Consider the following 265,935-nt stretch of genomic DNA (forward strand, 5'->3'; position numbering starts at 1 on the left):
CACTTTATGTGATGAAAAAAAACGTCATTTTCTGTGAAGTAAAAAACAACGTTTTTGAAACTTCAATTTTCAAAGACGAAGTTGCCTACACACCATCGTTTTTCTCACAATGTTCTAGCAAAGCGAGGTTACGTCCCACCACGTTTTTCCATTAAAGCTCGCTTCATAAGTAGCTTCTGGGCATGCGCGGATGAAAAAACGTCGTTTTAAATGACGTTTTTGCTACACACGGTCAATTTCTGTGAAGTAAAATTTGACGTTTTGAAAAACGACACATAAAATTGAAGCATGCTTCAATTTTTTTTGGTCGTTTTTTAGAAGACATAAAACGACGTTTCCCCCACACACGGTCAATTAAAGTGACGTTTTTAAAAACGTCATTTTTTTTCATCACATAAAGTGATGGTGTGTACGCGGCATAAGTTGAGGTTTTCCCAATTTAAAGAAAGATTTACTGAACCCTTGACCGGTTGAATCCAAGTAGATTCTCCCATCAAAATTGCTTTTTTATTATTGTTTGGGGGCTTTTTTGTGTTTTATTTTGTGGTTGATTTGCAAACTATTTTTTTCTATGCTGCAAGGCTTGCCTTTAAATAAAAGAGCTTTTCAATGGGTGATACTTTTGGGGTTTCAATTATTTTAGGGGTATATTGGTTTATATTTTATGTTGATATTGCCTTAATTGTAGGTTAAACTTCAAGGCTTCCCTTTAAAACAAAGTTGACTTTTGTTGCAGCAATGGTACATTAGGATTTTAATTTATCCTTTCATCAACATCCTTTAAATGAGTAATTGTCACAGTGAATGGTTAAGGAAGAGAAGAAGACCAGAGGGGTCCCTGGAGTGTACTGTATCCCCAAAATATAATCTATGCTTTTCTCCTGGATCTAATGCCTATTATGGAAATTGTATGTCCTATGTGAAGCAAAGAAGAATGAGCCAGCCAGGTTCAACCCTGGATTTTATCCTGCCAGGGTTGAACCTGGCTGGTTCATACATATTTCATTCACATGATAAAACCTTCATGGTTAAGTTCACCTTTTCTAGAAAATAGTCTATACAGTCATGGAGTCCCAGTAGCTAATAAAAACTGTGCAACTTTATAAAATGTTCATTATTTTACTGTCATACCTGTCAGTCTGTGGGCCCAGTAGAAGGCCTTGCTGAAAAACTCTCAGTTAGCAAACGCCATGTGCTGTATTGTGGCTAGGACAGCGAGACCACTGTTTTTGTTCCTGTAATGCTTCAATTGAAACAGTTTTCAAGTCCTAGCGACATGGCAGGATGTAGGGATTGCTGATTGGAAGTTTTTTGGCCAGGCTTCCATGGGGGGCCCAAAAAGAATTCAGGTATTACAATCAACTTATTGAACATTTTATAAAGCTGCACTTTTTTTAATAATAACTAGGACCTTTTAACTCTTTTCTATTAAATGAGAACCTAATATTTCAGTCAGTAGTAGAGCAGGAGCAAGGAAATTAAAAGAAAGGAATGAAAAGAGGAGAGGAGGTCTGAAATGAAAGAGAAAGAACAACATCCCCACCAAGTCACCTTAGAAACATTTAAGAGGATACAAGGAAGGTGTCAAAACTCTGTGAGCCACAGTAGAATATCGAAGGTTGCCAAATTTTCAGTGATTTATGATTGTCATTCTTTTTTTTACTCACTATTATGCCCGTGATTCTGTTTTTATCTTCAGACAAGTGGAAAGTAGATGTCCTTCATGACCTCATTATAGTTTGTTGAATTTTATTCGTAGTTTTAGTGTGTTAGATTGCATTTTCATGTGTTTTAACATGGTAAAACTCATTTGCATTCAAATGCATATTAAAACATTAGCAACATTTTTTTTATACTGTACAAGTGCAACTATGACCTACAAACGTGAATGATAATTTATGTGTAAAGTGTCACTCTGGTATAGGCTGGCTGCTACTAACTTATTACATGTAGCATATCTGCTTAGAAGGCAGGTAACCATGTAGTACAGTACATTGTTTTGTTGTATTTTCACTTTGAAGAGTGGTAGATTTACAGAAATTGCAAGAATGTAGCCATGCCTAAACCCAAGCAGCAAGTCCTATAGGCAACTACTGAGGTAGGATTAATATATATTTTATGGGAATACTCCACAACTGGAGCCAAACTGGGGCTGTGAGGCAATCATAGTAACCGACTGCTGTGGACTGAAAAGCCAGCAAATGGAAAGTGGTTGTAAACCCTCTAAACCAACTTTTACCTACAGGTAAGCCTAGCTTACCTGTAGGTGTTTGCAATATCTCCTAAACCTACACGGTTTAGGACATATTTGCCAACGCAGGTGCACTGAGCGTGCCGGATTTCTAAATGGGATCATGCCACCCCGCCATCGCCGCTCTGGCCAGTCACAGCGGTGTCTGCACCTTAAGTACCCCATCCCAGCATGCACAGCGGGGAACCACTCCCACTGGGCTGCTGCCGAGAAAGGGTCACTTAACACACCATGGTTCGCTTATGTTCCAACATGGGCCTGGGGTGGTTATGCCACCTACAGGCAACAGGGGAAAATCCTATCAAGCATAACCATAGCCTGGGGGCGTGTCCGGATGGCAGAGGGAACAGACGTGTGAGACTTCAGCTCTGTCTTCTGAGTGGCATCCTACAAGCATCCTAAGTCCGATTTGCACCGGACTAAATTCTAAATACTCCCCACAGTAGTGGGAACATTCCAGGCTGGCATCCATGGTGAAATACGGGCCACCCGCGCCAGCATCCGCGGCGGAACAGCAGGCCCGATTTAGATGGCAAGATGGCTCCAGGACACAGGCAGAGCAGCATGGCATGAAGCTGCAGCCAGCCATCTCCACTCCTCACAAGAAATCACAGGCTCTGGTGAGTGAATCTGCCCCTGTTCCCCACGGTGCACAGCCAGACCCCCTTGAGTCTCAGGACTTCCCGATAGGCAGTGAGGATGGCTCAGGCCCTGATTACCCTCCTGCTGAGCCCACCCTGGCCACCATCATGCATGCTATACAGGACTGCAAGGCCTCTCTCACTGCACAGTTTGCATCAGTCCGCATGGACTTTTCTCTCCTGAAGCAAGATGTGCAAAATTTAAGGGACAGAGCTGGGGGGGCTTAAGAACGTATCAGCTCCCTTGAGGATGTTATCCACCCCTTAGCTGTTACAGCGAGGGGAAATGGCAGCCCTCCACGCCAAAATCAACGATTTGGAAAACTGTTCGAGGAGGAACAACCTCCGCTTCGTTGGTTTCCCTGAAAGGGCGGAGGGCTCCCACTCAGAAAAATTCTTATATAATTGGCTGAGAGACATTTTTGGGACTGACGCGCCATCCTTTTCACATGTCATTGAGCATGCCCACCGCACCCCTCTGCTTCCCCCACCTTCTGGAGCACCCCCACGATCCATTATAGCAAGGATCCTCAACTTCCATGACAAAGTTGCTATTCTGCGCCTGGCCCGGGAGAAGGGTCCACTTAAATACAATGGCATCACCATCTCAGTGTACCCCGATTTTTCAGCAGATGTCCAGCGACAACGTACCTCCTTTGCGGGCAGTGAAGGCCCGCCTGCGTACGGAGGGCCTCTCCTACGCCATGCTTTTTCCCGCCAAGCTGAGCATCATTTATGAGGGTAAAGCACACTTCTACAGCAACCCCAAGGAGGCTATGGCCTGGCTCAATGATCGATACAGAGTTCTTCCTAGGCACAGGGCTGCCTAATATCTGTGGTCCTAGGCCCCTGCATTCTCCTCTATGTTTGTCTTGAACTGATTATGTCCATCCTTTTATTTTGGAGAACTAATTTGCCTTGACTGCACTGTCTGATTCAGATTTTCATGAAGGTATGGTACGCCTCCCTGCAATAGGCCTGAGAACTATTACCCTGCCATCTTTAATCCTAATAGACTGAACTTCCTCCTTATTAATGTCATGAATATGCATCAAGTCTGTCCGCTTACCTGATCTCCATGTGTTGTTTAGAGGCAGATCCTGTTCTGGTTTCCCTTTTTATCACTTCCTCTTCCTGTATGGCTCCACCCTAGTCCATCCCAGGAAGCCTATATTAACCTTTGCTCTACAGGTCTGCAGTGCTGTTCAACAGTATTCCAATGCTCAGTTCCTGTCTGCAGTGTATTGCTAGTTCCTGGTTGCAGAGTGCTACGATCATCTTCCGTGTACCGTTTTGGCTTGTCCCCGACTTCCCTGTCTGCCTGTGCCCCTGACTATTTGCATGTTCCACGGTTATCCTTGTCTGCCTGTTGCCCTGACCTCGGCCTGTCCATCACCACTGTTTGTTCTGCTGGCTGCTTCCCCCTTCTCCCTGCGGAGTGTGACTTGAGGAATCCCGGGAACGCGACCTGGACCCAGTTGCGGCCAAGACCATCCCTACCACCAAGGGCTCTGGTGAATACAAAACTGGGTCTTAGACTCCGCGCCCTGGGTGACCTTAGGTTCACGCTTCGTCTCTGCTAGCAGCAGTCGGCCATAGGATTCACCACCCTGTGGTGCATCCCTGACCCCTACGGGGTGCACTTGTCATCTGGCTACGGGTGACCTGACACCCCCACTTTCTACAACCCCTCTCTCACTACCCCCCCCCACTGGAGCATCCCTTGCCAACTGAGGAACCCATGCAGCTGGGTCGGACCAGGCTATCCCCTGAGGAACGTGCCAGGCGCAGAACTCTAGGCCTGTGTCTATACTGTGGGGGCAAAAGTCATTCTGGGAAATCGCATCGTCCATGAGACTTACCCTTTTGCCCCTCACCACACCATTGGTGGTCTCGGCGATTGATGGCACTGTTCTCCCGGGGGGTCCTATTCGCTTCCAGACGGTCCCTGTTAAGATGTCAGTAGGCACACTTCACCAGGAGTGGATATCCTTCCTTGTTCTACCTAAGACCTCAGCTCCTATCGTTTTGGGTCTTCCTTGGTTAAGACTCCATTCTCCTCACATTGACTGGACTGCCGGACAGATCCTGGCTTGGGGTCCCTCCTGTTCCACGTCTTGCCTACCCAAGGTTGCCCCAAAAGAGAAACTTCCTGTTGCCACCATTCCAGAATCTTTTGCTCGTCCCACCACATGTAGTGATGTCCGGAATGTGTCCTGCAATAGTCAGGCTGATGCACTTTCTAGCCAATGTAGCACTCTGGATGAGGAGCCCGTCTGTGAACCTGAGCCGATCATTCACTCCAGTTTACCGTTGACTGTCCCTAAAACGCACAGCCAGGCTAACTTGTCTGCGAGTTCTGCAGTCACTACGCCTTGTGATGCGATTCGGGTAATCGCTACACCTGAATATGCTATTCAATCGGCCTCTGCATCAGCTATGCCAGGTCAGCCCATGCCCAGTGAGCCTCCTACCTTTTCTTGTTCAGGCCCTCCTGCAACCTGTCTAAGGGGCTCAATCCATCCTTTGGATAGATTGCCATCGTCGGCCAAATGGGGTTTTCTACCTTGTTTTCAGGGCTCTCTGCATTCTGCTGGTTTCCCTGCTATCCAGCTTGACTCCTGTGCCCTGTCACCTTCTAACCAACCTGACTTCAGGGTTCCTCTGATCTCTGCCCAGTCTGATGGTCTTGTGCTTAATCCCCAGTTCATCTTTAAGGGTCTGCTTGATCCTCCTCGGATTCCTGTTGACCCTCTCATGCCCTTACTTATTCCTAAAAGGCCTTTGGTCCTCAATAAATCCTATCCCCCTGTCCCTACTTCGGTTTTGGTCAATGAGGATACTCAAGTTCTGGATTCTCGTCTCTGCGGAGGCATTCTTCAGTACCTTGTGCTTTGGAGAGGATTTGGTCCTGAGGAGGCGTCTTGGATTTCTGCATCTGAGATCTTTGCGCCCCATTTGTCGAGGAGGTTTCTTCTGGGATTCCCCTTTAGCCCTGGCTCCAGGCTGGGGAGGGGGAGGGGCCTTAAGAGGGAGGGTACTGTCATGAATATGCATCAAGTCTGTCCGCTTACCTGATCTCCATGTGTTGTTTAGAGGCAGATCCTGTTCTGGTTTCCCTTTTTATCACTTCCTCTTCCTGTATGGCTCCACCCTAGTCCATCCCAGGAAGCCTATATTAACCTTTGCTCTACAGGTCTGCAGTGCTGTTCAACAGTGTTCCAATGCTCAGTTCCTGTCTGCAGTGTATTGCTAGTTCCTGGTTGCAGAGTGCTACGATCATCTTCCGTGTACCGTTTTGGCTTGTCCCCGACTTCCCTGTCTGCCTGTGCCCCTGACTATTTGCATGTTCCACGGTTATCCTTGTCTGCCTGTTGCCCTGACCTCGGCCTGTCCATCACCACTGTTTGTTCTGCTGGCTGCTTCCCCCTTCTCCTTGCGGAGTGTGACTTGAGGAATCTCGGGGATGCGACCTGGACCCAGTAGCGGCCAAGACCATCCTTACCATCAAAGGCTCTGGTGAATACAATACTGGGTCTTAGACTCCGCGCCCTGGGTGATCTTAGGTTCACGCTTCGTCTCTGCTAGCAGTAGTCGGCCATAGGATTCACCACCCTGTGGTGCATCCCTGACCCCTACGGGGTGCACTTGTCATCTGGCTACGGGTGACCTGACAATTAACAGGCCTATACCCCTACAACTTCTGCCGGTTGTTTACTCTGCAATCTACTGCATCCGCTTTTGGACTGTGATGCTTTTCACCCCTACAATGCTGCTCGGAAGTCATTCTGGACTCCACTACACCCCCCATACCAGTTAGTGGCGAGGTCACGTTACAGCTTTCCCTCAGTTTAAGGAAGGGGGTTTTCGTTTTTCAGTTCAGGGATCCAAGCTTTGCTATGTTGGGGATGGCCGAGCGGGGAGGGGGGCAAGGGATTTTATCTAGACTTTCTGGGACTTTGTTGGTGTTTTTTTCTCTTTTTTTCCTATGTTTCTTTTTGCACTTTTTGACTCCTATATTTGTTCTCAGGTTGCTGCCTATGGTGGACTTTTAATATTGTTTATTATTTAATTGCTGGCTCATGATGTCCTGATGGTGGATCAACGCACTTTTTTTTACTCATGTGCAAATATCTGCTTCAGGTGGCGTGGCCTGTCTGGTCATTTATATTCTTGTATGCATGTTACTTTGTGCTTATTTACTACTGTATGTTTTACAATGGCAAAGCCCCTAAGGATAGTCTCTTGGAATACTAGAGGTCTGAATGCACCCCAGAAGTGATCCCTGGTCTTTTCAGTATTAAAAAAATGTTGCCCTCACATCATCTGCCTCCAAGAGACTCACCTTACAGGCTCTAAAAACAAGGGCCCTAAAACGCCCATGGTTGTCTAACTCCTATCATGCCACTCATACTAATTACTCCAGGGGGGTTTCCATCCTTCTAGCCAAATCACTCCCGGCTGAGACGGTACAAGTTAAAACCGACCCTGATGGGCGATTTATTGTTCTTACTTTGCAAATTTCTACTGTGACCTTTATCCTGGTGAACTCTGGTGATTCTTTCCACACCATGTCCAGACTAGATATGGCGTTTGCTCCGGCTGAGACCCTCCCTGTTGTCTCTGCCGTTTCATATCTGCCTAGAGGGGTTTCTGATCATGCCCCTCTCTCAGTGGACCTCTTCATGTCCATCACAGGGGTCTTGCACAAAAATAACTGGATGCTTACAGAAGAACTTGAGACTGTTATGGTACGTGCTGAGTCTGCTGATGCCTCTAACCCTGCCTCCGACACGAGGGAGGCACGGTTAAAGAGCCGTAGGGATTATGTACTCCGTCTGTTAGATCTCACGCAAAAACGCATGTTGTATGCAACACAAAAATCGTTTGAACATGGTAATAAAGCCGGACGTCTCTTGGCATATCTTACTAGACCTGACCATTCACCTATTTCCATCCCATGTATCCTTACTGCTCAAGGCCCATCAGTGACAACCCAGGGGATATCCTAGACTCCTTTTTATGCTTTTACAAAGACCTGTATACCTCTAGGGTTTACTACTATGACTCCCAATTGAATGACTACTTGGCTGACATATCTCACCCCTCCTTGTCAACGGAGGGGCGTGAAGTGCTGGATGCACCTATCTCGGTTGAGGAAATTGCTGCAGCCATTTCACAAATGCCTGCACATACGACTCCGGGCTTAGATGGTTTCCCGACTGAATGGTACTCACAAATTAAAGACCTTTTGTGCCCCTTTCTTTTGCGAACCTATAACAAAGCTCTAGATGTCTGGATCCTCCCCCCAATGATGCGAGAGGCTTTGATTGTACTTCTATTATAACCCCCGTAAGGACCCACTTAAATGCAAATCTTGCCGTCCAATTTCTCTTATTAATGTGAACGTTAAGATTATGGCCAAAATATTGGCAAACCGTTTGAACACTGTAGTCACATCCTTGGTCAATAGTGACCAAGGGGGCTTTATCCCCGGCAGGTTCACCAGAATGAATATCCGCAGGCTGTTTCAAAACCTGCAATATCCACACGACTGTCCTCCCACTCGTGCTATTGTGTCTTTGGACACTTGCAAGGCATTCGACAGTGTGGAATGGCCATATCTGTTTTGGGTGTTACAGATGTATGGCTTTGACCCGCGTGCTGTAGCATAGATAAAACTCCTTTACACCTCCCCTGTAGCTCGGGTCAATTCCTCTATCACTGGCCCCTTTCCGATTACTAGAGGTACACGACAGGGGTGCCCGTTGTCACCCCTCATGTTTGCCCTGACCATAGAGCCGCTTGCGGTTTGCATTCGCTCCTCCCCCTCGATTAAAGGACTCCCAATTGCTAATATAGAGGAGCGCATTTCACTTTATGCAGATGACACATTGGTGTATCTGGCTGATACTAATGAATCACTTCAGGCCCTGTTGGTGGAGATTAATACCTTTGGAGACTATTCTGGCTTCTGGGTGAATTGGGATAAGTCTAGTCTTTTCCTCCTAGATGTGGCTGAGTCTCCCCTGATTCACCCGGATTCCAAGCTTCAAGTGGTATCCTCCTTTAGGTACCTTGGGGTTCTGGTGCAGACCCCTTTATCTTTATATGTCGCCAATAACTTAGATCCTCTATTGGTCCGCCTTCAGGAGCAGACCAAGCAGTGGATGGATCTGCCTCTGGATCTTATGGGGAGGGCCAACGTCCTCAAAATGATCTACCTACCTAGATTACTCTATATCCTTGCCAATTCCCCTTGAGAAATACCTAAATCTATTTTTAAACTCATAAATTCAATATGTACTACTTTCCTGTGGAAGGGTGGCTCCCCCAAGGTAGCACTTGAAACACTACGGTTGCGCACTTGGCAGGCCTGGCATTTCCCAACTTCTTTCTATATTATTTGGCATCCCAGTTGGTGCACATCCACGATCGGCTGTGCCCCGTTCCGGCCAATGCCTGTACCTCCACGGAGGGAGCCATCGCATGTTCTCTGGAAACCCTACATAATATTATCTACAGAGGCCGGGTCCCCGATCGCCCCGGAACCTCCCTACTTGCCACTTCCCTTTCCTTTTTTCGTTATATTGTCACAAAAGTATCCAGGCACACCTGGCTGAAATATCCCAACAACCCACTGTGGTTTAACCCTATTCTGCAGGAACTATAATCCCTTCCTGATCCCAATCGCGGGTACTCCAGGGGGGTTAAATATTTATGCCACCTGTACAACACTCAGGGCTTTAAATCTTTTTCTCAGCTACGTTTAGACTTTGATCTACCAAGATCGTACCTATTTTATTACTACCAGCTCAGGCACGCTATTCATGCCCAGTTTGGCTCCCTGGATGATCCCACTGACCTGCCCCCATTGGAAAAACAGCTCAGACAGCCAGATCCCACTAAACTTGTCTCCACCTATTATGCATCCCTAATGACAGACTTTAACCACAGATTTCACAAAGCTCAGGTAAAATGGACCTCTCTGGACATATCCCTGATAGACGAGGACTGGTCAGAATTTAGTGATACATATAAAACCTCTGTTATTGCTTCCCGGGACCGCCTCATACTGGGTCAAAATTTTCCATCAAACCCACCTCACTCTGACTGGGTTACACAGGATGGGTCTCCTGCCCTCAGCTGCCTGTTTCCGTGGCTGTGCCCGGGAGGCCGATTTCTTACACTGCTTCTGGACATGCCCGGTAGTCTGGGACTTCTGGGAAGAAGTAGGTGCTTTCATCTCATCGGCGCTAGGCCTCCAAAACATAATCCACCCCAAGAACTGCCTATTAGGCATTTTTTGGCGAATTACATCTATTTATCACAAGCCAAGAGACTGCTCCGTATACTCTTCTTCTATGTTAAAAAAAGCTATTTTACTGTCCTGGAAGGGCGCACAGACCTCTCTGAAATCCCTCTGGTTAAACGTATTAATGACGCTATTCCCTTGTATAAACTTACTTTTGAACTCCGGGAAAGGGAACAAAACCTTCCACAAAATTTGGGGTAGATGGTTTGCTAGTCCGCTAACCCTCTCCCAGCACTGATTGTACTACTTAGACATGTGCACAGCAAAAATGTTCGTTTATTTCTGTTTCGTTTCTGTTCGTTTATCGTGATTCGTAACGAGTCGTAATTTCGTAAGACGTTAGTTATCGTATTCGTACTCTTTAGTATTTTCGCAACACTTTTTTTTCCGTTTCCGTTTTTTTCTGTTAGTTTATTTTTCGTTGAATCGAGATTAGTATTTTCGTTATATTTTGTATTCTGCCGCGTTCGTAATTTTAAAATGATTTTATTTGTTCCTTCGTTTTTACGTTGGTTTAATTTTCGTTGTTTTGCTATTCATATTTACATTATATTTTCCATCATGCCGCGTTCGTATTTTCGTAAGAAATATATCTTCGTTGCTTTATGATCATTCGTATTTTCGTGTCTAATTTCCTTTGATTGTAAAAACGTACTTTTGTAGATTTTATTGCATTCGTAATTCTGTTAGAATCCATTTTACGTTTATTCGACACACTACTCGACGTAATTTTGTAATTCGTACTTTACTGTGATTGACTTGACTGTCTTAGTTAGCACACACACCCTGTCTAGAATGAAGTCTGACGTAGAAGAAAACTAAAATATGTCAGATATTACAAATACAAATCTAGAAATTAGATGCACTGCAGTCTAAGGCCCCATACACACGGGAGGATTTATCCGCGGATAAATCCTCTTGAGGATTTCAGCAGATTTTAATGCGATGGAGTGTACTCACCATCGCATTGAAATCCGCGCCGAAATCCTCTGGCGATGACGTGTCGCGCCGTCGCCGCGATTATGACGCGGCGACGTGCGCGACGCTGTCATATAAGGAATTCCACGCATGCGTCTAATCATTACGACGCATGCGGGGGATCCCTTCGGACGGATGGATCCGGTGAGTCTATACAGACCAGCGGATCCATCCGTTGGGATGGATTCCAGCAGATGGATTTGTTTGGCATGTCAGCAAATATTTGATCTGTTGGAATCCATCCCAGGGGAGAAATATCCGCGGAAACAGATCCGCTGGAGTGTACACACCATAGGATCTATCCGCTGAAACCCATTTGCTGGGATTTTTCAGCGGATGGATTCTATCGTGTGTACGGGGCCTTAACACAGAAAAAGACACAAGGAGCCAGGAGGTAATGAGAAAGAAGCTTATTGGGGGAAGTAACAAACCTCTTCAGAGGAAAGGGACAGTGCTCAGTGGCTATTGGTCAATGTCCAGAAATATTTCAGTACTAACGAAAGCTAATATACATTATTTTGTATTTTCGTTGTTTTCATTTCCGTTTTCCGAAGATTCGTAATTTATTTTTCGTTAGTTTTGATTTTCGTTTTTTATTCTTTGTTTGGCATTTCGGTTGTTTCCTTTTCTGTCTTCGAATATTAGTAAGTTTGCTTTTTCGTTCATTTTGTTTTTCGTAATTTTAAATTTTTTTTGGGTTCGGTATTTTCGTTGTTTCTATGTTTTCGTTTCTTCTTTCGTATCTTCGTTGTTTTCCATATTCGTTATTTTGAAAGTATCGTTATTCGTTATTAATTGCGCTAAACCGTTTGTTCATTCGTATGTTAACAAATCAACTAAAATAACGAAAATTGACGGAAAACGTATTCGTAACAAAAAAAATTGCACATGTCTAGTACTACTCTTGCTTGACCATTGATGGGCTGTGCCTCACGGATCTCTAATGTCTGGACCTCCGCTTTTGCTATATCCAGGTATTATACCTGATCCTTTTACCACTGTGCCTACTTTATATTTTGCACTAATGTCAGTTTATTTTTCTATGTTTGAGTGTATTGCCTAACGTTTATGACCAGGTTGTCTGGTGTTTTTTTTTTGTAATGTTTCTTTCTGTTTGTTGGTTTGTCTTAAACCTAATAAAAATATATAAAAAAAAAAATCATAACCATAGCCAGAAGAGAGGCTAATTTCAATGGAATTCAACAAAGTCTGAGCCCACTACTGGCTCAGACGCCCTCTAAATCCAGAATAGCACCCAGTCATTGGGAGCAGGGCGCTAAATGCTCAAAATGATGTGCTGCTCTCAGGGTTCAATGGAACCTAAGGGAAGCATGCTATGGGGGATTTACTAAAACCAGAGCACACAGAGTCTGGTGTAGCTGTGAATCATTAAAGTGGAACTTCGCCCAGAGGTTGAGGGTGGTGTAGTGTGTACCTATTTTTCAGTGTTCCTTTAACCATTCCCGCCCAAGGACGTCATATGACGTCCTGGACTTTCAGTGGGGATATCTGAAAGATGCCTGCTCTTCAGCCGGTGATCCTGTGCACCATAAGAACAATCATAGCAGCAGTTCCGCCGCTTGATCGTTCTTATAGGCGGTGGGAGGGGACGTCCCCCCCTCCCGCCGCCATCTGGTGCTTCTCCGGGCTCTCCCTTGCCATCGGAGACCCGGAGAAACGATCTGCCGGTGCCGGATGGGAGGCATAGAGATGACTGGTGACCAGATGGTCACCAGTCATCTAGAGATGACTGGTGACCAGATGGTCACCAGTCATCTCTATGATCGTCGGAGGCCCGGGCACGATGTTATGACATCACGCCCGGGTACCGGAATGTAAACACAGCCGCAATTGCGGCTGAAAGCATTTGATCTGTGATTTTTTTTTTTACGATCTAATGCTTTCCAGCCTGGAGGAGAGATGTGGGGTCTTATTGACCCCGCATCTCTCCATAAAGAGTACCTGTCACAAATTATTCCTATTACAAGGGATGTTTACATTCCTTGTAATAGGAATAAAAGTGATAAAAAAAATAAAATAAAAATAAAAATAAAATAAATGAAGTAAAATAAAAAATAAAATAATACAAAAATGTTTTTTTTAAACGCCCCTATCCCCAGTAGCTCGCGCTCAGAAGCAAACACACAAGTAAGTCCCGCCCACATATGTAAACGCCGTTCAAACCACACATGTGAGGTATCGCCACGTGCGTTAGAGCGCCAGCAACAGTTCTAGCACTAGACCTCCTCTGTAACTCTAAATTGGTAACTTGTAAAAAAAGATTAAGCGATGCCTATGGAGATTTTTAAGTACTGAAGTTTGGCGCCATTCCATGAGTGTGCGCAATTTTAAAGCGTGACATGTTAGATATCTATTTACTCGGTGTAACTTCATCTTTCACATTATACAAAAAAATTGGGCTAACTTTACTGTTTTGTTATTTTTTAATTCATGATATGTTTCCCCAAAAAAAGGCATTTGAAAAAATTATTGCGCAAATACTGTGCGAGATCAAAAGTTGCAATGACCGCCATTTTATTCCCTAGGGTGTCTGTTAAAAAAACATATATTGGCCCAGATTCTCGTATCTCGGCGTAAATCTCCGCGGGCGTAACGTATCTCGTTTACGTTACGCCGCCGCAAGTTTTACGGGCAAGTGCTTTATTCACAAAGAACTTGCCTGTAAAGTTGCGGCGGCGTAGCGTAAATCCTCCGGCGCAAGCCCACCTAATTCAAATGATCCGGGGGGTGCGTGGATCATTTAAATTAGGCGCGTTCCCGCGCCGATCGTACTGCGCATGCGCCGTCCCTAAAATTTCCCGACGTGCATTGCGCTAAATGACGTCGCAAGGATGTCATTGGTTTCGACGTGAACGTAAATGGCGTCCAGCGCCATTCACGGACGACTTACGCAAACGATGTAAATTTTTAAATTTCGACGCGGGTACGACGGCCATACTTAACATTGGTTGCCCCTCATATAGCAGCGTCGCAAATCTAACGTAAACGTTGTATCTTCACTGCGTCGACCGTGCGTACGTTCGGGAGTTCGTGTATTTTGCTAATTTGCATACTAGATGGGAAAACTACGGAGGCGACACCTAGCGGCGGAAAAAAAAATTGCATTTAAGATCTGACAGCGTAAGAGCCTTACGCCTGTCGGATCTAATGGTTATCTATGCGTAACTGATTCTAAGAATCAGTCGCATAGATACGACGGCCCAGATTAGGACTTTACGACGGCGCACATGGCGTTGCGCCGTCGTAAGCCCTTTCAGAATCTGGGCCATAGTGTTTGGGGGTTCTGAGTAATTTTCTTGCAAAAAAATTATGATTTTTGCATGTAGGAGAGAAGTGCCAAAAATATGATTTTTGTACTCACCGTAAAATCCATTTCTCTGAGTTCATAGACGGACACAGCAGCCTTTGACCTTAGGGTATTATATCCTTCCTTCCAGGAGAGATTAGGCAGAAAACAGCACTTTAAGTGTTAAAACACTTTCCTCAGTACAGCTCCTCCCAGGGGGCGTGGTCCCCCGGGTATATCCCTCACTCTGCCTCAGCAGCTCCAGTTCGTAACAAGCAATACAAACAAAAGGAGGGGTGGGTGCTGTGTCCGTCCATGAACTCAGAGAAATGGATTTTACGGTAAATACAAAAATCCTATTTTCTTTTCCGTTCATGGACGGACACAGCAGCCTTTGACCTTAGGGACGTCCCCAAGCAGTGTCAAAAAAATTCGAGAGGTGGGAAAACAACACAGCAAACCAAGCTACACCCCAAACAAAACCGGAGTTTCTCAACGGAGGAACTCCAACCTTAAACTGCCGCCTGTAACACCTTGCGGCCGAAGGAGGCATCCAAAGATGCACTCACATCCACCTTGCAAAATTTTGAGAAGGTGTGGATTGACGACCAGGTCGCTGCCTTACACACCTGTAACACAGAGGCTTGATGACGGAAAGCCCAAGAGGCACCGATCGCCCTGGTCGAATGCGCCGTAACCTGAAAGGGAGGCGCCCGCCCCTTCAGGACATAGGCCTGAAGCACAACCTGTCTGATCCACCTAGAAATGGTGGCCGACGAGACCGCCAGACCTTTCTTAGGACCATTCACCGACACAAACAGTGAGTCCGACTTCCGGAACGGAGCCGTAGCAGATATGTACACACGTAGGGCCCGAACCACATCCAGGGAATGTAAAGTGGCCTCCTTCGGGTTTTTCGGCCAAGGACATAAGGATGGAAGAACAATGTCCTCATTAATGTGAAAAGCCGAAACCACCTTCAGGAGAAAAGACGTCTGCGGCCGCAGCACCACCTTATCCTTATGGATGACCAAGTAGGGAGCCTTGCAGGACAAGGCTGCCAGTTCAGACACCCGTCTGACTGAGGTAATTGCCACCAGAAAAAACACCTTCTGTGACAGAGTCAACAAAGGGATCTTTCGAATGTCCTCAAAGGGAGCTTCTTGAAGCACCAAGAAAACCAAAATTCAGGTCCCATGGGGGCAGTGGAGGACGCACAGAAGGGGCCACATGCCGGACCCCCTGCACAAACGTACGCACCAAGGAGTGCGCTGCCAAGGGTCGCTGAAAGTAAACAGCTAGAGCCGAAATCTGACTCTTAACCGTACTCAAGGCGAGAGCCTGATCCACTCCCCGCTGTATGGGGTTATGCCATCCCATCTCCTCACACATAGAGATGTAGGCCTTCCACGTACGATAGTAAATCCTCCGTGAAGTAGATTTCCGTGCAAGCAGCATGGTAGAAACCACCGAGCCTGACAGGCCCCGGTCCTTCAGCTCTCAACAGCCACGCCGTTAAAGCCAGAGACTGTAAAGCAGGGTGGAAGATCGGACCCTGCGACAGAAGATCTTCTCTCAGGGGTAGACGCCAAGGGGCGTCTGCCACCAGGCGCACCAGGAGCGGCGCGGCCAATCAGGGGCGATCAGAATTGTTGGAATCCCTTCGGCTTCCACTCTGTGCAGCAGACGAGGAAGAAGCTTCAGAGGAGGGAAGGCGTAATTAGGCGATAGTGACTCCAAGGTGCCACCAACGAGTCTGACGCGTCCGCCCATGGGTCCTTTGACCCGGCCACGAACCGTGGCACCTTCCGATTGAGACGGGACGCTAGAAGGTCCACGTCTGGAGTGCCCCATCTTTGGCGCAGGCTCAGAAACACCTGAAGTGACCACTCTCCTTGGTCTAGTGTTTGGCGACTTAGGTAGTAGGCTTGCCAATTCTGTACTCCCAGAATGTACACGGCCGATAGAGCCGGAACGGACCTTTCGGCCCACCGAAGGATGTGCGCGAATTCCGTCGCTGCAGATGAGCTCCGTGTGCCTCCCTGATGATTGATGGCCGTGGCGTTGTCTGACTGGATCCTGACCGGTCGGTCCTGCAGATCCAGGGACCACCTGGCAAGGCAAAGCTTGATTGCTCGAAGCTCCAGTACATTGATTGGAAGGCGGGACTCCTCCTGAGTCCAGCGCCCCTGGGCTGACTGGGTGCTCCAAACGCCCCCCAACCGGAGAGGCTGGCATCCGTCGTGACCACTGTCCTATGGTACGGCTGAAACGACTTTCCGGTCCGAAGCACCGGAGACGTCAGCCACCACACCAGGGAGGCCTTTACCAGGTGACTCATCTGAATCTGGTAATCCAGAGATGAAGGGAGCTTGTCCCAACGTGACAGAATTTCCTTCTGTAGCACCCGGTGTGGAATTGGGCATACGGAACTGCCTCGAAAGAGGCCACCATCAGACCCAGAACCCTCAGGCAGAATCAAAGGGATGACCACTTCTGGGTCAACAACTGCTGCACCGCAGTGTCTGAAGTTTCTCCGTTGGGAGAAAAACTCTCGCCTCTGCGGAATCCAGGACTAGCCCCAGGTATTTCAGTCTCTGAGACGGTACCAACACAGACTTCTGGACATTCAGAAGCCAGCCGAACTCTCGGAGAGTTTGACACGTGATAGACACGTCCTCTTCTAACTCTGAGCTTGAGGAAGCTCTCAGGAAAAGGTCATCCAGATAACCTACGATAGCGATCCCGCGCTGCCTCAGCAGGGCTAGGATTGGGGCGAGCACCTTGGTGAAAACACGAGGTGCCGAGGCCAGGCCGAACGGGAGGGCCACAAATTGAAAGTGGTCCTCCCTGATCGCAAAGCGCAGAAATCTCTGGTGCTTTGTGCATATGGGAACATGTAGGTATGCGTCCATGATATCCAAGGATGCCATAAAGTCCCCCTGATGGAGCGCTGCCACTACCGAACGAATCAACTCCATCCTGAATTTTTGCACTTTGACAAAACAATTGAGGACCTTGAGGTCCAGGATTGGACGGACCCCTTCCTTCTTGGGGACTACAAACAGATTGGAGTAAATCCCCTGAAATCGTTCCATCGAGGGAACCGGCACAATCAATCCCCTGACCACAAGATCCTGGATAGCCCCTGACAGATCCCTCCGGAAAACTCTATATTGTACCCCGAGGAAACTACTTGGCAAACCCAACGGTCGGAAAGAAGAGACCTCCACCGAGCCGCGAAGCCGGCCCCCCACCCGAGACACGGGCGGGGGCAGGCCTTCATGCGGAAGCAGGTTTTTCCGCACACTTGTTAGGCTTGCGGTACCAGGTGCGCTTCTGCCCTGTAGCGGGGGGTCTTAGCACCTTGAAAACTTTTTCCTGCCGCACTGGGCGGGCGAAAAAAACGCTTGTGGGTAGTAAAGGAGGGCCCTTGCTTACGGCGAGGCTCCTTCCCCTTCCCAGACTGTGGGATCAGAGTGCTCTTATCACCTGTGGCATCCTTTATGATGTCATCCAGGGACGCCCCAAAAAGCTGTTCACCCTTAAAGGGTAAATCCACCAAGGCCTTCTTTGAGGACTGGTCCGCAGACCAACACTTCAGCCACACAAGGCGGCGTAGTACCACCGCGTAGGCAGAGGCCCTGGAAAGCAAGGGAAGCGTAACCAGGGCCGACTCACAGACAAACTTCAGACCCTGAACCAACTGTTCAGCCAGGTCCACACAGGTCTCGGAAGCACTCTGCACCTCCAGCTCCTGTAGCAAAAACTTTGCTCGTTCGGTCAGTGTCTGCGACACCAGAATCCCGGCCAAAACCGGTCTTACTGCCGAACCCACTACTGTAAACATGGAGCGGGCCACAGCCTCCACTCTCCTGTCTGCGGGGTCCTTAATGGCGGGAGCCCCTTCCACAGGCAACGTGGTGGCTTTGCTTAATCTGGACACGGGAGGGTCCACTGACAGAGGAGAGATCCACTTTTTTTAAAAGTCCTCCTCAAAGGGATAACGGGTCGCGAAGTATTTAGGAACAGCAAAAACTTTCTGCGGCGTATCCCATTCCTTGTATAACAATTTGTCCAAATATGGAACACAAGGAAACACTCTTGCGGTGCAGGTTGGCTTGCGGAACCCAAAAGGGACCGGCACATCCGATGCCTGCGCCAAATCCTCAAGTTTCTGAGTATCCCGCACCGCAGAGATAAGAGCTCCACAAATTCCTTATCATGCACTGACCCTGAAGCAGAGTCAACCTCACTGTCCACGTGGGTTAAGCCCGCATCATCTGAAGTGACAGAACCAGACGCAATAGCAGGGCCTGATTCTGTGTCAGAGACATCCCCAGAAGCAGGCTCAGGGAGGGGGCGCTTTTTACCCCCCTTCTGGCCACTTGTCGCTTCAATCCTGGCGAGAAACGCCTCAAGGACTGCCGTCATAGCCTCTACGGAGGCGGCAGGGGCAGGGGCATTAAGGGTTAACTCAGGCATTACTGGGGTAGAAGCTCCTGGTTCAGGCTCCATGTTGCCCCCACCGCTATGCCTCCCTAGTACTGCAAGGCAGAAAAACCCACCGATCACCTCCCGGCTGCAACACAGAAGGCAGGGGACCCCCAGGGAACTCACCACCCCACCCGGTTGCAGTGTGAGCTGAAGCGCTGAGAAGTGCTGGCTGCGCTGCGATGTCCCTCAGGAAGCGATTTGTGGGCTTTTGCTGCGCTATTTCAGGCACTAGAGGCCAAGACTTTTCCAAGATGGCCGCCGTCTGAGGTAAAAAACACCATGCGGGCTACAAGAAAATTGCCGCCGAACTATGCAAACCGCGTCCGCGGCAAAATGGCGGCTATACGCAGTTTAAAAACACAGTGACACCGCAAAAACACACGGCCAGCACACACAGCAACTCCCCAAACACAAAAAAAACACAGCACCTCACAGCACACGGTCCCCGGTAGCGACAGAACCCCAGGAGGGCCCCCCCTTACAGCCGCCACCCAGTATGAGGAAAGAGGGAGAGGAAGGGAGAGAGGAAAGCAGGGCAGACCCTCATTCGACCTCCCCAGGGAAGCACCAGCCATACCACCTTGCCAGGGCAAGGGGCCTACTTACCTGTCCTGCGACCACCGGCTGGAGGCATTCCGGACAAAAGGCATGGCTGTTGGCCAGACACACTGTGACAAGGCCATAGAGACCGGTCATATGTGTGCCCTGGAACACGTAGTTCCCCGGCCACCCCTGGGGAAATGGGGCATGTTGTGGACGACCCAGAGCTGAGCTGAGGGCCGGCACACGCTCAATGGAACGAACATGGGGGGACTACAAGAGTCAAGACCCAGCCTGTCACCCAGTCGGCAGTTGATAGTAGAATCTCAGGATTAAAAAATGCAGGAACAAAACAAAATAAAAGCGAAAAAATCGCAAAAAAATTACAGAGTATAGGGACTCCAGAAGGCCATGCCTCTCCTGACGTTAGGCAGAAAAAAACTGGAGCTGCTAAGGCAGAGTGAGGGATATACCCGGGGGACCACGCCCCCTGGGAGGAGCTGTACTAAGGAAAGTGTTTTAACACTTAAAGTGCTGTTTTCTGCCTAATCTCTCCTGGAAGGAAGGATATAATACCCTAAGGTCAAAGGCTGCTGTGTCTGTCCATGAACGGAAGAGAAATAGGCCCGGTATGGAAGTGGTTAATAAAAGTCCACAGCTACAATATTTGTAGCTGCTGACTTTTAATATTTTAACACTTTCCCAGTCCCGACTGTTAAAAAACATCCCCACAGCATGATGCTGCTACCACCATGTATCACTGTGGAGATTGAGTTCTTTGGGTGATGTGATGTGTTGGGTTTGGGCCAGACATAGCGTTTTCTTTGATGACCAAAAAGTTCAACTTTAGTCTCATCAGACCAGAGCACCTTCCTCCATACATTTTGGGAGTCTCACACATGCCTTTTCGCAAACTCAAAACGTGCCATTTTGTTTTTTGCTGAAAGTAATGGCTTTCTTCTGGCCACTCTGCCATAAAGCCCAACTCTATGGAGCTTATTGTCGTCCTATGTACAGATACTCCAGTCTCTGCTGTGGAACTCTGCAGCTCCCCCAGGGTTACCTTAGGTCTCTGTGCTTTTGATGAGATTCTATTAAAGTGGTAGTAAAGTCCCTGTTGTTTACCTATACCTACAGGTAAGCCCAAGGCGCCTGCACATGTGCACTGCGCTCTCAGTTGGACGGTGTGCAGTCAAACAGCCGAAGCCCACGAACCCGAAAGGAAGACTGGGTAAAGGTGGAAGCCCTGTCAGAGGTGACAGTGCTCCACTGGAGGGATTCGTTCTAAGGTAAGTCTTTCATAACGTGCTATCATCCTTCAAATCTTTTGGGCGGTTTACTACAGTTTTAAAGTAGAACTAAAGGGAAAATATTTTTCTGCTTTTGGATAGAGTAAAGAAAGGTTTCTTTTTTGCCATCTGTGTCCCATTTGGGAGATTTATCTTCCTTATGCCCAGTTCTATAGCCAAAAGAGGAAGTGAGGGGAAATCCATCCAAAGGCACCAAAATGAATGTCCCTATTGAAAGATTTCGGGCCAGATCCACATAGCGAGTACGCCGGCGTATCTACTGATACGCCGGCTTACTTTCAAATTACCCGCGTCGTATCTTTAGTTTGAATCCTCAAACCAAGATACGACGGCTTCTGGGTTCGATCCGACAGGCGTACCGGCTTCGTACGCCTTCGGATCGTAGGTGCAATACTTCGACGCCCACTGGGTGGAGTTTGCGTCATTTTCCGCGTCGGGTATGCAAATTAGCTTTTTCAGACGATCCACGAACGTACGCGCGGTTGTCGCATTCTCTTACGTCATCTCTAGTCGGCTTTTTCCGGCGTATAGTTAAAGCTGCTATTTTGCGGCGTATAGATAGACTTGCCATGTTAAAGTATGGCCGTCGTTCCTGCGTCGAAATTTTAATTATTTATTTTTTTTGCGTAAGTCGTCCGTGAATAGGAATGGACGTAAGTCACGTCTAAGTTCAAAAAATGACGTTGTTGCAACGTCATTTCGCGCAAAGCACGGCAGGAAATGTCGAAACGGAGCATGCGCAGTTCAATCGGCGCGGGGACGCGCTTCATTTAAATGAATCACACCCCCTACCCGCCGATTTGAATTCCGCCGCCAGAAATACACTACGCCGCGAAATCTTCCTGGATTTGACTTAAAGCCAGGTAAGATACGGCGGCGTAGCGTATCTCTGATACGCTGCGCCTATCCAAATCTATGCGGATCTGGCCCTTCCATTCTATCGCTGTTCCCTTATTCCATCAAGAGACAAAAAAGAAGGACATGCTGCATATTCCTAAACAGACAAGTAAAAATCTCATAGATGTGAACAGGCACCAAGGGAAAAGATGGGATTTCTCTTGTCGTACAACATATCATAAACTGCAGAGATGTGAATGGGGGGTTGAAAGTATAATTCTGCATCTTCACTGCTGTTTACACATTCTTGATATTTACATGTTGGCCCTAAAATTATTAGGCCGTGGTGGCGGAGCAGGGTATTTTCAACTCCATTAGTCCCAGTCCTAGGGTTGCCACCTGTCCAGGATTCACATGGACAGTCTGGGTTTTGAATCATGTGTCTGGGTTTCAATCCACCTGAAACCCGGACACATTATTCAGACAGGAATGTGGCTTCAAACGGAAGCTTGACAGGTGGGTGAGGGTGCACTATTTGTGCCGCATTACTATTCTATTTGGAGTGGCCAAAGGTGTCCCAGGTCTTTTACAATCCTATAGTGTATACTAATGTAGCACTACCCCCGGAGGAGCTGCTGGATTGTTTTGGGTGGCACATTTACCTTGTGGCTCTTCCGAATTCCTAGGGGTGAATGGTGCATATAGCAGTAGTAAAGCAATGTCTGCAACAAGTGTCTTTTCTGTGCTCTTTATTACCCAGCCGGGTAAAAACAATGAACCGGTGATGAAAGGATAGAGTTTGGAAGAAGGAGAACAGCAGATTCAGGCGTAGTATTTGGAACAGTCCTGCTTCCATACGTAACACTTTCCGTACCACTCCTGCCTGAGTGGGCTTAGAGTACCCGGACAGGCCTCTCTCACTGACCTGGCAGCCGGAGTATCACTCGAACCTTTTGAGGAAAAGTCTCTGCCACAGACCCTCCTTGGAATGAACTTGGATTTGAGGAAAAGTCTCTGCCACAGACCCTCCTGGAATGGACTTCAGGGAGACACCTCTGCCACAGGCCATCTCTGATTGCAAATGCGGAGGCAATCCTCCTCTGAAGAATTACACCTGGATCTCCTTCTTAACGTCGCCCAGGTACCGACTGACAGGTAATCAATCCTTCAGTGTCCGGCTACCTTGATCCCCGGTGGTTTGTCGAAATCCTTTTGGACTGCCAGCCTCTCATTGGCGCTCCTCAGACGGACTCCCCACCGAACAACTCTACCACTTGGGATCTTCAAAAGTGGGAACGCAGTCGATCACTGGGTCCCCACTGTTGCTCAAACGTTCCGAACCAACATGGTCCTGGAACCAGGCACACAGCGTGGCACGCGCGCCCCAGCCAGGTAGGCCATAACGCTGGGGCGCCGTGAAGTGGTTACCCTAAAGGTGGGTGCCACACTGGAAGAAGATCCAGACTCAATGGCATCTGTCCCATAAGTACCCTCTCCCAGTTTGCCCAGCGAGGACACTCCCTCCTGATTGGCTGCTGGAAAAGAACACCCCAGTCTCGACTCCGCTGATGCCACCTGTTGCCCTGGGGTGGTATAGCACCTCATTAACAACAGAATGAGCCCACAGCACAGCCAAGCTGAAACAGTGACCCTACTTGAACATTGTAATTTGGATCAGAGTCATTAGTACTCTGATCGTCCTCTAAATTTCGATAGCACCGGTACTTGGAAGTAACCAGGCGCTACACTAAAAAAACAATTTACTCTGCGCTTCTAAAGTTTTCGGGTTTGGCTTAAAGATAAAGTGGCAACCCTACCCAGCCCTGGTGTCCCCCTCTGTTTTATGGTCCAATGCCTGTGAGGTCCCTGGCTGGCATCGTCTCCCCAGCTTCTTCCGGATGCCAGTCTTTGGCCATATTGATTGGCTGGTGCAGGATGATGTCACTCCCACACATGTGCAGTAGTGCAGTCATCCCAGCACACAGGATCTGTGCTGGAATGTAAACTGACCAGCACATACGAAGCTCAGTGTACATTCTAAGAAAGACTGTGAGCAGGCAGGTAAGCTTATCTACTGCAGAAGAGACATTCCGCTTTAAACCCTCCTATCCTTTACAGCATGGATCCTCAAACTACGGCCCACCAGCTGTTTTAGAACTACACATCCCATGAGGCATTGTAACACAATGACATTCACAGACATGACTAGGCATGATGGGAATTGTAGTTCCTGAACAACTGGAGGGCCGTAGTTTGAAGACCCATGCTTTACAGCCAAGGAAGCTGCTTCTGTTCTGATCTGCAACTACCATGATGCCGCACATGTGATCAGTTATGATACCAGCCATTTGATGGTTTGGTTGAGGGCACAAGCAAATGTGACAGTTAGAACCCTTTCTTCACACTGAGGCGGTTTTCAGGCGTTTAAGTGCTAAAAATAGCGCCTCTTATGCAACTCAGTGTGAAAGCCTGAGTGCTTTCACACTGGGGTGGTGCGCTTACGGGACGGGGAAAAAAAAATCCTGCAAGCAGTCTGTTTGGGGTGGTGTAGGAACGCCTTTAACCCCTTCTTCGGCTGCCCGCCCCAGTGTGAAAGGGGTCTTAGCAATCCCAGCATTCCAGGAAGGTAACTGTTTTATTTTTTAACCACTAAAACGATGGGTTTAGTTTACACTTTGTGATTTATTGCTGTTTAGAGACTCTGGGCTTCAGCAAAATGGCCGCCTCCAGCAAGAAGAGGAGCAATGCTGGAGGCAATTTACAGCACACACTGATTTTCGTGCATAATTATTAATGTGCAATGTATGTTCCTAGCTAAAGAACATTGGGCCAGATTCACAGTTGTAATACGCCGGCGTATCTACTGATACTCCGGCGTATTTTCAAATTTGCCGCGTCGTAGCGTTGTTTTGAATCCTCAAAACAAGTTACGACGGCTTTAGGCTTTGATCCGACAGGCGTACGGCTTCGTACGCCTTCGGATCGTAGGTGTAATACTCCGGCGCCCGCTGGGTGGAGTTTGCGTAGTTTTCCGCGTCGGGTATGCAAATTAGCTGTTTACGGCGATCCACAAAGGTACGCGCGTTCCACGCATTCTCTTACGTCGTCGCTAGTTGGCTTTTCCCGTCGCAAACTTACGCCTGCTATTTCATGGCTTAGATTTAGACCAGCCATGTTAAAGTATGGCCGTCGTTCCCGCTTCGAATTTCAATTTTTTTTTGCGTAAGACGTCCGGGAATACGAAAGGACGTAACGCACGTCGCCATTCAAAAAACACGTCGGGGCGCCGTAATTTCGCGCAAAGCACGCCGGGAAATTTCCTAACGGAGCATGCGCAGAACGTTCGGCGCGGGAACGCGCCTAATTTAAATGGTACACGCCCCATTTGAATTAGGCGGGCTTGTGGCGAACGCATTTACGTTACACTGCCGCAAGTTTACAGGCAAGTGCTTTGTGAATCAAGCCCTTGCGCTGAAAACTTGTGGCGGTGTAACGTAAACGAGATACGTTACGCCGCAGCGCAGGTACCTGAATCTGGCCAATTATTTTTATCAAGCATTCAGTGGCTGCCATGGTCACTCTGCTGACCAATGGCGGCACACGGGTCCTCGTCATCGACGCAATGCCTGATGGTATTTGTGGTCTGGACAGGACATGGTGTTATGGCCACGGCTCATTGCGAGCACTCTTTGGTCCGCTCAGCGTCCGATGAGGTCATGACGTCGGACGCTGGGTTTAACTGCTACTTAAACCCTGCTCTCTCGCATTTCCGTGCAGAGAGCGGGGAGCCGCAACAGCGCAAGGACTGTCTCCGAGTTAATCCCATTCTATAGGTAAGCCCTGGTTTTGACACATGGACCATTTTATTAATTTATTTCTTGCTATTTTTCTCAAAACCAACTTAAATAGTACATTCTTAGCCAGATTCATAGAGAGTTATGTAACTCTGAATCTACGCCGGCGTTTATTTTAGCGTATTTAAGCGTATTCTGGAAACCAGATACGCTTAAATTAGGCTAAGATACGAGCGGCGTAAGTCTCCTACGCCGTCGTATCTTAAAGTGTAATTTTTAGGCTGGCCACTAGGTGGCGCTTCTGTTGAGTTCGGCGTAGAATATGTAAATGACTAGATACGCCGATTCACGAACATACGTGCGCCCGTCGCAGTAAAGATACGCCATTTCAGTAAGAGATACGCCGCGTAAAGATAAAGCTGCCCCTAGTTGGCCTAGTCAATGTTAAGTATGTCCGTCGTTCCCGCGTCGAAATGTGAAAATTTTACGTCGTTTGCGTAAGTCGTCCGTGAATGGGGCTGGACGTAATTTACGTTCATGTCTAAACCAATACGTCCTTGCGGCGTACTTTGGAGCAATGCACACTGGTATATGTACACAGACGGCGCATGCGCCGTTCGTAAAAAACGTCAATCATAAAACACGCCCCCCCATTAGGGTTGCCAACTCATCCCTTTAAAATAGAACACATATTAATTACACAGGTTCTGAGGCTAATTTAATGCAAATAAGGCACCAAGTGAGTTTAATTACCTCCTTAATCAGCCACAGAACCTGTGTAATTAATATGTGTTCTGTTTTAAAGGGATGAGTTGGCAACCCTACCCCCCATCCTCATTTGAATTAGGCACGCTTACCCTTACGCTATGCCGCCGTAAGTTAGGAGGCAAGTACTTTGTGAATACAGTACTTGCCTCTCTGACTTAAGGCGGCGTAGTGTAAATACAATACGCTACGCCGCCTTAAAGTTGCGGCGGCGTCTCTGAATCTAGGTATCTGTTTCTTTCTACCTATTTTTACTGATGGGTTCCCTGTGTTCTCTTTTCTTATACATCCAATTTTGATAGCTTATACAGGACTATTGTTGTCTAGCTTAGTGCCAGCTTAATATTTTTATTCCTTCAGTCATTCATTTCTCATGGAGACCTATGGTCCACTGTGAAATCTTTTTTCAAAACATTTTGTTACAATATTTTTTTCGGGTTTGTCTGATTCTTACCTGCATGGTTCATCACCTTACATCCCAATTTTCCTTCATTTTTATCTCTATCTATTTATTTTTTGTTTATTTAAATTAATTCCCCTTGGGTATATCTAATACTGACATTATATCCCTGCAAATTTCTGTCATCAGGGAGGAACGCTGGCATTTTTTTTGCTTTTGATGACCACCATAACATCTTGATGTGCATCTTCCTTTTGTTCTTATCCTTTAACTTGTGGGTTTTGTAAGTATCCATTTTGGCCACTTGCTCTGACCTGTAACCACAGTTCAACTCATTTAACCCTATGGGTTGAATTTACTTATTTACTCACCTAACTTTTTTGTTGGGTGAAATGTTTCATTTGTTCTGTTTTGTTTTTCAATTTCTTAATTTCCCTAGTCCCTATCGCCTAGTGTGCGTACTTAGCATTTAATTGTGACATCATTCGGAGCTCGGTGTTGACCCTTTTCAGGGTCCAATCCTCCATCCTTGTCCCGGGGAGCTGTTTGAGCATCCGACTCTGTGGTTTGTTGGATTATTTCCCACGATATGACGGCGTAGGAAACTTACGTTGGTCGGATGAAGCCTATTTTCAGGCGAATCTTTCTTTTTAGAGTCAGGCGCATAGATACGACGGCGCATATGTGCACTTACGCGACGTATCTCGAGATACGTCGGCGTAAGTGCTACGTGAATCCGGGCCTTTGTATTTTTGTAAAAAAAAAATGTTCTTTCTCATCATTACTACCATACCCTATGCACCGTAAATAATCCCTTTCCCCCTCTCTTGTTCCAAATTCAATTATTTTTATCAAGTTGTTATGGATAAAGTTCTGCTTTAACGATCAGATTATCCTACGATCGCTTTGAAAGTGGTATTTTTTCGTACAATTTTTCTGATCGTGTTCGGGCCATTAGAGAGAGTTCCTCTCTCTATGTGTCCTGTTTACTGGTTATCATCAAAAGTGAAAGTGAAGAAAAAAAAATCCTACATTTTGGGCTGACATTGGGACAGAAATCGAGGGGAAATCTTCCAAAGGGGACACTCACTTCCTGTTTGGCCATGGGACAGGAAGCAAAGGGAAATCTCCACCGTGGGACAGGAAGTGAAGGGAAATCTCTTCTATGGGACATAGATGAGAAATAAAAACCTAACAGGATTATAATTCTCCATTACTCTATCCAAAATGAGAACTTTATAAGGCACCCTCGTACGTTATATGGTCAGCAAGAGGATAAACAAAGGTTTACAGTGTAAAATCTGGTCCAGGCAATGTTAGGTGGCTATAGGACAATACAAGGGCTGAGCATTGTAGGTCTGTGTGTTCTAGTCATATAGGGCCATGTATTCTAGTCATATAGGGCCATGTATTCTAGTCATATAGGGCTGTGTATTCTAGTCATAGGGCTGTGTATTCTAGTCAAATAGGGCCATGTATTCTAGTCATATAGGGCTGTGTATTCTAGTCATATAGGGCCATGTATTCTAGTCATATAGGGCCATGTATTCTAGTAATATAGGGCCATGTATTCTAGTCATATAGGGCTGTGTATTCTAGTCATATAGGGCTGTGTATTCTAGTCATATAGGGCTGTGTATTCTAGTCATAGGGCTGTGTATTCTAGTCAAATAGGGTTGTTTATTCTGGTCATATAGAGCCGTGTATTATAGTCATATAGGATCGTGTATTATAGTCATATAGGACTGTGTATTCTAGTCATACAGGGCCGTGTATTCTAGTCATATAGGACCATGTATTGCAGTCATATAGGGCTGTGTATTCTAGTCATATAGGGCCGTGTATTCTAGTCATATAGGGCCGTGTATTCTAGTCATATAGGGCTGTGTATTCTAGTCATATAAGGCAGTGTATTCTAGTCATATAGGGCCATGTATTCTAGTCATATAAGGCTGTGTATTCTAGTCATATAGGGCCGTGTATTGCAGTCATAGGGCCGTGTGTTCTAGTCATAAGGCTTTGTATTCTAGTCATATAGGGCCGTGTGTTCTAGTCATAGGGATGTGTGTTCTAGTCATATAAGGCCATGTATTGCAGTCATATAGGGCCGTGTATTCTAGTCACATAGGGCTGTGTATTCTAGTCATATAGGACTGTGTATTCCAGTCATATAGGGTTGTGTATTCTAGTCACATAGGGCTGTGTATTCTAGTCATATAGGGCCGTGTATTCTAGTCATATAAGGCTGTGTATTCTAGTCATATAAGGCCATGTATTCTAGTCATATAGGGTCTTGTATTGCAGTCATAGGGTTGTGTATTCTAGTCATATAACGCTGTGTATTTCAGTCATAGGGCTGTGTATTCTAGTCATATAGGGGCGTGTATTCTAGTCATATAGGGATGTGTATTCTAGTCATATAGGGATGTGTATTCTAGTCATATAGGGATGTGTTTTCTAGTCATATAGGGCCGTGTATTCTGGTCATATAGGTCTGTGTGTTCTAGTCATATAGGACCGTGTATTCTAGTCATATAGGGATGTGTTTTCTAGTCATATAGGGCCGTGTATTCTAGTCATATAGGTCTGTGTGTTCTAGTCATATAGGGCCGTGTATTCTAGTCATATAGGGCTGTGTGTTCTAGTCATATAGGGCCTTGTATTGCAGTCATAGGGCTGTGTATTCTAGTCATATAGGGCCGTGTATTCTAGTTATATAGGGTTGTGTATTTTAGTCATATAGGACTGTGTGTTCTAGTAATTTAGGGCCGTATATTCTAGTCATAGGTCTGTGTATTCTAGTCATATAGGGCCGTGTGTTCTAGTCATAGGTCCGTGTATTCTAGTCATATAGGGCCATGTATTCTAGTCATATAGAGCCTTGTATTGAAGTCATAGGGTTGTGTATTCTAGTCATATAGGGTTGTGTACTCTAGTCATATAGGGCTGTGTATTCTAGTCATAGGGCCATGTATTATAGTCATAGGGCCGTGTATTGCAGTCATAGGGTTGTGTATTCTAGTCGTATAGGGTTGTGTATTCTACTCATATAGGGCCATGTATTCTAGTCATATAGGGCCATGTATTCTAGTCATATAGAGATGTGCATTGTAGTCATAGGGCTGTGTGTTCTAGTCATAGGATCATGTATTCTAGTGAGTCATATAAGGCCGTGCATTGTAGTCATATAGGGCCGTGTATTCTAGTCATAGGGTCGTGTATTACAGTCATAGGGTTGTATATTCTAGTCATATAAGGCCATGTATTTCAGTCATAGGGCTGTGTATTCTAGTCATATAGGGCCGTGTATTCTAGTCATATAGGGCTGTGTATTCTAGTCATATAGGGATGTATAGGGATGTGTATTCTCGTCATATAGGGCCGAGTTCATTGTTCCCTTCCAGGACAGGACAAGTGAAAGTTCTCCGTCCCCGGTCAAACAATAGACTGTATTTGGAGCAGGAGTCGGCCTGTATATATCGGTGTTGTTATTGTTATCCCCCCCCCCCCCCCACACCCCTCCTCCTTCTAAGTCCCGGAGGACACCTCTCCTCCCCCTTCTGCTTCCCACGTGCTAGCTCCCCTCTAGGCTCCGGCACGGAGACGGTTAATGTGACGGCGGAAGCATCCTGTGCGGAGCCGCGTCACTTGAGTGTCACATCCCGAGCGGTCGCGCGTATCCCTCCTCCTTCCACCTCCGCCGCCGCTGCGGCTCGAAATAAAGACCCGGGGCGAGCAAAGAGCGTTACGAAATCCTCGTCCCGGATACACCGACACAGGCCCCGCCCTCCTCGCCGCCTCCCCCCGCTTCCGGAGCCGTCCTGTTCCTCTGTGTGAGTGCCGGTAGGGGGGGGAATCCTGAGGCCTGAGCGCTTCTCATCGGCCAGAGCCCGGCTTGTCTGGACTATTTTTTCTCCGGGCCAGAGCGGGCAGGAAGATGGCGCCCGAGTACTGAGAGAGAGGGGGACGGAGCGGCCTGGTGCCTGGGAGGGGGAAGAAAAACGACAGGAAGAGGCGACATTGGAGACGGACGGAGCAGTGGGCCGGCTGAGCCGGGGCATGGAGTGATTCGGGCCGCGGGAGGCCGGAGCTATACACCGGAGAGGGAAGGGCCGCGCTGTGTCCGCTGACCGGGAGAGATGGGGCTGTGCCTGGCCCGGCCGCTATAGAGGTGAGAGAGGCGGGCTGGGTGGGACGGGAAGATGGTGGATGTGACGGCCGGGGCCCCGGGCCGGTGGGTGCGGTGTGTCCCGCCTTTGTCCCCCCCACCATGGGAAACTTTCATCCCCAGCAATGTCACCAGGGGCCACTCACACTTCACTGGGGGGGGGGGGCCTTTACATTTCAAGGGGGGCCCCCCTTCACATTTCAAGGGGGGCCCCCCTTCACATTTCAAGGGGGGGGGGGTCCCCTTCACATTTCAAGGGGGGGCCCCCCTTCACATTTCAAGGGGGGGGGTCCCTTCACATTTCAAGGGGGGGGCTTCACACTTCTCACCTTTATAATGGGGCGCCTGTGCCCGCCGCAGGAGCTGGCGTTAACGTCTTGCAAAGTACTGAAATGCGTACTTCGGGCTGGAGCGCACCTATACATCACCTTACAATCTGATTGGACAATCTCATTATAGTGTTCAGGTTCATTATAGCGCTATACAGAATAAGTCTTCATGACCACACTGCGTCATTCCAAAAATACGGTAAGAGCACATAGGGGTGTTTGCAGCGTTTCCAGTGCATTTTTCACTAGTTTTTTTTTATGCATTTTCTTTGCATTGATTTAAAGCGGTAGTGTTTTTTTTATTTTCTCCTCTGACCTGCAAGTTAATGTGCTAGTATGCACTGCATACAGGTATGTGAAACTTGCCTAAAAATGAAGCCCTCCAGGAAAGTGAGCAGTCAAACACCGCTGATCGCTCGGCTCTGTCAGCCGCTCTCTGCCCCTCGCTGGGCTGTGGAAGGGACAGGAGCGCCTCGCTGAGTGGCTGAGCTGGGTGCTGGTACAGGGTTGTGGACAGATCCCAACTTTATTGCCACAATCTTGCCCCAGCCTGGACCGGCTCTGTGCTGTCAGAGAGCTTCAGCCCGCCGTCTGCTGAAATGGGTCACAGGCGTGCAGAACGAACTGCCCTCCTGTGATCCACAGGAGAGGTGCAAGCAAGCCTTGGCTGGACCTTCTCCTCCTTTAAATAGGGAAGTGCGTTTTTTTTTTTTTGTGTCCCTCCCACAACAAAAATGCAGCATGCAGGACATTTAAAAATGCAACTGACTGGTGTGAAGCGCTCCAAAGGTTTCAATGGCCATTCATTTTTCGTCCTTTTGGTAAGGCAAAAACTGGTTGGTGTGAAAGGGCTCCTTGGACGTCTTTCTCCCTACAGGGAAAAAACGTCTTGATCATTATAAAAGCACCTTTACGTGTTTGGCATAAATGCATTCTGTGGCCAGAGTATTAAAGAGGAGCTCCAGTACACCCCCCCCCAAAAAAATTAAAAATTAAAAGCATCTATGAATACTGTAGCTGCTGACTCTTAATATAAGGACACTTACCTGTCCAGGGATCCAGTGATGTCCTCACCGAGCTGATTCTTCAATCGGCTTTGGGTCCAGGCACTGGCATCTCAGGTAAGGGAAAGCTTCACAGCTGATTTCTTACTGTGCATGTGTGAGCCGTGGTGTGCTTTGTGAATGGGCCCCCGTAGTCTTCTGGGACCTGTGATGTGTCCCAGAAGAGTGGGGGAAAGGAAGGGGAACGTCCCACTCAGATTGCTGTGGTGCATCTGACCAGAAGTTGGAGCTGGTACCTGTGAAACGCTCCTCTCATGAATGTGCACCTGTTGTGTTTTTGTTCTTCTGCCTCTAAACGCCTATATGTGCATAAACACAGGCTAACATGATGGGACATTTAGCCCGGGTTCACATTGCTGCAGGTTAAAAATCGTGCGCGTTCAGCTGAAGTTGCACAATCTCAACCCGGCAATGCAGTCCAACTTCCGGGGCAATTTGACAGATATCTGTGCGGGTTGCCAAAAGTAGCGCAAGAACTACTTTTGGGAATCTGTGCGGCAAAGTCGGCGTCGCACTGATTCGGATGGTGCCATTGCCAGGAATAGATGCCGATTTGGCATGTCAAATCGTACCGAAGTGAACCTGGGCTTAGAGGCAGAAAGGAAAAAAATGGCAAAGGCCTGTAAAAGCAGTGTTTTAAGCACTCTGTGCACAAGTCCTAAAGTTAGAGCCACACATTGTGCGACGACTGGGGTTTTACCGCACTGAAAGCACACAGGTCACCACTAAACTAGGACACACAGACCACAATTGTTCCCTGTGTCATATTTACAGTTCAGTGCAATGCAGACATGCCACATTTTATTGCAGCATATGGGACAGGAACGCATGTCACTGTACAGCAGCACAACGCGCCATGCTTTCTGTACAGTGACATAAAATGTCACTTTGTACACATTTAAGTGGAGTTTAAAAATAAAGGAGCTGTGTGATGCGCCAAATCACACATCGCTCCACCTCCCGCTCACTGCAGCCGGAAAGGACAGCTGCCGCACACTAAACCACTGTGGTTTTGTGTGCGGCAGCTGTCCGGGTGAGTGTGAACGGGCCATTGCAGTATGCTTTGATACAAGAGGGTTAGGGGGCCTCTGCTACTGAGAGCTTACAGTCTAAATGGCGGGGCAACAGTCTCCTTTTAGGATTATTATTATACAGCACCAAGTTTATGCAGCGCTTTACAATATAAAAGGGAGACGTTACAATAAAATACAAGCGAGTTAAGAGTACCCTACTCATAAGAGCTTGCAATCTAATAGATACACTATAAAATCTGATTGTGTGCTGTCTGATGAGCCTAAAGGAGATTGTAGAATCTTCTTTAGATCTACCTTTTAAAGTGGCGTTCCACCCAAAAATTGAACACATTTGTGTGAAGCCACAGCCGGGGCCTCGCAGGGGAGGGGAGCGAGACTTTGTGAGCCTGCATCGCTGGACTATGGGACAGGTGAGTGTCAGCAGTTACGCTTTGTAATAGGTGCAACGCTGCTTTAAACTGCGTAGTACCAGGACCGGCTTGGTTTAACACTAAGTAATTGGATGGTTTAAATTTTTTTTTTTTTTTTTTTTTTTTTTTTGTCTGAAGGACAATTTTGTAATAACATATTTTTGGTAAAGCAAAAGGAGAGTTCTACAATCTGATTGTATGGCCAGCCACATGTATGACCCTTAGTTCTACTAACAAGTATGTAGTGTAAGGTCCTGTTTAAATGGACACCGGTATTGCATGTTTTTAGGTAAATATAAAGCTGATTTTATGGGGAGCCTTTGGCTGATGAATAGTAAAAGGGATGGATCCATTAAAGTGGCTGTAAACCCTTACAGACCACTTTACCTACAGGTAAGCCTAGATAAGGGCTTACCTGTAGTTGCAACAAATATCTCCTAAACCATGGGTCCTCAAACTATGGCCCTCCAGGTGTTCAGGAACTACAATTCCCATCATGCTCAGTCATGTCTGTGAATGTCAGAGGTTTACAATGCCTCATGGGATTTGTAGTTCCGCAACAGCTGGAGGGCCATAGTTTGAGGATCCCTGTCCTAAACCTACACGATTTAGGAGATATTTGCAGAAAAGACTGCATCGATGTCTACGGCGCATGTGCACCATAGACAGCGGCGCAGGCGCACTAAGCGTGTGCCGTTAGTGAGGACGATTGTGCCGCGGCAGTGACGTCATCGCAGCTCCAGCCAATCACAGCGCCAGAGACGCGATACCCAGAAAGTAACTCGGGCATCAATGGCGGAGGTGGGGAACGAGAGTCGCTTCGATCTCAGGTAAGTAATTCATAATGAGCTACTATGCTATGCATACTAGCTCACTATGCCTTTCTCTTGCAGGGTTTTTTTTTTTTTTTTTAAGAAATGCTTTAGAGGGTTTACTTTTTTAATATGCATTCCAGGAGCCAGCAGGACTTTTTTATGCAGCAAGCTCCATTAACAAATAGAACCTCAAAAGTTAGGTGTCGGCTATAATTTTTTAATCTATTTCCATTGGCGCCTTAACACCCAGCTACCTCACATGCTTATCCATGGGGGTCTGAGGTTGTGTGCTGAGAGCACGCACCCAATAAACTGAGCGAGTGGTCACCGACTGCTGTCGGGAGCCCGACTCGTTGTCCCAGTCACGTGGGACACCAACTCTGATTTTATGATCCACCTAAAGCAGGGGTCCTCAAACTATGGCCCTCCAGTTGTTCAAGAACTACAATTCCCATCATGCCTAGTCATGTATGTGAATGTTAGCGTTTTACAATGCCTCATGGGACTTGTAGTTCCGCAACAGCTGGAGGGCCGTAGTTTGAAGATCCCTGACCTAAAGGACCACAGTAGGCAGTGGAAAAGGGTTAATGAGCGTTGGCTGTCTGGCTCGTGGGATTTGCTCAGCCCATGGTAATAATGCTGAAAAGTCTGCTTTTGTACAGGTGGAAGTCTTCCTTATGGAAATAGGCCCACAATGTATTTGTTTCTATAAAAGAAAAACATAACCTATCCTTTTGTGTGTATCCTATGTAGCAATAATAGCAAAACCTTTCCTTTGCCATGTATTGTGACATTGGCACTGCCCAACATACGGCATCACATTTACGTTCATATTCTGGGGAGAAAGTCATCTACCTGGAGAAGTGTGAATGAGGTCTTCACTTTGGGACGCGTTCAAATCTACCAGATGTTGTGATTTTCAAGGGCAACTTTATCTTTTGAGAGCATGTCCCTCATTTGAGTGTTGATTAATCTTCTGTGTTACATTTAGTATCTGTACTGATTTTAAGAGAGTGTATTTAAATACTTTCAGTAGCTATGCATTTTGAAAAGTCCTACATTTCACACCTATTAGATTTCAGGAGTACATGTGGCTGCCTTGTCCCACAGAAGCGTCAGGGTCCCCATGTGAATGTATGGCGTGGATTTACACATTCTTTGTGTGTATTTTTCTTGCAGTAATGCTTTTGTGTGTGTGTGTGTGTGTGTGTGTGTGTGTGTGTGTGTGTGTTTTTTTATTTATATATATATATATATATATACACATACACATACACACACCTACACCTTTGCAAAGAACATTACTGTAAATGGGCGCTGCAAGAACTATCCGGAGATAAATGCCCAACATTGCCTATACATCAGTTTAATGAAATCTTTGCGTTCAGAGATTGCTGGGTACAGGTACATGTATATCCTTGTACCAGCTAATTTTCTTGTTTCTATATGTACCCAGGTTGGACCAACCCCCCCCCCCCCCCCCCACACTATCATTTCATTCTTCATCCTTTTCTGCCATGCTGACATTTATCTGCACTATTCTATTCTTTCCAGTTATCAGTGTGTGTTTTTTTTCTTGTTTTGGCAGTAAGTAATGCCGCAATTGTGTATGCAGGCAGGGTTTATGTAAGCAATGGGGTGTTCAGGATGGCAGGAGTAGTGCTACTTGTGCTATTAACTATTTTTTAAGCATATGTCACACTGAGAATATTTGTAGCCTTTGTATATTTGCTTCTAAAAATAGCTTCCCTTGGCAGAACTTTTGTACAGCAGCATGTGTTCATATTATCCAAATTGGTCCAATATAGTAAGTCTTGTTCATGATAAAGTGTGTCCCCCCCACCTGTGCTCCTATGTTGCTGATAGTGTAGGTATTTTTCATTGTACATCACAGGTACACTTATTAATGTAAGCCTTGCCTATATACTTTTATGTACACACAGTATATTACAATATATGTTCCTAACTAGTGGTGTGTGTAACCTGAAGGGTAACTTAAAGGCTTGTTTAAAAAAACAAGCATGTTATACTTGCCTCCTTTTTAAGTCCCTCTTCGCTGCTCCTAGCCCCTCCCTCTGAGTGCCCACAGCTTGTTATAGGGGGCCCCCAAGCCGAGTCAGAGCTCCGTGTATACATTCAGACATAGAGCCTGACCTGGCCCCGCCCCCTCTCTCTCGACTGACTGACTTTGAGAGCTGCGGGAGCCAATGGTCTCTGTCAATCAGGAGTGTCCTGGATGGCTGAGAGGATTGTGGTCATCGCTGGGGAGAGAAAGTGCTTAGGTAGGTAATTGGTGTGGTTGCTGCTGTTTTTTTTTAATCTTGATGCAATAGGATGAAAAACCTTCTCTTTTAGCCACATACGGACCACACGCCCTCATACGTTGGCTGTTTGAAGAGGAATACCATTGTTATGGCAGCAGATAGCTGCCATAAGCCCAGTATCATCTTCTTCAGCAGGCAGTCTGCAGGCAGTCTGCAGGCAGTCTGCTTTCAGATAAAAGTGGTCAGCTGCGGATTCGTCACAAGTTCACTTTTTATCAAGGGTGGGAGAGGGACCCCCCTTCAGCAGCTTTTCGGTGGTCGCCAGCCTGTAATGGCGGAGATGATCGGGTCCTCGCCTTTGTTTGGCTGGCTGCTGAGTGAGGGGAAGATGGCCCCCACTCGGCCCCATAGCATTAACTGGCGGAAACAACGTCACTTCCGCGCAATGCTCTTAAAGGAGAATTTTTATTTTTATTTTTTTCCTCTAAATTGCATTTTAGTGTAAATCTGAGGTCTTTTTGACCCATATCTCATATTGAAGAGGTCCTGTCATGCTTTTTTTCCATTACAAGGTATATTCACATTCAAAAACTTTTATTTTTTAGAAAGACCGTGTCAAAACCACCCTGTCCCCCCCCGAGCTTGCGTGCAGAAGCAAATGCATACGTAAGTAGCGCCCGCATATGAAAACGGTGTGTTCAAACCACACATGTGAGGTGTTAAAGCGAGAGCAATAATTCTAGACCTTGACCTCCTCTAACTCAAAACATGCAACCTGTAGAATTTTTTTTAAACTTTGCCTATGGAGATTTTAAAGGGTAAGTTTGTCGCCATTCCACGAGCGGACGCAATTTTGCAATTCAATCGTGTTGAATTGGTGTAACATTATCTTTCACAATATACAAAAAATTGGGCTAACGTTACTGGTGTCTTATTTTTGTAATATGTATTTGTTCCCAAAAAAGTGCGCTTGTAAGACCACTGCACAAATACGGTGTGACAAAGTATTGCAACGACCACCATTTTATTCTCTAGGGTGTTAGAATAAAAAAATGTATATATAATGTTTGGAGGTTCTAATTGGAGGGAAGGAGATTTCAGTGAAAACAGACAGGGGAAGCTCTATTAGCATTGCTGGTTGTCTTGTCATACCAACGACCACTACAAGATGGTGCCAGATCACAGAAGGAACCATAGGGCTGCAGAAGGCCGCAAAGCTGCGTCCTCAATTACTGGCCAGTGCTGCCAGATGCAATCGCGCGGCGGGGGCGCATGAAGACGCAGGATACCCCAGCTCTGCTGCGCCTGGTCGCTAATTCTAGTAAATTTTCTAGCAAAAATAAATGATTTTTAAAGCGGAGGTTCCGCCAGTTTTTTTTTTTTTTTTTTTTTAAGTCAACCGCTACATATACGGCAGCTGCAGACTTTTAAAAAATGGACATTTACCTGTCCAGCGAGCACGTGATGTCAGTCAATCGATCGGTCCTTGGCCGCTTCCGCCGCCATCCTCGGTGAGGGAATCAGGAAGTGAAGCCTTGCGGCTTCACTGCCCGATTCCCTACTGCGCATGCACGAGGATCGCAGCGCGCTGTCACTGGTCCCCGCTCTCTCCTGGGATCAGTGTTTCCCAGAAAACAGTGCGGGGGGGCGGAGGGGGTTTGGTGTGACGTTACAGGCTGGATTCCCCGTGGGGATCAGACCCGGAAGTGGTGCAAATACCTGTTTATGCACCCCCCCAAAAGGTGCCAATTGTGTCACCGCAGGGGGGGAGGGATCCAAAAAGCGGAGGTTCACTTTTTGTGTGAAACTCCGCTTTAACTTGTAAACAGTCTGAAAAATAGGCCCTGGGTGGTTAAGTACATTATATTCTTTTAGCAAATGGAAATTCATATATAGAAGGGATCAGAGGAAATATTTTTAGTTATCTAAAACATTAGATTTTTGGCTACTGATGGTGTTTACAATTGAATACTTAAAACTGGCCTACAGCCCTTTAGAAACTGTAGTAAACCACAGAAGATTTTATTTTTTTTTTTTTAAATTGGGCCTTGCGGCTTCACAGCCAGTCTCCTACTGCACATGCACAAAGCGTACTGGGTCAGCTGCGGAGGAAGGAGAGGAAGCAAACTTCTGGCTCAGTTTGCAGCAAGTGGGAGCAGGTCCCAGTTAAAACCAGGCCACCTCCTCGGCTCAAAAGGTGCCAAATATGGCAGCAGAGGGTGATATGACAGACTCATCTGAAAACAAAGCCCTCTAGCAGCACGCTGTCCTCGCTTCCATGTTTGCCTGGTCTTCCTTCCGGGTTTGCGGGCTTCAGTGATGTGAATGGGTGAGCTGCGACGATGTCCCTCCTATGCGTTGCGGCCACAGCACAAAGTTCTGAAGGGTACAGTCCATTGAGAGCTCACTGACAATGCAACAGTGACCTTAACGGCTGCTTCGAAAGGGTGCATGTTTAGGAGATATTTAGTGTACCTTTAGGTAAAAATCCACAAAGGGAGTTTACTCCCAATTTAAATTGTAAACATTGCACATATAACTATAGGTTAAGCCAATTGCTGACCACACACTGTAGCTTTACTGCTACAGTCCCATCGGGCTGCGCAGGATCGTGTGTATGTGTATATATATATGTGTGTGTGTGTGTGTCGATTATGAAAATAATCGTCTGCATTTCTGGGTATTGGGCAAGCTTGCGATTCATCATGACCAATGATTGACCACTGCTATCCAGTAATCGACTCTGTGAATGTAAACAAATCAGCTGTGTTCAGGGGGATCTAGTGGTTTGTTCAAAACCATTAGATCCCCAGTAAGTAGCACATGACACGCACGCACACACACCCCTTTGATCACCCTAGATGTTAAACTCAGGCCTGTAATAATGTCATTGGTGATGTCAGTGGCAATTAGTCCGCCGCAACAACATCATTCCCGTTAATATTGCAGTAGCTGATCACTGCCATTATTATTGGAAAAATAAATTCCAGTGTATATTTTCCATAATTTGTAGATGCTACAACTGCCACGTAAACCAATATACGCCTATTGGGATTTATTTATTTTTTACCAAAGACATGTAACAGAATAAATGTTTGATAGAATTCATTGATGGAGACTTTTTTTTTAATAGCAGAAAGTATTATTATTTCTATTTATTTATTTATTTTTTTTTTTTTTTACGGCACCTTTCACACGGGGCGGATCAGTAATGATCTGCCTCCTTATGCTCAGTGGGGATCGCTGACACCCACAATCTCATAGGGACCAATGTATGTCCCTTTTTTCATCCGCAAACGGATGGATGAAAAAGCAGACATACGGTCCGCATGTGTGAAAGGGGCTTTATTGTTGGTCTGTTTTATATAAAAAGCGCAATTTGTATGGGGAAAAAAAAATCTAAGTTTTGGTACAGCACTGCATGACTGCGCAATTGTCAGTAAAAACAGTGCAGTGCCGCATAGCAAAAATGGCGTGGTCATGAGGGGGGTAAAGCCTTCCAGGCCTAACATAACACATGTTCAGACACGTTTACACGCGTCAAGCGTTTTTTCTGCCAAATCGTGTGTGTGTGTGTGTGTTTGTTTTTTCCCCCCCCTCCCCTCCAAATGCCTATGTGTACATGGGCATGTAGGCCGACATGCATGAGCATTTGGAGGCAGAAAAAAAAACCGGATGCCCTTCAGAACCATGTCCACTGTGCATGAGGCCTAAAACTGGGTACATACAGGCCAAAAACAGTTGGTTCAGCAGGAAACGGCTGACTTTTGGCCCATGTGTACAGCTTCATGACCAGCATCTGTCAAATGAACATGCTAAAAAACCAGCATTCTGTTAGCTGGCTGTGAACGCTGATCACTGTGTTCTGGTAGCGGTTTTTATATCGTTTAGCCTGCTGGGTTGAACATAAAAACAACTTCCTGTCAGAGGCCATTTACCACATATCGAGAGACTTCCTATTGTGTCTGTAAGTCTGGAAGTAAAGGGAAATATTTCCAGTTGGACTTAAATGGAAAAGGAGAGACTGGCAAGGGTTTCCACCCTTTCATACTTTAAGCTGAGGCTGATTGATCTGTTCCATGTCCATTCCAACGCCACTTGGCAGAGCACTATTGATCTATTTGACTGTAGGGATTGTATTCTAGCTACTGCTGTAAAGGGGGATGGGGACTTTCAGTGGGGATATCTGAATGATGCCTGCAGCCACAGGCATCATTCAGATATCCATCTCTTCAGCCGACGAATCCCTGCACCATAAGAACGATCATAGCGGCGGTTACGCCGCTTGATCGTTCTTATAGGTGGCGAGAGGGGACTCCCGCCGCCATCCGGTGCTTCTCCGGGCTTTCCTTTGCCATCGGAGACCCGGAGAAACGATCCGCCGGCGTCTAATGGAAAACATAGAGTAGACTGGTGACCAGATGGTCACCAGTCATCTCTATGATCGTCGGAGGCCCGGGCGCGATGTTATGACGTCACGCCCAGGTCCTGGAATGTAAACACAGCCGCAATCGCGGCTGAAAGCATTAGATCGGTGTTTTTTTTTTTTTTTCACGAATGCTTTCCAGCCTGGAGGAGAGATGTGCGGTCTTATTGACCCTGCATCTCTCCATAAAGAGTACCTGTCACAAAACATTCCTATTACAAGGGATGTTTACATTCCTTGTAATAGGAATAAAAGTCATCAAAAAAAAAAAAAAGTCAAAAAAGTGTAAAAATAAAAGAAAAGAAATTGAGTAAAATAATAATTATTTTTTTTTAAACGCCCCTATCCCCAGTAGCTCGCGTTTAGAAGCGAACACACACATAAGTCCCGCCCACATATGTAAACGCCGTTCAAACCACACATGTGAGGTATCGCCGCATGCGTTAGAGCGCCAGCAACAATTCTAGCACTAGACCTACTCTGTAACTCTAAATTTGTAACGTGTAACAAAAAAATAAGCGACGCCTATGGAGATTTTTAAGTACTGACGTTTGGCGCCATTCCATGAGTGTGGGAAATTTTAAAGCGTGACATGTTGGGTATCTATTTACTCGGCGTAACTTCATCTTTCACATTATACAAAAAAATTGGGCTAAACCGTTCCCCCCCCCCCCCCCCCCAAAAAAAGGCGTTTGAAAAATGAATGCGCAAATACTGTGCGAGATAAAAAGTTGCACTGGCCGGCATTTTATTCCCTAGGGTGTCTGCTAAAAAAACATATATAGTGTTTGGGGGTTCTGAGTAATTTTCTAACAAAAAATTATGATTTATGCATGTAGGAGAGAAGTGCCAAAATAGGCCCGGTATGGAAGTGGTTAATCATTTAGGAGCAGTTTTAAAAACGTCCCATGTACAAGCAAATAATCGCTACTGTAAGGGGTTAATTTTTTCTGTGGGACAGTGAAAGTAATATTTACAGTAGCGATTTGCTCTTTTTGTACTATAAAGGGCTACATTTATTTTTTTACCCCATTGTTACTGGCCGATAGATTTTGAAAATGGTAATCGATTCATTTCATAATCGATTAGTTGTCGATTAATCAATTAGTTTTTTCGATCCTAATGTCACCGCAACAGTGTCCCTGATTGTCATCAGACCAGCGCCAGTCAGCGAGCGGTAGTGTTTCTGCTTACTGCCGCACCAGTGTAGTGTTGCATCGGCTTCCTATACTAACTCTGGCCCGTTTATTCACGTTTCTGTCTGTTACCTTTTAAGCCCTGTACACACTATCGGTTTGTCCGATGAAAACAGACCGATGGACCGTTTTCATCGTTTGTTTTTTTTTTTTTTTTCCATCGGTGTAAAAAAATAGAACACATTTTAAATTTTTCCTCTGGATAAAAAAACGATCGTCTGTGTGGAAGTCCATCAGTCAAAAGTCCACGCATGCTCAGAATCAAGTCGACGCATGCTCGGAAGCGTTGAACTTCATTTTTCTCAGCACGTCGGATTTTTGATGGAGTGTAGGCAAGACTGATAAAAGTCCGCTTCATCGGATATCCGACGAAAAAATCCATCGGATTAGATTCCATCAGATATGCGATCGTGTGTATGAGGCTTTAGTAGGCTTTTACCTGATCACTCCTACAAAGGAGACTATTGCAGTACATTGGTTTTGATACATTTGGTTGATTTGTGTGATATACAAGATGCAGTGTCCGGTATATAATTATTCCAAAAAGTCTGATGTGGTATCACCCCACTTGGGAGAAGTAACACTATGTGTTTTTAGGTGTAATTCGAAGTATGTCCAGGCTGTGTGGGAGAAATGGCTTATTAAATTGACAATTTTTGTGTGTGTGGAAAACAATTATTTTCTTTCGAAAAACTTGTGGCAAAAATCTACATACTCACTATGATTTTCAGAAAATACCTTGAAGTGTTTGCTTATCAAAATGTGGTCATTTTTTGTTTCCACTGTATTGGTTTTCCTGGGCCTCCAAAAATGTGATGTGTAGTCGGGGAAATTGGATGCGTAATTTATGACAATAGAATGCCTGTATGCAGGAGGAAAATGGAATAAATACACTGATGTGAGTTATTTTTTTTTTACCAAAGAAATGTAGCAGAATACATATTGGCCCAGATTTAGAAAGAAACATTTATTTGCAAAATGTTATTGTCCCCAACCACCTTTTGTACCCATCTTCATTTATTAGCAGGTGAATGCGGCCCTCCATGCATTCACATACATTAAATCTGGCCCATAAGTGGAAAAAGGTTGCTTACCCCTGCCTTAAGGCAGAGTCCATCTTTTACTTAAGTACAACTCTCCGTAGAGCTGCACGATTCTGGGATAATTGAGAATCGCAGTTTTTTTTTTTTTTTTAAAGATCACTATTCTAATGATTCTGCTTTGGAATACAAGCATGTTTCCGGAAAAATTATGCTTGCAATGCAAGGTTTAACTGTAATGTCTAATACAGATGAGAGACTTTTGGCCATGTGACAGTGGCACTAATATGCAGCACTGATGACGTGTGTGTGTGTGGGTGTTTTTTTTTTTTTTTTTTTTTTTTTTTTTACAATTTAATCTTTATAAAATGTTATTACAATTCCTTCTTCTTTATTAGCATTGCAGCATTGTTGGGGGGGGGGGGGGCTTTGGTGAGATATCAGGGACTTAACAGACCCCTGACATCTCCTTTTTTGAGATGGGCAAAGGGACTGAGGACACAGATTCCCCAGTGTTTTTCTCTGCAGCCTCAGCTGCACTAAAGATGAATGGACAGGAGACATGCTTCTCTCCATTCATAAACTGAAGCCTTGTAAACCGTTTACTAGAGGTCGACCGATATGGGTTTTTCTCTGGCCGATACCGATGCCGATATTTAGAATTTGGGGCGGCCGATGGCCGATATATGATGCCGATTTTTGCAGCCGATATTTTAGGCCGATTTTTTATTTTTTGGCAGGTGGCGCTAATTGGCACTGGCAGATTGCACTGGATGGAACCAATTGGCAAAAGCAGATGGCACTGATTGGCAGGTGGCACTGAATGGCACTGGCAGGTGGCACTGGTTGGCACGTGGCACTAAGGTGGCGGTGGCACTGGCAGGTGGCACTAATTGGCACTGGCAGGTGGCACTAATTGGCACTGGCAGGTGGCACTAATTGGCACTGGCAGGTGGCACTAATTGGCACGTGGCACTGGATGGTACTGGCAGGTGACACTAATTGGCAATAGTTAGCACTGGCAGATGGCACTGGTTGGCACTGGCAGGTGGCACTAATTGGCAGGTGGCACTGGATGGCCTTGGCAGGTGGCACTAGTTGGCACTAGCAGGTGGCACTAGTTGGCACTAGCAGGTGGCACTGGGTGGCATTGGCAGGTGGCACTGGATGGCATTGGCAGGTGGCACTGGATGGCATTGGCAGGTGGCACTGGATGGCATTGGCAGGTGGCACTGGATGGCATTGGCAGGTGGCACTGGATGGCATTGGCAGGTGGCACTGGATGGCATTGGCAGGTGGCACTGGATGGCATTGGCAATGCCAGGTGGCACTGGATGGCATTAGCAGGTGGCACTGGATGGTATTGGCAGGTGGCACTGGATGGCGTTGCCACTGGCAGGTGGCACTGGATGGCATTAACAGATGGCACTAGTTGGCATGGCATTGGCAGGTGGCACTGGATGGCATTGGCAGGTGGCACTGGATGGCATTGGCAGGTGGCACTGGCTGGTTGGCATTAGCAGATGGCACTGGCAGGTTTCACAGCACATAATGTAGCGGATAATGTGTGAAACTCTATACAGTTTCACAACTGCTGCAGAGAGAAAGAGGAGCTCAGATTCATTGCGATGTTGAAGGTGGGCGGGGCTCAGCTGTCCACCAGCCAATGGGATGAGATCATTGGCTGGATAACTGCTGAGTCCCGCCCACCCCGGGTCCCGCCCACCTTCAACATCGCAACGAATCTGAGCTCCTCTTTCTCTCTGCAGCAGTTGTGAAACTGTATGAAGAGAGAGTTTCACACATTCAGCTACATTATGTACTGTGAGAGCAGAGAGAGAGAGGAGCTCAGATTCATCGTGATGTTGGAGGTGGGCGGGACCCGGGGTGGGCGGGACCCAGCAGCTATCCAGCCAATGATCTCATCCCATTGGCTGGTGTTGGACAGCTGAGTCCCGCCCACCCCGGGTCCCGCCCACCCCGACATCAGTCCGACAGCTCCATTCTCCTTCACACACACGGCACTGCTCTGCAGACAGTGTGGAGAAGGGAGGGGGAACCCCATGTTCCTCCTTCCTTCTCCACACTCTGCTGATGCAGATCTGCTAAATATCGGCCACATTTGGATAATAATCGGCCGATGCCGATTTCTCCAAAATGACTGAATATCGGCCCGATATATCGGCCGGCCGATATATCGGTCGACCTCTACCGTTTACTCTTCTCAGTGATCACTGACTCATCACTGTGCATTTTGGAAAAGGAAAGAGCCGGTAAATGACATATTTACCGGCTCCTTCCTTCACTCTCTATCCTGACAGATCGATCAGACTCCTGCATACTTTTCACCCAGCTGTAGCTCCATATGGAGGTACGGACCTACCATTTTGGGGCAGGAGAAAGCGGTTAATGGACAAGTGCCGGATCATCGCTGCATTTGTGTCCATTGAGGGGTTGTAAAGGTTCGTCTTTTATTTTCTAAATAGGTTCCTTTTAAGCTAGTGCATTGTTGGTTCACTTACCTTTTCCTTCAATTTCCCTTCTAAATGTTTTTTTTTCTTTGTTTGAATTTCTCACTTCCTGTTTCTCCTCAGTAAGCTTTCCACCATCATCCGAGCGGTGGAAAGTCATTTAGAACAGCTTACTGAACACCTTACTGAGGAGAAACAGGAAGTGAGAAATTCAGACAAAGAAAAAAAACATTTTAGAAGGGAAATCGAAGGAAAAGGCAAGTGAACCAACAATCCACTATCTTAAAGTAACCTATTTAGAAAATAAAAAACAAACCTTTACAACCCCTTTAACTTCACAGTTCACACAAATATGTTTTAACCTCTTCCATACCGGGCAGTTATACACACTTCCATACCAGGCCTATTCTGGCACTTCTCTCCTACATGTACAAATCATAATTTTTTTGCTAGAAAATTACGCAGAACCCCCAAACATTATATATGCTTTTTTAGCAGACACCCTAGGGAATAAAACGACGGTCATTGAAACCTTTTATCTTGCACGGTATTTGCGCAATAATTTTTCAAACGCCTTTTTTTGGGAAAAAAATAGTTTCATGAATTAAAAAAATTTAAAAACAGTAAAGTTAGCCCAATTTTTTTGTAAAATATGAAATATGATGTTACACCGAGTAAATATATACCTAACATGTCACGCTTTAAAATTGCGCACACTCATGGAATGGCGCCAAACTTCGGTACTTAAAAATCTCCATAGGCAACGATTTGAAATTTTTTACAGGTTACCAGTTTAGATTTACAGAGGAGATCTAGTGCTAGAATTGTTGCTGGCACTCTAACGCACGCGGCGATACCTCACATATGTGGTTTAAACGGCGTTTACATATGTCGGCGGGACTTGCGTGTGCGTTCGCTTCTGCGCGCAAGCTACCGGGGACAGGGGTAAGACCCCACATCTCTCCTCCAGGCTGGAAAGCATGAAATCGGTGAAAAAAAATTCACCGATCTCATGCTTGTGGTTGCTTAGCAGCCGCAATTGCGGCTTTGTTTACTTACGGGGACCCGGGCGTGACGTCATCACATCGCGCCCGGGTCCTCCGACGGTCATAGAGATGACTGGTGACCATCTGGTCACCAGTCATCTCTATGCTTCCTGCGAGCGCCGGACGATTCGTTCTCCGGGCCCCCGATGGCACGGGAGAGCCCGGAGAAGCACCGGATGGCGGCGGGAGGGGGGGGATGTCCCCTCCCGCCGCCTGTAAGAACGATCTAGCGGCGGAACCGCCGCTATGATCGTTCTTACGTTGTGCAGAATCGCCGGCAGTTTAGAAGGATATCTGAATGATGCCTCTAGCTGCAGGCATCATTCAGATAACCACCCGGAAAGCCCAGGACGTCACATGACGTCCACTCTGAACGGCAGAAGTTCTTTGTGGACGTCATTTTACTATGGGCCGGTAGGGAAGTGGTTAAATTCAAACTGTAGCACTGACGTAAGTAATTCTTATTAAACTTTAAGAAAAACTTAGAAATTTAGTTTAACTTTAATTGTAAAACTTATCTAGTATATTTACTATCAGTCACGTTTATAGTAGGCATCACTTTAGCCAGTCACACAGACACACCAGAGTGTTTACATTTTCTGGAAGCAGACATGATCACATTTTATTGACAATATACCCTGAAGAACTGAACAGTCTTTCGCACGGAACAGATGTTGCCGATGCACAAAGAATTGTCTGCACAAAACTGCTTAGGATGGGAAAACGATGGTTATTTTTGCCCCCTTCCCCTGATGGAGCCTGATGCATCCTCCTGCTCCACAGATGCAAAGGTACCTCAATCCAATGGGTGCAGTTTGCTCACATACAGCAGGGTAAGTGTCACTGTCCAGGCTGTCCGGTGACGTCAAGAATTTTGATCGATCAAAAGAATTCAAGATTAATCGAGGAATTCATCTTTAATTTCCCCAGCCCTAGTTAATAATACTGTTTTTAGGGAGCTTAGGGAGGGTCCTTATGATGATTTTCCTAACTAAACGCTTCTAGACGCAAACGCGGAAAAACTGGTGCTTCTAAACGCCGGTTTCAGCTTTTAAAAAAAATTTGTTCAGCAGAGTTTGCAACAGCGTCCCGTGTACATGGGGCCTAAATCTGGTGTTTTTCGAAAGCACAAGCTGTCCTGCTGATGTAGTAGTAAACGGGGATGAGACCAACCATTTATTACTGACGGGGTGCTTACGATGATCGGCTTGTATTTATGTAAAACCTTTATCAGAATGGGAAAAGGCTGTTATTGTAACTTTATAAAGTGTGAGTTGAATTTCAACATCAGTTTGTTAGTGTATCTAAAAACGCACCTGTGGTTTTGACCTTTTTGAAGAATTATAATAACATTGTTATAATTTACCTTCTGTGCGCATAATTTACAGTAGCAGTATTTATAAATGTTGAATAGCGGACAGGGGGAGCCAGATCATGTGACAGAACTGGCCTGAAAATGGGTAAGTTTGCAGATCTTTCTTCCAGAAGTTAGTATAGGTGTTAGGAGGGGAGAGGGATACAATTTAGGAGTAGTTTGCTTTATCCTGGAAATTTACTGTAAAGTGGAGCGGAGCCCTCCTATTCTTAAAAGACAAGGAAGCTGCCATCTTAGCTTCTGTTTGATCTGCAGTTGCCATGGTGACATGTGATCAGCCATTTGATAGCTTGACAGATCAGTTGAGCGCACAAGCAACTGGGACAGTTATCATTAATGGCATTCTTGGAATAGAACTTTTTTTTTTTAGAAACTTTAAATCAATAGGTTTAGTTTGTTTGCATTTATTGTGAGAGATGCAGTATTATAGGGAATGTGGGTGGATTCCTGTATAAGCTTTATTGCAGGGGCTCCAGCAGGGATTATTTGACAGAGTTCATTATTAAAGGATAAATTCACCTTTTTATAGAAAAAAATAATGCTGCAGCCCGGAAAGCATTGCACTCATGACCAGTAGAGTGCAATGTTAGACTTCTGCAGAAAAGCCCTCCACTTTTGAGCCCATAACTCCATATGGGCTGTCAGTTTGAAAGCTACAGGGCTTGTGAATAAACTCCAAGGGTGCTCATCAGCTATTTATTCAGAACTGCAAGGAGCCTGCCGTGGTGGCTGATGGTATTTGTAGTTCGTTCATTAGTAGGAATCTGAATGAATGACACGGTTGTGTGGGCAAAGAACCACACCCATTTCAAAAAGTGACAGCGGGGAGAAGAACCCCTGCCAGCTGTCGCAGGGAAGGGGGGTTCGGGGAAGAGGCAGCAGGAACTGGAACATGCTACAGGTGGCACATGAAACATTTTCCAAAAAGTGAACATATCCTTTAAATGCAGTATTGTAGACGGATTAATTTCTGACATTGCCTGTAAAAGTCTAGATTGCCATTAACTCCCCCCCCCCCCCCAAATGTGGTTGGTGACATTCCCCTCACTGCAAAGGAGGTAGGGGAGACATTCACCCTTTTATTTTTTTTGAGGTGAATTTATCCTTAAAACAAGATCAAGATTTCTGTGTAACTTCAGCTGCTTCTATCACAGGATCTGGTGACCATTATGACTAGAGGTCGACCGATATGGGTTTTTCTCTGGCCGATGCCGATATTTGGAAATCGGGGCGGCCGATATGTGTTGCCGATTTTTGCGGCCGATATTTTAGGCCGATTCATCTCAAAAAACCTAGGGTGGAGAGGTGGGGAGGAGATAATTGTTTAGGGTGGAGAGGTGGGGTGCCCACCAGTGCAACCCATCAGTGCCACCTCATTAGTGCCCACCAGTGCAGCCTATCAGTGCCACCTCATCAATGCCCACCAATGCACCAGTGCATTCCATCATTGCCCACCAGTGCATTCCATCATTGCCCACCAGTGCATCTCGCCAGTGCATCACCTCATCAGTGCCAACCAGTACAGCCCAATGTCCTTCACTGCCACCTCATCAATGCCCACCAGCGGAGCGCTCCAGGCTCCGTTCCATCTCCTAGCCTAGCACAAGAAAGCTCCATTTGGCTCTGACCTGCGGCCCGCCTCTGCCTACAATCCCCAGAATGCAGAGCAGCGGGTCTGTAACAGCCAATCGGCGGCCGCTGCCAACATCCCCCACTGGTCGGAAATGATTGGTTATACATGACGTGGATTGTTTTACATTGAAGTGAGTGCAATATTTTTTATTAATAAAATCTTTATGGAAAACACGACACTGTTAGGCATCGTTCGCTTTTCCCTGTAACGTTTGGGAGATTCTAGATGAGACTATCGGCAGATTGGGAGCGTTTGAACAAATGTGGTGAAACATTCCCCATTGGATCCCTGTTCAGGATTGTTTTTTTATATTGCTTGGCTGACCTTCCTTGTGTGGGGGTCCATGGTGCCATCTTTCCATTGAAGCATTCTGTCTAGTGCCTTTGCTGACCACATTTCTTGAGCACTTTAGAACTACTGTATATTGAAAGGACTTGATAGTCTTTCCTTAGTGGGGAATTGGATGTCACAATCTGATTATTGCTTTAGCGCTGCAGTTTTATTACATTTTGTATATCTATACCTACAAGCCCCAGAATGCAGCATGGGCCGGTAACTGCCGGCCCGCGCTGCATTCTGGGGTTTGTAGGCAGAGGCAGGGCGCGCAGCACGTCAGGGGACGTTTCTTTTCCAGAGTGGAGGATGTTGGCAGCGGCGGCCGCCGATTGGCTGTTACAGGCCCGCTGGTTGGCTGCCGCCTTCCTGAAAAAAACAGATGGCAGTGAGCGGGCCCCTCCTCCTCTGGGTGTAAACAGAGAGGAGGGCCGCGGCACTGGGTGTACCAAGATGGCCGCGGCTCCGGAGCTAGGCCGAAGCCGCAGCCTTTCCTGATGCTGTGACCGCGGCGGCAATTCGCGGATTGCCGCTGTGGTCACAGCATCAGGAAAGGCCGCGGCTTTGGCCTAGCTCCAGAGCCATGGCACCGCTAGCGGCCATGGTAAATATCAGCCTAATTTGGATGAAAATCGGCCGATGACGATTTCTCCAAAAAGGCCAAATATCGGCCGATATACCTCCTAATTATGACGTGAGGTTCTATACCGAGGGTAACCTCTGTTTATGCATTGTTTCATTATATGCAGTGAATGCTGGTTTATTTAAAGCTGAAGTTAAATCTGCTTATGTTTTGTCTTCCATGGTTCCTCCTAACGCATTTGGAGAGTTCTTTAAAAGCTCCTTTTTTAGGTGTTTTTAAAGTGGAGTTCCACCCAAAAATGGAACGTCCGCTTTTTGGATAACCCTCCCCCCGTGCCCCCCCCCCCCCCCCTCCGGTGTCACATTTGGCACCTTTCAGGGGAGAGGGGGGTGCAGATACCTGTCTAAGACAAGTATTTGCACCCACTTCCAGGCATAGACTCCTGTGGTAGTCAAGCCACATCCCCTCCCCCTGCTGTCTCCTGGGAAACACACTGTTCTCAGGAGAGAGCGGGGACCAGTGAGGACGGGCCGCGGCGCTCGAAATGCGCAGTAGGAAACCGGGCAGTGAAGCCGCCACGCTTCACTTCCTGATTCCCTCACCGAGGATGGCGGCGGGGACAGCCGAGAGACGAGCGATTGCTCGGTCTCGGCTGCCGACATTGCGGGCGCGCTGGACAGGTAAGTGTCCATAATAAATATATATATATATATATATATATATATATATATATATATATATATATATATATATATATATATATATATATATATATATATATATATATATATATATATATATATATATATATATATATATATATATATAAAAAAAATATTATATATATATATATATATATATATATATATATATATATATATATATATATATATATATATATATATATATATATATATATATATAATATTTTTTTTAAGTCAGCAGCTGCAGTATTTGTAGCTGCTGGATTTTAGAAAAAAAATATTTGGGTGGACCTCTGCTTTAAGATGAAACAATCTAATGTTCATGTCACTTGTAGTCTGCCCATAACCGGAATAAATTTGGCATATAACAGGGGTGCGATTTCTGCTTGATTTGTGAGTCAGTGTTGTTCAGTTATCATTGGAAGGTATGTGAGGATTGATGTGAAGGTGCTATGGGTAGATTTACATGTGCTAATGTAATTGCCTTTCCTTTTTTAAAACGTGTGTGAAAATTTTCTATGAAATGTATCTCTCACCCTGAAAACTTTTTTCACATTTTCAGTTTTTTATTAATAATAAAAAAACATTTGGAGTGGGGGAAAAAAAAGACCGCAAATTACGCAATTTAAGGCGGATCTATCTATGTCACTATAAAAATGGGGCGGGGGTCTTCCTCAGTCACCGCTCATTGTTATGGCAACTTGCTAAACAATCGGCGCTACGGCCATGCACGAGATCGAGAGGTGCATGCTGGTTACCCATCCAGGAAGAGGTTGCGATTCATATGCCCATACTCATCATCATGGCAACGGCCAGAAGAGGATCAGCTAAATCGTAAGATAAAAACTATCTTACTATCCACTAGCATATACACACATAGTTTGTGTTATTAATGCAGTGTGAAGGGATGCCTGGGAAAAAATAAATACGTTTGGTGGCTGGAACGCCGCTTTAAGACCAGGATGATCGCCTTTTTCTCATGTTTGATAACCTAATGTTTGTGTTTATATACGGTACCTTTTTGCAATTCTTTATTCCTTGTGGGTCATATGATATCTAATGATGGGAAGTAAGCTGTTAATTTGTAAGAATGTCATTGAGTAGTGCAGTGGAATATTAAAAATAGACGATGATGAGCTGCATGGTATCGCAATTAGGGGGTTAATCTGAGTTTATTTTTTTTCACAAGCTTGGAAAGTAGAAAAAGTTGCGCACATAAATATTTTCTTTTCTAGAATGGCATACCATCACGTAGAATCCAAAATCGTTTTTTTTTAATTTTTATTTTGGGAACCTACAACTTTCTCTCCATGTTGGAGTCTGCATATGTATGTTAGGTTATCTGCAGGAAAACTTGATATCACCGAGTAAAACTGACAAACAGGTGCCAGGGCAGGCTCCCAGGGAGATGCTTGGAAGTGTTTCAGCCACAGGATTTGTCTTCTCATGGAAATGTACATGCATGATTTACACAGTTGCCATGTGGCACTATGCAGCACCATAGTGTAAATGATCAACTGTCAGGGAATAGAGGGCCATTTAAAAAATGTAGGAGGGGTAAATGAGGTGAGCTCTAATTGAATCCCAGAAAAGGTGTGTGTGTGTGATAAAGAAAGAAGGGCTTATACCTTTTGGGCAGGAGGAAGCCAAGGTAAGGAAGATAAAGTTTTATAGGATGTCATGTGAATCTATCATATCGGTGGTGGCCCACGAGGGAAAATGGTGGGTCTCGTGTATAAAGGAGATGGACACTAGGTTAGCTACAACATCCGCGGACGGGAAGAACCCCAAATAAAATTTAATATACGTTGGTGGATACGGAGTATGTGCAGAGGTATAGGAATTGGTAGGACCTTGAAGGCATATAGCAGTTTGGGTAGATGTGTCATCTGAACTGCGTTAATTCTGCCAAACCGAGATAGCAGAAGGTGATTCCAGGACGGTAATACATTTGATAGTGTTTTGCATAGGTGGGAAATTGGCTTGATAAAGACCTTCGTATGTAGGCAAAATAACCATTAGATTCATACATTCATACAGATTCATTCATACATAAGTTGCTGAGTTTGTTTGTGAAGCTAGACATTCTTGTAATGTCAAAGCTTGGTATCACTTTCTTCTACCCCATTGGTCTTCGTGCTCCTGTGGGTCATTTTTTTTTTTTTTTTTTTTTTTTCTTCTTAAAATATTGTTGGAGCAGAAAATCATGATGCATAGACAAGTTGTAATGTAACCAAATGGACAAAGATGGGGGTATGCAGTATATTCGATTTTTAGTTTTGGGTTTAATACCTCTTAACCAACCCCACCCACATTGGTAGTTACTGGCAGTGAAAAATGGTTAAAGTGGATGTAAACTCGCACTCATGCTTTCTAAACTGCTGATCTGTTGTCTGGAGCTTGCTGGGTGGAGTCGTGATGTCAATAGACTCCCCGCCCTCCTCTACACTCCCCTTGTCAACATGCATTTTTCTCTTCCGTTCATGGACAGACACAGCAGCATTGACCTTGGGGTTATATTCCTTTCAGGAGAGACTAAGCAGAAAAAACAGCACTTAAGGTGTTAAAAACACTTCTCAGTACAGCACCTTCCAGGGGGCGTGTCCCCTGGGTACATCCCACTCTCTGGAACATTCAGCCTCAGTTTTTTTTTTTCTGCCTAGCGTTAGGAGAAGACATGGCCTTTCTGGAGTCCATGTGCTCTGGAGATTTTTTTGCGATTTTTCGTTTTTTATTAGATTTCTTCCTGCATTTTTGGATCCTGGGATCTACTATCAACTGCCGACTGGTTGACAGGCTTGATCTTGATCCTTGTAGTCCCCCCGTGTGCCGGGCTTTAGCTAGGCCGTCCACGACATGCCCCATTGCTCCATGGGCGGCCGGTGAACTATATGTTCAAGGGCACTCATTCGACCGGTCTCTATGGCCTTGTCAGTGTGCCGGGCTGACAGCCATGCCGTATCTGATGCGGACGTTGGGTCTGTCTGGAATGCCTCCAGCCGGTGGTCGCAGGGCGGGTAAGTAGTGTCCCCTTGCCCGGGCAGGGTGGTGCGGCTGGTGCTTTCCTGGGGAGGTCGAATGAGGGTCCGCCCTGCTTTCCTCTCTCCCTTTCCTCTCCCTCCTACCCCATTCTGGGTGGCGGCTGTAAGGGGGGTCCGCCTGGGGCTCTGTCACTACCGGGGGCTGTGCTAGCGTTGAGGTGCTATTTTTTTTTTATTGTACTGGGGTTGCTGTGTGTGCTGGGCTATGTTCTGCTGTGTGTTACTGGTTTTAAACATGTGTATGGCCGCCATTTTACCGGAGTCGCGGTTTCTATATACGGCGGCCATTTTCTTGTGGTCCGCATGCTTTTTTTCTGCATTTCGGCGGCCATCTTGGGGAAAGTCTCGGTCTCTAGTGCCTGAAATAATGGCGCAGAAGCCCGCAAATTGCTTCCTGAGGGATGGGGCGGCATAGGCACAGCACGGACAGCGCTTCAGCTACCATTACAGCCTGGTCGGGTGGCGAGTTCCCTGGGGGCCCCCTGCTCTGTTTTGCGGCCGGGAGGGTGACCAGTGGGTCTCTGTCTTGCAGTACTAGGGCGGCATAGCGGTGGGTCAGCATGGAGTCTGAACCAGAGGCTTCTACGCCAACCATGCCTGAGTTAACCCTTGGTGCCCCTGCCTCCTCTGTAGAGGCGATGACGGCAGTCCTTGAGGCGTTTATCGCCAGGACTGAAGCGACAAGTAGCCAGAAGGGGGGTAAAAAGTGCCCCCTCCTGGCACCCGCTTCTGGGGATGGCTCTGACACGGAACCAGGCCCTGCTACTGCTTCTGGCCCTGGTTCTGTCATGTCAGGTGATGCAGACTTAGCCCACACGGAGAGTGAGGATGACTCTGCTTCAGGGTCAGCGCATGATAAGGCGTTTTGTTGGAGCTCTTATCACTGTAGTGCGGGACACTCAAAAACTTGAGCATTTGGCGGAGGCATCGGATATGCCGGTCCCTTTTCGGTTCCGCAAGCCACCCTGCACCGCCAAAGTGTTTCCTTGTGTTCCATATCTGGATAAGCTGTTGTACAAGGAATGGGATAAGCCGCAGAAAGTTTTTGCTGCTCCAAAATACTTTGCGGTCCGTTACCCCTTTGAGGAGGACTTTTTTAAAAAGGGTGTTTCTCCTCCGTCAGTGGACCCTCCGGTGTCCAGGCTGAACAGGGCCACCACGTTACCTGTGGAAGGGGCTCCCGCATTTAAGGACCCCGCAGATAGGAGAGCTGAGGCTGTGGCCCGCTCCATGTTCACAGTGGTGGGGTCGGCGGTGAGACCGGTTTTGGCCGGGGCTCTGGTGTCAGACACTTACCGAACGGGAAAAAGCCTTGATGCAGGAGCTGGAGGCACAGAATGCTTCTGAAACCTGTGTGGACCTGGCTAACCAGTTAGTGCAAGGCCTAAAGTTTGTCTGTGAGTCGGCCCTGGATACGCTCCCCTTGCTTTCCAGGGCCTCCGCGGTGGTACTACGCCGCCTTGTGTGGCTGAAGTGTTGGTCTGCGGACCAGTCTTCAAAAAAGGCCTTGATGGATTTACCCTTTAAGGGTGAATGGCTTTTTGGGGCGTCCCTGGATGACATCATAAAGGATGCCACAGGCGGTAAGAGCATGCTGCTCTCACAATCTGGGAAGGGTAAGGAGCCTCGCCGTAAGCAAGGGCTTTCCTTTACTGCCCCCTAGATGTTTTTTCGTCCGCCAAATGCGGCAGGAAAAAGTTTTCAACGTGCCAAAGCGCCCGCTGCAGGGCAGAAGCGCCCCTGGTACCGCAAGCCCAACAAGCCTGCGGACAAACCTGCTTCCGCATGAAGGTCTGCCCCCGCCCGCGTCACGGGTGGGGGGCCTGCTTTGCGAATTCGCGGCTCGGTGGAGGTTTCTTCTTTCCGACCATTGGGTTTGCGAAGTAGTTTCCTCTGGGTGCAAGATTGAGTTTCTCTCTTGTCCACCAAACAGATTTTTTCCTTCCAACCTCCAGATCGCCGGAAGCATCTGTCAGGGGCTGTCCAGGATCTACTGGTCAGGGGAGTGATTGTGCCAGTTCCCTCAACGGAACGGTTTCAGGGGTTTTACTCCAATCTGTTTGTAGTCCCCAAGAAGGAAGGGGTCCATCCAATCCTGGACCTCAAGGCCCTCAATTGTTTTGTCAAAGTGCAAAAATTCAGAATGGAGTCGATCCGCTCGGTAGTGGCGGCACTCCATCAGGGGGATTTTATGGCATCCTTGGACATCATGGACGCATACCTGCATATCCCCATATGCGCAAAGCACCAGAGGTTTCTGCGTTTTGCGATGGGAGTGGACCACTTTCAATTTGTGGCCCTCCCGTTCGGCCTGGCCTCGGCACCACGGGTCTTCACCAAGGTGCTCGCTCTGTTTCTGGCCCTGCTGAGGCAGCGTGGGATCGCTATCGTAGGATACCTGGACGACCTCCTGAGAACTTCCTCAAGCTCAGATTTAGAAGAGGATGATTCTATCACCTGCCAGACTCTCCGAGAATTCGGCTGGCTACTGAATATCCAGAAGTCAGTATTGGTACCGTCTCAGCGGCTGGAATACCTGGGGTTAGTCCTGGCCTCCTCGGAGGCGAGAGTTTTTCTCCCAACGGAAAAACTTCATACACTACAATCTGCGGTGCAGCGGTTGGCGACCCAGAAGTGGTCGTCGTTTCGCTTTTGCATGAGGGTTCTGATGGTGGCCTCTTTCGAAGGTATTTCCGTATGCCCAATTCCACACCGGAGTGTTACAGAAAGAGATTTTGTCACGTTGGAACAAGCTCCCTTTGTCTCTGGATTACCAGGTTCGGGTGAGTCGACTGGTCAAGTCCTCCCTAGTGTGGTGGCTGACGTCTCCGGTACTTCGGACCGGGAAGTCTTTTCTGCCGTGCCATTGGACAGTGGTCACGACGGATGCCAGCCTCTCCGGCTGGGGGGGTGTCTGGGTGCCCAGTCAGCCCAGGGCCTGCCAATCAATGTACTGGAGCTCCGAGCGATCAAATTGTGTGTGTGTGTCTCTCTCCAAGTGGTCCCTGGGTCTGCAGGACCGACTGGTCATGAACCAGTCCGACAACGCCACGGCCGTGGCATACGTCAATCACCAGGGAGGCACACAGAGCTCGGCTGCAGCGACCGAAGTTGCGCACATCCTCCGGTGGGCCGAAAGGTACGTTCAGGCTCTGTCGGCCGTATACATTCCGGCGGTGCTAAATTGGCAAGCCGACTACCTAAGTCGCCAAACACTAGACCAAGGAGAATGGTCACTACACGCGGAGGTGTTTCAGTCTGTGCCGAAAATGGGGCACTCCAGACGTGGACCTCCTGGCGTCCCGCCTCAATCGGAAGGTGCCACGATTCGTGGCCAGGTCAAAGGACCCGTGGGCGGACGCGTCAGATGCGTTGGTGGCGACATGGGGTCACTATCGCCTAATCTACGCCTTCCCTCCTCTAAAGCTTCTTCCTCGCCTGCTGCGCAGAGTGGAAGCCGAAGGGATACCAACAATCCTGATCGCCCCGGATTGGCCGCGCCGTCCCTGGTACGATTTAAGAGTCAGATCTCGGCTCCAGCTGTCTACTTTCAGCGACCCTTGGCGGCACACTCCTTGGTGCGCACGTTTGTGCAGGGGGTCCAGCATGTGGCCCCTCCTGTGCATCCTCCACTGCCTTCATGGGACTTGAATTTAGTTCTTTCGGTGCTTCAAGAAGCTCCGTTTGAGGACATTCGGAAGATTCCTTTGTTGACTCTGTCCTAGAAGGTGGTCTTTCTGGTGGCAATTACTTCGGTCAGATGAGTATCTGAACTGGCGGCCTTGTCCTGCAAGGCTCCTTACTTCGTCATCCATGAGGATAAAGTGGTGCTGCGGCCGCAGCCACGATTCCTTCCAAAGGTTGTTTCGGCTTTTCACATTAATGAGGACATCGTTTTGCCATCCTTATGTCCTCATGCCGAAAAACCGAAAGGAGGCCACTTTGCATTCCTTGGACGTAGTTTGGGCCCTACGGGTGTACTTGTCTGCTACGGCTCCGTTTTCGGAAGTCGGACTCGCTGTTCGTGTCGGTGACTGGTCCTAAAAAAGGTCTGGCGGTCTCGTCGGTCACCATTTCTAGGTGGATCAGACAGGTCGTGCTCCAGGCCTATGCCCTAAAGGGGCGGGCGCCTCCCTTTCAGGTTGCGGCGCATTCGACCAGGGCGATTGGTGCCTCTTGGGCTTTCCGCCATCAAGCGTCTGTCTTACAGGTATGTAAGATTGGTCGTCAATCCATACCTTCTCAAAGTTTTGCAAGGTGGATGTGAGTTCATCTTCGGATGCCTCCTTTGGCCGCAAGGTTTTACAGGCGGCCGTTTAAGGTTGAAGTTCCTCCGTTGAACTCTGGTTTGTTTGAGGGTGTAGCTTGGTTTGCTGTTTTTTTTTTTCTCTTCCCACCCCTCAAATTTTTTGACACTGCTTAGGGACGTCCCTAAGGTCAATGCTGCTGTGTCCGTCCATGAACGGAAGAGAAAATAGGATTTTTGTACTCACCGTAAAATCCATTTCTCTGAGTTCATGGACGGACACAGCACCCACCCCTCCTTTGTTTGTACTGCTTGTCTACGAACTGAGGCTGAATGTTCCAGAGAGTGGGATGTACCCGGGGGACACGCCCCCTGGGAGGTGCTGTACTGAGAGGTGTTTTAACACTTGAAGTGCTGTTTTTTCTGCCTAGTCTCTCCTGAAAGGAAGGTATATAACCCTAAGGTCAATGCTGCTGTGTCCGTCCATGAACTCAGAGAAATGGATTTTACGGCGAGTACAAATCTTATTTTTCCTGTGTATTCCTTACACTAAATTCTGCTATGATCACTAACATCCAGTCAAAATCCAGAAAAGTAACCACATGACTTCAGAAAAGGGGTGGGAATTAAAAAAAAAAAAGAATGCCTGTCACCAGGCTAGTGCATGAGATATGTAAATAACCTGTCACTCACAGCAAGGGGGCGGAACGGACTAAAGTTTTTCTCTGTTAGGGCTCTTTCACACGTCCGTTCCGTTCGTCCGTTTTTTGGACGTCCGTTAACGGACCGCAATGCTTCCCTATGGGCTAGCGTCCGTTAGCGGATGAGCATCCGCTAACGTCCGTTAGCATCCGTCTGCGTTCAGTTCCGTTTTTTTGGACGGAAGAAAACCCTATTTTTCTTCCGTCTAAAAAACGGAACGGATGAAAAACGGACGATCCGTTTATCATCCGTTCCGCTAACATCCGTCCGTTCCGCTAACATCCGTTTTTCTATGTAAAAAGCCCAAAAAAACAAACAAAAAAAAAAAACGATGGAAAAACTGATGAAAAACTGACGAAAAACTGATGGAAAAACGGATCAACTGATGAAAAAAAAACTGATCTGAAAAACTGAACGGACGTGTGAAAGAGCCCTTAGGCTGGGTTCACACTACTACACTACTTTCATCCTACTTTGCTCTGTGTTCAATGTTTCCCTATGAGAGCGTCTTGTAGCGTCCTACACAAGTCGGTCGGACTTTGAAAATGCTCCCTGTACTACTTTTGGTCCTACATTGATCCTACTTCAGGCCCATTGAATATCATTGAAGTCGGACCAAAGTAGTATCCTGTTCATGAAAGTAGGATGGATGTAGGACCAATGTAGGATAAATGTAGGACCAATGTAGCAGAGCAAAGTAGGATGAAAGTAGTGTAGTAGTGTGAACCCAGCCTAAGTCAGTTTTACTTCACTGAACAATAAGAGGATTGCTCAGAGCTGGAATTAACTCTGTGTGGCAAGACTGGGCACAGATGATAGGAAATCTTAATCTTATACTGTTCATTGTGGCATCAAAAAAATACATAAAAATTTTTGGATTTACATCCACTTTAATCGTGTGTGTGTGTGTTGTTTTTTATATATATATATATATATATATATATATATATATATATATATATATATATATATATATATATATATATATATATATATATATATATATATATAATTATATATTATAAAAAAAATAAGACTGCTCTATGAACACAGATGTGTGTGTGTGTGTGTGTGTGTTTTTTTTTTTTTTTTTTTTATATACCCATAAGTGGCACTCAGAGTTCCAGGTAAAGATGAACAAATGACATTTCTTTTTTTCAGCCTTATTATTCATGCAAACATGGTAGTGTGCATTCACAGCTTGATTTTCATGGAGCAGTGACCCCTGTTGTGGTGTTATCGGGCTTGCATTAAAGAGACTCAGCGTGTAGGCATTTGGAAATACACTATTGTGTTAAGCATACAATTTGATTTGTGTGTTACATCACGTTTTATTACCTGCTGCATGGAATGATTAGTTTACCACATTGGCAAAATTGTTAAACATCATTCTCTATCTCCATGGTTAACTGTGTGTATCAAAGTGGCTAAAGGGAATCAGTTTTGTTGCCTGTTGCAACTGATTTCTTTAATTCTTCCAGTAGAATCTAGAGCTGTATACAAAGACATTGATCATTTGCTGCAGCAAGTTCAGTTCCCTCGCTTTGATAAATCGGTCTTGATGTTATATTTGTACATGTCGTTTAAGGGGCAGAGTTTGTCCCGTGATGTCGCCTATTTGATCTGATAAATGCTTGTTTTATTGGAAATCAAATGGTGTGTGTAAATTTTCTTATTTTTTTTTATGTAAATCCATATTTGTTGAAAGGGGGGGAAAAAAACAATCCCCCTGTTTCGGGTGGTCGCTGTACATTGCAAGGATTTTCACCCAAAATAATCTATTTTTAACATTAGATTGAGGCTAATTACGGGTAGCAGAATCGGGTGTTTTTTTTTTTTTTTTCATGCAGTACTTACCGTTTAGAGATGGGTGTTCTCCGTGGCTTCCGGGTATGGGCTGCAGGACTGGGCGTTCCTATTTGATTGACAGCCTTCCGACCGTCGCATACAGTGCGTCACCAGTTTCCGAAAGTAGCCCAAACGTCGGTGCGCAGGCGCCATATAGAGCCGCACCGACGTTCGGCAACTGGTGACGCGATGTATGCGATCGTCGGAAGGCTGTCAATCAAATAGGAACGCCCAGTCCCGAAGACCATACCCGGAAGCGGCGGAGAACATCTATCTCTAAAACGGTAGGTACTGCATTGATGATAAAAAAAAAAAAAACACCCGATTGTGCTTCCCACAATTGGCCTCAATCTAATGTTACATTTTTTTTTTTCTGGTGAACCCCCCCTTTAAGATTCGGTTCACACTTGTGCAGTGCGGGAACACTGCAAATCCACGGCAGATTCCTGCATCGCACACGACTCAACGACGGTTCACACTGCTATATGCAAACTACCGGGATTGTCAATACATGAATTTCGCCACTGCGAACTTTCTGTTCAGACATTAATTGGATTGCATGGGTGTGAACACCCATGCGATCCGATTCTGGTGCGGACCAAATAATAGTCCTGTGCGATGCAACTATCTGGCTGAAATCGCATTGCACAGACACTGCATGTGATTTGCACTGCGACTTGCATGCGACCTCGCAGAGTGCAGAAGTGTGAACGGCAATTAAAGTGTTTTTTAAACCCTATATACCCACTTGAAGTGACTAGCCTCAGGTAATGGAGAGAAAAAAAAAATCCTAAGTAAGTTTCAGCTGTTGTTCTGCAGTCCTCTCCTCTACAACCTCCTAATGCCTGGTTTACACTTGCTTCTAAAGTGTCGTTTGACACTAGTTTTTGACGCATTCTGAATGCCATTCAAAGTGGCTGTCTCTAACATTTATTGCTTGTCCATTGGAGTTCACTAACCGGACCTGCAGTGGTAGAGGGGAGCTTCAGAGTTGGCTCCGCTGTATTACGTGCACACAGCATGAACTTTAATGTGTTACTAATAAATATAAATGAGCCCCTAAGGCTAGGTTTATACTTTTGCCGGTAGGTGCTGGTGCAGGACAGCGTACCAATTGCATGTGTTTCCCCCACCCAAAACGCACTGATTGTGCAAACGTGTGAGGGTGCCATTCATTCTTAAGTGCACCAAGCATCTGAAAAATCCAACTTTTTTTTTTTTCTTTGGATGCAAGAAATCATCTGCCTGTCACAGGCTGTGCGCTGGAGGGCTGCGGGGATTCTGTGGTGCCAGCATATTGCTCACGCAGAGTGACCAGATAGGAACCACATGAAGTACTTTTAAGTACTTAAAGCTGGGGTTCACCCAAAAAATTTTAACATTACATTCAGCCGAGTTGTCCTAATGACAATCGGCTGTCCCCCCCCCCCCCCCTCGTACATACCGTATTTTCACCGCCGCTTCCGGGTATGTCTTCTGCTGGACTGGGTGTTCCTATCTGACAGGCTTCCGACCGTCGCATACAGCGCATCACGAGTTGCCGACGTTCGGCTTCTTTCGGCAACTCGTGACGCGTAGTATGCGACGGTCGGAAGCCTGTCAATCAGATAGGAACGCCCAGTCCCGCAGAAGACATACCCGGAAGCGGCAGTGAAAATACGGTATGTACGGGGAAAAAAACAGCCGATTGTCATTAGGACAACTCGGCTGAATGTAATGTTAAAAAAATATTTTTTGGGTGAACCTCCCACTGTAAAATATTAAAGTGTTGCAACAGTAAAATTGGTCTGTATATGCAGTAAAGCATACTTGTTTTACTCACTGGAACCTGAGGTGTTAATTCTCTGCTTTGTTTAAACCTGTCTTCTATGATCCTCCCCTTCTTCCACAGTCCCCAGTCCATCTCCTAATAGTACAGATCCTTAAGGACAATCTGCACATGCTCAGTTTGGTTTTTTCCTTGGGAGGGTGCACAGGGCCAATCGGCACTGTCCAGACAGAGGGTCGGGGGTCCTGCAGCCTTATATGACACTCGGAGGAAAATGAAAACTATGACCAGACACTGATTAAATTCACAAGACTGCTTTATACTGCTAAGAAAAAGTATTTAGTTTATATTTTGTAAAATAATTGCATTTCCATGTTCTGTGTACTGTGGGAGACCAGATATAGTGAATGCGGGGTTTAGTAACACTAACCCAATAAATATAAATGTAAAGAATCTGTTAATGCACACAATTCCTTATTTTGTTGTTGTTGTGTATATTCTAATGTTATACATTTCCCTATCCTCTGCCATAAGTGGCTTAAGTGGATACTTTTTCATTGTTAGATTAAAAAAAAATGAGGAGTTATCAGTGTTTGTGTTTTGATATAGTTTGTGTTTGTGGTTTTTTTTTTTTTTTTTCTGCCATCCATAAACCAAATTTTACATATAATGGCAGACTTGCAATGCAGCTGTTGTGTCAGAGTGCAAAGATTGAATTGCTGAGTGGAGCCTAGGGGGTCCAAGTAGACATCAAAGCTTATAGTAGCTTTCTTCTGTTAACCCAGAGAAGGTGTCACATTTAACTTTACTTTTGAATTCCCCAATAGACAACATGAAATCGTATTTTTTGTGCTAGTAAAATTGTTTTACTTTTTCTATTCTGGCTTATTTTGCGTTCTAAACTTAATACTTGAGATTCAAGGTTGCTTTGTTTTGCTATGTTTATCATTAGGCAGTGTTATTTTGTTGTCCTGGTAAATGACAAGACTCAAGAGTTCCCTTCATTGCATGGAGTTACACAGCAAGCACAGATTTGTTAATCCTTGGACAGTAATGAGACAGGTCTTCCATGTCTTCCTTCTTACTGCAAGACTGGATATTGCTTTTTGTTATGTACCTTTTTTTTAAAACCTGTTAAAGTAAATTTTTAACCTTAGATTGATGCTCATTTTGTCAAGGGGAATCGGGTAGTTTTTTTAAAATCGAAGCAGTACTTCCCGTTTAAGAGCGATCTTCTCCGCCGCTTCCGGGTATGGTCTGCGGGACTGGCCGTTCCTATTTGATTGACAGGCTTCCGACGGTCGGATCTATCGCGTCACGATTTTCCGAAAGTAGCCGAACGTCGGTGCGCAGGCGCCCGTATAGAGCCGCACCGACGTTCGGCTTCTTTCGGCTACTCGTGAGGCGATGTATGCGACCGTCGGAAGCCTGTCAATCAAATAGGAACGCCCAGTCCCGAAGACTATACCCGGAAGCGGCAGGGAAGATCGCTCTCTAAAACGGTAAGTACGGCTTTGATTTAAAAAAAACTACCCGATTCCCCTTGACAAAATGAGCATCAATCTAAGGTTAAAAAATGTTTTCGGGTGAACTCCCGCTTTAAGTATTTATTGCTAAGCTTTACTTCTCCGTTAGGCATCTTGTGCTATAGAATTGGTGGGGTAGACAAATGTTTTTGTTTCAGAAGCCAGTCAGCCCTTGTTTACTGTGTTTAGGTACTTTACCACATTCTGAGCTTCTAACTTGCAGTTTTGTTTAGTTAAAGCTGTACCTACAAGGCAGGATCATAATGTGCTAGTATGTACCGCATACTAGCACATTATGAGACTTGCCTTGGAACGAAGCCCTCCAGTGGCGCGCTGTCACTGCTGCAGGCACTTTTATCTTCACCTGGTCCCCCTTCCTTGTTTGGGGGCTCTGGCTGCTTGACTGAATGAGCCGCAATTATGCGAGTCCCAGGCATGCACATAGGAGACTCAGTCACGGCACACAGCTCTGAATGAACAGTCTGGGTAATGCCATTCCTTCAGCGTATGCGGCGGTGATGTCACCGGCTGCTGCTCACCTGAATATCTCCTAAACAGTGCCCATTTTATCAGATATTAATTTAACCTTTAACCACTTCCATACAGGGCACTTAAACACCTTCCCGCCCAGACCAATTTTCAGCTTTCAGTTCTTTCACGCTTTGACAATTACTCAGTCATACTACATTGTATCCAAACAAAATTTTTTTTTCTCACAAATAGAGCTTTCTTTTGGTGGTATTTAATCACCGCTGTTTTTTTTATTTTTTTGCGATTTATAAGCAGAAAAACACAAAAATTTAAAAAAACCCCCCCCCCCCCTTTTTTTTTTTTTTTAAGTTTGTTGTAAAATTTTGCAAAAAAGTAAATTTTCTTCATAAATTTGGGCCAAAATTTATACTGCTACATATCTTTGGTAAAAATAACCCAAATTAGTGGATATTATTTAGTCTGTGTGAAAGTTAGTCTACAAGTTAGGGTGAAAATCACTAAAAATTGATCACATCTGATCACACCTAATGTACTGAAGGCCTATCTCATTTCTTGATTCAATAACAATCCAGAAAAGTACGAATACCCCCAAAATGACCCCTTTTTGGAAAGTAGACAGTCCAAGGTATTTAGTAAGATGCATGGTGAGTTTTTCAAATTTGTAGTTTTTTCACACAATTCTTGGGGAAAATTTAAGAATTTTTTTTATTTTTTTACACAAACTTATTGTATCGATAGGTTATTTCTTGAACACAGCATATGCATATTTGCAACTACACCCAAAAATACATTCTGCTACTCCTCCTGAGTATAGCAATACCATATGTGTGAGACTTTTACACAGCCTGGCCACATACAGAGGCCTAACATCCAAGTAGCACCTCCAGGCATTTTAGGAGCAAAATTACACATATTTCATGATGACCTATCTCAATTTTGAAGGCCCTGGAGCACCAGGACAATGGAAACGCCCACAAAATGACCCCATTTTGGAAAGCTTATACCCCAACGTATAATCTATGAGGCATAATGAGTCCTTTTGAACGGTTCATTTTTTCCCCAGAAGTTTTCAGAAAACGTGGGAATGAAAACGCATTTTTTTTTAACACAAAGTTGCCCATTTATAAGATAATACAAAATACATTCTGCTCCTCCTCCTGAGTATGGCGATACCACATATGTGAGACGTGTACACAGCCTGTCCATATACAGAGGCCCAACATCTAAATAGCGCCTCCAGGCATTCTAGCAGGATAAAATTACGCCTATAATTTTCTGACTACCGATCACACTTTTGAAGGCCCTTCATATATCGAACACATAGCTGGTACATACCAAATAACACAAGATTACCTCTGGTTTTAGTAGTGTAGTGGTCCACAGAGGAGAGCATCGGTCCAGGCAGGAATGTGGTCAGTGACAGCAAAAGCAATCGTCCAGGCAGGAATAGACAGGCAGAGATACTGTCAGCACAGTCAATGCACAGGTCCAGGCAGCAGGCAGAGATGTCCATGCATAGTCAGTAGAGGCAGGGAGCAGAGAAATAGTCAACACAGCCAAAGTATTGGTCCAGGCAGCAGAAAGAAACCTAGTCCATAAAGTCCTGGGTCATTACAGGCAGCAATATGGTCAGCACAGCCAAAGTATTGGTCCAGGCAGCAGGAAGGACCATCAAGCTTAGGGTCAGGGGGACAGGGGTAGAGGCTTCTCCCACCCAAATCTCTTTGAAGCCTCTGGGCAACCAGACCCTGTTCTGGGAAAACCCAAAAACTGATTTTCTGTACTCGGAACGCTATTCTGGAGCCCCTCACATATGTGAGACCCCTGTCTACTAAAGTAGAAGGGCAAAAGATCAGTCCAAGTGGCAGGCAAAAACAACATGGTCGATTAACAGGCCGAGGTTGGTACACGTGGAAGTCAGAAACGTGGTTAAAATGGCAGGCAAAGGCATCGTCGGTAAACAGGCTGAGGTTGGTGCACGTGAGTCAGAAAGGTGTTAAAACGGCAGGCAAAGACATTGTCGGTAAACAGGCCAGGGTCAGTTACATGGAAGGTAGAAACATGGTAGCAGGCAGGCACAGGTATTGGAAAGGGGGAAATGGCAGTCCTGTTACTAATAAGGGGAACTAGTATCTGATGGGTCTGTGATGGATTCTGAAGCAATCACCGATACACAGGCCAGGTTGGGTGGGACAATGATAACTTGTATCTCTTCTAACTCCTCGACTTGAGCATACACAACATCTCTTTTGGTGTCTTCTTCTGGATTCTGCGGGGGGAATGTTATAGGGAAGATGTTTATGAAGTCGACTGACGCTATCAGAGCGAATGCTTTCTGGGGCAGGTCCTTGTTGGTAAATCAGGGCAGTGACAATGTCTTCATAATATTTGAGGTAGGTGGTGGGTTGGTTTTGGGACGATTTTTGATAGCAGACAAATTAATTGAACAGGGCCATGTGAAACCGATAAAATCCTACTTTCTTATACCAATATTTTGTCTTTCGGGTTGATAAATAGGGTTGTAGCATCTGATTGTTTAAATCCATCCCACCCCATGTACATATTGTACTCATGAACACATTTAGGCTTTACTACGGGGCCACGTCTTCTCTGAACCTCCAAGTTGTCATTGTGGATTGTAGTCATCATGTGAACATTCCTCATGAATGCGGCTTCCCCCTTTTGTAGCCGTTTTGATAGCAAATTCTGTGGGAACCCCTTCCTATTTTTTTGGAAGGTACCCGCAGGCCAGGGTTTGTTCATGATGCAGGTGACCGAAAAGGGGCAAGCTGCTGTAGTAATTATCTACATATAAGTGGCAGCCTTTTTTGAACAAGGGGTATGCAAGGTCCCAGACAATTTTACCACTGGTTCCTATATATGTGGGGCAATCAGGGGGCTGGAGCTGGGAATCTTTGCATTCGTAAATACGAAATGTGTGCACATATCCAGTGGCTCGATCGCACAATTTTATTCATTTTTACCCCGTACCTGGCTCTCTTTCTTGGGATATACTGCTTGAAATGCAGCCGGCCAGTAAAGTGGATAAGGGATTCATCTACACAAATATTTTGGTCGGGGATAAACACTTCAGAAAATTGTTTGGTAAAAGAATTTATTAGGGGGCGAAGCTTTATATAATTTGTCATGGTTGGGGTAATCTCGGGGAGGGCACTGCGAATTGTCGTTGAAATGTTGAAAACGCATTATCATGTCGAACCGTGTCCTGGACATGACAGCAGAAAATATGGGCATGTGGTGGTTGGGGTGGTGGACCAGTAGGAATGCGTTTGGTTTTTGTTTGAAAGCCCCATATTAAAAGCAAGGCCCAAAAACATTTTGAATTCCTCTGTGTGAGACGGCGCCAAGTAAACATACGGGCGTAGGACGAATTGGGGTTGGCAGCAATAAATTGCTCTGAATTGAGATTTGTTTGGTTCACCATGTACTGCAACAAATCTTCGGGGAAAAACATATAAAAATAGTCCAATTTGAAAAAATTTGATGTGTTGAGCTGCACACCTGGCTGTGCAGTGAAAGGGGGGATTGTAGCGGATCCTGAGTTGGCAGGCAACCACAAAGGGTTTGCCAGGGCATCAGGAAGGTAGGACTGGGCCCGGATTCTTTGGGCTGGATGAGTAATTCCAGTACCGGTACTGGGCTTCTCTTCCCTGGGGTCTAGCGCTACTGGTGGTAGGCAGGTCTTCGGATCGAGGTCCCGATCTGCTTACACTTTTTTTTTATTTTTTTTTATTTTTTTTTTAGGAGGGGCGGTTTTCTCCGCTGACTCGGACTCCGATCCACTACCCTCAACTGGCTGGTATTCCGAACCAGAATCGGATAATGAGAGCTCCCCGCTGCTCTCATCATCCGACATGGTGAGGATAGTATATGCCTCCTCAGGTGTGTACATTCTTTGAGACATGATGGCGGTACTGGTGGTGCTTCTGACAGCTCACCAATGGCGGCCTGTGTGAGGGTAATGACAGGTTACTGATGGCCTGTGTGACGGTACTTATGGTGGGACTGTGCGGCGGTAGTGATGGCGGTACTGATAGCGGTACCCAATAGCAGCCTGTGTGACAGAGGGGCTGTCGGATCAAGATGGTACTGATGGCAGTACCATTGGTGGCCTGTGTGAGAGATGGGCTGTGACAGATGGGCTGTCAGATCCAGATGGTACCAATGGCGGTACCGATACTGATGGTGGTACCGTTGGTGGCCTGTGTGACAGATGGACTGTGAAAGATGGGCTGTCAGATCCAGATGGTACCGATGGCGGGCTGCGACAGTTGGGCTGTGACAGATCCAGATGGTACTGGTGGCAGCACTGATGGCAGTATGACAGGTTCTCTTTATTGGGGGGGGGGGTCGTGTTGTGCAGACTGTATGTAATATTTAAAAAGTGTTCACTCACAGATCGGATCTCAGCTCCTTTCTCTCCTCACACAATCGTGTGTGTGTGTGTGTGTGTGTGTGTGTGTGTGTGTGATTGGACACACCCGATCACATGGGTAAACAACCAATTTCATTGGCCGTTAACCCTGATGGAGTATGCGCTGTGTCTGGGGGACAAGCGGCAGTACCGTTTGGTGCATTGCGCGCCCCCGGGGCCGCGCAATAACGGCGAATCCTGGCGGACGTCATATGACGTCCGGTCAGGATTCTGAAACCAATTTGCCGTCGTCAAGTGGTTAAAGCAGAACTACTCTATGGTTTCCATCGGACGCCAGCGGATCGTTTCTCCGGGTCTCCGCTGGCAAAGGATAGCCCGGAGAAGCACCGGATGGCGGTGTCCCCTCCCGCCGCCTATAAGAGCGATCAAGCGGCGGAACCGCCGCTATGATCCTTATGGTGCATGTATTAGTCGGCTGAAGAGATGGATATCTGAATGATGCCTGTGGCTGCAGGCATCATTCAGATATCCCCACTGAAAGTCCAGGACGTCATATGACGTCCTTGGGAGGGAAGTGGTTAAATTAAAGACCTACTACACTATAAAACTGCTTCTTGCATTTCTCTACCCTGCTTGGTTTGATACCTTTGGAGTGGTTTGCCTGGCCATCTACCTAGTCCTGGAGAGGGGCTTAACCCTGTTAAATCCCCCACCAGGAACGGATAGGAGACCCCCCTCTTCCCCCAGAGTGATTCCACTGTTTTCTTTGAATGCTGCTTACCTTGCAGCAGTAAGGTAAAAAGTTAGTACACCTGCGGGTGTCATTTTGCACCAAAGATTCACAACACTTAAGTCACATCGCCACTTGCCAGTTGGCCCCTTTTTGGTCTGCACTCTGCACCTGCTTTTGTTTGGAAGATTACATTACTTCCGGACTGTGCTGCATTTGCACCATTTTCACTTTCATATACTTGGATTACTGTTGAATATTTATTCTTGTTCTTTTACTGTGATTCTTTTAGTATTCATACACTACAGTCACTTCATTTTCATTATTTGCACTTTATTCATCAACATTTTTGTCATTTGGATTGTTGTTTTATTTGAGCATCAGACTCTTTGTATTTATCAGTACATTTAAGTCTATCACTGGAAATTGATTTTATTGTCGCCTCATACAAGGCTTTAGTGTTAGTAACCCAGGACCCTGTTATATCTGGTCTCTCATAGTACACAGAACTTGGAAATGCAATTTTATTTAGTAAATATAAACTGCTAAAAAGTTTTTCGCATCCGCAGTATGCAGTCTTGTGTCCTCTATCGGTGCCAAGCACTGGTTAAAGCTTGGAGTTTTCTGACTGTCCTATGAGACTGCAGGACCCCTGACCCCCCCTGTCTGGACAGTGCTGATTGACCCTGTGCTGATCACATGCACCCACCCAAGGAAAAAAAAAACCCTCTAGCAATACACACCAAACTGAGCATGTGAAGCTTGAATCCATAGACTGTGCTATCAGGAAATGATTAGGGGACAGTGAAAGGAGGGGAGGATCAGAGAAGACAGGATCAAACAGCATTCTTACACAATGCAGAGGCTTAACCCCATGAGTATCGCAAGCATGCTTACAGATTGATTTTTAGTAACGTAACACTTTAAGCAGTAACAAGTCATTTTTTATTTTTACGATCAACCAGCGGATTCAATGACTCGTTTCTCCCAGCTACACACTCAATATGGTAAAGGGAATCCTTCCCCCTAAACTATTTGTATTCTGAATACACTGATCAGCACTGCTGGCTATAGCTGGTGACGCTAGTCGAGCGGGATAAAATCCATCTGGCTGGTTGTACTGAACGATGGATCGAAATTTGTCTGATCCCTGCAGTGCTGAGCTGGCTGAATTATGATCCATGTATGGCCGGCTTTATTATAAAGTTTTAGTTTGCAGAGCAGCAAATCATTGTGCTGGGAGAAGCGGGTTGGCTGTTCTCAGGACCTGGCAATGATTACAAAAACATCAACTTTTTTCTCCAGACCCCTACAGGAAGCAGGAAGTGTTTAGGAACCTTTTGTGCTAGTGAGCCATGTGACACTAGTAAAAGCATGCTGCTTTCTGAAAAATCTCTTCCTCTTTTTGACTTTTCAGTCCTCTTCAAGAAATCTTTACAGAGAAAATTGTGGTGGCTAATGACTCTCCTTACAAAAAAGGATCAGTCTGAAAAAACGTAGTGATTCTAAAGAATTTCTTTCTTATATATTATTTTCCTTTTTCTGTCACACCTGCCTGCTTTGTGTAATGGTTCTGCACAAAGTGGCAGATCGCCCCCCCCCCAATGAGAGACGCAAATGACAAGTTGCTTGCTGTAGAAGCACTCATGTGGGCTTGCTCCTGTGGACCCCCATCCCGCCCCCTGCTTTTTCTTTACTTGTAATTGGCAGGAGCCAATGACTCCCGCCTCCATACACAGAGAGGAGAGTGCCACTGCTCCTTGGCACAGTGCTGGCTCAGGTATGTATGGGGTGGGTAGTGTGGTTTGAAGCTACAGTTTTTCACATTAAAAGGGTTGTAAAGGTTTTTTTTTTTCCCACCTTAATACATCCTATGCATTAAGGCAGGGTTTGACAAATTTGCTTGGAATCTAGGAGCCTTCTAAAGTTAGGAGCCAGAAAACGCGCCCTGCCCTGCCAATCTTGCACACCTAAGCTTCCTTTTGTTAAAGCTGTGGCCTCAATTACTGGCGGGCGCCAGGTCACAATTTCTTGTCGCGACCGGGGGCCCAGATTTTGTCGAGCCCTGCATTAAGGTGGAAAAAAAACCTGGCAATGATGGCCCCCCAGCCCCCCCCCCCCCTGTTTTCATTAACTGAGCCTGTTCACCTGCTGCGCTCGCCCCAGACGTCCTCTTCGCCACTCAGTCTGGCCGTTGATTGGCTAGATTGGCTAGATTGGATGGATTGATAGCAGCACAGCCATTGGCTTGCGCTGCTGTCAATCACATCCAATGATGCACGGGGGGCGAGTGATAGTCAGCGGCTGTATCGCGGGAGCGCCCCCGCATGAACTAACCCCCATGGGAGAGAGCTCCCATGAAGGGGGTTAGTTCGTGCTGGGAGGAGCCGAGACAGCTGCCGAGGGACGCCAGAAGACCAGGATCGGGGCCACTGTGTGCAAAACGAGCCCCAGCATTAAAGGAGTTTTATTGAGCATAATCGGACAGTTTCAGTGCCTTGAAAAACTATTCATACCCCCTTAAAATTTTCCACATTTTGCCAAGTTGCAACCAAAAATGTAGATTTATTTTATGTGATAGACCAACACAAAGTGGAAGGGAAATGATGAATGTTTTTTTTTTTTTTTTTTTTTTTTATATACAGTGCCTTGCGAAAGTATTCGGCCCCCTTGAACTTTGCGACCTTTTGCCACTTTTCAGGCTTCAAACATAAAAATATAAAACTGTAATTTTTTTTGAAGAATCAACAAGTGCGACACAATCATGAAGTGGAACAAAATTTATTGGATATTTCAAACTTTTCTAACAAATAAAAAAACTGAAAAATTGGGCGTGCAAAATTATTCAGCCCCTTTACTTTCAGTGCAGCAAACTCTCTCCAGAAGTTCAGTGAGGATCTCTGAATGATCCAATGTTGACCTAAATGACTAATGATGATAAATAGAATCCACCTGTGTGTAATCAAGTCTCCGTATAAATGCACCTGCACTGTGATAGTCTCAGAGGTCCGTTTAAAGCGCAGAGAGCATCATGAAGAACAAGGAACACACCAGGCAGGTCCGAAATACTGTTGTGGAGAAGTTTAAAGCCGGATTTGGATACAAAAAGATTTCCCAAGCTTTAAACATCCCAAGGAGCACTGTGCAAGCGATAATATTGAAATGGAAGGAGTATCAGACCACTGTAAATCTACGAAGACCTGGCCGTCCCTCTAAACTTTCAGCTCATACAAGGAGAAGACTGATCAGAGATGCAGCCAAGAGGCCCATGATCACTCTGGATGAACTGCAGAGATCTACAGCTGAGGTGGGAGACTCTTTCCATAGGACAACAATCAGTCGTATACTGCACAAATCTGGCCTTTATGGAAGAGTGGCAAGAAGAAAGCCATTTCTTAAAGAGATCCATAAAAAGTGTCGTTTAAAGTTTGCCACAAGCCACCCGGGAGACACACCAAACATGTGGAAGAAGGTGCTCTGGTCAGATGAAACCAAAATCAAACTTTTTGGCAACGATGCAAAACGTTATGTTTGGCGTAAAAGCAACACAGCTCATCACCCTGAACACACCATCCCCACTGTCAAACATGGTGGTGGCAGCATCATGGTTTGGGCCTGCTTTTCTTCAGCAGGGACAGGGAAGATGGTTAAAATTGATGGGAAGATGGATGGAGCCAAATACAGGACCATTCTGGAAGAAAACCTGATGGAGTCTGCAAAAGACCTGAGACTGGGACGGAGATTTGTCTTCCAACAAGACAATAATCCAAAACATAAAGAAAAATCTACAATGGAATGGTTCACAAATAAACATATCCAGGTGTTAGAATGGCCAAGTCAAAGTCCAGACCTGAATCCAATCGAGAATCTGTGGAAAGAACTGAAAACTGCTGTTCACAAACGCTCTCCATCCAACCTCACTGAGCTCGAGCTGTTTTGCAAGGAGGAATGGGCAAGAATTTCAGTCTCTCGATGTGCAAAACTGATAAAGACATACCCCAAGCAACTTAAAGCTGTAATCGCAGCAAAAGGTGGCGCTACAAAGTGTTAATTTAAGGGGGCTGAATAATTTTGCACGCCCAATTTTTTTTTTTGTTTTTTAAAGTTTGAAATATCCAATACATTTCGTTCCACTTCATGATTGTGTCCCACTTGTTGATTCTTCAAAGAAATGTGTTTTATATCTTTGTTTGAAGCCTGAAATGTGGCAAAAGGTTGCAAAGTTCAAGGGGGCCGAATACTTTCGCAAGGCACTGTAAATATGTGAAAAGTGTGGTGTGCATTTGGTATTCAGCCCCCCGAGTCAATACTTTGTGAAACCACCTTTAAGCCGCAACTACAGCTGTAAGTCTTTTTGGGGTGTCTCTACCAGCTTTGCATATCTAGAGTGATATTTTTGCCCATTCTGCTTTGCAAAATGTCTCAAGCTCTGTCAGATTGGAGAGCATCTGTGAACAGCAATTTAAGTCTTGCCACAGATTCTCAAATGGATTTAGGTCTTGACTTTGACTGGGCCATTCTGACACATGAATATGCTTTGATCTAAAACCATTCCCTTGTAGCTCTGGCGTATGTTTAGGGTTGTTGTCCTGCTGGAAGGTGAACCTCTGCCCAAGTCTTTTGCTGACTCTTAACAGGTTTTCTTCTAAGATTGCCCTGTATTTGGCTCCACCCATCTTCCTATCAACTCTGACCAGCTTCCCTGTCCCTGCTGAAGAAAATCATCCCCATTACATGATGCTGCCACCACCACCATGTTTCACAGTGGGGATGGTGTGTCCAGGATTATGTTAGTTCAGGGGTCGACAATATCCGGGCGCCAGGTTGCAATTGCGACAAGAAATGGTGACCTGGCGCCCACCGGTAATTGAGGCTGTAGGCCGCAAAGCTGCGGCCTCAATTACTGGCCGCCGCGATCGCGCGGCGGGGAGGTGGGGGCGGACAGAGGCACAGGATCCTGTGTCTCCGTGCGCCACCACCGCGCAATCGCAGGGGGCCCGCAACGGCTGGCAATTGAGGCCGCGGCCTTGTGAAGTCCCAAGCTCTTCCTTCTGTGAGCTGGCGCCATCTGGTGGTGGCCGTTGACATTACAAGTTAAACAGCAATTCTAATGTAATTTTTCACTATTTTCACTGCCATTTCCTTCCCTCTAATTCAAACCCCCCCCAAACATTATTATATATATTTTTTATTCTAACACCCTAGAGAATAAAATGGCGATCGTTGCAATACTTTCTGTCACGCCGTATTTGCGCAGCTGTCTTGCAAGCCCACATTTTTTGGGAAAAAAATACACTTTTTTTAAATGAAAAAAATAAGACGACAGTAAGTTATCCCAATTTTTTTTTAAATTGTGAAAGATAATGTTACGCGCCGAGTAAATTGATACCCAACATGTCAGGCTTCAGATTGCGTCCGCTCGTGGAATGCCGACAAACTTTTGCCTTTTTAAAATCTCCATAGGCGACGTTTAAAAAAATTCTACAAGTTGCATGTTTTGAGTTGGAGGAGGGCTAGAATTGCTCTCGCTCTAACGATCGCGGCGATACCTCACGTGCGGTTTGAATACCGTTTACATATGCGGGCCCTACTCACGTATGTGTTCGCGTCTACGCGCGAGCTCTTTGGGACGGGCTTTCTGGCTCCTAACTTTTTTAGCTGGCTCCTAGATTCCAAGCAAATTTGTCAAACCCTTTTTTAGTTTTCCGCCACATAGCAGCTTCTTCATGGCTTCTTGCAAACGGGATATCTTATGGCTTTCTTTCAACAATGGCTTTCTTTTTCCAAAAAGGGTTTTATGTGCTTTAAGTGTACCTTTTTTTTTTTTTTTTTTTTTTTTTATTTCTTTTACAATTTAAAACCTTTTTTTATTTTCTGTTTCTATCTGTCCCCTGCTGTCTTTACACTGAAAACTGAGCATTTAAAAACCTTGGATTGCTCAGTTCTACCCTTAGCTCTGTCCCGCCTCTGCAACGCTGACAGGAGTGCTGAGCTGTGCAGGGGGAGGGAGGGAGGGGCTGTCTCAGTCTTCCAGTGGCTCGTTTAGAGACTAAGCCAGCTGCTGGGCTAGGCTGCTGGGTCCAGTGCCTGGTCTGCTGAGTGACGTCGGCCTGCTGTCGACTGAAAACGGGGCCCTAGGAGTGCAGAACTAACTGAACTCCTGTGATCCATAGATCATCTTAAAAAACTTCATGGCTGGGTAATCGCTGTTCAAAGTGTGATAGTGGAAGAATGTTAAAGTTCTGGTACTGAAGTGGTTTAAATCTGAACTCCAGACAGATTTAAATAATATTTCAATAATACCCCAATTGATCCATTCATATTTTCATCCAAAATGTATCCATGTAATGTGCTGTTTAGAGACTGATAAATGCAGCTTTCTGTGCAATGGCCACATACAAACTGGCTTTTTAGCTGTGGCCAGAACTCCACTGCTGTTTCTGAATGCACGCTGTCTGTGTCAGAGGCTTTGTTTACATGTTACCGCCCAGATAAGCGGTTACATGTGAACAGCGGAGTCAATTTATAATTTTGCCCTGTTAAATTCTTCATTCTTGCAGTTTAGAAAAGTTAAAATTTGAATTCTAGTATGTGTTATTTTTGTTTTAGGTCAAATGAGATGCTGAAATTGGAAGGGCGCCCAGTCCTAAATCAGAAAAACACTGATTATTTAGCCCCCCCTTTGCAAATAAAGCTATTAATGCTTACCTAATGTGAGGAGCTAGTATTGAAGAATCTTTGTGCTTTTGCTGCTTGCTTAGATATAAAAATATATGCCGTGACATTTTTCAAGCTCTGTGTGAAAGTTCATTGCATATAATGGAAGCTATGCACTTGACGACTGTTTGGAAGTTGAAACCAGCTTAATGGTTACCTTTTTTACTAGTGAAATACCACTCCTTGCTCTAATTGTTTCTTTTTTGTGTGCTGTCAGACTTCATTGCTGTAAGTTTTTTTTTTTATTTTATATTAAAAAAAATGTATATACAATGTAATTTTTTTTTTTTTCCACCTTGATTCACTGATTACATTTGATCCCAGGTCCAGCTAGATTTAAAAATTGGTTGTAAACCTCCAGGCATTAAATCTGAATAAAGCATGCCTTTTTCTATACCAGGGATATCCAATTAGCGGACCTCCCAGCTGTTGCAGAACTACAAGTTGCATGAGGCATTAAGTTGGAAAAAAAACCTTGACTTTTAAAGCTGAGTGTGATTCCTCTGTTATCTGTAAGCCCCGGTTCACATATATGCAATGTGGTAAATGCAGTGAATCCTGTGCGTTTCCTACACCGCATTGCAATCGCAAGGCGTCCATCTGATCTGCTGTGGGTGTCCAATGTTAGATTAACAACACCTCGAGAAAGATTTCAAAATGCAGTGTAATGCAATTCGGGTGCAGAAAGAGTCCTGCACCATTTTGGTGCGGATACGATGCGATTAAGAAACATACAAAATGTATGGCTCAAATTGCACTGCACTGACATGGCGTGAATGCGGTGCGAATCTCATGCAGTGTCTGCATCGCACAAGTGTGACCCCAGGCTTGGTCACTTTTGACAGTTTTTTGCCAAGAGAAAAATGGTGCAGGAGAGCTCCAACACGCAACCTGTGATTGACAGCCACAGGTGTGCTTATTCTTGTGTGAGGCGGAGGTGTATCTCTTCCTCCTCCAATCGGGGGTCAGAGCTCTTTTCCTTGAGCTGTGTAATGTGTGAATTTGGATCCCCACCCCTTGTTGTTTGTGCTGTTGACCGATTCTGTGTAAATTTGTTTGTTGTAGAGAATGGTTGGCTACAAATAAACAGAACGTATGTGGGAGGATTTGTTTCATCTCTGTGTGCAGGTGCAATGCCAGGATCCTGCAAACTCATCAGCTGTCTGTGTGTACCTCCCATATGATGGCTACTGACATGCAGGAAGAATCAATGAACTATCGAGCATATGAGCAATCGCCACTGCCCTCAGTTTACTGAGAAACTTCAATGCCGCAGCGATCCAACGTTGCTTGTAGTACATTCATTCACATGAAACGCAATCGATGATGCGGCTGTGTGGGTGGAGCCCCGCACAGCCATTCTGTTTTTGGAAAATGACAGCAGGTGTGGGGAGATGACCCCCCCCTCCCCCTGTCGCAGAACAGGGAGTGCTGGGAATGTGGGCGCATAGGAGCATGTTATGTGTTACCCTGGGTGTAACATGCTCCTAAAGGTTAACTTTAACGGTCATTATAAGGCGGTCCCCCTTTATGCTGGATGTTACAGTTGATATGTCGGAGAGATTTCACTTGGAAGGTGTTCGCCTCCAGTGGGACAGGTAGAGTCATATAGTCTGGTCACTAGAGATACTCTATTTATCGTAGTATTAATGATAATGTTTGACGTGTGGAAATAAAGTATATTAGAGCCAGCCTGACATTCCTCTACAGAACAGTTAAGACCTAGAATGACATCCCAACTTAGTTGCTGAAACTCTTGCCCTGTTTGGCCTGGAGTGTGGTACAGGATAAGTGATGTAGTAACCTGTTTTACTCCGGTATGAGTATAAGCTCTTTCAGCTTGTGGATTGGAAACAGGAATGCATGGTCACAGCACTCATTTTTGGAAGGACTCCCTTCAAGAAGAAAGTGTGCTAGGTGTGTGTGTGTGTGTGTGTGTGTGTGTAACAGAGATTAAAATGACTGCGGGTTTGAGCAATTTAAATGAGCTTAGCTGTTATCTATTCATATTATTTAAGCATGTTCAAACCCACATACAGTAACTACACCACCTTATTTTACCACTTTTTTTTTTTTCAGGTCTCCCTCAAAGGGACAGTTCCAGTATTTTGGCCAGGGATGGATGATCAGAAACCATCCAGCGAGGATAAGGAATCTGAAGCATCAGGTAAGGCAGTGCTGCCATGTAGATGTGCAATCTTGGGTACAGACTTAAAACAGATGCCTGAAGGGCCATTATGCACGTCGCTCAGTCATAGTCCACACTTGTGTGTCATTTTAGCCTATGCAACCTGGTCTACAGTACTGTGCAAAAGCTATATATTAAGAATGCTTTCAGAAGTTGAAGTTTAATGGTTTTGTTTTTATCAATTAAAGCAGAACTTGTGTTTTTTATTTTTTTTATTTTTATTATTATTTTTTTCCCCCCAACTTTTAATCTTCTGCCCTTGTTCTTAAAGCGGGAGTTCACCCATTTTTTTTTTTTTTTTCTCCCCTTAGATTCCTGCTCGTTCGGTCTAGGGGAATCGGCTATTTGTATTAAAATATGAGCAGTACTTACCCGTTTTCGAGATGCATCTTCTTCCGTCGCTTCCGGGTATGGGTCTTCGGGAGCGGGCGTTCCTTCTTGATTGACAGTCTTCCTCGAGGCTTCCGACGGTCGCATCCATCGCGTCACTCGTAGCCGAAAGTAGCCGAACGTCGGTGCGACTCTATACTGCGCCTGCGCACCGACGTTCGGCTTCTTTCGGAAAATCATGACGCGATGGATGCGACCGTCGGAAGCCTCTCGGAAGACTGTCAATCAAGAAGGAACGCCCATTCCCGCAGCCCACACCCGGAAGCGACGGAGAGGATGCATCTCGTAAACGGGTAAGTACTGCACATATTTTAAAACAAATAGCCGATTCCCCTAGAGAAAACGAGCAGGAATCTAAGGGGGAAAAAGTGCCCTCTAAGGGTGAACCCCCGCTTTAACTTTGCATAGTAAAACTTCTTTCTTTCTGCCAGCAAATACCTTTTATACAGCCCACTTCCTGTTTCTTGTCTGGTAAAAAGCCTAGACTTATGACATCATGCACAGCTCTCTCGCACTCTCCTGAGTTATCCAGGAAGTGAGGGGGATGGGTCATAAGAGGGCAAATGAGAGCTGCAAGGCTGGAGGTGTGTGTCTGTGTAAATCCAGGAAGTTAACAGGCAGCAGCTTCAGCTGCCCACAGTTAAAATGGTTGCAGCCAGACTCGGTGAAGGGAGATTTCTGCAGCATATTTGGCAAGTACAGAATTGGTCTATATTAAATAAGTGGTTGGAGGTAAGTTTCAGAATGGTAAAGATCATTTTTAATAAAAACATTTGAGCAGCCTGCAGTTTTACGCTTTAGCGAATGGGGAGGTAAGTGAACGGAAGAGAAATCCCAAATGAAATCAATATTTGGTGTGACCACCCTTTGCCTTCAAAACAGTATCAATTCTTCCAGGTACACTTGCACACACCAGAGGGAAGGGAGAGTGTAGCATGTAAAAACAATATTAAATAATAATTACACTCACAAACTTAAAAGGATACGTTTTACCTTTTCACAAAAATAATAAATGCATTTTTTTTTCCAGGTAAAAACACATTTTTTGTTTCTGGAGCCTCTAAAGAATAGCACAAGCTATCAGCAGATTGCTGGGTCCATTCAGGTCTCCCTGCAGGTCTGTCGGTGTATCTGTATACCTGTACATCCCTGTCCACCCATAAGGGCAAGCAGATGCAATCTGAAAGGAAGAGAGAATGAACTACCACAGTGCCGTGGTAAATCATTGAGTTTTTTTTATTTGACAGACCCCCCTCCCCTCTTGCTTGCTGTTGCAAAGAGGGGACGATCTATTCTTGACATATTGCACCCTAAATATTTTACGAAAGGTGAACATATCCTTTAAAATGTAGCTCAGCATCACCAGGGAGTAGCCTCTGTGGCAGACGCGGACAGGAAGGCAACCAGGAAGCCTTGCCTTGGCCAAGGGCAAGGGGAGGGTGGAGCTGTGGAGACTGGGTGTAGAAGCTGCCTGGCATCACTGGTGAGCTGGAACATGAACATGTTTCAAAGCAAACTTGCTGCTTCTTCAGGCTGAAGTCTTTGTGCAGGTGTAAGAATTAATGCTGGTTTGAAGCCAAAAGGTAGTCACACCAAATTTTGATTTAAATATTTCTTCTGTTTGCTCACTTTGCATTTTGTACATTAATAAAAATAAACAATTTAAATTGTATATTTTTGAAAGCATTTTTGCTTTAAAGCATTTCTTCACACCTGCCTAAAACATTTGCATAATACTGTATATTTTCGCAAAATTATTTAAACTGCAATAAATCTTTCTGTCTTCCTCTTTGACATTTTATTAATCTTCCTTTTTCAGCTGATGAAAATGGCTCTGATGTGGCCTGTGAAGCAGAGGAGCCTAGCAGTCCATCTTCAATCAACCCATCTCTAGAGGATGGTATTCTCCCGGACTCGCGGTGTAGCAGGTATTTGACTGGGTTAAGCAGCTATGAATTTATAAAAAAATAAATAAAACAAAAGTATGGTTCCCTTGGTTGTAGCCATGCCAGTGAAAAACTTTACAACGTTTTTTAGAAGGTGTAAAATTTATGCTTTTTCTTTCTTTAAAGCTATAAGAATTTTCCTCCTGATGAAATAATTAAATTGTTGTGTTTTCCCTCTCTGTATAGTGGTTCTTTTACAAGGCGTTGTGCTTTGTGCAATTGTGGTGAATGGAGCCCCCAGGGATATCGCAAACTCTTAAGATTTGATCCTTCACCCAGCCGCCCACAACTAAATCCAGCCCTCTGTCGGAAGCAGGAGATTGGCACTCCATGCTTGGACCCAACTGTAATTGGTTTTGAAGAGTCTGTATTACCAGAGGAGCTTTTTGAACCCTCAGGTGAGGAGGTATTAACAGACGCAAGTTTTTTTTTAAAACTTTGCTCACCCTGTTACCAGCCTGACATTTTCTGTGTGTGTGTGTGTGTGTGTGTGTATAATATATAAAAACTATTTTATTATAAAAATCTCTCTAAATCCTAAAAAAAAATGCCAAACATGTCATACTTGCCTGCTCTATTGCAGTGAATTTGCACAGAGCAGCCTGGCTCCTTCTCTTCTCGGGTCCCTCTTCTATGATCCTGGCCCCTTCCTCCTGTTCAGTGCCCCCACAGCAAGCGGCTTGCTTTGGGGGCACCTGACCTGAGTCACAGCGCCTTGTGTCTATTCAGACAGGAGCCCTGTCCCCTCGCCTGTGATTGCCTAGCTGACTTTGACAGCGGGAGCCAATGGCGACGCTGCTGTGTCTCAGGAGGAAGAGTTTCGGAGGGCTGAGACATTCGTAGACGTCGCTGGACAGAGATGGGGCTCAGGCTTTTTATCTTGATGCATAGAATGCATTAAGATACATCTTCTGCCTTTACAACTCCATTAAATGTGTATAAAGAGGGAGTGAGATTATAATGGTGCCAATAAATGAATAGTAGGAACTGAGGGTAATTAAAACATTGAATTTATTAGAAACTTAACCACTTCACCCCCCGGAAGATTTTTACCCCCTTAATGACCAAAACTTTTTTTTTGCGATTCGGCACAGTGTTGCTTTAACTGACAATTGTGCGGGTGTGTGACGTTGTACCCAAAAAAAATTTGATGCCCTATTTTCCCCACAAATGGAGCTTTCTTTTGGTATTTGATCACCTCTATGGTTTTAATTTTTTTACACTATAAACAAAAGAGAGCCATATTACTTTTTGCTACAATAAACATATAAAACAAATTTCTTTTGCAGTTTAGGCCAATATGTATTCTTCTACATATTTTTTGGTAAAAAATTGCAATAAGTGTATATTGATTGGTTTGGCAAAAGTTATAGCGTCTACAAAATGGGGAATGGATTTATGGCATCTTTATTAAAAAAAAAAAAAGTTTTTAATTGGTAATGGCGATCTGCAATTTTTATTGTGACTGTGACATTGCGGCGGACAGATCAGACACTTTTGACACTATTTTGGGACTATTGACATTTATACAGCGATCAGAGATATAAATGGCCACTGATTTACTGTATAAATGTCACTGGCAGGGAAGGGGTTATACACTAGTGGGTGATCAAGGAGTTAAATGTGTTCCCTCAGCGTGTTTTAACTGTAGGGGGGGAATTACTGCTCCCGATGACAGGGAGCAGTAGATCCCCTGTCATGCCTTGTTTACATTGGCATCTCTCCGTTCTGCCTCTCCTCGTTACAATCGCCAGCGGACATAGAGTCCGCAGGACCTGCAGGCACACTCCCGTGGCGTGCGAGCGCCCGCTAGCCTGATTATGAAGGGACATACTGGTACGCCCTTTTGCGCAACCGTGCTATTCTGTCAATTTACATTGGCATACGGCTGTCGGGAAGCTGTTAAAATATAATTCAATAAAATTATTAGATTTCGGTGTACATAACCATCATAACTGGAATCGCACCTGTTTGACCACCATAATGGTTAAGGTTCATATGTTATCCCGACATGTTTCCGACAGTGTTGTCTTCATCAGAGGATTTAAGAACCAACCGGAGGACTCGGAAAACGACATGAGAGTACAAAGATACAATGTCAGAAAATATATTCAGAATGGTACAGAAAGAAGTATACATTTAAATTTTGTACAAGTCATTTGCCTTTGTCCCTCCATCCCAACGTATACTCCGGTGAACCCCCCAGGAAGTGGCCACCATGTCGGCAAACACCGCAGAGAGGGCACACCATGTGGCCACAGAGGGCACAAAAAGACCAGGCTAAGGAACAATTCATATATAAGAATTTCTATACTTATATGTTCAGATTAAAGCGGAGGTTCCATTCCAAAAATGGCTTCACTGCCCGTTTCCTACTGCGCAATCGCGAGAAGTGCTGCGCTTTGTGAATGGGCCGGCTGCTTTCTGGGACACACACAGTTCCCAAAATGCAGCGTGCCCCATTCACAAGAAGACACAGAGTGTAGGAGGAGGAAGAGAATCCACCGCGAGGCACTTCCGCATAGCATCAGCTATTTAGGGTAAGCACATTTTTTTTTTTTTTTTTGGCGGAAATTTTTTTTTCAGGTCGAAACTCCACTTTAAATAACAGTAAAATAGAACCATATTGTGATCGCATTTGTGCATAAAAATTACCCTGATATGAGATTCATCAAAGCAAATGAATAAAAAACATAAATGTACGCTGCAACCATATCCTCATTTCTATTAAAACAAACCAGTATATCATCCAAAATAAAAGAAAAAAAGTTCCTATTTTACATGCAGGCGCCCTCTTGTGTTGAATATATACATTGCTTTTTAAGCAGGTAATTTTCTTTGATTGAGATATATATATCTCTCAAGGTTATTTTTATGCACTAATGCTATCGCAATATGGTGCGATTATACCCTGTTATTTAATTTGAACATATAAGTAATCCTCATCTATGAATTTTTCCTTAGCCTGGTCTTTTTGTGCCCTCTGTGGCCGAATGGTGTTCTCTCTCCACAGTGTTTGCTGACACGGTGGTGACTTCCTGGGGGTTTTCGCCGGGGTAAGCGTTGGGATGGAAGTACAAAAGCAAATTACTTTTACTTGAATATAATTTTAAAAAAAAATGTTTTCTGTATTTTGTGTGTATGTGTAGATATAGTATCTTTGTACACTCCCGTAGAGTTTTCCGTGTCCTATGGTTAGTTCTTTAAATCCCTGAAGCCAACACTGGCAACACATGTCAGTATAACATATGAACCTTAACCGTCATACAGCTGTAATCGCACCTGTTTGATCACCATAATGGATATGTACACCGTAATCTAATCATTTTATTGGCTTATATTTGAACGGTTTCTAATAAATTCAATGTTTTGATTATCCTCTGTTTCTACTACTCATCTATTGGCACCTTTTTATAATCCCACTCCCTCTGTATGCTAGATTTTTTGGGATAAGGTGCTGGATGCTGTGTATCTAACCAGGTCAGAACTAATACAAGTCTCCATTAAATAATGTGTGTGTGTGTGTGTGTGTGTGTTGTGTGTTTGTTTTTTTTCCCCCTTTCTTTCCTTCTGAAACTTTTTTATATTTTCCATACTCAGGACATTGCTGGGTTCATTATTGGTGTGCGTTGTGGTCGCATGGAGTCCAGAAAGTGGAAGGGACTGGACTTGTTCATGTTGATAAAGCTGTATTCTCAGGGATATCACAGGTAGGTACATGTACAAAATATAGCCTTTTTTCCTTTTCAGGAATAATTAAATCCAAGAATAAAAACCTAATGCAACTTGCCAGTCCTTTTTCAGCAACTACAGAAAATATCTAATTTATGGCATTGTCGGCAACAGTGTCCTTGTCACTTTCTGTGGGATGTACAGAAAGCAAACTCATTTTATCTTTTTTTTTCATTCAAGTTTAAGTTTATTTTCAGAAAAAATAAATCAGTACAATGTAATGAACATCAATTAAAATTATTACATCGTGTCATACAGTCAAAAACAACAAGGTACATTTAGTTCATTTCTTGCCCTTCCATTCCACATTGAAACAAAGTACCATTAAAACGTAAAAGAAATTGTGAATAACAAAAAAGAATAAATATATTGAAGACAACAAAATCCAACCCAATTGTCCTCCCCAACCTCCAGAGATACTATAATCCGTATAATCCAATCCAGACCCATGAAATTTAAAAAAATATAATAGATTGTTTGTTTAGATCTATAAGGAGGATAGATGCCTAGGGTAAACTCCACCCCCCGACACCCCTAATGGGATCACTCTGTGCCCTAAGAGGCAGAATAACCCCTATCATCCCCCCTCTCTTTTAATAGATAATTAGAATAACCCGATAACAAGAGGACAACTTCAAAACCATCCTCCATATAACATACCTAAGAGGGTTTAAGAAACCATTACAATTAGGTTCAATCAAACCATTTTAAAATAAAATGTAACATATGGGAAGAATAATAAAGAATATATATTATTCTTGTCAAAATAAAGGAAAAGAACCATATATGTATGCAAAACTTGTTCCTTATTCATATAATAAAATAAAAAAAAGAAACAACATAAACAAAATAATAAGAGAGAAAGAGAAATAATAATAGAGAAAAAAAAGACAGCATAATAGAAGAAAGAAAGATAGAGAAAGAGAAAGGAGTTGGAGAAGAGATAAAAGGACAAAGAGCCTACCTGTCAAAAGTGCACATCAGTCCAAAGCGAAAGCTAATACTAAATCCGCAAGGTATATGAGATTCCCATAAATTTCAACCAAGGCTCCCATATTTCATTGAACTGGGTAAGTTTATCCATCATGGAGCCAATTCTTTTTTCTTGTTCCATTATCCATGTGACTTTTCTTTTCATACTTGGTATAGAAACCGATGGTTTCTTCCAGGCAGCTGCTATAGTAATTCTAGCACCCGTCAGGATAAATAATATCAGTTTTCTGGTAACCCTTTGAACCTGAGGTATGAATCCATTCAGCAAAGCAATCGCCGGGGACTGATGTAAATTACAACCCGTGACCCGTCTAATAATATGGAATACCTTGTTCCAGTATCCACGTATCCTTGGACATTCCCACCATGTGTGTATCATAGAGCCCACCCCATGGCATCCTCTAAAGCACAGAGGTGAGAAGGAGGGATAAATAGATGCCAATTTTAGAGGAACAAGATACCACCTGGTAAATATTTTCACATTTGCCTCCATAAGAGGCACACTCATAAAGCCTTTAATAGATCTAATAAAGCTTCCACACCAATCTTTTAAGTCCCATTCATCATGAAGTTCCCTCTCCCAAGCTAGCATATGAGGTAATTTATTATCATTTGTCGCAAGTGATTTATATATAACCGAAATAAGTCCCCTTCTCTCCGAAGCTTGATCACATTTATGCTCATATGGAGATAGACGCCCAGATACAATTTTGTCTGTCCAAAGTTTCTGAGCATATTCGTAAATTTGAGAAAATCTCAATTTCTCAGAGGAAGGAAGATTAAAATTATCCACAAAATATTGTTCAGAAAGGGGACCTAAATGTGAAAAAAAACGCCCAATACGGTACACCCCCTTGTCACGCCACCATTTAAATGATTCGATATCAACATTAGAGGTAAAGATCGGATCTTGAAAAATATCAGCCAAAGGTTGACCTTTCGAGATTATGGAAGGATTATTCCTAAGTGAATCCCAGAGAACTAAAGCCTGTGAAAGAGCCGGGGACAGAATAGAAGGTCTACGTTTGGGGATACACCACAATAAACTTTCTAACGAATACGCTGGGGATGCCTGTTGTTCTATATTAACCCATTCAGGACGATCCTTTTTGATGTATACGTCCGATAGTTGGGCCAATCTAGCAGCTTGGTAATACCACCACAAATTTGGAACTCCCAGACCCCCCTGTTCAGGGAGATTAAAAAGACAACGTGAAGAAACACGCGGACCCTTTTTGTTCCAGATAAATTTGGTAATTTTACCCTGAAAGGACTTCAAATGATTTTTTTTTATCGGTATAGGTAGTGAGCGAAAAAGATATAGAAGTCTGGGGAGAAGGGTCATCTTAACCGAATTAATCCTGCCTATCCAGCCTATGTTCTGAGTACCCCAGTCGCACAAATCCTTTTCAAGTTTCTTATACATAGGAGGGTAATTAGCTAAATATAAAGACTCGAAATTCGGAGTCAGATTAATACCCAAATATTTAATAGATGAATTGTTCCAGCTGAATTTATATTCATTTTCCAGTAAGGATACCATAGTTTCAGGCAGCGATACATTAAGGGCTCTAGATTTGGCCATATTGACTTTAAGCCCTGAAACTTCTGAGAAATTGTCCAGCAAAGAGTAGATTGCAGGTAAAGAGGAGGTTGGTGAGGTTATGAATAGTAACAGGTCATCTGCAAATAACGCACATTTATGATCTTTTTGCGTACAGTTAACCCCCCTGATATTCGAGTTACTTCGAATAGCTATTGCCAAAGATTCTATCACGATCGCGAATATCAGGGGAGACAAGGGACATCCCTGCCTCGTACCCCTTTTTATTTTAATAGATTCCGAAAATATACCTTGTAATCGTATTTTAGCTTCAGGAGAAGAATAAAGTGCAGATAAAATTCCCATAATTCTGGAACCAAATCCCCATCTCCTCAGTACTGCAAACATATATGGCCAAGAAACTGAGTCAAAGGCCTTCTGAAGGTCTAATGAAAGAAGCATACCCTCTTGCTTATGTTCCCCAGTCCATCTAGATTGCATTATAGAAATTAGATCGACAGCCCTCCTTATCTGGTCTGGACCTTGCCTCCCGGGAATAAAACCGACTTGATCCTTATGAATATATTGACCTATGAAAGATGACAATCTATTGGCCATTATTTTAGTCAAAATTTTAAGGTCATTGTTTATAAGGGATATTGGTCTACAATTCTCAACTTGACTGTGGTCCTTGTCAGGTTTCGGGATTACCGAAATATATGCCATATTGAGTTGTTTACCTATAGGGTTACCATCCGTTAAGTAATTATAAAACTGTGCGAGATAGGGCGACAGGACAACTGAAAATGTTTTGTAGTAAGGAGATCTTAAGGAGATTTTATCTATCTTAATCAAACTAGTTGTGCCATCACCCCTATATAATAGAGATGCATAATGGCAGATGTATTTGAAGTCCAGGCTGGATGGCAACCATTGTTTTCCCCATAGATACAGTTGAGGAAGGAGTGCATACACCCAGGGAGGTGAAGTGTTATTTACAGGATTACCAGGTAAAATCCTGGACAAAGAAAACTAATGCCGATACCACTTTTAAGGACCGGTAAGCTGCAATACGGTACATTTTTGGTATTATGTACACATTAAGATGTTTGGAGGGTGGTGAGCAGAACCCAGATTCATGTCTGCTTTTGTGCGTTGGGTGTCCCTTGAGTGCAGAAACGTTGTATTAATCTGATGGCTTGATGTAGATGATCAGAGATATTTTGGATTCTGCATTGCATTATAATGTTGAGCATTTGATCCAAAATGTAAGACAAAATATCGGAATACTTGTTTTACGTGTAAAAACTGCACAGGCCTCTAGGTTGGCCCTGTCTTAATAAGTCTGCCTAATCAAAAACAGGATTAGAGTGGTGCGTATATGGAGACTGAGAACAAATCCACTGTTCTTCAAAAGAAAAGTTGCCTAATTTTTATTGATTTGCTTAAATGTGCAGAGTGGTAAATGATAAGTTCACCTTCAACAAAGTGAGGAACCCCCCACCCGCTGTCACAGGGAAGGGGGGTGGGGATAAACCCTTTCGAAAGCTGAACTTATTTGCATCCTAAACCTGGAAGCAAGCAGCAACGTACGGGTACATCGCTTTGCCTGTACAGGCCGCCTTTCTGCAGTACATGGCGAGCGGTCCGCAAATGGTTAAGCAATACCTCCCAAAATATGCCAAAGTAACTTAAAGCGGTAGTTCACCCTCACTTACATCATTTTTCCATCGAGACAGGCATTGTAGCGCGAGCTACAGTATGCCTGTCCCGATTTTTTTACCCCCGTACTCACTGTGTACTTGTACATTAAAGATTTGGCTCCCGCTGGGAATGGGCGTGCCTATGGAGAGGGAGGATGATTGACGGCCGGCCCTGGCACGTCACTCTCCCCGAAGACAGCCGGAGTAGGTCTCGGCTCTTCACGGCGCCTGCGCACAGGCTATGCGCAGGCGCCGTGAAGAGCCAAGCCTATTTTGGCTATTTCCGGAGAAGCGTGACGCGCCAGAGCCGGCCGTCAATTATCCCCCGTCTCCATAGGCACGCCCATTCCCCGAGGGGAGTCGGTATCTTCGATGTACGAGTACATGGTGAGTACGGGGATAAAAAAAATCGGGACAGGCATACTGTAGCTCGCGCTACAATGCCTGATTTTATGGTATAAGAAAAAAAAATTTTTTTTTTTTGCGTTTATAGGGTGAACCCCCGCTTTAAGTAAACGTAGAATAGCAACCCTTTATGTCAAAAGTAATTAAAGGCTCTGTTTCTGAACCATCTACAGATTTTAGATAGCTCTCTACTTGTCGGAGTGGAGTATGCATGTGTTCATGTGCTGTAATGTTTTTTTGTCTCTTGCAGAAATGTGAATACTGTAATCGGATGGGTGCTACCATTCAGTGCCACTCCACAGGGTGTTTGCACCGATATCATATTCCATGTGCTGCCGCAAGTGGATCCTTCCAGTCAATGAAGACCTTAAAACTGCTGTGCACAGAACATGTTGCCGAAGCTGTTGCAATGGGTTAGTTTGGAATGGATATGTTTTATACAAGTGTTTTTTTTATATTCCTGAATTGTTTTTACTAATAAATTTGTTTTATACTTCTGTTCTTCTGTTTAAACTATGATGAAAATTGTATAGGGACTATGTACACTTGGTCATAGTTCACCTATGTAGATAAGGGGTGCCTGTAGATAAAAACTGCAACTGAACCCAAAAAATGCCCTTGCTATAGGTGTAGGCCATTTATGTACCTCCTGAATGAAGCCTGACTGTAAAATTTCCAAGGATCACATCACCCTGTGTTGCCTTGTTGCTGGACATTCCTAAGAGGTTTCTAGCTTTTACTTTTCACCCCTACCAAGGCAGGATGGAACGATGCAATCTTTGGGAGTTTTTCAGACTAAAATGGCCTACACCTGTAGCAACTTTGGTCAAAGCTGCACAGTTTGTTTTTATATTCAGGGAGCTCTTAATTGGCATAGATGAACTATGCTTTTTTAATCTTGTGTGTTGTATGTGTTTTTTTTTTTTTTTTTTTTTCTTTCCTAAGAAAATCCAATTACTGAAGGGCAACCTGACTGACTGGATTGGTAAATTGGAGGGGTCTCCTAAGTGGTCAAACCCACTGTGTCATTTGTAACTTTCCCTTGTGAACTGAACTCACCATTGCAATGCCAAAACTAAGCCATTTTTAGACTTTGGCCTTCTATGCCCTGACACCTAGTGGTTGGATAAAAGGGCGCAGATTGACAGTCTGCCGGAATTGGCTTATGTTAAGAAACCCATAGTTTTTTTTTTTTTTTTTTTCCTTTTTATGTTCAACCAGTAGGTTGAACGAAAAACTGACTCGCTGTAGATGGGAGAATTCTCCACTGAGCTATTGTATTCTGACCCAGCTGTACACTGATCAGCGTTGCACACTATAGCTGATCAAGCAGGGAGAATCCAACAGGACGGTTGTATTGAACTCTGTAGTAAAAATTATTTGAGGAAATGTGAGTAATTAACATTCAAGCTTTATTTCTTATTTAAAATCTTACATGCTCTTCATTAAAGAGGAGTTCCACCCAACACCTTTAAAAATTAAGTCCGCAGCTACACATACTTGCCTGTCCTGGTGTCCAGTTTTGCCTTTTTTAGTTTTACTTAAACTGTTTTTATTCTGTAGTGCTATCTAATTCATATTGTACTTATGTCTCTTTCCTATTAGATGATTCTCGATGCATGCTTTGTGGCAAGCCTGGTGACCTCACAGATCTCTTGTTATGCACCAGCTGTGGATTACACTATCATGGCTCCTGTCTTGATATCACAGTAACGCCACTGAAACGCTCTGGTTGGCAGTGTCCTGAGTGTAAAGTGTGCCAAACGTGCAGGTAATTTTTCTTTATTGCTAGTCTATCAGTAGCATAGTGGATTTCCTTTCCATTGAGCCAAGAACACAAAGACTTTGCTTTGCAGCCCAGCTCCAGGAAATCTGCAAATTCTTTCTTGCAGTTGCACTGCACCAGGCTTGCAAAGTTTAACTGCCTGTTTGTTCTAGGATAGAGTAAATATGCTTTTACTTACCTGATCCTCTGCTTCCCCCAGCAGATGGTGCTCTCCTGTGCTTTGGCAGTAGACTCACTCAGCATTGTCATGTCCAGTGTAGTGCTATGAAGCCTGCATTGGTCTTGATGACCTCAGGACGTTGGGCCACTTGAACATGGGGAATAAGACTCTGCGTAGACAGGTCTAGCAGTGCCAAGGAGCGGGCATTTAAATTCTCTTTTCTATGTTCCCTAGACCTGAACGAGCTGTCAACCCTTGCAGTGTGGGTGCAGGCCCATGGCAAGGGTTGTTCGACTTACATTTAGTAATCCCCGACAAAGAGTTTGTCACATAGGGGACTTTTGGTTCCTAATGATATAAATAAAGTGGTAGTGAAGAAAACTTGTCAAATTAACATTGCACCTAAGTACTTAGAACTTCCCCAAACTAATTTTGAGCCAACCCTGCCCCCATGTATGTGCACACTTGAAGTTAAACACATCGCCAAGGGCCGCCTATGTACGAAAACGTTGTGTAACCCAACTCATGTCAGTGTGAGTGCAAAATTTGTAGGGCAGTATTCTGGTTAACTCTAAAATTATTACCTGAAGGGGCTTTTATAGCAATGCCTATAGAACATATAGGGTACTGAAGTTGTTTTGTGGGTATGCTCAGTTTTTTTTATGGCTCCTGCCCGAGTCTCTGTGGGAAGAGGAATGCAGGTGAGAGAAGACTGGGCACAGTGATGGATCCCTGACATGCTCAGGTAAGTGTTTGGAAAAAGGGGGGAGGGAGGGGATTATTGGGGTCTTTACCTTTTTTTTTAATGCAGAGAATGCATTAAGGTTAAACACCCAGCCTTAAAGCGTTAAAGATTTGTTTTTTGGCTTGTGCATCATAATTTTGCAAACTGTATTTTCTACAGGGATAGGGTCTTAAGTTTTTTTGAAAGCTGATACTACAATTGTCATGTCTCATCTGGCTATACAAAAAGGATATATATAAAAAAAAAAATTTGTAATGACCTTCTCCTTGACAGGAAACCTGATGAGGAATCCGCGATGTTGGTGTGCGATGCCTGTGATCAAGGTTATCACACCTTTTGTCTAAAGCCAGCCATTGAGGATCTGCCAACAGGTTCTTGGAGGTGCAAGGTAATTTTAGCTTTTGTATCCCATGTTCTAAAAGTGCTTTGCTTGGGAAGCTATTTGATATCCGTTGTTTTTTATGGTATTTACCAGGGTCGAAACAACTAATCGATTAATCGACAGCTAATCGATTATAAAATAGATTACCATTTTCATAATCGATTAATCGGCCAGTAACATAATGGGGTTATAAGAAAATAAAAAATGGCCCTTTATAGTACACAAAGAGCAAATTGCTACTGTAAATATTACTTTCACTGTCCCACAGTAAAAAATTAACCCCTTACAGTAGCGATTATTTGCTCTTTTTGTATAATTTTTTTTTTTTTTTTTAACCCCATTATGTTACTAAACATCTCAGGCCTCGGTGACACCTCTGTGTTTTTTGCAGAAACGCACTACAGTTCATTTACATGGTTTGCTATGGGACACGTTCACATCCGTTATTTTTTTCAGCTTCTGCGTATTTGGAAAGGGCAAGGACTTTTTTTTTTTATATGCAAAACGGTGCTATTTTCAATATACTTCAATGGAGAAGCTGCAGAAAAGCATGTAATGCGTTTTTGCGGCAATTTGTGTTTTTTAATCTGCCCAAGGACAAATTGGTAAAAAAAAAATATGTAAAAATGTGAATTGCAACAAAATTACCCCCCCCTCCCCAAAGGTTATTAACCGATTGTGAAAATAATTGTTAGTTGCAGCCCTAGTATTTACACACTTTTTTGGATGAGTCCTTTTTGTGATGCTCTTTATTAAAGGATAAGTTCACCTTTCATAACATATTACACCCATATTCGGGGTGTAACATGTTATGAAAGGACCGGTCCCCACTTTGACAACTAGCGAGGGAGGGGAGAAATCTTCTCCCCCGCTAGCTGTCACAATTTAAAAGGAACGCGGCTCCGCCTACCTACCTGCATTACTCATTTACAGTGTTCTGTGAATGGAAAACTACAGGTCCCGACCGTCTTGGTGGCTGTCGGCTTGTAGTTCTCAATGAACTACCACGGTGGTGTGAGCGCTGTGGTAGTTTAATTGATTCTTCTTGTCAGCGTATATTAGCTTGCTCGTACGAAGTTACACGCACACAGATACTGACAGGTCTGCTGATCGCGGGTGCAATGCTTTACAGGCTTCTGTAACAAAAAATAATGCACTTTTCTTTTACCCTCAAAAACACATGCATTTTTTTTTTTTTTTTGTCAAAAGGTGAACTTATCATTTTAGGTGACAGATGCGATTGCTGTTGTAACATATTCATTTTTTGATCATTTGTTCATTGACAATAACACTATGCTTCATGTATTCTGTCTCTGTTCAGAATTGTAGAGTGTGTCGCAGCTGTGGTTGTTGGGCTTCACAGATGGACCCTGGTAGTCCATGGTATGAGAACTATTCGGTGTGCAAGAAATGCCAAGAGAAAAGGAGTCAATCGCTGATCTGTGTACATTGTAATCAGTCTGGCTCATTGGAGAACATGCGACAGTGTTCTACGTGCTCAAAGTAAGTTTGTCCTTGATGTGTTTTGCATTCTCTGCGTTTTTTTTATTTTTGAATATTGTCTGAGTATAAACAAAATAGACTTGTAGAGATTTATAATATATACGTTTTATGTTGTGTATGCTTTTGTGAAAATGTAGTTATCAAGCTGCATTGCATAGCATCCTGAAATATTTGTCTTGCTTTTCCCCGACCTTTTATATATATATATATATATATATATATATATATATATATATATATATATATTTATATAATTTACAATACTCCTCCCAAGCTCTCAATTGTTTTCTGCTTGTTGCACTCTCAGGTTCCATCATATACATTGTGTGCAAAGGTCTGGCTCTCTAGTACCCACATGTCCGGCATGCGTTAGGCTGAAATCTGTTGAACAAAAGAATGAGGAACAGGACAAGGGCAGCGAGATACAGGACACAGCCCTGTCAGAATGTGAAGCCAAACCACTAGGTTAGTAAACAGACCTGAATTTCAACGTTTTATATTTTTATTGGTTTAATATAAATGTGTACATTGCAATTGCTGACTTCTGAAGATGCTAACTACCTGGCTGTCATGCAGTAGCTTTTGGATTTTTGAGCCATTGGCCAGCAATAATCATGCAAATCGGAGGTTCTGATTTACTAGACACCATTCTCAGCTTGTTTTGTTTTTCAACAAGTGATGTAAAGGAAGTCGGCAATGTTGGTCTAATCTCTTTTATGATTTCTTTCAGTATACATTTCTTTTGGTTTATCAACCATTTCAGGCAGCTGTGTATAACAGAGTGTTACCACATCATCATAATCTAATAGGAAAATATTTGAAGTCTAATCAATGTCACAACCTTTCTTTCTACAAATTTGGCTTGTCCCTAGAAAAGGAATAAAGGGGAAATATACCAAGTGGGGACAGTAGTTCTGGTGACACTGGTGGTGATAACCAGACATTGCCTTAGCTTAGGATTTTCTCTCACTACCTGTTTTGGCTATGGGTCAGAAAGTGAAGGGAAATCTCCCAAATGGAATGCAGATGGTAACCAAAAAAAAAAAAAACAACCCTCCATTACTTTATGTAAAATGTATATCTTAAGATTTTGAAACGTACATGGTTTAAGCGTACATGTTTATTAAGACATGGCTTAGGCTTTTTGGAAAAGTGACTGAAATGGTTTTGCCATCAGTATTTGTCTATAGTTGCTCAAATCCTTGTCTAGTCTATGCTACATGGGTCAAATGTATATGTTTAATGATTCTCCATAGCAAGAGTTTAATGAGATTTGTGTGCTTTATGTAGATGTTTTAACACCAGAAGAAGATGAGCTGGGCATCTCCGACAATGAAGCAGCAGAAGCTCCAGAGATGCTTCCTGATACTCCATTACTGCTAACTGAATTCAGAAGTCCACCACCACTGGAGGCAGAGGCATCACCTCAGGAGAGGGTTATAGATACTTGTCCATCACCTGAGGAGGCTCCTGTACTTGTGACAGTGGAAGATGAGGATATGGAAGTTGAGGAAGAAGGCCTTAGTAAAACGCAAGCAACAACATTAAATGTACAATTGGATTCACCAAATCCACCTCTTAAGACGTCATCATTAATACCTTCTGTCACCGATAGGACTCGGGTAGATACCTCAGTAACTGAGGACATACATCTTATGGATTCTGGGAGTGGAGACTGTGGGATTTCCTACAGTCCTACAAGGACAAGAGAGGATAGTTTGGAGCAGCCATCTGCTTTGGATTCTGAAATGATTGTCGACTCTGAGGAGCCTCCTTTTAAGGCTGAAACTGAAGCATTCGATATCGATAACACAGTAGGTCAAGAAGCTGTTGGGGACTTTTCTACTGGCAGAGCTCGTACTCCAATTAGATGCACTATCATAAAGTCAGACATTATAAATGAGATTTCCAATCTGAGCCAAGGAGATACTACCAGTAGCTATCATGGCTCAGATGCTTTATGTTCACCTGACCCTGAGGGCGGGTCCCTCTCTATGGAGATGTGCTTGCATAAGGAAGACGGGTCTCTGAGGCTGTGCACAGACTCTATGCCAGAGACGGATGACTCTCTGATATATGATCCTTCTATTGGGAGACTGGATGGAGAGAAGTCAAGACGTAAGAGTTCTCCAGGACGGTCAAGAGTAAAACATGTAAGTTGAGGCAAATGGCTACACGCAGGGTGAAAAAACATGGGGAAATTTGTGTTTGTGGTATACATGGCAGGATCGATATGCTACTTGAAGAGTGGTTTAACATTTCTGAGTCAGCTGTTTGCTGGTTTGACAGAGGTGATGGTACCGATTCATTATTTGAGGAAGCGGATAGGTGACCCAGCAGTTGAATCGCTGAGCCAATAACATAAGTTACTTAGTGTGACCCTTTCGCCATAGTATCACTTGTATAGAAAAGAATACCTGCTTAAAAAAAAAGTAAATCTACTTTTTGGTGGCACTGCTGCTTGCGTCTTTCCAACTGCTACAAGTGTTTGGCTATTTGGGTAGGTCAATTATATGGCCTTCCCTGCTACATGCTGTGGATGACCTGTAGTGACTTATGAGCTGGCAGTGGAAGGCACAGCCTTCAGTGGAGGAGCAGATATTCTACACACCTACAAGTGTGGAATACCTGCAGCAGCTGGGGAGCAGGGAAGTGTTGGCCTTTCGAGAAATGGGATGCCTGACCTGAAAGGAAAGTATAAAATGCCTCTTAGCGGGTATGTGTTTCGATACAAGTGAGCCTGTGCTGACAGTCACAGAAACCTCTTGTGCCACCTACTGGTGTGAAGTGTAGAACATTTTTGTGTGGCACACAAGGTTGCTGAGAATTGTAGATCTTTTGACTTCAAGGGGTGGCTAGCTCACAAATAATTTGATAAGATGCCAGGTAATGCTGTGGTAAACCTGCAAACTCTGGATACATTTGAGTTTTTAAAGCTTGTTGGGATAAAAATACAGGAGCTGTCATTTCTGACTTATTTTTGAATGTTTTAAAGTCTTAAAGTGCATCAGGGTGGATTTGATTTAAATAAAGTCGATTTTTATATCAAGATTTAAATCCCGATTTAAATCACTAGTAAAATGGCTTGATTTAAATCATAATTTTTGGAGAGCAACTGTCATCTCTGTCCCTCAGCAGCTCCTCCTCTGACACGCTGTTGACTCAGACAGTCCCATTCACTTTAATGGGACGGCTGGTAAAGCGGCAGTGACGCAACAATGTGAGGGACATGGCGGCAGCAGGTGAGTTGATCCCGCTAACAGGCGCTGCCATGATGGATCTGAAATGACAGGTGCTCTTTAAATGTAAGGACTTATTCTTGTTGGTAGTTAGAATCGTTTAATATTTGCAAGCCAAATGAAGGTTTCCTATTTAGAATAATAAGCTGTCAGGTTAGTAAAACGGCAATATCAGAACCGATTCAATCATTAAGTTTGTAGTGTACATAGATTTGCGAAACAATGGGATAATGGAACATTCCTGAACTTTGTTTTATCTCATGGTTACTGTGAAATTGTGTGAATGCATCAGTACAGTGCATGTTATCTCAGCTTGCAGGGCTTGGATTCATTGAATTAATTTACAAAAAATTTTAATTCAGTAAATACAGCCTCATGCAACATAACCAAGCTCCATTTCATGCTGAATAAACAAAAGTATGAATGTATCTTAAATAGAAAACTATCTTTTAGATAGATAGATTTTTACTCCAAAAGCATTTTATTAATATAAATGTGCATCTGGATTTCTGGCAGATGCAACAGGTAGTTTCTTCTTCTTCTTTTTTTTTTTTTTTTTAAGACTTCTTTCACACGGAGGTGCTTTCGCAGCACTTTTGAGGCGCTAGCGGTGCACTTTTTTTTTAAAGTCACGTGACCTTACAAAAAAAGCGCTTCCCATGCATTTCAATGGAGAGGGGTGCTTTTTGAGGCACTTTTTAGCGCTTCAAACGAAAGCATCCTTTGAAATGAATGGGAAGCAGTTTTCAAGCGCTATTCAGGCTAAAGCACCTGAAAAGTGCCTAAGTGTAAAAGGGGTCTTAACCACTTCCGGACCACCCGCCATTGTTGGATGTCGGTCCTTTGATGTTGAACACTAGTTTTAGTGGCATAGTGTATACACCGCTCCCGCACACCCCCAAAGACGTTGCTCGCAGGACTTCTTTTTTTTTTTTGGGTTCTGCAAGCGCTCCACCCCAGTGTGACTGGAGAGGCTCTATTTTGATCGCTTAAAATGCCTGAAAAAGCACCTTCAGTGTGAAAAAGGTCTAAGATGAAAGTAGTCTCAGATAAATGATGGTCTCTGTGGCGGATTTGCTACGAGATCACTTTTATCGGTGGCGGGAGAGGTGCCCACACCCCCCTTCCCACCGCAACCTGGTCATCTCCACCGCTTACCAGAGCACTCGGTAGTGGCGGAGATGATCCAATGTTTTCTGTGAAGCAGGAAGTCGAGTGAGGGAATGATGGCCCCCACTCTTCTCCATACCATTGGATGACGGAAATAACGTCACTTCTGCCCAATGGCCTTAAAGGCGGCGTTTTAATTTTGTTGACTAAAATGTCTAAAACATGTGTTTGTCTACCAAATTAATACTAAGAAGTCAAAAGACTAAAATGTTCATACCTCAATACCATAAATAATACTATATTCGATTTTTCACTGCAGCATTATATAATGAGTTTGGAAATTGTAGAGAAATGTTAACTAATGCATTACACCCATTTGATTTTAGACGGCTAAAATGTACTGGGGATTTAGTTGACTAAATACGACTAAAACAATTGCAGAAGACTAAAATGGGACTAAAACTAAAATTTCATCTTGGCACCAAGACTAAATAGAAATTTTCTGCCAAAATTAACACTGCTTAAAGGGACAATTTTAAATGTATTTATTTTTATTGCTTTTAGAGCCCTTCCACACTGAAAATGCGGGGGCGTTGGCGGTAAAGCACTGTTAATTTTAGAGGCGCTTTTCGCCCGCTAGCAGTGCGCTTTCAACCCCTGCTTGTGGACAAATAAAGGGTTAAAAGTGCTGCTGCTGAGGCGCTGCCCATTGATTTTAATGGGCAGAGACGCTTTAGGGGCACACAGAAGCAAGTCGTGCCCGCATATGTAAATGGTGTTGGAACCACACATGCGGTATCGCCACAATCGCAAGAGCAATAATTCTAGCTAAAGATCTCCTCTAACTCAAAGCTGGTAACCTGTAGACATTTTTAAACATCGCCCATAGATCATTTTAACCACTTAAGGACCCCTTCACGCTGATATACGTCGGCAGAATGGCACGTGGGGCCGCGCTCCCGCGACCCGGTCCGAAGCTCCGTGACCACGGCCGCGGGACTTGCGGACTCGATCGCCGCTGGAGTCCCGCGATCGGTCCCGGAGCTGAAGAACGGGGAGAGCTGTATGTAAACACAGCTTCCCTGTTCTTCACTGTGGCGCTGTCATCGATCGTGTGTTCCCTAATATAGGGACACACCATCGATGACGTCACACATACAGCCACACCCCCCTACAGTTAGAAACACATGAGGACATACATAACCCCTTCAGCATCCCCTGTGTTTAACTCCCAAACTGCAACTGTCATTTTCACAGTAAACAATGCTTTTTAAATGCATTTTTTGCTGTGAAAATGACAATGGTCCCAAAAATGTGTCAACATTTTCCAAAGTGTCCGCCATAATGTCGCAGTCACGAAAAAAATAACTTATCCCCGCCATTAATAGTAAAAAAAATAAAAATAATAATTAATAAAAATGCAATAAAACTACCCCCTTTTTTGTAAACGCTATAAATTTTGCGCAAACCAACCGATAAACGCTTATTGCGTGTTTTTTTTGTTTTTTTTTAATACCAAAAATAGGTAGAATACATATCGGCCTAAACTGAGGAAAAAAAAGTTTTTTTTATATATATTTTTGGGGGATATTTATTATAGCAAAAAGTAAAAAATATTGATTTTTTTTCAAAATTTTCGCTCTAATTTTTGTTTATAGCGCAAAAAATAAAAACCACAGAGGTGATCAAATGCCACCAAAAGAAAGCTCTATTTGTGGGGAAAAAAGGACGCCAATTTTGTTTGGAAGCCACGTCGCACGACCGCGCAATTGTCCGTTAAAACGACGCAGTGCCGAATAGCAAAAACTGGCCGGGTCCTTTTAGCTGCATTTTGGTCCGGGTCTTAAGTGGTTAAGGGTCGAAGTTTATCGCCATTCCACGAGTGGGTATCGATTTACTCTGCGTAACATTATCTTTCACAATAAAAAAATAAATAAGAAATGCGCTCAATTTTTTTACTCTTTTCTTAATTAAAAGTGCCCCCCCCCCCCCCCAAAAGTTTTTGTTAGACCGGTGCGCAAATATGGTGTGACAAAGTATTGCAGCGGCCGCTATTTCATTCTCATGGGTGTCTGAAAATAAATATATAATGTTTGGGGGTTCTAAGTGATTTTCTTGCAAAAAAGAATGATTTTAACTTGTAAACACAAAGTGTAAAAAAAAAATAGGCCTGGTCCTTAACCACTTACCCCCCGGACCATATTGCTGCCCAAAGACCAGAGTACTTTTTGCGATTCGGGACTGCGTCGCTTTAACAGACAATTGCGCGGTCGTGCGACGTGGCTCCCAAACAAAATTGGCGTCCTTTTTTTCCCACAAATAGAGCTTTCTTTTGGTGGTATTTGATCACCTCTGCGGTTTTTATTTTTTGCGCTATAAACAAAAATAGAACGACAATTTTGAAAAAAATGAATATTTTTTACTTTTTGCTGTAATAAATATCCCCCAAAAATATATAAAAAAACATTTTTTTTCCTCAGTTTAGGCCGATACGTATTCTTCTACATATTTTTCGTAAAAAAAAATCGCAATAAGCGTTTATTGATTGGTTTGCGCAAAAGTTATAGCGTTTACAAAATAGGGGGTATTTTTATGGCATTTTTATTAATATTTTTTTTACTAGTAATGGCGGCGATCAGCGATTTTTTTTTTTGGTATTGCGACATTATGGCGGACACTTCGGACATTTTTGACACATTTTTGGGACCATTGGCATTTTTATAGCGATCAGTGCTATAAAAATGCATTAGATTACTATAAAAATGCCACTGGCAGTGAAGGGGTTAACACTAGGGGGCGGGGAAGGGGTTAAGTATGCCTGGGTGTGTTCTTACTGTGGGGGGGGGGGGTGGCCTCACTAGGGGAAACACTGATCCTCGGTTCATACAGTGTATGAACCGAAGAAAAGCATTTCCCCTGCTGACAGGAACGAGAGCTGTGTGTTTACACACACAGCTCCCGTTCCCCGCTCTGTACCGAGCGATCGCGTGTGCCCGGCGGCGATCGCGCCCGCCGGGCACACGCACGGGAGTCGGGGGCGAGCGGGGGGCGCGTGCGCGCGCCTCCGGCGGCGCGCGTGCGCCCCTAGTGGCGGCTAAAGGGTAGGACGTCATAATACGTGATCTCGCCTAGGAGAGCCACCTTGTGGACGTATTATGACGGTGCGGCGACGGCAAGTAGTTAAGTGATTAATGTATTTCTTACTGACCAGAAGGGAGTAAATGGACAGGTAATGTATGCATCAGGCTATGCTTGTCCATAGTCGGTGACTAGGCAAAGAAGGATGAAGAGAACTGCCCTCGATGTGTAAAGTGTTTAGTTCACCCTTCAACCTTTTCAAAAACGAAAAGGTGTCCCCCCCCCCCCCCCCTTCTTGGGCGAGGAGCTGCAAGTGCCCACTCAGCCAGTGTAGTGGTCCAGGGATTTGAAATTCCTGCTGCTCTTCCCAGTATTACTGTAGGGTTTCACAGTGCCAGCATGTGACCACTTTGACCAATCAGAATTGCACTGATCTGTCCCGGAAGCCCTAAACAAAGAAGGGGAAGAATGGGAATTTCAAGTTTCTGGACCACTACACCAACTGTGTGGACACTAAGCTTATCCCCAACAGTGGTAAGTACAGTAGGGGGAGGGGGTGGTTGAGGAGAGTGTAAGATGTCTCCCCCCCCCCCCCCTTTTTACTTTTTTCAGAAAAAACAAAAACAAACTTGCACTATATTTTCAGGGCTGTCCTCTTTATCCACCCTTCACTGCTTAGTGCAAGCTCGACCTCATATGTACATAACTGTTCCAGGTCAGCATTTTTGTTTTGTAAATTCTTTAATTCTTGCTTTTTAAATTTAGACAATTTTTTTAGATGGGAGATTTTACCAGAACGGCAAGAACACCTTCTTGGTACATTATGTGATTGCCAAACATAACCTTGCCATAAAGACCTCCTATTTGTACACAGTAAAGCCATGAAATAAGCAAACTGGCCCTTTTTCACTTGGTAGTGATATAGAGTATGATTTTCCCTTTTGGTGTTTTAGTTTATATACTGTATTTTCCGGCGTATAAGACGACCCCCTAATTTTCCAGGAAAAATGTTGGTTTTGGGATATACTCACTGTATAAGACTACCCCCTTCTTACTAGTCTTTCTGGAAGCTGAGGGGTAGCCAGAACCGCTGACAGAAACAGGCTTTTTCAAATCTCACTGTGCCATTACATCACTTGCCCCCTCTCTGTGCCATCACTGCAAACGGTGCATTTACTCCATTTTTTTCTGATTAACAGGCGGTGCGGTGCGATGACAGTCTCCGTGCTGCGAGCGTCAATGATTTAAAAGACGCGCCTTCTCCTCAGACTGTCTTGTTAGGCGGAAAACAAATCTTCCCAGCAGCGCCTTCTGTGTTCCGCTATCACGGACGTCTTCTCATCACGTCCGAGGATGAGAAGGCATCTGTGATAGGAGGAACACAGAACAGAGGCGCTGCTGGGAAGATTTGTGTTCTGCCTATCACAAAACACACTGAGGAGAAGGAGCGTCTTTTAAATCATTGACGCTCGCAGCAGCACGGAGACCGTACCCGGCGTATAAGACGACCCCCGACTTTGCATGCATTTTTTTGCATCCAGAAAGTCGTCTTATACGCCGGAAAATACGGTAAGTTTCGTTCATGTGACTGTTTTTTCTCTTAAAGTGGTTGTAAACCCACATAGTAAAAAAAAGACCTGCAAGACAAAGGCATAATGAGTAATATGCATGGCATACTAGCTCATTATGTAATGCTTGCCTGAAATCGAAGCCCCCCACTTTGGTGCCTGTACACGGCACCAGCCAGCTTCATCGCTCCCGGCGTTGCTTTTGGGTATCGCTGCGCACGGGAGCCACCGGTAACTGTACACTCGATGACGGCACATGCAGATACAGGGGATATCTCCTAAACCGTGCAGGTAGTAGCTACAGTTAAGCCTTAATATAGGCTTACCTGTAGCAAAAACTGGATTGCAAGGGTTTACAACCACGTTGGACTCGTAGGGCTGCAACTATTTTCATAATCAATTAGTTGGCCGATTTTTATTGTTTCAATCGATGAATCTGATAAAAGCCTCAGTTTTGTGTATAATCCAGTTAATATGCGAAGTGTGTAAAAAAAAAAAAAAAAAATTTTATATGCATATATCTATATGCTGTGGTAAATATAAATCAACAGCTATATGGTTGGATAACAAAATTTCTAATCCACTCTGAAAGTAACAGACCGAGGAGATATACTGTATATACCATTAGAGGTTCAACCTGGTGCATATCATCGGACTCTGATCAGCATTTTTATTTTTCCGCCCAACGTCAGCTTTCATTTTGGGCCGACGTCATATGACATCACCTAGTCTTGCCGCAGTCGCACAAACCGATCACGGCTCTTTACCCATGTGATCGGCTGTGTCCAATTATTCGATCACATGTAAAAAAGGAGATGCCATTTTATCGTCTCTCCTCGCCTCACATTGTGACAGTGTGAGGCGAGGAGAGCTGATCAACGGTATCTCCTCACAGGGGAGACATTTATAGGTAATCTAGGCACTGATCATCAGTGCCCTGATTACAGTGCAGTCCTATCAGTGATGCCACTCTGTGCCCACCCTCAAATCGTTGACACCACTCTGTGCGCCCTCAAATCAGTGATTCATCTTTTAGCGAACTTCTGGGTTCATAGCTGTCGCGCACCTGAATACAGTAGATCAAGCTCAAGCCTGCATTTGGAGGGCAGGGGAGATGTTGGGGGTCTAATGGAGCCTTAATGTCTGCATAAAGGGAACCTGTCTCTTCATGTTATCATGTAGGGGGCTTGTTGGGACCTCCCTGTGATAGTGATACAGGTAAATGGAATTATTTATTTATTTTTTTAAATGCAAGTCTATCAAATTCATCAACACACTCAAATGCGTGCACAGGCTGCGTATGTGTATATAAACTGTGATTGCGCCACATAGGCAGGTTATTGCTGCAAGTGCGTTGGAGCAGCAATTCTAGGGCCATAATTCACAGTTGATCCTAAACTGATGACCTGCAAAGACTATGGGCCGTCTTGGATGTAATAGTTTTTTTGACATTTTCACACATGTGCATCTTTTGAGGCTTTAAGGCCCCATTCACACCTAGGCGTTTTTACGCCTGAAGCGCACTGCTCACAAACGCCAGAGGGGAGAATTAACATTATTCCCTATGGTGACTGGTCACACCTGAACGCCCAAACGCCTGTCGCGCGAAGCTCAAACAAGTCCCGGACCTTTTTTTGTCGCGCGTATCGTGCGGTTTGGGCGTATTTGAGCGTTTTTTTCCCCATAGAAAGTAATGGGAAACGCGCGAATTGAGCGTATCACGCGACAACGGGCGTTTGCTACGGGCGTTTCGTCGCTTTAATAAATAGAACTTGTCGCCCATGCAGAAGATTAAAAAAATCTACCAACATAGCAACAAGTGATGAAAAGATGATCATTTTTCCTATTGGCTAAAATAAACGCCGAAGTACAAAAACGTCGCACGACGCTGTATGCAAATACGCGCGACAAAACACCAAAAAAAAAACGCCCAAAAAAACGACCGAACGACCGACGCTCAGGTGTGAATGCAGCCTAAATGTTGACATATTTACATGATGCAGCACCATCTTTTAACCATTTTCAGCTCTTAGGATATGGCCATACGTCCTTGGGTTGCAGCTGCAGTCTCAACATGTGCAGCTGATAATGGGCCTCACTATAAAAGTTTATCGGAGCAGCTCTACAGCTGCTTGATCGCTTTAACAGGGAGTGGAAGAACCTGCCGCCTCTGCCATTCCTGAGCTCTCCCATTCCACTGGGAGCCCTGGACCATTACATGCTGGCTGCAGGCAGATGAAGAACATCTATCTGTTCCTTCCCTTTCCTCTGTAACAAGCTATCTCGGAAGTGACAAGGATTTTTGGCACTTTTTTTTTTTTTTTTTTTTTTTTTTTTTTTACTTCATTACTAGCAGTTGCCAGCAAGGCAAGCCTCTGATCAAACTGATCTCTGATCGGATGCTTTGGAGAGCAGAGGCGTGATCGGAGATCTTGGAGACCCCTGTGCTCACTATCAAGGTAGATTTGGTTTAAATCACTAGTAAAATGGTTTGATTTAAATCAGCTCGATTTTTAAATCATTTTTAAAGAGCAACTGTCATCTCTGTCCCGCAGCTTCTCCTCTGACCTGCTGTTGACTCATCGACAGTCCCATTCACTTTAATAGGATGGCACTACAAGGTGAGGGACATACGTGGTGGTAGTAGGTGAGTGGATGCCACCCGACAGGCGCTGCCATGATGGATCTAAAATGACAGGTGCTTTTTAAATGTAATGACTTATTCTTGCTGGTAGTCCAGAATCTTTTAATATTGTCATACAAAATGAAGGTTTCCTGTTTAAAATACTAAAACAGCAATATCCGAATCGATTCAATCGTACAGTTTGTAGTGTACATAGATTTGCAAAACAATGCAATAAAGGAATATTTTTTTGTTATCTCAACTTGCAGAGCTTGGATTAATTGAATGAGTTTACCAAAAATGAAAATATTGCAGAATATTCAGCCTCATGCTAAATAACCAAGCTTAATTTCATGCTGAATAAACTCAATTATGAATGTATCTTAAATAGAAAACTATCTTTACATAGATTTTTACTCGGAATTCTTTTTGTTAAAATTTGGATAAAAAAAAAATCGATTTGAAATAAGTCACCAGATTTAAATAAGAAAAAAAGTTTTTCTTTAATTGACTTTTGTATCCACCCTGCTCTCAATAAAGAGTATCTGTCACTGACCATGCTATCACAAGGGATGTTGTTCATTCCTTGTGATGGCAATAAAGTAAAAAAGAAAGTGTAAAAAAATGTAATAATAAAAAAAAAAAAAAAACACTCCTTTTCCTCACATGCAAATGGGAGCGCACGCATGTCCTGCTCGCGTAGGTAAACTGTGATTGTGTCACACATGTGAGATCTTGCCGTGATTGTCCGCGTAAGAGCGATAAATACTAGAACAAGAGCTCACGTTTGACTATAAACTGGTAACCCGTAAAAGCTTTTTTTAGGTATTGCCTAATGTAGAAATTTAGGTTCAGTAGTTTGTCACCATTTACTTGGTGCAACAGTCTTTCACAATGGTAATTGTGTTTGTGTGCTCTAAAACGCATTTAAATGTTTACCTTTGGGAACATGTTACATGTTCCACCTGATTTTAGGGTGTAACATGTTCCCAGTGCTGCAGCCACCAACCGCGAAGCCCCCCTTCCCCCTGACAGCAGTACAGGGAGAAGTTTCTCGGGGCCCACACAGTCACGTCATTCATACACAAAGGTCTGTGTGAATGAACTATAAGCCTTGACATCCTTAACGGCGGTTGGATTTTAGTTCTCAAATAACTACCACTGCACTGTTGAGCGCTGTGGTATTTCTTTGAGCATTTCTGTCAGGCAATATCTGCTTACCCGTACGAGATGTACAGGCAAGCGGATACACTGACTGCAGGAGACCTGTATGGCATTGGCAATCTGCTGATTGTTGGTGCAATGCTTTACAGGCACCTACTACTAAAAATAATAAATGCACATTTTTTTTTTTTTAACGGATGTTTGCATTTACCAAAGAGCTGAGCAAATATTGTACAATATAAAACAATTGCTCCAGCCACCATTTTGTTCTCCAGAGCCTCTACTTTCAGAAAATATGTAATGCCATCATCCTGCCAGGGTGGATTTCTAAGTAATTTTAATGGCCAAAAAATGCAGATTTCAACATGTATGTGAGAAACGTCAAAATTGGCCTGAACAGAAAATGGTTGCATTTGTAAAAAAGTTATTTTGTTTGTGCACACTAGAATAAATTTTAGTGCGTTCCCCCCCCCCCCCCTGAAAATTTTGATTTGATGAACCAAAAAGCGAATACTGTGCAACATTACAAAACTGCAACTGCCACCATTTTGTTCTAAAGTTAATTGGTTTTAAGTAATTTTGAAGCAAAAGAATGCAGATTTTAATTTTTTTTTAACTTGCTGTTGTCATTTACCGCTATGAAAAAAGATAAGCGTGACTTTTGCTCTGCATCTTTTTTGCTGGCTGGGTATGCATCGCTCTGAACCGCTGCATGTAGAGTCGTAGAACAGGAGCGCGTATGTTGCAGAGACTTGCACAGGACTCCATAGTTTTTACTGGCACAAAGCAAATGAAAGTCTCATCTTGGAGCCAAGGGACAGTTGAAAATGGAAGCTCTGTAGGAAATTGGGGGTAAAAAAAGTTCTTGTTGGCCAACTGTCTGGATTTTCTCGTAAATGCCAAATGTACGAAGATATCTTTTTACGATTGTTCACTCTTCGGGCCGCCCATCTGTGGCTCTAATTTTGAGCTGGGAATATTGAGACAAATCCTAAAGGCATTAGGTGATATACTATTTTTTTATCAGTTATTTTTTGTCCCAATTCCATGATTTTATTTTCACTGACAATGTTTGTCAATTTTTAATGGTGGGTGGAGATTACATTTTTGTGATTGTGTATTTTTCACTACTTTTAATCTAAATGATTTTTAATAAAGATTGTTTACTTTTTAGTCACCTTGGTACCTCCTTTCTTTGCCCCCCGGTTCACACTGCCGCGACTTCTCATGCGACTTCAGAGTTCAAAATCACGTGACGAGTCACACCCCATTGACTGCAATGCAATTGTTCTAATCGGTGTGACTCTAAGTCTACTCCGACTTGGAATAAGATTTTTGCGCTACCTCAATACCTTCTGTTGAAGTCATATGCAAGCCGCGATGAAGACGCGCAGGGATGTTGGATTTAAAGTCGCGGCAGTGTGAACCCAGGCATAGGGGCCTTTCCCTTATTGGTTTTTGTTGCATAGTGTCTTTTTGAGGTACGCTGGTCCGAGCCTAAATTGCTGAGATGGTAGACTAGTTTTTAATTGTTACCCTCTTTTATTGTGATGTTGCTTCAGCAACACATGATTTAATGAGTACTTTTTGTGCAGGGCCGAAGTAGCAGCTTTCCTGGAAGAAGGCGACCTCGTGGAGGCAGTGGTGCTGGCAGCAGCCGAGGGCGAGGAAGATCAAGGTTAAAATCCACAACCTCTTCCATTGAGACATTGCCGGTGAGAAATCCTAAACTTCTGATTTGACGAATATTCTCTTTAAGAGTCCGTGCAACTTCCATTGCCACTTTACAGTGCGACTTTGATCTGATTTTGATGCGACTTTGGATGAGTGCGAATTTGACTAACGTGCTTGTTTGCTCTACAAAGTCGGACACAAATCGCATGTAGATCATGCAGATGCGACTTTCATGCAACTTTTGAGGGTTTACATTGCAGTCTGTTCTGTGGCACACAAGTCGCATAAGTGTGAATGGGGCCTAAGGCCTCATGCACACTGGGCATAAAAAATGCTGCTTAGATGTTTGTCATTTTTGTTTCAGCTGGTAGAAGTTTGATGTTCACCTGTTTGTCCATGCACATTTGGGCAATTGCAGTAGTATTTGTAGAGGAGCATTTACAGGCCGAAGAAATGCCCATCACCAATGCATTCTTGAGAGGAGCGTTCGGGCGGCTGAACAAGCTTTTTGGCTTTTTTTTTTTGTTTTTGCTACCTAGTGTGGGCCCTAATAGCAGACTTGGTTTAAATGGAAAAGCACCTTACGGCAAAATGTAGGTTGTTTTTGTATCCATTAAATTACATACATTGTCTCTCAAACGTCCTGAGCCATGACATTGAATCACATGGTCTCTACCAAAAGGGCCTTATGGGAGTGACATTCATGCAACACTGGCAAAATAGTGGCTCTATCTGAACACTGATTTTTTCTTACAGAAGAGACTAATAACTAATATTCTGAGATTACTAGCCTTTAAAATGTTGCTTAGGTTTCCTGGGGCATCAAATACCCTCAAGAAACCTAAGCAACATTTCAAGCAGTAGAATATTACATTGTGGGATGTGTCTCTCTCATTGGTGTTATTTGACCTCAAGATCATTTAAAAAGCATTTTCCATAGCTGGCTAAAAAAAACAAAAAACATGACATTGGCAGTGGGTTTTGCAAGGGTAAGTAAAGAGGATTTCAGCGTGTTTTCTCAAACTGGAAAAACTTAACCACTTCCACCTCCGGAAGATTTGCCCTCCTTCATGACCAGGCGATTTTATGCGATACGGCACTACTTTACTTTAACTGACAATTATGCGGTCGTGCGACACTGTACCCAAACAAGATTTATAAACCACCCCCCCAATGGAGCTTTCTTTTGGTGGTATTTGATCACCACTGCATTTATTGTGCTATAAACAAAAAGTCCAACCATAAATTATATATTCATTTTTAACTTTCTGCTTTAAAACACGTCTAGCAAAAAATGTAAAACCAAATTTCTAAATAAATTTAGGCCAATATGTATTTTGCCATGTTCCTGGTAAAAAAAAATCCCAATGAGCGTATATTGTTTGGTTTATGCAAATGTTCTAGTATCTACACACTTGTAATTGTGACTATAGCTTGACTGCGATATTGCGGCAGACAGTCTGTCATGAACTGACACTTTTGACACTTTGCAGGAACTAGTGATACTGATCACTGTTGGTGTCACTGGTTCTCAACCTATGCTCTGCTGCTGTACTAATGACACTGGCTGGGAAGGGGTTAAACATCTAGCGCGATCAAAGGGTTAACTGTGCCTTGCCAGTGTTTTTGTGTAAACAGTGTGGTCCTGTCAGAATGGCAATCTGCCTTGTTCACATAGGCAGATCCCTGTTCTGTCTGTATTACCAATGATCTGTAGGTGCCAGAGGACATTGAGTGCCTGGCACCCACAGATCTGCTTCTGCTGTGAATAGTCGCAGCAAAAGCAGCCCGCCGCCGGAACGTGCGCGCCCTATGCAGGGGGAAATGCAGAATTGTGTTAGTTGACAACACTGAAGAAATTACACTTTACATTGTAGCAAAGTAGTGAGTGTACATCTTGTATAACAGTGTAAATTGTCTGTCCCCTCAAAATAACGCGCACACAGCCAATAATGTCTAAATGGCTGGCAACAAAACTGAATACACCCCCAAGTGGAAATTTCCAAATTGGGCCAAATTAGCCATTTTTCCTCCCCGACGTCATGTGACTCATTAGTGTTACAAGGTCTCAGGTGTGAATAGGGAGCAGGTGTGTTAACATTTTGGTGTCATCGCTCGCTCCCATACTGTGTGTTTTTTTTTTTTTTATATTAATTGAAGTGTATTTTCCCCCCAAAAATTGTTTGAAAAGACCGCTGCGCAAATACAGCGAGACATAAAATATTGCAACAACCGCCATTTTATTCTCTATGGTCTCTGTTAAAAAAAAATATAAATAATGTTTGGGGAGGTGCTTTCGAACTGTCAAGGGGATGGACTGAGAGATTGCTGTTCAAGATCACTAGGAACAGTTGATTGCTCTCTCTCTCCTACACAGGCAGATCTCTGTTCTGCCTCTTTCCCGCGATCGCGGGTAGCCGGCGGACAGAGTCCGAGGGTGAGCACCTGCGGCGTGCATGCAAAAGCTAGTGCACGAACCAACGTACCAGTATGGCGAGTCGTGTGGCGGCAGGTCGGCAACTAAATGGTTTAACTGACCTCATTTGCAGACAAAGGGTTGTTGATAAACATTTGCTGGCTTTTTTTCACAGCTGTGAGTGAGCAGAGAATGTCTCTGCACTGTATGAATCATAGAAATGCTGGAATAAAAAAAATATATATTTCATAAGGTATCGCTACAAATGTTCTAATGAGAGCAATAATTCTACCACCAGACCTCCTCTGTAACTCCACTGGTAACCTGTGGCTTATAAAGCGTTGCCTATGGCATTTTTAAGGTACTGTAGTTTGGCGCGGTTCCATGGTATTCATTTACTTGCCTTACGATCTTTTATATTTTACTAAACATCTTGGAATTCTGTTGTGTTAAATTTCAATACATTGTTGGTTTTCTTTTTAATTGAGTTTTAAAAACCGCTGCACAAATATCGTGTGGCAAAAAACAAATTGCAACACCAACAATTTTGTTCTCTAGGTCTTCTGCCGGGTAGACAAAGATGCCCGTCGCTCTGGGAGCTAGGCCAAAGCCGCGGCCTTTCCTATGGCCGAGGCAGCAGCGGAGCTCCGGATCACATGGTTTTGCCGATCCACATATGGTTACCCATTCAGATCATGGATCATTTACGATCCGTTGCACCACTAGTACCGATCAAAGAATCGATTAATTAATCTTTAATTTCCACAGCCCTAAAATTATATAAATGGGTTCTAAGTAATTGTCTAGCAAAATGTTGATTTGTTGCATATATGTGAGAAGTGTCGGAATTGGCCCGGTGTTGAAGTGGTTAGTTTATTCTAGGCATGGAAATGCTTGTGCGCATTTACAAGTGACTAGGCGTGTTTTTTTTTTTTTCTGCCATAACGCTGCTGCTTTTGAAACGCGTGTGTCTCCACCCCCCCGGCCTCTAAACGCCACTGTTCATGGACACGCATGCTAAAATTGAGGGGCACTTGGAGGCAGAAAAAGACCGCAAGAAGCCTCTAGAAGCAGTGTTTAACTACATGCCGACCAGCTGTCGCAGTTCTACGACGGCAGGTCGGCTCTCCTGCGCAAGAGCCCGTGGCTCTCGAATCGGCCACTAGGGGCATGCGTCCCCCGCTCACTCCTGCGTGCCCGGCGGTCGCGATCACCGTCGGGCACCCGCGATCGCTCATTACAGAGCGAGAACCGGGAGCTGTGTGTGTAAACACAGCCCCCGGTCCTGTCAGGGGAGAAATGCCTGACTGTCTGTTTATACAATGTATGAACAGCGATCAGTCATTTCCCCTAGTGAGTCCACCCCCCCCCCCTACAGTTGGAACACACCCAGGGAACATACTTGACCCCTTCCCCACCCCCTAGTGTTAACCCTTACCCTGCCAATGGCATTTTTACAGTAATCAATGCATTTTTATAGCACTGATCGCTATAAAAATGCCAATGGTCCCAAAAATGTGTCAACAGTGTCCGCCATAATGTCGCAGTACCGATTTTTGGGGGTTATTTATTATGGTAAAAAGTAAAAAATAATCATTTTTTTTTCAGAATTGTCGCTCTATTTTTGTTTATAGCGCAAAAAATAAACCGCAGAGGTGATCAAATACCACCAAAAGAAAGCTATTTCTGGGGGGAAAAAAAGGACGCCAATTTTGTTTGGGAACCACGTCGCACGACCGTGCAATTGTCAGTTAAAGCGACGCAGTGCCGAATCGCAAAAAGTGGCCTGGTCTTTGACCAGCAATATGGTTCGGGGCTTAAGTGGTTAAAATGGCCGGTGTGCATAAGGCTTAAAAACAAAATCACCTTAGCAAAATGACTAATCTGTTTTGATGCTGCATTATGTTGTATTATCTCATGTATCCTAATTTGAATGTGTGGTCAGATGGCAGATGTTGAAAGTTCTCCTGGCAAGGAAGAAGAGGAGGAGGAAGATGATACCATGCAAAACACAGTGGTGCTGTTTTCCAACAATGACAAATTTGTACTCATGCAGGTGAGGCTTTATGCTCAGAGTATTTCTGTGTTTTTTTTCTTGTGTGTAGCACCAGTGTGTCTTAACTTTTTGTTTTTTGTCTGAATTCCTAGGATATGTGTGTGGTTTGTGGCAGCTTTGGACGCGGCTCGGAAGGGCATCTTTTGGCGTGTTCCCAGTGTTCTCAGTGCTATCACCCATATTGTGTAAACAGCAAGGTAATAAGAAACTGCTAATGTTTTTTTGCACCGCACCATTTTGAAAGTTAGCTGAGCTTGCCTGAGTGAGCAGGCAAAGGGCATTTCTTTTATTTCTTATGGCATTCATATTCAACTTTAGGTCATAACAGAATGGCACAATTGGAAAAAACAAAACATGGCAACAAGTAAACAAATTAAATTACCTTTGTTCAAAAGTCTGAATGCCCTTGGTTATTATAACTGCGTATTGCCCCCCTTTAGCATCCATTACAGCGTGCAATCTTTTGTAATAGTTTTCTAAGAGGCCGCAAATTCTTGCAGAGGGTATAGCTGCCCATTCATCTTGGCAAAATGCCTCCAGATCATGCAAAGTCTCTGGTCATCTTACATGAACTGCACATTTGAGATCTCCCCAGAGTGGCTTAATGACATTAAAGGGTAAGTTCACCCCCCTGGTCCCACTGACCTGGAGCATGGCGATCTCCCGCTATCAGACCTTGTATAGCTGCCTCACCGTGCGGGGCTTGGAAATCCCCCCCCCCACAGCTTGAGCTCCTAAATGTACCTCGTAAGGAAGTACGTTTAAGAGCTTTCTGATTGGTTGGCGCTGCCCAATGCGACGGCACCGACCAATCAGAGCCTTCTTAGCCTGGCATGTTACCGCAGGCGAAGAGCAGAAAAAGCCATGGGGATTTAAGATTCCGGACTGGTAATGTAGGAATGCGTTTGGTCAGAATGGGTGATCGCCGGACTGCAGGTTAGCATGACCAGGTAGGATGAGAAGGGGATCCAGTGTAAGTTCACCTTACAGCAGGGGTGCCCAACCTTTTGAGGAGCGAGGGCCACTATAGCGACTTGGTAACCGCCACAATGACATGAGTGGGCAGACAGGTCTATGTCCACTCTGCATATGCAGAGCAGACACTGACACGGCCCGCTCTACTCTATGGGCCCTCTGACCCAATCTACCCAGACAGAAGGGGATGGATCCCCTCCTGTGTTTTTTTTTTAAAGCAGATCAGGTTGGCGATAGGCAGGTGTAAACTGACGCAAGTCAGTTTAAATGCGATCATGTGAAACGGGCCTAAGGCTGCTTTCACACTGATGCACTGCAGTACCTGCACCTCAACTGACCTCAACCTTCACTTCTTCCTCAGGATTCCTGCAGGTTTCGCTGTCTGCTGCTGTCTCCCCAGGCATGTATGGCTGATTGTTGCTGCCAGCTGTCCTCCAGGGTGGGTACTGCTGGCTGGTACCGATTATTAATATTATTATTATACAGGATTTATATAGTGCATATAGTTTATGCTGAGCTTTACAATATAAAAGAGAGACAATACAGTTATAATACAAAAAAATAAGAGGCTTAAGAGGGCCCTGCTCTCAGAAGAGCTTACAATCTAATAGGCTGGCAGGTACTGCTGGCGGGTGGTACTCGGGATTCCTGCAGGTATCGCTGGCTGCTGCTGTACCCCAGGCGGGTATGACTGGTTGTTACTGCCGACTGTCCTCCAGGGTTGGTACTGGTGGCGAGTCCTGCTATGCTGGTACTTGTGGTGGCTCCTGCTTTGCTGGTATTGCTGTTGCTGGTGGTGGGTACTGCTGGCTGGTTCTTGACCTGCCACTCACATCAGAGTTACAGGAGCCCTGGAGGATGCATGCGGCTGCAGTAGAGAGCAGAGCCGATGCTTCCTGTATCGCAGGCGGAGTACATTTGGTATCACTCCGCCTGTGACAGAATACAGGAAGCATCTGCTGTGCTCCCTCTAGTTCCAGCTCAGTTCCTCACACTGATGCTCAGGGGTGGCGGGTCAGGAACCCTGGGCTTGCCGACCTGCCCTCCCAGATCAGGAGGCGTGGGCCACCTCAGAGGAGGCCGTGGGCCAGGTGTTGGGCACTGCTGCCTTACAGATTTTCTGTAAAGGTGAACTTGTAGGAGACTGTGATGGCCACTATAGAACCTTACATTTTTTCTGCTGAAACAACGCAACTTGGCCTTGTGCTTAGCGCCGTTGTCGTACTGGAAAGTCCAAGAGCGTCCCATGCCCATTTTTTGTGCAGAAGAATGCAAATATTTTCTGATGACATGCTACATTCATCTTGCCATCTTTTTTCACAAGATTCTCTGTGCCTTTAGAGCTCTCGCACCCCCAAACATCAGTGAGCCACCACCATGCTTCACAGTGGGGATGGTATTCTTGTCGCTATAGGCCTGGTTGACCTTTCTTCAAACATGGCACTTACGGTTGTGACCATAAAGCTCTATTTTGGTCTCATCACCCCAGATTACAGTGTACAAGAAGCTGTGAGGCGTATCATGGTGTTGTCAGGCATATTGTGACCTGGCTTATTTGTGGCATTGGTGCAGCAAAGGCTTCTTTCTGGTAATTTTTTTCAGAGCAGCCTGTATTTTTCCTGAGCTTTACTTGTGGGTTTTTCTTTGTATCCTGAACAATTCTAATGCTAGCTGTAGCTGCAATCTTTCTTGGTCTACCTGACCTTGGCTTGGTATCAAGAGATCCCTGAATTTTCCACTTCATAAGTGATTTGAACAGTACTGACTGGCATATTCAAGGCTTTGGATATCTTTTTTTTTTTTTATATCCTTTTCCATCTTTATGAAGTTCCATTACCTTGTTACGCAGGTCTTTTGACCGTTCTTTTCTGCTCTCCATGGCTTCATATCTAACCTGCTTTGTGGCTCTATGTGAGAGCTTACAAATGGACTATCTATATATACACACACTAATTGCAGTTTAAAAAGCCTTTTAACCTTTTAATTGCCATTTTAACCCATGTGTGTTACATTGTGTGTGTCTGTACCAAGGCCAAACATTCCAGGGTATGTAAACTTGATCAAGGCCATTTGGGCATTCTCTGTTATGGTTTAAAATGGAACCAAACAACTATTTGATGGTACATTTCTTCATATGATCACTATCCTTAAAGAGGCAGTAAACCCTGATGGGCATTATGTGACACTTAGCTGCCGCAGAAGCCCACAATGTCCCCGTCTTTCTCACGAGTAGCGAACGGCCATTCTTCACCCTTCCAGGGCCACAAACTCCGGCTCTGTGATTGGCCGGAGAACTGTGACGTCTGGAGCCTCCACTCACTGCATGACCCGAGTTAGAAACGGCACAGCGTGCGCAGAACAAATCACCGTACAGCGTTTTGCAAATATCTCCTAGACCGTGCAGGTCTGGAAGATATAACTTGCGCCTACAGGTAAGCCTTAATCTAGACTTACCTGTAGGTTAAAGTGGTTGTAAAGGGTTTACAACCACTTTAAATTTTTATTTTATTTTTTAACATGATTGGTCATATTTTTAATATCAATGCCAAAATGTCACAATTTCTTCACTGAAAAATTTAGTTTTTTTCTTGGGAATTTAAATACTAAACATTGCTTACTTTTCGGGTTTTGGCGTCAGAAACTTTGGCGTTTAAACTATCTTTTTTGCCTTCAAAAAAGGCAAAAGTTGCACAAATGCAACTGCCTAAAAACGACAGTAAATGAACCTGTGTACATGTACACATAAGACAACATTGAATGAGTTCAGGGGCAGTTGAAAAAAAACTTTCCAACTGCCTCTGAATGTCCCTTTAGCAGCAGCAGTGTACATGGGGCCTTAGAAGGCAATCGATAGCTTCTGATAGGCCAACGTGGGCTTTCCCACAAATTGTTTATAATTTTTTGCATGTGTGCTTTTGTATATCATTGTTTTAGAGTATTCCAGCAGTTGAGTGGCCACGATACCGTGTGCAATGCTGTAATCTATAGTTCTATGCTGTTCATTGCATTTGCTAATATGTAATGTAAAGGATATTCCCAAATAACAGTTTTAGGATCTCTTGTTTTTGAAAAATTTCAGTCATCTTTTCGTGGGAACATTTTGTTTAAAAATCTACTAGTGTATGGCCAGCTTAGCTTATTTTTCTTAGGCCCCTTTCACACTTATACGACTTGACCCACGATTTGTGATGGCAAAGTAGCATGACAAGTCGTTTCCCATGACAACCATTCATATTAGTACGGCTTCAAGTCGTTCTGACTTCAAAGTAGTCCCTGCACTACTTTGGTCCGATTTTGATGCCACTTACACAGGCATTCCCTGAAATTGTGGCCGCAAATCGAGGTAAAATTGCACGGCTTAGAAGTCGAGGTAGCGTGAAAAAAAAAACTTAATTGTACAGTACAGGGGACGTATTCATAAACCCTGGATTATAGGCTGATACTTTCAAGGGATTTGATTCCGGTAAAGCTTTTGAGTGTACACATCCTGGGTGCCTCCCCTATAACCCTACCCCACTCCGTGAGTCCTCCGTTTTATTCTAGTGTCTGAAGGCAATGGACCTCTCTTCCTTCATGGAGAAATCACTCTTGGCTTAAATGGTTTCATTTTTATTATTTTATCTTCAAATTCTTAAACCATCTCACTGCCATCTAATCCCATTAATAGAAGCCGTGTCAGAAGATCAGTGCAAACTCTGTAAATCTTGGGAGTTGTTCTGCGAACCTACAATGTTTGAACAGCCTAGAATGTTGCTTCAGGCACTGGATCATGCAAGCTTTGTATTTTTAATTTAGGCTAAACTTGGAGTTTAAGCAGAACTCAACTATAATCATTTACAGCCAAGGAAGCTGCCATTTTAGCCTCTGTTTGCTCTGCAGTTGCCGTGGTGCTGCACATGCGATCAGTTATGACTCCAGCAATTTGATGGCGTGACAGGTCAGTTGAGAGCACAAGCTATATATCGGTCATCATTCATGGCATGCTTTTTTAGTAATGGTTTTGAGAAAACCATTAAATTGGTTGGTTTAGTTCAACTTCTATATAAAAAAAAAAAAAAACACTAAATAAGAAAAAAAGAGCATCAACTTTATGTAAGAATTGGTAAGCTGCAGTATAATACGTTTTCAAATTGAATACCGTTTTAAAAAAAATACTCTTAAGTGCTATTTTAATGTACCAATAAGTAAGAGTACTGTGTACAAAAATCCAAGTTTAGTGAATTTTGTTTTCTCGAATTTTAGATTACTAAAGTGATGCTGCTGAAAGGTTGGCGTTGCGTGGAGTGCATTGTCTGCGAAGTGTGTGGCAAGGCCACAGATCCCTCACGCTTGCTTCTGTGTGATGATTGTGACATCAGTTACCACACTTACTGCCTGGACCCACCTCTCCACACTGTACCCAAGGGTGGCTGGAAATGCAAATGGTAAGCTTTTTTTTTTTTTTTTTTTTTTTTTTTTTTTTAGCTTACCCATTTAAAATTCTGACTGTAGTAGCCTTGCGTTCAGCCTTTTTTTTTTTTTTTTAAATACTTATTTTTAGGGGAATTGTGTTGTAACCTGTGGTGTTCTTGTCTAGCTATATGGTTTATGGTTAAAAGTATATTATTCTTACTTTGGAAGTCTGTATTTATAATGGAAACCTGTACTAAGGGCCATATGGAAGCTGTTATTTCTGACCTACTGATAATTTTAGTTGCCTGGCTCTAAGTGGAACTAAATGTACAAACATGCGAACAGGCTAGCTTTTTTTTTATTGCAGAAGAGATATGCAATGTTTCTTTCACAGTAAAGTAAAATTACCTGCATATTCACAATCCTCTGCGGTATGTATGTTTGTTTGAATTTTAAAGGTTCTTACACTATTGGTAATTTGTCAGGATTGACAAAATGTGTCTGATCTCTGACTGCAAGTAAGCACCCTGAGGGTTTGCTGGAGGTCGGTACCTGGCTGATGCCCATGGAAGCTTGAAATCGAGAAAGTGACACTCGAGAATGTAATACTCCAGTGATTTCCATTTTCTTCCGGGTCCTGTGTTGAGCGTGTGGCCTGATACATTGTGAACACAGAAGGTCATCTGCTTTGCACAGGCACTGTTCATGGAGGGCTTTGCATTTTCTGAATTTTTTATTTTTTTCTTGATTGGACGAGGTGGAGATTGTGACATCACTGCCCTGCCTCTCCACTTGTCCAATTAGCAAATTCTTTGCATTCATTCTCTGAATGACACATGTGCTGAGCATCCAACCTCCTGTGTTTAGTAAGCTGAGATGTGGCTGTTTGGTATTAGACCTAGAATCTCTGGACTAGTGGCATCTACTTCATTGAGTTCTGCTTCCAGGGGCAACACTTCTGTGTGCAGCAGCCCCCCTAATACTTGAGCACATCTCCTCAAACCAGCAAATTTTTGCAATGGACACAGGGAGCTGTGGCTTGATTTAGGTGCTCCCATAGCAAGCTGTTTGCTGTGAGGACACTCTGCAAGGGGTAGGGGCTTGGAACACCAAAGAAGGACTCGAGAAGGGGATCTGGGCTGCTCTGTGCAAAACCACAGTGCAGGCAAGTATAACATGTTTGTTATTTATAAAAAATAAATAACAAGACTTTACAATTACTTTAAAGTGTAGGTTCACCCAAAAAATCTATTTTTAACATTAGATTGAGGCTAATTACGGGAAGCAGAATCGGGTGTTTTTTAAAAAAAATCAATGCAGTACTTACGGTTTTAGAGATAATGTTCTCCGTGGCTTCCGGGTATGGGCTGCGGGACTGGGCGTTCCTATTTGATTGACAGCCTTCCGACCGTCGCATACAGCGCGTCACGAGTTTCCGAAAGTAGCCGAACGTTGGTGCGCAGGCGCCGTATAGAGCCGCACCGACGTTCGGTGACGCGCTGTATGCGACCGTCGGAAGGCTGTCAATCAAATAGGAATGCCCAGTCCCGAAGACCATACCCGGAAGCGTCAGGAGAACATCTATCTCTAAAACGGTAAGTACTGCATTGATTAATAAAAAAAAACACCCAATTCTGCTTCCCGTAATTAGCCTCAATCTAATGTTAATTTTTTTTTTTTTCCGGTGATCCCCCGCTTTAACCATTCTGGTGGGAAAAAGATGTAGCTTTAGATAGATATCAGAATATTCATATTACACTCTACTTTTGTTATCCTTTTATAAATGTTTGTGCTCTGCAGTTCTCACTGAATCTTTTTATTCTTACAATATACAGCAGGAATATGTTTTTCTATATGTGGTTCACCCTATGTTGCCCACATTTCTTCGGGTTTGTTGATTTTTTTTTTTTTTTGGTAAATGCAGTTTTTGGTTGTTTTTCTGTTCTCCAGCATGGTACAAGGAAATGTGAAAATGATTGCATGTTTTATGGGCATTTATTGTAATTTAAAAGTTTAAATTGCTCTGGATGCTACCCATTTCTTCAGTTTGATTTAAACTGTAGACAGTAAGACATGTTTTTGTCTTGTAGGTGTGTTTGCTGCATGCAGTGTGGATCTATTAGCCCAGGCTTTCGTACGGATTGGCAGAATAACTATGCACACTGTGCACCCTGTGCTAGTTTGGTTAGGTGCCCAGATTGCCATCTCAACTACTTAGAAGGTGATCTCCTGATACAGTGTCAGAACTGTGAAAGGCAAGTTTTTTTTTTTTTTTTTGTCCTGTATTCTGTTGTCAGTGTCTTCATTCCCACAGTTTGAACAGAACCTAAAATGCTTCTTTCTTTCTGTTGTGTATAGGTGGCTCCATGCTGTGTGTGAGAACCTGTTTACAGAAGATGAGGTAGAACAGGCAGCAGATGAAGGCTTTGATTGTGCAGCTTGTCAGCCATTCATTGTGAAACCACTCCGTATGTATCATGTTTTGGGGGTCTTTGGGGGGTGTGTGTGTGTATTATTGGTACACCATTGTATGTTGGGGGAGGAAAAACATTTTTAATAAAATGTCTTGTGTTTTTTTTATGTTCCTTTTAGCTCCTATAATCCTTCCACCCAGCCCAATAAAGTTTAAGGAGCCAAGTAAGTACTATTATGTAGAATTACAAATTTTATGGAATAATGCTGCTAAAAATAGTAATTTTCATGGTTTTCCAATTTTGTATTTTTTAGTAGAGCCTCAGTATTTCCGATTTGAAGGCGTTTGGCTGACAGAGGCTGGAATGGCTTTACTGCGCAGTCTTACCTTATCTCCCGTCCAGAAAAAGAAACCTAGGCGCTCTCGGCTAAGTACTGGTGGAGAGATTTTCTTGGATGGCCCAGAGCATGGGGCATCTGAGGAAAGAAAGTATGACGCAGAATGTGAAGAGCAGAAGGCAGAAGGTATGCTTGTTGCAATTAGATACTTCGTAGTTGTTGTCTATCATTCACAGGACACAAAGCGGCTTTAAAAATCCTTTTGAACTAGGTTGTTTTGTCGCTTACAAGTCGCCTTGCATGTCTCATTAAAAAGAACCTGTCACCAAAAATCACATTTAAAAAAAATTGTTGCGCCCAAGCATATGAAATCTTCCACCCCCACATATGCACACATGTACGAGCGTAAACGCACGCGTCTTTGGTGCCTACGCAGGAGTATGTCCATTGTTGCACATCGCCGTGCACGCCGGAGTGAAAGCAATAATTCTAGCACAAGACCACCTCCCCAACACTAAATAGCTAGCCTTTATATTTTACCAAAAATGTGGGTAATTGATTGTGTTTAATACAGAAAAATGGGATATACTGCGCTACTAAACACATTAAAATTTAAATGCCGCAGCTCATAATGTAGGACCATACATTAAAACAAATGCAAAAAAGAAAAAGAGCTGCACAACACAAAAAATGATAAAGTGAATTACCATGAGTGCCAAAGCTGACAAATCAATAACCAATGTGATGTGAAACATAAAGAAAAAAACATATAATATATATAAATCAAAGTGCATATATAGTCCATATGTGAACCAACAAAAAAGGAATATCCAATCACTGATGAATCGATATGATGGTCCTATAGTAAGATACACAGTGCAGCAACCAGTGAGCAAATAGAAATCCTGTGCGAGGAAACAGCAGAACCACAATGTCTCACCAATCACATCTGTGCACCACCACCTATAAAGTTGTATGCTTACCAGAGCTATAATGGGCCAAAAGTATTGGACTTGTTCCCAGTAGATAGCGGTCTCCAATGGCAGAGACAGCGAGCGATCAGGTGGAACGAACGCAATGGGCACAAAGGCTGCGAAGCTCAGCCTCTACCTAGCGTCGCTATCTTATAGTGAAACGTACGTCGGGAGGTTGACGCGCTGACGTCATCGTTTTGAACGGGAGATCGCATGCCGGCCGGCTCTCCATTGTCCTATACAGCTGTTTGTTACTCTTTTAAACTGAAAGTTGCCATTTTGGGTATTAAATCTGATTCACCATACGATACACACTATGTGAGTCTCTCTTCATTTTGGGTATCCACGCTAAGCTTTGCGGCCTTTGTGCCCATTGAGTTTGTTCCATCTGATCGCTCGCTTTCCCTGCCATTGGAGACTGCTATCTACTGGAAACAAGTCCAATACTTTTGGCCCATTACAGCTTACCTCTGATAAGCATACAACTTTATAGGTGGTGGTGCACAGGTGTGATTGGTGACACATTGTGGTTCTGCTGTTTCCTCGCACAGGATTTCTATTTGCTCACTGGTTGCTGCACTGTGTATCTTACTATAGGACTATCATATCGATTCATCAGTGATTGGATATACCCTTTTCCATTTTTGTTGGTTTGCATATGGACTATATATGCACTTTGATTTATATAGATTATGTTTTTTTTCTTTGTTTCACATCACATTGGTTATTGATTTGTCAGCTTTGGCACTCATGGTAATTCACTTTATCATTTTTTGTGTTGCGCAGCTCTACTTTTTCTTTTTTGCAATCGATTGTGTTTGCTTGCCTTACAATTCACTTTAGTGTGTTTCACTCTAAATTATTATTTTTTTTTTAAAAGGCCTTTGTGGTGATATCGTGTTACATTCAAAGGGGGAACTGCCACTATTCTACTAGGGTGCCTGCTTGCAGAAAATTATATAATGTTGGAGGGTTTTGTGTAAGCATCAGGCCTAAATTTTTAATTTTTATTTTTTTAAACCTGTGCAAAAAAATGAAAAAACGTCTCTGGCAACATCATAGACTTGTGTTCATTGCTTTTTTATTTAACCTAGCCAAGGTATATTAGAATACATGCCTCATGAAGCCTTGCCCATCTATGTTAAAATGCAGGCAGGTATCTTGGCGCTCATCTTTCTGCTGACCATTCCTCTACTTATTTACCCACTGAGGACAAGTAAATCAGTAAGCTGCCATCAGTCATGCTAGTAAGGCTATGGACGTGGAGTGAACAGAGCTTATGTGCCTGGCTGACAGAAGTTGGATTACAAGGATACTGTGCCTGGCACCATGTTTTGTAGTCCCACTGAAAGCAGGTGCACAAAAGACTGACAGTGCTGCTGGTAATTGCAAGGGACTATATTAGGGCTGTCAGCCTGCAAAAAGGAGTGAATTGCATGCTGCTAAAACTGGCAGCTCTAGATAAAAAAAAATGGACATTTAGTTACAATGATTTGATTGTCAACAGTTAACTCATACATGCATTAAAAAGTGCACATATGAATTTTAGTTTTAGGGTTTACATTCATTTTAAATTCTCACTGTGTTTTTGTGCTGTCAAAACTAATAATTTGTGTATTTCAGGGTGCAATAACGAATCCATGGAGTGTGAGATCAAGCTAGAACCTCCTGGCAGCCCTGACCGAGAAGGTGGAAAGGAAATGGAGATGGGAAAGGGAAATGAAGATTCTGAAGATGTAAAAAAAAAGAAAAGAAAGCCGTATAGGCCAGGTATTGGTCCTACTGAGTTATTCTGATTGTATAGTTACTATTGATTGTGAACTGAACTGACTAATACGATTGCCTCCTAGGTATTGGTGGCTTCATGATTAGACAGAGAAAAACCCATACACGGTCAAAGAAAGGGCATGCAGCTTTCTTGGAAGCCTTCCGTGAGAGCCAAGGCCAAGACCAGACTCATCCAGATGATGGTAGGACACCCCAAATACATGTGTTAACCAAGAAACATAGCACAGACTGAGGTTTATTAAAACACAAACTGTTTCTCTGGTGTAGAGTTGCCTACTGACTTTGTCACTAATATCTGTCTAATTTCCATACCATTTTTTACTGTTGAGCTTTCATTTTATGAACAATTTTAAGGTTGTGCATTAACCCATTTTTTACACGGTGACTCTAGTTCTAGAGATACCTGCAGAAGGTGTTGCTGAGCCAGGACCTACAGAAGCAGAGGAGAAAAAGAAACGAAGAGGGCGAAAGAAGAGCAAGCTTGAAGACATGTTCCCAGCGTACCTTCAGGTAAAGTATTTAGTAAGTAGTTTGAGGGATATCTCTCCATGGTTACATTTTAGTGGGAACTCGGTTTGCAACACGGAGCAATTTATCTGGCCAGTTCCAAAAAAATCTGAAGACCGACAGAACTAAGCACACAGCACAAGCACCCCTAAAAACATTTAATTTTAGATTCCTAAAATCTAAGGTGTTTAGATACTTTCCTTTTTTAAACTTCATCACGCTCATAAATTATCCAGAATGAAGTTGAGCTGGGAATATACTGTAGCTACTGTAGTATGCAGCGCTATGAGACACCTGTTTCTTTATCTCAACCATTAAAATTTAGTTTGATACTTGTCTTGGTTGGAATTGGTATGTTCACGACCATGTTGTTCGATTATTTTGCCACTGCAGACTGTAGGGTATCAGAAAATATAAACTCCTTGCAATAAAGGAGTAGCTGTGGGCTGGCGTTGCTGCTCATAAATCATGTTCATTGACTTTCGTTGTTTTTTGTGGCAGCTGATCTCCTTACATAGGGGTTCAGTAAGAAATTTTTAAGTTTTAAAAATGCATCCTCATATTTGCATCTTTTTTTTATTTTTTATTATTACATCCCTAATAGGAAGCCTTTTTTGGGAAGGAACTGATGGAACTGAGCAAACAAGCTCTTCTTGCTGCTCGGCCTGTACCTCAGAAGACAAAAAGTGTGCAGAGCATACAGTGTCCAGCATCCGTTGCTACAGCTCAGAGTTCACAACCCCAGCAGCCAGGCACGGGTAAGAAGGCATACACAGTTGTTTGATGGTGCACGTTATTATGTCTGCTAATGACCAAAAGCTGAAGACCTAAAAGAGTTTAGCAGTGGCTGCAAGTGTGTTTCTCTCATGACAGGGTTATTTTTCCAGAAAATCATAAGAGACAAATGTGGGCTACCATTGCTAACCTTTTTTTGTAGTTCATTGTGGAACACAGGAAGTATTTAAACACTGGGTTATATTACCACCTACATGAGGCAGTTCCAATGTCTGCAGCCTGGAATCATGTTTTTCCTTTTTTCCTTTACACTTTTTGTCCTTGAAGTCCTCCTTGGCTTTATCTGGATTATCTTCCCTCCCAACTAAACATTTTGCAACTTTGTGACCCAAATTACATGGTTACTTGCAAATTTTGATTGCAGGGGCAACAAGCGCGCTTTCACTTCCTCTCCTACAGAGTCTATATCTGATTTGCCTGTGACTTTGGCAGGTTTTCTGAAACATCAGAAGTAGACAGAGGTGTTGCAGTCTACTGCTGTCACTCCTAAATAAGAGAAGACGGTTTCAGCTCCGATTCATGAGGTGGTCACCATTTTCAAATTAGAGTATTGGTTTTATAGAACATGTGGAGCACATGGCTTCGGTGACGGGGCTGGAAGCCTCCATCTCATTTCTTGCATGTGTCATGTCAATGCATCTGTGTTAGGGCCCTTTACTCAAAGTGATTGTAATTGATCACCTTGTATAACAATTCATTCAGTTTAAAATGGATATGAAAGGCAAAACATATTTTTGTATATAGTTATAAAGTGATCACATTCCCTCTGTTCTCTGCTGCATAAGAGCTGGGGGAGAAGAAGCAGCAGCACACTGAACTTATCAGTGAATGGCTGGGGCATGTCAAGCAATTTCTGATCATTGGAGGAGAGCATACTGAGCTAAGTTCCCAGCATAGCTAGAGAACAGACCACAGTGTGTTCAGTGTTTTCAAAGGAAAGCAGAGGGACTGGCAGGAACACCAGGGATTTCACATAAAGGAAACACAAAGAGAACAGAATACTTTCTCGTACAAGTACAGCAGGCACATATCGTGAATATAAAGTTTTGGGGCTAACAAACGCTTTAAAGCGGATGTGCCACGGGAAAAATATATTAAAAGCCAGCAGCTACAAATACTGCAGCTGCTGACTTTTAATATAAGGACACTTACCTGTCCTGGAGTCCAGCGCCGATCGCAGCAGATGACGAGCCGATCGCTCGTCACCCTGCTGCTCACCCCTCCATCCTCGGTGAGGGAACCAGGAAGTGAAGCGCTCCGGCTTCACTGCCCGGTTCCCTACGGCGCATGCGCGAGTCGCGCTGCGCCCGCCGATTGGCTCCCGCTGTGTGCTGGGAGCCGAGTGTTCCCAGCATACAACGGGGGACGGACGGAAGGAAGGAAAAAACCCGTCCTTTGCCCGTATCGTAGGGCCGGAAGTGGGTGCAGATACCTGTCTGTAGACAGGTATCTGCACCCCCCTCCCCCCTGAAAGGTGTCAAATGTGACACCGGAGGGGGGGAGGGTTCCGATCAGCGGGACTCCACTTTAGAGTGGAGATCCGCTTTAAGTGCATGAATGTGGAATCCTTGTAAAAAAAAAAAAAAAAAAACTGTGGTACATGGTTTTCGATGGACAAGTGTCTCTTCACATTAGCTCTTGACAGCATTATTAAAGGGTCACTAAAGGAATTTTTTTTTTAGCTAAATAGCTTCCTTTACCTTACTGCAGTACTGGTTTCATGTCCTCATTGTTCGTTTTTGCTTTGAAGTAGCTGTAATTCTGCTGTGATCTCCACACTTCCTGGTTGCATGTTTCCTTATAACCATCATACTGGGAGATTTTCACGGTGGTCTAAGCTGTCATTACTGTGTGTCTAAAACTCCTCAGAACCAATCGGATTAATTTTAAAAACAAAACACTGCCCTGGATTTGTTTGTTTTTGTTCTGTGAGTCTTCCCGACTCACCTCTCACCCGGAACTTCATGTATGTACCTTTTTTAAAACCGAAAGTGAACTAGAGGCACATTATATGATAGATTAAATTAAATTTTTAATCATTTTTAAAAGGAATCAGTTAACTTTTATGTCTCTATACCCAATAAACAGTCATTTCAGCAAAACGTTTTTTTTTTCCTTTAGTGACCCTTTAAGGATCATTAGCAAGAGTCATCCACCTTCCTCAGTGAAAGCCTAAGGAATAGACTACAAAGTCATCTTGCTCTTTGACTTAAACGTCCCTTTTTATTTTTTCACTCCATCAAACTTAATGTTGAGATTCTCCAAGTTTGGCTTCCTTCACCCCCCCACAAGGCCTAGCACTCATTCTGCCAAATCTTCACACAAGCCTTCCTAAAGATGAAGGTGCGCCCCCACATTCCAGAGTGGGGGGGGGGGTCCATCTTGCATCTAAGGAACGTACATGAGGTAGTAACCCAGAGTTACAAACTGGAATTGCATTCTGTGCCAGTGCCACCTCCTTGGTTTCTCATCTATATTCTTCCTTTGTCACTGCACATATTAGCAGATTGGTGTATTGTTTTGGGGCCCCTGCTCTACTACTTTGTGGTCCTGCCCATTTGGCCTCTTATCTGCAACTAAAGTATTACACAATGGTGCTCTTCCCAGTATTGGCCTTGGCCTCTTATGGCACGCCCCTTGTGAAATGTATAGTCAACCTCCTGTTACGGGAACAGTCAGTGTGGGCTTTGTCAATTATTGTCTAGGAGTTAGAGTGATTTGGATGGATCCTGAACCTTCTTCATAAATTGTCGCTGGAACCGACTCCTTGATTGTAGTATCTGAGTCTGGTCCTGAACACAACTCAGACCAGGGGGTTCTTCTTGGGAATCCAGCTTTGGTGTGGAAGACTTTCTTGTCTGTCTTCTTGCAGATCCTAAGGGTGGATGTCAGAATGGGGAGGTGTTCCGGTCACCCTGTCAGTACAAGGGAATGGTTTGTTGTCAGGGTCTTAATGCCCTCTCAACAGCCTCTTCGGACGATTTGACTGTCTCTGCAGTATCTTACTTGGATGGTCATGCAATCTGGATTAAGTTACAGTGCTACTACAGTGAGTTATATCGGGGGGGGGGGGGGGGGGGCAATATGGCGTTCTAGGAGGTAGCAGGATCCGGAGCTCTGCTGGCTGTTTGTCTTAAATCCTTGCTCCTGTCTGATTTCTGCAACCTAAATCACCTTGTTGGTCTCCGGATGCCAGCTAAACTTGGTACAGGGGTAAGAAGCTATTTTTTACGCCGAACGCGGACGCTGTACCCTCGAGAGCGGACACGCATGGTGTCGCAGACTGAGATGGAGCAGCTAGCGGACGCGCAGCTCGGCTTCCAGGAGGTGATGGCGGCCTGTCAGGCCGCACTAACTGGCAAGATTGAGGCCGTGCAGTTGGATGTGGGACTCGTGTGCCAAGACCTAGACAAGCTCCGCTTGCGGATGTCGGAGGTGGAGAGGGCGGACTGGTCAGACAGAGGACACTGTCCAGGAACATACTGCATCCCTTCGCACGCTCCAGACGAGGGTCCGGGCCTTGGAGTACAAGGTGGACGAAGCGGAAAACCGGAACAGGAGAAACAATCTTCGGATTGTTGGACTGCCGGAGGGAGTGGAGGGGAAGAACCCCACGGTCTTTGTGGAGGACCTGCTGAAGGGCCTATTGCCGGAGGCTCAGTTCTCGCCATTTTTTACGGTGCAGCGTGCTCATCGCATCCCCCCGTTCCCCGGACCACCTGGAACCCGCCCGCGTACTTTTATTTTTTGCATGCTTAACTTCAGGGACCGGGACGAAATACTTCAGGCTGCACGTAAGGCGGGAGATTTGAGATTCCAAAATGGCACCCTACTCTTCTTCCTTGACTACTCCATGGAGACTCAGAAAGCACGTATGTCTTTTGACCAGATCAAAGTGGGGCTGCGAGCGCGGAATATAAAATACAGTATCCTGTTCCCCGCCAAGCTTGAGAGTACAGGACGGCGAGACAGTCAGGTTCTTCACTTCCCCTTGAGACGCTGCAGCCTGGTTGGAGTCGCTACCTCCCCTCCATTGAGGGCGGCAATTTCTTTCTTAACTGATTCTGGATTTCGTGTTTTTCATTCTGGTTGGGCCTCTTCCACCTCGGTCTCTCCTGTGTCTGATTGCTGACTATGCAGACCTGAGCCTGTGGCTGCTGTGTGTTTTACCGGCTCGTGACATTTTCCGTGGGGTTCCTCCTCGGCTTTACAACTTACCGACTGCGATCCTGACGTACTCCCTCTGCATCGCTGTTTTCTGCACTATGGAAGGATCTTAGTGGCGCCATCCGAGGTGCACGTGGAGGATCTTTTTGGCCGGTGATTGTTAACCGCCTGTTCCAGTGGGCCCCCAATGACCGGGCTCCGGCGTCCTGACTGCGGGGGGAGTGGTGAGAACTGTGGTGCTACTACTGTGAACTTGTCCCCTGTCGGGCATCCTTGTATGCTACCTATTCTCCCTCCCTGTATATCTGGTGTCCCCCTTTCCCTCCTGCTGGTTCTCCTGTGTTTTTGGGGCCAACGGGCCCTGTACACTAGTCGTTTGGGGACATGGAGTCCAGGGGCTAGATTTGGTCCAGCCGGGTGGGTGCTGAGAGGTTGGGGGAATGATGCTGCTTTTGCAGCACGTCCCCGGGGCTCTGGTTGTCTGCGATCCGCCATGATGAACTCGGGATGGCTGGGCTCTGTTGGCCCTGGAGTTAATAGTGTGAAGAACTGCCCATATTTTTTTTTTTTTGTTTTGTTACTCATTTTTTGATAAGAATGACTGATGAACTGCTCTGCGTTTTTAGATAGGCAACAGTGAGTTATAATAGCCTTAGGTCTACCCCACGCCGCAAGTCCTGCCTTATGGAAAAATCACTCCTTTTTTTTCTTTGGATTCTGCATGCAACCTTTTAAAGCCTTACTAAACCCAAAACAAAAATGTTAATATATTGCAGCTTACCGATCATTAAGTGTAGTGGCTGTGTTTTTTTTTTCATTTTTTAGGCTTTTGCCTGTTTTTCCCCTGCTGATCTGGCCAGTGACGCACCACCTGTATTATATAACAGACATCACTCTTGATTAAGCACTGGGGCAGATTTGTTCAGCAGCATATTTAAAATGCACCTATGATAAAATCTATAGACCCTTAATTTTATTTCTTATGGTTGAATTAAATGGACTTGTGTCTTTTTTTTCAACCTGACTAACTATGTAAGTGGTCAAATGTACAAAATCTGCAGGGGATCAAATAATAATTTTCCCTCACTGTATATAAAAGCTGATGCTTTTAAGGACCCCCCTACCTTTTTGTTAAATTGTCGATCTCATCCCTGTAACTGCAAGAGAGCCACAATGCAAAGAGGATGAATGCCCTCACCTGTAGCGGTGGAGGATACCATGGAGAAAAGGGGACCATGGCAAAAGCTCAGGCAAATATTTGCTCTTCTGCAGGCCTGCACAACACTCAATCTTGTAGTAACGAAGCTTACCTTGCACTAGAGAAGGACCTGTTTTTTTGTTTTTTTTTTTAAAACCATTCTCTGTTTCTAACCATTTCTCAGACATGCAACAAAGATTGCTGTTCCCCATCGGCACGATCAGTTTTTCTCCTCTGTGTACCTCCTGCAGCAAGCTAGCTGCTAGGAAGGTGCCTATGCTTGCGAGCAACTGAGCCAGCCAGTGTGTGTCCATAGGGGCATATGGTGTAAGTGTGAGGCACTCCCCCACTCTATCACTGGAGTTTGACTGTAGGCAGCAGGAGCCTATGGCTCTGCTTCCCTCATTTTCTCATGTAAAAGCAGTGGGTAGGACTAGAGGTGTAGCGCTTTTTACCCTAATGCATAGAATGCATTAAGGTAAACATTTAGGCTTTAGAAACCCTTTTAAAAATTTAGATTTAAAATATGAATGTGTTCACTGTAATATAATTTTCTTTGAGTCTACCGAGCGGCACTGGAAGTCTTTAAACTTTGGGTTTTACTGCCGCCTGTTCTCTTTAGCAGATTTATACATACTGTATATAGTGTATCTCTTAAGGCTAACATTTATTAAGGTTACAAGATTGTTCATCTGAAAATGTTCCCTTGTTTTTCCTGCTAGCTGATGCTGTACCACCTGCTTCAAACTCTGCATTGCCTCATGAAGATTCAGACAGCAGTGAAACAAAAACAGAAAATCCAGGTTAGGAAAAGTACTTAACGTTCTTGAAGACCTGCTCTATTAATCTGATAAATATGAGATAGGCTAGAATACTGCATATTGGCCATAAAGTAAGCATCATCTTGTAACATATGTTGTCATTTTGTATACTTTTATGTCCCTAGTGCTGCCCAGAGGCCTCTCATGGTAATGGTTACTACTATATCTATAGACACGCTGATTGTGGAACAGTGGTTTGCCTTCTGATAGGTTGCTTAGGTCCTGGGTTTTTAATTTGTGTATGGGGGCCAAGGGACATCTATATATTCCACGAACATGAATTGCAGAGACCTCAGATGGTGATTTGGGCAATTGTTGAAGGAAAGCATTGCTTTTTATGAGGTGCCTAGTGGCTACTTTTCCTGGCTTATTTTTGTCACAGGCTTTCTTGGAAGGCTAGCCAACTGCCCCCCCCCCTTTTTATCGTGTGTTGGATTTAGTGGGCAAGGGTTAGAGTCTTCAGTTTTTATTGCCCTCCTTATTGTGGAGATTTCCACTCAATACCGATCAGGGTAAGAAGTGCTGGGAAATATCTTAGTAAGGAGACAGACAAAACACATTTTTAGTTAAGTCATGAAGGGTTAAAACTTTTTTTTTTTTTTAGCATGTTGCGCCCATATTTAGAGTGTAGTGTGTAACATGCTCCAGCACCTCCCTGTTCCACTGATTGTGAGTGCAATACTGTTCAGGCTCCTGAGGGGAGATGCACTTTTTTCTGAAAAAAATATGTACCTTTTTCCCCCCCCCCCCCAAAGGTGAACTTGGCCTTCAAAAGAGAATCATGGATTGCCTCTTTTTTTTTTTTCCCCTTCTTCTTTGCGAGCTGCTAATACATAAATAATCTTTCTAGCCTTATGAAAAGTCTTGTCTGGATTCTTATGCTGACAATCTTGTTGGATCCACCTTTTTTTGATTCGTGTTGACTCTAAGCTGTCTGTGCTCCCTCCTCCTCTCACATCACACAATTTTATTCTCTTAAGCCAGCCATAGATAGATTAAATCTTGGCCTGTTCACCCGGGATCGGCCAAAATTCAGTCCATCAATGGACAGGCTGATTGTACCCAAGTCAATCCATCGATTAACTTGGGTACAACCAGCCTGTCAGATTATTGGCATGCAATTACTGCCTGTGGTTTTAGTCATTAGCAGTAGTTATATTTTGCCGGCTGTGAAAACTTCCAGCAGAATACAAAATTGCAGTGGGTGTTTATTTGGGGTAATTGAGTGACCTTCGTTTTTTCCACCATTTCCTTTCACTAAAGGAAATTGCTTTATCTATGACTTGCCTTACATACAACCTCTATCTGCACAATTTGTAGATGCCTGCTAAGCTGCAATTCTGAACTGTGAAATTTCCAGTTTAAAACAGCTGTGCAGCATAGCAGTTTGCTGATTTATTCTCTTGTAGATGGCCTCTTATCAGAGCTGTGTGAGAGGAGCTGTGCTGCCTGTGCTCAGGCTTTGTAGTGTGGAGACGTGAGAAGGAGCCCAACAGCCACAGCCTTCATAGAGTAGGGGGAGGGGGTGACACTGCCCTTCCCTTGGATCCGGCAATGTCTATATCACTTATGCATTTATTTTCCACTATGCACAGGAATACGCAGCGCCTGGACTGGTTTACTGTTCAGGTCTGTTGCTGTTTACTAGGCGTGGCCATGACTCCCAGTGGAGGAGGGACAGAAAGAGGAGTCAGATTGCTGAAGTGGTAACTGCTCCCTCTAAACCAGTGGTTCTCAACATGGGGTCGAATGAGTATTTGCCAGGGCTCTCCGAATGCTGGGCTGTTCCTGAAAGCCTGCACTGCTCTCCCAGCCGCCTTGCCGCCACCCAGCAGGGCTGTCCCTGGGGCTTATGGAAAACCAGCTGGGCTGTTCCTGGAGCCTATGGCCGCCCACTCAACCTCTTTGCAGCCACCTATTCAGCTTGCGGCATGGCTGGGGGGCAGAGACTAGAGGTCAGCTGAAAAATATGACGTGGAAGGGGCTGGAGAAGACCCTATCTCCTGATTTCGGCATAGGTGTCCCTGCTATGATACCACAAAGTCAGAGACGCAGTGAAGCCAGAGACAGTGAGTAACACTACCTGTGATTATAGTTGCCATTAAAAGTCCCCACTACAGTTCTCAGATCAGCAGATGAACTTAATCAAGGAGCACTTAAGTTGGCTGATCAGAGCCCCACCAGCACTGCCACTAATCCCATTCCCCCCACTAAGGAGTAAGAGAAGGAAAAAAAATATATAGAATACATGGAAGGGGGAGAAACCAAGAAAAAGAATAAGAGAAAGGACAAGAAAGATGGTTAGAGAGAGAGGGGGGGGGGGGAGAACACAGAGAGAGAGAGAGAGAGAGAGAGAGAGAGAGAGATAAAAGGGAAAGAAAGGAGAACAAAGAGAAATATTGGTGCATCCTAAAATGTACCATAAGGGGTTTTAATATAGTACAAGTGGATGGGACTCGGAGTGCTAAATGTCTGGGTTAGGGGAGAACATTGCTTATCTTGCCTTGGGTGCTGAAAACCCACGCTACGAAAACTTGTTGATAAAACGTGGTAAATTTTATCGACGGGTCACCAGGTTAGTATGGTTGAGAACCACTGGTCTAAACTTTCAAACCGCAAATGGCAAAATAGATGACACTTGTTGAAAGGATTGTCATCATGGGCTCTCAGTGTGGATCCTGAACTTTCACAAATCTGCACTGTATTTAGCTTATTGTTTTTGAGTGTCTGGATGTAGTCGTTCAGCTCTGCAATTTTGCCTGCTAGTACCAGGGTTAATGGTAGCCTTCTTTGAGACATTTCATTTTGACCACTTTCTCTAAAGAACTGTGCAATGCAACAATCTGATCTGTCCTCATGGAACAAGTTGACTCTGGATAGACTGATTAGTTTGTCACTGAAGACCAGGTTATCCCTAGCTTTGTGGCTCAGAAATTTGGCTATGGAGTCAGTGAAGTCCTTCCTTTCCATCCTTTTGATGATCATCTTAACAAAAAAAAGCCTGTTGCTGGAGAGGGGCCCTGAGCAACCGTCAGTGTAGGGAAATCTGATCAACAGCCTGGAACTTTGGTTAGAGCCCCGTCACACTGCCCCAATAGCTGCGGAGCACTGGACTGTAGTCGTTTAGTATGTGGCAGCACTTTTTTCAGTTTTTTGGCATTTTTCCTTTGTGGAAACCACTGGTCACTGCATTTTATGGTGATCCAGCCTTTTAATTTGGCTATCGTTGCAGCGTATTTGACTAACCTGCTGGGTTGTAATCTGTTGGAAATTGCCATGACTGGGGACATAGATCGTTCATTGATAGAGGTCGACCGATATGGGTTTTTCTCTGGCCATGACGATTTTTGCTGCCGATATTTCCCGCAATCCGCGGAACACAGTGTGCCGATCCGAAGGGGGTAATCAACAGTGATTCGTTGCACCACTAGCGGCCATGTTAAATATCGGCCTAATTTGGATAAAAATCGGCCGATGCAGATTTCTCAAACGACCGAATATCGGGCGATATATCGGTCGACCTCTATTGATTGATCAAGAAAATAACAGAAGTCTCACCATGGCAAGAACGGTAGACCAGATCCTGTCCTAGGCAGAACTTCGCATTCCAGGCTTTTTAGTGTTGTACACTTCTGGAATAGCAAATTGGAGGGTATATTCCTTCAGCCAGCAGCACCTGGATCTGGGGTAGTGGCCCTCCCACCAAGAAGTTTTGTCAGATGGGGCGGATGCCAAATGTGAACCTCCCAGGTTCATCAATAAACTTGACAGGCTTTTCTGCAGGTACAGGGATCCTTTTGCAGAAGCATTAGGTTCTCTGTTGGCTCTGTGGGATCAGTACACCCTAATCTATGCCTTTCCACTCCACTGTCGAAACACAATAGCTCAGTGGGTGAAATTGCTGTACTAACATTGCATAGTTGACACAGCGGCTCCTCCCGCTGGGTTGAATAAAAAAAAAAATATATATATAGTAGTAGTCCTGGCTTGCTCCAGTTCATCAAAAGTAATCTTCCTTCCATTGTTTTGATGTGGTTTGGACGAAGTGTCTTGGCCATTGCTACTTTCAGATGGACTGTGTCCCTTTTTGTTGTCCTAGAACTGGGATGTCCAAACTTTTTTCAAAGAGGGCCAGATTTGATGAAGTGAACATGCGTGAGGGCCGACTATTTTGCCTGACATTCTTTGAACCATTTAAAATTCGGTCTAAGTGTGTTCGTCTGAGCAACTAATACACGGCCCAACAAGAATTCTCTTGCCTTTGTGGCTGTGTGTGGTGAAGAGATGAGCTTGGGTGTGTTATTTGGATATACTGTATATACAGGGAATGCAGAATTATTAGGCAAGTTGTATTTTTGAGGATAAATTTTATTATTGAACAACCATGTTCTCAATAAACCCCAAAAACTCATTATCAAAGCTGAATATTTTTGGAAGTAGTTTTTAGTTTGTTTTTAGTTTTAGCTATTTTAATTAACCCATTTCAATTATTTATTTTTACCAGTGAAACCAATATAACATCTCAACATTCTCAAATATACATTTCTGACATTCAAAAACAAATCAGTGACCAATATAGCCACCTTTCTTTGCAAGGACACTCAAAAGCCTGCCATCCATGGATTCTGTCAGTGTTTTGATCTGTTCACCATCAACATTTCGTGCAGCAGCAACCACAGCCTCCCAGACACTGTTCAGAGAGGTGTACTGTTTTCCCTCCTTATAAATCTCACATTTGATGATTGACCACAGGTTCTCAATGGGGTTCAGGTGAACAAGGAGGCCATGTCATTAGTTTTTCTTCTTTTATACCCTTTCTTGCCAGCCACGCTGTGGAGTACTTGGACGCGTGTGATGGAGCATTGTCCTGCATGAAAATCATGTTTTTCTTGAAGGATGCAGACTTCTTCCTGTACCACTGCTTGAAGAAGGTGTCTTCCAGAAACTGGCAGTAGGACTGGGAGTTGAGCTGGACTCCATCCTCAACCCGAAAAGGCCCCACAAGCTCATCTTTGACGATACCAGCCCAAACCAGTACTCCACCTCCACCTTGCTGGCGTCTGAGTCGGACTGGAGCTCTCTGCCCTTTACCAATCCAGCCACGGCCCCATCCATCTGGCCCATCAAGACTCACTCTCATTTCATCAGTCCATAAAACCTTAGAAAAATCTGTCTTGAGATATTTCTTGGCCCATTCTTGACGTTTCAGCTTGTGTGTCTTGTTCAGTGGTGGTCGTCTTTCAGCCTTTCTTACCTTGGCCATGTCTCTGAGTATTGCACACCTTGTGCTTTTGGGCACTCCAGTGATGTTGCAGCTCTGAGATATGGCCAAACTGGTGGCAAGTGGCATCTTGGCAGCTGCACGCTTGACTTTTCTCAGTTCATGGGCAGTTATTTTGCGCCTTGGTTTTTCCACACGCTTCTTGCGACCCTGTTGACTATTTTGAATGAAACGCTTGATTGTTCGATGATCACGCTTCAGAAGCTTTGCAATTTTAAGAGTGCTGCATCCCTCTGCAAGATATCTCACTATTTTTGACTTTTCTGAGCCTGTCAAGTCCTTCTTTTGACCCATTTTGCCAAAGGAAAGGAAGTTGACTAATAATTATGCACACCTGATATAGGGTGTTGATGTCATTAGACCACACACCTTCTCATTACAGAGATGCACATCACCTAATATGCTTAATTGGTAGTAGGCTTTCAAGCCTATACAGCTTGGAGTAAGACAACATGCATAAAGAGGATGATGTGGTCAAAATACTAATTTGCCTAATAATTCTGCACTCCCTGTATTTCTTTTGTGGCCCCAACGAATCCCAGAGCGCTGCTTAGGACTAAGGATGAGCTTGGGCGTGTTATTTGGATATACCATATTTATCAGCATATAAGACGCACAAGCTTACCATTGCCATGAATGCAGCCTCGCCATTGCCATGAATGCAGCCTCGTCATTGCCATGAATGCAGCCTCACCATTGCATTGCCACGAATGCCGCCTCACCATTGCGTTGCCACGAATGCCGCCTCACCATTGCGTTGCCACGAATGCCGCCTCACCATTGCGTTGCCACGAATGCCGCCTCACCATTGCGTTGCCACGAATGCCGTCTCACCATTGCCACCAATGCCGCCTCACCATTGCCACCAATGCCGCCTCACCATTGCCACCAATGCCGCCTCACCATTGCCACCAATGCCGCCTCACCATTGCCACCAATGCCGCCTCACCATTGCCACCAATGCCGCCTCACCATTGCCACCAATGCCGCCTGATCGATGCATATATGCAGCCTCGGAGGGCAGAGGGAGGGGGGCGGGACGAGTGCCAGCAGATTACAAACAGGAGAATCTCTTGTTTACTGTGGCCTCTTTAATACAAAGTCCCGCCTCCTATTATAGACAGAACAGTCGTCCAATGGCATCCCAGGAGACGGGACTTCCAATACAGACGCTGCTGAGTAAACAGGAGATTCTCTTCATGTAATCTCATGGCGCTCGTCCTGCCCCCTCCCTGTCCCCTCCAAGGCAGCGCCGATAAATGCTGTATATATCTTTTGTGGCCCTGGGGGCCACAAACAATATATCCAAATCCCCAGGGGTGCCATATTAAATCAACGGGGGCCGCATCTGGCCCGCGGGCGGACTTTGGGCATGCCTGTCCTAGAAGTACCCTAAAAGGGGGTTCACTTCTCATTCTACCATCTCTAAGTGGCCCTGGCAGAACACCATCAAAGCCTATGATTTGATGGATCAGGTTTCGGCCTTTACTGTCATAACTCTTACAATATCTTTGCTGCTTGGGTTTTTCAGCATGAAGTTGCTGTTTCACAAATTTGCAAGACCTACCACCTTGTATTCTGTTGGCACTTAAAGTTCTACCTGGTGAAAATTCAGGTATTTTGATGCCAGCTTCACATGCAAGGTCCTTCATGCAACTTTTTAAACTGCATGCAGTCACAGGTCTATTGGTTTCTTCTTTGGCCTTTTAGCGTTTGCTTGCTGTGTTATCGACTCCTGCCTTGGAGCACCATTGAGACATCCCCGAAGGTTTAGGATGTCTGTGTCCCTTAATGGGGAAAAAAAATTGGATTTTTGTATATTCCATAACATTTCTTGGAGTGCCCTGAATCACCAAGGGCCCACCACTCGTTTTTATAATCGTGATTTTAGTATTGCTTTGCTACAAATCCATGATATGCTGGTAGCAGAAGGGGGGTTATCATTGGCAGGTCTACAGTGTTTCTGTTGGGGTTTAACCCTCCTGTAGGCAGCAGTGTACCTTGAAGGTTAAAGACTTGCTGTGTTCCTCAGTTGACTACAAGAAAAGGATTTTGTTATGTTGAGTACAAAAATTCTATTTCACCAGTTACGTTCTGTTTGCACATAAATATTTTGTGTAATCTTTCCTATTAGAGGAGGCAGGTCTGCAAGAATGGAGTGGGGGCTGTAGGAGGTTGTGGCCTTTCACTTGTAAGATGGAGCAGAGGAGGCATAGGGCTGCAGAATTGTAAGATGGAGCAGAGGAGGCATAGGGCTGCAGAATTGGAAGGGGCTGTGGCTTCAGTTCGTTCTTTGTGTCCCATAGGAACGTCCATAATTTGCCAATTTTCCTGGGGTGGACTTGTAGTCCACACAGATAATGATAAAAAATTTAATTTGATTTCCAATCTGCAGCATTAAATTTAATGGGGACAAAGACTTTCATAGAACAGTTTTTCCTAAAAAGTAATATCTTATTTATTTAAAATGATCTGGTAACAGTATTCTTATTTTGTTTCTGTTGGTGAAATATTGTGATGTGCTTAATGTTGCTTAACGTTGGGCTGTGTTATGCTCTGCTACATTTAAAGCGGAGGTTTACCCTAAAAAACATCTATGTACCATCCCATCCAGCATACTTGCATCAGCTACAGTATGTTTTTTTTTTTGTGTGTGCTGTATTTAGCGTTTTAATCGTTCGGTTTCTTTTCAGACTCCTGCGGGGAATAGGCGTTCCTATCAAGAGGGGAACATAATTGACGTCCGGCTATGGCGCGTCACGCGTTCCGAAAATAGCCGCACTAGGACTCGGCTCTTCACGGCGCTATATGGCGCCTGCGCACAGACTAGGAGCTGACTGCGCAGGCGCCGTATACAGCCGAGTCCTATTTCGGCTATTTTCGGAACGCGTGACGCGCCATAGCCGGACGTCAATCATGTTCCCCTCTTCATAGGAACGCCTATTCCCCGCGGGAGTCTGAAAAGAAACCGAGCGATTAAACGGTAAATACAGCGCAGAAAGAAAAAAAAAGCATACTGTAGCTGACGCAAGTATGCTGGATGGGATGGTACATAGTTATTTTAGGGTGAACCTCCTCTTTAAGATCTATTTTGATCTGTTACCAAGTTTAAGCTGCTCTGATTCTTTGGTCTGGGTTGTGCTAGAGTTTTCTTTATCGTACATCACGGGACACAGAGTCTAGAATTTACTGATTGGGTTATATTCTACCTTCAAGTGCTGGACACTGGTGTAATCAATTAGAACAGGAAGTTCCCTCCCTATATAACCCCTCCCATACAGGGAGCACCTCATTTTTCTCACCAGTGTCTAAGGTGTTGGTCACGAGTGAACATGTGCTCTGAGGAGCTCCACTGGAGGGATCCATGCTGGATTTAAAAAGCCTCCTTAAAATCCGGATCCGTCCAATTTGCTTCATAGCCAAAGTGGACGGTACCCGGGCCTCGGTACGAAGAACAAGGTTTTGCCTATAATGCTTCTCTCTGAGAGCTGGACCCTGGGTTCCAGTACATTGGTCGATGCCAAAGACCAAATGTTTTTTCTGTTGCCAGGGTGCTATATAGGTCCAGGGGAGAGGTGACCTGCTATGGACCCCAGTCCCTGAAGGTCTGAGATGAAGCCCACGGTGAGGGGTGAAGGATAGGCCTCTTGCTTTGCAATACCCTGCAGCGTGGAAAGGTAAGTGGAGGTACCTACGGGACATGGTCCGACAGTAGGTCTTCCTTTATGGGCACTATGGGTCTCGCCTATTTTTATGCTTCTATGCATGGGCAACTTAACCACGATGTCTTCTGAGACAGGATGGCTCTGGCACCCATATACCTCCCCTAGTTGGTTCTAGTCCTCTGCTTAAGGGGCTATTGGGTATTGCCTATAATGCATGTGTGCCTGGGCAAAAAAAACACTGTCTGTTGAGGCAGGATGGCTGTAGTACCCATAGATCTCCCCTTGAGGAAGCTGGTACCCCTAAGTCCTATGCAAAGGATTGTCATGAGTAGCTGCATGTCTTATCTGTTTTCCACCACTAAAGGCAGTAAAAAGACATGCCTGGTGTTTCGCTTACCATGCTTTCCAGGAACCGAAGCTCAAGGTTTTCTGATCTATGGGGTGCGGCTTACTTCCTCCGCTTCAGGCTCTGCCCAAATGGGGCACGGCGCTCCTTGGGGGATCTCCCTCTCCCCCCGCCTCCAACATTCCCCTACGTGCGCGAGGGGGGGGGGTGCGCTTTGTAGGCAGGGGAAGATGTGGTTGCCGCTGGCGCACGTGCTCGCCGGCTCATGGTGCAAACGCAGGGTGGCTTCTTCGAAAGGCCCAGACGTCAGAGCTCTGTAAAGCCAGGGGGACACGGTAGCTTGGGGCACGCAAGCACCTCGTGTGGATTGGATACAGATTCATCTAAGACGCCTACTCAGCATCTAGCTGTGCAGATTAGCAGGCATTATTTTGCTAGACTAAGTTCAGCTGTTGATGCTCCAGGGTTAAGTTCCTCTGCCTTTTGGCTTAGGACTTTTCTTGTCTCCCCGTAAATGAGGGTTCAGGGGCAGGAATGGGGATCACCACCTGAATCTGGTGCCCCTTTTTTCATGCTTGCATGATACTATCCTCCCCTGTAGAGACTTAAAGCGGTTGTAAACCCATCGATGTAACACTTAAAAAAACTGTTAACATTCCCGGCATGCCGGGAATGCTAACTGCACATTGGTTGTGCTCTCAACCAAACTGTCAAACCATCCAATGGCTGGTGTCATAACTGATCACATGTGCAGCTTCATGGCAGTTGAAGATTGAACAAAGGCCAAGATGGCAGCTTCCTTGGCTGAAAAAGATAGGAGGGTTTACAACCGCTTTAAGACAGCTCACATAATGAGCTATCAGCCCTGTCAGGCGTTGCAGCCTCCCCCAACATTGCAGTCACTCTGCATATGTTTTTTGCATTGCATTATGGGTCTATAAGAGGTTAACTGCTATATTCACAGCATCCTCACAAGCAGAAAACAGGGTGTGTCCCTTTCCCTGCTCTAAATCCTCAAACAAGGGGATTAAAAGACCCGAGGATGAAGGTTCACTGTCAGAACAGATAAACAGGTACGGCCTAATGAGGAGAAACGATCAGAAGCCCCACAAGCTCTAGTTGCAGCTGCAGTCTTTTCAGAGATTCAAGCTGCATATAACTTCCCTCAGCCTAGACAGCCAGGCCTCTGTCTCTATTAGGTCCTCATCCTGGTGTTGGCTTTAGGCTAACCGTATGCACAATGGGGGATGCACAGTTGCTGCTGTGCACATGGCCAACATCGCAGGTTTGCGGAGACGCACATCTGCAGAGCATAACTGCCTCTTTACCAGTCCGCATGTTTGCATTAAGTTTGGAATGTTCAAAATGCATGTGGGGTAAAAACAGGTAACCGAGCATGTTTTATTGTGGATCACATAAATATACATGCTTTTTTGTTTGTATGATTTTACATGGTCACATGATGTGTTTAATCACAGCAAAGTGCCTAAAATCGCATAAAAATGCTTAAAGTGCATAAGGATGCGGGATGACATATGGTTACCTGATAACCAGAGTCCTTGATTACCCAAGGATATTTGGTCACACAGAGAGGCTTGTTTCCACAGGAATGCCTAAAATTGCATAAAGATGCTGGAGTGCATAGAAATGCGGGATCACACATGGTTACCTGATAACCCGAGCCCTGGATTACTCAGGCACATTTGGTCACACGGAGAGGTTGTGTCCGCAGAAATGCCAAAAATCGCATTAAAATGCTTCATTGCATAAAAATGCTGGATCGCGCAGGGGTGCTCGAGCATACAAGAATCCTTGGTCACACAAGGGTACTTGTCCGCACAGGAGTGCCTAAGATGCATAGATTTTGGATCGCATGAAAATTGCTGAATCGCATAAGGATGCATGTTTGCCTAGATTTTTCATTATGAGGCATGATTATTAGGTTTCCTTAATTATACAGGATTCCTTGGCCTTACATAGGAATACGTGTCTGCGGGGGTACGGGGTTGCATAATGCTGCATAACACGTTCATAGCGCATACTTGCTTGCAAGATGCTTGTTCATAGCTCACATGCTACATGTATACGTGTATGCAGCACGCCCCCCTTTTTATGTTTTTTGCTAAAAACTTATTTGTATGAATTCACGCTTCCATGAACACACGCTTCCATAGAGGCATGTGGCTTTAAAGCTGGCCACATGCACATATGGAGAGTTATTTGCATGTGTGTGTATTTACAAGGCTGCTAGGGCCCGCCTCTAGCAGGTCTAAAGGCCCAGGGTATAGCAGCAATGGCATACCAAGGCAAAACTCCTGCTGACAGATCAGTCAGTAGCATGACTAGGCTTAGGGGAGTCCAGCATGGTTAAATATCTGGAACTCCTAGAGGGAATATGTGGCTTCATCCGAACACAGTTCCCTATTCTCAGTTTTATTCAAAGCTGATATAAACACTATTCTGTCGGCCTGGAATGAATGGATCCTAACCTAGCATTATCTCAGGAGTTTGGTCCCAGGGATATGCTGGAATTTCAGTTGATGGTTCTTACCTAAATGATTGGCAGAAGGGAATATCCTTCATACCCGTTACCTGGGAGCAGGTTGCGAGGGCTGGCCTCTAGGGATAGAATCCAGGCCTGGAAGAGACCATGGCACAGGGAAGGTGGTCAAGCTCCAAAGGAGCCTTATCTGCTAGCTTTCTAGAGCTAAGGATGGAGCCATCTGGCTTAAGGGCCTAAACGTTTAGGTTACAAGGTTGCTCTGGCCGGATACAATCTGACTATGCTTCTCTAGTGGTTTACTTTGTTTACCAGGGAGGAGCTTGGGCCTTGCCTATTGTCAATTATCATTTCATGGAATACTAGATTGACTGGCAATTCGCTGGAGCCGTCAACAATCGTGTCAGGGAGAGTGACCTCTACACCCCGACTTTTTCCTGACCAAATGTCAAACGGTACCCTGTACATAAAAGGTGTTGACGTCCAGGTTCAACAAGAAATTGAGCAACTGTGTGTCAAGGACAAAGGATCCACCCGCATGCGGGACAGATGTGTTGGGGATCCTGCGGGGCCAGTTGTCACTGGTTTATGTGTTTCTCCCCCCAGGGCCGCAACTTTCGTGGCTTCCGTGCTAAATCAGAAGAGAACGGAAGCTGGCCTAATTGCTCCGGCATAGCCCATACGACCTGACTGTGCAGGGACAGCAGAGGTGATCGTAGAGGAACCATGGGCCCTTACAGCTTGTCCAGGCCTGCTTCGCAGGGTTACATCCTGTCTTGCATACAGGGGTATTAAGGGTCTGGCTGTTATAGCCCGCGTTCTTGAGGATCGGGGGTTTTAGAATCGGTGGCAATTACCTTGATTCATACAGGAGAGCTGGCCTCCAGAACCAGATGTCCTAGGATCTGAAAGACCCATGTTCCTGGTGTGAAACCAAGGGGTGGCACCCTTGGTAGCATGTCTTAGGTAAAATTCTTGCCTTCCTACATTGGAAAGGTGATGGAGCTAGCCTTAAGTTCCATCAAGGATCCGATCTTGGCCTTGTCAATATTTTCAAGGGTCGCTTGTGTCACACTCTTGATCCGGGCCGTTATACAAGGGGTGACGGGTATAAGTCCGCCAGTTAGGTCGCCCTTGTGCTTGAAAGATTGGATCTAGTGTTGCTAGCTTACATAGTCAGCACCTGGGGCAGATGCACCATAATTCCCTTCATCCTTCTAAGGAGGAAATTGGTGTTCTTGGTTGCGGTTGCCTCCGCAAGAGAGTATTGGCAACTTTCTTTGTATAGAGCCATACTTAATTATTTTTTCAAGAAGGGTGATGTTAAATCTTCACCCAACCTTATTTACTAGTAGGATCTAGTGTTCATTTGAATCTAGATATTCTTGCCTTCCTTTTCTTTTTTTCAAGACCTTGGTCCGCGGAAGAAAAGGTTATTGCTTTCTCTCAATAAGATGAGAGCAGTTAAAAATCTAACGTTTTGTTTTGCTGCCAGAAGACCCTAGATGTGGGCGGGCAGTGTTTGGATCAGCTATTAAAATGGCTACACGCTCTCTCGTTGGAGTAAGAGGTCAAGACCTATCTGAAGCAGCTGCTCGGATATTGAAAACTGATGTTGTTGCGCTACCAGGAGGCCCCAGGGAAGGGCAGGCAGAGTCCAAATCAACTGTTGTCAAATGTTGATTCATCAGGTCGTTATTCAGGCTTGTGGTTTAAAGAGAGGGCTTCCTGTTTCTTTTGGGGTGCACCCTAACAGGATAGTAAGCACTTCATGCGTGGTGCATTACCAAGCCTTTATGACTCAGATTTGCCAGGCCGCAACTTGGTCGTTTGTGCTTACGTTCACTAATCCCTATCAGGTGAACATAAGACGGCATGAGGATGCAGCCCTTTTTTTGGCGCAGTATGCTGCAGGCAGCATTATAGGTTCTCATGTCTGATGTTAGCGGTATGCGTTGTTGGTTTCTCCCTCCCCTCAGTAAGCATTGCTTTAGGACGTCCCACTTAGTAATTACTAGATTCTGTGTATACAGTAAACCGGCACGTTTATCTCCCATGCCGTACTCCGTGAGTACCCCACAGGGGAATACTCTCACTTGCAGCTATGGCAGAGATCAGGTGAAAGGGAGCCAATTCGAAATTGCAAGCGAACATTCACTCTGAAGGTCCGCACAACACAACTTCAGAGTGACCATGCGTCCCTTGCACCAGTGGTTTGAACACCCGTCTTGGCATCAAATTCTGGCTCTTTCAGGCAAGCAACAAGCTTATTTGACTGACCCCCCCGAAAAATTCTCTCATTGACAAATACTGTCCAGCGATCTTCTGCATTCTACTTCTTGGCACACAGCTGGCAGGTGGATTATCTCCACCGCCACTGCTTGGACCAAGGGGAATGTTGTCTTTATCCAGATGTGTTCAATCTTATTTTCCAAAGATTGGGGATTCTGGATATCGATATTCAAGCCTCCAGATTCAGCAACAAACTACCACTGTTGGTTGCCAAAACCAGGAATCCTCTAGCCCTGGCCTTGGATGCCCTAATTATCCCATGGTTTCAGTTTAGACTAATGTATGCCTTCCCAACAGTGCAAATTCAGCTGTGCTTGTTGCACTCTGTGCTTCCCTGGGACCTTATTTTGTATCTCTGCCTTGCAGAAACCACCTTTTGGACCCATTGGGGATATTCTTTTGGACATTCTTGCCAGCAAAGTAGCCTTGTTGGTAGGCATGTATGTAAAAGAACCGTTCCTCCCACTTCCCAACAAGGTTGTTTTTACACCTGAAACATCTTTTCTTCCATGGGTGGTTTTAGTTTTTCACCTCAAGGAGGACATTGTTTTGCCATCCTTATGCCCTGCACCTAAACATTCAAGAAGGATGCTCTTTATTTCCTAGGCATAGAGTGGTTAGAGAAAAACCTAAAACTACTGCGATCAAATTGCTTCCCTCTTTGTTCCCTTTTCGGGTCCTCATAAGTGGCACCCTGCTTCCAAGACCTTACTTAACATCTAGAGAAAAGTGCCAGCACAGGATGGATCCTGTGGGTAACACAGTGCCGCGTCCTAAATGTCAATTGGAAGTATGTTGGAAAACGAAAAAATGTACTTTCTAGGCACCAATTATAAAAATGAACAGTAATTTTATTCACAATTGAATACATAGTTCAAAAAAGAAAACACAACATTGATGAAAAAACCTGTAGATACACTACAGTAGCGACTAAAAAGCGCACCAAGATTTGGTCACATGGAACCATGGGTGTAGGAACCCTTAAAAATCTGGGGGGGACAGCATTTTTACTCGCCAGGTATATTCTTATTCAGTAAACTGGGAGTTGTTTATAAGTTATTTTTGGACAGATCGTGTCACGGTCAGGGAAGTGGAGAGCTGGACTGGAGCTGCTATGAGGGAGACATCAGAGTGAGATGGGGAGACACTGTCAATACAAGGCATGGCCCATACTTTGCATTGTCTGCTGTCCTCAGGGACAGATCCAGAGATCGCACTTTATAACAATCTCTGGATTGGATCTGTCCCTGGGGACAGCAGACAATGGCATCATTGGCATTGATGATTTAATTCGGGTTTTGGAACTGACCTGCTGACAAGGCGTGTTGCTTGCTGGACCGCAGACGGGATCTGATGGCCACAGGGAAGATGGCAAGATGCTATGGTGACATGCTGCTTGCTGGACAGGTCTGATGGCTGCAAGATGTGGGTGTAGGTCAATTTATGTCACCTTGGCTGCAGATAGCTCATCTACTCTATACCTGGGTGGTGAACAAAGCAACACCCCCCCCCCCCTTTATCAGGTAAGCTCACAGCTCAGCTACTATAGGTGGGTGGTGGTCACACAGCAATATACAGCACACTCCTCCATTCTGTAAGCTGTACATAGCACACGCCTCCATTCTGTAACCTGTACATAGCACACGCCTCCATTCTGTAACCTGTACATAGCACACGCCTCCATTCTGTAACCTGTACATAGCACACGCCTCCATTCTGTAACCTGTACATAGCACACACCTCCATTCTGTAACCTGTACATAGCACACACCTCCATTCTGTAACCTGTACATAGCACACGCCTCCATTCTGTAACCTGTACATGGCACACTCCTCCATTCTGTAACCTGTACATAGCACACTCCTCCATTCTGTAACCTGTACATAGCACATGCCTGCATTTTGCAACCTGTAGATAGCACACACCTCCATTCTGTAACCTGTACATAGCACATGCCTGCATTCTACAACCAGTACATATCACAAGCCTCCATTTTGCAAGCCCCCCTACACAGCAACCTCCCCCTTCTCTACCAGACCAGCACAGTCAGAATGGCAGAGGGCAGACACACACCAGCCTCTTCTCACAACACATACACCCCCCTATCATCAGCTCACCTGGGGCTCTCAGTTTCAGACTCCAGAAGTTGGTGTGGACACAGTGTGTAACAGCAGCAGCCACCCCCGCGCTGAATGACACACTCAGCTCGGCTTCTCAGCAGTGGTGGGTGGAGCTAGCAGGGGAAACCAGACCATACCATTTTGGCCACAGCACTGGGGGTGTTCCAGCTAACAGAAAAAATACTAAACAGAGCAGCAAGGGAGGCCCTTGGAAGTCTGTTAGACAGTGTCACCCGACCTCGGTGCAGACCAAGTCCTCCTAACCTGGGGGGGGATTTTACCATACCTGTCCCCCCCGCATTATTTCCTGGGGGGGGTGTGTCCCCCCCCCCCCCCCCCGGTTCCTACGCCCATGCATGGAACGTGTGTAATTTATAGACTGTATTATAACAATATTTGCTCTACATGTTTCGTGAGAATCGCTTCTTCAGGAGCTATTGTAATTTTCAATGTGGAGTCCTTATTTAAATACAAGCAGGGGATAATGTAGTATAAAGCCGAACCTTCCAGTATACCAATATGCTGTATTTTGGAATATGTGTTCCTAGCATCTGGTAATGAACCAAAAGGATAACATTATCAATGAATGTTGACACTGGTTATTTCCAAAACATATAGATCACAGCAAACTGGCCTAGTAGGCAGATTGGTCTCTTTAAAACGGCATATAAGAAGGCAGGGAGTAAAATTGCATCAGTGATAGAAGTGCAGCATGGATGATCCAGGTAGAGGAGTCCACAGATGGGATCACCCCTGGATCATCCAGGCTGCACTTCTATCACTAATGCATAAATCTTCTTGGTTTATTCTGCATTGCTTACTACAGAATGAGGGCTCGGGGAGTGGGATAGGGTTCAATCACCTAAAGGTACACCCCTATATACAATGTTGTATGAATATTCCACCTGTGACATATGGAGGTTAGTCAAGTCAAAATCTCTCTCCCCCCCCCCCCCCCCCCCCAACGTGCTGAAAATCAAAGGGTTGTTATCTTTCCTTTTAGGGAGCAGTTAGGATTGCCTGTGTGCAGTTTTTGTTGTTGCATTAAAAAAAAAAAAAAAAGATTTTCTTTATCACATGGAGAACAAATGCTTATTTGGTAACCTCTGATATCTTACCTGCACTCCCCTGAAGCAAGGGAAGCGTAGATTAAGCTTCATTAGCTTTTTCCCCAGCCGATGTGACAGCTGAAGCCGGAAATTATGTTTTAACGGGTTTGGGGGGGACTGACTTTTTACTAGGGTGCTTTGAAGCGATTAGGCGGCTGTACAGATTTACACATGGTACCAGCCAGTAGTATGTCTAAAACCCTGCTGCTGTATGGAATACATCTGTGGCAGAAGGGTTACATTGGGAAATGTTCCTTTTTTTGGGGGGGGAAGAACATTTCTCTTTTTAATTGTAAAATATTTCCTTTCTGATCTATGTTCAATATGTTGTATGCACATTTTTAGTTTTGTCATAATTTCATTTTAAGTGTATATTGTCTGTTTCATCATCCCCCTCTGTGTGATATTTGGCTTTACAAAATGGCAGCCTTACTAAATGGAAAGGTTGTTTCTATAACTTGTCGTAAATTTTTATTCTACAGAGATACCCAAGATGGAGAACTCAGACATTCAAGAACTGTTGAAGGATGTTCTTGGTACTGTAGACCATGATCAGCCTGTGAATAGCTCAGCTGGCAGAAATGAAGGCGCGCCAACCAGTGGATCAGTAAGCCAAAGACCCTTTACTCAAGGTAAGCCAGTTACTATCTCAACATCAACCGTGTACCTTTTTTAAAACTTCTGTGTCTTGTGGTAGGAATATACTGTAATTGGCCACAGGTTTTCTGTAATTCCATTGTGAAATTTACTTATTGGTTACTTTGTTTTTTTCAGGTGCATCTATGGCTTCTAGCTTAAAGATTGAACCTTTTGCTCAGTCTGGCTTCTTGGACAACAGGTATGTTAACTTTTGCTGTGAGAAACTGAAATCCAAGCAACTCTTTTACTCGGATTTTATGTGGTAGACCAACACAATGTGGCACATAATTGTGAAGTGGAATGAAAATGATAAATGGGTTTCAATTTTTTTTTTTTTTAACATATATCTGACAAATGTGGTGTGCATTAGTGTTCAGCCCCCTTTACTGATTCCCCTAACTAAAATATAGTAGAACCAATTGCCTTCAGAAGTCACCTAATTAGTAAATAGTGTACATCTGTGTGTAATTAAATCGCAATGTAAATAAAGCTGTCCTGTGAAGCCCTCAGAGGTTTGTTGGAGAACCATACATGGTCAAATTTTGAAAGAATTCTCTTTTGAAAATCTGAAAATTTGTGCGTTTTGTAATCTGTTGATACCACCATTGATTTTGAAATTCGACCATCCAAGCTTTCAATTTCACCTCATGTTGTTGCAGAAAATAATTTGTGGCTGGGAATCCTTCTTTTCTTTCTGGGAATTTTCTTTTCTTGCACATGGGCATTTCATTTTTGATTTACATTTTTCACACGATTCTCCCATCATTGATTAGAGAATCGTTTGTTTAAAAAAACTTTGCTGCAGCCCACTAATGTTGCGAGATCCGAACGAAAATTCTTAGATAAGATTTTCGAAAGAAAATTCTTTCGAAATTCGACCCATGTGAACAAACAGCATCATGAAGGACAAGGAACACACCAGACAGGCCAGGGATAAAGTTGTGGTGAAGTTTAAAGCGGGGGTAGGTTATTTAAAAAAAAAAAATCCCAAGCTTTGAACATCTATTGGAGCAACTGAGAACCACCAAGACATGGCTGTCCACCTAAACTGACAGGCCGGGCAAGGCAAGCATTAATGAGAGAAGCAGCTAAGAGGCCCATGTTAACTCTGGTGGAGCTGCAAAAATCCACAGTTCAGGTGGGAGAATCTGTCCACAGGACAACTATTAGTCGTGCACTCTACAAATCTGGCCTTTATGGAAGAGTGGCAAGAAGAAAGCCATTGTTGGGGGGGGAGGCCATAAGAAGTCCAGTTTGCGAGAAGCCATGTGGGGGACACGACAAACCTGTGAAAGAAGGTGCTGTGGACAGATGAGGCCAGAAATTAACTTTTTGCTGTAAAGGCAAAACTTTGTGTGTTGGAAAGCGAACCATGCACATCACCTGGAGCATACCATCCCCACTATGAAACATGGTGGTGCCACATAATGTGGGGATGCTTTTCTTGAGCAGGGACAAGGAATCTGGTCAGAGTTGAGGGGAAAATGGATGGAGCCAAATACAGGGAAATCTTGGAAGAAAACCTATTTAGATTCTGCAAAAGACTTGAGCAGAGGTTCACCTTCCAGCAGGAAAACCTCCCTAAACATACAGCCAGAGCTACATTGGAATAATTTAGATCAAAGCATATTCATGTGTTAGAATGGCCCAGTGAAAGTCCAGACCTAAATCCAATCCAGAGAATCTTGGGCAAGACTTGAACATTTCTGGAATTCGGCGCATTTCCGTTTGGCAGGAGGGCTCTGTGATCCAATCTGACAGAGCTTGAGCTAACATGTCACTCTAGATGTGCAAAGCTGTTAGACATCCCCAAAAAAGACTTGCAGCTGTAATTGCAGTGAAAGGTGGTTCTACAAAGTATTGACTAAGGGGGGCTGAATACAAATGCACATTTCACATTTTATTTGTAAAACATTTTGAAAACCATTTATCATTTTCCTTCCACCTCACAATTATGTACCTCTTTGTGTTGGTCTATCACATAAAATCCTAATAAAATACATTTAAGTTTTTGGTGTGCTCCTGTAATATAGATGTATTGCCAGGAAAGGGTCATTATTTTGTTGGCATGGTAAATGTGATTCTAATCATCTAGTTATGCCATAAATGTTACTTATTTGGAATAATGTACAGATCACAATTTTTTTTTTTGTCAGAGTATGTCGCACATGAGCAACACCCTGTCTAAAAAAAAAAAAAATTACTTTGCATGCAGCTTACTAGATAACTACTTTGTTTCTGAAAACTATGTGGTTTGGGTTGTATGGTCACAGAGAAATGGGCACTAAGTTGAAGTGATCAATTGTAGTTGATTGACAGCATCACAGCAATTGGCCATCCCGCTGCAGTTAATCTATCCAATCGGGACTCGAGACACCGACTGGAGCTGGTGTGCCTGTTCCCGTCGCTGGAAATACCGGGTTCAGGTAAGTAAAAGGGGGGCCTGCTGCATCATGGGAGGTTTTTCACCTTAATGCATTAAGATGAAAAACCTTGAGGGTTTACAACCCCTTTAACCACTTCCCACCTGGCCCACTGCACATATACCGGGTGGGCGCTTCCTCCTGAGTGGATGTCCCTCAGAAGGAGGGGGATTGTGCGCGTGTCTGCGCCCGTGTCACCGGCCCACGGCGCATCTCCGTTTGGCAGGAGGGCTCTGTGATTGGCCCTCCTGATCACATGACGGCTGTGTCCAATCACGTCCCCAAAACACATGTCCCCACATATATAACAGTAAAAACATATGTCCCAATGATCACCTGCGCACGTATGTCCGTGATCACCTGCGCACGTCTGTCTGTGATCACACAATTAAATTTTTTTGGATTTCTTTTAAAAAAGAAAATATTTTTCCAAATTTCTGCGTTTTTTTTTTTGCTTATACCGCAAAAAATAAACAGTCGTGAATAAATGCCACCAAAAAGCTCTATTTGTGTGCACAAAATGATAAAAAATGTTATTTGGGTACAGCAAAGCATGACCGTGCAATTGTCATTAAAAGTGTGAGAGTGATGAAAATTTGGTCTGGGAATCGAGGGGGCTAAAGTGCCCAGTATTGATGTGGTTAATCTTGCCTTGTACAGAAATTAAGGCTGGTACACATGATGAGAATACCCGACGAATGATCGTCCTTTTTTTGTTTATTTTTTGCATGCTAGTTTCATATCGAAAACCAATAGTTATTAAAGTTACGAAACTCTCGTAAGACAGAATACAACATCAGAAGCGATGTAGTGTTTTGTATTGTAATATAATATTTTGTTTCCGAGCATGTGTGGTCTTGGTCACATGATTTTTATTTTTTGTAGAAATACTTTACTAATTACACAACATCAGTAGTTTAGTTATGGTACGTGAACATTTTTCGTGCTCATCTCTTTGGATATTTTTGCAGGCACGTGATTGGCTTTCGAAAGCTGTGTACTAACGAATAGATTATCAGACGATTCCTCCGAATGCTTTTTTTTCCCCCGTCACATATTCTCAATGTGTATATGGGCCTTCATGCCACATGCACAGCCTGCACTAGGGATCCAATAGTCTTCAAAGGGAATACATTCAAGACACACAACGTGTGTGTGTGTGTGTGTGTGTGTGTGTGTGTGTGTGTGTGTGTATAATATAAATCTCCGCAGATTGCGTGATTAAAGTGGTTGTAAACCCACTTTTTTTTACTTTTACCTACAGGTAAGCCTATAACAAGGCTTACCTGTAGGTAAGGAGAATATCTCCTAAACCTGCACGGTTTAGGAGATATTCCCCTTTGCAATGCGCCTCTGATTGCAGTGGCGCATGCGCAGGGGGGGGATCTGCGGCGAAAGGACCGGCTGCCGCCGGACCTTGCCGAATTTAAATCTCCCGCGCATGCGCGGGAGTGACGTCATGACCGCTCCAGCCAATCACAGCGCTGGAGTGGCGATACCGGGAAGACATGCCGAGTCAATATGATATCTCGCTCAGCGTGGACCAGGTAAGTTCTACACACCTTGTTCCGACGTAAGTATTTCATAATGAGCTAATATGCGGTGCATATTGGCTCATTATGACTTTTTTGCCTTGCATGAGAAACATTTTTTTTTTTTTTTGATGCGGGTTTACAACCGCTTTAACTATGCGTGTTATACGCTGATAATGCAATGTGGGCTGCCTTCGAGAGCACGGGGAGGGGGGTGGGACGAGTGTCGTCAGATTACATACAGCGAGAATATCCTGTTTACTCAGCAGCCTCTGTAATAGAACGTCCTGTCTCCTGGGCCAGCATTGGACCAGTGTTCTGTCTATCATAGAAGCCAATCCAAGAGACGGGACTGTATTAAAGAGGCCACCGAGTAAACAGGAGATTCTCACTGTATTTAATCTGACGGCGCTCATCCCACCCCCCTCCCTGTCCCCTCTGAGTCGGCAGTAATCTGAATTGAGATGGGTATTGCTCAGGCTGTATTCATGGCAATGGCAAGGCTGCAGATAGGCATTGATGGGCAATGGCGAGGCTGCAGATGGGCATTGATGGGCACTGACCCTTATTTTGCTTCAGAGTTCTTTATTTAAAAAGTTATTTTCCTGAAACTTCCCTCCTAAAATGAAGGTGCGTGTTATATGCCAATAAATACGGTAATTTCTTGGAATAAGACTATAAACTGGATTTGGCTCGCTTTTTTTTTTTTTTTTCTCTTTGTCTATTTTTTTTAAATATACTGGGTGGGCCATTTATACGGATACACCTAAATAAAATATTAACTTCCTGTTTGTGGCACATTAGTATATGAGGGGGGGGGGGACTTTTCAAGATGGGTGGTGACTATGGCGGCCATTTTGAAGTCGGCCATTTTGAATCCAACTTTTGTTTTTTCAATAGGTAGAGGGTCATGTGACACATCAAACTTATTGGTAATTTCACAAGAAAAACAATGGTGTGCTTGGTTTTAACGTAACTTTATTTTTTTCATGAGTTATTTACAAGTTTCTGACCACTTATAAAATGTGTTCAATGTGCTCTCCAGTGACATGCGGCGAGTGCTACGCTGTGGGCTATTGCTGAATGAAGCTAGGACAGCCACTGATGTTTCTTCATTAGACCCCTTTCACACTGGATACGCCTATAGCGGAGCGTTAAAATCGCGGTAAAACACATTGATTTTACTGCGATTTTAACGCTCCGCTATAGGTGTATCCAGTGCACACCATTGTTTTTCTTGTGAAATTCCCAATATGTTTGATGTGTCACATGACCCTCTTCCTATTGAAAAAACAAAAGTTGGATTCAAAATGGCCGCCATGGTCACCACCCATCTTGAAAAGTTTCCCCCCTCACATATACTAATGTGCCACAAACAGGAAGTTAATATCACCAACCATTCCCATTTTATTAAGGTGTATCCATATAAATGGCCCACCCTGTATATCTAGATATATATAAATATATATTTTTGTTTTCAATCCCGTTATCCAGAGCTTCGTCGCCTATTGTTAATTGAATTGATGTTTGTTTTTTGCATGTCTCTTATGGAGAATCTAGTATTGTGATGGGGCAAATTCTTAGTCTCTCTTTGCACTGATGTAGGGATAGAAGTGGCTTCTTCAGTCCTGAGAACTGTGACACTGATGGCTCATGGACCACAGCTTCCACCCCAACTACACCAACCACAGAGGGTGAGGCTGATGGCCTCTCCTACAATCAACGTAGCTTACAACGCTGGGAAAAAGATGAAGAACTAGGGGAGATGTCAACAATTTCACCTGTGCTGTATGCAAATAAAAACTTTCCTAATTTGAAAAAGGACTACCCAGGTGAGAAAATTCAAATGTTATGGAAAGCAAATGGGGGGGGGGGGAGACTTCTATATATAGCACAATATTGACACAATTTACACATGAATTTCAAAATGCTTAAAAACTGTAGTCATCCATTTCCATTGGATTCTCTGTACTATGTAAAGTTGGCCAGGGACATAAGGGGGCTGTTGGAGTAAACTGCTTCTTGTGTGCTCAGAACCGCATAAATGTGCTTACAGTGGCAAGTGTGCCCATGCACTGTGCCAGCTGCATTTATTCGGCATGTTGTAGGTCTGTTTAGGCTTATGTCTGTAGGGGTGTTAACGCTTGCCTACTGAACTCAACTTACATGAGACATAACCCTAAATTACCATAAATGTTTGTTCTTTACTTGTAAACCAATAGCTGTGACCAAAAGCCTTCATTTTATCTAATGTTAGATTGGTCGAGTCGATGCAAACAGATCATGAAGCTTTGGAGGAAAGTGCCAGCGCAAGACAAAGCTCCTTATTTGGTGTGTATTGTATCCTTGTTTTCAATGTATTTTCTGTATCCCTTTTGAGTGACATAGGAATTGTAAAGTCCATGGAGCTGCGTTCAGAAGGTTGGGGACACTGGCAAACAGAAGTAAGCCAGCCCCCCATATAACCTTGCTTCCAACTGCCATGTCTATTTTTTATTTATTTTTTTCTGTGGCTGAGGCAGAGGAACTTCAACCTTCATCTATTTTTGCTACAGTATTAGTATCCTGTTCTTTGGAAAGCTCACTCAATTTCATGATGCCTACAGCAGAGGAGTCCCTTTCCTTCACAGATGGCTGCACATCTTGCAGGGCTTAATCCTTATCTGCCCTGTCTCCCCCTACCCGAGGGACCTCTTGACCTTACAAGGATGACTTGGTCAGTCTCTAATGCTCCTTTCTATAGTAAGAACCTGCCTTCTCAATGTCCACTAGCAGTTTTGGACACTGCTCACAGTACTGACTTTTATTTCCATCCTAGTCTAGTGCCCAGTCTTGGAATCCCCATTGCAGTACACACAGGAGACCTTCACTTGGATGCTTTTGTCTTGCAACTGCAAAAATCTATCTTCTTTCTTTGCATAGATAAGATTAACCTCTATTAAATACTAGTATTCATTTTGATTGGAACTGCATCGACTCAATCCTCACTATAAGTCCACTCCCTGTGAACCTTTGACCAGTGAAGTGATCATGAGCTTAAAATTGCGTTCGACATGTGGTTATTGCAATGGTTGTCAAAGTTTATTCTTTTTTGACTTTATCTTTTTTTTTTCTTTAGCAAAAAGCCAAAGATAATCGTGCGGCACATCGCATAAACAAGGTACAGAAGGTAAACTCATGAATTCTTTTGATCTAAGTTTGACTGTTTCCTCTGTTGCTGTGTGTGTAGGGCATGTTTTTTAATCACAAGTCAAATTTGTTATCCCCATGGTCCATAATAGAATCTGTTTCTCTATATCTGACACTGTAGAGTATTTTTTGTGGCCCCTTTTAGTGGAGCGCCTAATTTGTGTTAATTCTGCTGTGCTTGAGCTGTATGTTAAGTGGGGGCAACTAAACTGTACAGTGAAGAGAATCCGGGAGACCACATCTTATACATTTTTAATTATGCCCTATCTGTTCTATACCTGTAATGTTAAATTGAGTACAAAACTGATCTCAGTACTTTGGGAATACTTTCTGAATAATCAATGGATGTCTTATTTTCTTAAACAATGTCTAAACCCAAATACAAAAGTATATAAGGTGTTACATCTTACTAGCCTACTAGTATTAGTTGTGGTTGAATTAGTTTTTTTGTTTTTCATTACATTTACTGCAAGTGCAGAAAAATATTTGTTGACCCTAGATCTGGAAACCAGTGTCCTTGTTACTACTTTAGTTCAACATCTCAAACAATGTGAGCTCACTCCATTTATTTTCTGTGAACAATAAAACTTGTCCTCCCTATGCAATGAAAATCAGGAAGGGGGAAGGTGTTTGTAGCTGCTAAAGAGTAGTGTTGTCACCCTAGGCGACTCTCCTATTTTAGAGTACAGGTGAGTATGGTCCAGTAGGACAGGAAATGTGGCAGGATCACGAGTAAAAATAAATAAAAAAAGCCAGAAAAAAAGTAACCTAATACATGCAGTAGGTGAAAAGCTAGTTATACATTTTTGGTTGACAGCAGTCACCAGGAAAAATAGAATACATCTTCCCTTTGTAGACAGAGCAATAAAAACCTGACATGTACCTCTTCACTCCTCTATCTAAAAAGAAAAGGTTTGCATTTGTTAGACACAATTCAAGTCTGTAGTCTGTTCTTTCTATTTTTCTGTGTGGCAAAGGAGATTGCTTGCTGTCCAATGTTTTGTAGTGTTGTTGATTTTGTTTATTGGTAGACGCACGATTTAAATGCTATAAATGCTGCACATTCATTACTTGTAGTAATTGGCATGTCCTGTCTTTTTTTTATTTTTATGGAAATAAATGTTTGACCTTGTTCATTTTCTGACTGCCTTTGATTACTGATTCTACAGCAGGCTGAAAGTCAGATCAATAAGCAATCCAAAGTAGAAGGTGTACGGAAGGCAGAGCGCCCAGTGCTTCAGCTTCAGATGCCATTGCAACCAGGGTCCCAGACGGCAGTGAATCCAGATCTCTTTATATCTAGTGGCTCTGCAGTGTCTACCTCTTCGGACTTATTTTTGAAACCTTCATCGGCTAGCACTCCAGGAACTGAATCTTCTAATGACATGTTTTTCAAACTGCCCCCTCAGTCACCATCACAAGAGCACTTTCCTACTTCACCTGCATATTCACTGGACCCCCGATATCCGTCTTCCATCACACAGTCTCCAGCATCTAGTGGAGGCTTTCAGACTCTTTCTGGGACAGAGCTTCAAAATTCACTGAATACACAGAATACAACTCAAAACATGGAATACCAGACTTGCCATTCATCCACTCCACATCATCAAACCGAGTCCTTCATCCAGCCACGCTACTCTACAGGATCACTTGATAATCTTTCATTGGTTGGAAGTCCTGGATCAAGGCCTTGCCAGCAGTTTGAAATCAAAATTGAGCCAATGATGTCTCCTACTCGTTACATAGATTCAAAGAGACAGACTGATGGAGCTCTTCAAATTAAGAAAGATGATGTTGGATCTCCTAGTTATTCACATTGTACAGGGTCTGATGGAGCAAATGAGATGAAATGTGATGTGTTCAAAGCACCCCTAACCCCTCGTATGTCCCAGATGGAACCTCACAGCCCTGCTCCATCACACAGAGATGCACACATGCAAGTACAGGTGGCATCACCACAGCATCATTCAGAAATGTATAGACAAACTTCCACAACCCCATACACAGATCCTTACTCCCAACCACCTCTAACTCCTAGACCTCAGCCTGTAGAAGGTATATTGGCTTCTCGGCCACTGTCTTCTGATCCTTTCACTCGTGTTCCTACAAGCCCCCAGTCACAAGGGAGCTCCCAGTCACCTTTAACGCCTAGACCATTGTCAACTGAAGCTTTTTGCCCATCCCCAGTCACTCCACGTTTTCAATCTCCAGACCCATACTCTCGTCCACCTTCCCGGCCACAGTCTCGGGATCCGTTTGCCCCTCCTCACAAACCACCTCGTCCTTCAGTTATGGAAGGTGGGTTTAAACCAGCAGCACAAATGTCTCATGCTTCTGGCAGTACAAACTATCCACAGTCTATGGATGCCCATACCAAAGTACAGGCAAGCCAGCAGCAGGCTTCTATGTTTGCTCGATCTCCTGGAGCCAATGTGTATCAGAGTTCTCAAAACCAATCGTGCTTCACTTTTCCTCATTCTCCTGGAGATGGTGTGAAAAGTTCTCCTTCTCACCAGCCCCATTTAACTCCTTCCCATTCAACAAGCAGTCATTTTGCCCCAAGCAAACCACAATGTTATACCTCTCCCAGTGGCAGTACGGCTACCTCCTTTCACCCTGCTGGTAGTCCACACTCATCTGGAAATAGTAGCACTTCAGAACTCTATGCTCAGTCCCCACTCCGTCCTCCTTCAGTATTACCCCAGGAAGCACCTTATCAGTCCCCAGCTTCTAGCCAGCGCACAGGCCTTAACTCTCCGGCAGAGAAACAAAGGGAAGATATTGCTTCCATTCCTAATTCTCTTGGCAGTACTGTTAAGGAAGTACCAGAGCTACAAGGAACACCTGAAGCTGCTCTTAGCAACCTCAGCCAGTCTGAACAGGAGAAACAAAGACAGGTATGTCTGTTTTTATATATGGTGAGGCACAGAAATTGTCCTAATTGCTGTATATGTAGCAAATGCTGACATGTCTTTATTACATTTAGCGTCAGAGGCTGCGAGAGCTTCTTATCAGGCAGCAAATCCAGAGGAATACATTGAGGCAGGAGAAAGAAGCTGCTGCTGCTGCTTTAAGCACACCCCAACAAGGGTGGAGTGGAGAACCTGGTGGGCAAGGGTATGATCCATCAGGGCGGCTTTCTGTGTACCCAACACAAGTGAGTTTTCAGACCTAATGCATAAATGTTATGTTAGGCAGTTTTTATGTTTGTTATAAATTTATACATGCTAGGCTTAAGTAATTTATTTATGCAGAGTGTTTGCAGCCAAGGATAAAGGGGGATCAAGGGATTATGTCCTCTTGCAATACTTCTAAGGGTTAAAGAGATGGATTTCATCCTGTTGCTTTTTTTATCCAATTGTTTGCTTTTTATTTCTTATATTCTTTTACTGTATAGATTAAAAATGAAATTGGAGCAATTCCGCCTTCTCCCGGTGCTCCAAAAGTTTCTGGACAAGTAGTACCATCATCACCATTTGCACAAGAGGAGCGACTGAGTACATCTTTGCCTTCACCTGCTGCTGTTGATATTTCTGCAAGGTACTTTGTCATTTTGTAATAAGTTTATTGTATGAAATTTCCAGGCATAAAAACTTGAATCCCGTTGCTTGCTCCCCCCCCCCCACATATCCCTGAATCCATTCTCCAGAGAATCATATTGGCCAGTGAGATTGTGGTATAGCTCTTGGTTTTGGAAATGATTGAGGCTTTAACCACTTCCAGACCTGCGCACGACGATGTACGTCCTATTTTTAAAGACGGATATCTCGGTAACGGCAGCAGCTGCTGTCACAACCGAGGTATCCATCTTTAGGGTGCGCGGTCTGGAATCCGATAATGGCGGTCTCCGCGGCGGATTCACCGCGAGATCGCCGTTATCGGTGGCGGGAGAGGGGCCCCCCCCCCTCCCGCCGCTCTCCCGTGCCCTCCGCCGCTTACCGGAGCCGTCGGTAGCGGCGGAGGCGATCGGATGCTGTCGGCTGGTGAGCGGGGACGGGACTGAAGGAAAAATCTCCTTCGCCCGTCCCCATAGCTCGGCTGGGCGGAAGTGACGTCAAAACGTCAGTCCCGCCCAGCCTCTTAAAGAGACAAATTTTTTTTTTGGTCATTTGAAAAAATGACATTTTTTATTTTTTTTCTATTTTTTGCATTTAAGCCCAAATATGAGATCTGAGGTCTTTTTGACCCCAGATCTCATATTTAAGAGGACCTGTCATGCTTTTTTCTATTACAAGGGATGTTTACATTCCTTGTAATAGGAATAAAAGTGATAATTTTTTTTTTTTTTTTTTTTTCAGTGTTAAAAATTCTAAAATAAATAAAAATAAATGCGAAAAGCAAAAAAAAATTTTTTTAAAGCGCCCCGTCCCGACGAGCTCGCGCGTAGAAGCGAACGCATACGCGAGTAGCGCCGACATATGAAAACGGTATTCAAACCACACAAGTGAGGTATCGCCGCGATCGTTAGAGCGAGAGCAATAATTTTAGCCTTAGGCCTACTCTGTAACTCAAAAAATGCAACCTGTAGAATTTTTTAAACGTCGCCTATCAAGATTTTTAAGGGTAAAAGTTTGACGCCATGCCACGAGCGGGCGCAATTTTTAAGCGTGACATGTTGGGCATCATTTTACTCGGCGTAACATTATCTTTCAAAATATATAAAACAATTGGGCCAAATTTATTGTTGTCTTATTTTTTAATTCAAAAAAGTGAATTTTTTCCAAAAAAAGTGCGCTTGTAAGACCGCTGCGCAAATACGGTGTGACAAAAAGTATTGGAATGACCACTATTTTATTCTCTAGGGTGTTAGAAAAAAAAAAATATATAATGTTTGGGGGTTTTAAGTAATTTTCTAGCAGAAAAAAATGTTTTAGTCTTGCAAACACCGAATCTGAAAAACACCTAAGGTCTGGAAGTGGTTAAGCAGTAGATGTGTGCGCATATGGCTAGCTGACCTTTGCTATAACTTTTTTTTTTTTTTTTTTTGCGACCTACATAATCGCTCTACTTTGTGTTTTTTTTTCAATTTTTTTTTTTTTTTAATCTCCAGATTTGTACAGTATTGTCAGCTTTAGTTTCTAGTCATTTTATACAATGCAGCTGTAAATCGAAAACTATCAATTTGTGGCTGCATTGATAAACATTGCAGCCAGCTACAGCAGCAACTCTCTATTCAGCTACAAATCCTCAGAAAATACAATCAGAGGTTTGTAGCTGCTACAAATCACTGCTACAAACTTGTTGGTGGGACATTGCCCATGGGGTTCAAAGTGCACTGCATTGTGAGTCACTGGCCTGAGATAAGTCTGTAGTCATTGAAGATGTTTTTTCTGCTTAACATACTTGTAGCACCTCACCAAGAATTAAAGATGGTGGATGAGTGTGATGGACCCTAGTACTCAAGAGGAGTACGTCTGCCGTAATACACTTCCCTTGCCCAGTACCAGCACAATCCAGTCACTAGCCATGATTCAGTGTAGGGTGGTAAGAAACGTAAGACTGTTTATTGAAACACAGGCACAAAGATCTACACTCTGGGGACAATCCCCCTTGTCATAATGACAGAGTGAGGTAAACTGTACATCCAGTAACAATAGAAACAGGTATATTCAAACTTTTCAACAGTAGACAGTCTTATCAGGAGGCAGGGCTGTTGGGGAAATCCCCCCTCGCCTCTAGCAACTAATAGCTGACAGTGATTTCATTAACCTCCTAATCTAATCCACATAAACATATACATCCCATAATAGTTTGCTCCCAAGGCAGATGGGAATAATGGGATACAGCCACTTAACAGTTTAAACCCCACCTCAAACTAGCAGTCTGAAAAGTGGAATTATTTCTTATATTTCTTGAGCGATATTATTGATAAATATTGCTGTCCTAAGTGAAGAAGCCTCTCCAACTTTCAACACAAACCACACATATAGAACCCATAATAACTGGTGAAACAAAATACGAGTCCGATGTGGTTGTACTGGGAGTCTGGTTAGGCAGACCAGACTGGGCGTCTCTGGTCACCCTGTGCCCCTAATAGACACAGGGTAACTTACACATTAGAGGGGCCTGGGGAGCTGGAAAATGGGTTTCCCGACCTCTCTAAGGTAAGCTGTGTTCCAGGGGCCCCCTGCCCAAAGTGACTCCCATCACAATAAGCATTCTGAAGAAAGTCGGCCAATAACCTTATCTGGTATTTTAAGTTTAACCCTGTTGTTAACATTGCATAAGGAAGAGGTTTATTTGTATTTTTGTGCACTCCATACAGTCATGCCCCAATTGATTTAATTATTAATGTTAAAATTATGCGCATGTGTAAGCACGGGTCTCAATTGTAATGCAATGTTTTGTTTTGTTTTTTTTTTTTTTTTGTTTAGACATTCTTCTGAAACACCACAGGCCTTCTATTCAAGGGGATCTTACCCTGATCAGCAAAATGTCTGGCAGCCACCAGTGACAGCACAAAGGACTATGGCACCTGTTCGGTTTCCAGAAGTTAATCGTCCATCACAGAGTCCTACAATGGGCAGTGCAGGAATAGTGCGTTTACCGTTTCCTGGAGATCAGCTGCCCTCTTCGGTCACTGTTGGTGGAGCGCCCTATATTGAGCTGCGTCATAATCATGGACAGAAGCTTCCAGTCAGTGGTCCTTTTTCACCACCTGGCTCTCAAAACAGGCCCCGCTTTTTTTTACCAAATGATGGTACCAGCTCCTTGTTAATGACGGGTGTAATTAGAGGTGAGGGTAATCCTTTACAAGTACCAGTCATAAGGAATCAATTGATGCAGCCTCAGAAAATTGTGACTGCTACTCCATCAGTTCCTCAGGGCAGAAACATTATTCATGTCCCACAAACACTTCAGACTAAAGTAGAAGCTGTTCCAGAGATCCCTCGGCAACAAACAGGTGATCCACCTCCTCCAGCCACCTCACAGGCTGAAAATTCAAAGGAAGCTTCTGTTGCTAGCATTGGGGCTAATAGAGTACAGTGTGAGGAACCTCCAGAGCTTGATGTTGATTTTGATTCACACAAAGACCTGGAAGATGATGATTTGGCAAATTTGAGCCTAGATGTTGCTAAAGCGGACGATGATTTGGACAACCTTGATAACCTTGAAACAAATGATCCACATTTAGATGATCTTCTGAACGGTGATGAGTTTGACCTCCTTGCCTATACAGACCCAGAATTGGACACAGGAGACAAAAAAGATATTTTCAATGAACATTTGCGTCTAGTTGAATCTGCAAATGAAAAAGCTGAAGAGGAGGCAATGCTTAAAATGGATCCAGTTGTGGAGGCGAAAACAGATGCGCTGCCAAACAAGTTACAGCAAGATTTGCAAGATAAAGCAAAAGTTGAAATAACCAAAGATAAACTAGCAGGAGGCTTAGGACTTGATTTGGGCCCCCGCCTTGATGGCCGTGGGAGTACTTCCCAAGTCCCTTCCAGTGTGGAAACAAATCAGTCTTCGTACCCAGGCGATTTAAAACCAAAGCTAGAAGACTGTGGCTTGAAGGCTAATACCTGTCAGTTTTCTGCAAGCAATTCCATCAATATTAAAACAGAATCATCCCTTGGAATGGAAAAGGTTTCACTAGGTTTATTAAAATCAGGACCTAGTCTTCATAATGCTAGTACAAATATTGTTCAAGCCACAAATCAGAGTGGCTCAATTTTTCCCAGTAAAGATTCTTCAGTTATGGTTAATCCAAGCAACCTAATATTAGGGAAATTTGATTTGGATGAAGGTCCACTAGGCATGCAGTGCAATCGACAGTCTCCCAGTGATGATCTAGATAAGATGGAGAGTTCTCTTGTAGCAAGTGAACTACCACTCCTAATAGAGGACCTTCTAGAACATGAGAAAAAAGAACAGCAGAAAAAGCAAATGCTGACATCCCAGCATACAGAAGGTGTACAGCCTCATCCAATGTTAACCAGCTCATCCATGCCTAATTCTTCAGCACCTCACCTTCAACAAGATGGACATCAAGCAAACTTAGTTGGAATAGGCCTCGTACCTAGGCATCAGGGCGCGGGTTCTGCTCCACAGCTTTTATCTTCTCAGCAGCAAATGCAGCAGAGACTTGGTGCACAAGCTAGCTCAACACTAGAGTCGCCCATGCATATTGCAGCCAACCAGAGTCACATGCTTGGCGGTCAACACTTGGTACAAGCTAGTGGTCATCAGCAGCAAGCGCTTCCGCCAAAGCCAATCTTGGGCCAGCAGATGATAATGAAGCAGCAGCAACAACAGCAGTTGGTTATGCAGCAACAGCCGCAGCAACTGGCAAACAACTTTTTCCCAGATACAGGTATCTTTATTACTTCTAAGAAAAAAAAAAGTTTGTCGCCAATATTTCTTTTAAATATTTTGAGTGCAGAACGATAGCTGCTGTTGGGAATTAAGTAGTAAATTCTCATTAGACTAACAAAAAAAAGTGCCCCTTGGCAGGTTTAAGTCATAATGTACTTCTATGCACGGCGTACTAGTACTTTATGAAAGACTTGCCTACAGACGGAGCTGCCCAGCGCTGGACTTTCACGGCTCTCTCCCTGGTGCTTCCATGTTAACCTAGTCTTCCAGGTTCCAAATCTGCCATTTAAATGGCCGAGCTAAGGTGATGTCACTTACTTCGCCGTTGCACACAGAGTGACCCGTAAACACAATCTGAGCTGGGCATGCACGCTTCAGATCGCATTACCTGCTGACTGGCAGGGGGGTCATTTATGCCAGAAGAGACCTCAAGGGTCTCTCCTATTATAAAAATCCTGCCTGTCGATGGGTTTTTCCAGAAGACGCTTTACTACTATTTTTAAGTATCTTGCGGTTTATATTGCGACAGTTTAGTCTATCGCCTTGCTATAGACTGCTTGTAACGCACATTGGGGGTTATTTACGAAAGGCAAATCCACTCTGCACTTGGAAGTGCAGTCGCTGTAAATCTGAGGGGTAGATCTGAAATCTGCTGATTTTATCATCCAATCATGTGCAAGCTAAAATGCTGTATTTTTTCCCCCTTGCATGTCCCCATCGGATCTACAGCGACTTTACTTCCACTGGCAGTGCACTTGTAGTGCAAAGTGGATTTGCTTTTAGTAAATAACCCCCATTGTCTATATATCTGATTCCCATACTAAATCCTACCTGTTGTAATTCCTGGTGCTGATGCCACAATCGTTGCCATCCTAAAACACACTAAAATGTGGATGCACAGATTTTGTAAGCTAAAACCGGCAAAAGCATCCTGTGAAGTCCCAAGCACATTTGTTTTAATAAAATGTAGAATGAAGGTACGCATATTCAGCCCTTTTTGTGCTATTTGCTAACCTACTTTAAATAGGAGTGATGAAAGAACTGCTAATTGATCTGGAATATGTGTACTGTGCTTGGTGTGTTTTTTGCCCTGTCAAATTCTAATTTTAGTTTTGCTGGTCTTTGAAAGGTGATTTATAAACGGTCATGTACTCAAGCCCCTGTGATATCAAGATTCTGTTCTGGATTTCCTGTAATGTGAATGGAGTCAACTAGATAAATCTAGCGCCAGCAATTGAGCAGAGCCTGGCATCTAGCTTTAATTGCCAGGTTTGCCCAAAACCGATATTTCAAACAGTTCTCGGGTGACTAAATAGTAATATAGGAATTTCTTTTTATTTCAGATCTTGATAAATTTGCTGCAGATGATATTCTGGATCCTATTGCCAAGGCAAAGATGGTTGCATTGAAAGGAATTAAAAAGGTTATGGCTCAGGGTAGCATCGGTGTCACACCAGGCATTAATAGGTATGAAACAATGTTGTCTTTGCAGTTTACAAATAAAAAAATAAAACTACAGTGTTATGGCTTTCACACCTGCTAGTCTGTTTTCACGGACTCTGCTTACTCAGCGGGGATCGATTCCGGCGGATGACAGGTCTGTCTCTGCTCACTATGCAGGGATGGACCTGTCAGAGCTCTGCTCTCCTCTATGGGGGATCGGATGAAAACGGACCGCTGGTCTGTTTGCATCCGATCCACCAGGCGGATAGAAAATGGGGGTTCCATCCGTCTGAATTTAGCAGAGCGGATGTCAGCAGACATGTCACCGCTGACATCAGTTGCTCCGTAGAGGTACACAGAGCTTCCGTTCAGGTCTGCCTGAAAAAGACAGGTGGACCTGAACGGTCCGTAGGGGCCTTTTATGGTTGTTTTTTTTGTTAAAAAATAACAAACCTTTTATACTTGCCTGCTCTATGCAGTGGTTTTGCACAGATCAGCACAGAGCCTCCCCTCATCAGTGCTCCTGCTTCCTCCTTCCTGCCGAGTACCCACCGAGCAAACAGCTTGATATGAGGGCACTCGAGCCAAGCCACTGCTCTGGGTGTTCATTCAGATATGGAGCCGCGGATCAGCCTGCCCATCTCTCGCCTCACTGGCTTTGATTGACAGCAGCAGGAGAAAATGGCACCTGCTGTGTGTCTCAGCCAGTCAGGAGGGAGAGTCCCAGACAGCCGAGTCTTGTGCAACATCACAGGTTTTTTATTTTAATGCATAGAATGTATTAAGATAAACACCTGCCTTTAACCAACTTTGCCAAATTGTATATAAATTATACCGCGCATCAATACACCTATAGTTTCAACCAAATCAATATATGCAGAACTTCGATTTTAAAAAAAATTGGTTAGATTTCTTTGAGTTGAAGTTCCTACACACATTGTTTGGTTTGAGATTTAGGGGTATTGAAGCACAGTATAAATTTTACAATATTTTGCAGTTTTACTCCTTTTGACAATTTTCCCTAATAGCAGCCTTAAAGAGATTGTGAAGTTCTTAATTTTAAGGGAAAAAAAAAAACATGTTATACTTGCCTGCTCTGTGCAGTGGTTTTGCACAGAGCAGCCCAGATCCTCCTTCGGTGCTCCTGGCCCCTCCCTCCCTGCTGAGTGCACCCACAGCAAACAGCTTGCTATGGGGGCATCCAAACCAAGTCGCAGCTCCCTCTGGCTGTTTGGACACAAAGGCCTGGGCCCACCCCATTGGCTGACTGTGAGCTAGTGGCGCCGCTGTCTCAGACAATGAGGAGTGAAGTCCCGGGCAGCCCAGACGCTCCTGCAACATCACTGGATCTAGATGGGGCTCAGGTAAGTATTAGAGGGGCTGAGGGGGGCTGCTGCATACAGAAGGCTTTTTATCCTAATGCATAGACTGCATTAAGATTAAAAAAATCTTCTGCCTTTACAACCACTTTAAAGGGTTTGTAAACCCTCTTGTTTTTTCTCATTAATGCATCCTATCCCCCCGCTTTACTCCCTGAGCCTGTTCATTCCCTCGGCAGAGATGCACTCTTCCTCTCTGCCTGCCTGTCTCGGCTCTTGATTGGATAGATTGATGGCGCAGCCATTGGCTCCTGCTGCTGTCATTGAAATTCAATGGCGCGGGGGGGGGGGGCCAGATTCGAAGAATACCCTGAACCACCTCTTGCCTCAGGGAAGTTTTTACCGGTAGCATCACAGGGCAGTTTCAGGGGATTTCTCTTCTGTTCACGGATGGACCCAGCAGCAATTGACCTTAGGGTATTCTCCTCACTTTTAGGAGATTGACTAGGCAGAAAAACAGCATGTTAAGTGTTAAAATACTCCACACAGTACAGTACCTCCCAGGGGGTGGATCCCCCGGGTACATCCCCCCATTCTCAGTTCTGCAGCCTCAGTTTTTTTCTGCCTAGCAGGGAGATGACATGGCTCTTCTGGGCCCATGTGCTCTGGAGACTTGTTTTTTGCGATTTTTCTCGCTTTTCTTTTCGTTTTTCATGCATTTTTGGATCCGGAGATCTACAATCAACTGCCGACTGGGTGACAGGCTGGATGCTCGATCCTTGTAGTCCCCCCATTTTCGGCCATCGAGCGTGTGCCGGCCTTTAGCTACGCGCTGGGCCGTCCACGACATGCCCCGTTGATCCAGGGTTGGCCGGTGACCTATATGCTCCAGGGCACACATATGACCAGGCTCTATGTCCGTGTCAGTGTGCCGGGCCGACAGCCATGCCGTAACTGCGCGGACGTTGGTTCTGTCCGGGATGCCTCCAGCCGGTGGTCGCAGGATGGGCAAGTAGCAGCCCCCTTGCTTTGGCATGGTGGTGCGGCTGGTGCATTCCTGGGGAGGTTGATCGGGGGTCCGCCCTGCTTTCCTCTCTCCCTCCTTCCCCGCAATCTAGGTGGTCGACCGTGAGGTGGGGAGTCCGCCTGGGGGGCTCCATCCTGTGGCTGCTGTCAGGGGTGCTGTGTTTTTATTGCTGCCGTGTGTGCGGGGGGGGGGGGGGGGGGACCTGCCTGGGGGCCCCGGGTGTTTTACTGTGTGTTTAACTGTATGTTTTCTGCACTTTCGCGGCCGCCATTTTGCCGGGCGCCTTTATTAATGATCGGCGGCCATTTTCTTGTAGCCCGCATGCTTTTTGCATGTCTGCGGCCATTTTGGATGGGGTTTTTTCCTCTAGTGTCCAGAATAACGGCGCGAACGGCTTCAGCACACTTCCTAAGGCACAGCACAGACAGCACTCTGGGGCAGTCAGCAGCAGTACAGCCTGGTCAGGTGGAGAGTCCTCTGGGGGGTCCCCTGCTGCGTCCAGGAGGGTGGCCTGTGGATCTTGCCCTGCAGTTTAAGGGCAGCTATTGGGTGGGTCAGCATGGCGTCTGGACCAGATGCTTCTCCCCCAGACATGCCGGAGTTAACCCTTAGTGCCCCTGTTCCTGCGGCCTCTGTGGATGCTATGATGACAGTCCTTGAGGCGTTTGTTGCCAGGATTTAAGCGGCGCGTGGCCAGAGGGGGGGTAAAAAGCGCCCCCTCCCCCAGCCTTCTTCTGCTACTGCTTCCGGCCCTGGTTCCGTGGTGTCAGAGGATGCAGGCCTAGTCCACATGGACAGTGAGGATGACTCTGCATCAGGGTCAGCGCATGATAGGGCAGAGATGTCGGTCCCTTGTGGGTTCCACAAGCCGGCCCGCACTGCAAAAGTGTTTCCTTGTGTTCCTTATCTGGAAACATTTTTATACAGGGAATGGGATCGGCCGCAGAAAGTTTTTTCTGTTCCGAAATGCTTTGCGGTCCATTACCCTTTTGAGGAGTAGTTCCTAAAAAGATGGACCTCTCCTCCGTCAGTGGACCCCCCTATGTCCAGACTAAACAAGGCGACAACGTTGCCTGTGGAAGGGGCTCCCGCTTTTAAGGACCCCGCGCATAGTAGAGCTGAGGCTGTGGCCCGATCCATGTTCACAGTGGTGGGGTCGGCGGTGAGACCGGTCTTGGCCGGGGCTCTAGGCCGACCAGTTGGTGCAGGGCCTAAAATGTGTCTGTGAGTCGGCCCTGGATACGCTTCCCTTGCTCTCCAGGGCATTGGCCTACGCGGTAGTGTTGCGCCGCCTTGTCTGGCTGAAGTGTTGGTCTGCGGACCAGTCTTCTAAAAAAGGCCTTGGTGGACTTACCCTTCAAGGGTAAACGGCTTTTTGGGGCATCTCTGGATGACGTCATAAAAGATGCCACGGGAGGTAAGAGCACTCTGCTCCCACAATCTGGTAAGGGGCCTCGCCGTAGGCAGGGGCCCCCCTTTACCTCCCCCAAGCGGTTTTTTCGTCTGCCCGGTGCGGCAGGTAAACGTTCCCAAGGTGCCTTCTGAAGGGCAGAAGCGCCCCTGGTTCCGCAAGCCCAACAAGCCTGAGGAAAAGCCTGCTTCCACATGAAGGTCTGCCGTTGAGGAACTCTGGTTTGCTGTGTTTTCCCTCCCCTCGATTTTTTGACCCTGCTTGGAGACGTCCCTAAGGTCAAATGCTGCTGTGTCCATCCATGAACGGAAGAGAAAATAGGATTTTGTACTCGCCGTAAAATCCATTTCTCTGAGTTCATGGACGGACACAGCACCCACCCCTCATTTGTTTGTACTGCTTGTTTACGAACTGAGGTTGCAGAACTGAGAATGAGGGATGTACCCGGGGGATCCGCCCCCTGGGAGGTACTGTACTGTGTGGAGTATTTTAACACTTAACATGCTGTTTTTCTGCCTAGTCAATCTCCTAAAAGGGAGAATAATACCCTAAGGTCAATTGCTGCTGTGTCCGTCCATGAACTCAGAGAAATGGATTTTACGGTGAATACAAAAATCCTATTTTTTACTAAAATATGTTAAAGCACATACCCTTATACAAAGATACCTATGTACACAGAGGCTGTCCGAAAAAATATGACAGAGTCTGGTCTAAATGGTTGGCAGAACCCTCCACCGCGGCTGCGGATTAGGAGGCTTCTTTGATTTCTGATAGCGTTGCTTGAAGTCTTACTGAACCGTCCCCTGTTGGCACAACTACTTAGGTGAACATGTTTCACTATCATCCTACCTCTGGAGCTTGAGCCACACAACCTCATTGATGATGGTTTATTATGGTAGTCGCTAATTTCTATCGTCTGTTGGTTCTGTACTGCTACCTTGCGACCCCTGCGCGGGTCCTGACCGTGTTGTGAGCCAGATGTTGGCTGTGCTATTGTACGTTGTATTGTCTATGTGTTTTTACAAATAAAATAAAAGATTTAAAAAAAAAAAAAATGTTAAAGCACAACGAGGGATATTGGTTCTATCCAACAAATTCCTTAAAATTCCCAAATTTTGTATGGCACACGCAAGGTAAAAAATTGCCTCTCTGAGATGAGGAAAAACACATCCGTGGACATTGAAGATTCCCATCTGTGTTATGATTTTGACACCATCAATTATTTGTACGCTTTACAGTGGCACCCGCCATTTTCAGTTTATCACACAGCCCTTTAGCCTATCTGCTCCTAGAGTGTTCACAAACCTTTTGGTGCCCTTGCTTGTTCTCCTTCGCTTGTCACCCAAATTCCCTGAGTTCTATCCAAAAAACTTCTCCTGAATGTTTTAGCTCTCTTAAAACTTCAGCAAATGTCCAAAGGAAAATGTGTCTGTTCCAGGCTTTTGACTGGGTGATCAGTTTAAAAAGATCTGTTCTCTAGCCTTCTCTGTGCCTAGTATACATGGGTCTGATCCTGGATATATCCCGAACTAAAGTCTTTCTTCCAAAAAATGTTCTTTCTAGGAGCTCATACTTGAGCTCTAAGACAAATTCCACAGTGAAATTTGCCATGAGCGTTCTGGGTCTAATGGTTTCCTTTTTCAAGGCAGTACCTTTCTTTTGCCCATTTCCACTCAATAACTCTCCAACTGAACGAACTGCCGGCATTGAAAAAACGGGCCCTTTGCGTTTCTTACCCATGCTTCTAGCCAGCCTTGTAAGAACTTCCTCTTTCTAGTGGATCACCACTTTAGCTCTAACAGCAGGAATATCTTTCCTTTCCTACAGTTGGCAATATCTTACAAAAGATGCAAGTCTGTAAAGCTGGGAGTTTGGTCTTCCAATCCTTGACCATTCAGGAAACACGGTCAAAAGAGGAAACAAAACTCCCCATGGACATCTTATGAATTCTGAGCTCTCAGTTCTTTAAAGCGGATGTCCGCTGAAAAAAAAAATATTAAAAGCCAGCAGCTACAAATACTGCAGTTGCTGACTCTTAATATCGGCACACTTACCTGTCCTGGAGTCCAGCGCCATCCGCAGCAGAGGACGAGCGATCGCCCGTCACTCTGCTGCCCCCCCCGCCATCCTCTGTGAGGGAACCAGGAAGTAAAGCGCTCCGGCTTCTCTGCCCGGTTCCCTACGGCGCAGTCGCGCTAAGCCTGCTTATTGGCTCCCGCTGTGTTCTGGGAGCCGAGTGTTCCCAGAACACAACGGGGGGACGGGAGGTGACGTCATGCCCGCAGTTTATCCGAGACTGTGTGCCCGGAAGTGGTTGCAAATACCTGTCTTTAGACAGGTATCTGCACCCCCCCCCCCCTGCCCCATCAATGCAGCCTCACCAGTGCCGGATTACACAGCGCCGGGATCTCCTGTGTATCCGGCGATTAGTCACACAGTACTGCCTCTTGTAATGTGTGGTTCAATGCTGGGTACACAGCGCGGTTGTGTACAATCCAGTGGCGCTCAGAACTCCACTTCCCCCAGACAGCAGGAATTGGCATATAACACGCACGCACGATTTCCTCATGATTTTCTGGGGGGAAAGTGCATGTTATAAGCTGATAAATACAGTAATTACAATTCACCTGATCACGCCTTATAACCTTTTTGTAAATTGCCATCATAAAAACTGAGGCAGCAGACTTTGTAGAAATTTTAATTTTGTGTTTCATTTGCAAAACTTTTGGCCACGACTACTCTGAGCAGGTCTGTCTCCTGGTGCAGGCATCCACTGGCAGTAGCAGGGAAGACTTTAATTGCTCTGTGGGAGATATATATTTGGGAGAATATCTTTCTTCTCCTTTTGCTACATGGGAAAGGGCTTCCTGGCAATGTTCTATGCTCTGGATTGTAGCAAGCCAGTGTTCCTTGCTGTCCTGATAGTCTCTGCATGTTGCCAGATCTGGGGAGTCATGAGCAACTTCAAACTTGTTTGTCTCATGGAGCAATGCTCTACTTTTCCTGTGAGGTAATTTCTCACTTTTCATTTTGAGTACTTTTTACTATCCTTGGTCAGACTTTGTTCACGCTCATGTAACCAGATCTGCATTGGGTGTGTAATCCTTCAGGTAGCTGTTGAGCCGCAGGCAGTTCCCAGTATTCATGATTCTTGTTGGACGTTTTAACATTTTGTTTTAGCTGTCCACCCCTCAGTTGGACTGCTGTTGAATGTCCTAAAGGTAAATACTTGTCTTTTTAATAGATGAATAGAATACCGGATTTTTGTACTTTATTTTTGTTACAGTAAAAATTATTTTCTTGGGAGTTCACTAAACCTTTTGCTGCTGCCAACTTAATCCTTGCATCAATAGTAGCTGGGATTTGTATGCACCCTCCTGGCTACTACAGCAGCTAGAAATGCTCTCAAGTCTGACCAGCCCACTTGTCAGCCTTAAATGGAAGTGATTTAGGAACTGTACAGCTACTAGTTGGCTTCCATAGATACCAGAAGTGCCACCCCCTTCATGTATCCCAGGTCCCACTTTCCCACCTGCAGGGTACAGGACCTGGATAGCATGTGTCCTCGGTTAGAGGGGGCAGAGACCAGCAACTATTTTTTTTTTTCTGAGCTTCCCTAATTGGAAGGAAACTAGAATCGACACACAACCATAAAATTGGTTTGTATATGCAGTAAAGCATGCTTGTTATACTTGCTGTGGAACCTAAGACAGTCAATCATCCGCATTGTGTTAAAAGGGTGTTTGAGCCTGACCCCCCCCCCCCCCAGTCTTCCTGTTCCACTGTCCCTAATCCATCTCCTGATAAGACAGCCATTGAAGTCATACCAATACTCAGTTTGGTGTGTATTGCTAAAGAGGTTTTATTTTTCTTGGGAGGGTGCATGTGATCATCACAGGGCCAATCGGCACTGTCCAGACAGAGGATCAGGGGTCCTGCAGCCTTAAAGGACAGTCAGGAGAGAATGAAAACTCCTAGCTCTTACCAGACACTGATAGAAGTCACAAAATTGCTATATACTGCCGATGAGAAAATTTAGTAAGACTATTGCATTTCCATGTTCTGTGATAAAGTGAGTGCAGGGTCTTGGGTTTAGTAACACTTTAAGTCACATCCTGTTTGAGAAGTTTCTTTCCACGGCTGATGTGTCTAGGAAAGTAGCTAATGAAGCACTGTCTGTGTTCCATAATCTTCAGTGAAGGGCAGGGAAGAACCTGTCCGGTGTGCTAGCGATGGTGTTAAAAAAAAAAAAAAAAAAAAAAAAAATGCACAAAAATGTGTTGCACTCAAGTGCAAAGGGAAAGCATTTTTACAATATGCCCGCTCATAAGCGGTTTAATTTTGACTGTAGTTCTTCTTTAAGCAAAGAAAGCTTGGTGTCCTTGGAGGTATAATTTTTTTTTGTTTTGTCTTTATATTTTCATTGTAACAGGTTTACTTTAAACTGATTAGAGTGATGGGGTTGCTGTAGGTTTATGGTGCACTCTTATTTTTTGATACTGTTGAGTTTATGTTCATACTTAACTTATTTTTATTTTCTTCTATCTTTCCATAGACAACAAGTTTCTCTCCTTGCTCAAAGATTAGGAGTCCCTGCACCTACAGAGTCTACCACCCAGGGGCTGCCAGGTGCTTCACAAGTAAGTGGACACTGAAAAGTTTGCATAATGCACTGTTTATTTGAAGTGTAGATGGAATCCTGAGCAGCCACGTGAGTCTTGGTGCTTGATAAATTCCTTTTTATAGCCGTAATAAATTCTTTAAAGCAGGGGGTCTCCTTAGTACAGCCCATGGGCCACATCCGGCCTGCTAAAAAGTTTTTACCAGCCTACAGCTAGAGTCATCGGACTCACCGCAAGGACCGTCTCTCTGCCAAAGCTTTGTCGGGTTTTGAAACTTGTTATTGTCATACACCCCTGGCAGTATGCAGCACAGGTCCCACATCTACTCCTGGTGCCCGGCCTCAACCAATAAAGTATTTCAGTTCAGACCGGCTGCACCTCCCAGCTCCTGCCCCACTGTTTCCTTAAGTGCACTTTAGCGCTGTAATTTTGCATACAGCATTCCTGTATGCAAAATTGTTGGTAGGGTTTGATGGCTGTGATAAGGACAAAGTTGTGAAGGGGATGCGATATCTCTGATGGGTCCGCAAATGTGCAGGCAGACGCTGAAGGGCCCACAAATGTGCAGGCAGACGCTGTATATGTATGTTGACAAAAACAAACTTTACACAAAATTAAAAATACTGATTGTGCTACATAAAATTAAAAATATCTATTGAAACACCCGCTAATGGGAGTGTTGTACTTTTTAAATAACACGAATGATAAACTTCCCTCTAGAATCAATAACCAAAAATTACAATTGGACAGAACCTCTATAGGTCACGATTTCAACTGTTACTAAACTGCAGGTAAGTGATTAATAACGTGAAATAAAAGTTGACATTTGCTATGCCAATAGAATGGGAACTATAAAAATTATAATGAAAAATCTTTAAGCGCATGACGATATACGTTGGCAGAATGACACGGCTGCGCAAATGGGCGTACCCATACATCCCTTTTAATTCGCAGGCTAGCGTAGAGGCTGTAGGAGTGTGCCCGTGGGTCCCGCGGACTCTATATCTACCGGTGGCCTGCAATCATGACACCGAGAGGAAGAACGGGGAAATGCCTATGTAAACAAGGCATTTCCCTGTTCTGCCTAGCAACATGACAGGAATCTACTGCTTCCAGAGATTTGTTATGTTTAGAGACGGTTCACACTGGGGCGACTCGTCAGGCGACTCAGCCGCCTGACAAGTCGCGTCCCATTCTATTCAATAGAACCGTTCTAATAGGAGCGACGCAAGTCGCTCCGACTTAGAAAAAGGTTCTTTTACGACTTTGGGGTGGCCCGGGGCGACTTGCATTGACTTCTATACAGAAGTCATTTTGCAAGTCGCCTCTGGAGTCGTGTTCAGGACGCCTTGCCGAGTTGCCCCCGAAGTCGTGCCGCTCGAGTGTGAACCGGCTCTTAGGATTTTAACCATTTAAGGACGAGCCTCTTTCTGAGATTTATTTACAAGTAAAAAAAACGTTTTTTGCTAGAAAATTACTTGAAACCCACGAACATTATACACCCCCCCCCCCCCCCCAACACCTTAGCGAATAAAATGGCGGCCGTTGTATTACTTTGTCACACCGTATTTGTTGGTTTCTGGAGCCCATGTGCTCTGGAGTTTTTTTGGGATTTTGTTTTTCGTTTTTATTTGGATTTTTCCTGCATTTTTGGATCCTGGGATCTACAAGCAACTGCCGACTGGGTGACAGGCTGGATCTTGATCCTTGTAGTCCCCCCATGTTCGGCCATCGAGCGTGTGCCGTGCTTTAGCAAGGCGTTCACGACATCCCCCGTTGCTCCAGGGGTGGCCGGTGAGCTATATGCTACAGGGCACACATATGACGGGTCTCTATGGCTTTGTCACAGTGTGCCGGGCCGACAGCCATGCCGTATCTACCTGTGGACGTTAGGTCTGTCTGGAATGCCTCCAGCTGGTGGTCGCAGGACAGGTAAGTAGTATCCCCTTGCCTTGGCAGGGTGATTGGGCTGGTGCATTCCTGGGGAGGTCGATTTGAGGGTTCGCCCTGCTTTCCTCTCTCCCTTCCTCTCCCTCTTTCCCCGTTCTGGGTGGCGGCTGTGAGGTGGGGGCTCCGTTACTGCCGGGGCGCTGTGCTGCTGTGAGGTGCTATTTTTTTTATTACGTTTTTGGTGCTGGTGGGTGCTGGACTGTGTTCTGCTGTGTGTTACTGGGGCTTTAAGACACGTGTATGGCCGCCATTTTACCGGGGTCGCAGTTCTATGTATCGGCGGCCATTTTCTTGTAGCCCACATGCTGTTTTCCTGCATGTCGGCGGCTATCTTGGAAAAGTTTTTGGCCTCTAGTGCCTGAAACGGCACGGACAGCGCTCTCGGCTCTTCAGCAGCGCTGCACTCTGGTCGGGGTGATGAGTCTCCTGGGGGGTCCCCTGCTCTCTGTTGCGGCCGGGAGGGTGCCTGTGGGTCCTGCCTTGCAGTACTAGGGTGGCATATATAGGTGGGTCAGCATGGAGTCTGAACCGGAGGCTTCTACCCCAACCATGCCAGAGTTAACCCATAGGGCCTGATTCCGTGTTCGGCTTTTCACATTGAGGACATTGTCTTGCCATCCCTATGTCCTCGGCCTGAAAAACCCGAAGGAGGCCACTTTACATTCCTTGGACGTGGTTTGGGCCCTACGTGTGTACTTGTCTGCTACGGCTCCGCTTCGGAAGTCGGACTCATGAGTCATAAGGAGGACAATTGGAACTACAGAGCTGGAGGTGTGTGCGTGAATACAGGAAGTAAACAGGCAGCAGCTTCAGCTGCCCACAATTAAAATGGATGCAGCCAGACTCGGGGAGATTTCGGCAGCATATTTGGCAAGTACAGAATATATTGAATAATATGCGGTGGTTGGAGGGAAGCTTCAGGATGGTAAATATGTTTTTATTACAAATTTATGTGAGCAGACTGCAGTTCCTCTTTAACCGGTTCCTGACTGGCTCGTGCAGATATACTGCGGCAGAATGGCTCCCCTGGGCAATACCCTGTACGGGTACGTCCTTATCTTTTTAGGCCACCAGAAGGCGCGCACAGGGATTTATGCTGTCAGGGAAGAGGAAAACATATTGATTGATCCTACCAAGTAGGAAAAACGATGTCTCCTCTCCTAGTCACTCCTATCCCCACACAGTTATAACACACTGAGGGAACACACAGTTAACTCCTTGATCGCCCCCTAGTTTTAACCCCTTCCTTGCCAGTGACATTTACACAGTAATCTGTGCATTTTTATAGCACTGATTGCTGTATAATTGTCAATGGTCCCAAAAAGTGTATCCACTCTGTAGGTCACAATGTCGCAGTACCGCTAAAAATCGCTGCCATTACTAGGACAAAAAAAATCATAATGCCATAAATCCTTTCCCATAGTTTGGTTTGCGCAAAAGTTATAGCATCTACAAACTATATATGCTTGAGTCGTCATTTAAAGTCGCCCACTGAAGCCAAGTACACCCTAATCGTACAAGACCAAGGCTAGGCTATTCATAGTTCATGTTATCGCCCTTGTTGATGGCTGGAACCTTTAGGTGATTGAACACTGGCTAAACTTTTCTTGACATGCCTGTCTGGGCATGCCCCTAAAACGTTGCCCTTGGAGAGCTCTTACAGATAAATAATTTGCTTCACTTATTATTTTACTTCAGATTCTTCTGTTGACTCTTCATACAACTCCTCACGGTCTTCTAATTTAAAGCAGAACTTCACTGTATCTGAGCACCAAAAACATGATTTAATTCATTTTTAGTATTCAAAGGAAACTCCCCCGTCCATGCATGTTTCCATGCTTTATTTGGATGAGAAATCACTTCGAAACACAGCTCCCCTAGCATTTCTGGCCATGGTTATCTTAAGGGAAAATGATTCCTGTAGCTTTTACATCCTGGAATCCATCTGCCCCTAGCTCAAGCATGCATGCAGGAGAGTGTGCTTAGCTGAGAAAACCAGTCTTCACCTCCTCCCATAGGCACGTGCATGGGGTGTGCCTGGCACACCCTAATGTCCAGGCACACCCCAGGGCTTTTTTGCTGGCAGAATGTGCAGGATCTCAATTCCGTCACCTTTGCTAATGGACAATGGCAGCGCTGCGAGCGGGACAATTTTTTTTGGTTGGCTATGCAACTCCTGTGAGCGCAAGCCACTGGCCGCGGAGTAAGCAGGCAGGCGGCCCCATTTTCTGATGCTACCTCTATAGTTCTGACTACAGCATCCCTGACAGCTGAATATCACTCCGCTACCTGCTGTCAGGGAATGCTGTAGTCAGAACTATAGAGGCAGCATGGGAGCTGGATTAACCCAAAAGTCCTGCCACCGTGGGGTGCTGCAGCCTACCGCTGCCCTGTGTCCACCACTGAGAGAATTATTGGTTGCCAGGATCACCTGCAGAGGAAGAGGATGTAACTTTATCCTAGCTTCACCTCCGAGTGCCCCGTCTTCCGCCATGCTGACGATGGAAACAGCTGAGGTGAGGGAGACCTGCTGGGACTCGGGACGTGAGTCGCTGGTAAGGGGTAGTGGGGGGTACAGACTCTTGCAGTGTTTGTGCAGCAGGGAGTGAGTTTTCAGTGCAGTCATTCTCAGTCCTATTGTGTGGGGCACTAGGGAACAGCTGAGAAATAGGAACTCAGCCTGCTATGCTGGGATTTTTGGTTCCGCGGAGAGGATGACAATGCTCACACATTATATTAATGCTAGCAGCATGGGGATTAAAAATAATCAATGTTGATTAGAAGACTGAGGTTCCATTTTTTTTTTTTTTTTTTTTTTACAAGAAAAGCCGTGCATTTGGAACAGTGCAGCCTTAGTATAACCTTTAGGGAGCCATACCTTGACCCCACACTGTGGTACTGACCTATAATGTTGCTTCAAGTATGAGACCCTCTTTCAGTGTTTGTGTAGTTGGCTACTGGGTGCTATACAGGTCCAGGGCCATGGTCCATCCATATGGGGAACCTAAATATTTAAAACCATGGGTATGCTTACCATGACTGACAAAGCCTGGACAGTTGCATGGACAGGCAAGACCGATTTACCTTGTATAGACCAATACTGTAGTGTCACTATTTACAGGTTTCCAAAATAAGTATTTGTTTATTAAAAGAAGGAAAACCGGTCATTCTCTTTGATATTTAGCTGTTAAACTTTTCAAAGTTTGTAGTAAAATTTGACCATTCATTGTGCAGTCTAGGGTGGATGACTAAAGTGTTACACCACAGGTCGTGCTATTATGACCATGTGTGGTCTAGAGACTTTTTTTTTTTTTTAAAAGGTAATCATGTATTACCTGCCCTTTTGCTATGAGGACTTCACGAAAGGAAAGTCTGCACCCAGGTTGCTGTGTACAGACTTGCTTGACCTGTTTCTGCACCCTACTTTGTGAGTACCCCATGGCAGAAACTAGGTGCAAGAGAGCCCCGAAAAAAGTTGAGGCAAACATTCCCTCTGCCGAAAGCCTGCAAGACACCTCATACTCCTCAATGTTTCTCTGCGTCCCTGCAGGGCCCTATTTTAACACTGGTCTCTGCATCTGATTCTAGCTCTCATTTCAGACATGTAACATGCAAACCTTCCTGACTAAGGTAGATTTTCTTCAACAGTCAGTCTTTTTTCAGACAACTGCTGTCACTATATTTTTGTTTCTGGTGTGAGACAAAAAGTTCTTGTCTCGTACCCAGAACATAGTGCTGTATACAGTATGTAGCCCGTTGTGTTCACAAACCTTTGCAAGTGTGCATGGTGACCCAAACTAAATTTAAAGGGTTTCACTGGGTACTCCTATGTGGCAATCGTTTTGACGTGCAAACAAGGATAGAGCTTGTCCCAGCTCTTTTGTCCAGTCACTTGAAGAAACCAGCCTATAATTCAGGATCCATGAATATAAAGTCTTTTTTCTGTACTGTACTCCAATTGAAAAAAGGATGAACGTTCCCTGTATAATAAAATTGCATTGTGTACAAAATGTGTTGCTCCACCTGCAAAATAATCCCACAAGGATGACGTTCCCTCAGCCTAGCTGTACCACCCTATTGCCCCTTTAAACACCCCAGGAGGCTTAGAACCATGCTCCCTGTGCTGTCAAGCTTGTCCATCCACAGTGGGGAGCTGGCTGTGAGTTGTTAGGAAGTGGCAGTTGCTTCCCTCATCCAGTATGGCAGCGCTGGAAACAGAGGGCTAAATTGGACTCCTTGAGATAATACAGGAAATGTACAAAACTGAATTTTAGACCTGATCAAAGGGCATTATTTTGTACTACTTAAACAGATGAAATGAAATGCTTTCAATGGTTTATTGGACACGCCAAATGGGAGCAAATAAGCAAAGTACATTATTGGGGTACACATTCGGTTTAACAGTTTGCTTTGTAGGGAGCTTCTGTGTAGGGGTTCTTATAAATATAGACTAGACTGCTTCAGCTGGGCCTTGGGCCCTGTTCACACTTTGCCTTTTACACGCATGGCAAATGAACCTGAACAAATGTTGACATGGATTTCCAGCCAAAAATGTTTTCCTTGTTTTTGATAGAGTGCAGTGGCTGATAGACGACAATCTGATGGTCATTTTTGCTTTCTTCTACTGTATTAATAAAAGATTATTTCTTGCGTCCTGTGTGGTGAACCTTTCACCTGAACATGAAATTAGGGGGAAATGTTCTAACCAAGCCCTGAAAGCAGTAAACACCCAACAGAGGTTATGCTTTTTCCCTCCTTTGTTTCAAACTTGCAATTAAAAAGGTTTGGCTGGACATACTCTTTAAGTAGACAAGTGTTTTTTAATTACACATCTGAAATTAAAAAACACTTGTCTACTTAAACATCAGTGTGTTTTCCTTGTGTGTGAAGTGTCTGACAAAAAGTCTTTACTTCCTGCATGGCAACCAGTCAGCGTCTTTCTTTTATGATTCTGCTTTGTTTCATTTCCTTCCGTCTTTTGGGTGAGAAGCCTACAGTAATGCACTTTCTGGGCGATTGCTTTATAGCTGTATAAATGTGTTAATGTTACTATTTATTTGCCTTCTAGGAAAGAAGCAACATAGATCCAACTCAGCCACGTCCCAACCCACCTACGTTTGTGCAAGGAATGATCAGTGAGTACTCGACTCATTTATTTCATTTTTTTATCATGTTAAATGTCAGTGTTGAAGTTCTACTTAGACATTGCTTTTATGTAGTTTAGTAAATTTGTAAAAAAAAAAAAAAATCTACAGGACACATGGCTGTAGTCCTAGGCCATGGGTTATAACCAGGCTGCTTTCAGGTGATTAGACACAGGTAAACATTGCTAGGGCCACCCCTAGCGCACGCTTATATAACCCATCCACTTTGTGGGGCTCAAATTTTAGACCAGTGTCCTTCGGTGATGGACAATTTCCTACTTTTTTAGAGTGTTTGTTTCTTTTTAAACCATTCATATTTTTTTGTTGAGAATCTATTAAGATTTGACTGCTTATTTCCTTGGAGCATCCAGCATTTTTTAGATCTGTCCAGTTAGTGTTTACCTTGGGGGACCAATCCTGGTCCTATTGTAGTAGGGCAGGCTTGTAATGTTTGCTTTGGGCAGGGGTTCCTGCATTAGGCCCTTTGCACATTGCTGCAATGAGTGTAATTAGCTTCAGGATAATGTACATCTCCAGGGCTGTGGTCCATATCTATGGTTCCCAGACCCTGTATACACCAGTCACCCAACTGAAATTCAGATGCTTACATTTACACTCTGAATGCACTTAATTTGGAAATCCATCGATTTTAATGGTTTCCCAAAACCGTTACATTTAACCACTTCCATACTGGGCACATATACCCCCCTCCTGACCAGGTGAAATTTCAGCTTCCGGCACTGCGTCGCTTTAACTGACAATTGCGCGGTCGTGCGACGTGGCTCCCAAACAAAATTGGCGTCCTTTTTTCCCCACAAATAGAGCTTTCTTTTGGTGGTATTTGATCACCTCTGCGTTTTTGTTTTTTTGCGCTATAAAACAAAAAAAGCAACAATTTTGAAAAAAAATTCAATATTTTTTACTTGTTGCTATAATAAATAGCCAAAAAATTTTTTTCCAACAAATTTTTTCTCCGTTTAGGTCGATACGTATTCTTCTACATATTTTTGGTAAAAAAAATCGCGATAAGCGTTTATTGATTGGTTTGCGCAAATGTTATAGCGTTTACAAAATAGGGGGTATTTTTATGGCATTTTTATTTTTTTTTTTTTTTTTACTAGGAATGGCGGCGATCAGCGTTTTTTTTTTTTTTCGGTACTGCGACATTATGGCGGACACTTCGGACACTTTTGACACATTTTTGGGACCATTGGCATTTTTATAGCGATCAGTGTTATAAAAATGCATTGATTACTATAAAAATGCCACTGGCAGTGAAGGGGTTAACACTAGGGGGGCGAGGAAGGGGTTAAGTATGTTCCCTGGGTGTGTTCTAACTGTAGGGGGGGTGGCCTCACTAGGGGAAATGACTGATCTTCTGTTCATACATTGTATGAACAGACGGTCAGGCATTTCTCCCCTGACAGGACTGGGAGCTGTGTGTTTACACACACAGCTCCCGGTCCCCGCTCTGTACAGAGCGATCGCGTGTGCCAGGCGGCGATTGCGCCCGCCGGGCACGGGAGTTGGGGGCGAGCTACAGTCGGGGCCTGCGCGAGAGCCGGCGTAGAGAAAAAATAATAAAAAAAAAAAAATCGCAATAAGCGCTTACAAAATATGGGACAGAATTATTATTATTATTATTATTATTTTTTTTTTTATTTTTATTTTTTTTACTAGTAATGGCGGCGATCTGCGATTTTTTTTTTTTTATTGGGACTGCGACGTTATGGCGGACACATTGGACACTTGACACATTTTTGGCGCCATTCACATTTATACTGCGATCAGTGCTATAAATATGCACTAATTACTGTATAAATGTGACTGGCATTGAAGGGGTTAACACTAGGGGGTGAGGAAGGGGTTAAATGTGTAGCCTAGGTGTGTTTTAACTGTGGGGGAAGCGGGGTGACTGGGGGAGGTGACCGATCTGTGTCCCTATGTACAAGAGACACAGATCGGTCTCCTCTGTCCCCTGACAGGACGTGGAGCTCTGTGTTTACACACAGAGCTCCACGTCCCTGCTCTGTCACTGCTGATCGTGGGTGCCTGGTGGACATCGCGACCGCCAGGCACGCGCATCGGCATCTCGGGGACGCGCTGGGCGCGCGCTCGCGCGCCCCCCAGTGGCCGGAGGAATCCAGGACATCAATTGACGTCCTGTTGAGTTTCCAGAGCCACTGTGAAGCCGTCATTTTACATGCGGCTGGTATTCAAGTGGTTAAGACATACCATAAATGACTAGTGTGTGTGTGTGTGTACAACTAAAGGCCAAGCCATCAAGTGGTTGGCATCTTAACTGATCACACATCCACTACCATGGTAACTGCAGGTCAGTCGGAGAAGATGGAAGCGTCTTTGGCTGTAATGAATAAGAGGGTTTAGTTCCACTTTAATTATTTTTTAAATTAACACTGGCTGGCCAAATTGGTGAATTTTTATGATCTACCCCGGGTTCAGCTATAAGTATGTTGAAGTCCAAATCCAAATGAATTCCAGTTAAAAAATATTTTTTGCCTCAATTTGCAGTTGTGTACAAACTAAAAATAGCAGTGTGCATGTTTTGTCACATTTAATGAAAATGTGTGTACGGAGTTGCAAAGGACAATTTGGACCTAATAATTCTTCTGTGTATTACAGATGAAGCAGACCAGCGCCAATATGAAGAGTGGCTCTTACACACGCAGCAGCTCTTGCAGATGCAGTTGAAAGTCTTGGAGGAACAAATTGGGGTTCATCGCAAGTCCCGAAAAGCTCTGTGTGCTAAACAAAGGACTGCAAAAAAAGCAGGCCGTGAGTTTCCAGAGGCAGATGCAGAGAAGCTGAAATTGGTTACTGAGCAGCAAAGCAAGATTCAGAAGCAACTGGACCAGGTGAAGTCTTTCATTCCGAATTGTAGCTTTGACTATACACGGAAAGGAAACATTTTTGCAAACAAGATTAATTTAATAACCTTCAAATCTGAGCTTAGCTGAAGTCTTTGCAGTCATCATAAAACTCTTGATTTGTATTTAACCACTTAAGCCCCGGACCATTTTGCAGCTGAAGGACCAGGCCCCTTTTTTGCAATTCGGCACTGCTTCGCTTTAACTGACAATTGCGCGGTCGTGTGACGTGGCTCGCAAACAAAATTGACATCCTTTTCCCCCCCCCCACAAATAGAGCTTTCTTTTGGTGGTAGTTGATCACCTCTGCGGTTTTTTTATTTTTTGCGCTATAAACAAAAATAGAGCGACAATTTTGAAAAAAAAAAAAATAATGTAATATTTTTTACTTTTTGCTATAGTAAATATCCCCATAAAATATATATATATATATATATATATATATATATATATATATATATATATATATATATATATATATATATATTCCCCTCAGTTTAGGCCGATTTAAGTATTCTACATATTTTTGGTAAAAAAAATCGCAATAAGCGTTTGGTTTGCGCAAAAGTTATAGCGTCGACAAAATAGGGCAGGGATCTCCAAACTACGGCCCTCCAGCTGCTGCGGAGCTACACTTCCCATGAGGCATTGTAAAACTGACATTCACAGTCGTGACTAGGCATGGGAATTGTAGTTCCTGAACACCTGGAGGGCTGTAGTTTGGAGACGCTTGAAATAGGGGATAGTTTTATGACATTTTTATTATTTTTTTTTTTTTACTAGTAATGGTGGCAATCAGCGATTTTTCTATCGTGACTGCGACATTATGGCGGACACTTTTGACACTATTTAGGGATTGTTGTCATTTTTACAGCAATCGGTGCTATAAAAATGCACTGTTACTGTGAAAATGACACTGGCTCACTGGGGTTAACCTCTAGGGGGCGCTGTAAGGGTTGTGTGCCCTAGTGTGTGATTCTTACTGTAGGGGGGGGTGTGGCTGGGCGTGTGACATTAAAAGGGTTAAAAACCTCCTGTTTTGCAGCGCTTTAAAGTGGATGTAAACCCTCCATATATTTTAAAATGCTTAATTGAAATACCAAAAGTCAAACAACTCGCATCTAAAACGCTTGTTTTATGCCACTATATTAAGCATTTGCTTGCCTGCCATGATTAGCATGTCCAGATACTTTCAGGTTTCTTAGCAACATCTGATATTGCACATGTACCTGCCCACAAAACTTCATCCAATGGACTTTCTTAGGCGATGGCGAGCATCAAACATCTGAGGCTCCCTTATATGCTGCTTCGGTTTCCAGACACTGCTCACACTTTCGTTCCCAATATACCTCCCACTAGCACCATCATAATACTATGTAAAATTCCTTATGTATACGCCAGGCATCACTAAATGGTGGGCCGTGGTCTGGATTTGGACCGAGTTACTGTCCCATCTAGACCGCAGCGATTGTGCCACTTGGCAACCTGTTCTATCTTTGTCTTCACACAGACATGTGGTTTGGACTTGTGAATGAAGAACATTTTATAAATGGACCTTCCATAAATTTTAATTCCATATGCCTGGTATACGCCACTACAAATCTATCTGGACACATCGTTTTACATATGCAATAAAACACAGTAGTGGGAGTTTAGTAACTAATTCATGCTTTATATTAATTTATTAGTTTCTACATTTTAAGTACTCCTCTTAGTGGTCAAAAGTGAAATCGGTAATTTAAAAGTAATAAAAATAGTATGAAATGTAATACAAATGAACACATGTACTCAGTTACTCTTACTTAAAGCGGGGGTTCACCCTTAGAGGGCACTTTTTCCCCTTAGATTCCTGCTCGTTTTCTCTAGGGGAATCGGCTATTTGTTTTAAAATATGTGCAGTACTTACCCGTTTACGAGATGCATCCTCTCCGTCGCTTCCGGGTATGGGCTTCGGGAATGGGCGTTCCTTCTTGATTGACAGTCTTCCGAGAGGCTTCCGACGGTCGCATCCATCGCGTCACGATTTTCCGAAAGAAGCCGAACGTCGGTGCGCAGGCGCAGTATAGAGCCGCACCGACGTTCGGCTTCTTTCGGCTACGAGTGACGCGATGGATGCGACCGTCGGAAGCCTCTCGGAAGAATGTCAATCAAGAAGGAACGCCCGCTCCCGAAGACCCATACCCGGAAGCGACGGAAGAAGATGCAGCTCGAAAACGGGTAAGTACTGCTCATATTTTAATACAAATAGCCGATTCCCCTAGACCGAACGAGCAGGAATCTAAGGGGAGAAAAATAAAAATTTAACAAATGGGTGAACTCCCGCTTTAAGGACCAATGGTTGGTAATCGTGGTAATGGTAAGTAATGGGAGGTAGAATCTCGCGCCTAAAATAAAATAAATTAAATTAAATATTAAAGTGAATAACCTGAGCTGCAGTCCAAGTGACTGCAAAGAATTACAATGACGTGAATATGTGAAAAAGGAACGGATGCGCTAGGAATATTGAGCAATTGAATTAAATAAATAACCAATTAATCAAAAGATAATAATAATAATAATAAATACCCAGCAATACTATTCATAAGTGAAAAAATTAAAGTGAATGGTGAGATAATAGAAAAACATTTAAATAATAATTGTATAAACAGTGTTAATGTCCATCAAAGTGCAAGACTCCCTGCTAGGGGAGATAGTAGACAGTAATGTGCAATAAACAGTCCAAACAGTGAATGAGCTTGCAAGATGTATCCACTAGTTCTGTGCAGACTTCCACCTCCACCAGAAATAAAGGAAAATGATCACCGCAAACAAAGTGCTCATGGATGGCACCTTACCAGAAGATGTTGACCTCTTTAACTAAAAAGAGGTCGAGTAAGCATGGATTAAACCGTAACATCTAGGCTCCAAATGAATCGATGGCAGCAGATCCAGCATCACATAAAGCAAACCAAAAGAGAAATCACGTTTTATTAAAACACAATAAGACCGGCAACGCCAAATTGGCCCCTTACTTGAAAAGTGCCTTAACCCGGCACTGAGGCTGGTCTGCGTTGACTGATTGTGGAGAGATAGGTCCCACGCTCCAGGAAGCCAGCATCGGCGTGCGTTCCACCTCTCTGCAGGAGAGGACCAGCGTGACCGGAAGTCCGTCGGTATTTGCGTGACCAGTGCGCCTCGTCGTACGTTTCGTGATTGACGGCGATTTCTCTTTTGGTTTGCTTTATGTGATGCTGGATCTGCCGCCATCGATTCATTTGGAGCCTAGATGTTACGGTTTAATCCATGCTTACTCGACCTCTTTTTATTTAGAGGTGAACATCTTCTGGTAAGGTGCCATCCATGAGCACTTTGTTTGCGGTGATTTTTTTCCTTTATTTCTGGTGGAGGTGGAAGTCTGCACAGAACTAGTGGATACATCTTGCAAGCTCATTCACTGTTGTTTGGACTGTTTATTGCACATTACTGTCTACTATCTCCCCTAGCAGGCAGTCTTGCACTTTGATGGACATTAACACTGTTTATACAATTATTATTTAAATGTTTTTCTATTATCTCACCATTCACTTTTAATTTTTTCACTTATGAATAGTATTGCTGGGTATTTATTATTATTATTATTATTATTATTATTATCTTTTGATAAATTGGTTATTTATTTAATTCAATTTCTCAATATTCCTAGCGCATCCGTTCCTTTTTCACAATGGTAAGTAATGACCAGAGGCAACTATGTGAATACAGCTTAAAAAAAACGTGTTTTGGAGGCCGGCCGAAAGGAATTTCTGATTGGTCACAACGTCCTTGGCTATCTGACAGTTCCACTGACGGCTCACAGGAGTTCCCTGCTTTTCGTATGCCTGCAATTGCTTTCCCAGCGGCTTTGATCGCGACAAGATCATATCTTGTTGGCTGTGGACACGCTCATGCTGTTTACATGCCTATCATTTAGAGATGTTTGCGAGTGCATATTCAATAAAACCATGTTGCATTAGCAGCTGCCTCTTTCCCCTGCCTTTTGCCTCTTTTATAAAATAGCCTAAAATTTGGATTAAAAAAAATGTAAAGGAGAAGTTCACCTTTTGAAAAAAAATAAACACATTCATTATGGGAGGTTTCTCTGGTTTTATTATATCCTCTCTAGTGTTCATGGATCATATTTATTCCAGAGTTTGTTGCTTAGGATCTCTAATATGAAACAACTGAAAATGTTTGAATACAATTATTTATGTACCCCTTTCATTCGTTGTGTTCCCCTGACCTAACATGAAGTTGTACATCCTACATACTAGAGGAGTTTTAAATTCTATATTTTTTTTGTAGGATATTGATTGTTTTTTGTTAACTGTTTTTTTTTTTCCCCTTCTAAATAGGTGCGTAAACAGCAGAAGGAACATACAAATTTAATGACCGAATACCGGAATAAGCAGCAGCAACAACAACAGAGCTGTGGTGTAGTTCCCAGTAGTCCCAACCAGAACTCTCGGGTTTTAACAAAGGCTCCAAGTCAAATGATTGCTGGACATAGTATGCAGCAAGCATCTGCCATGTCACACAACCAACTTGTTGGACAAGCTGGAGGTCTGCGTGGTCTGCAGACAAATTTAGCCATGCAAACACAGCATGGAACTTCTTATGTGAAGTCTGTATCTCAACATCAAGCTCAAGGAAATAACCCAGCTCTTCCTGGAACCTCCAGTGGTTTCTACTCAACTGCTCCAAATCTGCAAGGTCTCACCTCTGAGCAAAGGATGATCCAAGAGCGTCAGCTTCAACAGCAAAGACTACAATTAGCCCAGAAGCAGCAGCAACACCAAAATTTCCCACTGTCTCCTCAGAATAATTTGTCTCAAGCAATGTTGGCCAAGCAGCATGGACTGATGAGCAATTCACATGGGCTGGTGGTACAGCAAACAGCTTCTCAAACTTCGCAGACCCTTATAGGTCATCCTCGGGCATCTGCTTTACAACATCACACAGCTCAACAGAGGCAGATGTTGATTGCGCAACAACGGGTTTTGGGATCTTCACCAATGGCTCAGCAACAAAATATTGTAGGGCCTCGTCTTGTTTTGTCACAACCTCAACAGAACTTGGTTGGAGTATCTCCTCATATGCAGCAGCAAACAGTGCTAAGTCAAGGAGGCAATACATTATCACAACTTCCAAGTACAGGACAGATGCAGCCCACAAACCAAAACCTACCAGGTCATCAACAAAGTGTTCACACTCAGCAAATTATGAATTCTAAGGATATATCTATGACTGATGCCTCACTGCTTCAAGAAGGTACACTTGAAACTCAAGGACAGCAACATCAGCAAACTTCAAGCACAGGAATTCCAGATCCTAATGAGTCACAGTCTGAACAGTTGAGCCAGAATTCTTTGGGATCCCTGAGCCAAGAAACCGATTTGCAGCCTTTGAAGTTATGCGATGGGCAGCAGATAAACCAGTCTTCTGAACAGGAGCAGAGACTATTCAATTCACCAAGCCCATTGCAGCAGTCTGTAAGGCAACAGAACCTTCTTCTTTCTCCTCAACAACAAAGCCTTGGGACTCAACTACCAAATCCTCCTCAGCAAGCTCTCAGTCAGGAGAACACACACATGGCTTCTGTGACATCACAACAAACAAGTGTAATTCAGATGCAGAACACACTGGGACAAAATCCTGTACAAGGACCGGGAAATGAACAGGCCAAACCCAATGTTGGACAACTCCTCTCACAACCCTTAGGTCAGCAAAGACCAAATCTAAGTGGGCAACAGGCTCCTTATGCTGCTAACCTGATGACTTTGCAGAACACCCAGCTCATGGCACAAATAAGGGCTCAGCTGCAGAGTATTATTGCAAAAAATCCCCAGCTGAGACACTTGACACCTCAACAATTGCACCAGTTGCAGACCATTTTGATTCAGCGACACCAACAGGCCCAGGCTCAAGCTCTTAGACAAGCTGCACAACAAGATAATGTGCAGTCTGTGGCATCACATGCTGGATTGTCAAATGGCACCCCTGGTAGTCAGACTCCGTCTAGAGGTGTTTTCTCTGGTCAACAAGTTGGAACGGTTGGGTCTGAACAATTAAATTATACGGAGGATAGCGCTTCTGTAACTGTACAGAAAATGGCACCAGAAAACACTGCTGAAATGCCACAGGCAAATGAACTTGATCGGAGCTCCTTGTTAAAATCTCCAGGTGTCGTAAGACATGTTGGTCAGAACCAAGAATCTTCTGCTGCTGTCCAACATGCTCAGACAGCAAGCTTACGTCACCTGAACCAGCAACCGCCACCTCAATATAGAATGCCACAGCAAGTATCCTCCAATCAGCAACAGATACCACAATATCAAATGCAACAGCAAGTACAACAACATTCACTTCAACAACAGAATCCAGCTCAGCTGCAGCAGACACAGCAGGTTCAGACACTTCAGCAAATACAAGCACAGCCTCAGTCAACGCAAATGCAGCAACACCAAATACAGCACGCTCAACAAATCCAACATAAGTTGCAACAAGTGCAGCAATCCCAACAATTCAAGCAGCAACAATTGCAGCAACTTCAGCAAACACAGCTAGTGCAACATCAGATTTCACAAGCTCCACCACAGCGTCCACAAGTGCAATTGCAACATTTGCAACAAACTCATCAAAACCAGATTACACAAATGCAACAGACTCAGCAGCAAGTACAGCATCAGGTGCAAGCACAACCACTGCAGCAAATTCAGTCACCACAGCAAGCACTGCAGCTGCAACAAGCTCAGCAGCAGCAGCTTCAGCAGTTAAAGCAAACCCAACAACAGCTTCAACAGTTTCAACAAAGTCATCAGCAGACTCAGCCATCTATACAAACACAGCAGCAAATTCAGCCATCGCAGCAGGCACAACAAATCCAACCCGTGTCACAACCTCAACAGATGATCCAGACACAGCAGCAGCCACAACAAACATCACAACAAATTCAACAGCAGATTCAGCAGCTACAGCATCAACTGCAGCAAATTCAGCAATTGCAAACACAACAACTTCAGCAGTTGCAGCAAGCGCAGCAAACACAACCATTGCAGCAGTCACAGCTTCAGCAGTTACAACAGGCACATCAGCAACTCCAGCAATTACAGCAACAACAACAGCAGCAACTTCAACAGTTGCAGCAAGTTCAACAGCAGCAGAAGCTCCAGCAATTGCAGCAGGCTCAACAACAGCTACAGCAACTCCAGCAATTGCAGCAAACTCAGCAGCAACCATTGCAACCCACACAGCAGCAGCAGCAGCTCCAGCAATTGCAACAGACTCAACAGCAGCAGCTTCAGCAGCAGCAAATTCAACAGTTACAGCAAAACCCACAACAATTACAACTGTTACAGCAACAACTCTTGCAACAAGCACAACAGCAGCAGCAAATACAACTTCAACAAAAACAGCAACAGGTACAGCTTGCTCAGCAAACACAGGTTTTAGATACACAGCAATTGCAGCAAATGCAGCAATTGCAGCAAACGCAACAGCATCATATGCAACAAATGATCCAAACACAGCAACAAATGTTGCAACAGTCACCCCTGCAGCAGGTTAAGCAACATATATTGCCCCATTTTCAGCAAACTACGTCTCCAGCTCAGCAACATTTGCAAGGGCAACAAAAACCCCAGTTGGATGCAACTACGCTGCAGAGTGAGGGACAGCAGGAATTGACTCAGTTGCCACACATACTTCAGCTTCCATTGTCACAGCAAACCGAAAACAAGCAGCAAGATGTACAGCATCCTCAACAGACCGATATTGCACAACAAACTGATAAGATGCTTGAATCCCAAAGCAAAGAACCAACCCAATCAGGGGAACAACATCTGGTGCAGCAACTGCCACAAAATGAAACGCAGCAGACTCCGCAATTACAGGGACAGCATCTGTCACTGTCATCTTACCCAGGGTTGTCACAACAGATTACTAGTCAGCAACAGCATTTGCAACATGTCCAACATGCACAGCAGCAAGCGCAACAGGCATCTCATTTGCAGCAGAGTTCACAGAGTCAAGCAGTGCCACAACTCCAGCAGCAGCCACAGACTCCATCGACTACAGTGTTGCCACAGTTTCAGCACCAGGTACCGCAACAGCAGCATGTTCAGCAGTCTCAACAGTTGCAGACTCAAAGCAAAAACACGCAGATACAACTGCAACAACTTCAGAATATAAAAGTACAACAGCAGCTTATTCAACAAGTAGGGACACAGAACCCACAACAGATTCAACAAATGGGACAAGCACAAAATCAAATGCAGCAGTTACAACTGAAACAGCAAGCCCATCATAAACAAGCTATGCAAATGCAATTACAGCTACAGCAGGCACAGCAACAGTTAAATCAGCAGCAGTCTCATGATGTAAAAGATCAGTTGCAGCAAAGTGTAGTTCAGGTGCCGCAGAGGCAACAAACGCAGCCACAACAGTCTTCTCAAGGTCAGCCCCACACTGCTCAACAGTTGAAACAAATGCAGCAACAGAAGTTACAGCAGTTTCAGCAAGTGCAACACATCCTGCAGCTAAAACAGCAGATGCTCAATCAACCACCCCAGAGACAGCTTCAATTACAGCAGCAGCTTCAAATGCATTTACAGCAGCTACGTCAGCAGCAAGCACAGTTACAACTTGAGGGCTTACAGGAGCCAAAGAAAGAGCCTCTTGATCATCCTGCTCCATGTTCAGGAACCGCAACCGCCTCACAGCCAGAGAGACAGAGCAGTTCCCCTGAGCAACTTATTCAAACTTCTCAGCCTAGCACTGACTTGCCTGAAGCAGCATCCAGCCAAAGCCAAAATTCTGAATCTCCACTCTCTAGTACACCAACTGCTGTTGAAAATGAAACCGCAGTTCAGGTCACTGATGCACCAGTTACTAAATCAACAGAGGTGACAGACTGTGACACTTCTACCAAGGAATACAAAGATACTGGCTCTCCCAATGAGGTCGTTGGCCAGTCAGGCCCTGATGACACTGAGGACATGGGGATAAAGACATCATCTCAGGAAGAAAGCATGGAAACAGAAGATCAGACCAAACAAGAAATTGTTACAAATCCTCCACAAGAAAACCGTGAAAGGACGCAGGCACCTAAGCCTCTTAAAGAAGAGTATGTGGAGGAAGGCATTTCTGGTAGTCAGGATTTAAAATGCGAAGCAAATGGTGACCCAGCATCTGTTGGAGTCAAAGGAGAGGCCGGGCATCTCTTACTGCAGAAACTGCTGCGTGCTAAGACTGTGCAGCTTGCTTCACAGCGCTCTGCAGAAGGCATTCATTCAGACATCAATGGACACATAGACAGCAAATTGGCAGTTTTGGAGCAGAAGTTGGCAGAACCTCGTAATAAAGACGTAAGTTTGCTTTTTGTCATTTTATTGATCATTCACTTAAGGTGTAGTTTTAAAAGTTCCTAGCGAATTCCTCTACACATAACAGATGTGCAAGCAGAAATGGTATATTTTCACAGATGTTGCATATCTCCTTTTAAAGTGGAGGTTCACCCGGAAATGAACATTTTTAAGATTAGATTCATGCTCATTTTGTCAAGGGTAATCGGATAGGTTTTTTTTAATCAAAGCCGTACTTACCGTTTTAGAGATACATCTTCTCTGCCGCTTCCGGGTATGGGCTGCGGGACTGGGCGTTCCTTCTTGATTGACAGGCTTCCGACGGTCGCATCTATCACGATTTTCCGAAAGTAGCCGAACGTCGGTGCGTAGGCGCCGTATAGAGCTGCACCGACTTTCGGTTGCTTTCGGCTACTCGTGACGTGATGGATGCGACCGTCGGAAGCCTGTCGGAAGCCTGTCAATCAAGAAGGAACGCCCAGTCCCAAAGACCATACCCGGAAGCGGCAGAGATCGCTCTCTAAAACGGTAAGTACTGCTTCGTTTTAAAAAAAAACTACCCGATTCCCCTTGACAAAATGAGCATGAATCTAATCTTAAATTTTTTTTTTTTAGGGTAAACTCCCGCTTTAAGCCAAGTTTTTTTTCTTTTTTCTGGAGTAGTTCTTCATAATACTTCTCTCTCTGTCTATATATAAAGTTTTATTCGGTTTTACAGAAACGGCATTAAAGCGGATGTGCCATGAAAAAAAATATTAAAAGCCAGCAGCTACAAATACTGCAGCTGCTGACTTTTAATATTAGGGCACTTACCTGTCCTGGAGTCCAGCTCCGTCCACTCATCACTCTGCTGCCCCCCCACCATACTCAGTGAAGGAACCAGGAAGTGGAGCACTCCGGCTTCACTACGGCGCATGCGTGAGTTGCGCTGCGCCGCTGATTGGCTCCCGCTGTGCTCTGGGAGCCGAGTGTTCCCAGAGCACAATGGGGGGAGGACGGGAGGTGACGTTCTGCCCGCAGTCTGCCCGAGACTGTGTGGCCGGAAGTGGGTGCAAATACCTGTCTTTAGACGGGTATCTGCACCCCCCTCCCCCCTGAAAGGTGTCAAATGTGACTCCGGAGGGGGGGGGGGGGGGGTTCCGATCAGCGTGAGTTCCACTTTAGGGTGGAGCTCCGCTTTAAGTCTGGAGGGTATGTAAACCCCATTCAATACACAAGTCCGTATTAGAAAATTGTAATATGCTGTATGCATTTACATAATGCAATAAGAAGGTTTAGTGAACATGTTCTGGTGTCTGTATTGTGTGTGTGTATATATAACAGTTACAGTGCATCTGGAAAGTGTTCACAGCACTTCACTTTTTTCACATTTTGTTATGTTGCAGCTTTATGCCAAAATGGATTAAATGCATTCTTTTTCTCAAATTGTCTACAAACAATACCCCATAATGACAACGTGAAAGAAGTTTGTTTTAAATCCTTTGCAAGTTTATTAAATAAAAAAAATGCCTTTGCTCAATACTTTGTTGAAGCACCTTTGGCAACAGTTACAGCTTTACGTCTTTTTGGGTATGATGCTACAAGCTTGGTACACCTATTTTTGGGCATTTTTTCCCATTCTTCTTTGCAGGACCTCTCAAGATCCATGAAATTGGATGGGGAGCGTCGGTGCACAGCCATTTTCAGATCTCTCCAGAGATGTTCAATCGGGTTCAAATCTGGGCTCTGGCTGGGCCACTCAATGACATAGCCACTCTTTTTTGTTGGCTTAGGGTTGTTGTGCTGTTGAAAGATGAACCTTCACCCCAGTCTGAGGTCAGAGCGCTCTGGAGCAGGTTTAATCAAGGATGTTCTGTGTACATTGCTGCATTCATTTTTCCCTTGATCCTGACAATACTGCCGTCACCACCATGCTTCACTGTAGTGATGGTATTGGCCTGGTGATGAGCAGTGCCTGGTTTCTCCAGACATGACGCTTGCCATTCAGACCAGAGTTCGACCTTTGTTTCATCAGACCAGATATTTTTGTTTCTCAGTGTCCTTCAAGTGCTTTTTTGGCTAACTTCAGGCGGGCTGTCATGTGCCTTTTACTGAGAAGTGGCTTCTGTCTGGCCATCGGGTTCTTGGTCACCTCCATGACTAAGGCCCTTCTCCCCCGATCGCTCAGTTTGGGTGGGCGGCCCGCTCTAGGAAGAGCCCCAAACTCCTTCCATTTACGGATGATGGAGGCCACTTTTGGACCTTCAATGCTGCAGAAATTTTTCTGTACCCCTCCCCAGCAGGGCCGGCCCTATGATGGGACCGGGTGGTACCATGGGTACCAGGCAGCACTTTTAGGGGGGCAGCATACTGATGCCCGCCAGCCCATTCCGCCAGCTCCGCTACCCAAATAAAATTGATGTTCTTTTTTTTTTCCCCCACAAATGGAGCTTTCTTTTGGTGATATTTGATCACCTCTGCGGTTTTTATTTTTTGTGCTATAAATATATATATTTTTAAACTTTTTGCTATAATAAATATCCCCAAAATGTTGAAAAATAAACTATTTTCTTCGGTTTAGGCCAATATGTATTTTACATATTTTTGGTACCAAAAAAAAACAACACAATTAGCGTACATTGATTAGTTTGCGCAAAAGACATTGTGGCCGCCGGCAATTCACAGGTCCCTTTATACTCCTGGATACATGTATAGAGCCCATGGCAGGTCCTTTTATATGCCTATATGCATGTATAGAGCCATGACAGGTCCTCTTTATACATCTATAGAGCCATGACAGGCCCTCGTTATACTCCTTTATACATGTATAGAGCCATGGCAGGTCCTCTTTATATTCCTTTACATGTGAAGAGTCTCGACAGGTCCTCTATATACATGTATAGAGCCATGACAGGTCCTCTTTATACTTCTTTATACATGTATAGAGCCATGACAGGTTCTCTTTATACATCTATAGAGCCATGACAGGCCCTCGTTATACTCCTTTATACATGTATAGAGCCATGTCAAGTACTCTTTATAGTCCTATATACATTTATAGAGCCATGACATGTCCTCTTGATATTCCTTTACATGTAAAGAGTAATGACAGGTCCTCTATATACATGTATAAAGCCATGACAGGTCTTCTTTATACTCCTTTATACATGTATAGAGCCATGACGGGTCCCCTTTCGTTATCATGATATAAAATAATGAATGTGGGGGCCTTTTGGTTGGCGTGATTTTTTTTCTGGGGGGGGGGGGGGCAGCATTTAATTCTTGGTCCCAGGCAGCACAATGTCTTGGGCCGGCACTGCTCCCCAGATGCAATTCTGTCTGGGAGGTCTACAATTACTTGGACTCCGTGGCTTGGTTTGTGCTCTGACATGCACTTGTAATTGTGGGACCTTATATAGACAGGTGTGTGCCTTTCCAAATCATGTCCAGTCAACTGAATTTACCACAGATGGACTCCAAGTTGTAGAAACATCTCAAGGATCAGTTTTTAGTGTCGTGGCAAAGGCTGTGAATACTTATGTACATGTGATTTTTTTTATTTTATTTATAAATTTGCAAAGTTTTTAAATGAACTACTTTTACGTTGTCATTAGGGGGTATTTGTAGAGTTTTGAGGAAAAAAAAAAATTTAATCTTCTTTTGGAATAAGGCTGTAACATAAAATGTGGAAAAAGTGAAGTACTGTGATTACTTTCCCGATGCACTGTAATTGTATAGGCCATAGGCAAGTTCATTGGTAATGACATTACATCAGGCGGGCAAGCTGCACAGAAAGTAGGCAACCTAGAAGGAACAAGGACACGAAAGAAAACCATAGACCAGGTAGTTGGTGATGGGGAGGAGGGGGAAGATGGAAGCAGTTTTAGGTGCATAGAGATGATGTGAATGTTTTAGTTTTTTCATTTTTTTAAGGACCCTTGTGCAAAAAAAGCTGTACCAAAGCCAAAAAGGACTCAGAAGACTAATGAAAAAGTACCAAATTCTCGTAAAAAGATAAGGAGAGAGGACAGCTTAAAATCTCCAGATGCTATCGTGAAGCAGCTGAAACAGGTAAATGTGATATTGTCTTAGTCGGACATGATCCATTGTATATGAACATTCATACTTCACACTCTGAGGCGACCAGCAGATAGCTCGATTGCTATTCTCGTATTGTGTACAGTACAAGGTGGGAATCCCTATCGCATAAAAAATTTCAATTTAAACGTATGATCCTTTTCAGTGTGGAGCTGTCAATTTCTTTCTCATTCATTGAATCGTGCAGAAAGTCTTTTACCTACAGGTTATACTGCCATCTACCGAAGGATTGGAGATTTGCAAACTGTAGACCAGCCTTGAATAACCCCCCCCCCCCCCTCTACCAGCATGCCTGTTTGTTGCTGGTGTCCTATGAAAACACATGTTGCTTTAGCTCTGCTGTGTGAAATACTAACATCTTTTTCTTTAGGCCCCTTTCACGCTGGGGCGGTGGGTGCATCGGTGGTAAAGAGCCGCTATTTCTGTTCCGTTCATGGACGGACACAGTAGCAATTGACCTTGGGGTATTATCCTCCTTTCTAGGAGATTGACTAGGCAGAAAAAACAGCATGTTAAGTGTTAAACACTCCACACAATATAGTACCTCCCAGGGGGCGGTTCCCCTGGGTACATCCCCCCCCCCCCCATTCTCTGCTTTGCAGCCTCAGTTTTTTTCTGCCTAGCAAAGGAGATGACATGGCTCCTCTGGGCCCATGTGCTCTGGGGATTTTTCTTTTGTTTTCCTGCATTTTTGGATCCTGAGATCTACAATCAACTGGTTTTCCTTTTATCTTGCACAGGTGCTTTAAATCAGAGTCAATGGCTTGGTATTTTGCACAGCCATTTTATCGAAGAGAACTTCCCAAAACATGGCCTGTTGGCGATACTTGACAGGGTAGAGAACCACTGCTCTACAGGTCTGAGACTGTGGGGCAACCCAGTCCTTGAAACCCCCCCCCCCTTATTGGAGAGGGTTTAGTACAGACAAGTGGACAAAGCAAACAGCTCATCCCTGGGGTTGCTTGATCCAATCAAGCTCCCCCTGGTCCTCAGAATTGCAGGCAGCATGGTCCATTGCATCTGATTCCTGCAAAACAAACTAAGCTATTGTCAGCGCTACAGAAAAGTGACCCATCAGATACAATAGTCAACGCAAAGGCTCAGGGCAGGCTTATATTCAGTCTTGTCAATGTAGATGTGTATATGTGTAGCCACCACTGATGGCCTCAATGTCACACACTGAATCGGTCTTGCTGCCTTCTTTCAAGTCAGGGAAAGCCAGTACTCAAATACAAGCATAGGAAGAAAGCCCACTAGCTTGGTGCATTATCATAAGACTCTTTAATAGATAAATTAAATCCCATTATACTTGCAAAGAAACACAGGGAATGTAACACTTTCCTCTACATTGCTGCTAAATCCAATATTTTCCATTGTAGTCATCAGGAATGACTGCCTGCCGTCTTGTTTTGGAGCGTCGTATAAGGGCCAACATTGGACTGGTCATTTCAGTGATGGCCTGGAAGTGACCTTTGGGTTTTTGCATAGGGTGTGTCCAAAAGACTCTGTTCTGGCAAAAGTTAGTACTTTCCAGGTCCAGACCTGCTGGCCTTTCCTCAGCGCATTCCTGTTTCTGAAGACTACATGGGTCTCTGAACACCTCTCACATTCTTCCTATATTGGGTTTTACTATTGAAGACGATATCGCTGTGGCTGAGTGCTGTCATCCACAAGGAAACGGCCATTGAAACTGTTACAGGGTTACAGTTACTCTTTATTACTGGATATGCTGAACCCCCTTAATTCATGTCCATTCAGTGAGTACCCCACAGGGGATTACCCTTGCTTAGTAATGCAGGTTTACTGTGAGTCCATCGCAGGCCCAGAGCAAAATTAAAGTTTCTCTTTCAAGTTATTTGTTGCTCCCTTGCATTTATTTTATTTTACTTTTTTTTTTTTATACCACTTTTATTCCTTTTACAAGGAATGTAAACATCCCTTGTAATAGAAATAAGGATGACGGGTCCTCTTAAAAGATCTTGGGTCAAAAATACCCCAAATCTCTACTTTACCTTTTAAAAAGCAAAAGATAGTTTGTGGTAGTTTGTATTGTCATTCGGAAGCAAAATAAAGCTTTCAGATTAAGAGATGATGATCTGCAAGCCATTAAAAAATGCCTTCTCTGATAGGAATTTCTTTAACTTGAATGTTGCTTTACTGGAAAATTACACCATTAAAAGATCTAAGAACTAAACTAAAACATTTTGTTTTGCAGGAGCTGTCTCTATTGCCACTGGTGGAACCTTCAATCACAGCAAACTTCAGCCTGTTTGCACCATTTGGGAGCAGTAGTCCAGTTGATGGCAAAAGTCCACTGAAAGGCACTTTTGGTAGTGGAGCTCTGGATAGTATTCCAGACTACTACACTCAATTGCTTAGCAAGGTACCTTTTGATTATGCCTAGGGAGACATCTCCTGAATTGACAGAATCGTTATTCTAGATTTTAGTAAATAGTTATTACATTATTACTTTTTTTTTTTTCCCTCTTAAGAATAACCTCAGCAATCCCCCTACACCACCTTCATCACTGCCCCCAACGCCACCTCCATCTGTGCAGCAGAAAATGGTGAATGGCGTAACAGCAGCTGAAGAACTAACGGAGACAAAGAAGGAACCTGAAAGCAGCGCAGAATCAGAGGTTAAAAAAGGTGTGATAATTTTTGGTGCCTGAGGCAGGCCATACGTTGATCAATTTTCTTTCCTTCAACCATGGGTTGAAGGAAAAATAATCGCTAATTTTCCCAATGAACACATTCAGTGTTGATGGAGGCATCCCTCTTGTGGAGCTATTGTGTTCTGATAGCCATCAGAATACAATGATCGCTGCTTATGGGTATAGCCGTCGGCAGTGATCATGAAAAATATCAAACAGGCTGGTTGTACTTCGATCAATGGATCGATTTCAACACAACCAGCATGCCCATACATTTCTCAAAGTTCGATCAGTCTATGGCCAACTTGTGTTGTATGTTAGACAGGGGGGTTTGAATATTGCTGACATAAGCACTTTACTTAGAATTGTTGAAAACTGCACATGAAAAATGTCGGCTCTCTGCAGCCTTTGAGTGAAATATGATGATCCAAGTGTATACTTCTGTTATAAGAAGTTGTGATGTTTTCAATACCTTAACTTTTTCAACATTTGAACAGGCAATCGTTTTACATCTTGATTCAAATAGTGCCTACTATTTGGTGATCTAGTGCCTACTAAAAGTGATATACGTGTTAATGTGAGTTGTCCGTTGAGTTTGACGCGTGTTAAAGGAAAGGAGCATTAAAAAGTCACCACAGATGCCCCCTAGAGATGCTTCAACTCCTTCCAAACTCCACATGGAGCTTCACATTTGAAGCGCAGCAACGCATTGTGTTGCAAGTGCTTCATGTTTTTATAATGTGACCAGCACTGTGTGCTGTGCATAGTATCAATTGCAGACAGCTTTCTTATGGATCTTAGAGTTAAAACGCACCTCAATCTCCTGCTTTTAATTCCAGTGTAAACGGGGCCTTAAAGTTTTGACATCTAGTGTCTGGTGTTTGATTAGCTATTGACGTATGATTTGAAATAAAGCAGGGCTCGACAAACCCCAGGCGCCAGGCCGGTAATTGAGGCCGCGGCTTTGCGGCCTTCTGCAGTCCTAGGGTTCCTTCTGGAAGCTGGCGCCCTCTTGTGGTGGCTGTTGGTATAACAAGACAACCAGCAATGCTAATTGAGCTTCCCTGGCAGTTTCCAACTACTTCCCTTTACTTAGACGTTAGATCCCCCCCCCATTATATATATTTTTTTATTCTAACACACTAGAGAATAAAATGGCGGTCGTTGCAATACATTGTCATACCGTATTTGCGCAGCAGTCTTACAAGTGCCCTTTTTTTTGGTGGAAAAAATATACTTTTTATTTAAAAAAATAAGACCGTAAAGTTAGCCCTATTTATTTTATATTGTGAAAGATAATGTTATGCCGAGTAAATTGATACCCAACATGTCACGCTTCAAAATTGCGTCCGCTTGTGGAATGGCCACAAACTTTCTACAGGTTGTTGCATTGTTTTGAGTTAGAGAAGATCTAGGGCTAGAATTATTGCTCTCGCTCTACCAATCGCAGCGATTTCTCTTCCGTTCATGGACGGACACAGCAGCATTTGGGCTTAGGGTATTTTAGGAGATCGTCAAGGCAGAAAAACAGCATGTTAAGTGTTAAAACACTCCACACAGTACAGTACCCCCCAGGGGGCGGATCCCCCGGGTACATCCCCTATTCTCAGTTCTGCAACCTCAGTTTTTTTCTGCCTAGCAAGGAGATGACCTGGCTTTTCTGGGCCCATGTGCTCTGGAGATTTTTTTTTTTTTGTGATTTTCTCGCTTTTCTTTTAGTTTTTCCTGCATTTTTGGATCCTGAGATCTACAATCAACTGCCGACTTGGTGACAGGCTGGATCCTCGATTCTTGTAGTCCCCCCATGTTCGGCCATCGAGCGTGTGCCGGCCTTTAGCTACGCGCTGGGCCGTCCACGACATGCCCTGTTGCTCCAGGGGTGGCCGGTGAGCTATACGCTTCACATATGACCGGGGGTCTGTGTCACAGTGTGCCAGGCCGACAGCCATGCCATAACTGTGTGGACGTTGGTTCTGTCCGGGATGCCTCCAGCCGGTGGTCACAGGGTAAGTAGCAGTCCCCTTGCCTTGGCATGGTGGTGCTGCTGGTGCATTCCTGGGGAGATCGATCGGGGGTCCGCCCTGCTTTCCTCTCTCCCTTCTTCTCCCTCTTTCCCCGCATTCTGGGTGGTCGGCCGTGAGGTGGGGGGTCCGCCTGCGGGGTTCCATTCTGTGGCTCGGGGCTGTGGCTGCTGTCGGGGGTGCTGTATTTATTTTATTGCTGCCGTGTGTTTGGGGGGGCCTGCCCGGGGGTCCCGGGTGTTTACTGTGTGTTTTAACTGTGTGTTTTCTGCACTTTTGTAGCCGCAATTTTGCCGGCGCCGGGCTTCTTTGTTAACGATCGGCGGCCACTTTCTTGTAGCCTGCTGTTTTTGCATGTTGGTGGCCATTTTGAATGGGGATTTTGCCTCCAGTGTCCAGAACGGCGCGAACGGCTCCAGCACACTTCATAAGGGACGGCAAAGCACGGACATCGCTCTGGGGCAGTAAGCGGCAGTACAGCCTGGTCGGGTGGTGAGTCCTCTGGGGGGACCTCTGTTCTCTGCTGCGGCTGGGAGGGTGGCCTGTGGATCTTGCCTTGCAGTCCAAGGGCGGCTATTGGGTGGGTCAGCATGGCGTCCGAACCGGATGCTTCTCCCCCAGACATGCCGGAGTTAACCCTTAGTGCCCCTGTTCCTGCGGCCTCTGTGGATGCTATGATGGCAGTCCTAGAGGTGTTTGTTGCCAGGATTGAAGCGGCGTGTGGCCAGAGGGGGGGGTAAAAAGCCCCCCCCTCCCCCCTCCTTCTTCTGGGGATGCATCTGATACGGAATCGGGCCCTGCTACTGCTTCCGGCCTTGGTTCCGTGGTGTCCGAGGATGCAGGCCTAGTCCACACGGACAGTGAGGATGACTCTGCATCAGGGTCAGCGCATGATGGGGCGCTTGTTGGAGCTCTTATCACTGCGGTGCAGGATACTCAGAAAATTGAGAATTCGGCGGAGACATCAGAGATGTCGGTCCCTATAGGGTTCCGCAAGCCGGCCCGCACTGCGAAAGTGTTTCCTTGTTTTCCTTATCTGGAAACTTTTTTGTACAAGAAATGGGATCGGCCGCAGAAAAAAAAATTCTGTCCCGAAATGCTTTGCGGTCTGTTACCCTTTTGAGGAGGACTTCCTAAAAAAGTGGACCTCTCCTCCGTCAGTGGACCCCAATGTGTCCAGGCTGAACAAGGCAACCACGTTGCCTGTGGAAGGGGCTCCCGCTTTTAAGGACCCCGCAGATAGGAGAGCTGAGGCTGTGGCCTGCTCCATGTTCACAGTGGTGGGGTCGGCGGTGAGACTGGTCTTGGCCGGGGCTCTGGTGTCAGACACTTACCGAACGAGCAAAGTTGCTGCTTCAGGAGTTGGAGGAGCATGATGCCACTGTGGACTGTTGGCTCTGGCCGACCAGTTGGTGCAGGGCTTAAAATTTGTCTGAGTCGGCCCTGGATACGCTTTCCCTTGCTCTCCAGGGCTTCGGCCTACGCGGTAGTGTTGCGCCGCCTTGTCTGGCGGAAGTGTTGGTCTGCGGACCAGTCTTCTAAAAAGGCCTGGGTGGACTTACCCTTCAAGGTTGAATGGCTTTTTGGGGCGTCTCTGGATGACATCATAAAAGATGCCACGGGAGGTAAGAGCACTCTGCTCCCACAGTCTGGTAAGAGTTAGGAGCCTCGCTGTAGGCAGGGGCCCTCCTTTACCGCCCCCAAGCGTTTTTTTCGTCCGGCAGGTAAACGTTCCCAGGGCGCTAAGGCGCCCGCTGAAGGGCAGAAGCGCCCCTGGTTCCGCAAGCCCAACAAGCCTACGGAAAAGCCAGCTTCCGCATGAAGGTCTTCCCCCGCCTGTCTCTCGGGAGGGGGGCCGACTTCGCGGCTCGGTGGAGGTCTCCTCTTTCTGACCGGTGGGTTTGCAAATTAGTTTCCCTCGGGGTACAAGATAGATTTTCTCTCTTGTCCGCCAAAGAGATTTTTTCCTTCCAGCTTCCTTTGGAACGTCGGGAGGCCCTGTTTGGGGCTGTTCAGGATCTGCTGGTCAGGGGGGTGATCGTGCCGGTCCCTTTACTGGAACGGTTTCAGGGGTTTTACTCCAATCTGTTTGTAGTCCCCAAGAAGGAAGGGGTTGTCCAGTCCTGGATCTCAAGGCCCTCAACTGTTTTGTCAAAGTGCAAAAGTTCAGGATGGAGTCGGTTCGCTCTGTAGTGGCGGCACTCCTTCAGGGGAATTTTCTGGCGTCCTTGGATATCAAGGACGCGTACCTGCATATCCCCATATGGGCAAAGCACCATAGATTTCTGCGCTTTGCGGTCGGGGAGGACCACTTTCAATTTGTGGCCCTCCCTTTTGGCCTGGCTTTGGCGCCAATGGTTTTCACCAAGGTGCTCGCTCTGATTTCTGGCCCTGCTGAGGCAGCGCGGGATCGCTATTGTAGGATACCTGGATGACCACCTCCTGAGAGCTTCTTCAAGCTCAGAGTTAGAGGTGGATGTGTCTATCACCTGCCAGACCCTCTGGGAATTCTGTTGGCTGATAAATGTCCAGAAGTCGGTGTTGGTTCCGCCTCAGCGTCTGGAATACCTGGGGTTGGTCCTGGATTCCTCGGAGGCAAGAGTTTTTCTTCCAACGGAGAAACTACAGACACTGCAATCGGCGGTGCAGCGGTTGGCGACCCAGAAGTGGTCGTCGCTTCGCTTTTGCATGCGGGTTCTGGGTCTGATGGTGGCCTCCTTCGAGGTGGTTCCATATGCTCAATTCCACTCAATGTTCAAGAGAAATTCTGTCGCGTTGGGACAAGCTCCCTTCGTCTCTGAATTACCAAGTCCGGGTGAGTCGCCTGGTCAGGTTCTCTCTAGTGTGGTGGCTGAAATCTCCGGTACTTCGGGCCAGGAAATCATTTCTGCCATACCACTGGACGGTGGTCACGACGGATGCCAGCCTCTCCGGCCCGGCTGGGGTGTTCAGTCAGCCCAGGGGCGCTGGATTTAGGAAGAGTCCCGTCTGCCAATCAATGTCCTGGAACTCCGGGCGATCAGGCTGTGCCTCTCCAAGTGGTCTCTGAAACTGCAGGGCCGCCCGGTCAGGATCCAGTCGAAAAACTCCACGGCTATGGCGTGTGTCGATCATCAAGGGGGCACACGGAGCTCGGCTGCAGCGGGGGAAGTCGCTCACATCTTCCGGTGGGCCGAAAAGTACGTTCCAGCTCTGTCGGCCGTGTACATTCCGGGGGTACAGAACTGGCAGGCGGACTACCCAAGGAGAATGGTCAGGTCAAGAGACCCGTGGGCGGATGCGTCAGACGCGTTGGTGGCGCCGTGGGGTCACTATCGCCTAATCTACGGCTTCCCTCCTCTGCGCAGCAGACGAGTAAGAAGCTTCAGAGTGGAAGCCGAGAGGATACCAACAATCCTGATCGCTCCGGATTGGCCTCGCCGTCCCTGGTACGCAGATCTCGTGCGTCTGGTGTCAGACATTCCTTGGCGCCTGCCTCAGCGAGAGGATCTTCTGTCGAGGGTCCTACCTTTCATCCTGCTTTACAGTCGCTGACTTTAACGGTGTGGCTATTGAGAGCCAGGTGCTGAGGGATCGAGGCCTGTCGGACTCGGTGATCTCTACCATGCTGCAGGCGCGGAAGTCTACTTCCTGGAAGATTTACCATCGTACGTGGAAGGCTGTGTGAGGAGATGAATTGGCACCCTCGTACATACGTGATGTCCCGGATTCTGATGTTCCTACAGCGTGGAGTGGAGCAGGCTCTTGCCTTAAGTACGATTAAGGTGCAGATTTCGGCCTTGGCTGTTTTCTCTCAGCGACCCTTGGCGGTGCACTCTCTGGTGCGTATGTTTGTGCAGGGGGTTCGACATGTGGCCCCTCCTGTGCCTCCTCCACTTCCTCCGTGGGACTTGAATTTAGTTCTCTCGGTGCTTCAAAAGTTTCCGTTTGAGGACATTAGGGATATCCCTTTATTGACTTTCCCAGAAGGTGTTTTTTTTTGGTGGCAATTGCATCGGTCAGACAGGTTTCTGAACTAGCAGACTTGTCTTGCAGGGCTCCTTACTTGGTCATACACAGGGCTAAGGTGGTGCGGCCGCAGCCGTCATTCCTTCCTAAGTTTGTTTCGGCCTTTCACATTAATGAGGACATTGTTCTTCCATCCTTATGTCCTCTGCCGGCGAACCCAAAGGAGGCCGCGTTGCATTCCTTGGACGTGGTTCGAGCCCTACGGGTGTACCTGTCTGCTACGGCTCCGTTTTGGAGGTCGGATTCACTGTTCGTGTCGGTGACTGGTCCTATGAAGGGTCTGGCGGTCTCGTCGGCTACCATTTCTAGGTGGATCAGACAGGTCGTGCTTCAGGCCTATGCCCTAAAGGGGCGGGCGCTCCCTTTCCTGGTTACGGCGCATTCGACCAGAGCGATTGGTGCCTCTTGGGCTTTCTGCCATCAAGCGTCTGTTTTATAGGTCTGGTCGTCAGTCCACACCTTGTCAAAGTTTTACAAGGTGGATGTGAGTGCATCTTCAGATGCCTCCTTTGGCCGCAAGGTTTTGCAGGCGGCTGTTTAAAGTTGATGTTCCTCCGTTGAGGAACTCTGGTTTGTTTGGGGTGAAGCTGGTTTTCTGTGTTTTTCCGCCCCTCGTTTTTTTGACACTGCTTGGGGACGTCCCTAAGGTCAAATGCTGCTGTGTCCATCCATGAACGGAAGAGAAAATAGGATTTTGTACTCATCGTAAAATCCATTTCTCTGAGTTCATGGACGGACACAGCACCCACCCCTCATTTGTTTGTACTGCTTGTTTACAAACTGAGGTTGCAGAACTGAGAATGGGGGATGTACCCGGGGGATCCGCCCCCTGGGAGGTACTGTACTGTGTGGAGTGTTTTAACACTTGGCATGCTGCTTTTCTGCCTAGTCAATCTCCTAAAAGGGAGGATAATACCCTAAGGTCAAATGCTGCTGTGTCCGTCCATGAACTCTGAGAAATTTATTTTATGGTGAGTACAAAATCCTATAACCTCACATGTGTGGTTTGAACACCGCTTTCATATGCGGGTGCTACTCACGTATGCGTTCACTTCTGCACACCAGTTCGGCTTGACGGGGTGCGTTCCTGGCTCCTAACTTTTTTAGCTGGCTCCTAGATTCCAAGCAAATTTGTCAAGCCCTGAAATAAAGTATTCCACGGTTAGTAAAATCTGCAAGTGGTTTTTCCTTTGCCTGGAAAATGTTGAAAATTCAATTAAATGTAAGTTTTAAAAAAAAAAAATCTGCAAGTGGTGTAGATTTTAAACGATTGCTAATTTTAGTACGGGAAGGAAGTCCTAAAAGTCACAAATCACAGCAAAACCCTGTAAGTAGGTGTATGACAGCCTCAGCCCCTGGGCCCCAACCAGGCCACGCCCCACTAACGCATTTTGACCTAAATCCCTGGAGCACAACCATGGGGAATTGCTAATTTTGTTGCGGACTTGCCAGCCAAGAAAATTCAACCCAAGAGCTAGATCAGGGTTTCTTAACTCCAGTCCTCAAGGTGCCCCAACAGGTCATGTTTTCAGGCTTTTCATTATTTTGCACAGGTGATTTGATCAGTTTCACTGCCTTAGTAATTAGAACAGCCATTTAATCTGAAGGAAATCCTGAAAACATGACCTGTTGGGGCGTCTTGAGGACTGGAGTTGAGAAACACTGAGCTAGATAGATGACTGATGGCAAAAAGACCCCCCCCCCCCCCAATAACCCCACAATTTGATTGCAGGGTTTAGAGGCAACAGTTGGCAAAGTTTTATAAGAAAAAAAGATTACACCTATTCAACCCGAATGAGAGCTGTTAAGAAAACCTTTTGCTGTCCATAAAGTTGTTTAGAGTAAGATTACAAGTTGTCATTAAAACATATAGGCAAAAACCAGGCCTTCTGCAACACTGTGCTGACGACTGATCTGGTTTGATGTTTTCATGTTTACTGCAAGCTTTTAGAATAGAGACTTCATAAAAACTGTGAAGCATGGTTGAAATGTTGTAGTTGGGGCTGCTTTGCTAGTTCATGGTCTAGACCGCTCAGTTTTCTAGTCGGCTATGAATCCTACATCGTATTGGTGTGCTTTATGAGAATGTAAGGCCATCTCTTCAAAAAGTTGAAGTTTAACCAGAAAACTGTCTTTCAGCACAATGAACCAAATCGTACAAGCAAAAACCACCAAAGAAAGGCTCAAAAAAATAATTGGAGGGTTATGGGTTGCCCTTGTCAAAGACCAGATTTGATTATTATTGGAACTTTGCAGGGGAAATTTGAAAGGGGCAGCTAATTCAAGAAAACTCACAAAACCCTTGCAAATTAAGGAATTTTGCAAGTGGTCAATCTCATTGTTTTTAGGTCATTGACTTGTGGTCACTTGTACAAAATGCCTACAAGGTGTCATTTCTGCTCAAGGGGCAATATCTGCTTTTGATGCCAAGGTTGTACCTTTTCCACATTACAGCTGTTGATATTTTTGTTAAAACAAAATTGCCTTTTCAATTATATCAATTATATCAAGTATATCACCTTTATCTGTAGATCTAACATTTTTTTTTTTTTTTTTTGTAAACTGCATGTTTAAATTTGTGGCGCATACATTGTCAGCACCCCATGAGCTTCTGGACATTTTTACTGGTGCTGAAGGCTAGCAATGCAAAGCTTGTAATCGTGAAAGTGCCCTCATGTTTCTTCCTTTCTTCCAGGTTCAGATGAGCGCAACTTGGACCTTTTGGCTGCCCTTCCCACTCCCCCACACAACCAGAGTGAAGATGTCAGGTGAAGAGACTGTTAGATCTAAAAGGATTTCTTGCATTCATTAGTGAATGGATAATGATATATAGAATCTTATGTAAGAATAGTATGTTCTAGTGTGCGGTTTGTTTCCTTAGGATGGAAAGTGATGAAGAAAGTGATTCTCCTGACAGCTTTGTGCCAGCTTCCTCCCCTGAAAGTATTCTTGGAGAGGACACCCAACGGTTCCCTTCATTGTGTGATGTGAAAGAGGAGGAGGAGGAACGAGCTTTATCTCCAGTGATACCACTTATTCCACGTTGTGCTATACCAGGTCAGTTCCTGAGCGGTTTGTTCTTTTGTTTTGTAATTGGCACACTTTTCAGTTCTTGTATATCTGTTCTGCTAATAATTCTAATGTCTTTGTAATGCAGTGTTTCCAGATGTGAAAGAGGCTTTATCTGCTCCACCAGAGTGCTCTGAAAAAATATTGTTGAATTCTGCTGGAGGAGCCATATCGTGGGATAAGGGCAAAGGTAGCGAGGTCTCGGTTATGCTGACAGTATCTGCAGCAGCGGCAAAGGTAGATGAACCTGGTCAAACAGATGTTACCTTACAAGTTTACCACTGTATAGTTTTAAGGAAATCTATGGCAATGTTTCTCACTTTTTTTTTTAGTCTTGGTACCCCTTAAAATTATGTACAATCTTGACATTCTAAAATATAAACAAATTATATCCACACATGTAAGACACCCAATGTAGAGTGGTTTTAAAGCCTAAACAATAAAAAAAAATTCTCATTGAATTTTTAAAAGCAGTAAGCACAGAACTCATGCACACAATCTATCTAGTTGCAGTGGGGCGATAAACGACAGACAATACGCCTTTACGTGAGTGCTTAGACACACCGTATTATGTTCAGGAACAGATATCTCTCTCTCTCCACTCCTTTCCCCTCTCTCTCTCCACTCCTTTCCCCTCTCTCCACTCCTTTGCTCTCTCTCCCTCTCCTTTGCCCTCTCTCTCTCTCTCTCTCTCTCTCTCTCTCTCTCTCTCTCTCTCTCTCTCTCTCTCTCTCTCTCTCTCTCTCTCTCTCTCTCTCCTCTTTTCTCTCTCTCTCTCTCTCTCTCTCTCTCTCTCTCTCTCCTCCTTTTCTCTCTCTCTCTCTCTCTCTCTCTCTCTCTCCTCCTTTTCTCTCTCTCCACTCTCTCTCTCTCTCTCTCTCTCTCTCTCTCCTCCTTTTCTCTCTCTCCACTCCTTTCCCCTCTCTCCACTCCTTTGCTCTCTCTCCCTCTCCTTTGCCCTCTCTCTCTCTCTCTCTCTCTCTCTCTCCCTCTCCCTCTCCCTCTCTCTCTCTCTCTCTCTCTCTCTCTCTCTCTCTCCTCCTTTCCTCTCTCTCTCTCTCTCTCTCTCTCTCTCTCTCTCTCTCTCTCTCTCTCTCTCTCTCTCCACTCCTTTCCCCCCCCCTCTCTCTCTCTCTCTCTCTCTCTCTCTCTCTCTCTCTCTCTCTCTCTCTCTCTCTCTCTCTCCACTCCTTTCCCCCCCTCTCTCTCTCTCTCTCTCTCTCTCTCTCTCTCTCTCTCTCTCTCTCTCTCTCTCCTTCCCCCCCTCTCTCCTTCCCCCCCTTTCTCTCTCTCTCCTTCCCCCCCTTTCTCTCTCTCTCTCTCTCTCTCTCTCTCTCTCTCTCTCCCCCACTCCGTGTCAGTGTGTGTGTGTGTGTGTGTGTGTCTCTCTCTCTCTCTCTCTCCCCCCTCCCCCCTATTTTAACTGATGACATCATTGGTTGGTAGGATGCAGTCTCCTTGCAGAGTTGCAGTGCACAGTTAACCCAAAGTAGCGTTCATACCAGGATGTGGCTGCGCCACCCCGGTTGAAAAACCCTGCTCTAGAATATTGTTGCAAATTTAGAATAAGGGATGTAGGTGGATGGGATGGAATCTTGTCATAATTGTCCTCATGTATTACATTAATGGCTATTTCTGAATCATAGCTTCTAGATTGATAGGCAAACGTATAAATCTATTTACCGGTTTGTTACATTTCCTGATTTAAATAAATGGCAAACAAATGTGACATTTACAATAAATATGTACTTGTGACTGTAACACTTAAATTTTATATTCAACAACTTTTGGTTTCTTCTGTCTTCAGAATTTGAATAGTGTTGTTGCAGCTGTTGCTGGTCTACTGAGTATTAAGTTACCAAATTCCTATGAGGTACTTTTCCCAGACAGTGGTCTGAAAACTAACGTAGAGGTGAAAAAGCCGGCAGATCCTTCCACAGAAGGTAAATTATTTTTATATGACCTTTTTAAACCCACAACAAAAAAAATGTCATCCTCTGGACTAAAGCCTGCGAAATAAGAAATAGAACAGGTTTCTGTTTTGCATTGTGTCCTCCTAACTTTAGGTTTTGATGTAAGGTTTATATTTTTACTGTATGCCCAGTAGTAAAATTAAATAAGAAATGATGGTGGTATATAAATGTTGTTGGCCTTCTTGATTAATGTTTTCTCTGGTTAAAGTTGGAGTGGCGTGACCCCTCCGGGGGTCTATGCGTGGAAGTGGGTTCAAATACCTGTATTATCTGCAACCTCTCCCCCCTGAAAGGTGCCAAATGTAACACCGGAGGGTGCTGACATCACGGGCACGCTGGACAGGTAAGTGTCCTTATTTTAAAAGTCAGCAGCTGCAGTATTTGTAGCTGCTGACTTTTAATTGATAAAACGGCGGACCTCTGCTTTAAAGAAGCACAGTGATGTATAGCAAAAAAATTCCTGGTCACAAAGGTCCAACAGTACCTGATATGAGGAAAGGTAAACGTACAACATTACTTTCTGACATGTTCTGCAGCACCATTTGTGAACTAAAGGATAAGTTAACCTTTTGTTACATGGTACACCCATATTCCGGGTGTAACATGTTATAAATGCACTGGCCCTGCACCCTCCCCAATGTCCCTATTTTGACGGCAAGCAGGGGCCTGCCCACCCAACCATATCATCCAGTGTTCTGTGAATTGGAAAACTACAAGACTTGTAGTTCTCAATGAACTACCAGGGCGCTGTTGATCACTCTAGGTAGTTCATTGAACTTCCTGTCAGAGTGTAACTGCCTGCCTGTATCAGAGGTACAAGCAGACAGCTACACACAGTTTGCAGGACCGTGACATTGCACCCACAATTTGCTGGTATTGTGTGCAATGCTTTAACCACTTAAGGACCAGACCAATATGCTGCTACATGACCCAAGGGGTTTTTACAATTTGGCACTGCGTCGCTTTAACAGACAATTGCGCGGTCGTGTAACGTGGCTCCCAAACAAAATTGGCGTCCTTTTTTTCCCACAAATAGAGCTTTCTTTTGGTGGTATTTGATCACCTCTGCGGTTTTTATTTTTTGCGCTATAAACAAAAATAGAGCGACAATTTTGAAAAAAAATGCAATATTTTTTACTTTTTGCTATAATAAATATCCCCCAAAAACATATATATAAAAAAAAAATTCTGCCGATACGTATTCTTCTACCTATTTTTGGTAAAAAAAAAAATTGCAATAAGCGTTTATCGATTGGTTTGCGCAAAATTTATAGCGTTTACAAAATAGGGGATAGTTTTATTGCATTTTTATTAATTTTTTTTTTTTTTTTTTACTACTAATGTCGGCGATCAGCGATTTTTTTTCCGTGACTGCGACATTATGGCGGACACTTCGGACAATTTTGACACATTTTTGGGACCATTGTCATTTTCACAGCAAAAAATGCATTTAAATTGCATTGTTTATTGTGAAAATGACAGTTGCAGTTTGGGAGTTAACCACAGGGGGCGCTGTAGGATTTAGTGTTCACCTAGTGTGTGTTTACAACTGTAGGGGGGTGTGGCTGTAGGACTGACGTCATCGATCGAGTCTCCCTATAAAAGGGATGACTCGATCGATGCAGCGCCATAGTGAAGCACGGGGAAGCCGTGTTTACATATGGCTCTCCCCGTTCTTCAGCTCCGGGGAGCGATCGCGACGGAGCGGCTATAAACGAATAGCCGCGCCGTCGTCCCGGATCGCTCCCCGAGGGAATCCGACCGCCGTATGTAGCGGGGGAGAGACACCCACGTCTAGGCAGGGACATACAGGTATGCCAATGTGCCTGTACGTGCTATTCTGCCGACGTATATCTACATGTGGCGGTCGGGAAGCGGTTAAAGAGTCCCAAAAAATAAAATAATGCATATTTATTTTTACCTACAAAAATGTAATTTTTATATTTGTAATGGTGAACTTTAGGGCTGAAACAACGAATCGATTTTGAAATTAATCGATTACAATTTTCATAATCGATTAATCGCCCAGTAACATAACTGGGCTAAAACAACTAAAATTAGCCCTTTATAGTACAAAAAAGCAAATCGCTACTGTAAATATTACTTTCATTGTCCCACAGTAAAAAAAATTAACCCCTTACAGTAGCGATTATTTGCTCTTTTTGTACTTATTTTTGTTTTTTTTTAACCCCATTAAGTTAGTAAACATCTCAGGCCTGGGGTCATACCTCTGTTTTTTGGTGCTTTTTGCAGAAACGCACTACAGTTCATTTACATGTTTTCCTATGGGACACGTTAACATCCATGATTTTTTTTCAGCTGCTGTGTATTTGGAAAAGGCAAGGACTTTTTAACGCAAAACTGTGCCATTTTTTTTTTGGTTAAATATACTTCAATGGAGAAGCTGCAGAAATGCATGTAATGTGTTGTTGCGGCAATTTGTGTTTTGTAATCTGCCCAACAACAAATTGGCCCATTAAGGCTATTATCCGATTAATCGAAACAATATTCGGCCAACTAATCGATTATGAAAATAATTGTTAGTTGCAGCCTTAGTGAACATATTCTTTAAAAGCATTGTAAAGAAGCTGGTTTGCAGTAAATCTTCCTTCATTTTCCAACAGAGCAGCCATGACTCATTTACATCCATATTCTGGTTGTCGGAATTGGATACATCTTGAGTTCTTCTTGAGTTCTTCTTTTAACTAGAACACTTGTCTTCCAGCTTGGCGGTTAATAGTTTTCTTTGCTTTTTGTGTATATATTTTGTATATATTAATCTTTTATATGCTTTCTTTTCTCAGGTGAAGCCACTGAGAAGGACAAACCTCAACCTGGAAAACTAGAGAACAGCACTGATTGGTTGAAGCAACTTGATGCTGTACTTCCTGGTTACACACTTAAGAGCGAGCTGGATATCCTTACTCTTTTGGCACAAGTCAGTTATTAAACCTCTATCTCAAAAATTTTACTTTGTTCACATTTGTCAAATAGTTGTTTTGGGTGATCAAGAGCCCTGCATTACAAAATACAGTTCTGTAATGCCTGTGTATATATTATAATTTAGTCTCAATCTAAAGCACTCGCAGATGCCATTGGTTGCAAACTTACTTGGCTGCTAGAAATAATAACATTTTTAGGTACAGAGGCCTAAAGTATATATTACCTGCCTTTTAAAAAGTTTTCTTCTAGGTCTGTCAAAATCTAGAAATAATCCTTTTTTTTTTTTTTTTTTTTAATGTTTTTCTTCTAGGAGGAGACTGTTGCGGAAAAGCCAGTAAATCATTGTTATGTTAACAATGTGTCCAACCTGGATGTACGTCAACTTCCTGTTTTACCTGAAGAAACATCACCGCCGTTGTCTCCTTTTGTCCCATCACCTGCAAGTCCTGTGGAGCCTCCTGCTGCTGAACCAGAGCCAGAGCCAGTTCCACCTCCTGCACCAAGTCCTCTGCCGCCACCTCAATCCCCAGTCATTGAGGAAATAATGGACACCATTAAAATTAAGCAGAGGGCACGTCCTTTGGATGAAAGCATGGAGGACCCACGACCAAAAATAAAGAAGTGGAAAGGAGTCCGCTGGAAGAGACTGCATATCCTGATTACCTTTCAGAAAATTGGTTCACGTCATTGTGAGAAAGAGGTGTGTGAGGTCATAGAAAGATTAGGCACCACTCTAAAGCCTGACACCTTGCCCCAAGATCTTCGAAAATGTTGCTTCTGCCATGAAGAAGGTGATGGAGCTACAGATGGACCAGCACGGCTTTTAAACCTGGATCTTGATCTCTGGGTGCACCTTAATTGTGCTTTATGGTCTACAGAGGTTTATGAAACACAAGGTGGTGCACTTATGAATGTAGAAGTGGCACTGCATCGTGGATTGCTTACAAAGTGTTGCCTGTGCCAGAAAACAGGTGCCACAAACAGCTGCAATCGAATACGTTGTCCAAATGTCTATCACTTTGCCTGTGCCATTCGTGCCAAGTGCATGTTCTTCAAGGACAAGACCATGCTTTGTCCTGTGCACAAGTTAAAGGGAGCTACTGAGCAAGAGCTGAGCTGCTTCACGGTCCTCCGCAGGGTGTATATTGAGCGAGATGAAGTGAGTCAGATTGCAAGCATTATTCGGCGTGGTGATCGTATCCACATGTTCAGAGTTGGTGGGCTTGTTTTTCATGCCATTGGTCAACTTCTGCCTCATCAAATGCAGGATTTCCACAGTGTGACTGCCCTGTACCCAGTGGGATATGAGGCAACCCGGATTTACTGGAGTATGCGCCACAGCCATCGCCGATGTTCATATCGCTGTAGAGTGTGTGACAATAACGGACGGCCAGAATTTTCTGTACAGGTCATTGAATATGGTTATGAGGATGTCATTATGACAGATTCTTCTCCGCAGGGTAAGTTTCTGCCACTGGCGCACATTGTGTAATAATAAAATCTTGAGATTATTTTTCAGCCATTGCAGCAAAATTCATTTTAAATTGTGGATGGGGTAGTGTATGCATTGAACTACCGTGGTTCAGGCCTTGTAAAATTCTCTGTCACAAATAGTATTTGCATAAAAAAAGTTAAACTTGGACGTGTGCAGGGTGCCTAGCTTCCTTCTTCTAGAGTGGTCATTCTAAACCAGGATTCAGTGGAACCCTTAGGTAATCCTAGTGGTTTCTAGGGGTTCTTGAAAAGTGGCGAATTGACCTTCCAGTTGATGGTCCTATAGTTCCAAGAAACAATGCCACTTGGCAGAGCCAGCTGACACCAATTATCTCTATATTGCAGGCTGTACAGGAGTCATTCTGACCCCCAATTAATTGGTTCCTCTGTGGGTAAAGGGGTTTTGTCTTGATGTAGCTGTAGTGCACCATGCCAGCCCACTGCTTAAAATGTCTCTTCTGTTTGTGTCTGGTAAACCTATACCCAAGCTTTAAATTGCACAATCCATGTATTATCAGCTCTGTCCCAGGAAGAAACGCATACGTCCCTAGAAACGCACACATTTTTTTTTATTTTCTTGAGGCGATTTTAGTTCGCATTTGTTGAGCTATAGAAGTTACTCACTCACTCAAAGTAAGCTTCTTTTTTTTTTTCTGCTTTATTAACCACTTAACCCCCGGGCCATATTGCTGGTCAAAGACCAGAGCACTGTTTGCGATTCGGCACTGCGTCGCTTTAACTGACAATTGCGCAGTCATGCGACGTGGCTCCCAAACAAAATTGGTGTCCTTTTTTTCCCACAAATAGAGCTTTCTTTTGGTGGTATTTGATCACCTCTGCGGTTTTTAGTTTTTGCGCTAGAAACAAAAATAGAGCGACAATTTTGAAAAAAAAAAATATTTTTTTACCATAATAAATATCCCCCAAAAATATCGGTACTGCGACATTATGGCGGACACTTCGGACACTTTTGACACATTTTTGGGACCATTGGCATTTTTATAGCGATCAGTGCTATTAAAAATGCATTGATTACTATAAAAATGCCACTGGCAGGGAAGGGCTTAACACTAGGGGGCGGGGAAGGGGTTAAGTATGTTCCCTGGGTGTGTTCTAACTGTAGGGGGGGGTGGACTCACTAGGGGAAATGACTGATCGCTGTTCATACATTGTACGAACAGACGGTCAGGCATTTCTCCCCTGACAGGACCGGGAGCGTGCTCCTATTGGCTGCTGGGAGAGATGACGTATAGCTACGTGCTCTAGCCCAGCAGAGCCGACCTGCCAGTTATACGGCGGCTGGTCGGCAAGCAGTTAACCACTTCAACTCCGGAGGATTTGGTTGCCCAATGACTGGGCCATTTTTTGCGATTCGCCACTGCGTTGCTTTAACTGAGCATTGGGCGGCCGTGAAAACGTTGCACCGAAACAAAATTGATGTCCCTTTTTCCCCACAATTTTGGTGGTATTTGATCACATCTGCAGTTTTTATTTTTTGCGCTATAAACAAAAAACGTTTTTGAAAAATATATTTAACTTTTTGCTATAATGAATATCCCCAAAAAATATATAAAAAAACACAATTCTTTCTCAGTTTGGGCCGATATGTATTCTACATATTTTTGGTAAAAAAAAAATCGCAAATTGATTTGCGCAAAAGTTATAGCGTCTACAAAATAAAGGATAGTTATATGGCATTTTTATTTTTTCACTAGTAATGGCGGCGATCTGTGATTTTTATCATGACTGCGACATTATGGTGGCACTTCGGACACTTTTGACGCAATTTTGTGACAATTGTCATTTATACAGCGGTCACTGCTATAAAAATGCACTGATTACTGTGTACATTACACTGGCAGGGAAGGGCTCAACAAAATCCGGGCACCCGGGAAAGCCTAGGCCTGCAGAAGGCCGCAAAGCCGCGGCCTCAATTACCGGCCGGCGTGGGCCCCGCCGCGATAGCCGGTAATTGAGGCCGCGGCCTTCACAGAAGGAAGCTTAGGCCTGCAGAAGGCCCCAAAGCCACGGCCTCAATTACTGGCCAGCGTTTGCCGGTAATTGAGGCCGCGGCTTTGCGGCCTTCTGCAGGCCTAAGCTTCCTTCTGTGATCTGGCGCCATCTTGTGGTGGCCATTGGCATTACAAGTAGTTACATTACAAGTAGCAAAACAGCAGTTCTAATGCGTTTTTCATCTCCTTCCCTCTAATTGGAACCCCCAAACATTATTAGGGCTGCAACTAACGATTATTTTCAGAATCGATTAGTTGCCCGATTATTGTTTCGATTAATCGGATAATAGCCTAAAAAAAAAAATGGCAGATTACAAAACACAAATTGCCGCAAAAACACATTACATGCTTTTCTGCAGCTTCTCCATTGAAGTATATTGAACCAAAAAAAAAAATGGCACCATTTTGCGTTAAAAAGTCCTTGCCCTTTCCAAATACGCAGCAGCTGAAAAAAAAAATCATGGATGTGAATGTGTCCCATAGGAAAACATGTAAATGTTTTTTGGTGCTTTTTGCAGAAACACAATACAGTTCAGAGGTGTAAACCCAGGCCTTAGATGTTTAGTAACATAATGGGGTTAAAAAAACAAAAATAAGTACAAAAAGAGCAAATAATCGCTACTGCAAGGGGTTCATTTTTTTTACTGTGGGACAGTGAAAGTAATATTTACAGTAGCGATTTGCTTTTTTGTACTAAGAACTAATTTTAGTTTTTTTAATACCATTATGTTACTGGCCGATTAATCGATGAAAATTGTAATCGATTAGTCGACAACTAATTGATTATGAAATTAATCGATTAGTTGTTTCGGCACCTAAACATTATATATATATATATATATATATATATATATATATATATATATATATATATATATTTTTATTATTATTATAACACCCTAGAGAATAAAATTGCAGTCGTTGCAATACTTTCTGTCACATCGTATTAGCGCAGCGGTCTTACAAGCGCACTTTTTTGGGGGAAAAATACACTTTTTTTAAAATAAAAAAAAAATAAGACAACAGTAAAGTTAGCCCAATTTTTTTTATATTGTGAAAGATAATGTTGCGCCGAGTAAATTGATACCCAACATGTCACGTTTTAAAATTGCGTCCTCTCGTGGAATGGCAACAAACTTTTACACTTTAAATTCTCCATAGGCGACGTTTAAAAAATTCTACATGTTGCATGTTTTGAGTTACAGAGGAGGTCTAGAGCTAGAATTATTGCTCTCGCTCTAACAATCGCGGCAATACCTCACATGTGTGGTTTGAATACCGTTTACATATGCGGACCCTACTCACGTATGCGTTTGCTTCTGCACAGCAGCTTGGAAGGACGGGGTGCGTTTTTTGTCTCCTAACTTTTTTAGCTGGCTCCTAGATTATAAGCAAATTTGTCAAATCCTGGGTTAACCACTAGGGGGTGAGGAAGGGGTTAAGTGTGTCTTAGGGAGTGATTCTAATTGTGAGGGGGCTGGGCTACGAGTGACATGACAGTGATCGCTGCTCTCAAATGTGGACTGATGCGTCTAGGTAGTTGAAACGGAAGTGGGGAAATGGGTGTCTGTCAACTAGATATCTGATCTGACACCAGCCATTTGATAGCTTAACAGTTCTATTGAGAGCAACGGCAAATGTGACAGTTATTATTCAACATATACAGTGAGCTGTGACATATACGGTATGACTATATTCAGTGAATAATATATAAATAAGTGAATAAATGTCCTCAGTGAAAAAATAATAAATAAATGAATAAAAATATAAAGTATTGATAGATGAATCTTGAAATGATCCAAAAAGTCCACCATACAGGAGTTTCAAATGAAGGTGTCCCCAGTGCAGAAAATATAAAACATCCCAGGAAAGGTGATGAGAAGGCACTTCCACCAAAGACAAACACTGCCTCTTACCGAATATTATTGGTCTCTGTTTAAGGAGACCAAATACAGCATGTAAGGGTGTAATACAAAGCAGATATTCCCATCAGTTTATCCAACTCAAAGCTGTCAGAATCGGTCAGTCATCTCAGCCAAACAGGATATATGTAAATAGAAGAGGGACTCACAATAGTGTAAAATCCTCGCGATTTAATAGGTAAAAATAGGTATGCACTTACATCAAATATGATCAGACAAGGCATCCAACATGAAAACAAGCCGGCCAGCTCTAAAAACAAACGCCCGTATCCTCCGGGTTACAACGATTCGTCACTAGGGGACGTGGTCACGTAGGGAGAACACGTTTTTTTCCTTTTAGTTATTATTCAAGGCATGTCATGAATGTAACTGTTTTTGGAAATCATTAAATCAATGGGTTTAGTTCTGCTTTAAGTAAGTGACAAATTACCCTTTTTGTAAAGCTGAACTAAACTCCTTTTCGGCCAGGGAAGCTGCCATCTTGGCCTCTGTTTGATCTTAAACTGCCATGGTGCTTCACATGTGATCAGTTAAAGACACAAGCCATTTGATGGTTAGTCGGTTGAGAGCAGAACCAGTGTGACAGTTAAATTCCCGACATGTGCAGGGAATGTAACTGTATATTGAAACTGGTAAATCAATGGGGCTTGGTTCTGCTTTTTTTTTTTTTTATCTGAGCAGTACTATTGACAGGAATGGTCATATATAGTTTTTATATGTAAATTTGTGAACATGTTTAAGCTGGCAACATGATTATACGATCTTTAAATGTGTGCAGTGTAAAAGCCTACTTGGTTGGAAAACAGAACAAACTGTTTAAACCTTCCAACAACCATGTAATGTATAAGTCTAAAGGGACATTGTATGGTAGTTGGACTGCAAACTGGGCAGCTTTAGAGCCGGTTCACACTGGGGCGACTCGTCGGGCGACTCAACCGCCTGACAAGTCACATCCCATTCTATTCAATATAACCGTTCTAATAGGAGCGACGCAAGTCGCTCCGACTTAGAAAAACGTTCTTGTATGACTCCGGGGGCGACTCGGGGCGACTTGCATTGACTTCTATACAGAAGTCAATTTGCAAGTCGCCCCCGAAGTCATGCCGCCCCAGTGTGAACCGGCTCTTAGAGTTTTTTTTTCTGCTTCCACCACAGACTTTTCAACTTTGTTCATTTATATTCCTAGATCAATTTTGATCTATAGCTGGACATCATGCATTTCCATTTATTGTGTTTTTCTGTTGTCCAGCACTCTGGAATCGCGTTGCAGATCCTGTTGCACGGATGAGGAGAGAAACTGGAATGCTGCGCCTTTTCCCTGAGTATCTGAAAGGAGAAGAGATGTTTGGACTGACGCTACATGCAGTACTGCGTATTGCAGAGTCGGTAAGTTCTGTTAGAGCACATATGAGGCTCATTCGCAGGGGCCTGTACTGTGTAAACAATTTTGCGTCTGGAGATTTAACCACTTTCTGACTGTATCACTTACGTGCAATGCGGCTCTGCTGCACTGGATAACGTACTATGTACATGTTCTGTCACTTGCCCCAGGTAGGGGGCGCATGTTGCCAGTGACTCGGCTGTGCTATGATTATACACAGCAGATGCCGATCAGTGGGTGCCGGCCAATAGATAACCGCTGGCACCCGCTGATCGTCGGGAAGACACACAGGGCAAAGCTCTGTCCTGTCAGTGGGGAAGTTATGGATTTTCCCTTAGTAAAATCAGCACGTATAGTATATCAAAACACTGGCTGGGCACATATTTAACCCTTTTATTGCCCTATCAGTTTAACCCCTTCCCAGCCAGTGACAGTACAGCGGCCGTGTATATTTCTCTTCCGTTCATGGAAGGACACAGCAGCCTTGACCTTAGGGGTTATATCCGCTCTTCTCCAGGAGAGGTTTAGGCAGAAACACAGCACTTAAAGTGTTAAAAAGAATAGAAATAAAAAGGTATGGACAGCCGCACTCCGATAAATGTAAAAAACAATAAAAGCCTTTAATCCAGTAAAAAAACACTGCACAAACAGAGAAACAGCAAACGGTGGGATGATATAGCTGACGCGTTTCACATTGTTATACAATGCTTAGTCATAGCTATGACCATGTGAAACGCGTCAGCTATATCATCCCACCGTTTGCTGTTTCTCTGTTTGTGCAGTGTTTTTTTACTGGATTAAAGGCTTTTATTGTTTTTTACATTTATCGGAGTGCGGCTGTCCATACCATTTTGCTTCTATTTATGCTTCGTGCATTGCCTGCACCCACTGGATTTTTCTGAGTCCATACTCACCACGAGGTGCACTCATCTGGAGCCACGGTCTCTTTCCCCTAAAGTGTTAACTTTTCTTCAGTGCAGCTCCTCCCAGGGGGCGTATTTCCCCGGGTATAACCCACACCCTGTGCTAACGGCCTCAGGTCTTTTTTCTGCCTAACGACAGGAGAGGACAGGCACTATGGAGTCCTGTACTCTGGAGATTTTTTTCGCTTTTTATTGTTTGTTCCTGCATTTTTGGATCCTGAGATTCTTCGATCAACTGCCGAATGGGTGACAGGCTGGGTCTTAGACTCTTGTAGTCCCCCCATGTTCGGCCTACGAGCGTGTGCCGGCCCTCAGCTCAGCTCTGGTTCGTCCACGACAGGCCCCATTGCTCCAGGGGCGGCCGGGGAACATCTTGTTCTAGGGCACACATATGACCGGCCTTTATGGCTTTGTCACAGTGTGTCTGGCCGACAGCCATGCCGTTTATGCGGACGTTGGTTCTGTCTGGGATACCTCCAGCCCGTGGTCGCAAAGTAGTGGCCCCTTGCTCAGGTAAGGTGGTATGGCTGGAATCTTCCCCTGGGAGGTCGACTGAGGGTTTGCCATGCTTTCCTCTCTCCCTTATTTCTTCTCCCTCCTTTCACTTTTGGGTAGCGGCTGTGAGGGGGGGCTTTCAGGGGTCTCTTTATTACTCCGGGGCCTGTGTGTTCGCGGGAGCTGTGTGTGTTCACTGCAGGGGGCTGTGTGTTTACTGAGGGTCTTTTGGGTACTCTGTGCTGCGCTGAGGTGCTGTCACTCCAAGTGCTTTTTAAATGCGCAACGGCCACCATTTTGCCGTGGTCGCGCCTTATATGGCTCGGCGGCTATTTTCCTGTGGTCCTATGGCGTTTTTTTTGGATATACTGCGGCCATCTTGGATTTCGTTTGCCCTCGTGTGGCCGTTTTACCGCTCAGAAAGACTGCGAATCTCTGAGGGGACAGACAGCAGCGCAGCCGGCTTCTCAGCACGCCTCAGACTCCTCTCAGCTCGCGCTGCACCGGGTGGGGTGGTGAGTTTCCCTGGGGGCCCCCATACTCTGTAACGGCCGGAAGGTGACCGTGGGTGTTTTCTGCTTTGCACACAGCGGTGGGGCATTATGGAGCCTGAACCAGGTACTTCTTCCCCACAAATGCCTGCGTTAACCCTTGATGCCCCTCCCCCTGCCACATCTGTTGAGGCAATGTCGGCTGTCCTGGAGGCTTTTCTCACGAGGTTTGAAGCAGCTAGTGCCCGGATGGGGGGTAAAAAGCGCCCCCTCCCTAAGCCTGCTGCTGGGGATGCCTGCTTCTGGGGATGCCTCTGACACAGAACCATGCCCGGCTATCGCGTCGGGCTCTGGTTCTGTACTGTCAGAGGATGCGGGCTTAACCCACGTGGACAGTGAGGATGACTGCCTCAGGGTCAGTTGCTTATGTTGGAGCTATTATTTCCGCGGCGTGATACTCAGGAACTTGAGGATATGGCGGGGGGCACCTGCCGACAAGGAATGTGTTGGAGCTCTTATTTCTGCGGTGCGTGAAACTCAGACTTGAGGTTTTGGCGGAGGCACCAGATATGCCGGTCCCTTTTGGGTTCCGCAAACCGCCGCGTGCTACAAATGTGTTTTTCGTGTGTTCCTTATTTGGACAATTTATTGTACAAGGAATGGGATACACCACAGAAAGTTTTTGCAGTCCCAAAGTGCTTTGCGACCTGTTATCCCTTTGAGGAGGACTTTGTAAAAAGTGGGTCTCTCCTCCTTCTGTGGACCTTCCTGTGTCCAGATTGAGCAAAGCCACCACGTTACCCGTGGAAGGGGCTCCTGCCTTTAAGGACCCTGCTGATAGGAGAGTTGGAGGCTGTGGCCCGCTCCCTTTTCACTGTAGTGGGTTCGGCTGTGAGGCCTGTTTTGGCCGGGACTTTAGTGTCACAGACTCTGACCGAAAGGGCGAAGCTCCTGCTACAGGAGCTGGAGGCACAGGGTGCTTCCGAGACCCTTAAGGACCTGGCTGAACAGTTGGGTCAGGGTCTGATGTTCGTCTGTGAGTCGGTCCTGGATACGCTCCCCTTGCTTTCCAGGGCCTTCGCCTATGCGGTGGTATTGCGCCGCCTTGTGTGGCTAAAATGCTGGTCTGCGGACCAATCCTCAAAAAAGGCCTTGGTGGATTTTCCCTTTAAGGGTGAGCGGCTTTTTGGGTCATCCCTGGATGACATCATTAAGGATGCCACGGGTGGTAAGAGCATGCTGCTTCCACAGTCTGGGAAGGGCAAGGAGCCTCGCCGTAAGCAGGGGCCCTCCTTTACTACCCCCAAGCGTTTTGTTCGTGCGCCCAGCACGGCGGGAAAAAATTTGCAAGGTGCTAAGGCCCCCGCTGCGGGGCAGAGGCGCGCCTGGTACCACAAGCCTGCGGACAAACCTGCTTCCGCATGAAGGTCTGCCCCCGCCCGTGTCTCGGGTGGAGGGCCGGCTTCGCGAATTTGCGGCTCGGTGGAGGTCTCTTCTTTCCGACCGTTGGGTTTGCAAAGTTGTTTCCCCGGGGTACAAGATAGTTTCTCTCTTGCCTACCAAACAGATTATTTCCTTCCAGCTTCCTCCGGAACGCCGGCTGGCTCTGGCGGGGGCTGTCCAGGATCTTCTGGTCAGGGGAGTTATTGTGCCAGTTCCCTTGCAGGAATGGTTTCAGGGGTTTTACTCCAATCTGTTTGTGGTCCCCAAGAAGGAAGGGGTCCGTCCAATCCTGGACCTCAAGGCCCTCAATTGCTTTGTCAAGGTGCAAAAATTCAGGATGGAGTCGATTCGCTCGGTGATAGCGGCACTCCATCAGGGGGACTTCATGGCGTGCACAAAGCACCAGAGATTTCTGCGCTTTGCGGTCGGGGAGGACCACTTTCAATTTGTGGCCCTCCCGTTCGGTCTGGCATCGGCACCACAGGTTTTTCCAAGGTGCTCACCCCGATACTGGCCCTGCTAAGGCAGCGAGGGATCGATATCGTGGGATATCTGGACCACCTTCTCCTGAGAGCTTCCTCAGGCTCAGAGTTAGAGGAGGACGGGTCTATCCCGTGTCAGACTCTCCAAGAGTTCGGCTGGCTTCTGAATATCCAGAAGTCAGTGTTCCGTCCCAGAGACTGGAATACCTGGGGCTAGTCCTGGATTCTGCCGAGGCGCGGGTTTTCCTCCCGACGGAGAAACTGAAGACCCTGCGATCTGCTGTGCAGCAGTTGTCGACCCAGAAGTGGTCGTCTCTTCGGTTCTGCTTGAGAGTTCTGGGTCTGATGGTGGTCTCTTTCGAGGCGGTCCCATATGCCCAATTCCACACCAGGGAGCTACAGAAGGAAATTCTGTCACGTTGGGACAAGCTCCCGTCATCTCTGGATTTCCAGATTCAGTTGATCTGGTCAAGTCCTCCCTGGTGTGGTGGCTGACGTCTCCGGTGCTCCGAACGGGGATGTCTTTTCTGCCGTGCCGCTGGACAGTGGTCACGACAGATGCTAGCCTCTCCGGTTGGGGGGGCCTTTGGGGCACCCAGTCAGCCCAGGGGCGCTGGACTCAGGAGGAGTCCCGCCTGCCGATCAATATTCTGGAGCTCCGAGCGATCAAGCTGTGCCTTGCCAGGTGGTCCCTGGATCTGCAGGACCGACCTGTCAGGATCCAGTCTGACAACGCCACGGCCGTGGCGTACATCAATCAGGGAGGCACAAGGAGCTCGGCTGCGGCGACGGAGGTCGCACACATCCTTCGGTGGGCCGAAAGGTCAGTTCCGGCTCTGTCGGCCGTGTACATTTGGGGTGTTCAGAATTGGCAAGCCGACTACCTGAGTCGCCAAACGCTGGACCAGGGAGAATGGTCAATTCACCCGGAGGTGTTTCACAGTCTGTGCCAAAAGTGGGGCACTCCAGACATGGACCTTCTAGCGTCCGTCTCAATCAGAAGGTGCCACGGTCCGTGGCCAGGTCAAATGACCCGTGGGCGGACGCGTCAGACGCGTTGGTGGCTCCTTGGGGTCACTATCGCCTAATCTATGCTTTCCCTCCTCTGCAGCTTCTTCCTTGCCTGCTGCGCAGAGTGGAAGCCGAGGGGATTCCAACAATCCTGATCGCCCCAGATTGGCCACGCCGCACCTGGTACACGGACTTGGTGCGTCTGGTGGCTGACGTCCCCTGGCGTCTACTCCTGAAAGAAGATCTTCTGTTGCAGGGTCCGATCTTCCACCCTGCTTTACAGTCACTGGCTTTAACGGCGTGGCTGTTGAGATCCAGGTGTTGAAGGACCGGGGCCTGTCAGGCTCGGTGATTTCTACCATGCTGCGTGCGCGGAAGTCTACTAATAGGAGAATTTACCATCGTACGTGGAAGGCCTACATCTTTGTGTGAGGAGATGAGGTGGCACCCCCGTACATACGTGGTGTCCCGGATTCTGCTGTTTCTACAGCGGGGAGTGGACCAGGCTCTCGTCTTGAGTACGGTTAAGAGTCAGATTTCGGCTCTGGCTGTTTACTTTCAGCGTCTCTTGGCAGCGCACTCCTTGATACGCAGGGGGTCCGGCATGTGGCCCCTCCGGTGCGCCCTCCACTGCCCCCATGGGACTTGAATTTGGTCCTCACTGACATTTGAGGACATTCGGAAGATTCCCTTGTTGATTCTGTCACAAAAGGTGTTTTTTCTGGTGGCGATTACCTCGATCAGATGAGAATCTGAATTGGCGGCCTTGTCCTGCAAGGCTCCCTACTTAGTCATCCATAAGGATAAGGTGGTGCTGCGGCCGCAGCCTTCTTTTCTCCCAAAGGTTGTTTCGGCCTTTCACATTAATGAGGACATTGTTCTTCCATCCTTATGTCCTCAGCCGAAAACATTAGTTTGTGTACAGCGTTCCAGAACCGTGCAATTGTCTGTTAAATGAACGCAGTGCCATATCGCAAAAAATGGCCTGGTCGTAAGGGGGGGGGGGGTAAATCTTCTGAAGGTAAAGTGGTTAAGCTGCGTGCAGGCAGCCTGTGTTCTTCAATGGAGAAGCAGCAGCTGTATAGACTCGCTTGCACATCTAAATTTGCCAGGTAGGCTAGGAGGTGTGTTAATTGTCACACTTGGAGGTGCAGGTCGGTCAGTACAGATGCTGCACTTTCATTAACATGATGCCTGCATGCAGATACAAATGCCTCTCCACCCTGCAAAGGCATCTGTGCCCCTATGAATAAGCCTTTCCTTTTTAATTTTTTTTTATTATGTCTGCATTAATGAAATGAAAAACAGTGGGTAAACATTATATCATCTGTTCACCTAAGGTTTAGTTTTTGATTTGCACTGAAATGTTTGTGCTCAGAATTCTGTTCATCAATTTGCAAAGGAACTTTTATAGTTGTGATTGGTAAACTAATGCATGATCCCTTTTTACATTGTGCAGATATTGCCAAGGTTAATTGTTCCACACATGTCTTGCAACCCAGTATATTTTTGTATGTATTTCTCAAAATGCAGGTGTTGTGAGAATGTGCATTACAGTGCTTACATTTTTTTTAAAGGTGGCATGCATTTGTAATCAAGCTTGAATGGACCTTTGTTATGGTATTTTGAAAATTTGGCATGTAGAATAATAATTTTTTTTTTGTCTTGCATATAGTTGCCTGGGGTGGAGAACTGTCAAAACTATCTCTTCCGATATGGCCGACATCCTTTAATGGAACTGCCTTTAATGATCAACCCAACTGGCTGTGCCAGATCCGAGCGGAAGATTATGACCCATTATAAAAGGTAAGTGGCCAATTTAACACCCCAGTTGTACTTGTGTTTTGAGTTTTTCCATAGTGCATCAACTAAATGCAAATGTTCTGGTATTAAATTTGTAGGGTGTAGAATATGGCTGCATTTTTAACTAATGAGCACTTACTGTGCCTATGCCTGCTGAAATATCTACACCATATCTGCCATAACATCATGACCACCCACCATAACCCCTCGAGGCATAGACTCCACTAGTCTGAAAATATGCTATAGTAACTGGCACCACAGATGCTCAATTGAAGTATTTGGAAGCCACGTCAACACCTCAAACTCGTTAAGTTCAATAATTGTTTGAGGAACCTATCAGGCCAGGCCACCTAATAAGCAGGCTCCATCTGGCCATTGTAGACTTTTTTTTATTTATTTTTATTTTTTAGCTATGGACATAAGTTGGCATGGGCACACTGACCGATCTGCGGCTAGACACCTTGTATGCAACAAGCTGTGATGCGCTGTGTGTTCTGACACCTTTCTATTGGAACCTGAATTCACTTTTTCAGCAATTTGAGCTACAGCAGTTCTTCTGTTGGATTGGAGTACACAGGCCAGCCTTCACTCCTCACGCACATCAGTGAGCCTAACTCGCGTATGGCCCTGCTGCCGGTTCAACAGTTTTTCTTCTTTGTGCCACTTTTAGTAGGTCCTGACTGCTGCAGACTGGGAACTGCCTACAAGAGCTGCAGTTTTTGGAGATGCTCTGACCTAGTTGTCTAGCCATTACAATTTGACTCTACAAAAGTTGCTCAAATCCTTATACTTGCCCAATATATCACACCCATGTTCTGATCCCAATGTAACAGGATAATCAATGTTCTTCACTTTACCTGTCAGTGGTCATAATGTTATGGCTGATCCTATATCTAGTAATTTGACCACTTTCAATCCAAACTATGATTGCCTTTTGATCCATTGATTGCATTGGGAAAATAAAATAGAACTTTTTTTTTTTTTTTAACAGAAACGTTTTTATTAGCAAAATAAAGCATCAGTACAACTTAATCATACAGTGGTAAGGCACATGAATCAGTAAATTAATAGTCCCAAATTTTTGTTGGTATATTGCTGGACATAAAAAGGTCTAGAGCAGGTGGGCCGGGTAGGGAGATTGCGATCAAAGAGGTTAAGCAGTTCAAATAATATATTGGTTTGTATAGAATCAATAATAGAAGTAGGGGGGAGGACATGCATATGGGGAGAATGAGTTACCCATGGGATCTGGGAGGCGCAGAGGCCACCTCTAGTTCACCTAGAATCATTACGTTACAATTAACAATTACATTACTCTCTTAAAGCAGAGTTCCACCTGAAAGTGGAACTTCTGCTTTAAGCACTCCTCGCCCCCTTACATGCCACTCGTAGAGCACGACCCGCGAATGCGCAGGGAGTGCCCGGCCGTGAAGCCGAAAGCTGTCACAGCTGGGTGCCCACACTATAAATGGAGGCGCCGGTCGGAGGGGGGGACACAAATATAATATCAAAAGCCTTGTGTGGGTAGAGTGGGTTACTGAATCTGTTATACCCAAAAGAAGCACCTTGGGATCTATCGATACGGAGTGGTTGGTGGCCGCATTGATATCTAGAAGCACATGCCCCCAAAAGTCCTGGATGAATGGGCAATCCCAGATGACATGGTAGTATGTTCCAACTGCCTGCTGGCATTTAGGACATAGCTCAGATTGTGCGGGATATATTCTGGCTAACTGTTTGGGGGGGGGGGGGGGGGTATAGTAGGTGGCCCTGTGTATACATTTTAATTGGATAAATAGCAGAAATTTCCGTTGAGGTATGGTTGCAAGGCCAATTCCCATTCCTCTTCCGATAGGGAGGAATTGTATAGAACTTTTAAAGACGTTCATATTAAAGTAACATGCTTGCATTGTAAAAGTATATGATTTGTTAACATTTTAACACATTTTTCGACAGGCCGCATACGTTGAACAGCACTAGCATGTCCAAAGCCTATCAGAGCACCTTCACAGGGGAGACTAATACACCTTACAGTAAGCAGTTTGTGCACTCCAAGTCATCCCAGTACCGCAGGCTAAAGACAGAATGGAAAAACAATGTATATTTGGCCCGATCTAGAATTCAAGGATTAGGGCTTTATGCTGCCAAAGATCTGGAAAAGCACACTATGGTGATAGAATACATTGGCACTATCATAAGGAATGAAGTAGCAAACCGTCGTGAGAAGATCTACGAAGAACAGGTGAGGTGGCTAAAGACTTATCTGTAGTAATAAGCAAGCTGGTCTTTTTAACCTGATATAACAAAGTGCTGGATCAGGAACAGTGCCATTCTACTGTACAACCTGTGAACACACCTTAGCATTATGTAGCTCAAAGGTCCAGTACACTTAACAATAAAGATATCACACAAGTGTTCAGGCATCTGTATCTTTGACACCTGGCGCTCAAAAAGGTACATTGGCTACTTTTAAAGTAGAATGGTGTGCTTTTGACCCCGTGGACATTAATGGGGGTTTCTCTAGATTAAAGTGGAGTTCCAGCCTTTTCTGTGTTGAGTCAACAGCTACAAAAAGTGTATCTGCTGACTTTTAATAACCACTCACTCACCTGTCCCACAATCCTGCGATGTGGCTGCCCAAAGCCTCGGTTCTCTCCCCGTCTCTTACCGGTGTGGGCACCCAGGTGGGCACTGCGTGTCTTGAATGGCCGGACAATCTTCTGAGACCTGTGCCGTGTCCCAGAAGATTGCAGAAAAAAATGACATGTCAAATGTGGCATGTCAGGAGTCCTTAAAGCGGAACCTCCACATTTGGGTGCAACTCTGCTTTAGCCACTTTAATTCCACGCTATTTCTGGCACTTTTTATTTACATATAACAATTGGTGTTTTTTTGTTTGAAAATTTCTTAGATCCCTCTTAAGTATTTTATATATATATATATATATATATATATATATATATATATATATATATATATATATATATATATATATATATATATATATATATATATATATATATATATATTTTTTTTTTTTAATGCATAGTGGTTTTTCAAATGCAATTTATTTTTTGGGGGATAAAATACACTTTTAAAAATTTAATTCAAAAAAAGAAAAAAACCACACAATGCATAACCCATTTTTTTTGTAAAATATAAGATGTTACGCCCGCGTAGATACCAAACATGTTGCGCTCTAAAATTGCACATGCCGTGCAACGGTGAAAAGCCACGTAAATTTTACTATCCATAGGTGAAGCTGTGGGTGGGAACATCCCCTCCCGCTGCTTGTAAAAGCAATCCAGTGGCTAGTTGACTTCTAGGATTGCATTTACAAGACAGCCGACCATCAGCTCTTAAAAAAAAAAAAAATGGTACCGGCATGATGCCTGCAGCTGCAAGCATCATCCCAGTATATCACCTGTGAAGTCCAAGTGGTTAAACAACCATTTCCTCCTAGCAGCTAGCTTTAATTTGCCTAACATAAAAATGCTAGAAATAAAGTCCAAAATCACTTGTCAGGATAATTTTATTTTATTTTTTCATTTTTAGTAACTAACCATGTCTGTCTTCTTGTCCTAGAACCGAGGAATATACATGTTTCGAACTAATAATGAACATGTAATTGATGCTACTTTGACTGGTGGGCCTGCCAGGTAATAACCATATTTTAATTTGCAAAGCGTATATACAGACACTAAGCCCAATCCTAATTCCTGTTCCAGGTCACAATGCATCCAATGTATGGCTCAAGATCCCCCTGTGTTTCCTCACAAATACAGGAGTGCTAATGTAACACCTCTCCAGCTGCATTAGTGAGCTATGTTCCTGGCATCTGTCGGATCCAATTACTGTGTAGCTATGACATGCATGAGCACTAGACTGAGACATATAGTTTCTTTACAGGAAGTGTCTGGTCTCACACCACGCACAGAGGTTATGCATCAACCTGTGCAGAGCCATGCAAAATGCCTTGTGTTAACACAGTGTTTCTCAATTCCAGTCCTCAGGCCCCCCCAACAGGTCAGGTTTTCAGGATTTCCATTATTTTGCACAGGTGATTTGATCAGTTTCACTGCCTTAGTAATCACCACAGCCTTTTCATCTGAGGGAAATCCTGAAAACCTGACCTGTTGGGGGGGCCTGAGGACTGGAATTGAGAAACACTGTGTTAACACAAACTGCTGACACAAGAATGAGGATTTACTCTATTATCCACCTGACCTCTGGAAGATTTTACCCCCTTCATGACCAGAGCATTTTTTGCTATTTGGCACTGTGCTACTTTAATCACTTGTTGACGTACAACTTAAAAATATGGCAGCAGAGCGGCCTCCCTGCGCTGAATCACATACCCAGTACGTGATCTGCGTGCTCACTCATACTGGTATTCGTCACGGCACGTGACGATTTCTGGGTTCCGGCCAATGATTGATAACTGGCACCTGGGCTTCACTGAACACAGCTCTGTGAATGTAAACAAAAATACGATTTTTGTACTCACCGTAAAATCCATTTCTCTGAGTTCATGGACGGACACAGCAGCTTTTGACCTTAGGGTTATATCCGCTTCCTTCCAGGAGAGTTAGGCAGAAAAAAAGCACTTTAAGTGTTAACAACACTTACCTCAGTGCAGCTCCTCCCAGGGGGCGTGGCTCCCCGGGTATAACCCACACCCTGCTCTAGCAGCCTCAGTTCGTAACAAGCAGTACAAACAAAGGAGGGGTGGGTGCTGTGTCCGTCCATGAACTCAGAGAATGGATTTTACGGTGAGTACAAAAATCCTATTTTCTCTTCCGTTCATGGACGGACACAGCAGCCTTTTGACCTTGGGGACGTCCCCAAGCAGTGTAAAAAATTTCGAGGGGTGGGAAAAACAACACGGCAACCAAGCTTACACCCCAATCAAAACCGGAGTTACTCAACGGAGGAACTCCAACTTTAAACTGCCGCCTGTAACACCTTGCGACTGAAGGAGGCATCATAAGATGCACACACGTCCACCTTGTAAAACTTTGAAAAAGTGTGGACTGACGACCAGGACGCTGCCTCACACATCTGTAACACAGAGGCAACGATCGCCCTGGTCGAATGTGCAGTAACCTGAAAGGGAGGCGCCCGCCCCTTTAGGGCATAGGTCTGAAGCACAACCTGTCGGATCCACCTAGAAATGGTGGCCGACGAGATCGCCAGACCCTTTTTGAGGACCATTCACCGACACGAACAGTGAGTCCGACTTCCGGAACTGAGCCATAGCAGACAAGTACACTCGAAGAGCCCGAACCACATCCAGGGAATGCAAAGTGGCCTCCCTCTGTTTTTTTGGCCGAGGACATAAGGATGGAAGAACAATGTCCTCATTAATGTGAAAAGCCGAAACAACCTTTGGGAGAAAAGAAGGCTGTGGCCGCAGCACCACCTTATCCTCATGGATGACCAAGTAGGGAGCCCTGCAGGACAAGGCCGCCAGTTCAGACACCTGTCTGATCGATGTAATCCAGAAAAAACACCTTTTGTGACAGAGTCAACAAAGGGATCCTCTGAATGTCCTCAAAGGGAGCATCTTGAAGCACCGATAGGACCAAATTTAAGTCCCATGGGGGCACAGGAGGGGCCATATGTCGGACCCCCTGCACAAACGTGGGCACCAAGGGGTGCGCCGCCAATGGACGCTGAAAGTAAACAGCCAGAGCTGAAATCTGACACTTGACCGTACTTAAGGCGAGAGCCTGATCCACTCCCCGCTGTAAAAACAGCAGAATCTGGGACACCACATATGTACGGGGGTGCCACTCCATCTCCTCACACATAGAGATGTAGGCCGTCCACGTACGATGGTAAATCCTCCATGAAGTAGACTTCCGTGCACGCAGCATGGTAGAAACCACCGAGCCTGATAGGCCTCCGGTCCTTCAACACCTGGCTCTCAACAGCCATGCCGACAAAGTCAGCGACTGCAAAGCAGGATGGAAGATCGGACCCTGCGACAGAAGAACTTCTCTCAGGCGTCAGCCACCAGATGCACCAGGTCCTCGTACCAGAAACGGCGCGGCCAGTCTGGGGCGAGCAGGATTGTTGAAATCTCTTCGGCTTCCTCTCTGGGCAGCAGGCGAGGAAGAAGCTTTAGAGGGAAGGCGTAAATTAGGCGATAGTGACCCCAAGGCGCGTCTGACACGTCCGCCCACGGGTCCTTTGACCTGGCCACGAACCGTGGCACCTTCCGATTGAGACTGGACGCTAGAAGGTCCACGTCTGGAGTGCCCCACTTTTGGCACAGACTCAGAAACATCACCGGGAGTAGAGACCATTCTCCTTGGTCTAGTGTTTGGCGACTTAGGTAGTCGGCTTGCCAATTCTGTATTCCCGGAATGTACACGGCTGACAGAGCCAGAACGGACCTTTCGGCCCACCGAAGGATGTGTGCGACCTCCGTCGCCGCAGCTGAGCTCCTTGTGCCTCCCTGATAATTGACGTGCGCCACGGCCGTGGCGTTGTCGGACTGGATTCTGACCGGTCAGTCCTACAGATCCAGGGACCACCTGGCAAGGCACAACTTGATTGCTCGGAGCTCCAGAATATTGATCGGCAGGCGGGACTCCTGAGTCCAGCGCCCCTGGGCTGACTGGGTGTCCCAAATGCCCCCCCCCCCCCAACCGGAGAGGCTGGCATCCGTCGTGACCACTGTCCAGCGACACGGTAGAAATGGCTTCCCGGTCCGAAGCACCGGAGATGTCAGCCACCACACCAGGGAATACTTGACCAGATGGCTCAACTGAATCTGGAAATCCAGAAAAGACGGGAGCTTGTCCCAATGAGACAGAATATCCTTCTGTAGCTCCCTGGTGTGAAATTGGGCATACGAGACTGCCACGAAAGAGTCCACCATCAGGCCCAGAACCCTCATGCAGAACTGAAGAGACAATCACTTTTGGGTCGACAACCACTCCACCGCAGACTGCAGGGTCTCCAGTATTTCTCGTCGGGAGGAAAACTCACACCTCCGGATCTCAGGACCAGTCCCAAGTATTCCAGCTCTGGAACGGAACCAACACTGACTTCTGGACATTCAGAAGCCAGCCGAACTCTTGGAGAGTCTGACATGTGATAGACACGTCCTCTTCTAACTCTGAGCCTGAGGAAGCTCGCAGGAGAAGGTCGTCCAGATATCCCACAATAGCGATCCCTGGCTGCCTCAGCAGGGCCAGTATCGGGGCGAGCACCTTGGTGAAAACCCGTGGTGCCGACCCCAACCCGAACGGGAGGGCCCCCAAATTGAAAATGGTCTACCCTGACCGCAAAGCGCAGAAATCTCTGGTGCTTTGAGCATATGGGAAACATGCAGGAACGCGTCCATGATATCCAAGGACGCCAGAAAGTCCCCCTGACGGAGCGCCGCTATTACCGTGCGAATCGACTCCATCCTGAACATTTGCACCTAGACAAAACAATTGGGGGCCCTTAGGTCCAGGATTGGATGGACCCCTACCCTCTTGAGGACTACAAACAGATTGGAGAAAAACTCCTGAAATCGTTCCATCGAGGGAACTGGCACAATCACTCCCCTGTCCAGTAGATCCTGGACAGTCCCTGACTAAGCCTTCCGGCAATCCGGAGGAAGTTGGAAGCAAAAAATCTGTTTGGTGCACAAGAGAGAAACTCTATATTGTACCCCGAGGAAACTACTTTGCAAACCCAACGGTCGGTAAGAAATCGCGAAGCCGGCCCCCCACCCGAGACACGGGTAGGGGCAGACCTTCATGCGGAAGCAGACTTGTCCGCAGGCTTGAAAGGCTTGCGGTACCAGGTGCGCTTCTGCCCCGCAGCGGGGGTCTTGGCACCTTGCAAACTTTTTTCCGGGCGCACGGAAAAAAAAAACGCTTGGGGGTAGCAAAGGAGCGCCCTTGCTAACGGCGAGGCTCCTTGCCCTTCCCAGACTGTGGGAGCAGCGTGCTCTACCACCCGTGGCAACCGTAATGATGCCATGCAGGGATGCCCCAAAAAGCCATTCACCCTTAAAGGGTAAATCCACCAAGGCCTTCTTTGAGGACTGGTCCGCAGACCAGCATTTCAGCCACACAAGGCGGCGCAGTACCACCGCATAGGCGGAAGCCCTGGAAAGCATGGGGAGCGTATCCAGGACGAACTTCAGACCCTGAACCATTTGTTCAGCCAGGTCCTTACAGGTCTCGGAAGCATCTTGTGCCTCCAGCTCCTGCAGCAAAAGCTTGCCCTTCCACACCAGAGCCCCGGCCAAAACCGGTCCCACAGCCGAACCCACTACTGCGAAGATGGAGCGGGCTATAGCCTCCATTCTCCTATCCGCGGGGTCTTTAAAGGCAGGAGCCCTATCCACAGGCAACGTGGTGGCTTTGCTCAACCTGGACGTGGGATGGTCCACGGACAGAGGAGAGACCCACTTTTCCTAAAAAAAAAATCCTCAAAGGGATACTGCGGTGTATCCCATTCCTTGTACAACAAACTGTCCAAAAAAGGAACACAAGGAAACACATTTTCTGTGCGTTGCGGTTTGCGGGACCCAAAAGGGACTGGCACACCAGGTGCCCCCGCCATATCCTCAAGTTCCTGAGTATCACGCCCGCAGAAATAATAGCTCCAACATAAGCAACCGACCCTGAAGCAGAATCGTCCTCACTGTCAGCGTGGGGTAAGCCCGCATCATCTGACAATACAGATACCATGTCAGAGATATCCCCAGAAACAGGCCAGGGAGGGGGTGCTTTTTTAACCCCCATCCGGCCACTAGTCGCTACAAACCTGGCGAGAAAACGCCACCAGGACAGCCGACACTGCCTCAGCAGATGTGGCAGGGGCACCAAGGGTTAACTCGGGCAACGCAGGGACAGAAGTACCCATTCAGGCACCACAGGGCCCCACCGCTGTGTCACCCTAAACTGCAAGGCAGAACCACCCACCGGTCACCTCCAGGCCATTACCATAGAGACGGGGGCCCCCAGGGAACTCACCACCCCACCCGGTGCAGCGCGAGCTGAGACAGGTCCTACGTGTGCACTGGGGCCGGCTGCGCAGCGTCTGTCACCCCCGGGAGATTCGCAGCCTTCCTGCAGCGCTAAAACGACCGCACGAGGCCAAACGAAATCCAAGATGGCTGCCGTATGATGAAAAAACACCATAGGACTCCAGGAAAATGGCCGCCGAGCCATATAAAGCTTCAGCTATACACACAGGCCCCGGTGACGATAAAGAGACCTCAGAAGGCCCCCCCCTCACAGCCGCTACCCCAAGGGGGAAGGAGGGAGAGGAAGTAAAGCAGAGAGGAAAGCAGGGAAACCCCTCAGTCGACCTCCCAGGGGAAAATTCCAGCCATACCACCTTACCTGAGCAAGGGGCCACTACTTACCCATCCTGCGACCACCGGCTGGAGGTATCCCAGACAGAACCAGCGTCCGCTAAACGGCATGGCTGTCGGTCATATGTGTGCTCTAGAACATGACGTTCCCTGGCCGCCCCTGGAGCAATGGGGCCTGTCGTGGACGACCCAGAGCTGAGCTGAGGGCCGGCACACGCTCGATGGCCGAACATGGGGGGGACTACAAGAGTCAAGACCCAGCCTGTCACCCAGTCGGCTGTTGATGGAAGAATCACAGGATTCAAAAATGCAGGAACAAAACAATAAAAAGCGAAAAAATTGCAAAAAAATCTCCAGAGTACAGGACTCTAGAGGGCCTGTCCTCTCCTGACGTTAGGCAGAGAAAAACTGAGGCTGCTAGAGCAGGGTGTGGGTTATACCTGGGGAGCCACGCCCCCTGGGAGGAGCTGCACTGAGGAAAGTGTTGTTAACACTTAAAGTGCTTTTTTTCTGCCTAACTCCTGAAAGGAAGCGGATATAACCCTAAGGTCAAAGGCTGCTGTGTCCGTCCATGAACGGAAGAGACATAGCGGTGTTCAGTGACGGGATCTCGTTGTTTGTTCATTCCCTGCGAAGCAGGGAATGAAAACCACTAGATCCCCAGTAAAAGCAGAACACTTACTAGGCACACATTTAATCCCTTGATCACCCTAGATCAGGGATTCTCAAACTATGGCCTAGGCATGATGGGAATTGTAGTTCCTGAACACCTGGAGGGCCGTAGTTTGAAGACCCCTGCCCTAGATGTTAAGCCCTTCCTGCCCAGTGTCATTAGTACAGTGACAGTGATATTAGCACTGATCACTGAATTGGTGTCACTTGTGATGTCTGTCCATCGCAGTCCCGTTAGAAGCTGCCGATTTGCCACCATTAGTAGTTTAAAAAAAATATCCAAAATATATCCCATGGTTTGTAGATGCTATAACTTTCACGCAAGCCAATCAATATACACTTTAATGGGATATTTTTTTTTATTCCTATTTCTTTTATAAAATAAAAAACCCAGAGGAGATCAAATACCACCGAGAAAGGTCTATTTGTGTGTAAAAAATTATACAAATTTCATTTGGGTAAAGCTTTGCATGACTGCGCAATTGTCAAAGTAGTACCGCATAGCAAAAAAATGGCCTGGTCGTGAAGGGGGTAGAACCTTCCATCGCTGAAGTGGTTAACTGGCAATTGCGTGGTCATGCAACACTGTAGGCAATTAAAATTGTATGTTTTTTTTTTTACACAAATCAAGATTTCTTTTGGTGGTATTTGATCACCGATTTGTGAAATAATATATATTTTTGTTTTGCTATAAAACATCAAATTTCTTAATGAATTTGAGCCAAAATGTATTTTGCTACTGGTCTTTGGTTAAAAAAAATAAAAAAAGTCAAATAAGTGTATATTATTTGGTTTGCGCGGAAGTTATAGATGCTGGAATTTTTGTTTTTTGTATACTAGTAATGGCGGTGATCAGTGACTTATAGTGGGACTGTGATATTTTGGCAGGCAATCTGACACTAGCTGAAGAGGAGGGGCGAGGTACTGGGAAATTGTTTAAATCCAGGGGCGATAAGAGTTATGATGTGCTTTTACTAGGCGATCTTGCTGTTTGTTTGTTTGTTTTAAACTGCAAGATCACCTGTCAATATTCGGAGCTCTGTGATGTTTACAACACAGAGCTTCCTTCTCTGAAGTGACGGAGCCAATCGGGCGAGTGCCAGCGGTCAATCATTGGCCGACACCTGCTGATTGGCTTGTGCTGTAACTAATTACAGCAAGGCCAGGGCAGCGGGCGCACGTGTGCGCTCCCCCTATCCAGAAGTGCTGGATCATAGTTACATAGGTTGAAAAAAGACACAAGTCCATCCAGTTAAACCACAAAAAAATAAACAAACATAAAAAACACAGTACATTTCCATACACCAACTCCATACCCACAGTTGATCCAGAGGAAGGCAAAAAAAAACAGATCAGATGCATGATCTAGTGAGAGGCCACTTTTCCTTCCGTACATGTAAGCAAGGTGGTTGGCAAGCAGTTATAGGCAACAAATAACAACATCCAACTACATGATTATGGCACCTTATTCAGGAAGGAATGTTTACCTTTCCTTTAACCACCTAACTGGTCAGTTTTCCCTTATGACAATTTTGTTCAGTTACACAGCCATTTAAGCTTGCACTGTAGCTGTTGAATATGATGGTCTATGCCAATATTTTTGTTTGGTTATGTGTAGTGCCGAGTTTGTAGTTTAAATTACAATTTCCTTCATCGAGTGGTTTAAATTAAATTTGCCACCTTGAAATGTCCTACACACTGCATGTGCTCACCACAACTGGTACCCAAAAGTAGTATTCATATTTTATCTCATGTTGAAAGAGGTGTTTAATGATACAATTTTTTGGTAATTTTGCAGGTACATCAACCATTCATGTGCTCCAAACTGTGTTGCTGAAGTGGTCACATTTGACAAAGAAGACAAAATTATCATCATCTCTAGTCGAAGGATACCAAAAGGAGAAGAGGTGACCTTTCTGTAGTTTTTTTTTCATCCTAGATGGAGACTAAAATTCTCCAGTGAATCTGGCATTTACATGTCCTTCTTTTTTTTTTTTTTTTTCTTTTCTTTTCCCATCAGCTTACATATGATTACCAGTTTGACTTTGAAGATGATCAGCACAAGATACCATGTCACTGTGGAGCATGGAACTGTCGGAAATGGATGAATTGAAAACCGTGAACTTAAGCTGCCTCCGGTCATTGTGAATATGGTGCCCTTCAACGTAAAGCCTTTGAGAGAGTACTAAAGCACCAAGTTGTGTTTACTATTGCTTCGTTACACTAGCTTTTGCAGCCTTCTTCAAGATGCGAAAAGTTCCCAAAATCGTTCTGATGTAAGGAGTGTGAAGCAGTGATGAAATTGTGAATCCTTTCTGAAGGCCTTTACCCTGGTGGATGGAAAAACTATAAAAGAAAGCTATTGTGCAGAGAACATTCCCTAGGCATCGAATAGCTGGGAATATGTTTGTGTAGCACCCCTTTCTTCATTCACATAAAAATTGTTCTTGAAGGATTTTCAGTCAGTTTTCTGTTTTTATCTGAATCTAAAATATTGCTCTAACTCTCAAATACATGAGAATGCAAATAAATAAAAAAAAAAAAAAAAAAAAAAAAAAAGTAATTAGTTAACAAAGCAGTTTGACAATCCTAAATCTACAGGACCCTCAGAGCGCGAAAGAGAGCACACAAGACTGCAGAAAAATAGCACAGGAGTTGCTTTCATTGAGCGCAAGAGACAGTCCATTGACTGTTACCTGTCACAGCTACCCAATCCCAGAGACACCTGGCCAGCACCTACCTCATCTGCCTGTTGGATACTGATGTGTATATGTGACACTCCCACGGCAATTTAAAATAGATAGCACCTCATAAACATGGACACAGCGCATATGATGGGACTTGTGTAATAATAGAAATACATGCTGCCCATCCCAGAGGATCTGATTTAATATCTGTTGACCCTCTCTGAAGCTTTGTAACCTGCCTCATGGCCTATGAATTTGGCTCTGAGCAGGTCGGAGTGCACTAATGATCATGTTTTCTGCTAACTGCCCGCTTGTGGTCTGTCCATGGCAACCCATTCTCTCCCTTTTTCTGTGCCTGAAACCTCACCCTTCTCTATACTTGGAACATGAAGTGTAATAAGAAGACCTGCTTTGTAAGGGGGTAGAGTAAACCTTTTTTAACAGCAGGTGGTGTATGTATGTGTGTGACTGTAGATATCCCTTGGTTTAGTTTTATTTTAAGATCTGTGCTATTAATCATTCTCTCTGCTACAGTATTTCTGTAAAGGCTCTCCATAAAATGTAAGACCTTTATTTAGCCAATATCTTGATGAAATGGGCTTTCTTTTAAACCTGGTTTTAGAGATGTACCCCTTTATCCCAAAACACTTTTTATTACTTGCAATACTCTGAAGCTGCTGTTCTGCTCTTATCACGTGATTCAAAGTCCCGATTTTTTTTTATTTTTTATTTCCTAGCACAGTGCTTGGGTTGGGAATAGGTGAAGGGAGTTATTTATTTGTACTTGTAATTATATTTATGTATTACCGCCTTGTGTGAGGGAAATACAGGGTGTCTTAGATCTTGGCAAATACTACATGCTTTTTTTTTTTTTTATCATTTCATAATCCTAGAGAGTACAGATTGAGCACTAGTAAGCTATATCCCTGATCTTTTGGCTTCCATTTTTCTAAATGTACATTGTTTCAAATTGCAGAACTGCATTTTATGTATCAGAACAGAGAATATTTGTTTTACCCATTTTTACAGGTTACTGTGGCTGTACCTTCCCCAAAACAGACATAGTGATTCTGTTTAAAGAGTGCGCGGATTAAAATAAATCAGTGGCGTTAAGCAGCCAAGGGCATTTAAAATCAAAGCTAGTGTGAATATATGAGATTAAGTGCTGTTGCTTTTTAACACAAGCTGCTTCCACAACTGTTTTAAAAGCTGCAAACATGTACAAAATAAAGGTAAGTTGTAAATAAACAATAGAAAAGAAAACGTCTAAAAAAAAAAAAAAAAAAAAGTTGTGCATAGTCTGGCACCATATTATTGAAAAACCACTGGACACTATGAAAGCCTGAAAATTTGAAATGTAATGTTCCCTTCTTTTTTTTTTTTTTTCTTTCTTGCTTTTTACCGAATTATTTTGCCTTTCAAGCTCTACAGTGGGAGCTTTACAGTACATCCCTGTCACTCTTGTGATATTAGATTATTATAGATATGACATACAGTAATGTAGATTTTAGATAAACCCTATACCATGTTTTTTTTTTTTTTTTTATACACAAGATGTAATCCAGACCCAAGCTTGAAATACTTGATTTTTTTTCTGCTTGTATAAACACTTTCATTTGCTGTGTTTTGAATTTAATTTGGTGTCTGCTTGCAAATATTTGTCTTTTTTTTTTTTTTTCCATAATATTTTGTTTCGCCATTTTTCACTTTTTTTTTTTTAATTTGTATTGACGAGATTCCATAGGGAGCTGTAATTTGTGCGGTGAGGATTCTGTACAGAAGATTTGTCCTTCGTAGAAAACATAAAATTATTCCTTTTTTAAAAAAATGAAAATAAAAACTTGTACGTGGCATGTTTTGTATTGAATATAATTTTGAAATGTATATAATTTATGTGAAAGAGGCAAGTTAAGAAGAGCTTAATTGCTTCTTTTGGTTTGTTTTTAAAGGACAAATAAAATGCATTTTAAATACTTTGAGCTGTTAACTGCCAGTTTTTATGATAAAGTGCAATATACATTTATTTATTTTTTTGTCACCCTGGAAGGAAAGGGAAAATTCTGTGTTGCCCAATGATCAGATGACAGGTGCTGTGTGGTAACATGACCTGATTGAGGTAGTTTTGAGAAACTTGATGATCGATGAGATTTATTGTCATTACAAATAAAAATCCATAGCAAATTTTCACACAATGGCTCGCCAAACACCTCTTTTTCTATCTTTCACATGGCAAGAGAACAGAATACTAATCAAACAAGGAGTAATTGATGGAAAGTCATATGAAAGTCCAGCCACTCCTGTACTTTAAGTGTTAAGTTGGACTTGAATTTAATCTGTTACTGTAAAGATATGTATATAAAGTAACGTGTTGTTGGCTGATTAAAAAAAAAAAGTGTTGCAGCAAAGGTTATTAAAAATCCTGTGCAGCAAGCACATGGTAAAAGTCAGATCGAGGCTCTCGTACACCTGTAGTCCGACACGCCTGAATTTGCACTGCTTTTAATTAACATTGCTCTTGTTACCTAAGCAGCACTGTTGATTAGGCAGTGTTAAAGCAGTATTAAACCCACAAGCATTTATTATATTGAAGCTTGCCAATTTTTGGCTGTGATGGCTAATGATTGGTAACTGCAATATATACATTTTTTGGTTTTGGGTTAAATACCGCTTTAAGGCCTTTTTCACATGGGGTGGACTCTGGCTGCGATCCACTTGTTCAGCTGGGGAACTGTCAGCTGACTCCCGTTGAGCAGGCAGATGACATGTCCGTGTCCGCTCACCTATATGGGCAGTCGGATGTATATGAACTACCTGTTCATTTACATCATGCTGCCATCCAATCTGCTGGACCGAAGGGGAACGGATCCCTACCCTTGTTTTTATTAGATTTGTTTGGCAGGTGTAAATGGACACATATAAGTTCACACCTGCCGCTCCATAGCGTTGATGTGAAAAGGGCCTAAGTTAATTGTGTTTGCTGCAGCTGTTGCATAAGCGAACATATGTTGAATAGACATTGGGGGTCATTTACTAAAGGCAAATCCCCTTTGCACTTCAATTGCAAAGTGCACTTGAAATTGCACTGAAAGTGCACATGGAAGTGCAGTCGATGTAGATCCGAGGGGGACATGCAAGGAAAATAAAAAAACAGCATTTTAGCTTGCACATGATTGGATAATATCAGCAGAGCTTTCCCTCATTTCAGATCTACCCCCTCAGATTTACAGCGACTGCACTTTCAAGTGCAGTAGTGCAAAGTGGATTTGCCTTTTGTAAATAACGCCCATTGTCTCAATCAAAATATGTAATTCATTCATACATTTGTGCAAATGGCATTTTCAAATATAAAAGCAAAGTGACCATTGCTGCATATAGTAAGTCCAATGCTCGTATGGTAATTCAAACCAAAGGCTTTCTTTTTTTCTTTCTATTTTTTCTCTATTTTCTTTACTACCCCCCCCCCCCCCCTAAAAAAAAATGGAGAAGATGGATAGGATCAGATTAGTCTAGATTAAGGCATTTACCTAAAACACGCACCTCATCCCAAAAATATATAGGAGAAAAAATGGACAGTAGCGGGACTGTAACGGTGCAAAAAATGGAAAAGTATGAAATTTATAAATTTAATTTATATATAACCGAATGTATAGTAACAAAATTCAATAAAATATCCCGTATCAAATAGCAGGTAATATACAGGAAGATCACAACACAGTTGGTAGGACCCAATATATTTCGCCTTGTTTGGCTTCCTCAGGGGTATGGTTGAGATCGAAATTCCAGCTCTATTGATAGAATACAAAAATACATGTTACAAACCATTTATACATAATTAATAAGTATACTATCATTCTGCCAATGCAAGTCCAAAAGTGCTAACCTGTTGATCCGGGAATAAATGGGATAAGAAGGGGTAAAAAAGACACCCTGATCACTCCCCAAGCCAGCCGAATTTGGACCGGATTGCATGAACTCACAGCCAAGTAGGGGGAAGGGGTGGTATGAAGCCCAGCGCCAGACCGTGCCGCAAATAGAGGTCACAGAATCCCCATCCACAGGAGGGGGGAGGAAAACAGGAAGACCAGCTGAAAAAGGTATATAGAGTTCCATAAGTATAAGGTTTGTACAAAACAAATAAATAATACGAGCAGCCAATGAATAAAAATCCACTTACAGTGCTCAGATGAGTGCCCAGAGCAACTGTGGAGATGGCCACCTATAGCCCATGCGCTGAATTCAAAACAGAACCTAGACAAAGCCAATTCAGAAAAAGATTTTCCAAAATCAAAGAGAAAAAGAAAGTAAAAAAATATACACAAGGATACTAATCCTTTTAATCAATCAGGACCTATAGCATACAGCTGGTCCATATTAGTTTTAAGCAAGTTTGGGCAAACATGTTTGTCCATAATATTGTAGCCATTGAATTACTAACCAAAGCATAATATTCAAGACTAAAAAGACAAGATTGTATCAAGAATGTAGCAAGGTGAAAGATACCTGATAGGTTAGATGTCAACAGCATGGATCAGCCCACTGAGACTTGCAGCACACACAGAGTCATAGCACAAATGCTGCCTCCTTAAATACCTCTCGCCCCTCCCACACATCCGAGCGTCAGAAAAACGTCATCGGACGTGTGCGGACACAAAGTGTCAGTGCGCAGGCGCCGAAAGGGAATGCTGGTGCCATAGCCTACAATACCCATAATCCCCTGTGAAGGAAGGCAGGGACAGCCAGATGGCCGACCAAGCACATGACGCGCCGCAAGAGAACGGGGCGCGGCACAGCAGGAAGGCCTCACAAGGCCAATGAGGGATACTCCAGTGAGCCATGGCAGGCAAAGGAGGCGTTACCGCCAATGGAGGGGGCTGTGATCAGCACTCTCACGGAGGAGGACACTGACCTGAAACGGGCTCACAACCGTGAAGCCCTTGGGTGTCCATATGGAGGGGGAAAAAATCATTGACCAACAAAGTGCAGCAATGCTAGCGGGGATAAACAACCACTGAATGTAAATACAGCCCCAAATGACAAGAGAGACATATAGCAATGTGATCGATCCACAGCTCACGATGGTAGATGCACAACATGAGAACTGCACACATCTATAGTGAAAAAAGACAGGGACAGGAAAAACACCCGCAGGGCAGCAGAATCTGTACACAGTGGCAGAGTGATTTACAAAAAAAAAGCATATAGGTCAATACTTGGTAAGCAAAATTTAAGATTCCACAGTAATTCTGAAATACCCAATACAAAAACATTATTTTACATAGATTACAATTATATAGTGTAAACTAGCAATACATTCCTTGGTAGCCCAAGGGAGTTGAAAGAAAGGCTAAGAGGGGGGAGAAAAAAAGGGGGGGGGGCTAACCAAAAGAAGGGGGGCAAGAAAAGAAGAAAAAAATGGGTCAGAAAAGACCCAGAAAGGAGGGGACAAACATACAGAGGGAAGAACACCAAAATCTTTACCAGGATCAGTAGGTGGCAGTTCGGGAGCAACAGAGGCAGTCTCAGAGGGGGGAGGGAAATAGCCCCTTGATGGAGCCAAGGGGTTATAATGACCCTAAGAGAAAAAATGGTGTTCAAGATACATGTATTTAACATAAAATTAGTATAACCCGGTCTTGCAGAAAGGATTTATAGCTAATATATTCGTTTAGCCCAGGATAGTGGGTGGCATTTAGAGATTGGATCCACTTTGTTTCTAGTTGTAACAGGCTACGGTCTATGCCCCCGCCCCTGACATGTGTGGGCACATGTTCAAGTGCAGCAAACTTGACCATAGCCGGTTCAAAACTGTGCTCATGTCCCACGTGTCGGCTAATAGCGGTAGTTGGCAATTTTTTACGTATGGGTCCCATGTGGTCCGAGATCCGTTTAAAAAAGGGTCTTTTAGTTTTGCCCACATAGAAACACCCGCACAAACATTTCGCCAGGTAAACCACGCCAATAGTCTGGCATGAAACCCGGTGTTGAATGGTGTGTGTGTGTCCATTGGGCAACAGGACTGTTGGTCCACTCAGGATAAATGGGCACATACTGCACCCTTTGCATGGGAAAGTACCATTGACTACGTACATTGAATTTTCCACGGGGTTAAGATGGCTTTGAACAAGCTTATCCCTCAAAGAGGGTGCTCTGCGATAAGTGACTTCAGGCCGGTCCTTGATATATTTGCTTACAGTGCTGTCAGCCAGAAGAAGAGGCCAAAACCGATCTAGAATTGTTTTGAACTGTAATTGACTGGTGGAATACTGGGTAAGCAGCCGAATTGGTTGCAAAGTATTCATTTTCCTATTGGGAAAAATCAAATCCTTACGGTCAATGCTGGCTGATCTATTATAGGCCTTTTTTAGGATTCTATGGCTGTATCCCCTTTCCCTCAGACGGGAGTATAAATTCTTTGCAGCTATATCATAGTCTTTATTTAGAACACAATTTCTTTTTAGTCTGATATATTGACTGTAAGGAATACTCCTGACGAGAGATTGGGGATGCCCACTAGAGGCATGAAGAATGGTATTGCCCGATGAGGGTTTGCGATATAGAGAGGCGTACAAAACTCCATCAGAACCAATAGATATCGTGAGGTCCAAAAAGTTTTTAAACTGCAATCCATAGTAAATTTCAAGTTGTACGTATTCCTTGCCAAGGCACTCATAAATTGCTCAAGTTCCAATCTGGTGCCAGACCATAGCAGTAGAACATCGTCGATGTATCTGTACCACGCTCTCACGTGCGACAGACACATCGACGGGTCATTGTTGGAAAAAAGTTCCTTCTCCCACCCCCCCAGGTACAGGTTGGCATACGATGGGGCACACTTAGTCCCCATCGCAACCCCCTGCACCTGGAGGTAGTGGGAGAGTCCGAACATAAAAACATTCCTGGTAAGGATAAATCTAAGGAGACTTAGAATAAATAGATTCTTGATACAATCTTGTCTTTTTAGTCTTGAATATTATGCTTTGGTTAGTAATTCAATGGCTACAATATTATGGACAAACATGTTTGCCCAAACTTGCTTAAAACTAATATGGACCAGCTGTATGCTATAGGTCCTGATTGATTAAAAGGATTAGTATCCTTGTGTATATTTTTTTACTTTCTTTTCCTTTTTCTCTTTTTGATTTTTGAAAATCTTTTTCTGAATTGGCTTTGTCTAGGTCCTGTTTTGAATTCAGCGCATGGGCTATAGGTGGTCATCTCCACAGTTGCTCTGGGCACTCATCTGAGCACTGTAAGTGGATTTTTATTCATTGGCTGCTCGTATTACCGTATTTTCCGGCGTATAAGACGACTTTCTGGATGCAAAAAAATGCATCCAAAGTCGGGGGTCGTCTTATACGCCGGGTACGGTCTCCGTGCTCACTTTTTTCCCCCAGCGCTGACAGTCTAACATGCTGCGATCGCGAGCGTGTATTGATTTCAATGCCGCGCCTTCACTGCAGAGTGTTCTGTGATAGGAGGAACAAAAATCTTCCCAGCAGCGCCTCTGTTCTTTGTTCCTCCTATCATAGATGCCTTCTCATCCTCGGACGAGATGAGAAGACGTCCGTGATAGGCGGAAAACATAACAGAGGCGCTGCTGGGAAGATTTTTGTTCCTCCTATCACAGAACACTCTGCAGTGAAGGCGCGGCTTTGAAATCAATACACGCTCGCGATCGCAGCATGTTAGACTGTCAGCGCTGGGGGAAAAAAGTGAGTGTTATTGCACTGGGGAGGAGGGGGGCAACAAGTTCAGGCACAGTGGGGGCAAGTGATGGCAATGTGGGGGCATGTAATGGCACAGTGGCAATGTGGGGGCATGTAATGGCACAGTGGCAATGTGGGGGCATGTAATGGCACTATGGCAATGTGGGGGCATGTAATGGCACAGTGGCAATGTGGGGGCATGTAATGGCACAGTGGCAATGTGGGGGCATGTAATGGCACAGTCTGGGCATGTAATGTAATGGCACAGTGAGTAATGTAATGGCACAGTGAGATTTGAAAAAGCCTGTTTCTGTCAGCGGTTCTGGCTCCCCCTCAGCTTCCAGAAAGACTAGTAAGAAGGGGGTAGTCTTATACAGTGAGTATATCCCAAAATCAAAAATTTTCCTGGAAAATAAGGGGGTCGTCTTATACGCCGGAAAATACGGTATTTGTTTTGTACAAACCTTATACTTATGGAACTCTATATACCTTTTTCAGCTGGTCTTCCTGTTTTCCTCCCGCCTCCTGTGGATGGGGATTCTGTGACCTCTATTTGCGGCACGGTCTGGCGCTGGGCTTCATACCACCCCTTCCCCCTACTTGGCTGTGAGTTCATGCAATCCGGTCCAAATTCGGCTGGCTTTGGGGGTGATCAGGGTGTCTTTTTTACCCCTTCATATCCCCTTTATTCCCGGATCAGCAGGTTAGCACTTTTGGATACGCATTGGCAGAATGATAGTATACTTATTAATTATGTATAAATGGTTTGTAACATGTATTTTTGTATTCTATCAATAGAGCTGGAATATCTCAACCATACCCCTGAGGAAGCCAAACAAGGCGAAATATATTGGGTCCTACCAACTGTGTTGTGATCTTCCTGTATATTACCTGCTATTTGATACGGGATATTTTATTGAATTTTGTTACTATACATTTGTTATATATGTATCTGTTAGACCATTTGGTCTCATAGTATGCTGTGTAGCTTGATGCACTACCTTTTTAATAAATTATTAAATTTATGCCATTGTCATACTTTTCCATTTTTTGCACCGTTACAGTCCCGCTACTGTCCATTTTTTTCTCCTAAAAAAAAAAATCTATAAACTTTTGATAAGACCATTTTGTATCTAGTTCTTTCCTGCAATGTTCATGTCATTTTATAAAAAAAAAATTCAAACCAAAGGCAAAACAAAAAGTGACATGCTGTAAATAGTGCTCCAAACAATGTGTGAGCAATAACCAGTCCTTGGTATAGTGATGCTAAACAAGAGACTTAATCTGTTGTGGCAGAAAGATTACTGTATTTATCAGGGTATTGCGCGCTCCGGCGTATAGCGCGCACCCCTAATGTGGACCTGCATTCCTGTGAAAAAAACATTTTAGTTCTTAGTTTTGGTGTCTTGCGCGGCGGCCTCGTCGGGTCCGGCGTCCGTCTGCGGCTTCGGTGGTGTCCTCCTCGTCGGGTACGGCGTCCTTCTGCGGCCATCATGGTGTCCTCCGCCGCTCAATTCCCGCACAGAGTTTGAACCACTGCGCCGGCATATACCGAGCGCAGTACTTGGGTATAGTCGGGCAGGCTCGGCTCCTCTCGCGGTCACGTCCAGGATGTGACCGCGAGAGGAGCCGAGCCTGCCCGACTATACCCGAGTGTACTGCGCTCGGTATATGCCGGCGCAGTGGTTCAAACTCGGCGCGGGTATCGGCGTATATCGCGCACCCACGATTTTCAGGGCAAAAAAGTGCGCAGTATACGCCGATAAATACGGTATGTGGTGTGCCTGGTTTCTCCACACATGCTTCCCCTCTTTTTGCGCCACTCACCAGAAATCTCCCCCCTTATAGGGTTAACCGGCATTCACAGCACTTCTTGGCTGTATCTAGATGGTCCCAATCCACCGATAGAGCTGCCTCTATGTATCCAGGTCCACAAAGAACCTGCCTGTCCTTTCCTTGCAATCTCGCATACACGTGGAAACATCAAAAACAAACTTCATAGTGTAACTCCATTTAGCATAGTTTATTATAAAAGTAGAGGTATTGCGCTTACATTTGGATAGATTCACATGAGCATATAAAAAAAAAACTGGCAGTCCGGAACATGATGCATTCCACGGACCCGAAACCAGAAGTGATGCAATGACGCTGTATCTCTGTCCTATCAACGTCCTCAGGAGTGGCACCATCTTGCGCCCTCTGGTTATTTATGGTGTAGTATTAACGCATGGTTAGTCAGTCAGACAACCAAGGAAAAAAGAATTGCTCATCTCCACAGTTATGAGCAAGCAATACAAAATCAACTGATATCCTGCACAAGTGCTCATGTCACGTACATCATTGAATGCCATAAATAGAGCTTTCTTTTGGTGGTATTTGATCACCTCTGCGGTTTTGATTTTTTGCGATATAAACAAAAATAGAGCGACAATTGCGAAAAAAAAATTTTTTTGCTATAATAAATATCAAATAAAAAAAATAATTTCGCAGTTTAGGCCGATACGTATTCTTCTACATATTTTTGGTAAAAAAAAATTGCAATAAGCGTATAGTGATTGGTTTGCGCAAAAGTTATAGCGCCTACAAAATAGGGGATAGAAGTATGACATTTTTTTTTTATTATTTTTGTTTTACTAGTAATGGCGGCGATCTGCGATTTTTGTCACGAGTGTTATAATACGTCGGACACTTTTGACACATTTTTGGGACCATTCACATTTATACAGCGAACAGTGTTATAAATATGCACTGATTACTGTATAAATGTGACTGGCAGGGAAGAGGTTAACACTAGGGGGCGAGTAAGGGGTTAATGTGTGCCCTGCATAGTGTTTCTAACTAGGGGGAGGGGACTGACTGGGGGAGGTGACCAATGGTTATCCCTATATACAAGGGACACACCATCGGTCTCCTCTCCCTGACAGGACGTAGATCTCTGTGGCTGGAGGCCGTATATAGACGGCCTCCCGGCAATTAAGATTCACATTGCGGCCGTAAAAAGTCGGCGGGCCGGCGGGATGTTGTTAATAACATAAAGGGCATACCCCTATGAGGGAAGAGATTTCTGGTGAGTGGACCAAAAAGAAGGGGCGCATGTGTGCAGACACCGGGCACACTGCGTGATTTTTCTGCCACACCAGATTAAGTCTTTTGTTCAGTATCGCTATACCAAGGACTGGTTGATGCTCACACACATTGTTTGGAGCGCTATTTACAGCACTTGTCATTTTTTTGTTTTGCCTTTGGTTTGAATTACCAAAGGAGCATTGAACTTGCTATATGCAGCACTGGTCACTTTGTTTTGACATTTTAAATGTTATTTGCGCGCACATTAACAATTTTATATTTTTTTACATGCTATTTGCACAAATGTATAAATTCTGTATTTTTATTGAGACGCTGTCTATTCAACTTATTAATTTTAGCCATTGTTAAATATTATTGTATGTATAAAGTTTTTCACATCCTTCACAATGTACATATTAATGCAAGCAGCACCACATCCACTTTAAAATACCATACCCATTCCTTACCTTGGTAGCAGTCCCAGTGAAGGCAGCAGCCACAATTGCACCAATTGCTGTCCATAGTGCAGCTTTTTCCACCTAATGCTGTATTTGTTGCATAAACAGTAACACATTTCCTATTGTATAGCATTTATTGAGGCTTTTAGCAGGACTTGCCTTGACTATTCTCAGTTTATACAAGTGTTTAATACATATAATATTTATAATGTGTATTTTCAGACTTATTTTGGAGGGGGTGCATTGCAGGACTAATCAGAGCATGTACTGCCATACTTTAAATATATAAATGTATTTTTTGTGTTTTCAGGAGTGTCATTTGAACGTGGTCCTGATCCAGTACTGTGTTTATATCTTGTGGCACTTTATATGTCAGTAGGAGTGGGTATTTATGCTTAAGAACGTTGATTGGGTTCACATTATTCACTGCAAGCCACCTTGAATACTTGGCCTCCACATTTGTTTTCTTTTGCGGTGGTTGCTCCTGGTAACATTTGGATCACCAAGGTGGGGCTGCTATTTTAGGCTACCTGTTTAAATTGCTAGTTGACTATCTATCATGCTGACCCACTGCCTTTTAGTATTCTCTGAAACACTAGCCCTGACTGAAAATGCAAATCGAATAAATCCTCTGCACATCATTGACTAAAGGTGGATACACACTATACAACTTTTTTTGTTCAATTTACTTTAGATTTACCTTCAACCATGTAGTGCAAGGGCCTGCCTGATTGCACACACATTGAAAGTGTTTAGGTTTGATCTCGTACATGTTTTTGGTAAATCTAGAGAATAATAAAAGAAAATTTGTATAGTGTGTAGCCAGCTTTAAAGAAGTTTAGCATGACAGTCTACAACTAGCATTTTCAAGAGAGGTCATCAGTTATAACAGCCCACATGACTCGTCATCAATGTCCTTTAACGCTACACCAAACTGTATGTTCTGTGTAATATAAAAAGTACGCCTTGTGTTAAAGCGCAACTTTACCCATAACTTGATTTAGCAAGGAACATACATTCCACATTGATTTGACTTTTGGTGGTACAGGTAGTTAATGTAAAAGATCTATAAATATTTATTTATAAAAAACGCATAGAGAATTTTATACACAATTTCATTAGGCAATGTCGGCATATGATTTCAGTCCATCTAACACAAAGTAAGAAAAAGGTTTGTACTTATGAATGTATCTGCATAACATAGGAACGCATAGCATCAAGAAGGTATGTAAAAAACTTAGTGTTTGAAGCTGAATTCGATATGCGTAATAGTAGATCTTGCTTTTACTCTCGACATGTTTCGCATACAGGACACTTCATCAGGAGCATAGAAGTGGATCTTGAATAGGCTCCAAATAGCAGGTTGCCAAATGGCCAAGCATTGGAGAGGAGGTAACCACCTCAGCGCCGACAGAAAGAAAGGTCGTTCCATCAGCAGGTATAATGATATCTGATCCTGTCGCAACAGTCAGCCAGGGGGAAAGACCAGAGAGAGGAAGGGGTCATGCACAGGCGCCGCAATCCTGGGCTACAACCTGCTTTTTGGAGCCTATTCAAGCCTAGGGTTTCAGAGGGATTTCGGGCGGGGTCCATTTTCACTATTTACCAACAGTCTGTGTCACAGCCAAACCTTTTGACTTCTACACACAATGAGCACCTACCACATGCCCAGGAGGCTGGTTAGGTAAAAAGCGTTGTACACTCACTACCCCATTATTAGTGGTTGGATCGACATATTTTTTTGAGATTCGATTGATCCACTTCTATGCTCCTGATGAAGTGTTCTGTACGCAAAACATGTCGAGAGTAAAAGCAAGATCTACTATTATGCATATTGAATTCAACTTCAAACACTAAGTTTTTTACATGCCTTCTTGATGCTATGCGTTCCTATGTTATGAATGTTTCTGCATAAGTATAAACCTTTTTCTTACTTTGTGTTAGATGGTCTGAAATCATATGCTGACATTGTCTTATGAAATTGTGTATACAATTCTCTGTGTTTTTTATAAATATTTATAGATCTTTTATATTAAATACCTGTACCGCCAAAAGTCCAATTTATTAGTCCATATTCATTTCCATTGTCACTTTATCGGGACCTTGGTACACAAAAATAGGTGCATTCACAGCGATTAGTCGCCCTGTGTTTTTATGCAAGTTTGGCAAGACCCATTTAAATACATTCCACATTAACAATTATGCTACCAAAATTTGTGTGCTGTAAATTGCCTCCAGCATTGCTCCTGTTTCTTTGTTTCTTCTTGCAGGAGGTGGCCATTTTTGCTGAGGCCCAAAGCCCCTGCACAGTAGTAAATCATAAAGTGGATCTAAACCAGAGGTCTCAAACTGGCGGCCCTCCAGCTTTTGCGAAACTAAAAGTCCCATCATGCCTCTGCTTGTTGGAAGTCATGCTTGTAACTTAGCCTTACAATGCCTCATGGGACTTGTAGTTTTGCAACAGCTGGAGTGCCACCAGTTTGAGACCCCAGAATTTTAAACCCATAGATATAACGGTTTAAAAAAATAAAAAAAAAATAAACCTGTTGCATTCCTAGATTTGCTTGTGTCCTCAACCAAACTGTCAAACCATCAAATGACTGGTGTCATAACTAACTGATCACATGTGCAGCACTATGGCAGTTGCAGATCCAACAAAAGCGACTTACTTGGCTGTAAGCCCCCATTCACATCTAGGCGTTTTTACGCCTGTAGCGCTACGCCGCTGCCGCCAGAGGGCTGGAAACACATTTCCCTCTATGGAGATGGTTCACATCTCCACGCCTGCCGCCTGAAAAAAGGTCCCGGACTTTTTTTTCAGGCGTCTTTCGGCGTTCGGCTAGGAGATGGGAAGCATCTCCATAGAGGGGGTCAATCTGGGGCACATCTAGGCGGACAATACCGGCGTTTTGTCGCCGCAAATCGCGGTACAAAACGTTGCTATTTGTACCGCGGTTTGCGGCGACAAAACGCTGCGATTTCGTCGTCCTAGATGTGAATGGAGCCTAAAGGATAGGAGGGTTTAAGGCTGTCAGCAGATCGGCCTCTACAAATTTGTAAGTGCCACAAAAAAAAAGAGGGCAACTGAGCATGTGCAGAGCAGGATGAGACTGAGATGAGGTTTATTACTGTATTTTAAACAGTACAGGCACGTATTTCTAATATTTTACATGGTTATGCCTGAAGTAATCTAGCAGGGCTTAATTTTCTGACTAAAGTTCCAATTTAATGAATCATGCTATATTGCCTATTTCAGGGGAAATGGGGGGGGGGGGGGGGGGGAGAGAGAGAGATAAGATTGGTTTTTAGTTCATTATGGTGAATTGACAGCCCCTTTTAAATAAGCTGCCCTAATGCAACGTAACATACCACAATGAACTGGATGGGTTCTCGTGGCCTGTGCTTTACTGAATGAACACGGATCACTGCTAGAAGCACGTATTGTGTCCTATTTACACTGCAGCGATCTGCAATAAATAGAAGACATGCTGCATTTTATTGTAGCGTACAGGACCAGATCGCATGTACAGCAGAGCAATGTACTATACTACACTGCTGTACAATACCCTAATGAAGCGTCGCTATGTAAAATAAAAATACAAATGGGTACAAAAAACAACTGTGATGCACTATAAATAGGACATAGACAAAAGTGTATGTGTGTGTGTATGTATGTGTGTATATATATATGTGTGTGTATATATATATATATATATATATATAATTGAATAGAATATGGAGGATAAAAACATTGTGGAAGAAACCACATTGACAATAATTGTGAATAGTTACAGCCATATATACTGGTTGAACGTTGTCGGAGGAATGGAAATGACCCCCCAGTGTTGAGATGGGATATCAAATTTGATGCATCTTGGCAATTATCCTTTTTACTAGTTTTGCAGCAAAAGATGCTTCTTCAGGAGGAACCGGTCATAAGCATCTATTGAAATCATGATCGTAATTTCATATTTAAACAATTGTTTATAAAAATTAATACATATTTCAAAACCGAAAAAATATATTTTCTTAAGGCCGCATGCACACGAGACGCTGGTAAACTCGAGTTCAGAGGCATTTGGGCATTTTTTTTTCAACTGCTCCTGAACACATTTAATGTTATCCTATGTGTCCATGCACACATTCACGTTTTTTTGCGTTTTAAAGCAGTTGGGTTTAGGCTCGTTTTTTTCAGAAGCAAAATTTTGGGTTCAGACGCAAAACGCGGTACCCGGCGTTTTGCCGCGATTTCGTTTATAGGCGTTTTTAAAGGTGACCTATTTTTTTACATTAGAAATCTCAAAAATGATGGAAAATGATGAAAAACCATTAAAAAAAACATAAACGACTGTAATTGCTTGCATTGTGGACAATCCACAACGTGTGGCCAGTGGACAATCCACAAATTGTGGCAGGTGACATGGCCAGGTGATGTGGCAAGTGGACAATCCACAACTTGTGGCCAGGTGACGTGGTTAGGTGACGTGGCCAGTGGACAATCCACAACTTGTGGCCAGGTCATGTGGCAAGTGGACAATCCACAACTTGTGGCAGGTGACATGGTCTGGTGACGTGGCAAGTGGACAATCCACAACTTGTGGCAAGTAACATGGCCAGGTCATGTGGCAAGTGAACAATCCACAACTTGTGGCCAGGTGACGTGGCCAGTGGACAATCCACAACTTGTGGCAGGTGACGTGGCCAGGTGACATGGCAGGTGATGTGGACAATCCACAACTTGTGGCATGGCCAGATGACGTGGCAAGTGGACAATTCACAACTTGTGGCAGGTGACATGGCAAGTGGACAATCCACAGCTTGTGGCAAGTGACACGCTAAATACAAGTATACTGCTGCTCTTTCAGCTGCTACTCACTTTGGTCTCACAAAATGGCTGAAATGGTTAAATAATATCGCGGCAAAAAACAGGCGTTTTAAACGCCGGTTTTTGCCTTTGAACACGTGTGTTTAGATGTGTATGCATTTGCGTCTCGTGTGCATGGGGCTTTAACATCAAACAGAACTGGTATGGGTTCTGAGAAAAGATATGTATTGCTAAAGGCTGCGGCAGTAGGGCAGCACCTAAAGGCGTATCCCCCCTACGGCGGACATGGGAGGCACTAGGGACCGCTGAATTATAGATTTACAAAATGTATAGGTAGTGCAGGTATATCTTTTATCAAATATTGGAGTCTGCCGTTCAAAGAAAAATTAGTAGAAAGGAAAAGACAGGATAAAAAAAAAACTATAGATTGAATAGCAGATAGGTGGAAAGGGGGGAAGTGACGATTAGAAAGAAAGAAGAAAGCAATAAAAAGATATAAAAGAGAAGGCATGTAAACTTATGAGCACAACTGTATGTTGTATCTATCTGTAGCCCTCTCTTCACAACTGTTCATATTCTAGAATTTATAAAGCTTGCCTGAGCTGTCAGAAAAAAGGTGGGGAGGGGGGTTTAAAAGCAAACATTGCACTCTGCTCATCTCAGGGAGGAGAACTGATTGGAGTTAAAGTACAACTAAAGACAAAACTTTTTTCTCTTCCGTTCATAGACGGACACAGCATCCTTTGACAGTAGGGTTATATCCGCTTCCCTTTAGGAGAGTTTAGGCAGAAAAAAGCACTTTAAGTGTTAACACATTCCTCAGTGCAGCTCCTCCCAGGGGGCGTGGCCCCCCGGGTATAACCCACACCCAGCTCTAGCAGCCTCAGTTTTTTCCTGCCTAACGACAGGAGAGGTCAGGCACTTCTGGAGTCCTGTACTCTGGAGATTTTTTTCTTGTGATTTTTCTTGCGTTTTATTATTTTTGTTCATGCATTTTTGAATCCTGTGATTCTTCTATCAACAGCCGACTGGGTGACAGGCTGGGTCTTGACTCTTGTAGTCCCCCCCATGTTCGGCCATCGAGCGTGTGCCGGCCCTTAGCTCAGCTTTGGGACGTCCACGACAGGCTCCAGGGGCGGACGGGGAACTTCGGTTCTAGGGCACACATATGACCGGTCTTTTATGGCTTTGTCACAGTGTGTCTGGCCGACAGCCATGCCGTTTAGCGGACGTTGGTTCTGTCTGGGATACCTCCAGACGGTGGTCGCAGGATGGGTAAGTAGTGGCCCCTTGCTCAGGTAAGTGGTCTGGCTGGAATTTTACCCCTGGGAGGTCGACTGAGGGCTTGCCCTGCTTTCCTCTCTCCCTTATTTTCCTCTCCCTCCTTTCCCATTTGGGTAGCGGCTGAGGGGGGTTGTTTTCTGTGGTCTCTGATACACCTGGGCTTGTGTGCATAGCGGGGGCTGAGTGTGTTCACTGCAGGGGCCTGTGGTGTTCACTACAGGGCCTTTTTGTGTGTTATGGTGACTTTGTGCTGTACTGTTCTTTTGCTGTGTCACTGTCTTTTTAAATGCGCAATGGCCGCCATTTTGCTGGAGTCCCGCTTTACATACCTCGGCGGCCATTTTTTTGTGGTCCAGGACTGTTTTTTACACATTCGGCGGCCATCTTGAAAATCGTTTGGCCTCGTGTGGCCGCTTTAGCGTTGCAGAAATGACACGAATCTGCCTAGAAGGACAGACGCAGCACAGCCGACTTCTCTGCACACTTAGGCTTCTCTCAGACCGCACGGCACCTGGGTGAGGTGGTGAGTTTCCCTGGGGGCCCCCATACTCTGTAAGGCCGGGAGCTGACCGTGGGTGACTCTGCTTTGCTGTTAGGTGACAAAGCGGGGGGGGGGGTATTGGGAGGCCTGGACAGGTACTTCTTCCCCTGTAAGCCTGTGTTAACCCTTGCTGCCCCTCCCCCTGCCACATCTGCTATGCAATGTCAGTGGCATTTTTTCTGGCCAGTTTGAAGCGACTGGTGGCCGGCTGAGGGGTATATTAGCGCCCCCCTCCCTGGCCTGCTTCTGGGGATATCTCTGACACTGTATTGTCAGATGATGCGGGCTTAACTCACGCACACAGTGAGAGCGACTGGTCAGGGTCGGTTACTGTTTGGAAAATGTTGGAGCTAGTTTTTTCTGCATGATACTCAGTACTTGAGGATGGGGCGGGGGCACCTGCTGTGCCTGTCCTTTTTGGGTCCCGCAAACCGCCATGCAGTGACAATTTTTTTCCTTGTGTTCATTTTTTGGGACAGTCTGTTTTACAAGGCATGGGATACGCCGCAGACAGTTTTTGCTTGCGACCCGTTATCCTTTTGTGGAGGACCTTTTTAGTAAAGCGGGTCTCTCCTCCGTCTGTGGACCCTCCCGTGTCCAGGAGAGCTAGCCACCATGTGGATGGGGCTCCTGCCTTTGAGGACCCCGCGGATGGGAGAATGAAAGCTGTGGCCTGCTCCATCTTTGCGGTAGGGGGTTCGGCTGTGAGACCGGTTTTGGCCGGAGCTCTGGTGCCACAGACTTTTTTGCTGCAGGAGCAGGATGCTTCCGAGACCTGCAAGGACCTGGCTGAACGATTAGTTCTGGGTCTTAAATTTGTCTATGGGTCGGTCCTGGTTACGCTCTTGCTTCCAGGGCTTCTGCCTATGCGGTGGTACTGCGCCGCCTTGTGTGGCTGAAGTGTTGGTCTGCGGACCAGTCATTCGAAGAAGGCCTTGGTGGATTGCCTTTTAGGGGTGAACGGTCCTTTTGGGACTTCCCTGAATGGCATCATTATGGATGCCACGGGTGGTAAGAGCATGCTTTTCCCACAGTCTGGGAAGGGCTAGGGACCTCGCCATGAGCAAGGACCCTCCTTTACTACCCCCAAGCGTTTTTTTCACCCACCCTGTGCGGTGGGGGAAGGTTTGCAAGGTGCTAAGACCCCCGCTGCGGGGCAGAAGCGCACCTGGTTCCGCAAGCCCAACAAGCCTGCGGACATACCTGCTTCCGCCTGAAGGTCTGCCCCGGCCCGTGTCTCGGGTGGGGGACTGGCTTCGCGAAATCGCGGCTCAGTGGAGGTCTCTCCTCCCCGACCGTTGGTTTGCGAAGTGGTTTCCTCGGGTACAAGTTAGTTTCTCTCTTGTCTACCAAACAGGATTTTTTTTTCCTCCAGCCTCTGGCTTCCTCCGGTTCGCCGGTTGGCTCTGTCAGAGGCTGTCCAGGATCTTCTGTTCGGGGGAGTGATTGTGCCAGTTCCCTCGTTGGAACGGTCTCAGGGGTATAACTCCAATCTGTTTGTAGTCCCCAAGGAGGACGTTTCTGTCAAGGTGCAAATTTCAGGATGGGGATTTTCTGGCGTCCTTGGATGTCATGAACGCGTACCTGCATGTCCCCATATGTTCAAAGCACCAGAGATTCTGGGCTTTGCGGTCAGGGAGGACCATTTTCATTTTGTGGCCCTCCCGGTCGGCTTAGTGTCGGCACCGCAGGTTTTCACCGAGGTGCTCGTCCCGATACTGGCCCGGCTGTGACAGCGGGGGTTTGTTATTGTGGGATGTCTCGACGACATTCTCCTACGAGCTTCTTCGAGCTCTGAATTGGTGGAGCCGTGTCTATCACGTGTCAGACTCTCTAAGAGTTCGGCTGGCTTCTGTATTGTCCAGTTAAGCAATTAAGCTGTGCCTTGCCAGGTGGTCCCTGGATCTGCAGGGCCGACCGGTCATGATCCAGTCCGACAATGCCACGGCCGTGGCGTACGTCAATCAACAGGGAGGCACACGGAGTTCAGCTGCAGCGACGGAGGTCGCGCACATCCTTCGGTGGGCCAAAAGGTCCGTTCCGGCTCTATCGGCCGTGTACGTTCCGGGGGTACAGTATGGCAAGCCGACTTCCTAAGTCGCACTGCACTAGGCCAAGGAGAGTGGTCTCCACCCGCAGGTGTTTTCCGGGTCTGTGCCAAAAAGTGGGGCACTCCGGACATGGACCTTCTAGCGTCCCGTCTCAACCGGTAGGGGCCACGGTTCGTGGCCAGGTTTAAGGACTCGTGGGCAGACGCGTCAGGCGAGTTGGTGGCTCCTTGGGGTCACTATCGCCTAATTTACACCGTCCCTCCTCGGAAGCTTCTTCCTCGCCTGCTGCGCAGAGTGGAAGCCGAAGGGATTCTATCGATTCTGATTGCCCCGGATTGGCCGCGTCGCTCCTGGCACGCGTACCTGGTGCGTCCGGTGGCAGACGCCCCCTAGCGTCTTCCCCTGAGAGATGATCTTCTGTTACAGGGTCCGATCTTCCACCCTGTTTTGCAGCCACTGGCTTTAGCGGCGTGGCTGTTGAGAGCCAGGGGCTGAAGGACCGAGGCCTATTGGGCTCGGTGGTCTCTACTGTGCTGCCTGCACGGAAGTCTACCTCACGTAGGATTTACCATCATATGTGGAAGGCCTACATCTCTGCGTGTGAGGAGATGAAATGGCACCCTCGTACATACATGGTGTACAGGATTCTGCTGTTTTTACAGCAGGGAGTGGATCAGGCTCTCGCCTTAAGTACGGTTAGGAGTCAGATTTCTGCTCTGGCTGTTTACTTTCAGCGACCTTTGGTGTCGCACTCCTTGGTGCGTACGTTTGGTCAGGGGGTCTGGCATGTGGCCCCTCCGGTGCGCCCTCCACTACCCCCATAGGACTTGAATTTAGTCCTTTCGGTGCTTCAGGATGTGAGGACATTCGGGAGGTGTTTTGTTGACTGTCCCAAAAGGTGATTTTTTGCTGGTAGCAATTACCTCGATCAGACGAGTGTCTGTCTGAACTGGCAGCCTTGTCTTGCAAGGCTCCCTACTTGGTCATCCATAAGGATGAGGTGGTGCTGCGGCCGCAGCCGTCTTTTCTCCCCAAGGTCGGTTTGGCTTTTCACATTAATGTGGACATTGTTCTTCCATCCTTATGTCTTCGGCCGAAATGCCAGGAGGAGGCCACTTTTACATCCTCTGGATGTGGTTTAGGCCTTACGGGTGTACTTATCTGCTACGATTCCGTTCCGGAAGTCGGACTCGCTGTTCGTGTCAGTGGCTGGTCCTACAAGAGGGCCTGGCAGTCTCATCGGTGGCCATTTCTAGGTGGATCCGACGGATTGTGCTTCAGGCCTATGCCCTGAAGGGGCGTGCGCCCCCTTTCGGGTTACGGTGCTTTCGACCAGGGCGATCAGGGCCTCTTGAGCTTTCCGGCATCATGCCTCTGTGTTACAGGTGTGTAAGGCAGCGACCTGGTCGTCGATCCACACTTTTTCAAAGTTTTACAAGGTGGATGTGTGTGCATCTTCTGATGCCTCCTTCGGCCGCAGGTGTTACAGGCGGCAGTTTATGGTTGGAGTTCCTCCATTGAGCAACTCCGGTTTTGTTTGGGGTGTAACCTGGTTTGCTGTGTTGTTTTCCTACCCCTCGAAATTTTTTGACACTGCTTGGGGACGTTCCTACTGTCAAAGGATGCTGTGTCCGTCTAGGAACGGAAGAGAAAATAGGATTTTTGTACTGACCGTAAAATCCATTTCTCTGAGTTCATAGACGGACACAGCACCCACCCCTCCTTTGTTTGTACTGCTTGTTACGAACTGAGGCTGCTAGAGCTGGGTGTGGGTTATACTTGGTGGGCCACGCCCCCTGGGAGGAGCTGCACTGAGGAATGTGGTGTTAACACTTAAAGTGCTTTTTTTCTGCCTAAACTCTCCTAAAGGGAAGCGGATATAACCCTAATGTCAAAGGATGCTGTGTCCGTCTATGAATTCAGAGAAATTGATTTTACGGTGAGTACAAAAATCCTATTTTTTTTTAGTGAAGAGGGATTAGAATACTTGTCTGTACCCCCATTAAAGAGATTCACCCCTCCATTTTTCCTGTTTACCATAATCATTGAAAGTGAAAGTAAAATAAAATCCAAGATTTGGGTTGTCCCCAGAAAAGTTAAGAGGGATAATCTTCCAATGGGAACACTAGTTCTGGTGCCCTGAGGGTCCCCAAGGGATTCCCCTAAACTTGCAGGGATTTGCTCCCACTTCCTGTTTGGCTATGGCACAGGAAGTAAAGGGAATCTCCACAATGGGACAAATGGTGAAAACAAATCTGACAAAGGTTATAACCCTCCCTTCCTCTATCCAAAATCGCAAAAAAATATTTTGTCTATAGTTCTACTTTAAGGGACACAGGAACAGAGCTGTGGCTGTCAGTCACATGCTGTGTGCTGGAGCTCCCTCCCTGTCACTATTTTTCTCTTGGTGTCAGGAGAACTTGTCAAAAAATACTTGTGCTGATCGTAGAGGAACAAAGCAGTAGACAGAAATGACACTTCATGCTTTTAAAGTGATTGTAACATCTTGTTTGGTATTTTTATATAAAATTAAAAAAACATGTTATACTTGCCTCCTCTGTGCAGTGCAAACAAAGAGAAAGGTCTGGTGTCACCAGTGACACAACTCCATCCCTAAATATAACACATATACAGAAAAGGTTGCCCTGGACTTTAGATGAGCACAGATTCCCACTGAGTAACAAGGGTAGATACAATATAAATATTTATTCAAAAATGTATATACATACATGAATAATATGAGTATTCGCTCAGCCAATGAATTGCACATGATGAAAATATGTTGATACAAATGTCATACTATCAATCTATCCAATCAGCACAGTAGAGACGCTGCTCCCCATTTCCCAGGAGGCAGCACGATGAGGAGAAGAAAGAAGACCCACCACGCACAAAGAAAATGCAGATTAGGAGATCTGCCTAGTAACAGCCACTTCTGGTAAGTATAAAAAAAAATTATTTTTTTTTCAAATTTTTTGTAGCCTTTTTGCCTATTATTATTATTATTTTTTTTTTTAGGGTGGACCTCTGCTTTAAGCTGGATTGTTTAGGGACACTTTTATCAAGTTGGATACATTATATTCCACTGCACTTTTCAGACAAAATGTACGCTTTTCTTCAGTCCCTGCCTTAGTCTAAAGCTACATTTACAGCAGCCATTTAGGCGGCTTCAAATTGTTTTATAGAATGCGGTTGTTAATTCACTTGTTCATGTTTGTACAATCGCCTCTGTTTAAAGTGCAGTTCCACCCATAAATGGAACTTCCGCGGATCTGGTAACATCCCCCCCCCCCCCCCGGGTGTCGCATTTGGCACCTTTCAGGGGGAGAGGGAGCAGATACCTGTCTATTCCAGGTATTTGCTCCCACTTCTGGCAAAAGATCGCTGAAGTATCCGCGGAGATCTACGCCACGTCCAGCCCCTCCTCCGCCCCCCGCTGTCCTCCAGGAGACGGACAGGTCCCAGAAGACAGCAGGGACCACTCAAAACATCACTTTAAAAAAACAAAAAGGAAAACACTGCACTAGATAAAAGATGAGTGAAAAACAAAAAAAAAACACCACAATGATGGTGAAATATGAAGCTGCCACTACCAAACATTTAGATACAAAAATTCAAAATATGGATGATAAAAAGTACAGCGCTAATTATTAACAATGTTAGAGGTCATATATTAATAGACCTTAAAGGAATATAATAATAAATACCAGAATGGTGCTTAAGTGATAAATCAATATGTGAAAAAAATTATATATTAATAACTATGGTACATTATATATTCAATAAAAACAAATATGAACCATGTGAGTGATTCACAACTGTGAGTGAATGAATAAAGTCCCATAATAATGAGTTGACAGGTTAATCACAAACTAAGGTAATATGATTCAAACTCAGTCCTTAGAGGGTTAATCCGTAATGGTGCAGACAGGAAAACTTATGACAGAAAAGCTTCATCCACCAGGAAGGCACCCAGAAGTGGTCATGTAGTCTCCTTACCCCAACTGTGTGACCACCGTGCCAGCGGTCCCTCCAAGCATAGGCATTTTAGGTCTCTAGAGTCTAGACCCACTGTAAGATATCAGGGATGATGTCTAATGTCTCAAAGACATTAGCGTAATACCGTAAAAAATATATTATTTAATTGCTAAGAAGAATTGCACTTACAAAGTAGTAGTTAAAGTTGAGGCTTCTCCTATCTGCTTTGCGCCGTGCTGTGTTTCTTCATATGGAGAGGCGTGATGACATGTGTGGCTTGCAGATTTGACGTCGTCATGCCTCTCCATACGGAGAAACACAGCACGGAGCACAGCAGACAGGAGAAGCCTCGATGAGACGCTGCGCTTTTATCGGATTATTTCATTACGCAACTTTACTACTTTGTAAGTGCAATTCTTCTTGGCAATTAAATTAGTTTTTTTTTACGGTATTACGCTATGGTCTCCTTTTTCGTTCTTATCTCTTTGAGACATTAGACATCATCCCTAATATCTTACAGTGGGTCTAGACCAGGGGTGGCAAACACAAGGCCCGCGGGCCGAATCCGGGCCTGCCAGGCCTTGCCGTGTGGCCCGCGCAGCGGCCCCCGGCAGTCAGGAGCAGGCCCGGACTGGCCATAGGGCCGCGGCTCCTGGGCTGCTTTTTTTTTAAAGAGGCTTCTTGATGACTGAGCCGCAAGGCGGGAGGTAAGCGCCGACCGCGGTCTGGACAGGGTTAACAAAGACCGCGGCCGCCGCTCACCTCCCGCTATA

The 265,935-nt window shown here is 44.7% G+C and overlaps 1 protein-coding gene across 5 annotated transcripts; it reads left to right on the forward strand.

The window, feature by feature from the left end:
• The first annotated feature begins 30,293 nt into the window (after window positions 1–30,293).
• KMT2D (lysine methyltransferase 2D) lies at window positions 30,294–243,106 on the forward strand. Of its 5 annotated transcripts, none has more exons than XM_040341168.1 (54): window positions 30,294–30,806; window positions 79,072–79,159; window positions 81,390–81,498; window positions 81,703–81,914; window positions 85,117–85,226; window positions 90,143–90,305; window positions 91,498–91,663; window positions 92,857–92,971; window positions 94,287–94,468; window positions 94,776–94,933; window positions 95,759–96,621; window positions 108,846–108,965; window positions 113,286–113,396; window positions 113,489–113,593; window positions 118,614–118,795; window positions 120,854–121,018; window positions 121,122–121,231; window positions 121,356–121,400; window positions 121,491–121,700; window positions 124,112–124,258; window positions 124,339–124,458; window positions 124,668–124,786; window positions 125,388–125,541; window positions 131,666–131,746; window positions 149,561–149,710; window positions 149,853–149,916; window positions 155,278–155,504; window positions 155,930–156,003; window positions 156,791–156,841; window positions 158,031–159,758; window positions 159,848–160,018; window positions 160,259–160,401; window positions 163,236–165,178; window positions 166,524–166,647; window positions 174,936–175,020; window positions 182,021–182,087; window positions 184,740–184,972; window positions 189,355–194,364; window positions 198,274–198,411; window positions 200,654–200,821; window positions 200,931–201,087; window positions 209,817–209,889; window positions 210,003–210,178; window positions 210,279–210,427; window positions 211,998–212,133; window positions 214,968–215,101; window positions 215,417–216,566; window positions 221,784–221,920; window positions 228,436–228,566; window positions 229,555–229,605; window positions 230,520–230,805; window positions 232,149–232,222; window positions 240,365–240,473; window positions 240,587–243,106. In XM_040341168.1, the coding sequence occupies exons 2-54, from the start codon at window positions 79,111–79,113 to the stop codon at window positions 240,677–240,679; spliced, it is 17,028 nt and encodes a 5,675-aa protein (XP_040197102.1). In that variant the 5' UTR covers window positions 30,294–30,806; window positions 79,072–79,110; the 3' UTR covers window positions 240,680–243,106. The 5 variants fall into 5 exon arrangements, with proteins under 5 accessions (XP_040197102.1, XP_040197103.1, XP_040197104.1 ...); XM_040341169.1 differs by having other exon boundaries at window positions 156,791–156,832; XM_040341170.1 differs by lacking the exon at window positions 229,555–229,605 and having other exon boundaries at window positions 30,295–30,806.
• Window positions 243,107–265,935: the final 22,829 nt, after the last annotated feature.

This window comes from Rana temporaria, chromosome 2 (assembly GCF_905171775.1).
Source record: "Rana temporaria chromosome 2, aRanTem1.1, whole genome shotgun sequence".
Lineage (NCBI taxonomy): Eukaryota > Metazoa > Chordata > Amphibia > Anura > Ranidae > Rana > Rana temporaria.

Bases quoted from the DNA above. Each gene is read 5' to 3' on its own strand.
- KMT2D (XM_040341168.1), top strand. From the start codon at position 79,111: ATGGATGATCAGAAACCATCCAGCGAGGATAAGGAATCTGAAGCATCA. The intron at 155,505-155,929 runs GTGAGAAAATTC...ATCTAATGTTAG, and splicing joins TTTGAAAAAGGACTACCCAG to ATTGGTCGAGTCGATGCAAA. The intron at 212,134-214,967 runs GTAAATTATTTT...TTCTTTTCTCAG, and splicing joins GGCAGATCCTTCCACAGAAG to GTGAAGCCACTGAGAAGGAC.